The following is a 210,390-nucleotide window of genomic DNA, read 5'->3' as shown; positions in this document are numbered from 1 at the left end:
CCCTCTGTTTTTCTCCTTTTTGGCATTGTTGACTTTCTGGAGGTCAGACCTCGTGAAAAATTTGTCCAGAGTTGCTTTCCGAATCAGAGCCATTCTTACACGTTCAAGTAAAGTAGACAGCAAACCCACATGTTAAAGCATTAACTAAATAATATGCATTAGGAGTGCTGGGGGGTGTTGCTGCTGGTCACCATGTTCCACCTAAGTGATCCCATGGCTGCTGCTGCCAGGGTCCATGGTCACCTCACAACCTGGAGCGGCTGCCACATCCCTGCCAGGCTCCTTGCTGAGATGTGCTTTTGACAAGGAACAACCGGAAAAATGCTGCATGCTAAATGACTGCAAGCCATTGTCTGCTGAGTGTAAAAAAAGATGCTCCGTTCAGTCCCTCTTTTCATTGTGCACCTCTCTGTGCTAGAGCACTTTTTGTTGCTCTTTCAGTAGCTTTCCTTTGCCAACAAATAACAGGCATTAAAGATAGAAAAACAATAAAATTACATGAGGAGAGAACAACGACCAGTACACAGAGATAAACATCAGCAATAAACACTTCCAGCTGCCAGCCCTACAACATATATAAATGACAGAGTGGCCTGAGGGAGGGAAGGGAACAGAAGCAGTGAGTGCAGATCCAGGAAGACAGGGTGTGAAGGCTCCTAGCAGGAGCTTGGAAAAGCCCACGTGGTTCAAGGATGCTGGAGCCACAAACAGTTTAATCAGGAGAGCCCACTACGCCCAAATACCACATCACTGTGTGTCCCTTTGGCTTTCTATTTGAAAATCAAGCCATAGGGTTAATGTGGTGTGTCAAACATTCAGGAAGCTGGGGTGGCACACATACCATAAAACTGACCATCTGAGAACAAAAGAGGAAAAAACTTTTTTTTTTTTCCTTTCTATGATACTGAAGTCTAGTCTACAATAGAATAAAATGCTTTGTATTTATGGGGAAAGAGGAGCTTTGCTAGGTACTTGCTAAAGATATTCTTCACTGTCTAGTATTCATTTCTAGACAGCAGGTCTTAGCTTTGTCTTTCTCTTCCCAGTTTCAGTGCTCCCCACCCCAAATCTCAAGTCACTATTATTTTGAGAAGAATAAATTTTAATCTGTTTAAAAGAATGACACTTCTTGCAACAGACGGAAGAGGAAAGAAGAGCTTGCTGTTTGGTGCTGTCGTGAGGTCTGGGATGTTAGAGGTGGTCCAGCAAGAAGATGAACATGATGGTCTGAATGCAGGTGAAGTGGTGAGGAGCACATGCTGAATTCAGTTTGCTCAACCTGCTCTGTGACTCCTGCCCAGGCAACCCCTGCAGCCAGAAGTGGAGTCTCTGACACAGTTCTACATTTTCCTTTTATTTTATTTTTGTTTGTTTGTTTGTTTGTTTCTTTTACCTGCTGCCACAAACACACAATTCCACAACTGTGAACAATTTCAGCTTAACTTTTTACACATAGGAAGTCGTGGCTGGCAACAGATATTCTCTGGGGTATGAAATCCCTCCAACAACGGCTCTCTGAAGTAAGTTTTGAAACACTGATATTTCAACTGCTTCCCTGTTATTAAAGCGAATGGGCAGTCAGTTCCTAATACCATTCTGCCTTCCTTTGCTCCAAATTTACAGCTCAGGCACCACACTACATTTTGCAGCTGCCAAAGACCATTTTGTTATGATGAATTTATGAAAGGGATTAAGAAAGGTAGCTGCTACAATGAGAAACTATTTGACTTAGTGTCCAAGGCCCCATGTCAATGGAGTGGCCCTACTGCTGCACAGATAGTTGTGTTCAACCCTGAGGATCACTACAGATGGTGGGGGGCAGACATGGAGATCCTATTGCCCTCAAATTATCCTATTGCACTCCAAACAGGTAAATCCTATTTTCCTGGCACCTGTGAAACTTAGAAGAAATACTGATCCATCACCCATATGACAGGGAAGTTGCCATGTGCAGACTCTGACTTTAGGTACAACTTCTATGGAACAACAGGAGGGTTTAATATGATTCAAGGAATCATATGCTATGGAAATGCATTATAGGTTGCCCAAGTCAGAGCAGCCCTTCCCCAGCTCAGACTGTTGCTTTGATAAAGAGGAATGGATACAAACCATGAAACAAACAAAACCTACCATTTACTTTAAAGGAATACTAACAAGAAATGGAAAAAATAACTGATTAAATTCAAGGATTGTCATAATGAGAACACATTTGCACCTTTGATCAAATAAAAATGGTGCTTTTCAGTGCTTGAGACAGACACAACTAAGCTTACACAGTAGCAAACTGGATAGCAGTTTTAAAATACTTTAAAGAAATTATCATTGTTTTCTGTAGAGCTCCTTCAAACGTAGTAAATGTGCCTGCTATATGAGGAAAGGTTAAGAGAACTGTGTTTGTTGAGCCTTGAAAAAAGAAGGCGCAGTGATAACTTATCACCATGTTCCAGGATTTTTAGGGTGACTACGAAGAAGACAGAGACTCCCTTTTTACAAGGAGCCACATGGAAAAGACAAGGGGTTATGGGCATAAATTACTCCTGGGGAGATTCCAACTGGACACAAGAGGAAATTTTTGACAATGAGAACAATCAGCCATTGGAACCATCTCCCCAGAGAACTGGTGGATTCCCCAGCAATGGATGGTTTCAAGATTCAGCTCGACAGAATGCTGGGCCATCTAGTATAGGTCATGCTTTGCCTTGAAAGTCTGGACCAGGTGGTCCTCGAAGTCCCTTCCAACCTTTTTTGGATTTTTTCTAAATGGGTAAAGTGAGGCTTTTATAAATTCTTTTATTCAAGTAGATAGCTCAGAGAAGTGGCTTGTTTAGGGTCACGCAGTAGATTAGTGATGGAGATGTAGAAAAATCATGATGGTCTACTGATCTCCAGGCCTCAACTGCCTTTTCACTTTTTTGTGGTATTACAGTCTCCTAGCTAGTGCATTTTGCCCATTTATCTGCGGCATTATAACATTATACTAAGCACTGAAGTACAAAACCAGAAGTTCACATATTGATTTGTCTTTTTAAACTGGAAATTGTTTAAGTCAGCTCTTCAGAGTGTCTTATTGTTTTCTTCTTAGGCTATCAACAAGATTTTTCATCTAATCCAGTGTCCCAGTTTTAGCAAAAGCCAGTGGCAAAAGCAATACCAATGTGAAATGGATTGTTATAGACTGCAGGATGTGGTTCTATTCCTGCATGAAGAGCTGCCAGTCACTTAACCTCTCTGTGGATGTCTGGTGTAGCACAGCAACACCTGAGCTAGCTTTAAATTAGCTAAGTGTGACAGTATTAGCACTTGAACTGAAGCAGCATGGGGCTCAGCACGATCTGGAAAGCTTATGTTTGGTATTGAATGGAGCTCTCAATACTTGTGGTGAAAGAAATACAAAAGTAGTATCTCCATGTCAATAAAACACTGTCCTTAAAATCTCATCATACTTAGTACTGCTAAGCAAAATTGCTGGGTGCCTATGTCACATGCATTTCCTTTTTGAATCTGGAAATGGAGAAGTTAGTACAGTGAAAAACTGGCCATGAAACTGTTAGGCTGATGCTTCAGAAAGCCAGCACACACCACCTTACCCATACTTTCAGGTCATAATTAGTATGAGACTCTAGGACAAGCTGTTGCTGAGTAATGCACACGAGGATGCTGGAAATATTCACCTCTGCCTCATCCTTTGCTATGCACGCATGTGAAGCGTCACTTGGCTTAACCATATAGAGCCCAGCCCAGAGTACTTTATTGACAGGCATCAAGAATGACCCATGCACCAGGAATCTCATTAAACTTTTCAAACATCAGATTAACACTGACACTCCCTTGGCTGCATTTTGCAGTTTTTTCTCTTCTGTAGAGAGGGGCAAGATGTCCATAGGCAGGCCTAATCTACCTTCAAGAATTATGAGAAACCAACATGACCAATACCTCAAGAAGGAAGACCAACAGTAGCCCATGTTTGATAGTATCCTTGCAAATGCTAGTATGTCCTCTGTGGCATATTAGGATGCTTCATGAAATTTAAGCTTCGCTGGTTGTCAATAGACCATTTGTAAGCAAGTTACAGTAGTTTCAATTTTCCCAAGTGAACTTTTCAATAAATGACTCCTCCTCCCAGTGAAAAAAGTAAATAAACAAATTGAGCTGACAACAGATGTCTTTTTGAAACACAGAAAGAAAAAGAAAGGAGGACTACATTTTTGTCAGATACACTCTTTGCCACTGGGAGAAAAGGCAGAACCTCTCTCTTTCTCTCTCTGCCAAAACACCCTGTTTAAATGCTGCTGAGATGCATGATTTAACAAAGTTGTTTTATCCCCATCAGGGAAAACTCTTATCTGCACTGGAGGTCATAACAACTCCTTGAAAAGAAAATAGACATAATGTTTTCAAGCTGTGAGAAAACACATCTAATCATTTTTCTACTGGCTCATCAAGATAGTTTAATACTGAAGTGATAATGAAATGACCTCATAACTCTTTGCTCTTGGGTTATGACAGGCCCGTCTAGTAAATTAAATAGTTAGACTATCACATGGGAAATAATTCCTGCTTTATACTAATTGCAAAGATATAGTATTATTAGTGTTCAGAATAGCTGCAATTCTACAGCAAGCAGCATATCTCCAACCATAATGCTTTCCAGCATAAGACACAGCCTTGGTGAGTCCTTCCCTCTGGCCTTCTAGGTGGTCTTTCCTACAGATGTAATGATAGGCCTGCCAAAGTGATTTATGGTGTTTGTCCATGCCTCTGTGCTTTTTTGCTCCTCAGCTTTGGGCCAGCTCTGGGCTCCAGCACTCTCTGATTCTTCTTAACACATATTCAGTAATTGCACAGACCAAGACTTTGATTTTCTACATTTGTGTTCTCTGTCATTCTGTCTGTCTTAGAGGTTTCAATAACACTCATCGCCACAGGATTCTATGCCTATATTTCATCTATCAGTAAAGCTTGAGCTAATCTACTGCCACTAAAAAATTCTTTCTGCTGGCTTGTATTTACACGCATGCGCACAAACCAAAAATGTAAGATCAGATCGCTGCTAGTTCTGGATACTTGTGACTCTCATGCTTGATCCATGTCCCATTAAAATCAGCGGGAAGTTTACCATAAATGCTAACAGAAATTTTAATAAACTCACTTTATCTAATCTGGGGATGGAGTGATTTCTCCTATATGGTGCATAGAAGGAAATAACATAGCACAGAAAGCCCATCTCCATACCTCTCCTTGCATCCAATTGCACTAACATGAAGTGCTGGTTACTGACTTTTGAGAGAAAAACACTCTAAGCATGGCTGTGGCAGGAAGAAACTCTTAGCTCCACATTCCTGAGGCTCTTTGGTCACCTCACCATAGCGCAACCAAAATGCCTCCAGAACTTGAGGTTGCACACCTCTCCAGAATGTGGGAGCAGAAGCAAGTGAAATGTGTCATAGAGCCCATAGCCTGAGACTCCTTGGGATGATGATCTCCTCTTGTACTTGTCTCACTAATAATAAATCACACATCACTTGCTGCATGGATGCCAAATGGGGCACCACCCATTCTTTCTTTTTTATTCAGCAACTTTTCTATACAGTGCTGCTTTACCTGGTTATAGATCTAGCAGCCAGAGCATCTCTGAGATAGATACTTTTTATTGGATCAGTAAAATATTGGAGGTCTGCCTAGAATGGTCTAAAGTATTTCCATTGAAAAATATATAAAAATCTGAATTCCAGTGAAGGAATGAGCAGATAAAAGGAACTCAGACCATTGTGTTAGTTTTAATTAAACAGGAGGAAGCAAGGGCTGTTGTATGTGCTTTACACACAGAATAAAACCCTATAGCTTTTCTTTAGATTAAAATTCATCTGAGGCCAATGAGACTTTTGCCCTAACTGCAGAATCAAGAATTTACATTTCTTTGCATGCCTGAACATATATTTCATGATTAAATAAAATTCCACTGAATGTGAAGGACGAGAGCTCTGTCCAAGTGGAAAGCTTTCAGTCCTCAGTGTTTACCCAAATTGTAATTTCTCTCCATCATTTTTTGAAGAATAGTGATTTTGGAAAGCAGGAGCCATCAAAACAAGCAAAATTAAAAAAAAAAAAATAATTAAATAGGTGAGAATGCAACTTTCACAATGTTATATCCAAGATGTTTCACCACCACCTGAGGTTCATGGTTAAGAAAAAATGACAGTGAAGTAGCCAATGGAAAACAAAGTGCAGCTCAGAGCAAATCATGAGCTAAAATTTCCAGGAAGTGTCTGTGATTTGTTCCATATTTTAACTTGGGTTGCAGGAGAGACATGAGGACATTTAGTTAATTTGCAACAGAAGAAAAGATTTTTTATCAGTAGAAAACCTAGAACATACTGTGTTTTCTAAAATTTCTGAGATAAGAGACAAGAAATAAACCAAGTTAAGCCACCTAATGCAGCGATGCAGTGGAAGCATGATAGGGGTAAATGTAGCTGGCTGAGGTAGCCCAATGTGAAATGTTGATTTGGGACCACAAACCTTATGGGGTTTTTCTTTTAGTCTGAACTTGACTGACAATGGACACCAAACCTTTCCACTGAGTGGTCCCACCTGAGTTTGTGCCTTTTCCTTATTTAGTCCCACTCTTGACCTAGGGATGGAAATGTCAATCCTTCCCACCTGTGAGATCTAGCTGTCTCGGTAGCCTGGATAGTCTTCCTACAGATGTGAAACAGAGATTCTCCCTCATCCCAACAATTCCCAGATCTCATAATAACCATCTCCTGGTTGGACACAAGAAGGAAGATGACCAGAGAAGTATTGGGTTCCTCTGCACAGGACTAGCCAAATCTAAGCCTGAGAGACACAAACTACTGTACTAAGTAATACTTTACTGAGTACACAGGAGTACTGTACTGAGTAAGTACTATTGTGCAGAGTAGTACTGTATGCTACCTAGAAGTCCTTAGCTCTAAACAGTGATGGACTGCAGAGTAACATTACTTGACTTTAGACTTTATATTCCTGTCTTCTGGAAATCTACTTCACTTAAATAATATTACTTTGGTTGGAGTTGCTCATACAATTTAAAAAAACTACCTAAGTACAAGTGACATCAAGCTGTCACAGAAAGTAACAGAATACAGTGGCAGAGTATAGGATTGCCTCTAGAAAAACGTTAAAATGGCTGGAACATGTGAGTGACATCCATTCAGCTGCCAGTGAACTGGTGTGGGAAGTGTTTGGTCATCCCAGAGTCTTAGCAATTCATATAGCCAAAGGCGACAACTGGGAAGGAGCAAAAGTGGCATCAATGAAGAGAGGGCAACAAAGCTGTGCTGGTCCCTTCCATTGGTTGTCACAATGGAAAGAACTGTCTCCAAACAGGATTTGGGAAAGTTAAAATATCAGGTGAGAACAGGAATGAGGAGCAGCCTACAGGAGAGAGCAAGAGGCTTGGAGATCAGCCAGGAGATCAGAGGACACTTTGGGAAAGGATAGACTGAAAATATGTTTGGACAGTCCAGCTGTATTTGTCCACAGAGAGGGATTCAATCACATACCCCTAGTGACACTACTAAAGAAGTAGGTCCTTTTCTGCACACCTCAGACATTTCAGTCCAGACAGGCACTTGGTACTGTTTATTTCCTTCTAGCTGGCTATTGTTCGAGGAGCTGTGCCACATCAGTGAAACTCACACTGCCAGGCCTGGGGCTCTGTGCCTCGCTAGTGTTCACATGTGTGACATTACACTAGCACTGGAGGTATTCCATCCCTGCAGTCTGGACACAGGCAGAATGTTATTCAGGTGACATACCACTTCCAAACCCCAGTAATGTTGCTGGGCAGACTGGAAGCAGAACGCAGTTTGCAAAGATGGGATCTACTCACTTTCCTTGTACATCAACAGCAAAACTAACTTCTGTATTTGTAGTTTCTTAGTTTCTGAACCGTAACAACTTGATGAACTTAGATCATGGCAGTGGAAGTCTCGCTCAGCACATCTGGAAAACACTTCACTGGAACAGTTCAGTAGCACTCCATAATCTCATTGAGCACTATTCCCTGCGTTTGCTCCTGTGGTCAGTTGGAAAACATTGAATATGGGGGAAAATGGTACATTTTTTCTTATGTCTAATACAGCACTGCATTAAACTTATCACCTTATTTTAAGGAGAACTGTGCTCCAGATGAGTTTGACTCCTGGGGCTATACATCCCCACTTAGTGGCTGAGGAGCTCCTTATAACTACCAAGGAAGCTAAATTACCTGCTGTTCTCAGAGAAGCAGGTGCCTTGCAAACACCCATCTATGCTCCTAAGGGAGAGGTTACTGAAAGGACAACTAATAATACTGGAGCTACTTGTGGACTACATCTGGCATATGGAGTCATATGAGGTTTTTTGTTCTACACCCCTGTGATTTCCAAGCAGCACTGATGTTTTCTCCCCTCTGAGAAAATAATAGTAGTAAAAAAAAAAAAGGAAGTTTGCAGTACAACAGAGATGTTATTTTTCTGCTTTTACCAAAGACAGAGCTTTGAATGTGCAGAGTGTAGCAGGTTATGAGTAAATAAGCTGCATGAGTGTGCAGAAGTTCTGCCTGGGAGAAAGCTGCTAAGTGTTTATCATCCTTCAAGAGACACTTCTCTCCAAGAAAAGACTGAAAAACAATCAACACTTAGAATGGAATGAGTGAAGAAAATACATTTGCTATTTGAAGAAAGCGGGTTAGACTGGCTGTGAAAAGTGTCCAAATGAAAGGGAGCTTCCATAGCTTGTAATGAGTTATCAGATTTCCAGTGAACTCATATGCTCTGAAAAAAGTCTGAGGATGCATAGAGCTATGGCTATACAAGACATCTGCTTTGGAAGAATTTTAATCCTTCTGGAATACCAATATCTCATTGGGATCTAAAAGTCCCAGCATCCAAGTCCCTTGCTGCGGTGTCTGCTTTGGGCTGGGTAGTAGATTATAATTTACAGTCCATTCCAAAACTGCTGAGTCTAGACCATGACTTAAGGAGACTCTGTGTGGAAACACTAGTCAGCCCTGGCTGTGTTCCTATTCAGGATGGAAGAAGGAAAGCTGCATGAATCCAAGAGACTCAATAAAGGTTTCCCTCTAATGTGCCTTTTTGCAATGTGTCAGGGGTCTCAGTGATTCATACCATTCAGCATTTGCCATACCAGCAGATAAGCTGGGCTATTCTCACCAAGACCTTAAATATGAACTGCAGGGGTCCTGAACACTGTCTGTGTGACTGAATGAGCATTTCCATAGGTCAGAAAATATTGAACTTAGCCAGATCTCATTGAATACTGAACTGCTGCAACTGTAGACATGAGCAAGTCTATCCGTTCACTGAAGTTTCCTGGAATAAGTGCTGGTTGAGAAAGCAAGAATACTTTTAGAATTACTTTAGAAATAAATCTTCTTTGTTATTTGTTGCTTTTTATGACTTTTTTTAATGGTCAGATGAAAAATTAAATAAGACCAGAAACATAAGATTAAGTGAGCATGTGGAAGAAAGGAGGCTCCAACTGAGGGAGGTATTGATTTTTGTGGCTTGTCACAACATGAGGATGGGTCACCACGAGTCACCTTGTCTATGGTAATAGGAAAACAGCCCTGGGAGAATACCCTGAGAGACAGTAAGAAAGAAGACATTAAGATCAAAGGCAAGGATGCTACTGAAGTACTGAAGAGATGGAGGGAATGGATGTGGAAAACTTAGAAGTAAAGAAGAAAGGGGGAAAATGAAGTGGAAGCACTGCAGAAACAGTAAATTAAGGGCAGGATTTTCAAAAGTCCCTTACTGTCCTAGAAGTTGTAATTACTTTTCCATTGATACAGGCAACAAAAATAAGTAGGGGTGGCAGAGTCAGGCTAACAATGAGCACTTAAAAAAATATCTCACCTTAGAATTACATTGCTTTCTTACAACTTCTGCTGCAACAGTGACGTCAAGCAATACTCACGGCTACTAAATTACAGCCAGTGTCCACTTAGATGTTCTGGAAATCCTCAGATGTCTGTGGCATTGAGACACCCAGAAGCAATTACAACACAGAAACTTCTAGAGGCCCTCAGAGGCCGGTTAGAAAACGCACACTTGTTTTAAATAATGTAAAAATATACATTATTGTGGAGTTTAGAACAATCTGTTCCTCAGAATAATTAAAATGAAATCACTAAAAGTCAAATTGCACTTTCAAACAGCTTAGACGTCTATGTGCTGTTTCATTATGCTGGTTTCCTAAGTGCAGCACTCAGGAAAAGTGCCAAGTTTGTGTCTCCATGGACTGGGCTTCTCCCTGTTTATCAGAGGCTGATCAGAGACGAGGGAGCGGCATCAAGTGCTTCCATGTGCTGCCCTGCCAGCGAGCCCCAGCCCTGACCTGGAGGGACCATCCCTGGGCGTGAGAAGGCAGCTCAGGCTCCACACCTTTGAAACCTTTGGCATCTTTGCTGAACCTAATAAGAAAGAAGCCAGTACTGCCAGTGATGTTTGTGATGTGTACTTTCATCCGCAGGAATCTGTCACTGTTCATTTCCTTTATTTCATATAATTTCATTTCATATTTTGCAGAAATGATTGAATAACTTGCTAACAGCTACTGTTTTGGTCACTACCACCTCAAACTGGATTCATCCCAGTGGTTTAGTATCTCACTTTTAAACCCTGAAGCGTGTGGCAAGGGGTCTAGGGTCCTAAGACATAATTCATTTGCGTTTTCAGAGGGGTCAAATTTTAAGGTTAACAAATGAAATATTTACTACTTGGACATGTTGGAAAGCTCAGATCCTTGTTTATTAGTTCAGAGTGCAATAATTATTAGCAAGAGAGAAGCACAACTGCAATCAAAAAGAAAACTAAATAAAACCCACCTACACAGATTTCTCACACTGGGCTCGGGGCATGACTCACTGGTTATGTATTAGGCGTTGTGGGTGGGTACTCTAATTTGTATGTGTTCCATTGTTTAGATGTGTTTTGTATGTGCTAATTCTGACTTTCTATTTTGGCAAAATCACACAAAAAAAACCAACCCACCACCCTCTTGGGTCACAGTCATGAAGCAGCTGCATTACCTCACCTGCCTATCTTGGGATCGGGGTGGGCTCTGCAGGAGAAAGGGCTTGCTTGGGCTGCAGGGAGGAAGCAGGCTGCCGGCAGCCACAGATGCTACCTGGCCATGGATGATCTTTTGCAACATCTTACCCACTGCGCAGACAATCATTTTGCATGCTTTTCAGGCCACATTTTAAAGACCAGAAAAATATTTTCTTGTGATTTAAGGCATTCACAGGAGAAATAACTCAGTCTGTAGCTTGCAATGCGTTTCTGAGCTCAGCCTAGCATGCCAGTAGACAAGAGTATATTAAATGTTAAATGCAGAGGCCTTTTAACACTGCAGAAAGAGGGCACTTTTCCAAAATATTGTAATGCCAGTGCATGCCTAAGCACAAAAAGAAAATTATTACAAAAAGTCAGGAAGGAGTGATTAGAACTGAAAGTATTTTCTTGGCAGCAGAACATCAATTACCTCTTAATTTGTGCAGCTTAAGTTAGAAATAGGAATTCAAATGTCATATAAAACATGCAATATATGCATTATAAACATGTACATATATTTTTTCTATTAATAGTAAGATTGTTTACATGACACTTGTCAACATGAAGTGAGAGAGGCAACTAGGAGAGAATGAAGAATGGAGTGTGATGACGACTAGAAAAATATTGTGATATATCTGGGAAGCTGACTAGAACTGCTAACCATTTTGGCTGCTTGGGTAGAATGCAAGGCTCTCTCCTGCTTTCACCTTAATGTGTGTCTCCATGATAGCCTAACACATGTTTCCAAATGCGTTCTCAGGAAAGCTCTCCTGGCTATGCTGTGAAGCTTGGCAGGCACCGTCAGCTATGTAAACTACTGTGACAGTCACTGTTGAGGAGTAAGCCTACAGCGGGTTAAGCAGACACTGTGTCACTGTGGAGGCTTTCACACCATCACTGGATGACAGAGGGGGAAAAGGGCTGTTTTCGTCCCAGAGTTTATGTGCTTTCTGCAGATGAACGTCCTATCAGAACACAAGCAAAGACACCAAGGGAGTCTCCTGCAGAATAGAAAGAGCTGGCAAAAAAACACAGGCGTGAAGAGACGCCCTCACAGAACATCTGAAGGCCCAAATGACTGTGACCCACGCGCCCTTCGGCTGTGTCTCTGAGCTTCCCACGCCTCTGTAACCTGGCATCCCCCTCGATGCTTCAAACTTTGTGGAGACACCACAGCTGCAGCTGACCTCGCTGGCATCCCTGACAATACTGATGCCCAACTTTGCTGGAGACAGAGGTTAAATCAAAATCTTAAGCTTTAATATTCCACAGCTCATAAAAGGAGGCACTCAACACACCAACATTTCTTGCTTCCCTTGTTTACTTCACTCACAAAATATGTAACTTTCTTAACCTTAAGTACACTCCTTAGGAGTGTTCAGGCTGAAAGGGGCTTCACATCAGCCAAAAATAAGCATGGCTGACCTTAAGAACGACTTTCCTTCAATCACAAGGGAAACACCAATGCTACAGCATTTGTGTGCATCACTTTTCCTTAACGCCTACGTCTGCAGTGAAAAGAGCTGTGCAAGTTAACCCTTTTGCTGCTGTTACCAAAGCAGAAGCTTAGAGATTTGAGCAGGGTCCTTAATGGCCTTTCGGGTTTGTTTTCAAGGGGATACATGTGGAATAATGCAAGTCATTCAAATTTTCCACTCCATCACGAAATGACAGTCATGCCTCTTCCCACTGTTTGTATAAGCATAAAACAACGCTCAACTTCCCAGCAGCAGCTTCCTGTTTAACAAGTATTTAAATGAATGGCTTGGTAGGTTTTCCCAAGCACACCTGGCAGCACTAGAGGTGTGCAGCTTGGTATCTAACCAGCAAACAGCACTTGCAGGTGCTGATGAGGCAAACAGCAAGTAGATGGGGGAGGATGATGCTGCCATCCCATGCGTGCTGCAAATGGGGCTTGCTGGCAGGCTGTCTGCAAGAAAACAGGGAAGTGCAGGAGCTTAAATCCAGGGAGACTGTATGGCCCAAAATGAAACTAGGAGAGGAACAGAAGTTTTCCTCCTCACTCTTTTTGAAACACACAGATAAAGGAAGAAGCTGCTTCATTGCTGAGACACCCTGAAGTAGCTGAGTGGGAATAAAATGCTGCCCTTTATCTTGCTGCTCTATATTAACTGGGGGCATTGGCTTTCGAACCGGCCCATGAACTGCACTAAATAGTCAGGGGGAGGTGGACATTAGGCCAAAAGAGATGATAAATTTTGGCTTGTCAGAGTGAGAGTTTTCCATGTTTCTCACTTTTATATCCAGTGTGATTTCTGTGAAGTCTATGAAATTATGTCGGATTTAAAGAGGTGCAACTCACAGCCGGATTTCAACTTTACTACTTAATGTTGATTCTTCTTAACTAATTCATTATGCCAGCACCAAAAACATGCTAGGTGCCTATAACATTCTCATTTACTTCCCTATTTCTTATAATTTTATTTCATGCTGCAAAAACATTTCCTGTAATTGGACCTCTGGTTACCTATTGACTTTCCATAAAACTGACTGAAAACTACTGCTCTGTTCTTACATTTTCACTGATATTTATTCAACTGTAGGTCCCTTAATGTTTTAATTGGTTGCAGCAGTTCATATATATGAATGGTTCTCAGGCAGAAAACATTCTTCCAGTGAAATTTCATATCAAGGAGGTTACTGCAGTGGTATGAGTTCAGCAGCCTTGTTAGAAGTGTATGGAATTCAATTAAATGCAAAATATATAGCACCGTACTAATTGTCAGTGTTTCAGGGGGAGAACACAGAGTCCACCTGCTGTAAAATAACAAGAGTGGTAAAGTAGCAAAAAGAAGCCAGTCCAAATATGAGATACAGCACAATACTAACACGAAGCTGGTATGGTCAGTTATTACATTTGTCACTATAGTCTCTGCACAACTCACCACCCAGAGTGAGACTTTTATTCCATATCACTATAGCAAACTTCAGATGCAGTCCTGGCTCAGTGTTAGGCTATGAGCTACTACTACTGCCCTGCCGAAAAAGGGATGAAGGGGAGAGGAGAGTGAGGGTTAGGCTGCTGGGGAAAATTCTCTGAAAGGTTTGCTGTCTGTGGTTAAAGAACAACAGTAATGTTTATTCTGGAGTTCTGGCAATGAGTGGCAAGTTGTGCTCTCTTTTAGGTATTAAGTCTTAACCAGTAAATGATGAAAGATACCTAAAAAAGAGAGATGGAAACCACAGAAGACAATTTTGATAATGAACCCTTCTTGCCCTTGCTCTCAGATCAGCTCTTTTGGAAACTGTTTGGCTACCCATTGAAACCCACGATTTTTAACAAACCCATTTCCTTGCATGAGGCACCAGAAGCTCATACCGGAAGCCATTCAGCTAGTAACTAGAGGCTATGATTAAGAGAGCCTTGGTCATAGATCCTGGGCTAACTGCAGCTCTTATCCTTCCTGCCTTCCAGCCTCATCTGCTCAGAGCTTAACCTAAATCTCCTCCCTTGAGGTGGCATCAGGCAAGGATGCAGCTTGTACCCATCTTTCATTATGTGTGACTGCCTCAGTAGCCTGACTTGCCTTCATCATCTGTGGTTTTAGGTGCTGTGACAATGGCAGTCAGGAAACCAAACTGGCTTCCTTAACCAGAGTTATTAAAAATGAAAAACATGAGAGAGAAAAATGATATGTAACGACATAGAAATGCACCCTCAGCAAGTTTGATGGTGGCACCAAGCTGTGTGGTGCATTTGACATGATGAAGGGAAGGGATGGGATCCAGAGGGACCTTGACAGGCTGGAGAAGTGGGCCCCTGCAATCCTTGTGAAGTTCAGAAAGGCTAAGTGCAAGGGCCTGCACCTGGGTCAGGACAAATACAGGCTGGGGGAGACTGCTGGGAGAGCAGCCCTGTGGAGAAGGACTTGGGGGTGCTGGACCATGAGAAGTTCACCATGACCTGGCAGTGTGTGCTTGAGCCCAGAAACCAACTGATACAATTTTCCCTCTCTACTCTCTCGTGAGACAGCCCCTGCAGTCCTGCATACAGCTCTGAGGCTCCAGTACGTGAAGGACGTGAAGCGATTAGAGCAATTCCAGAGGAGGCAACAAAGATGCTCCAAAGGCTGGAGCACCTCTGCTATAGAGACAGGCTGAGAGAGCTGGGCTTGTTCAGCCTGGAGAAGAGAAGGTTACAGGGTAGCTTAGAGCAGCTTCCAGTGCCTAAAGGGGCCAATAAGAATAATGGAGAAGGACTTTTCACAAAGGAATGTAGTGTCAGGATGTTTTTTTCCAGCTCTGCTTAGTACCCTTTTAAACATAAACCAGTGTTTGCACTTTGTAGATGACATGCTGTGTTCCCAACTGTTCTTCTAGCAACCCCTGTTGCATTCAAAAGCATATAGGCATTAAACAAGCATGATGATAACCTTTCTGATATACTGAAGCCAGTTCATGGATAAATTAGATAAATTGTTATAATTCATAATGTTGAACGTTACAAATCAGCTTACTATCTGCAGAAGCACCCCTTTGGGCAATAGATACAGGAGACCTGTAAGATGCTAAGCTTGTTAACTAAGGCATTTAAGACCATGTGGCATTAAAGAGAGTAAAAGAAAATAAAATAGGCAAAAGTATGTGGATTTAGAGAAAAAGTGAACAAAGTGAAGACAGAGACCCAGTATAACTAGCAGAGTTATTTACACAGGGAATTTGAAGTTTGACTCCATCACTTGCAATGATGCTACCAATGAAAATGCATTTGTTTGCATATACAGAGACAGCAATTTTTCTGTTGGCCTGTCAGACCAAAAAATATTAGATTGTTACATTATTTTCTCAAGTAAATGAGAACCTTGTGATTCCCTACCAAGAAACTTAAGCTATTTATTTTTGCCTGGCATATGATAGAGATGGTGTGTCTTAATGAACTAAAAGCAATCTGTATAAAATCTTGAAAATAGCAACAACAATAGTAGCAATGTGTCCTTGCATGGTGTTAAATGAATGAAGAAATAATCTACTTGAGCAGATAGATATCAAGTAAGCATGTTTGATAGCTTTACGTAGAAGGCTTGGCAGTCTGTGCACACTGTTGCTCCTGGCAGACTCTGTGAGCTTCAGCGTGGGGCCCTGCTAGATGACCCTCAGCTATTTAGAAACCCTGCCTAACAGAAAGGGAACATGAGAAGAAGTTTCTGAAATGACACCTATGCCAAGTGCCTCTCGCTTTTCCCATTTCTCTGTGTAGTGTACAGATTCACAGTATTACATCTTTTAAAATGCTTTTCTCTCCTTTGCTGCGTCAGAAAAGAATCAGGGAGAACCAGGAGACCTGGCTGCACTTAAAGGGCTGAGACAGAGAGGAAGCCATAGGAGAATACACAAGCCTTTCCCTGTATCATTCCAGTTGGTAACACCAGCATCACGAGTAAAGCATACTCAGAAAGTGTTGACATTTTTTAGTTGACCACTTCCCTTTGAAGTTTTCACCTGCAGTATTTCTAGTCTCAGCAAGAAGGCTCCTGTGAAACGTTTCTGTTTTTACAAAGGCTATTGTGTTTGCTCGCTGGGCATGTACAGTACCTTCTGGCTTGCCTTGCTCCTGGTAAACCCGCGCGTTTCCTTTGAGCTTGACAAAGGTAGGAAGGAGCCTGCCCAGGGACCAGGCTGTCCTGCTGACCTGCTGGTGCCACCAGCAACACAAGCCCTGTTCCTCGTAAGCCAGCTTCCAGAGATCAGTTCTCTGCCAAGCCATTTGCCATGGCCACACGCTGCCACCAGAGTTTAATTACACCCTTCATCACACAAAAGCAGCTAATTCATGCTATAAATCATATCCCGACATGCAAACTTCTGGCGTCTCATTTTGTTCGCATGGATTTATTTAGTGCAACTGACTTTGAGGTGAGGAACCCTTTTATGTTGTTGGTGTTTAGAGAAAGATTAATAGATTATTTGTTACTGGTTTAATAAATGCATCCTACAAACTCCAGTCACCTGCCTCCTGTTCATTTCACAGCTCCTAACTGGCACAGAGAACAGGTTTTATTTCCAGTCTGAAGTGCCAAGCTTATGTTTATTAAAACATAATTACCTTAATGTAATTGTTTTGAATTATTACATGTCCATTAATTAGGACACAGTTAAAACAAATAAAAACATTCCTTGATCAGATCTGTTTTTCTAAGCAATTATGGAAATGACCACAGGAAAAGAAAGCCACAAACCCCACACTTCAAATTACGTTGCTTTCCTCATGTGAATTAGTCGCAGTCTTTGTACCCACTTTGGGGCTGTACTTAAAAGTAATTTTTTCACCTATAGCTTCTGCACCACTCCACAAACTTCTGCCCATTTTCCACAAGACTTTAATAGTTAAAACTGAATGAAGCGAAGGTCTAATATTTTTGTGACACCAAAATCCAGGCTCAGACTGACATCAGAAATCTTGAATTTGTGACGCATATTCAGCAAGGGGAGTTTAAGTATTTCAGTAAATCAAGGTTTCCAAAAGCCAAACTTGGTTCAAAATGTGCATTTTGCAGTTTTCTCCTACCTTTAATAATGTCATTCCAGGGGCCAAATCTTTGAAGAATTGGCATAAAGGGGAAGAAGAGAAGCCGATCAACTAGGCTAGAGTCTGCACTGTTTAAAAATAGGCTTCAATGGTGCAGTTTGAACTCCTTTCTAATTTCCAGGAAACTCGTCTGACCAAATTCAGTTGCTTTAAATAAATTCCACCTTACAATTAGGCTGTATTTGAAAGCCTGGATGAATTTTCACTTCCACAAAACCTCAAGAGTAAGATTCACAAGTCAACCAGTCTTTCTTTTGTGATGGATCTAGATCACTGAGTTCCAGTGCTCTCACTTTCTCTGGGTAGAGATGTCCATCCAAAGAGAGGGGAACCTTCACTTTAAAATACGATTTTTTTTTACTGTCAGTTTACTACAACCCTTGCTTTTCTCCACCTCCGAGAGCCACAAAATCAGATTAATTTTACTCTACTTTTATCCCACTTTGAACAAGCTCTCCGAGAATACCACCAGTGTTCATGGCATTTTAGATATTTGATGGGTTCTTCATATTACAAACAATAAATACTGGGCCAGAAAAGCAGACTTGCCAGAAAGAAATCTTCTCTGAGCAGCATTGCACGTTCAGGGGATCTGGGAGTAGTGAGGTTGCACTCTTCAATAGGGATACCAAACTGAGGTCCCAGTTCCAGCCTAGCTTTCAAGGTCCTCTGATCACATTGAAGATGGCGCTAGGTAGCACTGCTGTAAAGCTAGGGTGTGTGAAGCAATGTAAATGGTTGTGATTTCAAGGCTGTCAGTGCTTCTGATTTAATGACAAATCTCTCAGCATTCAACTTTTTAATTAAAACTCCAGGTCCTGGATTTACATCTGCTTGCAGCCCTTGTGTGTGGAGAAGAGCTTTGAACGTTGATCTGAGAGCCACCTAAAAGTATAAAAATGAAATCATTTTAAAAAGCAAATACAAAGAAACCTGTGTTTGTTTTTATTAAATCTCATGATCATTAAGTAAGTCCTATGATTTTTCAAGACCTGATTCATGTGTTTTGAACATAAGGGTGTAGCCAAGGAGCAACTATGAATTAGGTCTCCCAGGTTGTGCAGTCAACTGAGCTGTATAACAAACTCAGCTGCACAGCGCCTTTGCGCTCCTGGGAAGCCAAGGGCTGACTCAGTGTAACTGAAGACTGAGCCATGAGAGTTATCTAGAGACCAGAAAAGGAAAAGCAGCAAAGGAGGGGTCAGTGCTTGAACCAAGTTGCAAGAGCAGTTTCTTTGGCAAGAGTCACAGCAGCAGGGTGCTCCCTGGATGGAGAGGTGTGGCACAGACTTGGAAGGAAGTTCTTCGTGAAGTGAGTTTGCTAGGCCTAAAGGATGAAAGGTAGTGTTCTGTGCTCACCACTCCTGCAGCAGCATCAGGTGACGTCCAGGGTGCCTCCTTGCCATCCCCAGAAGCATCCCAGAGACAGCGCGATCAGGAACTGCAGCCGCCCCACCAGACCCCTAGATATTACAATGCAAGAACCTATTTTCACATCTGTGCATGTCTCTAAATTATTACCACCAAGAAATCAGAAAGATTAAATCCTGATCTGGTTTGAGAATTACAGTTTTGTTTTTGTAAACAGCTGGCTTTTCTTTTTCTGTTCTCTCATCTTTTCCTAGCTGTTTGTTTTGGTTTCCTGTTTTACCTTCTCAGCTGCTGATGGTTTAAGCTTTGTAGCTAAGGAACAGTCTTTCTCACTCAGCATGTGTATGAGCACAGCCCTGGAGTGAGGCTACTCAGCAGCACCATAGCACAGACAACTCTTAGTAATTTGTTCTGTAAACTGCGGTGCAATTTTACAGCTGCAAGAATCAAAGTCTTATTTAATATGCGAGATTTATCCCATTGCTGTCAATTCACAGGAAAAGTAGCTCTAGCCTTAGATACTTAAGGACAAACCATATACCAGTGGCATCCACATGTTCTCTTGTGGCAAGTGATATCGCACCTACAGCTATAGCCTGGAGCCCTTTTCTGCACTGAATAAACATAGGTCAGATGGAACACCTGTATAACTAGTCACATCACAGGAGAGCAGCAGGAGTACCCTGGCAAAGGTGACAGCTGGCAGACAGTGACTTCCAAAACACTTTGTTAAGTTTGTTCCCACTCTAATTTTGCGTGGCTCTGGGGAAAGAGATTGGCTGAGAGAAAAATGTGTGCTCAATAACCTGGCCTGGGTGATCTATGGTGGCTTGGTAGCCTGAGGTTTAACATCCCCACCATATGTTTTAGCACTTGTATTTTCAGGAAGCTCTTCAAAGCTTTTAAGGCACTGCCAGAAAGAAGTTTCTAATGCCATTACCTGTCTACTCATTCACACCCTTTTATTTTCCCTTTCTCCTCTGCTCACGGAGGTGAGGGAGGCTGGCAGACACAGGGAGCAGTGTGGGGCAGGCTGGAAGGAGCCTCGTGGCTAGCAGAATGATGGAGTTGCCAGTCGTGGGGAGAAGAGGACATCAAAGAGGGGTTGGCTGGTCAGGAAAGACCTGTTGGCTTCCTGCTGGCTGCAGCATGAGGGCTGTGGTAGGGCAGTGGAGGGAAGTAGAAGGCAACGCAGTGGTGGATGTGCTCTATAATTACCTGAAAGGAAAATGAAGCAAGGAGGTGGCTGGTCTCTTCTCCCAGGTAACAAGAGGAAACAGCCTCAAGCTGCATCAAGGAAGGTTTAGGCTGCATATTATGAAAAATTTCTTCACGGAAAGGATAGTCAGGCATTGGAACTGCCTTCCCAGAGAAGTGGTAGAATCACCATCCCTGGAAGTGTTAAAAAACTGGGCCTCAGTTACAGGGTTTAGTGGTGGTCTTGGCAGTCCTAGGATAATGGTTGGACTTGAGGATCTTAAAGGTCTTTTTCAACCTAGTTGATTCTATGATTCTGCGTGGCACTGGGACTGGGTGATTTGGAGGAGCTGCCTGCCTAATGCAGGTGGCTTTGATAATGTGAACACTAAGCAAAAATCTATGGAAAAGGCTCTTATCTCTTGGATAAAAAGCCTGAAGTACTATATTCATTCAGGTACCCATTCTGTCTGGATGGGCATAAAAATGCCAGTTTCAGGCTGTAAAGCCCTAAGCTCAGCTGGAGCTTTCTATGTGATCACCAGTGACACCTGGAGCAACAAAGAAATTGTAGGTGTGCTTTGTGAGATACATGAATAGCTGCACTTCTAAGGGTTTAAATGTTGTAACTGCAGGACCCTTAATATTTGCTGGGAAAGGGCTTAGCTCTCACTGATGCTATCTGACCAAACCACTGATTTGCTTTGGCTTCATCTGACCAATAAAGCTGCAGCTGCTAAACAACAAAACCAGCAAAATCTAGTGTAAATTCCACTTTGAATAAATAGGACAAAAAAAATGTGACCCCAGACAAGTTCTTTTGTTAGCTGCAAGGCTGGGTGACTCTCAGAGGGGGATATATGGAGACCCTGGAAGAAGAGAAGCTTGATATGGTGCTTCCTTCTCCTTGTAGTCAGGAGATCAGAAACAAAACCCAGGGATCTGAAACAGGCAATTTTTTATGTCAGTGTAAGTAAAACATAATACAAGGAAATGCAGAGAAACTTTGAGAGGATTCAGATAAAAAATAAAAGTTTTTGCCTTGTGGAGGTATCATAACAGATCAGCATTGTGCAGCAGTAAGAAGTCCCCTCTACATGAGGGCAAACCAGTAACATTTAGCTATCACTTTTCAGCACCTTCGGATAAAAAAAATAAATCAGAAAGTAGCCCTAAATCAAAAGATGAAAGTGTTCAAAAGAACACAAATGGTCTGTATGCTCACATGTGCTGCCCAGAAACTCCGTAGTGAGACAAGAAACACCATTTGGGCTATCCAAATAATCTCTGCATATGCTCATTTGCAGAAAACAGAAGAAAAGTATGGGGTATGCCAGATAATTATAATGATTTTTTAACTTGAAAAGCTTTAATTTGGTTTTCTGTAAATATAAGTGAAATTTAAGAGGGGTAACTGAGGTTGAAATTTGCTTATTTGGTTACATTACAGGCAACAATTTCAGTCACAGAGATGGGGTACTGGACATCAGTTTTATTTATTCGGTCACAGAGAGGGATCTTTGACAGTTTTGGTTGCACAGCTGCTGACTGACTGATTTCCAATTGTTTTGGACTGAGCATTCAGCTAATGCTCTTCTGTATGATCATGGCTCTAGACACCAGCTCCTGAATGACTGATGGTCAGCGGATGTGGTGAGGCACACAGAGATGAGAGGAAGTGCTGAAGGGCAGGCTGAGGCTTTGCAGTCCTACTGGTGGGGCAGTGCCTGACCCCTCTGACATGGAACCCCATCTTAATTAGGAGAAATCTATCCAGATTATGCTACTTTACCAGTTAAATGGCTTATCCCCTATGTGCACTTCATGGACAGTCTTCCAAATTGTTTCTCTATCTCTCCTAAATGCAGCAATGAATATTTTTTCCAAAGAAGCTGTAAAATCATACACTTCATAAAGACCCATATAACTCTTGAGCGGGGATGGTAAAATCTTCGCCAAGGTATATACAAATAGCCTAGCACCTTTTCTGACATCCATTATCCACTGTGACCGGTCAGAGAGGTAACCCCTCCAGAGGCAGTCCAACAATAACATAAGGAGGTTATTAAATATTATTCATTGCCTTTAGTGGAACAAGATAGAAGCCTAATTTGCAGTCTAGGTTCCAAGAAAACGTTTGATAGGATCCCAAGGGATTTTTTTGTTCTTTACTTTAGAAGTTTTTAATTTTGGCTCTGAGTTTAGATCATGGATAAAAATGTTTTTCCAGCAAACTATGCCTTGGTGATAATAACTTGAAATCCCTCCCACCTTACCTCTTGACTTAAGAGGGATGAGGCAAGAATGCCTCCTCTCCTCCCGCTATGTGTGCCATCCTCATTACGCTCACAAGTAATAAGTGTGTAACTGAGAGTCAGGAGTACCAGAACCTGTTCTTTCAGATTGTCTTGGAGAACTAACTCAGCTCTTCCCAATTACCCATGTCAAAGTTAGTACTCAAAACCAATCTGACATCAATCAGTGGTCATTTCTGCTGGCCCAGCTTATTAAGTATACATAACCAGTGAATTCTTAGGTGAAATGGGTTTGAAATATTTTCATGTAAAGTGTCTAGTAGAACCACATCCTATTTTTCAAGAAAATACATCAACTCCGTTAAAAAAATATCACTAAATGCAAACATCTGGCTAAAACTTTCTAACAATATTTGGTCTTGTATCCTTCTCAAACCCAAGCACTTTTTTTAACCCTTGCTCCTTCATTCATTCAAAACCACAGATAAATCCATGAAACAGCAGAGAATTTCTGTGGAAAGCCAACCATGAAGTGCACTCAAAGGAAAAACGTTTTCTACTTTCTCATTAAGTTAAAAAAAAAAAAAAAAGAAAAAGAAAGAAGAAGAAGAGATCAGCCAAGTTCTTTTTGGATAGTAAACCCCTGCCCTCCAAGTAATTTTCTGCAGTTTCCATTATGGCGGTTTTCTCTTCTAAAATGAAATGATCCTGCTCACTTGTGAAAGCCTGAACAAAATGACTGGAAGACTGATGAAGAGCTTGATCATGCAAATTAACAGCAGCAGCTCACGCAAATGAAGCTCCTTGGAGGTAGGAGGTGTGCTGGCGCAGTCCTCATTCACTGCACCTTATGCTCGGAAGCCATGGCTCCAGTTGCATGCTAAAATGATCTTTGGTTTATACATCCCTTTCAAACAACAGCAAAACAGAAAAATGTTAAGGCATAAGTGTGAATGGAGCTCATCAGCTATGATCAAAAGAAAACAGAGGCTTTTCTCAGCTGGCATTGTTCACCTCAGTAATAGTTTTAAGAACATTATGGGAATGAATGTCCTCCAGACACTTTGCCTGATGTCTTGCCTTCTTAGCTGTTAGTTTGTTAATAAATACGGTTGGATGTTAACGCTTCCAATACTACAACACGGTTTAGTCTCCTAAGCCTGTTGAACAAGAAAAGTTCAAACCTAGTGCAGAATTCAGCTAATTTTTTTAACTGGCTAAATATTAGGCATCATATTTTAATTTCTCAGTTTAGGCTGTGCCCTTATCCAATTGTAGAGACATTCTTAAAGAGGATAAACTGCCCAGCATGATTTACCTCAGCATTGTAAACTGGGGAGCCTGGAACAACTACCTCAGCGTCTGAGCCGGGGTGGAACCCTAGCCTCTGTGGTCTGCAAGGCCATCCCTGGAATCAGTGCCATGCCCAGCTGACTTTGATCTGCCTAGTCTGGAGTCCAGCAGTGGGGAATCAGGAGCAGCAGATAGCTCCCCATCATCTGACTACCAAAGCGTGCGTAGCTGACAGCCCACACCCTAACAGCTGTTGGGATATCCACTATTCCAAAGACAACTTGTCCGTGCTCTTTCTCCTTTCTCTGCACTGTAATTACCTGTGATTATTCATTACATAGCCTGTTTACTTCTACCTTCTGGATCCCAATCTGTGACTTTGGTTGTGTGATGACTACGAAAGATATACCAGGGTTTTGCTGAGCCTAGTTATGAATGGGATTAACTGTTAAGTAGAAACCTTAATTGGCAAGATTTTAGATATAAAAGCAAGAAAACTTCAGCTCTACTGAGAGCATTAGCTAACTTCTCATTTTTTTTTAATTACTGAAAGTAACATAAATATAAAAGATGATATCCTGTCCAATTCTAAGAGATGAATTACTTCGATTTGTAGCCGCTAAATCCAGAAAACCTGAAGTGATCTCTACAATTCCACTGAATGAACCACTTTATAGAAAGAAAATTATATAAAACTATGTTTCTATTTCACCAAGGTTATCTGCAGAAGCATTCTTTGAGCACACTGCAGATAGCTCATCTCTATGGAAGTGTACCAGCAGAAGCAGGAGTCCAGATGCCCTACATCTTAGCAGGACATTAATAGGAAGCAGATACTAAATCTGTATATGTGTCAGGGGACGGATGTATTATTGGCTTGAACAAAGTTTCAAAGACCAAAGTTTCACCTCACCAATCAGATGAAGGGAATGGGCAATTTCCCTTTGGAGACCTTCTGTGATCTGTTTAGTGACTCAGTGTAGACAGCAGGCAGACACATTCAAAAGGGTATTAGAGAGGAGAATGGAAAAAAGCAAAATCAAGAAAGGGAAGAAAAACGGTAAGCATTTTTATTAAAGAACAGAATGTAAAAAAAGCTGTGGCTGGGGTGGGTTGGAGGATTGCCCGTGCATCATAGTAACTTGGTTAGATATCTCATTCCAGTGCATGCATTAGAAGGAGATAATTAGGAGCTGAAGTCTCCTCCAGCCAATCAGCCTGCAATTTATGGCATATTTAGCTGCTCCTCAGCAATGAGGAGTCCTGGGCAGGCATTCTCAGAGAGTTATTGCCTTCTCTGCAGTGCTTACATCACCATCCAAACTCTGCAGTCATCATCTAGAAATTTATACCTCACAGCTAACTACTGTTTCAGTCGAGCAAACACTACAGTATTTCTTAATAAGAAGACAGCTTGTGATGATATGCAGCTTTTAAAAGTCTTGTGAGATCCTGAGTATATGATAATGCACTTTTGGCAGTTTGTCAGGGAGAGAACTGCAAAAGCAATCACGTTGTTTTGAAGAAGAGAATATGATTAAAGTTTGGTTTGTGTGGCTTGAAGAAGAACTGACAGAGAAAAATGATGAGGCCAATTACATAGCTGATATTAAATTACCAACACTTTGTTTACTTAACCTCCAAACAACCACTCAAGATCTCTTACTTACTGAAACAGTTAAAAATAAAACCTCTTAGAACATTTAAAGCTGGCCACAAGCATTTCACGGAAGCTGGTGTTTCCCAGCTCCCTGTACGCCATTAGGGCTTCCCTCCTACACCTTGACATGCTTCGTTTAGAAACAGCTGAAGGCACCAAGCTTTTAAACAAGAGTCTATTTATGTGAAGCTTTTTTTGGTCTACAACTTTTCCACTGGCAGTAGCAATGATGGGAGTCAGGGTAGGCAGGGCCCCAGGCAATTTAAGCATCTGTCCCCACTGAAAGTACATCTGCATGGGATGGTGTTTGAAAGGCCAGCAGCTTGGGAAGCACCATCTGCCTCCCCATCCTTCCTGTGGCAGCCGCTTCTGCAGGCAGAAGGACAAGCTGGGGGCTTAAGGCATTGAGCAGGTGAATTCTCTGGTCATATTGGTTCAGCCTGAAAAACAGGCACACTTTGAGGTGTTTATATCCCTTGAATGCTGTTTCCTGTGCTGGCGAAATTAATAGCTCGTACATCAGTCACAGGATAATGATGCCATGTGCACCCTTCTGTATGGACTGACAACTAGGTATGAAAGCAGGCAGTTGTACAGATTTTGTACTTAATACCTTTGAATCAGACTGTGCAATTAACAAGACATGCATCCTCTCTGTGATTAATATTTTTCATTAAATAATACTTTTGAGATGCTGACTGTGCAAGTGTCTTTAAATGCATGGAACACCATCACCAAATCTGTGTTTAAATAGAGGCAATTTTATATCAGTTTGTCTTCTTCACTGTATTAAATAACGCTGTTCTAGTTTAGCCACAGAAGTGACCTGGACTGAGGGTTGCAAGTTTAGCCACAGAAGTGACCTGGACTGAGGGTTGCAAATATTTGTTGGGTTACCCCTGCTCTAGCTCATCCCAAAACCTTTTTCACCTGGAGGTGAAATCCAGCTGTGACAAACAGGGTGAAAAGGCATAGGCACTCTAGTTTCTGGATAGCTCTGTCATCTCTTCATCCCTTACGACTACAGAGCGCATCTTTAGCAGATGTGGCAGCTTTTGCCTTCTTCCATATGCTCAGACTAAGCAGAAGGTAGATGAAAAGCAGTTGAGAAACTGCTGAATAGATGCTTCACTTGACCTAACCAACTCCTGCTTGTGCACTTGCTCTGAAACTCCCCAAACCTCCTGACAGGACTGATCTGTGTCTGGCTGAAGAGACTGGGACAAACCAGATAAAAAAGGAAGAACATGGGAGACATAGAAGAAGAAGGATCGAGGTCAAGAACAGAAACAGAGTGTGGGAGAGGGAAAAAGGCAGAGGAAAATAGGAAAAAAAAAGTATTAATACAGTACAATATTCAACAAGAAGGGAAATTATGTGGAGGGAAAACAGACATTGGAAAAGACCCAAGAAAGGAGAAGAGAAGGAGGTGAGGACTTGGCAAGGGGGATAAGCAACATCAACAGAAGGATAGATTTCTCATTTTATCTTTCAGAAAAGTGCTGCCAAAACAAGATAATACTTAACTATAGTTATCATTATTAATTAATTTGTATATGCAATGTGAAGGTGAAGAGTAGATTACCAAAGAACGTAGCTCTGGCAAGATGCCATGCACCGGGGAAACTCGCAGGAGGACAATCCATCAGTTTTCCTGGAGGGAATGGAAACACTCTAGGGCAACCTGGGTGGAAAGTTTGGAGCAGAGGCAAAATCTTTTTGCCTCTTCTCACCTGTGGAGGAGGAAAGGCTGAGCAGGTCTTCAAAAGAGCTTGTTGCCTCACAGTCTCACAGCAGGTTCGAATGTGGATGTCATGGTGAGACAGAACAGACCGTTCTCATGGCATACTTTTAGTGAGAGAAACCTAATTTCTTTTGTAGTTTGCAAGCCATCATTAATGGTAATTCAACAATGCTTTTGCATGTATTTCAGTTGAATCAGCATTTGTACAACCTAGTGAATGCAGCACTGCCACAACTAGATATTGTTGCTATTCCTATCTGGTATACTGGTCGGCCTTGAGCATGTGAAATTCTCTGTCTGTTCCTCAGTTTCCCCATCCATAAATAAGGCTGTGGTACTCACTCATTCTCTCAGGTACTTTGAGATCCACAAGAGAAAAGCACTTATTACAAGCCCGGTGTGACTAAAATTACCTTTTCCCCTGTGTACACAGAATTGATTTTCTTCTTAATTTTCAAGCCTTTTGTATGTTCTACATTTCTTTTTTGTTTTGTTTAGTACCTAAATCACATCAATAGATTTATCTTCTCCCTTGCTGTTCTACTTCATAAAAATGCTGATATTTCATAGCCTAGTTTTAAAGTAAAAGAAGTGTGAAGAATATGGAGTCCTATAGCAGAGTGATAGTAACATCATCCAAGTCCCCAGAAGAATAAAAACCCCTTTCCTCTTAATCTAGGCATGATTTGCTAATTCTGTTTATCGCACTTCAGAAATATACACTGTGTTGCACTTTGGATTAGGTAGTATGGAGATCAGAGGTCATCTATAATACACAGTGCATATTCAACTGTCTTTATAAATAGTGGAAGACACCATGAGCTGTGTGCAGCATGCTTAAAGTTTACAGTTAATGATATATTTTCCTACAGATTACAGTGTTCTAGCATTTTGAAGGCATTGCCTTGCTGGGAAGCCTTTTTTAAACAAACTACTTAAGAATATCCTCCCCACTTCGCACAAGCACCTATCAAAATCTCCTGATCTCTGAGAATTCTACATACTATCACAGATCTAAAATGTGTCACCTACTTGCACCTTATATTTGTAAAAATTAGCGAAATCTGTCCCCTCAGTTTATCCTTTACAAGTAACAGACAACCTTGTAGTTATAGTCACCTATAAAAATAGGAACATAATTCACCCCAATAGCTGCTAGATTTAGTAGGATTTTGCATAGCAGTGGCTAGGTATCCATAGGAGGACAGTCAGGTCCCTGTTACATTGTAGAGGAAGAAGTAATAAATGCCTATCAACCAGATGAAGATCAGTCCTAAAAGGGGCAGATGGGACCAAGAAAGTCAAATAATAAAATTTGGTAATATGTTTGTAATTAAAATATTATGAGTGACTTCCAGATATCAAAGAAGAAAAAAAAAGTAATTATTTATATTTGGCATGATATTCAAAGTTGTCATTGTAATCACAGGTTTTCATTGAAGTCACTGTAAACTGTGGGTATGCAGCACCTTTGAAAACCTAGCCAAAATTGCCTTTAGACTGTAAGCTCCTTAGGGCAGAGACCTGTTACTCATTTGGCAAATTGTATTGCAGCGCTCCTTTGCCTAAACAGGGCTGTTTGTGCAGGAATAATAATAGATAACAGATTTGTGCTGGAATTCAGAAATATCTGATGTGGTTCTATAGCCTTCTTATTAACTCAGTATTTCAAAACAGTAAATAAAAGCTCATTTTATAGGTGAATCACCAAGGAAGTATGACCAAGAGAAGCTGGCAGAAAACAATTTAGAAATGGAGAGGTGTTTGCTTGGTCAAACCTGGAACTTCCTTTCCACTGTGTTTCTGTTTCACATTATTTGACTCAGGCTGTCAGCTGGGAAACTTAGTGAACAGGTAGGCCATGAAATATGCATCTGCCTACATTATTTTAGAGCTCAGAATCCGATATATGCAAGTACATACATCAGCACTCACACCCTCAGCCCTGGGGGTGTTGCTACACTCCCCAGTTCATGTGCAATCCCTCTGCCTGTGCCAGAGACAACTAAGAATGCATGTTGACTCAGTTTGCCTGGGAAGTGCCAGAGCATTAGGTTTCAAATTCAAAGGGTATCAGCACAGCAGCTACTTTGGTCTGCTCTTACTTCAGAAATCCTCTTCAGTTCAGCAGCTCAGTCTACCCCAGCTGTAACTCAGTACAGTATTTTGCAGTTCAATTTACAAAGTAAACTAATTACACACCTTCTCAACACACATATGAAAAGCCAGCAGTTACAGAAACAGCACTATCATGCCAAGAGTGTCAGGGAAGCTGCAAAAACCCCACACCTTTTCCGAACTGTTCACTTATTTCTCTAAGCCCTGCTTTTCTCCAGCTGTTCCTCATCTGTAGAGTGGGGATAATGATACCCACTTTTCTGAACGGCTTGGAGGCAGTGAGGAAGAGCATTGCCCAAGGAAGGTGTATGATATTCTCAGAGGAACGTCTGCTGCACCGCTGAATTAGCACCACTCCAGGTGCTGGCTATGTCAGCAGACAGCAATGCAATACCCCTTTCACAGTATTATTTATCCAGAAGATAATTACAAGGAAAAGAAAACTGACCAGTCCTAATAAATACCAGCCCTTTCAGGAATGAATCTGAAAGCCATTTTTCTAGGTATCGGATGATAGGAACCATAAAGTTAAAGCACGTGCTTAATTTATTGAACCTGGTCAAAAGTGCTGTCCGGAGTGTTTATTTATTCATTAATTTTTACTTGAGTAGACAAAATAAATCTGCCCTTGGTTTTCATAAAATCTTTCTTGCTACATTCTATTTAGTTTAAAATGGCATCTATTTGATTCAACCTGTAAAACCCAGTCAAACCCAATTAGTGTCATTGAAAATTCTGGAGTTCACTTTTTCTTTTTCTTCCCCCCTCCTCCTCCAGAACCCCAGGGATCTAAATTTGAAATTATTCCGACTTTTCACTTGCATGAGGTATGGGAAGAACTAAATAACAATAATGCCAGAGAAGTAAAAAAGTGGCTGTGGAGCCTGTCTTTCCCTGGCTGGTTTTCCTCTCTTGCTTGTTTGCATTTGGTTTTGTTAAAAGTTCTGAGTACCCCAGCTCAAGTCATAGAACTCCCTGCCACAGGCAGGGACACCTTCCACTAGACCAGGTTGCTCCAAGCCCCGTTCAACCTGGCCTTGAACACTGCCATGGACGGGGCAGCCACAGCTTCTCTGGGCAATCTGTGCCAGCGCCTCAGCACCCTCACAGGGAAGAACTTCTGCCTAATATCTAATCTAAATCTTCCCTCCTGGGATGTTCCCGAAGGACTTGGTTGCAGGCGCCAAGCCATGGTGCTGCTGCTTTTATTCACAGACCTCAACGAGCTGCTTGCAACCAAACAACGTGAAGTAGGATCTGTTTCTTCTGATCATCATGGAGGTAGTGAAGGGTGATGGAGCATGGTCTGGCAGCTGGCGGGAAGCATGCAGTCCCTGTCTCAGCTTCTTCACCAATGGCAGGTCCACCACTGGCTGCCTTCATGAGGAAGCTGGCAGTGCAGCCACTCTGGCAGTCTGGCCAAGGTGGGTCCCCTTGGCTTCCTAAAAGGGTGTAGCTGGGCAGCTGCCGGGCTGCGGGTGGTAGAGAAACAAGTTAATTTTGCTCACAAAAGCTTCAGTAGCTCATTACAGAAAAGGAGCCTTCAAAAATATTGCTAAAATATGAATGTTTTGCAGGGGTTGCCACAGAAACATGTAGAGCATATAATCCAAAATAGGATGTCTAGACAAACTCCTACTGTCTGACCTTTTATGTATTTCCTAATCCAGCCAATCTTGCCAAGCAAATTGGTGACTAAGCAGCAATTCACTTTACACGGTGTCGTAAAGGCCTGACAAGGCCCAGGTCACGGTTATAAATTTCAGTCTGGCTACTTCAGCAACTCTCGGCTTCCTTTACCAGCACGGCTCCCGTGTGGTTTCTGGGCTGTGATGTGTGCTCTGGATCATCGTGAAGTAATTTTGGGGCCGTAAAATCCAAAAGCCACAGCTCCGCTGCGAAACAGAGAGCACTTTCATCCAGCAGGACCCCAGAGTTTACATAAAGCCGCTAAAAAGGGAGGCTGGAGAGAGCCTTGGGAGAAAGTGAAATGAAAGGCAGAGGTACTGGGGTCTGCAGCAGCTGCCTCCTTCTGGGGGCCGGGGGCTTGCGTCCCTCCTTCCCCCAGAGCTAGTGGCACCGACACGTGCTAGTCGTGGCAAGACACTGAAGGTCTTTCTGCTCATGGTTCCTCTTTCCTCTTCTCTGCAGGAGCCCCTTTGCTTTCCTTCATTTTCCGGAAGTAGGCCTGCATAAAAGAGTAGACAGCTCCAACCCTCCCATCATGGCAAAAAGTTCACCAGATGCCCTTCAGTGATGTGTCATTTATTGTTATGTGGTCAGATTCCTAAGGAATCTGAAAAGATGGCTTTAAGAGCAGCGTGGGAGGAAGGGAGCATTTACTCAGTGCTCAGTAACCTTTAAGAAGCTATATGCATCTAGGTGTATTCATATATGTATATATGACAGTGCAACATTAATGATTGGACTCGATCTTGAAGGTCTTTTCCAACTTTCATAGAATCATGGAATAGTTAGGGTTGGAAAGGACCTTAAGATCATCTAGTTCCAACCCCCCTGACATGGGCAGGGACACCTCCCACTAAACTATGTCAGCTTAATGATTCTATGATTCTATATATGCATATACACATGCGTTTATATACATACTAATGCAGAGATGCACAGGCTCATAAAGGTGAATAGATTTTACAGCAAAAAGAAACCAAAGCAGTAATTTTTTTTTTTATACTTTGTTCCATGTTGCCCATTCCTCTCTCCGCCACAGGGGGAGGTTTGGGCTGTGCTTAGGTTGAAGGTAGGAGGGCTGCTCTGGCCAGGGCTCTGATGTAGAAAAACAGTTTCAGTGCTTTCGAGTTAAGTTGGTCCCAGGTACATGTTCTGATAAGCTTAAGAAAATCTTGTACACGCTTCAGGGACAGAGCTGAGCAGCACATGTATTACTGCACAGAAAGCAAGTGAGAAAGAGAAAAGAGACCTATTGTCAGAAGGAAATGGGAGGGAGGACCCACAATGGGTAAGGAAAAGAAGTGAAACTAATTACAATTTGATCACACATTAAAAGAATCCTGTGCTGTGCAGTATTATATAGTGGTAATTATACACTTTGTATGAAACAGTGGTAAGAATTAACGACTTAATATCTGGCCACTCCATATAGCTTGTTATACAGAGGTGTTGGATTTTATATATATTTTCTGTGAAATTTAATTTTCCATGTGGTGTTTGGTCAGGAAAGGGAGAGCCCCTCAGGTAGAGTGCCAGGAGAAACCCTTCCGAGGAGGACGTGTGCTGCAACGTGCAAAAGGAAGATCCCAGGGGTGAACATTTCATCTTCTGAGCCACTGGCCTTGTTTTATGCACAAGATGTTGTTTCTACCACAGAGGTTTCATTCTTAAGAGAGATTAAAAAAAAAAAAAAGGTGAAGAAAAAGATTTCTGTGGTGCATGGACATTAATCCATACAAGCACGCAAGAAATAAATGGCTTGTGATTAATTAGAGATTAATAGGAGGATTGTGAGGAAAAGCACTACACTGAATCCATGTCCTGCATCACTGGTAAGCAGCTGTTCCTTTCATCTGGAGGTTCAGAAGTTTCTTCTTCAAAGGGCCATTACTGTTGCTTCTGCAGCACAGCCCATCATGTAGAGCCCTGGCATCAGAAGATCCAGCTCTTAATCTTCTCAGTGCCCTGGGACAGTGTGCCTGCGGGTGACTGCCTTACCCTTCTGTGTCTTTTCTTCATGCACCTGATCTGTCTCTGCCTGATTTCCTTGGCTTTTCAGGACGGGCAGCTCCTCTTACTCCACGTTTGTGTGATGCCTTGCACAGCAAGATCCTAATGCAGAGGCTGTTAGGTACTACCACAAACAAATGACTAGGCCACCATAGCACTTAAAATCTGACAAATTTCCAAGATTCTCAAAAATTGATAGGAAGAATTAGGCACCACATATTTCGTGTGTATAGCAGGCAGCTTTTCTTTGGATATAAATGTACAAGACAAGACAACACTCGTTCAGCCTTGGTTGTATGGCCCATATTGGAACCAGAGGGAAGATAATGAGGGGAACAAGGAGGTTACAGAGATCTAGAAAGGAAAGGTAAGCAGTGCTTAAAGAATTCCAAAAGTACAAAAATACATATGCTAATAAAAGAGAGGTGTAGAAATTTCAGTAGTCCTACATGAAAGGAAATCTAGAAGTCTCTAAACTTAATGACTATAAAACTAAGACGAAACCCTAGCCCTGTTGTGAACCTAATCCTAAAGTTAACTATAAGCCTAAACCAGAACCCTAGCACAAAGACTTAAAACTTATTACCCAAACCCTAAACCCTAACCCTAATCCTAAACTCTAAACACAAACTCTAACTCCAACGAACATGAAAGCAATTCTTGGAGTGTCTAATCTTAACCGTAAACCTAACCCTAACCTTAATGACCATAACCCTAACCCTAACTCTAAACCCTAACCCTAATGACCCTAACTCTAACCCCAAGCCTAACCCTAATCCTATGTGAAAGCATACCTGTAAGTGTCTAACCCTAACCTTAATCCCTAACACTAACTGGTTTAAGACTGGATCAAACTTCTCACATTTGAAGTCATACTTTTCAGGTTTTTTCACAGTAATTTCCTGAGGCCATTTTGCATGTCAGATTGTGTCATGGTTCCTCCTTTCTGCTTGAATGAAAAAGATGTGTGCGTGGTATAGTCCTGTGCTAAAGCATTAGTCTAGCTTTGGGAAAAAGAGCTGTGCTCTTTGAGCTGCATGTACCTGCTGGCAGTCCGAGATGTACTCAAGTGAGGTCATTTTAACTATTAGCTGCAAAGAGCTCACTGCCTGGGGCACAGTACTGTTGGCCTTCCTCAGGAAGTCATGCCTTATCCCTCCTTCCCTCTCCCTGCTCTCCTTACAACAGGGACCTACTATTTTTTTTGAAAGAATGAGTCCTATTTCCTGCAAATGTAAGCAAAATTATATTCTGATGAATTGTTAGATTTCACTGAGAAAATGGCAGTCTGTTTTCTTTGTTTTCTTTCTCTGTCATGCCCCCCCCCCAAACTATATTATATGTACTTGTGTATATGTTCTGTCATGTAACTGTCAGCTGCACCACTATCCCACCCTTGAAAAATGGGTTATTTAGTCTGATGTTTGCTTTAAAGTCTGAGCAGGGATGTTGTGTGTTTCTTTATTACTGGTTCAGGAAGGCTTTTGTCCAAACACAGCACTCATCACTGTTTTCTCCATTCCCTATTAATCGTCACAAGATGGTCCAGTCAAGAGATAGCACTCCTCTGGAAAATATTTATAAGGGAAAGGCGAAGCAACATGCTAGATGTTTGTTAACTACAGAATTAGCAGGCTCATAGTGCTTTGGGATCTATGACTTCTGCTCCATTTTCTCAGATTCATTTTCTTATGATTAAACAGAAAATATAATTGTGCAAAACACCATGGTATGCTTTGTTGCAGAAAACATAAAATGTACCCTGATGCATAAAAGGAATGCACTTTCATCTTTTCAACATAACAGTGAAGCAGGTGGCCAGCAGAAACTACTGACACCATCAATCTTTTCCCTCTTTTTATATCTTAGAGAAACAAGCCTAACACGTATTGCAAAGTTACAAACTTTACACACTGTCTATATAGCTCTGTTTCCTGTCACTGCTAGCCTCATCATTTCTGTTCCACTCCCTCTACTCATTTATCACACTGACTTGTTGCATCATGTAATAATTTTGATTTTCAGCTCCAGAGCAGATATATATATATTTGGCATGAAGGAGGTATATATTCAGAGGATGGTGCCTTGCTATGATGAGAATGCCAGATGACCAAGTATTACAGGACCGCAAAAGACAGCATGAACAGCAAGCAGACCCAAACAGAAACATCCTGGCTTCATATTCTTCTTTTTTTTTATAGGGTAAATAACATTTTTGTCTTGTTTGAAAAATTAGTTTTCCCGATACAGGCAGAGGCAGCTCATACCTCAGATTTTGTGAGCTACACAACAGTCCACAGAGCAGTAGGACTAAGTAATATTAATGTTGCTTTGGACTAACATTTAATTTGACAATGAAATTGTCTAACCAACCAGTGCTGACTCCATCTCTGAAATAAATGCAAACTCCAGGCTGACTGAAACCTGGAAATCTTATGAAGACAGTAATGTTAACTGCTCCCCTGGAATGCCTCAGCACTGTCTGCACACTCAGCTGGTCTCACTTTATGTGTTCCCCCTGTATGAGCAGCAGCTAACTGAAGGCAACCGAGTCAGCAAAAAGGAAGCAAACACTGAAGGGAATGCACACAGATATAGCCCATCACTTGCCGTTAGTTTGTTTAATGGTTATAGTCACTGGCATCTTCATAACACCATTAGATGTTGAGTTTCTTTTTCCTGAAAGTAGCTCTTATCCTGTGAGGCAGAGGAGAGCCTCATTTAGATTATATGTCACCCATCTGAATTGTTCTACTGCTTTCTGACAAAGGCCAGTAGCAAACATTCATTTCACACACCTTCCACCCCATTATCATGAGAAGGGGTAAACCTAGGAGACACAGTGACAAGGCATCAACTACCTTGTCTTTGAGAGATCCGACATTGTACATGTGTCTTTCAAAACCTCTCAATACAGTCCATGTCATCATCAGCTGCAGTCCATAACTCCTTGTTACCATACAAACACCAGGATCATTGTGTTTTACAGGACAATTCCCTGGCGAGGAAATCTATTTGACCTTTGACATTTTTCTGTGTACAAATCCAGGATGTTTATCATAACTTCACAAGGCACAGCATGACACTTATTTCTTCAGCAAAGGTTGCTGTCCATAAACATGGCTGAATGTGCTAAGGGTTTGATAGCTGAATCTTTTAAATGAAATGGAGAAAATGAAAATTAGAAACTGGCACACTGTGGGCTCAGAGATTTAAGAACAGCTTTGGTGTGAAAAAGAAAGTGGAAACACAAGTCTTCTATTCATTTATTAACAAATTAATCATTTTTAACTTTGATACCAATATGTAACTCAACAAAAGAGTGACTGGCATTGTTTTTCTTATGTTGCAACTACCTATTGCTAGCACTGTTTCTTGCAGAGGAGCATCCAGAGGTCTCAAGCTGGCACCTCACTATATGAAGTACTGTCCAGATGTAATCAAGTGTTGACCAAGCTAGCTTGGCAGTTGTGAATTGTTTTTTCAAAGCATCTTGTCATTAAAACACATTTGCTATTAAAGCCTATTTTTTAACAATTAACTTTTGGAAACCCAAGCAAATGAGAAAAGATTACTTCACATGCATTCAAGATTCTGCCATTCAGTTTTTATTATATTGCTTTCTAAGGAAAGAAAGTTTAATGAAGGGAATTTAGATATCCTTCATACCAAAGTAGGGACTTCTGAGAAAAGCTTATGAATAATAACTCGCTGCATTAGTCAAGGACAGCAAACTCTTTCACACGGCAAAAATAGGAAAATCAGTGATGCTAACAAACACATTAAAAAGAATACCCACTGGGACTCACAACCTTGCTTTTGGTCAAAATGTCCCAGTCCTTATAAAAGCTGGTTTCCTCTGGCACATGTTCAGTGCAGAAAATGGCCACAGGGCTGCTTGCCAAGCTCTGTCTGAAGGGAAAGAGCCCGGAGTAAGAGTAAATAAAGAAGTAGCACGTCGTAGGAAACACCTCAGCAGGTAGATACTGCAGGGAGTCCAGACGCCATCACTGACTGGAAGACTGCCACCATTTACAGAAAGTATCCAAGTCCTTGTCTATACGACAAAAAGAAGGTGTGATTGCAGTGTGAATAGATGTATCTGTGATAGTTTGGCAATTTAATATAACAGCAGCAGTTAAGACATGCTGGCAAAGACATCAGGACCTTCCTCAGGATCACAGAGCCCTACAGACCTTGATTTTTTGATTGTTGGGTTGTCTTCAGTGCTCCTACTGCCCAGGCTAACTAAATTCAGCCTCAGACAGACGTCAGGCCTTCTGCAGCCTGTGCGGCCAGGCCACAGATTTGTCCTGTCCCTAGGCAATCAGAAAGCATAAGACTAGAAGAAGCTCCCATCGCCATATACACCTTATTCCAGGTTTTCATTTTAATCTAGGAGATAGAATCTAGAAAGAGCTGCTTGCATTTAAAAGGTAAGAGCAAAAAATCAGTGCCTGCCTTTGTTGCTTGGCTAATACTAGGCACACTGCCAGTCCCATGCAAAAGGCTTTGTGAGATGTGAACATGTGTGAGAGCTATACATGTCTTATTCTGATTCTACTACTTTTACACTGTGATTATGCTGAATTTCTCAGGGTTACTAAGAGCAAACTCAGACACTGTACTCAAATCATGGTATTGTGCTGAGCAAGGCAAAGTCATTAATTTTTCCCTTTCCACTTCCTTATTTCTAATTTTGAATAAGGAAGCTGTTTTGGAGCATTTTCATCCCCTAGCTCTTAGAGTCATAATGTATGTTCCTCTTTGATGGATGAGTAGTTTTCCCAGACTGATGATTTTCTGGTATCTCCCCAAAATGTTATTTCAGAGCTGTCCAAAAAAGCCACATCCAAACAAACTAGAACAACGTGGAACTTGCTTAATTTCAGGATGCTACAAATGTAACATGAAGATCCCAACTGTTTAAAAAATTTATGAGTTCAAGTCTACTCAAATCTGGAACTCAAAAGTATGCAGAAAGAAAGGGGAGGCCAATCATACAGAGACCCCACACAGACATTTGCATAAATTGCCTTATACGAAAATAATAGAGTTCTGTGTAGACCCAGCTGTTTCTCCTATTAGGTTGTCTGAAAAAATGGTTTTATAACATGCAATTTTGTCTAGAATTGTGGCTCTATTCCACTATAAAAGTTCATTACCTTATTTACTAACCTGTAAAAACAGGCCTCTAAGATTATTCTTTTTCCTCTCTGATCTGTCTGAATCTAGCCTACAGGAGGGTTCCACCAGCTCATAGCATCCACTGGGGAGGAAAGCACAGAGCTAGAGGCATGTCAGGGACTTAGAAACAAGGACCTGCCACTACTTCTCCCCAGCCCGAGAAGGGATGCCAAACTGGTTTTGGATGTACTCTGCTAGTGCAGTTTTAATAGCCTGATCTGCTTGAAACAATCAGTATTTTTCTTTGGTTAGTTCCATCTGCTTTTTCACCTCCTCTCAACTTTGCTAAGGCTGGGATGCTTGCTTCTGTCCCCCTCTGTGTGAACATCACCTGAACACAAATTCACCAGCTCTAGCAGCCCTCCCCACCAGAACCCAAAGCAGAGTGTGGAGCACAGGGTATGACCTCTAAGAAGTATAGGCAAGAGGGGACTTAGACCTGAGGCAGCAAAGAAGTGCTCAAAACACTCCAGAAACATGGCATGAACTTTGCAAGCCAGGGGAGAGAAGGCATAAAGCAGCAGAGTGATTGCCCAAGATAAGCCAGAGTTCAAGAGGTGTCGGTTAGTCTTTGCTGGGGCAAGGTGCCCCACTGCTGGCTGTTTCCTTGTACTTTTACAGCACTTCCCCTGTACCTCTTTATTCTGTCCTTTCTGTTTGCAGCAAGACATCAGAAAAAAATCCCCTAAACAACCACTGTGTTATTTTATAGATTTAACCTTGTAACTCTTTCCTCTTATTTCCCTCCAAGTCACACATTATCTCTTTCACTGCTAAATATTTCCTGTCTGTTCATTCATTGGCTTATTTTAGCTTCTTCCTTCCTCTTTGTTGGCTGCCTGCCCCCTATATGTCTGCGCTACATGTTTATACTCTTACCCATTGTTGCCTGTTTTCTTGGCCAGTATATCGGTTCCCATTCTTTGCCATTGTGAAACTCTCAAAGAATAACCAACTTACTTCACGTTCTCTTTGTGTGAATCATGACTCTACCATAGCAGCTGTCTTGAGCAACCTGGTCTAGTGGAAGGTGTCCCTGGCCATGACATAAAGCTTGAAACTTGATGATCTTTAAGGTCACTTCAAACTCAAACCATTATATGACTCCGTGATTCTGTGAAACAGAAACTAATCTTCCCTCGTTTTATGAAATTCATACTGGGTCCCCAAGGGGTCAAAACTAACTTAAACTTGGGAAAGCTTTATTCTTCCTACTTCCTAGCAACCCATTGAAAGGAAGCAACAATTCCCAGATACTCTCAACCACTCTCTTTGTGTCCATTATAGACCCAAATAAACAGATTTTGTGTGAGATTTTTAATCCCCAAATCCCCATGAAGTTCTGTGCAATAGCATACAACATTATGATGCTAAGAGCCTCTTGTCTTGATTCCTGCTGATCTAAGATGCACAAGCATCACATCCCAAACAAGAAATCTTCAGAAAAAGGCATTTTCATTCTCTATGCTGTTCCACTGCCAGCACTGTTCTCTCCCAGCTCTTACCCTCTCCTGTTAATTAGGTGCTCCCTTGTTGTCGTTTATATTAGGGATGCTAGAAAGAAAAAGCAGCAAGAGAGTGAGTGGGAGCTCTTATGACTCAGAATTGTTTGATTTGCAAAAAGCATCCACTGAGCTTTTGAGCGCAGAACTCAGGAATGGGTGGGATAATCCAGGATTAGATTTCCCTATTACTTCCCCCCTCCCCTTTTTTTTTTAGAATGAATATTGTCTCTATAATCAAAAGTTCATTAAAATACTGAAACTGGAAAGCAAAATATGTCAAATATGGCTGAAACACAGATTACCAAGAGGGAGGTCCGCCTTGCAGCCTTGCAGCCCAAACTGCTAGGGACAAGGAATGTGCACCCCAGATGACCTGGTACTGTGCAACTGCAGGGGCCACAACATTTAACCGCATTAGACATTAACTGTGATTGTGATTGTGAATGAAGGCTTTGCTGGATTTCTCTGCGCAGTAACAATAAAAAGCAGCAATCGAAAGTGCCATGTATATTTATTTTTTTTTTTTCTTTAAGAGTCTGATTAGCTTTTGTTAGTATTTCATCTTATATTTCACCTTGTATCAGTTTGTATTAAAGCTGCAGACTGCATTTATCTGAGTACAAAATAGTTATGAAAAGGGAAGAAAAATATCCTTCCTTCTTACTGCACGGCATCCTGATGCAGACTGTTAAAATAAATAACTAGGGACAATGATCTTTAGAATCTTCTGCTAATTTTTAAAAGCTGCATTTCTCCCTTTTTTCCAGGTGTGTTCCCTAGGGAAAAAAAAAAAAAGAAGTGATATTTGATAGTTTACATGTCAGACCTTTCCTATACAATAAGATTTGTTGCCAGGTATATACACACATACACACACATATGTGTTCATACATATATGCCTTGTGAAACAAGTGTGTAAGTACTGCCAGTTTTTTGAGGTTTCTATTTCCTTCTCTTTCTGTCTCATCATGGCTTCAGCGTTTACTTGTGGCTTTTCTCCCAGTCACTGGCACATGTGACGCATGCTTTTCAGTTTCTTACACGCATGCTGTTTTTCATTCAGATCATCAGAGCCATGTACTGCACGATTAGTGAATCTACAATTTCAGGTTCACTAACTACTTCATGAGACATCATGAGAAGCAAACACAAGACTACATCTTTGGTAAGTACCTGCCCATCTCAGAAAACACATTCAGTGCGAATCTCAGCTGTGAAACAACTTGTCATATGGTGTACACACACTGGAAAGCTTTCCTCTTTAACATTTTCAAACTGAAAAGTTCCTCCTTAAAAAAGATGCTATCACAATTCAGCAGCAGTGTCTCACTTCCATGCTGGTCAGTTGTCATTACAGGAGTGCTTTATATCACCCTGTAAGTAAATAGTTATTAGTAGATAATATGCTAGGGGACACCAGCAATTAGTCTCTATCCTAGACAGCTCCTGGGTTTTGCAGGGTTAATAAAACACACTATTGTGCACTGCAGTTGGCTTTTCTCTGGCTACCCTTTGTATCAACTCTTGGGCTCTCATAATAGTCCATACCTGTTGAATTCCCATATTCTTGCAGGTAGGCTTTTATGGCACCTCTAGGCTAGACCTCAGCTCCAGCTCATGGCAGTTCTTCACTGCACCACTCACCCACTAGTGTGGTTTCTTGCCTTAGTCCCTGCATGCAGCTCAGCAATCTCCTAAGTGCACAGAGATGAAGGGTTAGGTCATGCATCGTGCTATTCAAGTTACTTTTAAACAAGTTGTGTTCCAAGTATTGTGGGTTTCCCTATGCATTACCTCTACTTTGATTATTGTGGCTTTCCCTGATTGCCTTGATAATGGCTTCCTGAAGTTAATGGGGAACATCGCAACTTACAAAAATGGGAACTTGTCTCATTGAGTCTGATACAGCTCTCGAAGGGAAGCTAATTCACTATACTGATCGCGTGGACTCTCCTTCTTGTAACTCATCAGCTTTCCCCACTAGCCCATGGTGATAGCCAGGTTTAATTACTGGAGGATGGCTGGTCCAAGAGGCCTGCCTTCACCTAAGAGGTACCACACCTTACTGGTACTGTTATCTATACAAGCCTCTGTATGAGTCCAGTAACAGCCTAGGCCTGTTCCATCCACAATACTCAAGCTTATAACATCACTGATTCCTATTTTATTGTGACTTCCTGGCACAACCAGGTTATCTTCCCTAGCTGTCCACCTCAGAGAGGGGAATGCCACATTCAGATGCCTACTGCCCTCTCTTCAACATTTTGTGCTAAGAAGTTAGATAACAACCTGGCTCAGCCTCTAACACGTTTCATGCAGTTGCCCTCTGATGGACAGAAACACTGCAAAGAGAGTAATCTAACTGACAGATTCTGCAGTGCAGGAAACCAACTTGAAGTCTTCTAGGTGTTGAGCTAGCACTCAAATGTAATGAGCATAGTCCTTCTAACTGTGTGAATACATGGGTGGGCTGTTACATGAAGGCAGCAATATTTGACACCTTTCACAGGAAAATGCTACAGAAAACCTCTCAGAGACTGAAAGCTTGATTCAGACCCTGCTTATTGATCCTCATGCTCTAAATTCTCGTATAGTATTCCTAACCATATCTGCTCTATACTCCAGCTACGATGAACAGATGTGTTCTGGGAAGACCATATATAGCAACCCTCCAATACCTAAAGGTGGCCTACACGAAAGCTGGAGGGGGGACGTTTTTCGAAGGCGTGTAGTGATAGGGTAAGGGAGAATGGCTTTAAACCCAAATAGGGTACATTTAAATTAGATATTAGGAAGAAATTCTTCCCTTTGAGGGTGGTGAGGCCCTGGCACAGGTTGCCCAGAGAAGCTGTGGCTGCCCCATCCCTGGCAGTGTTCAAGGCCAGGTTGCATGGGGCTTTGAGCAACCTGCTCTAGTGGAAGGTGTCCCTGCTCATGGCATGGGGTTGGAACCGGATGAGCTTTAAGGTCCCTTCCAACTCAAACCATTCTAGGATTCTATGACTCAGCAAAATGTTTATCACTTTCCTTAAAAACAAATATGTTCTGAGGAAGAAAACACTCCTCTTCAAAAATGCTACAATATTTAATGTCTATGAAATGTGGATAGGGTTTTAAAGAAATGGGAAAGATGAGCAGTTATTACCCATTATAGGCAAGATGCTGTGCTATATACAGTCATAAATAGAGTCACACATTCAGCCTACTATGCATACCATTTCCTCCAGACATCTTGTTTGAGAGCCACACAGAGCTACAGTTAGAAGCCCAGGTTTACTGTAGAGGGAAAAAGAAAGACATTTTCAGGTAGCAGCTCAGGGCATAGATGCATGCCTAAAAGTACACTCGTTCTATAATGTCCTGGGTTCCGCAGTAGCAGTCATGTTTTTCCTTTGTGTTAACTGGTACCACTCGGCACCACTCACTGGGAGTGAGTGAACAAGCTACCTGACTGGGTTTAAACCACGACATATAGTCAAACTGCAGTATTCATCTCAGCTTGGATCTCCCTTGATTTTCACAATCCATGTATGGGATCTGATAACTTACAACTCAGGTGGATCAGTTAAACCCTGTCCTTAAAGCAGGCACTTAGGCAGAGGGCTGCCTTGAATCCAAGCTGCTGCTTGTACAAAATTTGTAAGTCTCCCATGACTCAGAAAGTTAATTTATCCAGGTTTCTACATGTGCCAAGACTAACTTGGTATATGAGTTTTACAAATTCATAACACAATTCTTGTCTGTTTGCAAAACCGTGTAAACAGTAACAATCCAAAACACTTAGTGTTACCTTTGCAAAGGCTGAGCACAGGCACAGGAGCTAAGAGCACATCTTCCGATGGCACCTCCAGTGCCAAAAATATTGCTTTTTAGGGTAAAAAAAACCATCCTTTTGCCCTAGAGCTTTGTCCTCCCATGCTCACTGAGGAAGAAAAACGAGATTGATGCTGAACTGATTGCTCTTCCTAAAGGCCTAAACACACACCTTCTTTTCTCCAAAGGCAATGAACCAACCACACTACTTAGGTAGCCACAAGACTCTAGAGGCTCACACGACCCTCTTCAGGTACTTAGACAAATCTCTAATGTTAGTGACTTCTATATCAAATGGTCTGATTAGGCTGGCAATCACCTGGACAGTGAAAAACACGGTGTGTTTTTCAATCATCATGTCAGCCCTCTTACATCTGACCTTGGTTTCAAACCACTCACAGCTCTGACCACATGGGGCAACTCCTGTAACTATACAACTCCTGTAACTATACAACCCCAGAAACTTAAAAATACCCAGCTAGCTACAATTGCTTGAACTCAAGGAGAGAAAAATTAGAGTCAGCTGTTTAGCATAGCCTAAAACTTGCCATATTGTGGGAGCCTGAAACTACTGCACCTAAACTGAGAGGAAGCCAAGAAAAACTATATTTTGTCTCTGCAGGCCAAGAAGGAATACGATGTGCCATGGCTCTTCACAACAGCAGTGGCAAAAGTCACTTTGCATTCATGACTTACTGTTGCTTTAAAAGAACCTCGCTTAGTCTCTAGGTATTGTACAGGTGGAAATGGGTGTGATTTGGGAAAACAGATTGTCCATTCATTTTCTAAGTTATATTTTCCTACCCGAAAGCCCATTTCCATGGGCTGTTGCCACCTCTTACTAAAAGCACCGTTTCTGAAATACCTATGGCAGCAGCACTGAATAGCCACTTTTCTGCCAAGTGACCTAGAAAATGTGTTGCACAGGGCAAGTATAACTTAGGAGTGGACAATTGTGTCCTGCACAACTCTTACAACCCCCCCATGCCATTCTGGCAGGCAGGATAAACTAGGGGTGTGGAAAGAAGATGAGGTCCCAAAGCTCAAAAAACGAGATGAAAAATTCAAAGAAATTCGAAAATTGTACCAGCCCATTTACTGCAAATGAGAGAATAGAGGAATTTTAACTTGGAGAGAAGGTGGGGTGACTCTCCTACCACTGCTTCCACCTTTGCCCTTGGCTTCTGCAGCGCTGTTCCCAGTTGCCAGCGTGGAGGAGAGCAGTCCGCCCCTTTGTGCATACTTAGAATAGTAAGAGCCGTGCCCTGGGACCACTTAAATCCTCTGCATTCTTAAAAAAAGGTCTTTTCAATCTTTGACATTTTAAGTCAGGAATAAAAGTGTCCAAGCACATTATTAAATTCAGCCTCAGTTTCAAGAAAGGGATGGGTGTGGGTGTGTCTGACCATGACTACACTGAGGAGATAACTGTTTCTAGGACAAGAGTGTCAACTTTTATTTTTGGGACAGCAGAGCTGGCAGATGCTCCTGGCTTCCACCACACAGTTCATGTGAAATGAAAAAAATTAAGAAGAACAAGAAATTTAACTGCTGCTGCCCAAGAAAACCAGACAGACACACATGAAAAAGGAATGATGTACCATACAAAGCATTAAATACACACACATGCACACACAGGCAGGACACTGCTTTATAGGATTTGAACCATATGTGCATATACACATACACTAACTCACACTAACTCACACCCATAAATCATTTAGCCAGACTATCTGTCTGGTGTGTGGAACAGAAACACACTTATGAAATCTATTTTCTTATTTTAGCAGCAGGCTAATAATTGATAAACAGCCAGACTAGGGGTTCTGAGTTTTATATGACAGATACACAAGGCTGCCGTTCTCCTTGTGTGCGCTCTGCCTGTTCTCTCTCCAGCAACAACTCCAGCCTGAGAGTGAGCAAAGCCCCTCAGCAGTTGGCACAGCCCAGGCTCCCCTGCAGCTGCCAAGTAGCCCTGTGAGGGCAGGGCAGATTGCCTGATTTAGCTAAAGCAACAAAAAGAAGTAGGCAGTGGGGTGACTCAACAGGCACAGGAGCCAGCAAGTGTGTATGGCCCCACTCAGGCGGCTGAGGCTGCGCCTGCTGGACCAGCCCTTTGGGTAAGGTCTGGGAACAGGGATGTGCTCGCAGCATGGTCCTGAGCCTCCCTCAGCAGCACCACAGCAGTGGCATGGGGGTGTCCGTGCTGTCTTGCCATAATGAGAGAGGGGGCAGAGCAGCAGAAGGAAAAATGTCCTCATGGCCCTTCCAAAGGCACCCCCACCAGTTTAAGCGATGCCCAGAGGTGAGGAAGTTCAGGCAGTACCAGTGAAAATAATGGGCTACTCCAAGGGCCAAGGCTTTCCTCCCTCCTCTGTGTGTTGCCTGAATTATGGTGCCAGCCTCAGACACGGTATCAATGAGATATTGTCTGCAGTTTATTTTTCTAGGGTTTTTTTGCCTCTGTCTCTTTTCTGTGTGGCTGTTTCCCACCCTTCCCAAACAAACTCTAAGGCAAAGTTTAGTGTATCACAGTGATAACCCATTTCTGGGTGCAGCAGTGCTGGTGTGACTCCTGTGGTCTGTTGGCTTTGTGGCAGGTTGTGCAGAGGAGAGCCAAGCCAGACCCAGGCCAGGCAGAGGAGGGATGCCATGCTGTGGGACCAACCACTCCACCCTGTGCACTGCCTGAGAATAACTTCGATGGCTGTCCCAGTCTCTGATGCTCTGTGCAGGGATGTGCTCACAGGAAAATGACCTAACAATGTGAAGGCAGGATTACAAGCTGGTAGCTGCTGGATATGGGCCCTACATTTCCACTGGGACAGACCATCTCAAGCAAGTCACCTGGGTTTTAAGTGGCTCTGTTTACTCATGCATTAAAAGGGTGAGGAGGCAGCAGCAAATAGAAGGCAAATGTGTGTGGTGCTAACGTTTACCACCCGCTAGGTTTAGTGTAAAGAACCGGTTATCATAAGCCAGGCACACCAAGGATGTTTCTGGCTGCAGAAGCCCTCAGTGCTCTTCCTTCTGCTTGAAGGAAGAGCACTGATGGGAGCTTTCCCCACCAAATCAGCCTGGTCCTCTTCAGAGGGCATGACCATGAATGAGGTGAGAGGGAGCACAGATCGTTGCTGGCTGGTCTCCATGCAGGAGAACAAATCCCATTCCCTTGCACTACTTGAAAACTGGTAGGCTAAACAAAATCCTCTTAACATATGGCATGCCAGCCCATAGAAAACCCAGGAAGAAAAGGGTAAGTCCAATAGCACAGCAGTGGGTTTATCTTGTATGCCATGGGTTATTCTGCATGAAGCAGCTTCATGACAGGTAGCTTGCCTCTGCTTTGAGCTCAGGACATAAGCTCCATCTCAGGGTTGAGCCTGGTGGGAGCAGGATGTTGGGGTAGAGACCTCCAGAGTTCCTTTCCAGCATGAATCACACTGTGAGCCCTCCCGGTACCACTGAGCAGCCAGCTCAGACTGGCTGCTTCTCCCAGATATTTTTCATCCTGTCTTCTGCTCCCCACTCTCCCTCTTTGCATGGTACTGAATCCGTTCTTTTAACTTAAAGTGAGGTTGTGAAAAAAAATCAAATGTAAAGAAAAACCCAGACCTAAAATATAGTGAGATTATGAAAAAATAATAAAAAAAAAAGTGAAACACAACCCACTCTGAAATTATTTCCATATTGCTTGGCATAACTAAGGGCAACTCTTTTTCAGGCAGTTCCATTTTTTTGGCCACTTCATACCTTCATATTAAAGGGTCACAACTGGCTCCCCAGACTCTCTTGAGAAACACGACAGGGATAGCCCCCACTTTGGTGCATCTTACAAAACAGGGAACACGTTTGCTCAGCGCCTGGAGCCTGCCAAGTAAGCCTGCCAACAGGAGGTGTTGCTGGCACAGAAAGAACACTTACCAGGCTTCCCGCTAACAGAAATACCTGGTGCTTGTAGTGATCTTCCTTCTGTTAGACTGTAAGGAGTCCAAGGCCCAGGGGAGGCTCCTTTGTGCTGAGCCCTGCACGAACATATCCGGAAAGAGAAGCTGCACTGCAGTTTCTGATTTTCACTAATTGCATCTGCACTGATTTTCTCCCCCGCATCATTCCTGTGTAAAAGGACTGGAGCTGCCTCAAGGATATGCCTCCTTCTTTGACTCTATGACAGTATTCAACTTCAGGAACGCAGGCGTACCGTGCACACCCTGTTGAATAAAGGAAAACAAGGTCTATGAGTGTCATCAGAAAACTGGCTTCTCCCCTTCCCTCTCAGGCACAAAAAACCCACCAGTGAAACAAAAAGAAATAAAACTCTACTTTTGGGATCTACAAGCTATTTTAGGTATCCCGTTCTCAGAGCAACCATCAGGATTTAAACCACACTGAAGATAATGATCACTTCAAATTCTGCTTCCGCTACAATGGCAACGAAGTGCTTGCTCCAACCCTGGTAGCATTTGTATAGCAGTCATTTAGAGGAAGTCTGAATTCCACTGTCTCTGGGGGACTTTACTTCCAGGGACAGCACCACACAACCAAACTCCCTGATGAGTTACACATACAGAATTCTGCCAGGTCCACTCAGTTTTGTTTCAGGTTAGCTTAGCTTTTAAACCACATCACAAATGAAACTACATCATGACAGTGCAGCATGCTTGCACCAAACAGGGCTCTCCAGTACACCAGAAAACAGTTTAGCCTGTAATCGTAACATGCTGCCTATACCATGCTGGGGCTGTGGGAGGATGCCAGCTGTGTATAGCTACTGCACATGTGGACTGGGAAGAAACAGAATTCCTTGCAATTTGGTGATGACATTTTAATATTAAATCATTGCAAATTATGATGATTGCTATTCTACAGGGTACAGACCTTGGCATCTGCTTACAGCCAAAGAGGAAATGGTAGAAGAGTAAGGCTCTATCTTTCTACCTTTATCTGGTGTCTTCTGTGCTGGAGATTTTCTACTCAGTTCTTGACTGCCATCATCAGAAATGCTATGCTGAATTCCCATAGTTGGTGCAACGCATACCACTTTTGGGTGATTGCGAATCCAGTAACCCTGTTTACATCTTCAAACAGTTTGATCCAGGAATCTCATGGGAGCTCTACCTTCTAACTCCAAACTACATTTGGTTGTGTTTGGCCCTGCATGTGGGAAAAACCCTTTGGAGAAGCACAGTAGTTACTGTACAGGCACAGCTGCTGTTTTTTTCCAAATGAAATACAGTATTTCATCTGTTTCAATGCTGTTTTAACTCAAATCAATTTGGCCCCTGCCTCGCTCTGTATTGCTTTTGCCAGATTTGATTTTTGTATTTGGAGTTCGGGCTGGTAAGTAATAATAACAACATGTCTGAACCAAGAAGATATTGACTCTATTTGTACCAACAGAAGCAGAATTATGGAAGGCTCTCAGTGCCAAATTTCAAGCAGGGTTTGGTATGTATGGAATACGTTCAGGAGATGAGAGTCTGGAAATGGAGAAATACCATAGAGCTGGGAGGACAGTGGTTTGGAAAGGCGATGCAGGTTCTTGCTGTGGTGGGGAGATTTGATGAAACAAGCTACTTTATAAGGAGAGGACTAGATCCTGTCAAGGTGCCTGGACCAGTGATGAATGTGTGCTTAGTGTAAACCCTGCTGCGTGGTACACTTTCTGTAACACAGAGGCTAGACTACAGCTGCTCACTCCAAAAATGAAATGGTTAAGACAACTGCGGAGCTGCCATGCACAGATCAGTGAAGTATGCAACATCTTACCAGCTGAAATATTTGAGGCCAAACATTAAGTCGTTACTCATTGGGAGCTCTGCCATTAAGCTTGCTCTCCCCTGATATTTATGATTAACACTTTAAAACATCTGCATAGTCTTTTTGACTCAAAAGAATCCCAGTTAAAGGGAACAAATTTTCTGTAGGAAAGTTTCTGGCTGTTACAAAAGAGGAGACTTCTAGTTCAGCTGTCTCTGACCTTTACTATTCCCAAAGCAATAAATAGCCTTTGGGAAGGAGGTGTCTCCAGGTTCCCCAGCTCACAGCTCCCTCCCCAGAGAGCTCCCTCCAGGCATGCAAGCTGCAATGGCTATGAGCCCCTCTGCGTCTCACCAAGCACTAAAGAGCACTGGTCTCTGTGGGGCTTCGAGGCTACTGGACACACATGTGAGGGAGTATTGGACCTACATGTGTGACCCCCTCTGCCCTTTATAGCCCTAGAATTAGGATGCCTGGCCAGGCTGATCGGCTCTCCCTTAGACAAACTAGAATGAAGGCACTTCCTGAACTGCGGTTTTGGTCACAGCTCCTGAGAAAGGGAAAGCAAAGTTTTTATGAAGATGAAACAGATACACATGAGTGCAGAAGCACATTAAAAGTACAGAGGAATGTTTTTAGTTTCTACAAACTCTTTCCAATTAAAAGAGGGAGGAAGCAGAAAGTACTTGAAAATAGGTCCTATGGTTGCAGAACCGCATTTCTGAAATACAGATCTCTCAAGTATCAAACTACACTGCAGAATGACTAATTGTGGGGTGACTAATCCCTGTCTCCCCTCCAAAACTATTACTTCACAGAGGCCAAGAAAACATACCATAAAGATGTTGTTATTGCATCACTCACATTTACTTGCATTGAGAAACACTGAGCCTTTTACAGTACTTGTCTGATTACTAAGAGATACGTTTCTTTCATGTTAGAAAAGAAATGACCACTTAGTCTTCATAGTTCATCCCGGACAGTTGTGAAGGTGTTTGGTTAAATGCCTAAAGACTGGGGAGCTGGTTTTCAAGAAAGGAAAAAAAACTTATTTGGGGGGAAGGGAGCAGGGAGATGGCAGAAGCAGACGGATATTCAGGTTGACAGAAAATGAAAACCTGCCTTCGTCTAGCTTTCATTAGTCTTCATTATATGACCACGACAGCTTTAATTGCTGCCCTGCATACATAAGTAATAAAAATGTAAAATGTTTAAATGAACTGTGGCTCCCAAAGGCCATTATAAAAGATTAATGATGGGTACTCTTTGCTAACTTAAACTTCTTCAAGAAACACATCTGAGCAGCCCTTGTGGTTAAGATGATATTAGAACAATATTTGCTAGACCACTTGTCTCAAACCATTATGCACCAAGCTTTGATGGTTTTGATTATACTGTCCTTAGCTAGGCTGAATTGTGGATGTATTTGATTCCAATTTACTCATTCCTGACAAGTTATCCCACTCCTGCAATCCAAAGAAAGAGTCTTTAGGTACTCATAGTTATATTCTGTCTTCAAGAATTGCTGATGCTTGCTTCGACATTTTTTACTGCCAAAGTTTTTGAACATATAGTTTATTAGTAGCACTCCAGAAGTTATGCTACTTAGTACAATATCCAGCTGAAGGTGAAAATACACATTTTTTTCTGTTTAAATTAGAAGCAGTACGAAGACCCATCTTTGAACTGCCACTTTCCCTTGAGGGACTCTGAATGCAGATGTGATAGTGGTGTTTAATTTTTAAAAGGGCATCAAAGCAAAGCCAGGCTTGGCGTACTTTTGGCTGCACACTTCTCTGTTAAATTAGAAGCCCATCTTCAGGGTAAAGTAAATGCTTAAGCAGTGGTGAAAGTACCAGCTCTTGCCTTCTCACTGCTACCATTAAATCTTTTATGTTTTACCAACACATTTACCACTGCATCCACTTGGCACAATGAAGTACCATCCAAAGAACTATAAATTAGCACCAGCCCATTAGCTCATGCATCCATGCTCTGCACACACAGCAGCACAGGTTTCAAAAGCCCTGGTCCCCTATGCCCACTGGAATAAGTTATGCCTCTTGGCAAAGCCCCGCTCTGGGCCGAGCCTAGCTAGTGGCTTTTCGCTGTGCTCCATCTCTAGATGGAGCAAAGGGTCAGACCATGCCTGAACCATGGCCAGCAGAGCAGGGGCAGGATGACAGAGCTAAGGTAACCTTCTGTTCTTCTCTCCCTGTTGTCCACAGGCAACAATCAAGCTTCTTAAATGGGCACTAACAACTTTCATGTGGATAATCACCTTCCTTATGAAGTCAGCTCGATTCTCTTGACAGCTATACATCTATGGGAATGAAGAGATCTGCACAGGCAAGAAAATTTTTTTCTGTGTGGTGTACTCCGACATTTGGTTTTCAATCCAACTTTCAGTTAATATTAACAAATTTGGGAAGACTTATAAAACTCAATACTCTGTGGCATAAAACATGTTTTTTGCTGTTTAGGATTGAACTAGGATTTTTACAAATGGCAGGAATTTGCTGGCTTGTGAGTTTCTGTATGCCATCCTTTCCGATGTCACTTGTGGAGGCCAAAAACTAGACTGAGGGACTGCTAAATGATATATTTCTGTGTTCCTTTCGGCTTTAGTGCTCATCCGGTTTTATTCCACTCAATGTTGACTTTCATAATGCAGTCTCCTCTGCCAGGAGTGTATTATATTGGTTACTTCAGATCTTCCAGGCCTTCACCAGGTCTCCCACACAGTGGTGTCCAAATTTTCCCATTTCCCATTCCACTTCCATTAGCTCTCTGGGCTCATTTCTGTACACATGGTCCCATTTCTATTTCCGGACTGCTGTTTGGAAGCTGCCTTCCTACTAAGTCTGGCTCCTGGGTTCTCATCTCTTCCTGCACAGTCTTCTGGGCTGGTCCCAGTCCAACCTGTAGACCAGAAACTTTCCAAGACAGCTATCCCCTACTCAGTGCTGCAAACCCCACCCCCAGTGAACACCAAACCCATTCTGTTCAGCATTGCAGAATAGATCAATACAGTTAGAACAACAGGGTTAATTATATTAGCAGAGGATAAATTGATGTTCCTGTGGAGAAGAGCAAGGTACTGGAAAAAGGGGAGCGTGGCTTCGTTTTGCTATTTCGTAGCTGTCTGAGCGAGAACTTGGCTTTACTCTCCTCAGCCTAAGCAGGGGCAGAAGCCCTAGGGCACAGAGGCTGGCTTGCCAGGTCTTTTAAATCAATGACAGTAGGAGCAGGAGGAGCTCCTTCCCCTCTCTGCCTCCTTCTCCTGTTGGGGAAACTCCTCGGGGTACTGCTCAGTCTCCCGCAACTCTTCTCCTGCTGCTGCAGCTGCCCTACAAGCCCCCAGACATTCCCAGCAGAGTCTGGACGGCTGCTTTGGTGACAACCTGGGCTCAATTTAATGAGAATGTTCACGTTCACTTGCTATGCTGGCGGCCCGCCAGCATATTTTCTTGAGGCACATAAGAGAGAGAAGGGAAATGGTGATTTTTAACAGGTTTTTTCTTTTTTTTTCAATCCAGCCAAACCTGACTGGAATTTCATGGATGAAAGAAAAGGCACTTCTATAGCCCAGGGGCTTTGTCCCTGCCAAATTATAAGGGCCTGCTCCAAACAATGGAGGTGTTAGAGCTTCTAAAAAAATAAAAATGTTGAAAGAATCTTTTATAACGGAAAATATTAGGCAACCTAAATCTCGGGCCAGCTGGTAGCGGGCAGTATAATACAAGCTCTTTGGAGGAGAGCTGTGCAAATAATGGATTTTCAGAATTTCTTTTCTCCCACTCCCCCTCCAAGTTTGAACTATTTTAGCTATTTTCTCCAGCTGAAAGTATTTGCCAAATTCAGCCAGTTGCTAAATTTGCCTCAAATTTTTCTGTTCTCTGTCGACAGGTTTCTTGTAAAAACAAACCCCTTCTCCCACCTCCAACTTGGAATTACGGCGTTCACCAGTGACACAGTTAGGAAGAAATCTGCCTGTGGTCAGCTCGCTCTTTTTTTTTTTTTGCTATGTTCTCGTCGGAGCTCACACGTTACAGTAATCAAGCTGGCCTGATAGCTGCGCCTGGCAGCGTGCAGGGGAGGTTTTCCGTTAGCCTCCACCATCCCCGGATCAGCCTGTGCTGGGCTGAGAGCCTTTTCACAGTGTGGGGCTGGAGGTTCATTAGGTTGTGGTTTGCAGGCTGAGTCTTCACTGGACCAGTTCATAATGATGATGTTTCTGTTGTCAGCTGCAGAACTGATGTTGCACCTTGGTGATTTGCTTCTGGAGGGGAGAGCTTTGAGGTGACATAGGAGGTGGGAGGCTTTGTGCACTCAAAGTCATTGATCCCGCGGTGTTTCTTGTATCCATGCAGGTGTTAGCTGCAGTGTCCTGGCTAAATCCCATCTGGCACATCACCAGCTCTGGCAGTCTACCTACTTAAAATCACCTCTGTGCTCCTAATTGCAGGAGTTGTTCCTCACTTCCCTTCTATAGCAACAGATTTGTGCATTAACGGCTGGCTGATGCCTGCTGCATCCCTACCCTGCTGCTCCAGGGCACAGCCAAGCCATCCCTTGGGATAAGCAGCAGCCCCATAGACAGGGCTGGGAGGTAGCTGCCTTGCAGCATCAGACAAGAAATGACAGAGACCCAACGTGAGGTTGCAGCAGGCCTACCCATGGTGGTGAGGCATTATAAATATATTTAAACAAGCTGCCTGAGTCCTAAAATGTGGTTCCAAAGTAATGAAATGCGGTTGTTTGGCAGTGGCAGACACTGCCTTGCTTTCAGGGGCTGCTTTATGACTGTTAGTGTAGCATAGCCCTTCCAAAACCTCCCCCATTTCTTTCTTGTATTTTCTTATTTATTTATTCATTTCTTTTTTTTTGTTATTAAATCTATCCTCCTAGAGGCTGAGCCAAATTTTCAGACAGAATATTCAGGTCTTCCGTTTATGGCTTTAAGTGAACGGTGTAGTGGGAGTGGATATTATTATAGAGCCCATAAACTGCAGGACCAGACAGATAATGTGGGTACCCGCATTTAGAAAACAGAATACTGAAAATTTTGCCAAGAAAGAACTATTAAAAGAAAAGAAATGAATCTCTGGTGGCAATTTAAAGCGAAGCAAAACTCCTAGTGTGAATGTAATCTCTTTCTGTTGGTGGTAACATTGCAACTTGATTGGAGGCTGCAGCTCCACAGACAGCTGCAGTCAGCGAGGCCTTTGTTCATGTCCAGCACAGCATAAACTGAGCTGGGCAAACTGTGGCTTCGGTTACGGCCCCACAGCCGCAGGGATTTCCATCAGGACAGGCTTGGATCCACCACGCTTAATCGCATTGGCAGAACAAGTAGGACTCAAGACCACCGGGAATGAAGGCACTGCTTGGAGCTTCAGGAACTTCTGTAAAGTTCAGCCACATGGGAGCGAAGGAGGGTTAAACCAAAACCTCACATTCAGAGATTTGGCAGTAAACATTGTATGCAACCAAAGCTGAAATACTCGTTTTTTCATTGTCTTCACTACATAGACACTTCATATATTGCCCCCCTTTTAAATTTGGGAACCAAGGTGCATTCCCTGTCCTAAGCTCTGGACAGAACACTCCTGAAGCTTCCTTTTTGCCATTTGAAATCATGACGGAAACTACAGAGAGGAAGGATTGTGCTGTAGGTACAGGCCTTCTAAAATAATTCCTTCATGCATAGATATAGATAAACAGTGCTGGCCTCTATTTTTACACAGCATAACCAAAAAAAATACACATAAAACTTAGAAAGAAAACGTTCTCATAAAATAAGAAGCAAAACCATCCCCAAGTATGAACAACAACAAGAACAAAACAAAACAAAACAAGAATAATTTTGGGCATGTTCCTTTTCTTTCAGTCTTTTAACATTGTTCTGTCTGTGAGTAAAGCCTCAACAAGGATTACGTTGGGAATCTTTGAGTTTGTGTAAATATGTATTGTTGCTAGGTTGTGAAGCATCCTAGCTCCATTTGACACAAACCACACGCATTAGCAGAATACAGATAGTGAAGGCTACAGGATCAGACTTAGCAAAGGCTGGCTCTTCATCACAGTGATCTTGACAGCTGGAGAAGGCAGCAGCCTATAATGGCCTGATTCCTCCTGGTAGGAAACGAACTCCCCAATGAAGTGCACCCAATTGTGTTCAGGAGCAAGTAGCAGGGACTCCTGCTTTGTGTAGTATCTGGTCTAAGAACTTGTAATAATGTAAGACTGAAGATAGCAGCATTTATAATGAATACCTTTGCTCAAATCTTTATAAATGTGATCATTACCCCTGCACTGAGATTTCCTTTTCACCCTATTCAATCCTCTCCAGGTTGCAGCTTGGGATATTGCAATGATAGAAGGACAGGATTTGGCCTCACCAGTTAGGTCCATTTGGGCAGCAGAGAGACTTCTTGAGCCTGGTGAAGCTTCACTGGCTGAAGAAAGTCTCCAGTAACCTGGTGACAGCCTGTACAGTACCCCCTGACTCACTGTCTGCCAAGTGACTCACCAGTCACTCATCTGTTGCCTACCTGGCAGTGTGTGTTAAAGCCTTTCACTGAGTGCTTCTGTTTTCTCCATTTGCATACATCCCTTAGTGCTCCACACCATCTGAAATGAGACCCCTCTGTGAGCCAGTGTGCAGACAGCGTGTTTCTCTCTCCAGATTTGTCTCTCCATCATTCAAACAAGCAGAAGCCAGAGGCAAGAAATTGTGGGATTGCCACTGCTGTGCTCTCTGTAGAATGTGGATAAATTGCTGACCTGCTGAAGGAAAAAGGACAGATTGGGAGGACAGTGAGGGTGACCTCAGACCCAGAAGTTCAGCCAAACATCCCAGGTCAGGAAGGGTGGCTGATGAGCTTTGAAATGCTGAGAATCAGCATCCATGGGCCCAAGTATGTAGCCAGACGGAGCCTGAAAATCAGCTGGGACGAGGGTGATGCAACTTCATGCTCTCTAAAGAGCCAGGACGGGGCTGATGCACATGAGCTTTTTTCTTCTGTAAAGCAGCCAAAGTGCAGAGCGACTGCACTAACCCCTTTTGGTTTTGACTGCAGTAAGCTGGTTGTCCTCTATTCCCTTTACCCCCTCAGTGTTTCTTGCACAACATAGCTTTGATCATAAAGCATTGGAGAAGCAGGGTTTTTAGCCCAATTCTGTTCTCACTTATTCTGGCATAATTCAGGAGTAACTGCAGTTATACTAGTAGAAGATCAAAATCAGCCTGGTTCCTTTTAAATGGGCAAAATTTGTGGTCTGCAGAAAGAAGAAAATAATCAAAGATGTGAACAATAGAGCCAGCAGAAGGAGGAGATTTTTTTTTTCTCTCCTTCAAAGTTCATTATTTTCTTGAGTAACTCTTTAACTAATTGAAAAATAGTTTTGTTGGGGAAAAAAAGTCCCACAGTACCTAAACATTTGGCATTGTGATGCAAGGTTTTATAGAAGAAAACAAAAATTGGAAAATCCCATCAGCTGAAAACAGTACTGATGCTGTCTGCAGTGGCAACTTGTATTATGAGACAGAATACGGCAGTGCTGGGATGTGTGGTTTCACTTACAGAAGAGCACTGACTGAATTCCATTGAGTAATGTCAAATGAATATTCAGAAAACAAGAGCTGTAAAACATTGCTCTTTTCCCATCCCGATGTGGAAGGTTAGTGCTGAGGGGAACAGCATCCAGCAGACAGGATTTCTGTACAGAGGCCTGGTCCTCTAGTGTTACGATGCTCAGTCAACTACCAAGCAACCAGGAGGTCAAAAGCCCTCCAAGGGTCAACATCATTCTGTGACTGCCATCCCTTCAAGTCCAGTTTCAATGCCTTCAGCATCTAGGAACCCCTCAAGTATGAACCCTCCTAGCTCTTCGTGGTTGGTTGGGGGTATCTGGACCCTCGGCAACTCACCAGGATGCATGAAAGGCACGTGGTGTGCTGACAGCACAGCCTGTGAACTGCTGATGTGGTTCCTTGCCAAAGCCTGTCTGCATGCCAAGCTACAGGCAGCCGCAGTGTGGGAAGACAGGAGGAGAGAGGAACCCCAGGCACTGACTGGGTTTATCTTCCAGCTGAGTATCAGTCCAGATTAACTGCATGTGCGACCACAGAGGCTTAAACTCATTCCTTGTAATGGTTTTGAAGCATGGCTGTGAAGCACGAAAAATTCAAGAAACAAAGATACTTAGAGCCTTCACAGAGTACAGTCCAGTCTTGTGTCGTGCAACTGACTGGGTTTAATAAATGGGAAGCTTAATGTGCAGTCAGCACTCCCGCGCACATAAAAGAAAGTCCCAAAGAGACTAAAATCTTGATTTCTTGGATCAAAAAATCCCAAGGGGTTTTGACCAAGCACCGTGATGGCTGCAGCAGCTCAGCAAGTGCTCAGTAGTGTATCCATAGGAGCCAGTGGCAGGAAAGGTCCCCTGCCCTGAGAGGCAAACATACATACCTTTCTGCTCTCCTGAGAAGTGCCCTCAAAGAGGGGACACGCGACCAGGGTAGCCACGGGAGTCCAGATAAAGCACTAGAGTGTAAAACCACAAACCTCAGGGCCAGGCTGCCTCAGTGTCTTTCCTTTGGACCCCAGCAGTTTAAGACACATTAAGTTGATAAAGATCTGCCTAGAAAGAAAAGGCCTTTCTGTGTTTTCCATCACTCTGCAAGACTGTGCTGTAATCTGCATTGGGACTGAAGTGCGTCAGCAGACGGTGTATTGTGTGTTTGTTATCCTGCACTTCACAGCTCCTGCTGTGGGGAAAGGAAGTGTTGGGGTTTTAGGTCAACCACTGCACCAGTAGGTAGCAGTGATAAGTGATGTGCCTTGACCACTGCTTTAGATAGTGTACTCAAGTCACCAGAAACGCACAATTCAGCCACAGAAATGTTTTAGAGACACACTGTGTTATATCAGAAATTATTCAACATTATTAGTCAATGAAATGCTCTGTTTTGACTCTTTAATGCTTATAAAGCTTGTACAGGCCACGTACATGTGAACCACAAATGTAACAATCATTTTCCATTGTTATTTTTAGCAATAAGTTTTACTTCTCTAGTTATCTTTTCATACACCCACGTGTTTTAGAAGGAGCTGGGTAGACCAGAATTTATTTACTGTATCTAAGCTTTTATTATGCTTTTTCCTGTGTGGCAATCTGCTCCACCCATATATCCTGGTAACACAGTGATTCCTGCCTCTCTTGGTTGCTCACTGGTTAGCAATACCAAGGGGTTAATCCGCTAAAGAAAGCATTCCCTCCCTGCAAGCTGGGATGACTGCTAGAGATGCCCTGGAACCCTCTGCCTGTGAGTATTGCCAGAAGTCTCTGGTGCCTGCTACTGTACATCAGAGCAAGATGATCACTGCTATTGAATGATCACATGGATGTTCAAGTGAGGTAGAGCTGTTGGAGCAAGTCCAGAGGATGACCACAAAGATGCTCCAAGGGCTAGAGCACCTCTGCTATGGAGACCGGATGAGAGAGCTGGGCTTGTCCAGCCTGGAGAAGAGAAGGCTCTGGGGAGACCTTAGAGCAGCTTTCAGGGCCTAAAGGGTCCAACAAGAAAGCTGGAGAGGGGCTTTTGACAAGGGCAGGAAGGGACAGAACAAGGGGGAATGGCTTTAAACTGACAGAGAGGGGATTGAGATGAGATGGGAGGAAGAAGTTCTTCCCTGTGAGGGTGGTGAGGCCCTGGCACAGGTTGCCCAGAGAAGCTGTGGCTGCCCCATCCCTGGCAGTGTTCAAGGCCAGGTTGGACGGGGCTTGGAGCAACCTGGTCTGGTGGAAGGTGTCCCTGCCCATGGCAGGGGGTTGGAACCAGATGATGTTTAAGGTCCCTTCTGACTCAAGCCATCATAGGATTCTATGTGATTCTGTGATCATTGAAAGGAAGGTGGCCCTGGCTATGGACCAGGTACTTCACCCTTGTGCTTCAGCAGCCATGTAGATTGCAAGAAAGGTAGAACCCAACTCCCATCCCATCCCACCAGTGTGCACCTGCATGCTCATCTCTGCATGTTAAACCCTGAAACTACTGAGTTTCTAAATCGTGAGTGAGAGTTTTCTGATCTTTTTCACCACTCCTGAAATCGCCTTTCTAAAGTGCTGATGGCAACGTGCGCTGCAGGGAAAACCAAATCAGAAACTCCTACGCCAGCCTGCTTCTTCATGTAGATGATCAGGTTGTCATTTGCATGGCTGAGGTCAGTGGGAGCCGTGTGAGTGGCTGCACCAGAGCATCCAAGACCACTTGGTGCCTCCTGCTCCCAGGGGCACTTCCCTGCTGATGGGGTGGTTTTGCTCCTGAGGACAAGGAGGGACAGCAAAATGGTGCTGGGGTTCAACCCCACAGCATCTCTGCCCAGGCCACACTGCTGAGTTGGAAAGTTAAAGAGAAAAGAGGATGAGTTTTCATACACCCACTGCAGAGACTCATCCTGGGAGTCAGGCAGAGTTTGGTCCCTCCCACACACTGCTGCTGTGCAGCCTTGCCCCTGGAGCCCTCATCCCCTCCTGCTGCTGGACAGAGAAACCACTGTATCTCCACTTTAATCACGGGGTGACGGGCGGTCTCCCTCGGGCACGACCCAGGGGCACACTGGCACAGGATTTGTTCCCACAGGTGCACTGAAGTGTGGCTGCTCTCAGCTCCCACCCGGCCAGGCCCACACTCACCCCTTGCAGGGGCGGTGTGGCCATGGCCCCATGGGTCTGTGTTGCTGTGGGTCTCCTCTCCCTGCCCAGCCCATGACGTTGCCAGATGGAAAGCCCCATGCCTTGCAGTCATAAAATCATAGAACCATAGAAAGGTTTCGGTTGGAGAGGCCCTTAAGATCATCTAGTTCCATGGACAGGAACACCTCCCACTAGACCAGGTTGCTCAAGGCAACTAGGTTAGTGCCTTGTGGTGTTACTCCTCCTCCCTCTGCCTCTCCTGCTCTTCACACCCAACACACTTTTACCGCCACTTAATTAAGGGATTATCAACAATTTGTCACAAGGCACAGTGGGGGCTGGAGCCTTGCTGAGGAGGGCAGGGCAGGGTGGTTGCTATGGGTCAGAGACAGAGTCTCATCAGTCCTTCCCAGGCACTGTCCCTCCAGCAGTGGGAGTAGGAACTGCTTGGCTGGTGAGGTCCTTCATGAGGTCCCATGTGCTATAGCCCCTGTATCACCAGTGATGAACTCTGTCCCTCTGCGGGTAGAGCTAGTGTCTCTGCCTCTTGCTGTGGGGTACTTCACAAGGAGCTTGATGCTGGGTAGTAGACATCCTGGTGTGTTGGAAAGGCAGGCAGGGTTAAAAACCAGAGGGGTGGCTGCCTGTGCATGGGGTGGGTGGAAAGCACGGGAGTAATTCATTCAATCTTCTAAAAGGTGTGTGCTCAATTTATTGTCATCTTCCAGCTAGAGCCAATCTGGTTTATAGGATAAAATATACAAGAAGCTCACGGTAAAAAAAAAAAAAGTAAAAATAATAAAAGGAAGAGATTGCCAGGAGGATGAGAGCAGTGGGCTGGAGCAGCTCAGCTCAGGCAGGAGCCCTGGAAGGGGGCCAGGGAGGCAGGAAAGATCCATGAGGAGTTTCCTGTAAAGAAACCATTCAAGAAACTGGGCAGAGGCAGCATGCATGTGACTCCTGTGCAGCTCTGCTTGGGTGGAGGGAGAGCCATGGTCTGGGAAAGCAGCCCAGCCAGGAGATTTGGAGAGGGGAGAGGGGGGAAAGAAGGTGCAGTTTGGATCAACCTGATCCAAAACAATATGAGGTTTGTATTTTCTGAGCAGAAAATTAAAAAAAGAAGCAAAAAAGTAAGCAGAGCAAAAGATTTCGTGTTGGAGGAAATGTCATTTTTCCTGTTTAAAACCAAAACAAACTGAAAAATCCCAGTTAAAAAAATCCTGCCAAGCACTGAAATATTTTCTGGTGAGGCCCAAAGACCTCTGCTCTCCCCCAGTACCATGAAACTGGTGTTATTGGAATACCCTTCAACTGGATGGGAACAACACTGCACTGAATTTTGGGACAACCTCAACCATGGGAGTTCTTGGAGTTGGGTTTGTAAATGTCACCAGTGCAGGGCCTAGAAATGCATCTGAAAATGCAGAGTCTGTTCTCTTGGGACGTCCCGGAGAGACAGACAAATAACCTCTCAGCTAGCAAGTCCTCCTGCCCCCATCCCAACCAGCCTGATGGTCCAGGGATGGTCCAAGCGGTCAGAAACCAGCAGAAACCTCCATAGGAAAGCCAAGAGAGTGACACCAGCAGAAGTAAACCCTCACTCTATTCAGATGCCAAAGGCTTGCTTACAAACTCCTTCAGCATCATGGGCATGTGGTGGCCCCAGCAGCACATGTAGGGCACATTCACCCAGGCAGCTTAAACCAGCTGTGTGAAGTGCATGACTGCCCAGCTGGAAGGCTGCTCCTGCTGGAGAAGCTATGGACCAGTGCAGTCAAGTAAATGAACTGGCCATTGGGCTGAGAGTAAGCCCTGGGCTCTGCCACTGACACCCATTGTCAGCGTTTGCTCTATGTTAATTTCAACCCAAAAGCCCTCTGCCAGTGGCACTGGAAACGGCCTGGGTACAGAGGCTGCGGAAGAGGTGCTGGAAACTGATGCTGACAGCACTTTTGGAAACTCTTCCCCCGAGATGAAAAAAAAAAAAATAAAGGAAAAAAAAAGGGATTTCCTAAAACAACTGAAAATGAATTTGCCACATCTGCAGAGTGGCTTGTGGGTTGCCTGCCCCTGAAAGTGCTGCAGTCAGCAACTTTTCAGTTTAAACGATGAAAGCTAATGTACCCGTGGTGATGGCAATTGCCAGGTGTACTACCAGTGCCTTAAATCCTCAGAATGCAACCATTTGAATTGTTAAAAGTTCCATGAGTTTGCAACAGTACAAAAATGTAGCCTCTTTGGCCAAAGAAAAGCTGGTTCTGGAATCAGTAACAGCTTATAGTTAAAGCCAACAGTATGAGAGTCTGTAACTGATCTGCTCTGAGCAAATTATTTGGCTACCTGAAGAGAATCAAAACCTTTATGCTATTTTGGAAAGAGGGTCAAAGAAGGAAAACATTAACTCACTGAGAAAGAGGAAACAATACGGGCAAATTAAGATGGGCAAGTGCTCGATCTCCATACTGGGCACGTGCAAAGGTGGAGAAGATGGGACTCACTTTAGTTTGACAAACAATCCAATCACAGCTTCTGACATAAAATTAGACCATTTTTAAAAAAAAGAGCTACATAAACCAGTAAGATCTTATGCCATTGACCTTAACACTTCTCTGTAATATACTTGATGGGAGGGATTTTTACTTTTACTGATACAAATTCAATCTATTTACAGTGATGAATGCAATAAAATTGTACACATTGTGAAGGAAAGCTTAACTTCAAGGTGGTACAGCTCTGTCCAAGAAACTCAGCTCCTTGAAATTTGCCATTTTCAGCAGGAAAGGAAAAAATCTCAAAGCTATGACTCCAGCAAGGCTATTCATTCAAACAGCACCAGATGGATGTGTGGGATTCACCTTCTGCTTTGGTTATGAATGAAAGTAGCCAGATAGGGGTTTGCAAAAGGCTATTTTTGCTTAAAGAAGTCTGGTCAAGATGTGGTTAATGCTTGGGTCTGCTGTGCTTTGAGGAGGGGTTGTGTGGAAATGAGAGGGAAAGGAAGCTCAAAGGAAACCAGGTAGCACAATGAACAAAGTATGCTGCTTAGATGAATTCGGTATGTGGCCAGACATTTTGCTTTGATACAAAATGATGCCAGAGTCTCCAGGAAACATAGCGAATTTGTGAATGAGTTTTCAGTATTTTCCTTTTTCCAGGAACCTCACCAACAATACGGCTCATGCTGTCCACATGAGGTGTAAATGTCACTATTTCCACCATCCAGAGAGAGAAGCAGAGGAAGAGCATTTTGACTGACCTCTGAAGAGCTGGGCTATATTTGGGTTTTAACGGGTTTGGAGCATCTGCCTCTCCTTAAATTGTGAAGGGTTTGGGATAGCAACCCCAGGGAAGCCAGGTGTGAGTGAGCAGGATGTGTCACCCTTTACTCACAGGAAGAAAAACCTGAGGCAGAGATAGGCCATCACTCATCAAAGGCTTACATGCATATTTGTGCCTCCTTCTTCTTGAGGACTTTTTGAAACGTGTTTAAATGCTTACTGAAATCCGGACCGCTGCGGTAGGCTTGCAGTTGTGCTTATATACTTCATAATTTGCCTTTGGTCCAGGAAAATTGAAGCAGGTTGTGTTTTTCCAGCATTTCTGTATGTTTTGTCCTATCAGGTGTCACCCGTTGGTACATACAAATGTGTTACCTGATGAGGTGACCAGAAACCCAGACCCATGTTCAGCCCAGCTTTGACCAAGCTGACACCCTCTTCGTTGCCCCTTCTCCTTCAGGGCAGAGCAGCAGAGGGATTCAGGAGTAGGACCCATCATACAGATCCACCACACATATGCAGCTCATGGCAAGCCAACTCTTTCTGTCAATCTGTGGGCAGCCCTCCCCTCACAGAGCTATGAAAGCCTCCAGCCTAGCAAAACTGTCTCTTGTACCTACCGCACTGAAGACCACAGATCCAAAGACTACCCTTATAACCCACGCATTTCAGGAGCAGTTCCAGGGAGAGCAAAAGAAACTGTTGTCCAAGCAATATATCCAGATGCAAGTACTTTGTTGCATGATTAAAAACGTAAGTTTGTTTCACCACTTAAAATTCATCCAGAGGGATTTTTTTAATAGATAGAATCATCCCTGGCAAAAGTCTTTTTGAACATACCTACCAGGACTACACTCTAAGCTTGGCGCGTTGTGGCTTTTTGGCTTTGCTTTGTTTTCAAAAAGGGCTGATGAAAACCATTTTCATAAACTGACAGCAACAACCATAACACACGTACAAAAACAAGATAGCAGTCTCATACGGAAAATATTTCTGCTTTCGTTTTTATTTTATGAATACATATACAAGAGATGCATAATCTTCCATTATCCAGGCTTAAAAGTAACAGGTTGGTTTTGTTTGTTTTTTTTTTGTTTTGTTTTTTGTCTTTTTTTTCCAAAATAGCTTAAAGAAGAAAATAAAAAGAAGGATGAAGGAGGTGCAACATACCCAAACCATACAGTTGAAAACCTTGCTAAAATTACTGCTGAAATGTGAACACGTGGAAGGTGTGTCTCTGTGTGTGTGTATTGTTCTGTATTGTTAAAAGCCTCACCCAAGGCATTGATGTATATGAATAAAAAAAAATGCTTTGGCATAACCAGAGATTCCTCCATGCATGTTTTGTTGACATTTCTGAAATACTGGGAGAATAAAAACTGAGAATTATAACATATATCACTTTCTCTCCTTGGCAGGAATAACTTCAAATGCAGGGGGGAAATGAAGAAGAGTCTGTTGACAAGAGACTTTACTTCCATACTGACAGTTATATTAGCAGGATGCAGCAGGATGCAAACAGCTTCAAATAGAAGAGATGGAGATATATATTTTTATATATGTATATAATGTAAAAATGCTTATTTTATATGAGAAAGGAAGATTTGTCACGATAACATAAAATGAACCACTCTAAGACTAGCTTCCAGCAAAACGTTTTGCTTTATTGGATCTATTTTCTAGCTACAAGTCAAGCTGACATCTGTCAAGCTTTTTAACTTTTTATATGGCAGTCTATAAGAAATGTTTCATGCAACGTCTACAACGCTAAATACAGGGTAAATAACTGGGATTAAACAGGTGAGGAATAACAGACTATTATTAGGACCAATAACATCATAGTATGTACATATAGCCATATTATATTCTCATGTCTTCACAGTAATGTGCAAATGTGACAAATATGGCTTTAAATTTTTTTTACTAAAGAAAGTAAGACATAATTATACAGAATAATGTTTTAAAACGCTTAGGAGGATTTCACCTGTTTGTGAAACCTGTTCAATCTTCATTGCATTAGGGTTAAGAAGCCACCCGAGCACGGAGGTGTAGTTCAGGTGTACTTCCAGAAGGGGGCAGAGATTCCTAAGGCACAATATTAATGTTAAACATTTTTAATTTAAATCATGCTATTTTATTTTAGTTTTGTTTTTAATTTTTTTTTTTTGGTTATATGAAATAATAGGTTGGTTGTAGTTATATAATAAGCGGCTGATTGTAAAAAATACAATGTTAAAGGCTACACTACATGCCTACCTGTAGCTCCAGAAACGTCAGCTAATCTGAAAACACACTATACAGCGCTGCATATTAAACCTTTGTGGGTTTTTGGTAATATTCTTTTTCATACACGTAGCAGAGAGTTATAAGGCTTCTGTGGAATAATAACATTATAACTGAACAAATATTTTACACTCTTCCATAATGGTATTTACAGTTACTATAACTCGTATTTTGCCATTTGGTAAATAACATGTATCTTGTATGCATCCTTCTTGCCTATCTAAAGTGCTTGCTTAACTGCATGAGGAAAGAAAATGCATACCTGCTTTAGGTGCAACAAACCCTCAAAAGAAGTAGCTGAAATATTTGTTGTGGATCTGAAATGCATTCTCAGAAATTGAAATTATTGCTAAATTCAGTGCCCTCACTAGGCAATCATCTATATTATTTGTCATATATAAATATATGCATATATACTAGTATGTATGTACATGCATACACATTCATCTATCATGTAAAAGATAGATTTCAATTTTTTGTCCATCAACCTTTTTTAGTTTGTGCTATTCAACTCACTTGTGCTATGACTGAAGCCGGATTAAAATCAAAACCTTAACATGCTACTGCTAACAACCCTATGATTCATTAGCACATAATAAAGACAATATGTAAAAGAAAGCTGAGATGATGACAAATCAGGAGGCTTTTGAAATGCACTGAGAATAAGGCAATAGGCTGTACATTACAGCAGAGGAAAAGCTGAAGAAATTCTGGAATTCATAAACGCATCTTACTGGAGTAGGGATTGCTCTCCCTACTTTGCTGCAGAGTCCTACGCTTTTTTCCAATTATCACTCTCCAGAATGCAAGCTCTATAGTTTCTGCACCTACCAACACTTTTAATGGTAGCAAATTCAAAGCTTATTAAAAATGCCCTGATGCCACAACCTGGTAAAATAAGGCACTTCCAGGGCTGTATTCCAGCGGTGCCATGCCAAAAAGATCAGCACTGGGAAGAAGCACTCCGATTTTGCTGAGTTTCCTAGTTTTGTCCCATGAAATGCGCCCCTCCTCTTTCTTTCGAGATGATTTTCTTTACAGAAGCTGTTTCATCAGTTGAAGGTGAGGAGCTGCTTCTTTGTAAGCACGAGATAAATCTTCAGTTCCTGACATTCAGTAAGGTGGAAGATCAGAGTGGTACCAGGCAATGTCTTCAGTCTATTCAATATCCCTCTACTTGAGCTGACATGCCAGCTGAGTCAAAAGTGTGTGTGGATTTCATATTAGGCCCGTACTGAAAGCTATGAATGGACATTGGTACTGGAAAGGTCATTCCTTATAATTTCATTTACTGCAAAGAAAGAAAACAAGAGAAAAGGAATTGATTAGCATCCCACTGCTGCAGACAGTTCTCTTCATCACAGAGTCCCCCCAGATTTGCATCTGTTCCTTGACAGCTTCAGTACAGCTCCAAACAGGAAGCGTAACATTACGAGATAGCTTGTAACATTACGAGGCTGATCAAAGTGCAAACCAGCAGGATTAACCAAGGTTATCCACATGCTAAATACTTTGTAAAACCAGGCATCACAAGACAGCAGCATCCTGGATCCTTGATTGCATCCAACATATTTAACATTTCAAATCAGTTACAGAAAAAAACATTTCATTTGCTCTAGAACTGGCTTGGAAATGTAAAGCAAAGAGAACCATAGGAAATCTTAGAATAATCTACTGCTTCCATTAAAAAAAAACCCACATTTGGAAAGTATGTTAGCCATGGTAGGTACTGATGGCAGAAAGCTGCTAGCCACTGAACCTGGGTATGTGCAGCTGCAATGCCTAGATAGACTACAACTTCATGTGCTGATTTTTTCCACTGTCGGATGGTATTAGCTAAAAAAACAACCCCAAAACAAACAGAAGAGAAGAAACTGCTGCATGCTTGCCCAGACCCAGGAGCTGGCAACATATATAAATATATACTCTCCTTTCATGGCAACCAACACACGTGGACACACAGTCTTTGCTCCTATCCGCACAGACAGATGGGAGGGACGAGCAAGTTAAAACCCTTGGCAAGAGTCAGAGAAAAGAATAAACAAGGTTCCCCATCTCAGCATCAGCCAGTCAGACTGCATCTCCACTGATAAAGTGGTGTTTTCTTTATTCACGAGTCTTCTTTCATTCTTTTCCCCCTCCCCTGCAGATCATCAAGCAATACAGTTTCCCACACTCCAATTATGTTCATTTATCAGCTTGTGATTTTTGGCAGATGGACAGGAAATGACTGAACCTGGCAAAGGCCATCTACAGTGGACTACACAACATCCCTTTTATTTCCACCCCACCTCCCTGCAGTGACTACCACCACCTGATTTACATGAAGATAGATAAAATGCCATCAGTAGGGCTATCGCTGCTTCTGAGTTTCCCTGACATTGCTGGGAGTGGGAAACACATGCCCACGTCATGGAAGCACCACAGAAAAGCCCATGTTTTGCTTTCCTCGTGGGCTGCTGCTCACAGCCATCCAGATAACTTCTTGTATTTACTGGAAAAGACCAAGCCTGTCTAAAAACAACTTCCTGAAGCAATTAGTTGGTTTGGGGTTTTGTTTCTTTTTTTTTTTTTCTTCTTTTTTTTTTTTTTCCTGCAGACCCATTGCCCATTTAGTAATTGCAGCACATGAATCAGGCAGGATTTGTGTCACAGGTCCTGGCCACTGAAACCACTTCTACTCATGGATACGCACACCATACTTCAGAAAGGAAACATCAGTTGTATTTGCAACTACCTATTTATGGCAGCAAACTAAGAGTGGTATGGAAATGCGATGTGAAGACAAAGCATTTCTTTCTCTTGAGAGTGCCAGTTCATCTTTAATATTACCAAACAATGGAAACAAACTCAAGCAGCAATTCCTGCTCTGTGTCAAAGACTGCCTTGCATGCGTCCAAACACAGCAAGAAGTGCTACTCTGTTTACATGCTGCAAGACTCAGGACAGCTTTCAGGATCGAGCCTCTGCCTTGAATGCAAACAGCTCACTTCTGTAGGATGGTTCTTCCATGATGCTTTTGTAAAGATAGTTTCTTTGATAAACCTCTCAAAGTAACACTGGGTATGCAGCAAAACCACACAGTGATACCTTGGTGTTGAGCACGACAATGAAAACAAATCCTCATATAGGACAGCCAGTGTCACAGTTTTGCTAACTTTCTCTCAAAGTTTCTGTTACATCAAAGAAAACTAAGATACTACTCCAGGCTATCATCAGTCTTTGTACAGTCTTCAAACTGCTTCAGCAAAATGTGAGCTAAGCATCATTGGCATTTCACAGAAGGGGACATGGAGGTGGAAAAGCAAAGGGGCTCCCCATCTCAGTTAGGATTAGCACTCAAATCTCAAACTAAAGCTACAGCACACACTGAGGTACTCCTGCTTGATTCACTCAGTAATACTTTCAAAAGTAACATCCCCCAGCCCACAAGCCCCTGTTTTCCTATTGAAGCATCTGTAAAAGTATTTCAGAAGAAACTTGATGACATGACGGTCTAAGGGCCAAAGGTTCATCTCCAAATTGGATGACTTTTCCAGCCATGCTAGGCACCCTCACCTGAATCTTCTGTCACTTAAGCACTGTAGGACACATGGCTTACCCTAGAGACGACAAAACTTTTCATTTCAGCTGGAAGCCCATGTGCCTTGTCTGAGACCATAAGACCACCATGGTCCTTCGGTTGCATTCTCTCTAGATCTCAGGAGCCAAACCAATCTTTCCCCAGCTGAAATAACTCGTAATTTAATTATTGACTCAAATAGGATACAGACTAGACCTTCAGCTTTATTCCTCAGTTTTATATGTTACTTTCTTAACATAGGTGGGCTTCTGGTACCTTTATGAGTAGCGGTCAAGTCCGGAGGCCTCATGTAACATCTGAGAGCTGTTCAACAACAGTCACTAGACGATGTCAGCATGGACTTGGGAGAAAAATGAACCTCAACTAAAGGGCAACCCTTGCCACCAGATCTCACAATACAACAGGGCAAACAACACCAAGAGGATGTTTATCATCTCCCTCATCCATGGTGGACCACGGATGGCATAGTTCAGACACAGGTCTCTATTTTTCTGTTGCTTGTTTACCTTTACCCACCACAGTGTTGAAAATGCAAAAATTCCCAATTAACGCAGTGGAAAAAACCTACAGAGAGGGACAAGGGTGCACACAGAAGAAGGCCCAGGTGGGGCGACACATGATTTAGCAAAGCAGCTGATCTTGTAGAGGCAGACTGCTAGCAGAGAGCACTAAACATGAGAGCTGAAAGGGGAAGTGCGCTGAGAGCGGGCTTTCCCAAGCTGCCCGCCAAAGCACCTGAGGCTGGAAGGAAAACCCTCCGGCGGATGTGGACATGGGGAAACAGGTGGCAAGCACGTGAAGTGCCCTGAGAGACACTTGGTGGGTTTGGCCACAAGGATGATCTCCACCACCTCCAGCTGCAGGGTCTAGCACTCCTGTGGAGACACTTCTTTCTCCCTCCAGGGCTGAGAAACAAATGCTGAGCGAAAACTTGTTGGGGGCAAAATGCGTTTTGGGTCACTCAGAGTAGTTTCAAAACTCTTTAGCATCAACATTTTTTATTTTACATTTCTGGAAAATTTGCTTCTTTTAATAGTCCAAAACATATTAATTCTTCTGTTACATGTTAGGAAATGTTTTATTTTGGATCAAATGGAATCTTTTGGAATGTTCTGTTCAACCAAAATTGATTTTTTTTTTAAGAAAACCTCAAATGTTCTTGTTGTAGGTTGACCCAAGATTGTCCTTCCCAACAGGAAATCAAGATTCTGTTACTGAAGTATGGCTCTGCCATCTGAAGCATCCTGTATGTCTATCTGTACCAGTGTCACATCAACCAAAATGGCCAGCAGCCAATTTGTTGGGAAAGAGCATAGGAACCAGGTACACCCTCAGAGATGATTTCTCTAGTACACCTTTACTCTGCTGAAGGGCTTAGTGAGTAACAGGAATTCTGTATGCTCATTTCTAGCGAGCTTTGATGAACTTTCTTCTATTAAGTTTTCTAATAACCTTCTGAACCTGTTTTGGCCTTCACAGTTTCCTGCAGCAACAGGTTCCACACTTCAGGGATGTGCTGGTGGAAAAAGTACTTTCTTCTTGGTTTAAATTTGCTTCTTGATAATTTGATTCATGCATCATGTGAACGAGCTGATTGTTCCCTGTTCACCACCTCCTTTGCTGCCCATCACACTCCTTTCTCCTTGGTAACCTCAAGGCTCCACTTGGTCCTGGAGGACCACTGCAGAACTCCCCAGAGAGGTTAAGACATATTGCTCATGGAGAGAAAATAACTGGTGTTTTTCTCTTAGTTACCACCTTTCTAACAAAATGTTTAATTTATTTTTCAGGAGAGTCAGCTGGTTGCTGCTTTGAATGCTTGAGTTTTGGCTTACAAACCTGTTACTACAGGAGGATTGTGTGTGCTCCACAGAACAGCAGTATTCAGTGCAAGTGGTATTTTGGACTGGTTTTGAGCTTCATTCCTATAGCAAATGCTGGTCTTTGATTCTGCTGCTGCTTGGATACAGATCCATTCACATCTAAGTACCATTCCAGGAGCAGTTGTGTTTTGAACGAGTGCAACCTCTTTTGAAGAAAAGCTGCAAAGGCTTTATGCTCACTTTTAAAACAACATAACCTGAGTACTCAAAGACACCCATTCTACAGACAGAGGAGATCCAAAGAATTACCTGTCTTGCTGAAGGCCCTACATACAGCTTAGCGGCAGATCTGGAACAGCATGCAAGATGTTTAATTTTCAATGCCTACATTAGCCCAACACTTCCCTTAAAGCAACAGGTTAACCCTATCAGATCAAACAGCTGAGTACAATGATTTACAGCACCTTTGTCATCAGATTTTTTTTCACTGTTTTTCTGCTGGCTTTAGGGAGGGGGGCTGCTGTCGCTTTTATAGCTAACACCTACAGTTCCCCACAATGCCTTCCTTCAACTGATGGTTTTCCATTATCATGTTCAGCTTTTCCACTGACAGAAAGTAAAAAAAATTAATAGTGCTGAGAAATGCAGGTAACACGTGACCTCTCTACCTGTCAAGGCATCTGAAAGAGGAACCTTTCCTTTGCTAAACAGCAGATGCCACAGTAGCAGGATGTGGTGAGCTGTTACACCACATTTTAGTTTAATAAGGAGTTTTTTTCTTCTTGTATTTTAATTTTGCTTTAAAATGCCCTTGCAATGGAAATTTTTGCTTTACTAATTAGCAAAATCAGTATCTTACCGATGCAACAGTTTGGGTTCTTGCATGGAACAGGACAACCAGATATATCTGAACAAATGTGGGTTCCATATATAGATGTGAACTTCATAGGAAATGGAATATTTTTAACATTTGGTGGCTGTACATGGATTCCATCAACTGGCAAAACTTTAAATTTCTGCAGATTTCTGCTTTCCTTGTATCTGACTAGTAAGAAGGGTAACATTGTGGCCTTTTGTTTTAATAGAATACCTGCTCTTCTGGGGTTCTGCCTTTCTGCTCAGATACTGATCTCACTCAAAGAAGCTACAAGGTCAGTGGTGCGGGGACAAGGTACATGCAGTGGGTTTCCACAGTGTGGGAGCTCTCTGGGGCTACAGATACAAAAGCTTGGAAGACTTCATACTCCTAGGGGTGAACGTTCCCAAGAATCTGAAAAAAACGGAAGGTGAACTGAGAGCCACGGTCAAACACACAATTCAACAGTGCTGGCAAGGAACAAATCGAAAACGTATCCCATCTCTGTTCACTTTGTTAGTGGTAACATTAGGGGTCCAATTTCTGTCTGGGTTAAGCCACTATCTCTTCACACATCGCACACCAATGGCTGTGGAAGTTAACAACCATCCTTCCATTGATTTCAGTTCACTTCAGCAGCAGCCCAGAAAGGCTTGTACAAGTAGACTGAGTAGCAGAGTTGTGGGTTGTGTTTACTGTTGCCCCCATTTCCAACTGCACACTTCTCTTTTACATGGGAACTCTGTGGCTCTGTGCTCCACTCTTCTTTAAGGGATGTAGTAGACTTGAAGCCAAAGGGCACTGAGAGGTTTTTCACACAGCTGACACCTTGTGATTTACTGGATATGTACATGTCCCTGTTCCTTCATAAATAGCAACAGCATCAGCTCAGTTCCTTCAGGATGGTTTTTAGTTTCCTTATCAATAGAAAAGCCACATGGAATGTCCCAGGACATCTAGGCCTTCAGGCTCACATAAAGCTTTTTTTCCACAGCTGACTAACCAACCTTTGCTTGTTACTTCTTGTTCACCTGTGACCTCTGGGGACCATCATTACTACGATGGAGCAGAGCTGAGGTGAGGGAGATTCAGATACCATAATGCTTTCTCACCAAAGATGAACAAAAGCAACCTGCTGTGACTGGCGCATGTGTCATGGAAAAAACAAGTAATACCAGCTGCATCTTTCAGGACACATGTGTGAAAAGCCTGTGTGAAATCACGTCTGGATTCTGCCATGTCCGGACAACAATGCTTCATCTTTCAGATCGGTGTAATTGCCCAAGCAATGCAGTGCCACGTTTGGGCACCACGTTTGGACCATGTTTGGCGCTGGTCAAACTGCACAGCTAGGTGTCACATTTGAGCAATCTCCGGAAATGAGCAGCAGTCTTGGAAGCAAAACTGCCTTGATTTGGTTCATAGCTTTTGTCTTCCAGCAGAATTCACTAGTCAAGCCTTACATTAGTACAACTACAGCAACATCCAGGTCAGGGAACTCTCCAACACTTCATTACACAGTATGGACGTACCCCTAAGTGCTCTGAAATTCCACTGTTGGCAACAGCTCCCTGGTCACAAGCACTGTGGAGCAGGGATTGTGTTCTCCTCTCCACTGAGTACAGCTCTGACTATGTGGTCAGTGATATACTATATATATATATATATATATATATATATATATATATATACACCCCATATACTATTCAGTATATGAACAGGGAAACATAACTCTGGAGTGAGTCTACAAGTCTGATGCTGACACCACGCTACCTGTAGTAATGCTTCTTAGTATGACGTTCACTTTGCTGTCTATAATTACTGCCCTCACATTTTTCCACCAGCAATGCCACATCTTGCTCCATCAGGCTCTTGTGCTTTTGTATGCCCTTCATTTCAAATGAAATTCTACATGTTAGCACCACTGAATAGGAATTCAATGTTACAAATAAATGCAGAGGAAGCAGAAATGCAGAAGTAAAAGATATGTTTCCTCTTATCTTCATGTACAAATTTTATTTAAAGAAAAAAATGGTTAAATATAGTCACACAATACAGTGAGTAAAGAAATTAAGCTCCTGGTATAAACTCTATCCCACTAGAAAAATCCCACAGTTTTTATCAAGGTACCTATTTCCTGACTTCTGTCCTTTCTGACACATGAAAGCTGCAACAAACAAAATCACTGAAAAGAAATAGGGCTGTCTTAGAGAAATTCTTTTTCCAAAGCTAGTAAGTATTGTCCTGTGAATGAAAAAACAAATCAGAAAATTATACAAATTCCTGAGGTGCCAGCATGTAATGCGAAACTATAGATCACATTAAAGCTTAGTGAATTAAAAACCAAACAAAACAAGTCTTGTGAAGCAATGGAAAATATAACTTCAACACGTTCCATAAAGAAGTCAGATCTTCTATTACCTCAGGTGTCCTGGATGCGTTTAAACCTTAAACTTATTTTTATCTGTTTAATCATAATAAGCACCACCACAGGGCATGCTATTTTTGGAGACAGTGAATAGGACAGTGGAGCAAGTGAGTGACAACAAGTAGCAGGTTTTAATAAAACATGATCCCACCAATACGAACATTGGCTTGGCACGATGGATGGTATTGTTGTGCATGACAGCCATTAACATGGAATTGTTTTCCTACCTGCTCTACCCTCTGCCTTATTGAGATCAACAACTCCAAACAAATGTGACATCTCCCACAGTGGCTGCACTGCGGAGGGCTAATGGGAACGGTTCCTTGCTGTAGTGTGATGACAGCACCGTGTGGCAGTAATTTAACTGGGGCTCTTGACTAGGTGCCCAGACTAAATTAGTCCCATCCTATCGCACCACAACTCCTGGGTTTGGATTTTTTTTATCCCTCCCATATGCAACCCTAGAAAACGCCCCATGTCTCCTGCTCTGCAAATATTTAGAGATTAATTCCCCAACTGCTGGGAATCAGCACAAGGATCAGGAGAGCCACAGTGATTCCCAGAACACTGGGGTCTAAACTTTAGCTCGTTTTTACTCCTAATCTGAGGGTGACCGTGCTCAACCTGCTTTAGCTTTTATACCAAAGAATCACAGAGTCAACAGGAATTTTCAGTAGCCCTTACTGAGGCCAACCTTGCCTGGAGCAGCTGGGGTTCGGCTGTGCAATGGCTGCAGAACCTGCCCCAGTATGATGCAAGCCACTTTTGACACACACACATACACACACGCGTGAGGGTAGGGCTGGGCAACGGAGAAATAAACCGCATTTTAACCAAAATTATGTGTTTACGTTCCTGAGAGCATCTGTAAGGGAAACAAAACAGATGTATTTTACACTTTACACAAAATTTCCACATAACAGAAGAACTACGCAAATGCTACCTAAAACCAGAGGTCGATACTGCTGGAAGCTCTGTAGGTACCAGTCGGGAAGCAATAAGGAAGAGCACGCACCGCTTTGCTACAGACAACAGCAATTTGCTCCCACTATAGCAAATACAGCGATACAAACTGACCGTGGTGATCAGTTTTACTTTCTGGTTTAGCGCCCAACAGTCAAATAGCGTTTCAGACCCTGGCATTCAAAAATAATGCCCCGAAGCATGACAAGTATGGATTCAAAATTGAAACAAATTTAAAGCAATTCTGCATTTGCCTGTTTTTTAGCCTCCAGACATCTCTGGCAGCATTTATTAAAACGCGAATGCAACAGAAATGAAACCTCATTTTTTTCTTCCTACTCTCATAGTTCTGATCCCACCCCACAAGGTTTGCTGTATCTCACAACTAGCAGTCAACCATGGCATAGGCAACACTTGAGACATGAGGCTCTCAAAGCACCCATAGGTAGAAGAGTAAGGTTAAAGCCTCCCTGATGCCCCACGGGCTGGCAGCTCCTGAAATTTACAGGCAGTGAATGGAAGAGGGTAGTGGGTCTGGACCACGGTGGAAAGCTTTGGGCCCGATGCTGGAGGCTGCTACTTGGAGACCTCCTGCCCTGCCAAAGGACCATCCCATGTGCACACATCCAGTCCAGCACTGTCTGTTTCTGATGGCAGCTGGCACTAGCCTTTTGGGCCTCACATAGTAATTTGTATCAGGCCAGACCTGACCACATAACACAAGAAGGGGTTTCTCCATGTGCTAAAAAAGTGTCATTAGCTTTAGAAAAAATACCAAATTCTGAGGGTACAGAAGGAAAAAGCAAAAAGAGAATCCATAATCTCTATGACTTACTGACTTCAGAGTTTTTAAAAAGCCAAATAAGACTGAATTTCTCTATCGATTCTATAATTATTAATCTTTTTAGAAGCTTTTCCAACATTGCACATAATGAGCAATTCATCAAAGCATATTAGGTGCCACAGAAGTTGCATTCAGTATAAAGGGGTCATTAAGTTTCTTGTAATTGCACATTACTGAAGCTTTTGTTAGTTCTAAATCAAATCAATGGGATGTGCACGTATACTCTTTAATTGACTTTATGTAATAATAGTGTGTCCCCTAGTGATCATCTGGAATCCTCCAAAATTAGCCACCTTTTGCTGCTGTTCATAAAAAACAGCTCATGTGCAGTTGCGAATATCAAATAAAGCCAAGAAATAATGAATGGATGAAAGGAAAAAGCACCCTGGGTCACACAGGAGCATTTGCTGTGTGTCTTTTCTTCCTACAGCAGAGAACAGCCAAAAGACTCAGCTCTTCCTCCACTCAACCAGCTTCAAGGTCGGATAGACTTCAGTAGAAGTACATTGGGCCTCAACAATAAAAGTGTCCTGGAGATATGTTTTTTGAGCAAGAAGGGTTGTTTTTTTAAATGTACCCTACTTGCCCTATTACCATCATCAATACCTCTTTCCTTTATAGCTCTTTTCATCAGCAAACCTCAAAGTGCACGCTAAACAGAAAAGATCAATGCTATTATTCACATCATCTAGCAAAGAGGGCACCGAGGCAGGGACAACGCTAGGATGCTGCTGCATATACAAACACGATGTGCCTATGTGCTGCTTTGTGGGGTGACCACTGTTGGGCCACATTCCCACCAAGGCTGTGGAGAAGGCTGAGCTTTGTTTGCTGACCCATAATTCACAGGGGGGTTGCTCAGGAGTACAGAATGATGGCCATGAGATGACTCAGTGAGTGGCCACATGCTGCTCAATGGAAGAGAAAAGCTGGGTGCGGCTATTGTGTTTGGTAAGAGAAAAGAAATCCACCTATGAGCCTGCTGGAGGCTAGGCTGGGGAAGGTCACACTAGCTGGGGGAAAGCCTTAGGTGATGGAAGACGGCTGCTAAGCCGTGGGCACAGAAGCAGGGCTAGCTCTGGGAATCTGCACTGGTGGCTGCAAATAGCCTGTGAAAAAACATGATGCAGGCAAATTGTCATGCAATTAATTTGCTTGTGCCATGATGACCTGGCCACCACCACAATGCGAGCTGTACGTAATGCCACGGGATTTTATTTTAACCACGGTGGCATCTGTTGCTGAAGATCACTGCAGTTCAAAGAGGAATGCATGTCCTCTCCGCCGCGGTGCCTTGGAGAAGAGTATTGGCAGTGGTTAATGATATTCTTGTGTTGTTTTTTCACCACACTAACTACACTAAGTAAGGACCTTTCCATGACAAAACTCCTGTACAGTTTGGCTCAAGTTTGATCCAAAGGCTGATTTAGTGGAGCCACACTGGTGACATATCAATACAAGCTGAGCCACAGTGGGGAAACCAACAACTGGGTGTTATAAGGTGCTCTTCCCAGCACAGTAGGTGCAGCTGTGAAAACCACTACATCCAGACAGCTGCTGGACTCTAGTACTCCTCATATGCTAAAACCACATGAGGATGCAAGCCTCTCAAATTAGAGTAGCTGGAAGAACACTTTTATTTGTACATGGCCCCAGTGCAATAGAGCTGCAACATGGCAAAATGTCTTTTCCTCTTTTCCCCTCTCCCACATGCTGTGATAAGCTGCAGAATGACTCCTTAGGCTGGACTGGCAGAGCAATGTCAACAGAAAAAATACCAGGTATGGCTGCAAAAATTCAGTAAGAATCACAGCTGGGCTCTCAGGGAAGTAGAAAACCTTTCCCCTGGCAGCTCAGTGCTTGACATAAGAACTGTGCTGAAGCTCAGTGCTCTCCACTAACAGGGAAATTTATTGTGCCCCAAGAACGAAGCCCACAGGCAAACCTGCGGCCAGCACTAGAGAACTAGGAAAAAGGCACTTGAAAAACACAGGCATACAACACTCATCTCTCAAGCACACTTAAAGACCTGAAATTGTATTCAAAATGTTTGCATTACACTTTCCAAACAACCACTCGCTATGTGTGACAGACTTCTGCCTCATTTTGAGTACTTGGACTCAAAAAAACCCTCACTTCTTGATAGCTGAGAAATGACAGGGTGCTTCCACAGCCCAGGCTGTGATCTGGCAGCACATCCAAACTCCACTAGGAATTTGGCTTTCACTTTGAGAGGTGCTCCAGGCAACAAAATGAGTGGAAGAACTTTAACAGTAATTCAAGAGTAGCTTTAAAAAATTTATTAATGCTACAATGAAGAAAACTGGCTGCTTACATGAGATTTGGTCAGGTCAAGTCAGCCAGCTCAGATCGGGAGGTGAATGCATGGAGCCTAACACAGCAGCTTTGGAAAATCCACACTACTCATTGCTCAAGGGACAGGAGGCTCCCCACTCCCTCGGGCATACAGCCAGAACACGCAGACCCCAGGACCTAGCTGCAGCCATGCAGATGTGCAACATCTGGCTCGATCTTCAGAAGCATCCTTGTGACAGAAGCAACTCAGCAAGGATCAGCTCTTGCTGAAGACCCTGGGAATGTAACACTTTTCAGGCTGGGGCCTTAGGGACATAAAGGACATTTCATTGATGTGATGAAAGGGAAAAGTTAAGTGCAACGAAGGTTTTGATGAAAGGCTGCACAAGCTGATTGTTGTTTGCCCCATGCAACAGCCTTCCACCACACCTTTTGTAAAACACAGTTACATGAAACAAATTATTATCTCCAGTAGCTTCCGTCTACACACATTTCTGAAATACTTTCATTCCAAAATGTTTTGAGAGGAAACATTATAAAGAATGGAAACCTGGCAATTGATCAGATGGAAACCTCTGTTTCCATTTTACAGAATAGGAAAAAAAAAGAGAATCATAAAAAGAATACCCAACATTAACTGCTAAGTAGGGAGATGAAAGATAAGCAGAGGCCAGCCACTAGGAGCACTCATGTGCGGCATGCATTTACCTGCGTTTGGACATGGTTCTGAAGGGTGGGTCAGACCTGTATTTGCCGTTCGTTCAAAACCACATAAACACTTAGCTAGGAACTGGGTTTTGACAGATGAAGATTCGATTTTCTTAAAAACTTACAAAATAAATACCCTGATGATTTTTTATTTTTTTTCAAAGTATGGACGAAAGCCTTTTCTGGTCAAGACACTGAGCAAATATTTACAGGTGCTGGGGAGACACCGTTTCCTCCCTTTAGGCTTCAACCTGGTGTCTGCCACATAATTTTATCCATTCAATGAATTTTTTTTTCCAGACATCTGCCAAGAGGAAATAACTTTGCTGTATTGGGAGTCTGGGAATCCTAGAAAACAATCTTAAATCCATAAAATAATTGAAGTGCAGTTTTACTGAGCTGTTCAGTTCGATTCTGATTTTTACTACAATGTCAACAAGAGTTTAATTTGTTTTAAAGTTTAGGTTCTTAAATCTGAGTGATATACGGTAGTTTACAGCTTGCTGGCAAAGCTACTGTGGAAAAAAAAATGGAAAGTGCATATAAAGGCGGTTCTAAGTTTGACATTGTGAAAGCAGGGAGCAGTGCCAAGAGCAGCAAACAGCATGGCTTTCCCAATCCTGGCTGGCTTTAGGGACTGCTTGCTATTGACATCAGTCGCTATGGGATACATTTCCCTGCTCTAACAAATCTCATCTGGAGCCTGTAATTAAAAAAGAAATGTCTCAAAGTGTAATTTCTTTCCCTAAAACATTTACAGATGTTAACTAGATTGCTAATGGTGTGAGATGTCTGTGGGTGGACATCTTCCTCCTTATCTGCTGTGTCAAAGAGGAAGATTTGTTTATTCAAACCAGTTCTAAAGGTAGTATCTTTTCCGTGTATGCCTTTGTGTATGGGGGTGGTGTCTTTGTTTTCTAAACCACTTGCGAACTGAAAGGTGTGGAGGTGTTTATCATTTCTTCTTTTTTTCTTTTCTTTTAGAAGTCAACCCCAGAGTCGGCCTAATTGATTTAAAGGGTGTTCAAAGTGGCTGAAAATGTCTTCGCTTAGCAGATTAAGAAGTACCCTGAGTTGTAAAATAATAATAGCAATAATAATGACAATAATAATAATAGTAGTAGTGATGTAAGCTTCTTGCTCCAGTGACTTTCCATCAGTGCCTTTGGCTGCTAAGCTGTGCTAAAAGCATTTATGGGAGCCTGCCGTATGACCGGTTAAGCTGATCTGCTTCAGGCACACACTAGACACAAGAGGGGAGAGTGTAAAAAGCGATGAGCTTTTAGAAACGCATGTCCCTGGGGAAGCGAGAGGGGGTTTTCTAACTGGTGAGGAAGGGTGCCAGCCCCAGCTCTGCTGCACCGATGGCATGAACGCTTGGAGCATCTCTCCAGTACTCTGCAGGAGGTGATGGCTGAAACTCTCCTTCCTGACACACGCAGCCCAGACACAGTTGTCTGCTAGGGCCTTTCACCTTGCCAGCACCACTCCCCCCCCCCCCCTTCTTTTTTTCCCTTTTTGCAACCGACTTTGATTGGAGCCAGAGCCTGTGGTAAATCAGAGGAATTTCTAGATTTTTCTGAGCGCTGTGAGCTCTCGCTGTTTTCCGGTACCTACTTCCTGCCATATCTAAAATAACAGCAGCTGCAGGGGCCTGATAGAGAAGAGCTCCAGGGGACAAATTCTCACAAATGGGGTGGGAAAGACAAAAAAAAAAAAAAAAGGAAAAAAGAAAAGACAGTTATTAGGGAGCCGATAACACAGAGAGCCAGCATCAGATTCATTGTTGGAGTCGATAGCACCATAGGCTGTGGATGTTGTTGTCAGAAGAAAACAAGTACTATAAAATGGCCATGGGAATGATAAGTGTCCACGTTGGCTGGGATAACAGACATAGCTTTATAGCACTTGTCCTATTGTATGAAGTATCGTGGCTCGATTAGCTAATGTCTCCAAGGGCCAGATAAGCGAGGATGAATGTTCTGCCCTAGAAGCTTTCATGCTTTCTCTTTGTCATGGCTATCTATGGAGAATTGCAATAGAAAACTGCACACAGAGAGAAGGCCCCAGCTTCAGAGAAAAAACGGTGCAGAAAAAGGAAAATTGTTGAAATTATCCCATTTTCCATGAAGAATGCATGGTGCCATGTTACCATTGTCTTGTTACAGACCACAGGAAAAAGTACAGCAACTCAAGAAACCCCCAAAATGGCAGAAAGGGACCTTACACACCTGTACGACAACTACTTGGAGAAATTTCTCTTTCCAACTGGTATAAAGGGGGGCAGAAACAGGTACAGTGGTGCATTGACCCAAAATATACTTATCCACTATTCAATATGCAAGAAAGTAGGGCTTCTTGAGATCACTTTGGCCTAGGCCTTGTAACCAGCACAAACAATACTCCAAATATCAGCACATCCAAACAACATCTTAAAACCCTGCAAGTCAGTCACGCTGTGCATATTGCATATGTCAGTCACTGACATGCAATACAGACAGTATTTTAGATTATTGCATGTGCCATTAACCTTCACATATTAATGTCACATAATCTTTTGCAGTTACTTTGGGAACGATAACTTGTGTCTGCATCAACCTTTAGGCCCTTAAATTTTCATCCAGTATTATACATTTTCATGCATTTTTTTTAACATAGGACTTTTTAAAAGAAAATTAAGTGATAGGTTCTCATATGATAGTAAACTGGAGCCTAATCCAAGGAGCACAGAAGACAACAGAAGAATTCTTATTTGCTTCAATGGGCTTTGCATCAACTCCTTATTCAATATCAGGCAGATATTTAAAGGTGGTCTACACATGCAAAAGTTACAGGTATGATGGCTTGGCAGGAAAGAATCAGTCACTGTGTTGTAAACACCCTATTTTGCTCATTCCCTAAAGATTATTTGAAATGTTTTAATGCTGACATGCAAAAAAGACAAGTAGATCTGTTCCCTTATTTTGCCTGAATTTTGAAGCATGCACAGTCTCTCTGATGTCAGCAGACATACTTGATTCCTACCACTCAAAGAGGTCAATAACACTTACGTGTTTACTTCAATGTGTTTGCTTTAATGCATATGGTGTGTGGGTACAGTTTGATCCTAGAGCCCTATCCGCTTTCTAGGGAATAGTGGAAAACCATACACAGGGTTTTAGTAGCATATGGTTTTTCTTTTCTAGATCCTAAACCATTTCTCTAGGCCTAGAAGTCCTTCCTTTGCTTGAGTACACAGGCCAGCTGACAATTCTTAATTGTTTAAACAAGATGATGTTAAGCTATTTGGTTCTTCCCATCTCCAAAAGAGGCTCCTTAAAACTCAAATCATCTTCGGTTTGTGCTCAGGTAATAACAACTATAATTATGCAAAGTGGCCAAGTTTAGACAGACTAGATAATATTCTAGCCTAAACTCATAAAACCTGAACTAGTTAAAATATTTTGGTTTTATAAAAAGATGACCCTTGACAATAAAAAGTGAATTTGCATTTCTGCAAAAGTAGAAGTAGCTGGAAAATTGGAGGTATTGCCTAATGCTGTTTTAAGCACTGTTATGGCTGTGCTGTATTACATATGCTTATAGAGTAGTACATTTATGGTAAACTGGTTAAGGAATTTGGGAGTAGGATTAATAAACTTTCCTTTCACACCAGGCTAGATAAGATCACAAAAGGAGATCAATCTGTCACAATTCTTAGCTTTTGTTCAAGAAAGGCAAGCATAGCGAAGGTCAGAGACAGACTAAAGAGCAGCACTGCAATTATTTATTGACATGGGACTAGAAAGAATATCACGTAGCTACATGGAGCACAATTTGGACTTTAGACACATAGGAAAGAATGGTTCATTTTATGCCACTAATCATAGCCAAGGATTAAGATATTTTGGAAAAGCCCTATTATTTCTCATCCTGCAAACCAGGATTTCATTACTGGTAAATCATGAAATTTATGAAGTCCAGTCATACGAATTAATTTCCTTTTCTGATTTCCACTGGCATGTGAGATACAGATACATAATATAAATAAAAGTCTGTAAAGGGAAAAAGATACACAGAATGTCTGTTTGTACTTAAAAGTGGGGTTACCTCAAATAAGGATGTAGCTAGAAGAACTGTCCCTGCAGCTAGTACATTCATTCTTAAATAGTGGATTTAGGGTCTGAACAGGTAGAAATCAGTGCAGCTGCAATACCTCTACATGGATCTATGCTGACTTACTCTCGTCTCTATCAGAAATAACCAAAGGTAAATTCTCCCACTTTAAAATTTTCATTCTGCAGCAGCAATGTAAAATCTAAATGCCTTTTCCATGTTATGAGAAACATCTCCTCTTAGACATCTTAAAGAATTCTTGCAATCATCCTAGTGTGTCAAGGTATGGGGTTTTCCCCCTGCAGTGGTGCTTCCCCTCAATTAATGTTTTTCATATGAAATTTGAATCTGGCTTCAGACAACTTTCTGAACAGTGACATTTTTCAGGAAACAGGCACAGAAAGGCAGTGGCCCCCATTGCTCAGGGGACCGTGCACAACAGAAAGCATGATAGAGCCTCATTTGGCGTCACAAGCATCTGCCAGCTCCTTCCTCAAACAAGGTCTTAACTGACGGCAGAGAAATTATGTTGGTTGTTGCAGAAATCCAGATTTCATCATCAGAGAAACTATAAATATAGCCAATGAAACATCAGGTATATGGTTGGCTGATCTCTTAGATGCCTGACCAAATGCTCTTACGGTCATGACTCACACAATCAGACACAGGCAATCCTGTCTCTCATCACCTTCCTGACTAAAATAAAATAATAATAAAAAAAAAAGACAGTAAATTGGTTTCAAATTTCAAAAGCAGATTTTCTTTTCTTTTTTTTTCTTTTTTTTTTTTTTTTTTCCCTGAATATTCACCTAACAACCAAAGAAATGATCCATCCATTTGCAGATTTCTTGGAAGGAAATCTGGCATCTCTACCAGAAGTCTGCTTTCTTTTCATACTCTCCTCTGTGCTGAGTGCTTGAATCCAAAATATTCTTTATAATGATAAATTCTACCCCACTGTTAGCTAATTGTACTGTTAGACAAAGGCAGGCCCTGTTCCAGCACACTAGTTCACTGGGGCAGAAGGTACAGCTTGTGTGCAGCAGCCAGCACGGCAGAGACTCTGGTACTAGATCTTAACAGTCAACAAAAACCTGGATCATACAGAAATATTTGCCTTCTGTTGCTTCTCTGGTTGAAGATGGTAATATTCCCCATAATAAAATTCAGTGGTAGGGAAGGGTTTAGAGAGGAATTTGCTCTTTTATTTGAGCAGATGATTTTTTTTTTTAAAAAGTATCTGAGTGATGTTGGTCTGGAAACACTTACAAATTTTTGATGAGACACCATTCAGTCCAGGTGCTTTTCCCAAGTTAATATTAAATATAGCTTTGGAAACTTCAGCAGATGTGCTGATCTTTTCTAGTTCACTTTTTTTTTTTTTTGCTACTACTCTGCCTTTATTTAAATAGCTGACTCTAATTGATTCTTTAATACAGTGATTCATAACGTGTTGTGAATCGTCTGTTAATTTACTTGCGACTGTTATTATTTCCCCTGATTTAACACATCCTGTTTTAGAACATCCATCGAAGTTGAAGGAAAATTTTTCTCCTGGCATTTGGATCATATCCTAATGTATTTGAATGCCATCTTTTAAAAGTTGCAAAGTAAGGGGATTTCCTGTTTTACTCTTCAATCGTGTAGCCTTGACAATGAGCTTTTACAAATCCTCCTCTGCCATGTCAACGTCTTACCACTTCTACTCCTTCTAGCAGTGTTTTTTTCTAACTGGGGAAGAATCAATGGATAATATTTTCTGATTTTTATGATTTTTTATTAAATGCCCCGTTAACCTGCAAGAGAAGTCTCATTTGGAGACTGCACACCACGTTCAGCTGATGTGACTATATTTACTCAAAGAGAACTTCCCACCCCTTCTTTGCTACCATATTTCTGAAGGGGTTTTGGGCTCCCTGTTGGAGCTTTCTCCACCCAGTGGTAGCACTGAAGCCCCTTCCTTGCTCCTTAGAAAGCTTGGCAACAGAACATGGAAATAACTCCCTGGGTTGAGGATTCTGCCTAGTGGACCTGGACCACCGAAACCTCCTATCTCCACTCAATGCATCCGTCTCGCTGCCGATCAGATAGATGGGCTCCTCTGGCTTGAGCTTACTCCCCAGATATACTCTCTCCTCAGATATTTGTAAGTTTAATGAGTGCACTGCTCATTCCACCATTCCCTCTCATTTTTCTCTACATGTAAATGAGGTTGGGACAAAGTGAGATATTCTTTAGATACCCTTTGCCATGGCAGTCAAATCCTAGGCTATTACTACTCATGTCTACCATTTCAGTTTTAGACAAACTCCTCTCTCTCACACCCACACTCACCCTTTCCCCTCTTCTTCCAAAATTCACCTCTGCTCGTCCTTTTTTTTTTTTTTTTTTTTTTATGGGGCTGTTATATTTAACCCTCCTCTCATTTCTCTTTTTCTCAAGCCTTCTTTAAGTACACCACCAGGTAGTTTCACAGCCAGTCTGAAACTTCAAAATGCTTGCTAACCATGCTCAGCATCATGAGAAAGCTTCTGAGTTTTTTTTAGTTGTTTCCCAAAGAGAATAAATGTATATACACACATGTACTTGTTTGCACTTGTCACAGAGTGCCTTGATTCCTTGACTGTGCTGAATCCTTGTCAGGGAGCAGCCCCATGCAGAGCCCCTGCTTCAGCTGGGGGTCCTGGAGACCTGTCACACATATGCGACTCTGCCAGCAACTGTGCACCAGCTCAGCTGAGGGCTGCAGATAGCTCTGGACTTCTAAGATGGCTACTGAAATAGAGCAAGAAGGTGTTTTCACATTAGCATTCCTTTGAGCAAACCTTTCATTGACTTCAGCAGTGCTGGTTCCTCTTTAGGACTTTAGTTTATAATTGAAATAATGTGAAATATCTGGAATATTGGACTGCAAAAGGTAAGTGTAAATCTGCAAAGGAGATGGCCACATTTACCTTTACAATTCTAGCTATATACTGAATAGGGCAGAAACCATCAGTTTGCCTGACAACAATGGAGGTTTGCAGGGTCCTGCCAAGTGGTGATCTGACACAGAATATCCAGTTGTCTGTGGTTTAAATAGACTGTAGCGGTGATTGTCTGGCCTGTAAAGGTCCAGCCTGGGTTTCTGGAAACAGTGAGAGAATTCCTGTGAAGTCCTCCAAAGCAGATATTGCTGCCATGCCGTCTGCTGATGCAGAAAGTGTAGTCTGCCTGTGGCTGATGGCAATTTCTGCCCAGGAATCACTTTTGCTTCTTTTTCTTTTGCAGTGAGGTCACATACTCCTTATGTGGAAGAAAAAAGAAGCAAAAATCCCTGAGAACTCTTTCAAAGTTACCTAGGAACTCAGGGACTGAAGCAGAGCAGCCATCTCCATCGCTGGCAGCCTTTCCAGGGCCCCCTTTCAAAGAGACCTCGTGCTGTGCCTGGGTGAGGTACATTGAGCCAGAGCATGCACTCATTACAGCTTTCTGCAAACCCTGAATTTGCACTGCATCAATTCTAGCAACTTCAGGAAGTTCTAGCCTTTGACTGCTAGGGCCCAAGGGACAGCTCTCTGTATCGTCTTGCGCAGCAGTTAACAGTTAATGAGTCCGGGAAATTTTTCACAAGAAAGAAAACAAACAAGAACGTGCTTAATTGAAAATAAATCAGGGCCAGTTTCTCACCTAACCTCTTTCAATATGACAACTTCACACATAGTCGTCTTAGACTGAGAAGAACATTTGAACCTCCCAGTACTACTGACCTAGAGACATATTACTATAAGAAGATGCCTGGAGAAGTTGCTAATGGCTCATGCAGATGCTCTGAGGTGAAAGTCCTTGTGTCAATAACTGAGCTCAAGCGCAGCCCAGAGTATGGTGGAGCAGAGCCATCACAGGGGAAAAAAAAAGGCAACTAATAGCAAAAAGATCATCTTTACCAGTTGCTTCGATTTTCAAAATAAAATCTGGAGAGCAAAAGCTCAGATGCTAGAGAAAGATATAGCAGCAGTGACAACGGCACCGCAGAGGTATGCAGCAGCATGGAGCCAGGTTTCAGAGCTGCAACAGGCATTTTGGTTCAGAAACTGTGCACGACAGAAGGTCCTCAGGATGGGCTTCTCCTCCTGACCTCATGTTTCTAAAAGGTTTTACTCAACAGGCACCTGCAGCATTGAGTCATTCATGAGTAGAAGAGACTTAACATCACTTTTGCCCACCCCATATATATGCACATGGATACTTTATGTGTGTATGGAACTGCACATACGCAGGATAGAAATAGAAATTAAAATAAATATTCTTTAGTTTTGTATTTTTGGAGGCTTCTCTTCTGACCTAAAATAGCATTTATTTTCTTTTTTTCTCTTTCCTAAGTAATTTGTGGAAGATTTTGCTTATGAGGTGGCAATGAAACACGTATTTTCCTTGAAGCACTAGAAAAAGAATGGCCTGCTGCTCCCAGGGTATCAAAATTGATTTGTAATACCTACTGCAATACCTGTTCTGCAACCCCAAAGGCATCACAAGAGTTATGAATGGAACAAATCTTCAGCCCTAGCTCCCATAGAAATCTAACATCAAGAGCAATCTGGACAGCACAGACATAATGAGTCAAATCTTGTCTTTTGCGGTCTCATATGGCTGCAGAAGGGACAAAATTAAGTAGAAAAATCATCCTTTGGTTGTGCAAAGGCAAGTGAGAAATGTTCTTGTGCATACACCATACTTGGATAACATGAGCTGTAACTATGTAAGGACCAAAGAATTTGATCCACTAATTACCAACTTTGATAGCCTGTGGCATTGCTTTTCAAGACTGTTCAAGTGCACATATTGCAATTCATGTGCTCAGGGACAGTACAGTTTGGGAATTTCGATACACTTGCAGCACCATCTTACTCCACTTTCTGGTATTTGTGCTGCAGTAAGCTTCAAAGTATCCGAAATGCAGAAGACTAAAATCAGGCAGAGGGCTGATCCAGCCCTCTGGTTTGTAAACAAACCCAGCCAGGCTGGCCAGTGAGGGACAGGACCATGGTTTTCCTACTGTATTTCTCACTCACCAATTGTTTCCAGGTATTTTCAGTGACAGACGAGGAGGGGAACATTTTAAGGGTCTGCTTTTTTTCATAAGCTTCCTCCCAGCCTGGAGATAAGCCTGTTGTGGAAAGCCTGTGCCCCCTTTGGTTACAATCAGTGTTAGTTCCTCAGAGAGGAGGAAAGACCAGGAGCCAGGTTATCAAGCAGCCCATTCTCAACACGATGGTCAAGCTGCTATCAGGCCCATGACTGAGCCCCACAGTTGTCCGGCAGACACAGATGAAACAATCAACTGTGCTGCAGAGAAGTCTGCTAGAAAAAGCTCCCTCTCTGCCTATCAGCAACCAGATTTCAATGAATGCAGCTATTATGCACTTTAACTACCAGCCATATGCGTGGTCCTGTTCCCGACGAACCCAAAGGGAACGGTGTTATTGACTTAAGTGGGAGCAGAGGCAGGCCCTTCGTGTCTCTGAGATCAAGCAACACTAGAGCTTGCTAGCACTTAGCCAAGAGCGCTGTACGTGAAGTCAGAGAGTTTACTCATGAGAGTGCTTCCTCTGACACGTATGTGTTTGCTGGGCTGAGCCGGCAGCTTGCTTCAGCCCTGCTCTGCCGAGCGGCAGCAGGGGTCTGTGTGATGCTCTGCTTCCTGAAGAAGAGGGCTTTTCCACAACAACTTCCCCAGCAGTTGTTTCGCCAGGATGGGCTCAGGACATGAGAGCACAGGAGCCATACACAAGCCATGAGGCCACACCTGACTGGCTAACACTGCACAGCTCAGCAGAATTGTTTCAAACAACATGTTCCTAAAATGAATCGCATCAGAACAAAGCTTTCTCATGAAGCTTGTGCTTCTGCAAGCCACATATTTTCACTGGCCCTTCTCCAGGCTTAAAAGCAGATCTAAATGCCACCAAGGCTCACATACAGCAACTTCTTCCCTGATCGCCAAGGAAAGCTTACAGAAAATAACCCACAAAACCTTTATCATTTGAAACAGCAAAGCCAACAGCCATTACTATGGAAATAGGAGAGTGAATAGGGCATGGGAGTGAGAAGCAGCTTCTTCCCTTGCCAACTGCATGGCCACTAGCAAGGCTGCAATGTGAAGATGGCTCTTAGCTAAAAAGAGAGGGTGCAACATGGCTTCAGCTGATCACTTGATGACTCAAAATGTTTTAATGAGAAGGTGCTCATGCAGATGCACATCAAGCAAATACTGGGTTTACTGGGTTTTCAACAGTAAAAATATTCTTGAGTATCAAGACACCGCAAAGTTTTGCCTGCTGATTTCTGCAGCTTTCCCATCACTTGGCTAGCCTCCTGCTCCCTCTGCCAGTGCCTCCCATCACCACATGAGTATGGAGGCGTTCAGGACTTCTCTGAAGGGGCTAGAAACTTCTTTGAAAGCGAGAGACTCAAGGACCTCCCTGGGAATCTAAGGGCTGATGCTAGAAGAGAGCAAAGTTCACTACTAGATTTCATAGCGTACTCAAGCTAAGAAGCAGGCAAGTCTGCTCTGTGGGCAACTGCACACATGGGAATGGAGAAAACCAGGAGTGACACCTAGTTTGGTCAGCTGCTCTCCTGGGGGCCTTCTTCTGGTGGGCCTCCAAGGAAACCCAATTCAGCAAACCTGCTGGAAACAGCAAAACCCGATCCTGTGGGTGTGGGTTTTGTGTAAGAGGATACCCCTCAATCCAGACATGAGAGTCCACCAAAGGTCTGACTCGAACGCATTACTTCAGTCCTCCCTTACTCATCGTGTACAACCCAACCCCCAAATGTTAACGACTCAGCATGTTTTATCACAGTAGCATGTACACTTTCAATCATCATTAGAGACGAGGAGGGTCTAGGCTCAGGCACCAGGCCAGATTAAGTAAAACTTTCCATGAGGAAAGCTATTTGTTTTCTCCCAGAGCTGTGAGGCTTGGCCAAGAGAGAGGGAGGGAAAAGCTCTCCCAAGCCAGACTGAAGTGTAGACAGTGTTTCTGGACTTTGCAGACTACCTGCGTGTTGTTCTAATGACATGTGGACTACTGGAAATCACCGAGTGCACTCAGGAGTTTTCAAAGGCATAATTGTGGCAGCAGCAGACTAAACTTAATGCCTTGAGAGCCAATTGCTTTAATCGTGAAGCTGAGATGTATGAAAAAGGATACATTTCAGCAAAAGAATAATTCTGTCTGCTATGGTTCCTGTTCAAATAAACTATATCACCAAACCACGTGTATTTGAAGAATATAGAGGAGCGAAAAAAAGGAACATATGGTTTAGAGGCAGAAAACTTTCATATATACCGTATAGGAGATATATGGACTTGTCAGACATCTAACAGTTCAACACTGTAAGCAATTCATGGGAATGACATTAGCAATAGCTCATATTACATCCACGAGTTACAGCTTTTACTGCAAAAGTTATTTTTAAAAGAGCCATGTTTAAAATGAAATGGCTGGCAGGGCTGCAGCTTTCAGTAACACTTCACCTGTGGTTTTGCCACTTTTACATACTTATTGGGGGCTTAATGCTCCCAATTTACCTTTTCAGAGTAAAATAAAAGTCGCAATGAGTGCATTCATTGGCACAGTGCTATAAAACTCACAGCTGTGCAAAGACAATCACAAGAACAAAAGACTCCTTGTTTTAAAGAAGATGATGATGTGGTTCTGATACTTTCTGTTAGCCACGTATCTAAACATCAGATACCTTCATTTATGGCCTATGTATTTTCATCTTGCTACACAAAGATTTATAGATCTGATCAAGTCAAGATCAGGATAGAGACCTTTATGAAAGCACCCATGTGGAGAGGAGGAGGTTGAATTAATATACAAACCTTCAGACAAGAGATCTGTCTTTCAGATACTGTTATTCCAGTTCTGGCTCCAACACAGGACTCAAGGTGTTCTGGAAAACAGTTTTTTCAATGGCGGGTGGAACCCTGGCCCTGCTGCCAGCAACGGGAGTGTGCTCCTGATTTCAATACGGCTGGGACTGCATCTCAAAAGCCAAGCTTTGAACCCAGGCAAAGATTATAGAAGCCAAGATCTTCAACTTCAGTACTCAAATACACCTTGATTAAAGAATCGTCCAGGATGCTGCTTTGCTTTCCAATAAAGAACTACTTTTGTAAAGTTCTGTGCATCAATATAACAAATGGGGCCACAGCATACACAATACACCTGAGAGTGTGTTCTCATCTGCTGAGAACATAAGTAATACATTTTTTCCTGTTGGTACCAATGTGTTTCCCCCTTGCTTTTTTGAAACAGCTTCATTTTCATCTCTCATGAAAACTACTTTCTTTGATGTTTCTCGCGGCAGGAAGTAATTTCATAACTGAGCGTCATTTTGTGGCAGGTAGAAAATCTAATAGCTTATGGGAGTGCCAGTTACAACCTGAAAAATGTTTCTTGGCATTAGCATGCCTAATTGAACTCTCTCCATCCTGGTGAAATAAAAGATTTGGAGCTCAGTTCTGTGTTCCACCCAGGCTACACTAGGTCCAGGAAAGGGAAATGGGGATAAGGAAGGTGATTTCTAGCCACCTTCAGCATCTCCTGTTGTGAGCCTGGCCAGTTCCCAGCTGCCTGAACATCCTGAAAGCTGTGTGAACTTACACTCCACTGCTTCTGGCTTGGGGCTTCTTCTACCATTAAGAAAAGCATTTAATATTTGGAAAAATTAACTGAGCTGCCCTGGTCAACAAAAAAAAAGCCGGATTAGTTTAAGAGCAGACCGGCACAGCTTTTGACCCAAGTCCTAGTTAGAGGCCTGGAAAGAGGAGCACGTTCATAAGTGCGATACAAATCTGGAAAATTTTCACATCCCCTTGAGAGGCCAACTGGTTCAAGGGACCAGGGGGAGTCCTTATCAGCTCACAGCTTCCCCAAACTGGCCATCCTTTCCGGGCAATGCTAGTTCCACTTCACGCCTCAAAGGGCTGTACAGTACATTAGACTTATTGATCCCCAAATAAAATGTTTCCTCTTAAAAGCAATTACTGCGTGGACTAGTACTGAAGAGGTCCCTTTATGAGCTCCAATACTCTAGCACACCACACTACTCCAGGTTAGATCTGAACTACGAATGTCATGTAACCTTCACTGTCTAGGGCAGGGGTGGCATACACACATGCTTAGACCGTGTGTTGTCTGCCAAGGTGCTCCAGCAAGAGCTTCTGGCAGGGAGGACAGGAGACACCTCCGTTCCTGCTGCAAAGGACCATGGGCTTCTGCAGAGGACCAAGATCAGGCATCACTTTCACCTTTCAACCACTTTTAATCAACTCTTGCTGTGAAAGCAGCAAAGGGAATCAGCCATAATCTACGTTAGGAGGTTGATTTCAGAATTATTTGAAATGAGTGCTGGTATACAAGCGAGGTACCTTTCATATCAACAGCGCAGCCATAATATATCAGGTATCACTTTATGGGGTGACTTTAAATATGTTCTACAAGTTGACTCATATGTTCACATACTGAAATGGACAGCACATTTAATGAGTAGCCCAGGTGGCTACTGTAGATTTTGATTTAAAATAAGATTGCCAAGACCAAAACTTATGTGCCAAAATGTGCTCTTCATGTGCTCTTCATGTGCTTCCTTTATATCACTTCAGCTGCCCACCATTACAGAAGCAGAAAAATGTCATATATAGGACATATATTTATATAAATTCACTGACTCTTTTTTTCCATTTATATTCTGCAGTATAGATGGTCTATATTTGGAGATACTCCAGACCAAAAGGAATGAATGTTGCTTTGATCCCATAAGCTGAAACTAAAAAATTTCTGTTATACCTAGTCCAAGATTGCTATACATATATTAGATATATAAATCAAACCTCACCGAAGTGGTTACCAAACATAATCTGGCATAGCCAGTTAGATATTTTATTTGTCTGGTAATCCAGTAAACATGTTAAATGTCTATACCTCAAACTCTGTAATTACTTTCAGGCAAAAGTGGAGATATTAAATAGCTACATAGCACTGTGAAAATAGATACACTTTTTTAACGGAGTGATGCTTTGAGAATGTAATTTCTAATGTTATTAAAATATTTTATTACTTTTAAATTACTTTAGGGAGGGATGAGGGAAAGAGTTGATACACTTATAGTAGCAAGTAAAGTAGCAGGCAAGGAAAGCAGTCAAGTACATTTGACCTCTCCTGGCTTTCGTATTGTTCACAGGTGCAAACGTTATAAAAATACTGAAAAAAAAGTTTAAATCATGCTGTAGGAAGGGATCAGAACTGAACCAGTGAGATAACAAATTATAAAGAGGTAAAGCAGCAGTCAAAAAACTGACTGTCCTTACTCACGGGTATGATTTAATATTCTGCTTTTCAGAATATGGCCATAAAGCACAGATATCCCCACCCACTCCTCCTCCAAGGAAAACACTTAAAAATGGGTATGATACTAACAAGAAACAATGGTGATGGCTTAAAAGCTCCTATAAAATAAAATAAATAAATTTAAAATAAAATTAAATACAACAAAATTAAAAAAAAATAATAAAAATAAAGTCATGCAAAATGAGTTGCTCCTATTTGGTATGAGCCACTCTGCAAAACCCATTCTCCCTTATTCCACAGTTAGGGCCAGAAGTCTGAATAAAATGGCATCAGCACAGAGGCACGGTACATGTGAAGTGCTTTTAATTTTCATTGCAGATCTTGGTGAAGAGCACCTACCAGGAGATCCACGAGAAGCAATTATTTGTGGTTCCCAGGCAGTTACCATAGTGTCCAAGCTGCCCTCTGAGACTGTGAGAGGCAGCCCAGATGTCATCTTTCCATAACTAACAGGTGAGAAGGGTATTTTTTACTGAGAAAGGATGGGTTGATTAGATAGTTACTGGGGAGGATAAGATAATATCAGATGTAGCTTCAAGTCACATTTACTGAGGCCTAAGGGTGGGCTGCTGCCACCCAGAGGGGTCCCACTGCACTCCCTGACCTGCAGCAACAAGCCTCTTGGCCCTCTCGTGGGCTGGACTCTGCTATTGGACCCAGGGGATGAGGTTCCATGAGCTGGCCCAGTGGAAAACTGTGTGGGTTTTGCTATTTCGGGCAGGTTAATTTTCCATTAGCCTGATCTGCTACTCCATAATCAACTGATATGAGTCAAAGGAAGCAGAAAGAACACATGGCTAAGGGCAAGATGGATCAAGGACACCCTTTCCATGGGAGCCTGCAGTTACAACATCAGATTAAACGTGATGTGAAGCCAACGTATGCACCTTAACTGGTGGTGGTAAGTTTGCCTCTGTGAAATGCATACAGAATAGACCTAAATGGGCTTCCAGCTTGACTCATAGCTTCATATTGTGTGACTGAGGCATGCCAGGGCTCTGCATGGTTTGAAGAGAGGGTCTTGGCCAGCACAAGTCCCACAAGGTATGCTTCCCGCCTTTAGCACCTCTGACACATATTTTCTTTCATGACTGCCCAAACATTGAGACAAATAATACAGGATTAGTTCAGTCTTAATTTCTACAAGGGCTTCATTTTGTCGGCAAGACAAGATGACCCTTTCTTCAGGCAGTGAGATAAGGCACAGGTAGGAAGGGCAGATCACATAGGTTATGCTCCATCAGTGTGACCCCTGAGACAAAACTCAGTACCAGTTTAGACATAGTAAAGGGACTTCCTCTGGTTATATCTGATTGCCCTTAGGGAACAGCTGGTGTTTAATATTTTTGGAACTACATTAAGTTGTTTTTTTTTCTATTATATATTATTGCTATGCCTGTTATGTCTATGAATTCTTTCTTGGTCTACAGTTTTTTGTGGTCAGCCACAGAACCATTCTGATAGCCTGCAGGATGCTAAAGGGAAGTATATCTGAATTCAGCTAGCTGAAGGTATCTTCAGTATCAGTGCAGATGTACATGGTGACTTCTACAGCTACTTCTGATTTCCTGTCAGAGGACTGGTGTGCGTGTGCGTCCAGAAGAAGGGATGGAAGACAAATGAGGTAAAGACTAAATTTACGCTTCATCACAGAGAATGATCATTGCTGAAAAAAAACCCTAAAATCTCTCTTTCAGACCACATGGTAGCAAAAAAAGTTCCTCTGTTTCTCCAAGAGAAACCTGAAGTAAAAATGGCTGAGGAGCTTCACCCTTCATCCCCGAGCTGTAGTCCCATCTCTCCAGCAGAGACTAGCCAAAGGCAGCTTTCATAGTGCTGTCAGAGAAGTGGTTGCTGGATTTGGGAGAGGTAAGGCAGAAAGACTGCCCATTTCTTGTGCTTTTCTAGAAAGACAGCTACAGAGTAGGTTTAGATTTTATCTGTATTCTCTTTCTTCCATAGGTAATTTCTGGTTTCTCTCAAAACCAAAGTTTGGGCATGGCTTTTTGTTTTGTTTTGTGTATATTTCTTGTCTGGTTTGTTGAAATCTTGCTCTTATGACGTAGATATGTGGTAAAAATGCATGCTACATGAAAAAAACCTTGGCACAAAAGACATGTTGTGCAAAACTTTAGTGAACTGAACTTCTAATTAGAAAACATTCCTTAGACCTGTCTATCATGTAACCAATAATAACTTCTGTTAAGAAAAATCATTTTCCCAGAGCTGAAAAGCAAAGGCTGCTACTCAAGCTCCAAAACATTCATTTGTAATCCTGATTCAGTGAGTATCATGATGTTTAAAATAGAAAGACTAAATGTCCTTTTTTTCAAAAAAAAAAAGTGCTATGAATTGTCTTTAAATCCTCCCTGAAAGACAATCACATTCAGATGTTCCTTGGCACCAATTAGTTTCAATGCAGACATTTCAAAGGCATTTCTTCTTCAAACAGCATGGTATGGTTATATAAAGTTATGCGGTTATTGGAAGGGACCACACGTACTGCATTAAGGTGAAGGTCCAGAATACTAGTGGGATACTTAGTCGCAAGTGCTAAATCACAGTTCAGTGAGGTCACATAATCAAATTCCAGATTAGCCCTTTTATTATGTTCGCCTAATAAATCTTTGGAAACTAGAGTCTGACAAGTTCATCACAGCATTTTAACTTTTCAGTGGTGCGTGTAGAATACATACAGAATCATACAAAAGCAAAGAAAAGGCAGCAAGGCCACAATAAGAACGGAAGAAAAAGTCGTCTGGATGTCAAATCACAGCACACTGAAAAGCTACGCTGAAAGATGTGCTTCCATTTTTAATTTGAACCTTCTCAACTGAAGTAGAGCAGTTTATCATTTAGTTCCAATGAACAGATTCGCACATCACACATTTCACTGCTTTATGGATGAGGCAATGTTAAATATGTTTTTACTGCAGTTCCACAGGTCACTGGCATGGGCATAAGCCAAGACCATACGGTTAAGATTATTGCAACACAGCTATTGGTCATGCAGCTAGCTCTATGGTAACAGCATTTAATACCCAGATAATATGGTTTCATTATCACAAACGAAATTAAAGAGCCCTTTCCCATACAGAGACAATCCAAGCAAAAGTCCGCACCATTCCACCAGGCTGTTAATTGAATGTTTTTTCACCAGGATTCAAAAGAAGGAGGAGGTTAAGGGAACTCACTGATATAGCAACATGGCTGAACGCAAGCCTATGCTGTGGAAGACTTACCATCATCCAGGTACATCTGGTCCAATTCCTCAGGTTCTCGCTTGATCGTTACAGGAATAGGGGCCAAATTATGATTACTTTCCTCATGCAACTCTGGCAATGACAGTGGTTGGGTTGTTGGAGACTCATTTCTGTGAACCTTCGGCAGTTGCTGCTGCTGTTGACCCATTATGGATGAGTGAGTTGGACTGCAGGACTGCAAATAGGTTGGCTCTTGGGTAACAGATGGAACTGGAGAAGAGGGACTGTTGGGATAGAGTGTTTGTTGATAACCAAGGGGACAGCTACTGCTCAGATGTTGACTCACCTGCGGCTGCAGCATGATGTGAGATGATTGCTCGGGGGAGCTTGGGTGCACAACTATAGACCTTGGCACTTCCTGTATGGTGGGGACACCTCCAGCGGGCTGCTGAAGTCCGAGGTGACTGTGGCCTGAGTTGGGGATGCACTTGTAGGGAGAGGACGAAAGGTCGTGCAGCTTGGGGCTTGCGTTGGGAGAGGGTGACATCACGGCATTTCTCTGCTGACAGGAGGCAAAGCCAGCCACGAGGCACGAACCAGGATCAGGGGGCATCATGATCTGCTGGCTGTAGTATGGTTTAGAGAGAGGGCTTAAGCCTTGGTTCATTGGTCCACAGGTTTGAGCAGGCTCATAGTCATCTGTGGGTTCTGTTTTTATAATTGGAACTGTTAAAAGAAAAAAGTTTTAAATAAACATGAGTTGTGTATTGGTATGATCAAGTTGGCTTGTGGCTAGGATACCCTTTGCAAAACAAACAACGTCTTGAATAAGACTCTGTGTGTCTTTTGCCTAGTTCTCCCACCCTATAAAAAAAAATGAATGAGTCATCAGCACAAGAAAGTCACAGCTGGTTCTAATATTGAAAAGGACTATTTTCTTTGGACTCTCCTCCAGCACTAATGTGCTATAAAAATCTATTTGCAAATAGCTGTGCTTCAGTAGAAGCTTTGGACCCAAGGGCTCCATGGATTTGTTGTAATCAAAGCAAGAATTTTAACTTGGATATACTACTGCATTTCTACAGCTACTGATGGCCCATTTGATAAATGTCTGCACGTTCGGTAAACTGGAACATAATAAGGTGGAGATGGGGCCTGAAGAGTTCAGTGAAAGTAAAATTGCAAAGATACAAGACAAACTACTATATACAAGAAGTTTTCAATTGTGAGGGCATTTCTGAAAGAGCAGGATTTGATTTATTTAGGTTTTACATGATTGTGTTTAATCTTACTAACCAGCCAGTGGGTGTAAAATATTCAATAAGTTCCATCCAACCCTCAGTGATCCCAAGTTGGATCCAAAATGCTAACGCCGGCTCCTAACAAATGTTAACTCAATCTCTGGCTACCACGAAAAACTGACTCCTATTCTAGACCTCTGCTTGCTCTACTCATTGTCCCAAAAGAGGCTCTGACTGAGCTGTCATGCCATGTCATTAAATACCACCAGCACATGGACAGAATGACTCTCTATGAGCATCAACTCAGTCATAACAAACGTAACAGTGGTAATAAATGCTTTCTCAAATCAGAGAAGAGAGCCCTCCTCAAGTCAAAGTGACTTTTAGACATTGGCTTTCTCTCTCAAATCAGACAGGGTTGCCTTTGCTGCATCTCCTACATCATATTCAGTGCACAGGTAAAAGGCACCCATTTTCTCCTGCAGGAAAATTATAATCTGTAGATGTATTTTTGTTAGCCAGATGCAACTCTAATGTATACAACAATTGAGTATGGATGCACAGTGGCATTTATCTTCTTTCCCCAAAAGAGATCCACAGGAACAGCTGTGGCTTGAAGGGGCTGTTGGAAATCTATGACACCAAAGAGCATCTGTCAGAATATTAGAATAACTGACCCATTGTGGCACAAAGTTATTAATGAAACATCTCTGCAAAACTCAGCTCAGAGCATACCCGTGTTGTATGAGCATTTTTGACTGCATTTTTATTTTCGTGTGTTTTACAAAAACCTGTATACATTCTCCAGCCATTTACTATGTTCGTGTACAAGTTTTTTGAACCCCTAAAAATGCACGTGTGTGCATGTGTACATGTAAAACCTCTTTTAATACTCACAAATTTGGCTGCTGGTGAATGCACTTCACTACCCTTGTTTTACAGTCCCCTCAGCCTCTTGTTAACTTTGCTCCTTTTATGTTCTTTTACATATAGATGCTTGTAACACTTGTTTCAAGATTTCTAGCACCCCTAGTAAAAATATGGCTATATATGTAACAGATGCACAGGTGCTGCTCAAGACGAATGTTCTAAGGATAATGGATTGTCATTGGATTCCCCATAATCTTATTTTCACCTGCTCATGTGCTGCATACTGGCTAGCAGGGCTACTAATGCACTTGGTTGCAAAGAAGCAGATTCCAGGTTCAGTGACAGCTTTGTAAAACCAATATCACACCGTTTATGAAAATGCAAGACCAAAGAAACACACCTAGATAAACACAGCAGTTCAGGTATTGTAAGAAAATACCTTTAACAAGTTCCTGAACTAGCAAATATCCTCACATGTTTTATATTAGGTTCACTGTACTAGCACTAACCACAGCACAGCTGGAAATATGATGGTTGTTGAACACTGAATTTTCCCAATATATCACTGTTATAGAAACACCTGTGCTAAATAATTCCAAGCTCAACCACTGGCAATTCAACTCCAATAAACCTTGGAGTTGTCTGACTTGTTATAACCTAGGGAAGGGTTATAGCCCTGGTGGCATGCAGGCTGGCAGCTTTAAAGACAGCAGGTTCCTCATCTCAGGCTGTTTTTTCATTGTAGCTCTTCTACAGCACATCTTTGCCACTTGGTTTACCAGACACTTTTTGTCACTTTTTTTTTCTTTATAAAAGCAATGCCATGGGATCTATTTGGAGGTCTGATTAGTGGCCTTGAACACTGGGAATCTGTTTTCATATATTGCTACACTGAAATATACCTGCTGCAACCAACAGAAGATAACCAGTAAGTCTTGTTCTGGACTGGGCAAAGGACTGATGGGCGGAGGGGACACTATTCCAGCCCTGTTAGTCCAAAAACTCTCTTGGAGATGGTGAAAGCAACCCAGGACACTCCTGGCTGCCCATAACTTCAGAGTTCATAGGGAAAACAGAGAATGGCATTAATTACAGGACTAGTCAGGGTGAGTCACAGTATCTTGTCTGCTGACGGTAGGCTGGTTATCAGAGAAGGAAACAGGAAGAAGGGGTATGAGATTAAGTGGGACCTCCATTTTATTTGACAACCATTTACATTGTCTCCTTGTATTGCTCTGAACTGATAATCCTGAGCACTGGTTATTTCATATAATGGGAAACAAGCTGTCCTTAAATAGACAGACACTACCTGCACTTAGTCTTACAGGTGTCTGAACTTGTTCAACTGAATTGTCTCCATTACATTTTTTTACCGTTTTTTTTTTCAACACCGTAAAAAAAGTCTCCCCTTGTTAAGTTATTATAAATTTTGTTTTCATGCTAATCCCGTCACTAGAATGGGCACCACACTGAAAGACAGAAGAAGCGTTAATGGTGAAACGGTGAAAGGCTTTGCATCTGATTTCTCAGTGCTTTGCATTAGTACAGACATTTAACACTGTGCAGAGTGAATGTTTGGATCTTACCAAGCTGGGATGCAGCCACTCACGGCCCTCTAAAAAAGTGTAAATGTCTTCACAGGGCCCCGGTTTGGAGAAGGAAGCGCTGCAGGATTTATTTTTAATTTTTTTTTTTTTCTGGAGAAATGATCACTAATGACCCAGATGATGTGGAATCAGACCTGCAAAGCTGAGCATGTCAGAAGAAACCTAAGACATTAACACTTCCCTTGCTGGCTAGACCTCAACTTCTGTATTTCACGTGAGTAACTACATTACTTGACTTGTGGGGGACAGACATACCACAAATTGCCACCTTACACCAACAGTTTATTTATGACACTTTATACTGTATCTGCTTCTCCCCAGCCTACATAACTTCACCAAATGGAGCAACAGAAGGCCAGAACTCTGTTAATGTTTGAATTTCCAAACCCAGCTCAACTGAGCTGTGGGTCTGATACCCTGGTCATTCTGAAATCACTTTGAATGTGTCAAAAGTTGGTGTAAATATCCTTAAATTCTTTCTTTAAAAGGGCAACTGTTTACTTGCACCTTGCAAAGTACTGCAAAAGGCCCAAGGCAGGAGCTCTGGGTATTTCAAGGCACGCCTTCCAAAACCAATGCAGGAATCACCTGTACCTGTATACTCACTGGCCACCCGCTCACCATCACAGTGTCTATGGTGTTACTCGAATGAGTTTAAATACTTGCATGTAATAAGGCTACACACCCTACCCTGTGTCTCAGTGACTTTTGGGGGGCTGAGACCCTCCACTGGGGTGAAGAGCTGCAGCACAAATCTTAACGTGCCTAGCTTCACAATTTTCTCCTAGGCAGGAACCCAGTGAGTTCTTCCAGAGCAGCGAGGGCTGATCTCTGGCCAGTTGTGGACTAGTGTTACTGCTTACCTATTGACTCATGCTTGATTAATGGCAAATCTTTACACACCTGAGCTAGAAAAAGGCGTTTTGTTCTCAAATGAATCCCTGTGGAGGCACGGTGTAAACTAGATGACATAACACATATACATTCCTACCATTGCTCACTTGCACAAGTATTTCACACAGCGAAATGTGATGTGATACACAAGAGTACAGTTCATTTTCTCAGGATTAATATTTAACAGAGAACAGCATTAGCCTTACTAACTTCCACCTAAAATACTTCAAATCTTAAATGACCTAGTAGAAATCTGCCAGCTGAAAGAGACACTCCTAGTCACACAGCAGGCCTGGACTGAACTCACTGGCAAGCCCTACAGCAGTTCAGAATCTACAAGCACTTCTAGCAGAAACTGGTTGACGAGAAGCTCAACATGACCCAGCAGTGCGCACTCGCAGACTACAAAGCCAACCGTGTCCTGAGTTGTATCAAAAGAAGCGTGACCAGCAGGTCAAGGGAGGGGATTCTTCCCGCCACAGTACTGAGTTCAGCTCTGGTGTTCCCAACTCAAGAGGCACACGGACCGGCTTGAGCAAGTCCAGAGAAGGAACATGATGATGTTCTTAGGGCTGGAGCACCTCTGCTATGGGGACAGGCTGAGAGTGCTGGGCTTGTTCAGCCTGAAGAAGAGAAGGCTCTGGGGAGACCTTAGAGCAGCTTCCAGTACCTAAAGGGATCCTACAAAAAATCTGGAGAGGGCTTTTTACAAGGGCAGGTAGGGGCAGGACAAGGGGGAATGGCTTTAAGTTGACAGAGGGGAGATTTAGATCAGGTATTAGGAAGAAATTCTTCCCTGCGAAGCTGTTGAGGACCTGGCACAGGTTGCCCAGAGAAGTTGTGGCTGCCCCATCTTGGAAGTGTCCAAGGCCAGGCCAGACGGGGATTTGAGCAACTTGGTCTAGCGGAAGTTGTCATGGCAAGGGCTTGGAACTGCATGATCTTCAAGTACACTTCCAACCCAAACCATTCTAAGCAGATGCTATGACTCTGTCTCAAAGGTGTTCCATAGTGCTAACACGCAGTCTTGCAGACTCTCAGCTGGCTAAAATGAAAAATTGTGGCTGACTTTGCCATACACTGAGAGGATAATAAATGCTAATAATAAATGGCAATGAAGCCAGGATTTGTGAAATTGTAAACAGAAAATGTTGAGTTTTTTATATACATTCAGACTGAAAAGTATTGTTACTCACTTAAGAGACCCTACTGTGATGAACAGATCCCTGCTATAAAAAGCAAAAAAATGAGTGCAAGTTTGGTTTGTATGGTGAAATTTTAAACTTGTTACTTCACAATGCATTAGGTTGGCTGACATGATTTTAAATGGTCCTCAATTCTGAATATTGAAGTATGACAGAGCTCACCGTTCTAAATTAGTCTGATCAGCAACTTAATCTGTGCTGACTGGTTTTCAGTGGTTCGATGGTGCCTTCTTAGACTCTGGACTCATGTCATTATGTCATCTAATTTAATACAAAGTTCTGAGAACCACACACTGGCAACAGCCTTGGCTATAAATCAAAGCTTCTTACTCAGAGAGACCAGAGTTATGACATCATACCAAGGCACTGGTGGGAAGACAATGGTCCTTCTGTGTGGGTCTGAATCTGGGAGAAATATTCCAAGCAGTTCTGCAAGTCCACATTTAAATGAAAAGCCTTTCTAGCAGGTAAAAACTTAATATATCAAACCTTGAAGAAAAATAATAAATCATGCACATTCAGTAAAGGGAGTCAGAAAGTGCTTAAATATAAATTATACGTATTTCTGACAATTCTAACAAGTCTGTTTGCTTTTACACTTCAGCAATCCAGATGGGTTTTTAAACTTTTTTTCTATTAAAATATGTGAACTGAGAAAATATAATTGTATAAATTAAACAGATGTTTATCCCGATGAACATTAAACTAACAAATTCCCATTTCCATGTAGTATTATCAATGCAGACATTTATGGCACTATAATATATTTATTTTACCCTTAAGTTTGATTGAATCTATCAAACAAAATAGCCACCTTTCAAGTGGAGACTATGATGTAGTTCCCTGGCACTGGCACACAGATTTTGGTTAGCATATGAAAAGCAAAACACTACCTTTTCATCACGGGCACACACACATTTCTTCAACTTCCGGACTAAACGTCTCATAATTGGTAAGAATTTGCGATGAGACTTTCAAAGAGGGCTGAGTTAGGTGGCAAAATCTCCATTACTGAGCTGAGCTCTGAAATGCCGTTTGTGCCTTCAAAAATCCTGCTCTATCAGTTTAGAGCCAGGCAACACACCCTCTTCACCACAAACCAGATGTTCCTTCAGAAGATGCTGCACAGGTCATCCCAACTGCTGCCACACCTCTACTGCTGGAAGGCTGGAGACACAGTGAGGGACGTGGACACATCTCCATGTACAGCTCAGACACTCTGGATTTGTGAAAAGACAAAATTCTGGCCACTGTGGCTGCATCATGTGGATCCAGCAGGCTTGAGCAGAGTGAGAACGTCACTCCTTGTTCTTCTGACTCTGGAGCAGTCTGGTGCTGGGGAGAGGCAATGGGCTGGCTGCCTTTAGAAACTATAATCCCCTTTTTGCAACACAAGAGTGGCAGTGGCTGAGCAAGACTCTCTGAAATGCCCTGCCAACATATCTTCAGCAGTGGCAATCTCAGCAACAAGGGACTGGCACTCAACCCCAGGCATCTTGTGAGACAGTCACTACAGGGGCCTTTACAGTTGCTGTCTGTGGACTGGGTATTTTTCCTTAGGAACCAACTCAATCAAAATGTTTTCTAAAGGTCAAGCTACTATCAAGACTTTGCTTTTTAGTTAGTAAAACCAGAGCATGGTGACTGTAACAAAGGGAGCCTCACGCTATCAAGAAGCTGCAGGCAGTACAGATGTGCGATTGGAGTTTTTATCTACTGAAGTATCTGAACTCACTCACTGCTTACGGGTACTGTTCATCAGGAGGACTACCCCTAACACATGCCTGCCTGCCCTCTTTGGGTTTATGTGTATATATTTTTATAGGATCAGATGCATATGCACAGTTTTATACAAGAATAGCCTCCAGGTAGATGGAAGCCTTGCGCCTATAATCTTGGACAATGCCATTATCTGATTAGAAAGTGCTTTCCATCCAACTCATTTGCTAAATGCTTTTCAACAGCTGTTAAACTATTAGGTTAATCAATGCATATTTATCAGACAGCAGATTATACATGGTAGCTTGGTGCATACACTATTAAACCAATTGAGGGGGAGTGGAAGGTAGGTGGAGGGCATTTGGGTTCTGTTAGTACAGAACACAACAGAAAGCATTAGCTTTCTTCTAAAAGAGGAGAAATTTCTTAAAAGGCACGACTCATTTTTCATCTTAATACCTTACTAAATCCTGCAATGTGGAAAAGGATAAATCAAGTCCTGTGGTATGCCTGCTTGGGCTGCCCTACTGCTGCTCCCACAGCGGCTCCACTGCTGCCTTGATTCGGAGGTTTAAATGAGCACAACACCCAGGCTGCACTGACCAAAGCTTTCTATGTCAGACATGTTAAGATTCACTGGGGTGAGGTCTTGTTTGATGTTGCAGCACAACATTACACTGCCAATAATGCTGGCACTACTTCTGCTCTCCCAACAAGGGGAGGAGAGTAAGAAAGCGAGGGCTGCAGGCAGGGGTCCCACAAAGCACCAAGACAAGGGCGGCCTGACATCACTCATCCCTGGCAGTCATGTAGGAAGCTCTGCAAAGATGGACTGGCAGGAAGGCATCCTTACTGTGCCAGTCCTACCCACAGATCCAACCTCTCCAGAGAGGTGCCTGCACATGGCTGACCTCAGCCATCTTGGCTCTAACTTGGTCTTTGTCTTCAGTGATGGTTGCAGACCCTACCACGGCCAGAAAAACACACCCTCATCCATACATTTTGCCTCCAGCAGCCATCACCACCATGACCCCTTTAGGATCAACCACTGGGCTACATTAATTATGGTGATCAGCCACTCAAGGAGAACAAAAATAAGCATCTCCTGTAATCCAGCTCATGTAATCCTAAACCCTGTTCTCCCTCATAAAAGTTCTACCTTTGGCTTTTAACCTAATTAGAAGAGCCTAAAGCCCCATGCTTGCTAACATATGCATGTGAAATCACTGGCAAGCAAGGGAGGGAGTCTTCAAAATGCTCATGCAGAGGAGTTTGGTGACCTAAACTACAGGCTGGGTTTTGCCATCTGAAGGGGAATATTTGAAAAGGGAGGTACCGCTAAAAGACAACTTTATGCACTGGAAGTTAGCTATTACGGGTGATCATTGCTGTGTGACAGAGCCTGATGGTCAGACACAGCCAGGCCTTTCTATACAGTGCTTGTCCACCCCTGCCTGTTCCAAGGACATCTCACAGGTAATGCTCCTTCTTGATCTTCCAGTTGAAGACGGAGCACCAGACAGTGAGGCAGTTTTACCTCTAAAGATCAAGATGCTTGCATGTGCAGGTCAGATGCAGCTGGCTAGGCTCTGGCTGACAGCCAAAACGGGATGTCACCTAGATGAAGCATAGGCAGCTCTAGTGGGGACTGAGCAACTGGGAGCAGAAGAACATGAGGCTGTGATGCTATAAAGTGTAATGCGCATCTCTGCTTCACCACAGACCTCATGTAGAGGCTGGAAGGAGCAGAGGGGCTGATGCGCCTGGTGATGATGAATTTTGTGATCCTCTTATATGGAAACAGGACTCTGACAAAAATCTCACCTGCTTTTTGTTATTCTGCCAGATGCCAAAAGTAACAATCAGCCAACTAGCAGCCAAAATGAAATAAACTATAACAGCACATAGTGTAAAAATTAGCAACTGTGATTCGTATTTTCATGTAAAATAAAATCCCTTGGGGCCAACATTCACCCATCATCTCTCCTTTTTGCCTGCCCTGATCTGCATAGGCTTTGCAGCAACCTGGCAGGATGGAAGCACTTCCAGCAGGCCCAAGGCTTCAGGCCTGGCTCAGCTGCACTTGGTCCCCTCATACATGGCCCCAGGAATATGGCCCTAACCTAAGGAGGGCCAAGGTGTAACACACTCCTACTGACTCCCATGTCCCTTCCTCTGGCTCCCCGGGCCAGCTGCAAGGTACCATCGAGATGCTGCCCGCCATGGCACTGGTGTGGTCATGTTGCATATGCCACTGGTTAGGACCCTTTCACAACCCAGGCACTGAATTTGGCCTTGCTTCCCCAACCACCCCCAAATCACTACTATTTTGCAGACATAGCTAGGATAATACTTTTGCCAGCCTCAAGCATGAGAACTCAATGAATACTGAGGAGGTGAGAGGTGTCAGGAGATGATCAGCAAAAGCTATGCTGTGTGTGACATGAGAGCGGCAATGCTTTGCATCCTCCTTTTATTGTTTCCAGCTAAGGCGGCCGATTGTCACCTTTTAACTTAGAGAGTGAGTTGTGGGCGGAAGAGACGAGGTGAAACAGGCACGGCTGCTCAACGCAATCACTAGAAAACTGCTGATTGTAGGGCAGGCATGAGATAATTTTAGAGCGGAAGCAGGAAGGTAGGAGGATGCTGACAGCAATGCGCAGTGGGCACCGCTCACCCCTTTCAGAATCACTCCAAGAGCTTCACTTTTGCGCCACTGGGCTGCAACCAACAATACTGAGGCATATCTAGGCACTACAGGTAGGCTCTCAGCACAGGTCTGTACCCACAGATTCAAAGGACCTCCATCCCCACCAAGCCATTGTCTATGTGGCCAGGTTTTCAGAGGAGCTCAGCATCCTGGGCTTGTGCAGGTGCCTGCAAGGAGGCAGTGGAACTGCAGAAAAGCTAGCCCTGTGAGTGAAGGCAGTGCACTTGGAAATCTGGCCTATGTGTGGTGAAATGTGTCGGAAAATTAAAGTTGCCCAGCATATCAACACCATTTTAATAAATACTTGAAGTAGTGAAATGATTTTTTAATAATGCTTTGACAATGAAGAAGCCTGACAGAAACAGAAAACAGACATACTTTATCAACTCTTTGCAAAAGCATGTTTTTCATTCCAGTAAAACAACCATATCAACTTTCCTTTTTCCATCTTATTAAATATGTCCTAGACAAACTAATCTTTCTTAGTCAAATACCACTACTTGTCTAAATAAATTCAAATACTTTTCTATGTTCACCATTCTTGATACCAATATTCATTGAGATAAGAGAAAGCATAGAGAGCATTCACTCCTGTATGTGAAAAGTAAGTTCTTGAACACGTTTTCTCTATTTTGATGTAACTACTTAAAAAAAATCTGAATAAACAGAAATCTAACCCTTATCATTCACTGTTTTGTTTAAAGTCTTCCGAACTGGAGAACTCCTTCAGCTTTCTTAGCAGATGAAAGCACAGGATTTGGAACCACAGCATGCATGTCTGGTTGCTTCTGTTCTTCTTCGGCCTTTCCAGATTAGTTTGTATCTCAAATGCTACTGCTTACATCTAGTGATTGCAGAAGACTATAACTCCTTTTTGAAATGCATATATGGGCCAATGATATAACAAATGCGTAGAAGCAAAATGATACACTCTCATAACCAGAAATGAAACCCAAGCATTTTTCTAGAGGGTACGGTTCACAAGTGCAGAGCTCACCAATGATGTTCCAAAAGTGTTCTGCTGCACATAGTGGGGCTGCAGAGCACACCTGCACAGAGCTGCAGCAGTGGAGGGACTTTAAAAGCCAAATATCCAAGCATCTGCTCATTGTGCTTGTCTCAGACTCCTGACTGCAGTGTCCGATCATGTGCCTTCCTCCTCACATTCTGATGGGATGTGGCAATGCAAAACGTATCAGTACTTACCATATGAGCTGCAGGAATTCACCTGTGCCAGAATGGTATGGAAATTACCTGTATTTCTGTGCCAGGCATGTCTGGGGAGGAGTCTCAAGAGCCTACAGTCTGCAGGCTCCAGGACAAAATTGATACGCAATTGCACAGCGATGTGCAATAGTGAAGCAATGCTAAAAAAAAAGATGACTTTACAGTCATTTCTGTGTGAAACAGAACTATTAGCCTATATTAGCACAATATAGGCTAATATAGGATTCTGAGATTGCTTAAATTCAGCAGAACAGTAAATCAAAATTTCAATTAAAACTGGATTACAAGTACTTAGGTTTATGGTCTGTCCCAAGCCAAAGACTTAAGCAAGCCCATTTTCCAGACCTTGGCCCCATTTGTGAAGCCTCTACTTTCTGGTTTGTTTTGTTATTTAAAGTTTTCATTTACAGAGCAGTGAGATTTTAATTTTTACAGCATTTTTTTCCTCTTTCTGAGGCAGGAACTCATCTTCAACAAGTAAGCCCCTGCTTTGCAAAACACTTGAGTTAACACAGAGAAAAAGTACAATCCTGCCAAATCTCTGCAGCATGGGAGAGGCCTTATGGCAGTGAAACCATAACACTGCTGGAGAGCGCAGCTTGTGCTGGCTGTGTGTCACAGAGCTGTACTCCACAGAGATGCTATAGGACCATCCGCGGGAGATGGGATGAATGAGTCCATGTGTCCCTGGATCCACTGGCTGTTTTCCCCTAGGGAACGAGGAGAGATAGGAGCTACAGGGAAAAAAAACACCTATTGTTCTGTGGTCAGGGTGGGAGCCACACAGTGAGCCCATGGCTCTCCCACTGGTTGCACCATCTGCATGTGCCCACATCCACCCCAGGAGCATGGACATCAGGCTCACACAGTACTGAGGCTTTAATCCATATACAGTGGTTTGCTTTGGCACAATCCAGTTAAGGTGTAAAATAATGTCTGCTGTGCATGATGCAGCTTTTAAAGGATCCCTCATGCAGAAATACCTTCAATATTATGGTAGGCACTGAAATGTTAGCATTTTGACTAGTACTAAAGCACGGAAGGAGAAGAAGCTTACAGGATACCATCTGATTTGTGTAAAACCACATCTTACACTTGATGATCACTCTGACATTTGCTTGTCAAAACCCTACACCTTCTGTGTTCATTGGATTTGTTTAAACAAGCGACAGAGTGTTACCTGGACCAAAACAGAGCTTATCTCGTTTACAGTTTTTTACACTGATCACTCAGTGATTGTTGACGCAAGTATTTTTTTCTTTATGAGCTGAACTTAAGTTTTCTGTAATATCTCAAAACTTTAAAAGAATGTTGTGATTGAAATCAAATAACACGAACATCCTAAAATGACTCCTAGAAATACAGCAGCGTAAATGACTGATTCAGTCATTGTGCATAGTTTCTCAATATGTGGCCAAGGTGATCGTATCTACCTTTGAAAGGCACGATGGAAACAACCACCATCACTATAAGGGCAAAACAGCTGCAACACAGGCCTAATAAAAACATACTATACTATTAATTCTGATGACTGCAGAAGCACATTCACTATTACCACTGTTAATGAGAAAGTTCACAAAGAACATAAGATATTTTCAAATTACTTATATGCATATATACATATATATTAAGAGAACATGAGCGGAGAACCAAACAGGAAGGTGCGGGTTAGAGGCGTATTTACTACGAATACCTGCTTCCCTTTAACCCGCCCCTGTGTTACATTTTTTCTTTCAGGTTTCCCTACACTGAAACAAAAATATTTCACATGAATTTAGATCAGCAAAACAGACTAAACAAGATTCCCAATGTTTTCAAAAATTACCATAATTAAAGATGTCTTTGCAGAATAAAGCTTAGGCTGGTTCTCTGTTGCCTTTCACTGGGTAGATACTCCCGTCTCTTCACATCAAATGAAACATCAAATATTTCAAACTGAGAATGGTGGTATTATAAACCAATTCTGCAGCAGTGAAAACTATTTCCATAGTTTAGAATAAAATGTTAAAAAATGGGCTATCTAAGGCTGGAAAGGAAAGATGCCACTTAATAAGCAGCAGTTAACAACAGGCATATATCTGAAATACTTATGTGTAGGTGGCAAGGCAATACCTGTTGGCCTCTACAACAGATTTTTGTTGCTGAAAAGTGCTGTGCAAGAGAATAACAACTTTTTCCTTTCCAATTTGAGAGATGAACAGACTTTAAATATACAGAGACATATCCACTGGGGATGAAGTTTGCATAAGTAGGCTGATTCAGCGAAGCACAGTTGCACAGCACATGCAATAAACAGTTGGTTGCCCATGTAGGGTTTCCTGTACTTTTATGTTAATTGAAGTCCTGATAAAAGTCTGGAGCGCACTCAAGGTAACTGGGTGAAATTCCAAACATGTGTTTTATGGGATTTCACCTGCAAAAAGTTGGCAGGTCTCTTGTCATCATGTGACATGACTCAAGTATTGCTTTGTGGGGATTTCCCTCAGAAGGACTATTTTCGCTTGGAACATCTACAAAAAAAAGCATGACGCTAATAATTTTTCTAATTTCTCTTCCTTCCAAAACAACCACAACAAAACAACCATCCTTTTTTCCTACTTTCCCCCAGAAACTGTTCTCAGAAAAAGAGCCATTTCAAATTAAAGAAACCTAAATTTACTTCTATTAAAATCTTCATAAAAGCCTGCTTGAATTCAGCTAACAAGAGTGACTTTATTGTCACTTCAGAGCCACCAATATAAGTGTCAAAAAAATCTGGCACAGGTGTTTTTGAACATTTCCTATACATCAAGCATTTCATATGGAGCACTCTGATCTCCATTCATATTGCGCTCTTCATCGCTACCCGAGAGCAACATCAGCCTGGAGCGCTATTTTCACCCTGCGAGAGACAGCGAGGTGCATGATGACTAGAAGGAGAATCCCCCCACACCTCCAGCTTAGGGCCCATCATGCTAATAATGTTGTTGTGTGAATTCAGAAGTATTATTCAAATGCAGGGTACACTCTGGGGACACAAAGTGAGACTGAGGGTTAACAGCAACTTAGCAGAGAGCTCAGCACATTCACAGTTCGTGGCTACACAGTTGAATTTGTGCTGGGGCTCTTCAACTCCCCAAACCGGAAAAATTCCTTGTTCCAACAGTTCTCTGCCACCACTATGAAAGAAAATAATCTGCAGAGAAGGTCTCTTATGTGGGCAGCAGAGAAAGCAGCGCTTATGGTTTGATTCTCACTCTCATTTCATAGTACCAGGTATATCTTCAAATTACTCAATTACTAAAGAACTATCAGCACCTTGTATCTAAGTAGTCATTATTATCTCTTATTTTTACTAGCAGAGATATATTTTGTTACCATTAGCAGGAAGATAGGTGAAAAGCTGGTACTGGCTTCTCTTTCTCTTTCCGTTGCAGACATAGAAGTTGACCTGAACAGGGCTGGTAATTCTCTGATTGCGGAAAGGTGGTATCTCAACCACCAACGAATTCTGCAAAAGCAACAAAACAGAAAGTCAAGGCACAACTAAGGCAGTTGAGCTGTACAATAGGATTCACATGTTAACTGCAAGGAGGAGGTGCCTGGGCTCACAAGGAGGAACACACTCTTTGCAAGGGAAGTGGTGGGCTTTGTGGGCAGGGATGGCTTCCCACCACCCCAGCATCCATGCCAAAGTTTTCAGAAGTAGGAAAATAAGATTTTAGCATGTTTCAGGTCTTTTCAAAATCACTAGCTTTTATCTCTTCCTTTTCTGATAGGAAATATGACACTGCATACAGACAAGGCTCTGTACCTCCCTCCTCTGACAAGGATCTGGGCCCACAATCAACTTGTGGTCCTAACTCAGGAGGAGAAAGCACAATTGCTTGGCTGGCAGGTCATCCCCAGTATATGTAACCCGAACACAACTAACTTCCTTTGAAAGGAGAATTAGAACAGGCATTTGATTATTCAGATACTTCCATTTTCCACAATGAAATGTTTTTTTCATGTAACAACTCAGAAGTTTTAAACATGCTAGTTTCTGTGGATAGGAGATCTTGGAAGAACATCTGGTGCTACAGGAATCAGGGCTGGAGATGTGCAGATGATCTTCCACTGTCAAAACCAAAATGCTCCAGCATGGGGCTAAGGAACAAGTTAGCTGCTAGGGCATCAGCTTACACAAATGCACAGTGAAATCTGCTATGACCATCAAAATCTCCCTTGGCACTTTTTTGAAAGAATGAAAGGGAATGCTCATCTTAGCATTTGGCCCACATTCAGGTCTTTGAATTGTCTGCTTCCATGTCTCCAGCAGGTTTGCAGCTAACAAACTGTTGCATATTCCTGCAGAGGTGGAATAGTGGCCTTATTTCCCACTTACAGTCATGACTGAGGGAGCCACACTTTTCCAACCATGAGGCTGATCTCCTGTGAGGGGACTCACATTTCTTTTGCCGAAGACAGACAAAAGCCAAGGAAAATGCTCAGAAATTGCTTTGGGAGCAAAGGGAAGAACTGACCCAGCAAGACAGAAGATGAGCAGATGGGGCTGGCCCATCCCGGACAATGAAAAAATATTTTCCAAATGGCCTCTCCTACTTTTGGGATAGCTTCCAACAAAGGCTTTTTACCCCATGCTCCCATTAAAGAAAGATTTCCAGGAGGGGAGGCCTAAGTACTTGTTCTGTTTCAGTGCCAGAGCCTTGGAAATCCCTCTTTAGCAACAGTGCTGGAGAAGGCAATATATATTTTTTATCTTGATGTTAAAATATTTAAGGCAGACTTACTGGCTTGCACATTTCTTTGTCGGTTTTGGCTTCCATTTCCCACACATGGTGACCATCTAAAAGACAAAAGAAAAAGATATCTAGTTCCGTCCTTTTTTCCTCTCCCAAGCCAACAAAAGAATGACTTTTGCAAAAAAAATCTCTTTGAAGGGGCACTGCATATATGAAAAACAGCTCTCAAAATGCATCGTCCAAGTGTTGCCCAACCAGGATGCCATCTGGGTAACCAGCGATGGGAGTACACTTACTTAACTTTTTTGAAGGGGGGAACCACAGTCCAGAGTGCATAATACTGCAATGGGGGAAAGCCACCAGGAGTTTATTCTGCTACTAGTTTGAACAAAAAACTGTTCTACACCTTAGTTTCCCAAACTTTCAGAAAAAATACACTTCTACCTGTGAGGCCTTTTGATCACTAAAAAACAAAACAAAACAAGCAGTATTAAAGAAGCTCCTCCGTCATGAAGTATTTAATTTTAATATACTCCTAACTTGGCTTGTCATAATTCTGCTTCTTGGATCAAAAGACAAGGCCACAGGCTTGGAAATACAGCTTTTGATTTCATTTTAAAGTTGGTTTAGTTCAGCTACAGTGGTCCCACTTAAAGAGTTTTCTGAAGCTGCTTCTAGTGGTGTGTTTGGTCCTCCTAATTTACTAAATTCCTGTTTTCAAGCAAACATGGATTTAAGCCACAGCTATCACTTTTTCTGGGACCTTTCTTTTGGACTTTTCTTTGGTTTTATCTAGTCATTTTTCCTGTAACTCACTGATACAGGAGTCACTGGTCAATAACAGGTATTTTTATTTCCTTGCAGCTTCAAAACTCAACAGAAAACAGAAAAATAATACAAAACATACAGTTTCCATTCTGCAAGCCTAGAAAAACACAAACATGTATGGAAGGCCACAAGCAGACTGCTAAGTTGGGCAGTGGGGATACATGCAGCTTCCCGAGTCGCACCATTGTCAGATGTCACCAGAATGGAAAGGAAAATGAGACTTTATGTCATCACTTTTGTACCTTTATTGCAGCATCGGGACATGCAAATGCAAATATTAGTTATTTTGAACTTCATCACATAGACGTGGACCTGCCTTAGAAAAACAGCTCTTGGGAAGGTAAAAAGACTGAATACACTTTTTCTTCTCTCTTCACTTTCATGGCCAGGATGAAGGTGACGCATTTAGAACTGTCTGATTTATTACAAGTGTCTGTAAATAATATTTTTGTGTACAGCTGTCCTACTGTGAAAGGAATGATGCTGAGGGACTAGCCTTGGCGATTGTTTTAATGTCCAAAACCCCTTTCTTTTTAATGTATGGAAAGAAGTGCAACGTGAAAGCTGCAGCACAAACAGCACAGTGGATTTGGTAAGTCTTTCTGTAGGAAACAATTAGCAGATCCACCCTTAGCTTCTTCCTACGTTTTAAATTGTGACCCTGGAAAAGGAATCCCTTTAATTGGTACTGCCACGTTCAGCTGAGGCAAGAGAAGGAGCAGCCAGACTGTGCTCAAGTCTCCTTAACGATGCCTTTGGAGAGAGCCAGAATCGAAGCAGACTTCTCGGGAGGACTGGCGATCACTTCACAATTTATCCAACAGATGCTTCCCCTGAGCTGTCAGTAGAAAAAAAACTGATCGAAATTTGGCAAGCCAGGACACATCCCTTGTCTGGAAGCAGCCTCCTTCATCTCCAGCCCTCTCCCTATAGAGCCCCTGTAGCTCCACCTCACCCCCTTCCCCCTCTCCCCCCAGTTAATTCAATCAGTGCTAAAAGTAATATAACGCTACCATAACACTGGCGCTGACACATTTTGCTCTTCTTCTTTGTAAGGGGTTCGTTGGTGCTTTGGGTTTTTTGTTTTCAATCTACAGAAACCCAGACTAGTAGTTAACATGTGTTCAATTTGCCTTCACAAATGGATTACCAGAAATTCAGCTTTTTTGCTGCATTTAATTTCTGCTTTTCAAGAGGAATGATCTGATTCAGGTTTCTGGTTTTTATTTCCTGCCGATACTTCAGTAAAATTCAAAATGACTCCATCTCTAGCTAATCTTTCAATTACTTCACGCAGCACTGCCTTTATGCGCTTTTGAAATTTTTATGATGACAAAGAGAGTTTGCTCAGAAATATTTAAAACGCTGTAATCTAAACTATTAGGAAAATAGAAATCCAGAGCCATGGCTAGTCTTTGGAAGCTAGTAAGAACAATACAGGTTTTGCTCCAAGAAATTCCCTTGAGACTGTCCAGACCATTGCTGCTCAGCAACTGAGGGGAAGGGGAAGAGAAGCAAGAAGTAGGGAATAGACAACTCATTAACAGCTAGTGACATTTCATTTAACAAAAACACAGGGAGGAAAAGTTGTTATGAAGCAAGAGACAGAAAGAAGAAAAAAAAAGGGGGGAAAGACAATTCCTCATATTACGTCTGGTGAACCAAGAGGGAAATCTCAACGCCCACGGACTGGGACCAGCTCCAGGAGGGAAACCTTAGACCACTACGTCAACCTCTTACAGTAAACATGTTTTGCAGGTTTATACAGTTCAGCTGAAATATAAAAAAAATCCCCAAAATATAAAAAATAAGGAGAGAAAGGAGTAATGGCTTCGCAACCATCTGTAGAAGTCCGGAGCCTCAAGACAATCTGCCTATGTTGGAGAGAGCGCTTTTGCCCCAGTGCCCGTTCGCCGGGGACCCTGGCGAGCAGGCGGGATGCCGCCTCCTGTCAGCGTGTGCTGGAGGAGTGAGGGCTGCTCGACCACAAAAGTTTCCATTGTAAGCCTGCCACATCTGCAGCAGCCCGCCTGGTTCGGGGCCCGAGGCAACTCCCTCCTGGCCGCCGGCCAACCAAAGTACACCAGAGCAATTTATACCTTTCCAAAATGCAAATAATTCAAATTACAGACATAACACAAAGCTGAAGCAGACACATTTCAGGCATTCCCGTTAAAGTTTACTCTCTGGAATTACCGTACCCAAATGGGCAGTTGTTATACGGGGGGGGGGGGGGGGGGGGGGGGGGAGATGGAGGCAGGAGAGGAAGGAGAGGAGGAGGCAGGGAGGAAAAGGGAGAAAACAGCTTTTCCAAAGATCTTATTTCATTCCCTGTCATTTCACTATTTACTTTTTACCAAGTAATAAGAAGTGTCTTCTCCAAACCAAATGCCTGGCTTTGTTTTGGCATTTACAGTGTGATATTTTGAACAGCAAGACATCACTTTATATAGCTAGAAGGTTGTGTCAAGGTATTATACTGGATTTGCTTTGTTTTCTGCTGGTTTGTCATGTTTTTGTGTTCTGGTTTGTTTGTTTTTTTTTACAAAAGGGAAATAAAAACATAACAGTGCCTTGCACAGAACCACAGTGCAAAAGCCCTGCAGAGTCCATGGAGGAGTGCCCTGCTCCCCTGGTGCCAGCAGCAGTGGTTGACCCGACACAGCCAAGGCTTCACCTGGGACCCATGCCAAGGGCTGGAGGAAGTACCCTTGAATCCCTCCTTCAAAGAGGCAGCACAGGAGTGTGGCAAGTGCCTGGGGAGCCAGACCCCCCCTGTTTCACACAGGCTCTGATGTGCCCGGGCTCGGTGCTCCACTGACAGGTGGCCATCAGCTCTGCCACCAGCCAAAGATACTGGGTTTTGTCAGGAAGCCTGACATTTACAGACTGATCAATGTTATTTATAGCCATTCCTGCTTCGGGTGCGCTTCACCACCAACGGCTTCAGCCTTGTTTTTTTCAGCGCTGTGACACTTGGAGCACCAGGGATTGCTAATGACGAAAATACCATGAACCTACTGCGTTATGTGGGGTGGATTGTCAGCTCTGCAAAGCATAAACACCCTATTTCAACATGCAGCGGCTGAACGGTGAATGGGCCTTTGTAGTCTGCTCTTATCAGCCGCTCACTCCAGCGTTAAAGGAAACTGTGCACAAGTCCAGAAGTAAAAATACTCTAATTCATCAGGGAATTCCCTACAGTATGAGTCACTGAACGGCTTCCCCACCACACCCAGCTACAAGATTTCCACATAAAAAGACACTGTAGAGGCCTGTTTTTACACAGAAGCAGTGCTAAAAAGTAGTTGTGTAAATCTAGCAGCATCAGTTATTCACACATAAAGCCTAGTAGACTACAACATACAGAATTTCTGCACGGAAGAGCAACACGAAGACCTGTGAAGACTTTCCAAATAAAGTTTTCTACAGTCTTCCCCTCCTCAGTGCCCATCAGGACTCCTACAGGGTTTCCAGGGCTGGGTTTACCTTCTCACTGCAGGGAACTGCAACCATAGTGCCAGGGGTTTGCAAGCTCACAATAGCCAAACCACCAGGATAACTTGCATTACAGGCCCATGGATGGCAAGAAGGAAAGAATGCACAGTACCAAAAAATCCTAAGCCTGGAAACTCATGAGGGTATAACATCTGGCAACCACCTAAATCTTGCCTCTATGTAACAGGCATAATGGGAGTGTTCAGATATATTTAAGTGATTTCACTTTACTACAGGAGGTTAAAACAGTCTATATTCTTAGTAGTCCTGTGTTTGCTTGAGATATGAGAAGAATAGACATAATCTAGGATTTCACTGCCTGTACACAGTGTACATTTTATACTCTTCCCGCCTGCAGCTCAACAGTTTGACTGCACTGGCTAGACTGTAAATCTGTATTTACATTCATATATTGCAAGTAAGATGGTGAAACTAGCTCTACTCTCCCAAAGGAACCCACTACTTGATTAATGTGTTGTGAGATTACCTTAAACAATAATGCCTATACTACACCACAGATTACTTTAACATGTCCACAACAGGCAGAGACAGATGCAATGCAGAATGATTATACAGTGAAATTTTGAGGTGTTCTGCAAAGGTTGTCTACCTCCCTATTCAGTCCTGTTAATGCATATTCAAATCCCTTAGGAGTGATGGATTTGCAAGTTTTCAATTTGCACCCAGTCCTTTTCCCTGGGAAGTCCACTCACAGCACTGAGATAACTGATCTGTGACTACGTCTAGAAGGAAAGGATGCACTTCCAGCCAGAGAAAAGGATGAAGACTAAGGCAAAGTCTTGTCACTCAGACTTACGAGTCATCCAGTTGTGTGAAGAGGTGCTTCCAGCTTCCAGGTGAAGAACACATTGGGCTTGGGCTGGCAATGAAAGTGGCTAAGAGGACTTTCCTAGGCTGGTCTTGCAGGCATCAATGTGAACAACATTTCCCCAGCTGGACACCAACAAGCCCAATAATCTGTGGATGGGAGTCTATGCCATGTTTCACACCAGCATACATTTTAAAGACATTTACAATGGAAAGGCTGTAAGGATGAACCAACAGCCAAGCAGTCTGCCACAGGATGTACAGGGAAGACGGGGCAGAAAGACAGCAAGAAAACATTCAGAAACACAAAGAATAAATATCCACAGTGTAAACGGCCAGGACCTTTCTTTCAACCACCCCAGTGGCACTTCACTTCCCTGAGACCGGCTGAAGGAGCAGGATGCTTCTCAGTCATGTGCGGGCCCACAGCCACCTGCAGAGCAGCTCCACCTCTCAGCACTGCTCTCAGTGCTGCCATGGCCTGCCTGCTGCCCAGCACCTCATCCCCACCTGCCTCCAGCCATCTTGATCTGCTCTTTGCTCTTCCACTACTTTTGCTATGGGACCACATGGCTGGTCTGATTTTTGCCTCTTTTATTTCCCTCTTCCTAGCCAGGAAGACCCCCAGTTGTTCTGCCCTTCTCACAGCCTACTCTCCTGCTTCCCCGATATCAAGACTTCCCCAATAGCGCTGTTCCCTGCCCCTGGCATGTCTTCTGGCATGCATCAGTCCATGTGCAGCAGGGCTCATGCATAGCTGACGTATTTTATTTCCACATCAAAGCTGCTATATTTGTGTCTCCTCCTAAGCATCTTTTGCAGCATAGAGATATTGTCCATTCCTTCAGCTATACATTTTTTCAGTATGGAGCTGAGTATTATGTAAACATAGGTGTGTCTGTCATGCATATGATGCTCTCAAGTTACTTTTTCTTTTTTACATGAACTTAGCAATAAAAAAGTCATGCAGCAATCAGGTGATAAAAATCCAGTACAAACTGTATCTTGCAGTACTTTGGCATCTGTGCCAGACATGCACTTCTTCTCTGGTTGCTCAGCTGGGCAAGCCAAAAGCTGAGGGACTCACTTTACGTAAATGCTGAGCCTTTTTAGCTGCTTTTACCACAGTATGTCTAATAGGCTTAATTATTCTGAGATCAAGTGTTTGCAAATGAACTGTAATTTTAGTCCAGGTAATTAAAAGGAGGTACTGTGCTGACAACTGACTGATCGGGTTCATTTTGAGCCAAAATCATTGGAATGACCTGCCAGATCCTATTTTCAGCAGAATAGAAGCTGGTTATGCAATTTGTGCTTTCTGGCACCTCCCCCTATTGAAATTACTGTTGGTCTGAGGGTTTTATATTCAGTAAGTCTCAGTAATTCCAGATCTAATATACTCAACTTCCAAGTAAAACTGCAGCTTGACATCCCTGCAAAATCTCTCCAGAGCAGGCAAGTTGAACCAAGCACACCCAGCACAGCCATCCACTAGCAGTCATGACAATACTTTACTCTGTTTACATTCATGTCATCTTGTCTTCACGATTTTACTTTGCTCTGGGAACCTCTAGTAGGCTGAACCTCTGACTTTGCAGCTGAAACTGAGTAAAATATTCCTGGTCCACCTTCTTCAGTCTAATTTGCCTCATATTTTCTCAGAGACTGCTGGAGTAACAAACCTCACAGCCAGTTTAAACCAAGTTCCAAATTTTCCTTCCATTAACAATTCTTTTCCTCTACTTCTTCTGTGTGGGATGCCAACACCACCACCTGTACTATAGCTACTTCTTCTTCTTTCTCAAGATGTAAGTTTGATATAAATGCTTTCAATTCTTCCTTCTTAATTATTTTTTAAGACAAAAGTTCTTCATTTTATCTATATGGCCGCAATTTCTCATCTTCCAGAGACATCCCATTATGGCAACCCTGCATGACATTTTAGCAGAGTCTAAACAACAAGCGTTTGAGAGGCATTTTTATTTTTTTCATCTCATTGTCCTTCTCATGTCCCTTGTCTTGTTTCTCTTGTCCAGCAAGGTTGGGCTCAATCTTAGAGGTCCCTCCTCTTCTCCTCTGATTATCTGCCTTGGCATCAGTTTCCCTGCAACAAGGTATCTCTCTATTCTTCTCTTAAATGTCATTGTAGTTTCTTACACATTGCTTTTGAAGGTGCAGTCTTAGTCCCTCAACAGACCTAAAATGAACATGTTCCTCTTCCCCTAGTTCTCCCCGCTCTTCCTGTGATGCCCACCTGAGACACGAACCATCTCTTAATGACGTCAGGGAAGTAACAGAAGACAATGAATTGTGCTTTTCCAAGAGATTTAGACATTTCCCCAAAAACTAAGTACTTGGGAAGTATCCCCTTGTACTGGTTTATGTGGCAAGGTTTTGGTAGTGGTGGGGCTGCAGGGATGTCCTCTGGGAAGGTGCCAGAAGCTGCCTGCATGTTGGACAGATCCAGCTCCAGCTGGCTCCAAGATGAACCAATCGACGGCCAAACCTGAGCCCATCAGCAAACCTGGTGGCATTTCTCTGACAATGTATTTAAGAAGGGGTAAAAATGTTGTTTAACAGCTGTGAGAGGAGTGAGAATATGAAAGAGGGATCGCCCTGCAAACATTCTCCCTCCAAGGTCGGTGAAGAAGGAGGCGGAGGCCATGTTTCAGGCACTGGAGCTGAGATTCCCCTGCAGCCTGTGGAGAAGGTCACGGTGAAGCAGGCTCTCATCCTGCAGGCCATGGAGACAACCACACCAGACCAGTCATCTACTCTGCAGGCTGTGCAAAGCCCATGTTCCTGGAGCAGGCTCCTGGCAGGAGCTGTGGCCTGTGAAGAGCCCATGAAGATGCAGGCCTCCTGGCAGGAACTGCGGACATGGGGACCCACACCAGAGCAGTCTGCTCCTGAAGGACTGAACATCATGGAGATGACTCACACTGAAGCTCATGAAGGACTGTCACCCACAGGAGGAACCTAAGCTAGAGCAGGGGAAGAGTGTGGGTGCGAAGGAGCGGCAGAGAGAGGAGCTGTTATGGACTGACTGCAGCCGCATTTCGTGCTCCCCAGCACCACTCAGGGAGGAGGTAAAAGTTGGGAATGAAGGAGTGAAGTCTGACTTGGGATGGGAGGAGGGCGTAAAGGTGGGTGTTAGTTTTGTCTTTGTTTCTCACTACCCTATCCTATTTTTAATTGGTAATAAATAATCTTCCCCAAGCAGAGTCTATTTTGCCTGTGACAGTAATTGGTAAGCAATCACCCTGTCTTTATCTTGACCCATGAGCTTCTTCATCCTATTTTCTGCCCCCTGTCCTGCTGAGGAGGGGGAGTGAGAGAGCAGCTTGGTGGGTATCTGGCAGCCACAGAAGGTCAACCCACTCTTTTCCCCTCCCGTCTTTAGGCACTGATTGCTTCATTAGACTCTCAGTGCTCTGGTAAGGGCTGTAAATTCCTGTGTGTTTGGACAGAGCGTTCTACTGGAACAGTAACAGTAAAAACTATCTGAAAACTTGTGATAGTTATAAAAGTTCAGAGACAAAGGTCTGATTGCACAGATAGGGCTTCTTGAAGTCACTTAGTCTGGCAAAGACATGAAAAGACAAATTTCAAGCATTCAGTCACAGTTTCTGTAATAATTAAAAATTTACAGGATTACTCAGACAAGTGACTTTTAGCTAGAGACCATATGGTTATTCCTTATTTCTCTGTTGTCCACAGTAAGTATCTGTGATTGATTGATCTCATTCTTCACCGTGAGAGCAACACCCTGGATGAGGCTCGTTGCCACTGATACCACCTCATGCATATGGCTGCTGTCCCATTCTGTCTTCACCATTCCCTAGACTAAACAGCCAGGAAAAACTGAAATGTGCTGACATTTCCTACAAGCTACATCACTCCTCGTGCATGCGTGTGAAAGGGTTCCACCATCAAATGACTCCACCATTTGATGACATTACTTGCCCAAGGATATCTATTTCTGGGCAGTGGCCAGAAACCCCTTCAGCTATCAATACACCTCTAGGAAATAGGTTCAAGTGACCTTCACATGAACTCTGTGCTCCCAACTTGTATGCCTTTGCAATTTCCAGTTTATCTAGTTTCCAGGATTTTTAGCCTCACTGCGCATGAGTCAATGTGCAACCACTCACTGCCAACTGGAACGTGTGTCCTGGACTCAGATAAACAGACAGATAAAGACAAAATTACGTAGTATCTGTCCATCTGACTAGAGGGGGAAAGGGAGTTCTGCCACTTGCTTATTTATTATGTGAGCTACAGTATGATTACCAGTGTGAAACATGACACCTTTTTGGCCAGTTGCCCCCCAAACTGTGACTGCTACTGGCCATGGAAAGAGCAATGGAAAGATCTCTGAGAATGTAAGATCTTTTACCAAAGGGAGCTCTGCCAAGGCTCAGGTCACCCGTCTCCCCATCACATCACGTCAAAACAGACTCCAAACCCTGAGCTCCAAAGTGTAGCTGAGTCAAACCAAGAAGCCCACATGCTTCCCTAATGCATCTGTTCCATCCACACGCCAATCAAATGTTTCATGAACATATCCTTTTCCAGAACTTTTTATAAGTTTTCCTGAAGCTAAAATACTGCACTTGAGCTACCTGCTATACACAGCAAGGTATCTTTTGCTCACACAACATGGGGGAAACAAAACTGAGTTTCTCAAACTGACATTTGTACCTTAAAGCAGCAACTGATAGTAATCTTTGCCAGAGACAGTGATATTTGAGAGGAACAAAAAACCTGTGAAACACTTAAATTCGTCCAGCTTCCTTCTTTTCCATATCATATTTACTTTGCGCAAACATTTGGCTGACCACTGTTGACCACATGTCTAATGGGAGGCAAACGGTAAGTTTTCCCATCTGAAATACTTACAGAAAAGAGTGATTACCTTTGGCATAAACACAAAAAAAATTTAGTGATTTCACTCAGCTATCTTTCATCTACTCTCGTACAACCATTATCATGCCACATCAGCACCTTCATGTTCTAAATGCAAAACCTGCTCCAGCAGAGAAAACGAACAGTTTTGATACAAAAATCCATTTAACAAAATAAAAACAGCAGAATGAACACTTTGAAGCAGTAACTAACTCTTAAGAACCCCATTTGACAGTATTAAAAAAGAGAATATTCCCTGGAGGAAGCATTGCTTAGATGTTGTTTACTTCTCTGTCTGTTGGGAACTTGAGTTTCAAATGCTTTGAGCGTAATAACTGATGATATTATGCAGTTAGGTTACAAAGTGCGTAGGTGTTAGGATCACTGTCGATTTGAAGGTTGAGTAATTAACAATATGTTCAAAACCCCTGAAGCCTGTAAGCCTGGTGTTACTCAGAGATACAGCATTACACATCATGAGCTCCATTAATATCCATCAAAGAGAGCAATACACCTTGAGGGAGGGGCATGTGTCACAAGAAAGCTCAAAGGCACGTCTTTGACCAGGACAAAATGGCCTTCAACTTTAACAACTCAGAATCAGAATTTCAAAGTCAGTGTTATTCGAGAAGCTATTCCTGCAGTGAAGTTGGGTGTTACATCTCTACCTTTTTGCTCTTTAAAACTTTGCCTTGACCTCTGGTCACTAAGCACAAAACCAGAGAAATGGGTTTGGAGCTCTAACTTAACTAGAGGAAACTCAACTGAATGACAACTAGTAACAACACACTAAATAGCTATTTCTTCCCATAGCTTGCAACTTGCTAATAATGAAAACTTCAGTCAGTTTAACCTGATCTCTTAGGTATGTCTAGACTTGGCCAAATCCATGAAGTTCAGAAATACATGAGCTAGTTCCAGCGCCAAAACCATTCTAGCTATAGGAGCAAGGAGCAATTTTTGAGCAAGGAGCAATTTTTGAGCAAGGAGTGATTTTCAGGGTAGATTAACTCTTTAAGATCTTAGTGTGAGACTCTAAATCCCAAAACATCCTGGACAACTCTGCAAAATCCTATGGCTTGCCAACAAGACATACCCACAATGTTCCTGTGCTTTGGTGCTAGGGGTATTTGCTTTGTGTTTTATCAGTAAGCTTTCATTTGTCGGTTACAGGAAACACTTTGTGAACTGAGTGAAACTAGGATTTTTCCACCACACTTATTTTATAGATCACTAATCATAATCTGATACACCAGCAGCCAAAAGTCTGGTCATTTCTGTTAGGCTTTTGAGCTGCTTTGTGTTCAGTAACTCACATTAGCTTTGAGAAACTAGCTTTGAAAACAATACACAGTTTGCAGAAGCTGTTACCAAAAAAAGGCAGCTAACAGATATATAGTCCTTAAAACATACTCTACAAATACCTCTGCATTTTCTAAACTTCCCTCAAGATTTTTATGTCGTGGTACATTTATAATCTAGAAACAAAATAAGAAGTTTCAAAAATATAAGTAATTAAATCAATGTCTTTTATTAGAATTCCAGATCACGATCTGTGCTCTTGCAGATGCGTTAGAAAGGAAACATTTTGTCCCTCCTAGCCCAACACCTCCTCCCACAGCTAACAAACATCAGCTTCACTTCACCTACTGTTGTAACTAAAATGCACACCTTGCCTGTACAGCAAATACCTGCCTACAGACATCAAGGACCCTTGCTGGTAAGAAGTTGCAGACTTTTATATGTTTTAGAAAGTACTAATTCTTTTGATGACAAACAGATTAGTACTGGATGTCCTAAACCTACCACCCAACAACCATGACACGCAATCTCACAAGACCCTTTTGAAACTCAGGAACAGAAAAGCATGACTACAAAGACAGAAAGTGAAAGAAGGTAAGAAAAACAATTATTAGTGTCATCATGGAACTCCCCAGTATAAGGAAATCCTGAATTTAAGAAAGTGAACCTCTCAAAGCACATTCACCATTGACATTTTTACTACCACTAGGTTTCTCGGACACTCGTTTGATATCATCGTTCATCACTGGAAAATATGGTCTGATGGGCAAGCAATAAAACATTGACCAAAATCCTGTAAAATAAGGACTCGTTTCAACATGAGAACTTTTTTATGGTACTGTAAAAGGCTTGAGCAAATTTTAGTCCACTTCTGAACAGACTCATTTATCCAAAGGGTTGCCTTTTGCCCGAGTGCTAGACCACACTGTGAGGGGTTCTCTTTTCAGGGGAGGTCTTCACAGTGCTCCTCCCATGTCCTTTTAGTGTGTCCGGCCTCCATCTCTCAGCCGTCTTATTCCTCTGTGACATGCAGAGTCACAGGGCTGCAACCTTATGTCCTGTTCTGTTTCATATGCTTCTTGGCTAAAAAAGCAGGCAGTAAGGGGTTAAGCTGAAAGCACCAAGCTGCTGCCTCCCCGGCTGAAGGATTGATTTGATCATTCTTCAGGGATTCCCTCTTGTATGAGTCACTACACAGACTGACTCCCCACGCAAGGAGGCCAGGATAATGCCATTCCTCCAGAGACCAGAACAGCTGAGGGCTAGCCCTGAAGATGGAGAGCTTGGAACTTGTGCTTCAAAAAACATTCAGCAGGCCACAATGCACTCAGCAGACTTAAAGAAATTATTAAGACAGAAAGGAGGGGGAAAAGAGCAAACAAAAAGTGTTTGCAAACTCTGCATTAAGCAATTAAGTATGCAGATTAGCATGAATTAGATGAGCTTCCAGAGACTGCCTCCTGGTCTGGGGACTCTGCCTGAGTGGGGACTCATGAGCTCATGCAGTATAATATTTAAATTTTATATAAAAGGTATGTTCTCTTCATGAGTGCAGTGATTCCTATGATCTATTACTTTGTAACAGCTGTGTTTGGCTGCTACCCACTAGGAACGTGATTAACATTTCGAAATCAAAAACAAAAGCAGCAAAACTAATGAATGTCTCCAGCTAATCACAGAAGTTCATAACTAGCTTTCTAAGGGAAAGAGAAACTATGTTGGTGTTCCAGTTCTTGACCTACTTTAATAGATGTACAATAGCTGAAAGGAAAAAAACCACTGTGCTGATTTACAAAAGTGAAGGTTGCTAATACTTGTTCATTTTACATTAAATACCCTGCTCAAAAATGGAGCTGGAGCAGTCTGCCACTAAGATAGCGATGCATCGTGCTCAATTGCTTTTAATGCACTGAGCTGTGTTTGCCAGTGTAGCCCATAACTTGTCACAGAAGCCCTAGAAATTGCTCAGCCTGGATCAGCCAGCAACTTAGCTTTTTGTGTGCCATTCCTAGTGACACAACTGCAGCTCCTGCAGATGCTGAACACTCTCGACTTTGAAGGCACAGCTCCTGCACTGTACCTCCATGAGTCAGTATAGCCCTGCAACGGCAACAAATCTACCATTAGACTACTAAAAACAGGCAGGCCAGTTTCAAATCAGACCTCTCAGTACTGGCTTAATGATTTTGATTACTCTTCAATGATAGCAGCTCACTGACTGACTTCTGGTCCATCCTGTCAACCCATATACCCAAGAGTTTTTCAGGGTGACAGCAAGTCCTTTCAACCACTTTCTTCCTCATCAGTACACACAGTGTGTGCAGCAGTACACTCCATCTTTTTCACAGTGTTAAGAAAATGTCACTTATATAAATTATTTTCTATCTTTATGCTGTCTTTGGGCAGCTTCAAATTCCTTTTGCTCAAGGGAGGTATCTGTCTGGTTAAGAAGTACAAGACTGGCTCTATTTTGCATTTTTGTAATTTAAAACTATAGAGTGAACTTCTGCATTTGGTGTACTTAGTCCTAAGGGCGACAGTGTCCAAATCCACACTGTGCTACCTGCTGGTGAGTGATTCAACTTAATAAAGGAAGAGGAGAGAATGTACCTCTGAAGGAAAGCACACATTAACATGGTTTCCTTCCTGTAATGAGACAGATCGAGGACTTTGCTCCTGACATGTCACACTAACCCACTTCTGTGCAGCAAAGAAAGTTTAAATATAAAATAGACAGTCACATTCTTCCCTCCCCTCATGCCACGTAGAGTAGAGTTCAGATGATTTTAATCGCAATATCACCTTCTTTCCTTTTTTTGTTTAAATTTCATAAGAAACAAAAACAGTGTTCTGCTAATCTCACAGCCACAGCCCAGCTGTGTAGTACTTGGCGGTCACAGGAATGGTGCTGACTGGCTCTCAGTCACCTCTGCCCCATGTGCACTTATGGTGACTGAAATCTCACCAAACCAGGACTCTGCTGGTGAACTTCAGGGAATTCTTCTGCTCTTCCTCTGAGCTCACTGAGCCCAAAGACTTGGATGCCTTTGCCTCCATAACCTCCCCTGCTCACCCTGGCATCCCTTTCTGCTTCCTGCACTGCTGGTGGGGGCCACGGGGAGGAGAACTGTGTGGGAACCTCACGGAAATGAAGGGTTAAATGGGCTCAGTGTCAAAGCCAATGCTGGCTGCCTGAGGAGCTCCCAAGACTGTTTAAAGTTCAGAGGGGTTTCAGCTGGCAGCTGAGGAATCCATGGCTTGTGCCAGCGCCACGGAAACCCTTTCCAAAACAAGACTCAAAACTACCCGTAATGATCTTGTTTCAGAGCCTGACTTTGACTCACAGCTCTGCTCCTACCACCTTTTCCCACGGGGGGCATTCACATTATGCACTTTCACCCTGTGACCTACTGCTCCTGCACACATCCCACCACTCATGCAGACACCTCCTGCTCCAGCCCCAGCTCCCACCCCATGATGTTTGACCTGCTTCAGCCTGGCCTGGAACCCTTTCGCAGGAGGAACAGCCACAACACCAATGCACTGCAGAAGCAGCACTGGGTGAGGAGGTGTCAATTGTGTCCAGTCCTCCTCCAGTCCTCAAAGTAAGACAGAAACACCCTTTAAATGAATGCATGTGCACTGCAAGGCCTCCTCAGACATCAGCTTGTAAATGCCACCAGTCTTGAATGCCACAGAAGGAAACACAGGTATGTACACACACTCCACCAGCAGCAGCTCCACTCCTTCTTCCACAAATTACAGAGATTTAGCATGAGGTACCATCTTGCAGGTTTTATGGGGACATTCACTAGAGACTGTAGCGATAGGACAAGGAGTAACAGGTTAAAACTTAAACAGGGGAAGTTTAGACTGGACATAAGGAGGAAATTCTTTCCTGTTAGGGTGGTGAGGCACTGGAATAGGTTGCCCAGGGAGGCTGTGAGTGCTCCATCCCTGGCAGTGTTCAAGACCAGGTTGGACGAGGCTTTGGGTGACATGGTTTAGTGTGAGGTGTCCCTGCCCATGGCAGGGGGGTTGGAACTAGATGATCTTAAGGTCCTTTCCAACCCTAACTATTCTATGATTCTATGATTCTATGCCATTAGAGACTTCGAACTCCTTTCACAGATCTTATGGGGTACAGCCACAGTTTGCTACAAAAACAAATGCCAAACATTGACTTTCAATGTCGCTATTGTCTACCTGTAACTACACCTGCCATAGTGTGAACCTCAGCATAAGGCACAGCTCGCATCGCTTTCACAGCTTTGCCCTGTGACATGGAAAACATATTATGTGCAGAAGAAAATGTCATTACCATATTTATGCTTTCATCATTTGGCAGAGATTTTAAAACTGAGGAGAAAAGGCAGACTGGAGTCTAGATTGAAAAGACATACCTGGTGCTTTCTCCACAAAGATGACTTTGGAATCTTGCAGAAAGTTATGGCCAGTCAGTATCATTTTTTTCCCTCCAATAACAGGAAAGCTGTCTGTACTTTGCTTCTCCACCAGAGGCAGTTCTTGGGCAGATCTCTGAGCTGGAGAGTTATAAAGGAGATTTAAAAAAATAGTAAAAAAGCAAACACAATCACACAAAAATAAGTAAATACTGCATTATTAAGTAACCTAATGCCTACCCTTATAAGATAAGCTCACTTTGATATAGAAATAAAGAAAGGTCAGAAAGTTTGCAGGAAATACGGCTGGTTTTCAAATGCCTTGATCATAAACAATAAGGTTATCAAACATAGCAGTACAGATTCAAAAGGCTCACAAAGGTGTTTTAAAACTTAGCTTCATCTGTACTATATCAAAAAGTGCATTTTTAATGAAACTCATTTCTTTTAAATAGTTTTATTTTATGTAATCTATATGTGCCATGTGTTTGTAAGAAACACGTGACAAAATAGACCATCCATGTCCAAAATGCGTTGTCAGTTCTGCAAACTGTCTTGCAGCAGCAGCAGCAGCAGCCATGCGTATCACAGTCCAGCAGAAGCTCACAGTTTAGAGAGCATATTTCCATCAGAACTTGAGCGCCAAAGCACTCGTGGATCCATGCAAACAGGATCTGGTATTCTCGTGGCACATATTTTATCCCCCCCAACTGGGACACAAGAGTGAGCATGGCTGTGCTTCAAGGAATGACGTGACATTTTATCCAGATTACATGGTTCCTCCTGGTGTCACATGCACTAAGAGATGCATGAAGTTTTTGACCTCAGCTTGTTCCACATTCTGCACTGGAAATAACACTAGCCCTTATTTTTTCTCCTGCTTTCCACTCCTCCAGTAGGAATGTACCATGCATTTGCTCATTACACAACCCTCAGAACTGCAGTCCAATGATACAAACCCAAACTTCATATTTAGTGTCTTCCTGAGCTTGGCATCCTTGCACAGACCAGCTCAGGATGCATTCAATTTGTGCCTTATCCTGCTATATAGCAACTGAAAAGCTCTCATCAGCTTCAACAGGACCAGGATGAAACCATGATTCATCACATATTCTTGCTTTGCCTGTTAGCCTAGAACTTGCCCTTGAATAAGAAACAAAGGGGAAATTATTCATTTCATATATATCCTGGACATAAGACAGGGCTTTCTGCCAGTCTACCTGATAAGAAATTTAACTTCCTATTCCTATACCTATATATTCCTATAGATAAGGCAGCTCTGCTATTCTTCAGAAATAACTAGGCTTATATTAATACAAGTCCTTTCCCATTGCCAATGCTCATTTGTTTATCTAAACGAGTTTCAGTGAAGGAGAGAAGCTATCACTGTTCATCTAACAGCACTACCCTTTCCTATGATTTCTGCTTCTCTTGCAGACTCGGACTACTAGAGGGGCAGTGGTGCTACCCCAAGCAAAAGGAAGGAGTACTGTCACTGGTCTAAAAGTATGTCACCGATGCCACAGCTTTTGCAAGAGGAATTCAGGGCTGCTCTTTCCAGCAGCCTCACTATTAATGACCCATGTCTCCAAGAGATCAAATACTGCCAGACATGTTGTGTGGGACTCTAGACTGGCAATGATGCATGGACAAGTGCAGACACAACCTTCTAGCATGTGTGGAGATAGGGATGATCAAGGCTTCCTTCCTATGCTCTCTGCTCTCCCACCCAGGGCTCACCCCCCAACATACCTGCCAGATGCTAAGTCAATCCCTACCTGGTGGCATCAGAAATATCTACTTTATGTAATCCAAAAAAACCTTAAAAACCTGTTTCAGTCCATCCAGCTGAACAAATTACCATTAGGACTTGGACTGAAATTCAGTTTTCACCACTTCTGCTGGAATGTTAAAGCTGCATAAAGCAAATAGGTTTTGTTTTGTGTGTGGGAGGCTGACGAGGCTTACAAAGCAAGAATGATCTACGTGTCCTTGGAGGGTGCTCCAGCGCATCTGATGAAAAGCAGTCTGCTCAATCAAAGAGATCCCAGTGCAGAAACCTTGTTTCTGGAGGTTTTCTGAAGCTGCAAGCAGCTTGTGCCAGTGTGTCAGCTTTACTATACTGCTAGCTCCTCATCAAAGGGGTTGGGGTTTCATTTACTGGTTTTTGCTTTAGGATGGAGAGACAAGAGAATTAATAGGACATGATGGCTGTTTTCCAAAACTCCTACAGCAATTGCCTATGTGACAGGGAGTCACCAAAAAGGAAAAAAAAGAGCCTTGTCACTCCCAGGTCTACTATTAGTTAAAGTGCCCCCTAGGTTTAAGCACATTGTTTCCTATAAAAATCAACGCACAAAGCTCCGCTTTCTGTTCTAAGACACAGGTATTTACTCTTCAACAGAAACCATGTGCTTTTGAAGAGAAAATGCAGCTTCACTGACTAGACAGGTAAAGCAAAATCAACGCGTAGCATGCCAGTGGACAAAGACGGCATTTGGGGTGGCACAATGCCAAGAACAAGGATGTTTGTTGCTACTTACAGCACTCAATGGGGTTGGAAGCTACTTGCAAGGAGAGGGTCCTTCCATTGGCTTGTGGAATATGAACCCTGAAGACCAGCCGAACGCGCGTGTTCTTCCGACCAATATCTGTCTCTCCCTTGCGCAGCTCGATGTCCGAGTTTCGGAGCTTTAATATCCCAGCACAGTCAATGCTATCCAAGAAGAAACACAGAGCAATTAATTTCATTTCAAGCAGACTTCAGGAAGATACGAACCTGCAGTATCTTCCCTCTCTCATACATTCTTAAAATCTGAGTCAGGTGTGACCCAAGGACTGGGCTGAACACATCAGACTTTGTTAAGTCTAGTTGTTGCATCCACAGGTATCTAAATTGGGGTTATCTGTAGTAAAACGTAGTGGCTGCTGTTAGGCACATGAATTTTTGATATGACTTCAGCTCCCAGAGGAAGAAAATCTAAAAGATTCTTTCTCCCTAACACATCCTGTAAGAATGGAGCTTACAGATTAACCAAAGCCCAAAGAAACAGCAAGACTAGAAAGTCAACGGGATGAGATGGAGGCACACAAAGTATTACTAACCTAAAACACAGGCTTGCTTATAATTTCACTTGTTACAGCTAATCTGGAGAGAAATCTGACATGATTTTTATTCTAGGGCAAAGTCCTGAAAATGCTTATTAATGAGCACACCTCTTTCCAAGGTCAGTTCTACTGTCAATTTGTATTTGAATAAGCTGGAAATACTTCCAAGCTGAGTGATGAGCTAAAATTCTGCTTGAAAAAAAACCCTAAACTTACAGTCCTCCCTCCACATTAGGGGAAAAACATGCTTTTCATCAGCTAGAACTATTACTGTTTCTGACCTCTCTCTCCTTTCTTTTGTTTTTTTTTTTTCTGGATGAGTTTAGAAGTCAGGATTTTTGTCAACGCAAATTTCAATAGAGAAAGTTCCCAGAACAAAAGATACATAAACATACACACTGAAAAAACCACTGCAAAAATACCTCTGCTTTGGCTGTGACTACAAAGCCTACATGGCAATTTCTTTTGGGTACTGGTCTCTGGCATGCATTTTATTACACTGAATATGCATAGTTTAATTTTATTTTGCATTCAAAGAGTTTAATTCCCCCTCCAGACCTTTGAAGCTCTGTTCTGAAGCAAACTGCAAACAAGAACTATGGCAACATGGTTTTGATCTGCATTTTTTCTAAAATATGCATTTCAGACTAACAAAAAGGCCCTTGCTGATACAATCAAAGAAACTAATAAAAGTATTAAAGCTTCTCAAAACCAAACATATTAGGAGGTGAAGCCGTAAGAATTATGGAATACTTGTATGGATGTCAAAATTCTACACAAAGATGCATGACATACGGAATAAACAGTGTGCTTCTCAATATTCTCTCTCCCATATCAACATTTGTAAAATAAAGAAAAAATACTTAATCACAATTAGTTCAGAGCCAGTAAAGTTCAGAGGAGAAGCAGCATTTAAATTCAGGCTTGTAAAGTCATGGACATTAAAATCTAAAGTCAGTGGGAGTAACTAAATGCACAAAAGTTTAAACGTGCAGATGAGCTTCAGGGTTTCACTGAATCAAGGCCTGAATACATAAAGTATGTGTGAGAAAAGTCCTTGGCTCCAGATTTCAACTCATTGTTAGTGCTACATGAGGTTTTAGACTACTGACGTGTAAGGAGTACATATGCCAAAGCATTGTTTGTGGTTCTTGAGAAAGCACTACTACAATCTGGCATGCATATCATGAAAATATTCAGCTTGGCTCCCACACTGTGTAACTACCTTTATTCTAGGGAGAAAGATGATTGAACCAGCAATAATGTTCCTAGGAGGCCAAAAATGTGATTCAAACTGGATAAATAAAAGGCCAAATAAATATGGTGTGGATACAAATTAGCGAAATTTCAATAACCTCAATGGAGTTGTGCCAGCTTAGGACAACAGCAAATGAGGCCAATAATTCTGCAGGCTTGTCATGGCTTTTAACGCAGTGCACTGACAAGAAGTCCTCAGGTCTTGAGTGATCACCCTAAGCCCAGCTGGCAATGCAGCTAAACACATTCTAGCTCTTCTTATTTACATGAGGTGCTCCAGGGCATGTTGTACATGACACTGCAAACCAGCTTCTAATAACCACTATGTGTGGAAGGACTTCAGGTGTCTGACACCATTTTTCACTTTGTTAAGGTGTGGAAAACTGTATGAATAACAAGGAGTGAAATTGTGATTTTAGTAAGCTCCCTGGGATCTTCCTGTGGTATTCGGTTTGGTGGTGCCAGGATATCTTGCTTGCCCTTTATCTGCCTACTTACCTTTCTATCTCCCTATATATGCACACAAAGGTGCATGTATTTATATATAAGTATGAATACGTTCACATTTATACATGCACTGAGAGTTGTACATGCATTCAAGCGCACACAAATTTCTCCCAAGGTGGACACTTCAGATAAGCACTAGGATCATTTCAGTGAGGGGGAAGACAATTCAGATAAGGGCTGGGAGCATCTGAACAAAGCAGGCAGAAAGGATGGGATTAAACAATGTGGAGGCTTTCATGTAGGTCATACACACAGAGGGATATTTGAACTGTTATATACTGAATCCTATAATGAAATATACCTGAGTGTAATGGACTTACAAAACCCTTCCTACCATTCAGACTGCTACCAATTCAGAGATCCTAAGACACCCCTGCCTGGTTTTCTGCATAGGACTCAACTTACTCCAGTTTAATAACTTCAGTCTGCAAAATGAATCACCTTTACTCATCTTCTTAGTTCTAGAAACTTTGCTTCTAAACAGATGTAATGAAAAATACTGCTGATTTTTATTACGTAAGAAATAAGAGGGGATTTATTAGTCTAAAAAAGTACTCCAGGGTACTCGGTAATGCTAAGAGTTTCCTTTGACATCCAAAGATAAATTTTAATAGGCCCTGTTCCTTGTGCTAGTGCGTATAGGAGCAAGAGGTGTCATATTTAGAAACTAAATGCAGGAGCTGAGGTAGGAGATATTTACAGCTTGGTAACTGAGATACTTATTTTAAATGGCAAATAGGCACATTGGCTGAAACTTTAGAATGAAAGCAATCAGTTGTCATAAATATTTGTGAACTTCTTTTAGTTGTTAAGCTGATTAGGGGCAATTTGTCCTGGCAAAGTCGTGAAAACCTACTATTAGTGAAAGACCTTTAAAACATAAATAAAAAAATATAGGAAAAGGAAAACTGTGTACAAAACCCCCTCAAAACAACACCGAAGAAATCAAGGGAGGCAACCAAAAGGAAACTGCTAGGAGTCAGGTATGGTGCCTGGGTCTTACATTGCTCTCATGTTGTTCTCTGGAAGAAGAGGAATTTCCAGGACTTTGGTGTTGGAAAGTATTGTTTCATGGCTGGTGGTGGAAACGGTCTTCCCAGTGATTCGATGAACCTGGTAGAAAGCATGGGGTCGCAGCAGGCGGTCGTCTGCAGTCCCAATGAACAGCTGTAGCGTGAGCGGCTCGCTTTCTAAGTAACCATGTAGCTGGCAAGAGAACAGAAAACGCCCACTGAGCACCATGCACATAAACTGCTAGGAATCAATTAAATTTTTATAAGCAGGAGAGCCTAATTCAAGGAGAGAACTTGTGACAGGTGCTATGTGTTAAGTTCCCCCCTCCCATTTTTCCTGTAATGTAATATTGGTACAATAAAAAGGCGCACTCAGAAAATGTCTCATTATCCTAAAGGACCTGAGGCACTTTAGATGGGGTGAGCTTGTGAGCATTCCTGCCACATCCACAGAACACCCTGCATTAATTCTGCTGTGGTGTTCAGCAAAAAAACACAATGAACTCAATGTTCCCTCCCGCTACTGAGGGTGGCAAGACCAACAGTGTCTGCAAGTGGAAAGGACACACAGCTCATCCATCCCTGAGCTTCCCAGGTGATCCCTCATGTAGCAGCAGGTTGCTGTTCATGACACGTCCCCTCATTAACTGATTTTTATGCTGGTAAATACCTCCTGGGACAGTGTGGAGATAGATCACATATACACAAGTAGTAGCTCACCATGTGTGTCAAATTCTTGTTATAATCGCACAAAAATCTCATTGAAGCTACTGGGCCTGACTTGAACCTCATCCATGTTACAGTGACCACGCTGATGACAACAAGAGTTATTTCTGCCACAGGCTGGGGAGGGAGCAATAGCAAAGTCTGACCTCATCCCCACGATCTTCTGAAGAAGCTGCTCTGGGTTCACACTGCTGCAAAGGAGACCACGGGTGGAGCTCTCTGGGGACAGCTCCAACCTCTGCTTAACATTGCTGCCTGATGCGGGGAAATGAGTCTCACAAATACAGTTATCTTGCAGTAGTTAGCTACAAAGCCTCATCCCAGGGGAAGGGAGGATCCAGCAACTATAGGAGAGGGGAGCCCAGGAACGGCATCTGTCCCAGGAGATGCACCATCAGAGAGCGAACCTGCTCACTGCATTTCAGGTTTAGTTTCCCCTGTGAACAATTCACATGGATCTGGGCATGAGATATGCACTATTGCAGCACCATCACTAATCTGATAGCTCAAGATTAGACCACTGACCATAATTTGATGAGGAGCAACATTTTTGATGTATGGTGCATGCAAGTTCAAAGCTGAATAAAGCTGAAAGCAAGCGGTGAAACCCACATCATACGTTGTTGGTATTTGTGTTTTGCTTGCTTTCACTCTCCTTAAATCTTATAAAGTAATTTGTGGCTTCATAGTAACTTAAGAACTATCTCTCCAGGGTGTTTTACCATTTGACAGCAAAAAAAGTCACTTTTGCTCCTTGAGCACTGCAAGATTCTGATGAGTGCAAGCACAGGCACGAAGCCTTCCCACGGCTATCAGACATGCTGATGGCAACAGGAATGCCTAAAGGCAATGTTTCAGATACTACAGTGACCAATGCATGAGAAAGGAAGGACACAGACACATCTTCCATCACTAACTGGGTGTACTGCAGATTTTTCATCCCACACTTTGGTGAGAAGAGCAAGGAGAAAACCAGAAGTGATTTAATTTGTTTGATTTAGTGCAGCAAGTTTTACATCCTTACCTAAAGCACATGGATATTGGCAGGATGCAGGGACAGGAAGAGGAGACTCATTTCCAGCACCACAGTATTTTATCAGCTCTACACTGCTGGGACACCACACAAAGGCAGCTCAGTGCCTGGGGGTTGTGATATGATATGGGGGGGGGGGGTCCAAACCAGCATTGTCAAATTGAAAACACATTAGAGGCAATTTGAAAATCTGCGGTATTGGCAAAACAGTGGAGAGAGAAAAGCAGAGCCAAGCATGCACGCTGCCTTCAGCAGGGTGCCGTGGGCTACAAGCCTCAGCTCACCCCTACACGGAACATGCCTCCTACAACCCTTGACATCAACACCAGTGCCACACTGCAAAAAAAGGGTTTTCTGGCTTTAACCCCCATAGGGTGATCACAGCCAGCAGGTGATCACAGGCACGGTCCTGGCACAGCAGGCAGCACAAGGGAACCATTGTCCCACTCACCACCACCTGTCCCCCCACCTCGCAGAGTGACCTGGATTCAGCCTGGGCTGATCTCAGCCCACCAGACCCTCAATGGCAAAGATGAGGTGACGGAGGAGACACAAGGTATCGTGGGGTATTTTTGATCAAGAGAGGCATGCAGGTTTGCAGGGGAGGAAAGTAAGACAGTGTGACACACCAAATGATTAAATTTCTATGTATTAACAGCGGTCACTTCTCCAACTCGTCATGGATGGTGCTTTTTATGGAGAGTGTAAAATTAAAACAAACACATATTGAATTACAAGGCCGCTTAAAAAGTAAAAATAGACTAGCGAGTAACTCAAACCCCAATTCAGCAAAAGCAGAATCACACACCAAGGTACCCATATGTTTTACTGAATCCAGGCAAAGGGGTAAATAAATGTTGGTCTTGCATTGGGTTCTGCTATTTCAGGCTTTATCTTTAAATCTGAACTCAGCTGCTGCTGTATCTCATAACCTACTGCTGAGTCTCAGCTTGTGCTTTTCCCACAGGTTTCCTATCAGGAGGCAACTGAACACCCCAAGTCCTCTGCTTTGCACACCTGCCCTTCCATGATTAGCATTCGCATGCTGGAAAATAAATAATAAGATCTCAGATGCATTGTTTTTTTAAGGGCTGTGAATTTCAAACTAAATTTATGTTTGTTTGGTTTTTTTTTTAAAGGCCTTGGTATACATACAAGGCCAGGCTGGACAGGGCTTTGAACAATATGGTCTGGTGGAAGGTGTCTCGGTCCATGGCAGGGGGTTAAAACTGGATGAGCTTTAGGTCCCTTCCAACCCAAGCCAGTCTATGATTCTACGATACAGCTGTGCTGAGCTTTGCTTTGGATCCATTACGCACAGTTACTTACTCCCTGACAGCTACTTTTGCACCTGAAGACAAGTAGTGACTACAGCACTGAACAAACATGAGTTTTCAAGAGCTGGGAACTGTCAAAACATCCAGAAAGACTAATGTAATCATTATACAGTGGCTTTTACTGCCCTCAAAACAGGAAAAATCCACATTCATGTCACCTCAAGTTTTATGTTGTATTCTGCGGTAGGAGGTATCTGATTTCTGACATGTATTTCCCTTTCACTTTTACCCATTGCATCACATTATTTACTTTTATATTGTGTCACACAATCAGGTATGCCAACAGAAGCAATAAAAGAAAACGATGCAAGGATTACCATTTAAAGGGGCACCTACTGTGAATGACTAATTTTAGAGTATGCACCCAGCCCATGATTTCTGTGACAGACAGTGTTGAGCTTTGGGAGTTCTCAGCATGCTGTAGGTGTCTGGAAAACATGCAGCATTTTGCTTACACCCAGCTGGAACATCAAGAATATTTTGTGGCTCCCTCAAAATACAGGAAAGTGGCATTGCTCTCCCATTGTTCAGCAAGACAATGAGAGGAGCAGTGGAAGCAAAGCAGGGCAAGGGGGATATTCAACAAGACATGTAGAACGGGACAGGGTGAAAGGGGAACTGAGTAGTTTTCTTGGTGAGGAAAGATCTTGCACATTCACATCCATGCATATTTTCCACGAATGCTCTGGAATACTGTACTCGGTGGTATAATGATTCTGTTTCCTGGCGTATGACATGGGATGCATGCGTCAGGCACCCTATTTTTATCTTTTCTCTGTGTAACACAGTCCGAAGTTCTCTTAATAACTCAGTGGCTGAGTACGGGTGACAAAGGCTGCTCTTTGCTACAGCCTTCATAGTAAAGGATATGCATTTCCTATCAAGCACTGCTTTGCTTGGCAATATGTAGATCCAAGTGGAAAGAGCTGTACTTTCCCCTGCTGTGAAAGTTCAAAAGGATTTAGCTTCTAATAAGGATCAAGTGCATGATATTTTTGAATGAGTTTTCCTTCCCAAATAAAGGTGAGGATACCACAATCACCTGATTTAGTACAAAGGAAAGATGCAGACTAAACTTAAGTATGCAGTAAGGCCTCTGTGACCGGTGTTTTGGTTTTGAAATGAAAGTAGGTCATATTCTCTTGTTCTGACTGACCACTGACTACTGTGCTCTCCTTTTTGAGCAACACTGTTAAAAACACTTGAACTGGTCTCAAATGGTATTTGCATTTATATTGTCTGAAGCTGCTAAGATCAAAATCAGACTTAATTGTGGGCCTGTTTTACACTCCTCTAATTCTATCAAACGCAATGCAGTCACTGCTAATTAACACCAGAACAGGACCGATCACAGTTAAGTTCTGTGTCACCTTACGTCATCTTACGCAAGTGCGAGGGAAAAACTGCACCGGCTGGCTGACTTCTCACCGCACCAAGCTTTCCCTGGGATTCCTGCACCTCTCCGTCATCGCTTTCACAACGTCCTCTCCCACCAACATGTCCTGATTCTCACCAGTAGATTCCTGCTCATCTCAGCACAGGGTGCCAAAGCAAATCTCAGTCTTTCCCTGGGGAGATGCGCTGCGCACCATGCACTGGGGCTGACTGATTTTGGCCATCCAAATGCCACAGCACTGAACACCAGGCGTCTTCTGCTCTGGTGAGACCACACCTGCAGTACTGCATCCAGCTCCGGAGTCCTCACTAAAGTAAAAACATGGGCCTGTTGGAGAGGGTCCAGAGGAGGACCACAAAAATAATTAGAGGGATGGACCACCTCTCCAGTGAGGAAATGCTGAGAGAGTTGGGCTTGCTCATCCTGGAGAAGAGAAGGGTCTATGAAGACCTTATGGTGGCCTTTCAGTACTTAAAAGGGGCCTGTAAGAAATATGGGGAGACACTTTTTAGCAGGGCCTGCTGTGACAGGACATGGGTTTTAAAGTAACAGAGGGGAGATTCAGGCTGGATGTGAGGAAGACATTTTTTACAACGAGGGTGGTAAAACACTGGCACAGGTTGCCCAGAGAGGTGGTGACGCCATCCCTGGAGACATTCAAGACCAGGATGGATGTGGTTCTCGGCAACCTGATCTAGTTGACGATGTCCCTGCTCATTGCAGGGGGGTTGGATTAGATGCCCTAGAAGGTCCCTTCCAACCCAAATTATTCTATGATTCCTCTGGTGGTCAGCAAAGATTGAGGGAAACAGTGCTGTTTCACCCCTTACAGCCAATGTCCAACTGCCAGGTAGTATCTAATTCAGTCCCATGGCAACAATAGCCTGAGGTTTATCACAGATTTGAGTATACATAGTCTGCCCAGATTCCAACTGCGTGCCTGATGCATATCTATGAAATCTGGCTATCAGAATTAAACAGACTTAAGAAATGATGAGCAGAAGCAGGTGAGATGCTTTTAACAAGAGCATTGGGGGGGAAAAAAAGGCAAAACTTCCTCAAACCTCCACTATAGTTATCAAATTTTGAGGAATTTTTGCAAATGTCATATCCAGTAACTCAAACACTGTTTCAGCATGAGTGGTTATTCTAGAATCAGCAAGGAAAACTTCTATTATTTAAGCCACAGCATTTATTTTAAGAAACACAGCTGAAATATTCTGGGTGCTCCCTTCCAAGTGCTTTATGCTTTTGGCATGCCGAAGCATCTGTTGAAATGCTCAGAAAGCTACCTGTCATAACAAGGAGCCCTCTGTGCCTGGACAGGCTCCTGGAGGCCACTGAAAAAATGGTCCTATTCTGACAGAACACAGCAGCCAGGTACCACCCGTGCCATCAGGAAAAAAGGGAGCTATACCACCTAATAGCTTTTAAATGTACTTATAGGGAGTTCCAGGAAAAGACTGAGAAACCTCTACAGCTGTGCATTCCTCCAGACTCTGACTCTGTAAATATGTTAAATGACCACAGTGGCTGATTTAGGGCTGAGCCAGTCCCAGTGCATTCAGGACAGAGCTCCCACTAATAGCAAACTGAAGCACTACCAGAGACTTAGCATTCATCCTCTAAACTCATCAGCAGTTTGTGCCCGAGACTCTGCAGGCTACGAGGGGCTGCATCCTTACCAATAATGAAAAAATATCCATCGGTAACGTCCATGTCAGTGATGCATCTACAAGTGTGTGTGCCTGCTCCTTGTACGCTCAGTGCATAATAAAGAAAACAAGTAAACACACCCATTTATTACTCTAAAAATACTAAGAATAACACCTACATTTTCTCACCCAAACATGTAACTATCTGTCCCATTTGCATTTCTAGAACTGTTCGTGGAATAGCCTGAGTCAGTCTGGAAAGAATCATTAATGAGGCCAAACACCCAGTCTGGGGAAAGGGGGCTTCTTTCCCTTTTTTTTCCCGTCAGTGTTTTGGAATGTAATTCCAGTGCTTTCAAAAATGTCAAACAGGATAAACCCTATAAAATAGTGAACTTTTTAAAGTAATTGCTTTTTGTCTCTTTAAGCCAGAGACTGGGGAGCTACACACCAATTAGCTTTACTGCTCTCTTAAGCAGTTTTTTCTTGTTACAGTAACTACTCAATGATGAATGACAAACCAGCATGTTTTAAAAATGTAACCAATATACAGACTCAAAAAGTAACACGAGTGCTCAGCGTCCTGATTTATTACAAATAAATTGAAGATCAAACTATAAAGAAAGTGCACAAACATTCCGGGTATAGATTTTAGCTGTGAGCACCAAGCATGCATAAAAATAGGGTCATCAATCTGATTTTTAACAAGAAGAATTTACGTTTAGTTCCCAGGTAGAGACAGTGGGAGACGTAAGCCATTGCGTCATGGGTTTAAATGGGAAGGGGGAAAAGTTGGTCTTGTCGGCAATGACGGTCATGTGAAGTGAAGGCACTGGGAGAGAGGTCAGGAGACCCGGGCATCTATCCTTGAGCACACTGCAAAGATCAGAGGCTGACCTTTGCCTGGGCAGTCACTGAACTTCCCTGCCTCTGTGCCCCTGGGCTGAAAATGCCCAGGGACCTGCTGCTGAAGGTTCAGGGAGCCTGCAACCTATGGTGCTGGGAAAAAAAGACACAAAAAGAAACTGAGAAACCTGGAGAGGGACTTTTTACAAGGACACGTAGTGACAGGACAAGGGAGAATGGATTTAAACTGACAGGCTGGAGACTTAGATCAGATATAAGGAAGTTCTTCCCTGTGAGGGTGGTGAGGCCCTGGCACAGGTTGCCCAGAGAAGCTGTGGCTGCCCCATCCCTGGCAGTGTTCAAGGCCAGGTTGGACGGGGCTTGGAGCAATCTGGTCTGGTGGAAGGTGTCCCTGCCCGTGGCAGGGGGTTGGAACTGGATGAGCCTTAAGGTCCCTTCCAACCCAAACCAGTCTGGGATTTTGTGAAAAGTCTGTCCCACTCATCACAAAATTCCCTCAACCTATACCACTCCATTTGGCTCTGAATTCCTTTGCTAAGGGAGGCTTGAGGGAAAAATGCACCTCAGGTGGGCTGAGACAGGGCATTGTAAAAGCTGTCCACTCAGCCTCCTCTCCCAAACCAAGGGGCAATTGCACCATTGCTTATTGACTAAAGGTAGCTCAAACCACCCTAGACTTGTCTGCAGCACCCACCTCACTGTGGGGTCTTGCAGCATCCCTGTCTCTTTCCAGTTGTTTCTCTCATCCTTCAGCATCAAGCTCTGCAGATGTACATGTTTCAGCCACTGCCATACCACCCACATACCCTCTGTGCTTTTTAGGTCTCTAGCCCGTAAAGACAGAAGTGTCTGCAGCTCACAGTGTACGCAGGACTGAGAGATGCACATCATCCTGACCTGGTACCTCTTCCCTTTGCCAGCAACCAGGCATGCAATAGTGGGTGCCAGTTTCTGGATGAGGTGCAAAGCTCAGCTCTAGACCACTTGTCAGTGAGGATTCAACATGGAGGCGCTAAACTTGGGCCACTCAGATGCTCCTGTACAATCTTTCCTCTGGTGAAAGCACAAACCAAACAAAAAAAAGAGAAATGTCCTATTCAAAACAGCAGAGCGGACTTCGGAATTAATAAATAAATGACGGATAAATAAATTAATTCCGGAACAAGCAAAACTGAGCCAACCAACAGCAGCAACAACAACAAAACACACAAAAAAACCAACCAAACCCAACCAAACAAAACCCCAGAAAATAAAACACCTCTTTAGGAGCTGAGGTGCCCCTCTGGCTGTGATAGCTTTTGCTAAATTCTATCTGACACAGTTAACAAAGAAAGTGTGCAATTTATGCCCCGTGGAACATAACATACATACTACTATCCCTTAGTCCTTCACTTATTTCCAATAAAAATGTAACAGGAATTCCTGTGTTTTTCTGTGCTACTTTCAAGACTTCTTTTTCCTTTCTAGAACTAATTTTCCTTGGATTCATTCAAACTCTGTTTCAAGATCCAAATGCAGTCAGAGCTGGTCCACAAATAAAAATAAGATGGCTTGCTCCTGCAAAAGGCTAAATGTGGGCAGAGGGTGAGAGCTGGACAGGAGGAGTGAATGGAAAACAGCAGGAGTGTGTTTTATGTGGCACTTTCCAGTGCTGCCACTTGGACTTTAACTTAGCAGTGCAGCAAAAGAGCAGCTGTTCACATCATGATGAATAAAGATCTATATAAAACTTCCAGCTGCAAATATGCTGTGAGGAATTATTAATCTTAATGTAATAGAGATACTGGACACTCAGTCATTGGCTCACAAGTAATTTCAGTTTCTATCCAGGGAAAAACAGCCTTCGTGGCTGCTGGCTCTCAGCACAGCCATGAAATCTCCTTTTCTAAACAGCCGCAAGACGCTGCTCCCTATTTCTAGGAAGGATTTTCCTCCCCAAAAATACACGTACCTAGAAAACAACCCAAGTCACACTCTTCCTAAAACTGTTAGTTTCACATGAGGGATGGCCATCAGAAAAGGAGTTATTAACAGAATGAATTTGTAGGCCCTGGGCACCTTATTCGCTGGGACACAAAGAAATCATTATTGCTCTTGTGCCACCTTTTACCATGAGACCAAATGGATGTCCTTCTCCTAATCCTTGTTGCCTCATCACACTCCCTAGCCTCACTTTCAGGTGACCAGAGGCAGCCAGCTGCCTCCGCACCATGGCCCATCTCCACAAGTGCAGCCATGGGAGCTTCCAAGACCTCCTTGCAGGACAGGGATGGGGAGAGTTGCTTCCCTATAGAGGGATGAGGGTGGCACCCACACCAGGCAGTCCACTTAAATGAAGTTCTCTTTGTGAACAGCCCTATGCTTCCCACAGAGGGGTCACCACTGACCCTTGTGTGGTAGGACCACCTTTCCCCTGAACAGCTTGTCCTACAGCATAGCCACAATGGGTGACCTTCTGGGGCTCTCAACCCTAGCAGCCTGCATTTGGACGGGATCCTTAGCAGTATGAAACTGAAGCATGGGAGGCATTTAATTTGCTGTTGAGTAAATGGAGGATGACAACAGAGAGAGGGGCTCTAAAAACTGCAGATTAACAATCCAGGTCTGGATGTAAATCCAGTGCAATAGTGCACTCCCTGAAACTACCCAACCCCTCAACCTACTCGGTTTCTACTCAAACATTTGCCTTCAGCATCCATAACAGCTTTCAGTTTTTGCAGTCGTACCCACGGCCATGTAAGAGTTAAGAAAAAAGTCACAGCAGCACTGCAACAGGAATTTATTAAATATTCTGAGGCAGATACCCTGGGCAAGCTTATACTTGTGATCCTGCCTTTCGTCATGCCGCTGACGCACCGCTCACATCTACATAAGCTCCTATTTGTGGGTAAGCACAGGCTGGCCCGGGATCCTCGGGCGTGTGTCAGGTGCCATCAGCGGAAGGAAGAAGGATGGGCGTGATGCCCTCCCCATGCCCATCCCAGCAACAGCACAGCACCACTGCCAGTGTCCATCGGCAACTTTCCCAAACTGAGAAACCCCCAACCCCAAACGCTGCATTATCACTTGGTGGCTCACTACTGCATGCAGACTCACTACTGCAGTTAACTGCATGACTTTTAATTCCCACCCTCGCAAATTCAAGGGCAACAGGATGCCCAGCTACACCCAGAGGTTACCTGCTATGGGGCAATGCTTTTGAGATCCTTTTCCTGCACATGAATATGAACACTGCTTCACACAGGACTGGGGCAACACAGTTCCAGGCAAAATTCCTCTGGTGTTCATAGCCACCACTGATACAGTATTAGATCAGAAATGCTCGCTTCCCCCCTAAATTTTAACTCCTATCCAAATGACATTTATTTAAACTGCTACTGAAGACACAAAGCTGGGGCTATGTTTAAAGGCTTTATCTCTGTAAATATTTGGAGAGCTATAAATACTGAGCTGTATTCATAACATGAATATTGGACTTACTGTTCTGTTGCCATGAAAATTACTATAAATACACTTCCAATTCTTAATTTCTCTTATTTTTCTCTGCCGAGAGCTCCTTTAAAAAGACAAAAAATTCTTATGTAGGACATCTTGCTATTTAATTAGCCATTGGAGTCAAAGGCCACATCACAGAGCAGGAACTGAAAACAAAATGACAGAGGCAGACAAAGCACATAGTGCACTAGCATGCTATATAGCTGTGTATCCCAAGTGGGACTTACTATAATCAGACAGTCCATGAGTCAAGCTCTGACTGCTTTCTGTGTTTGGGAAAGGAGGGAGTGGGAGGGAAGCCTGTCTGATGGTCTGAAATAAACCTTGCTTCTTCTGCAAGGCACATGAGTACCGATGGCTTCCAAATTTCACAGGACCTCTGTCTTTTGGGGGGTTTTTAATGTAGAAATGAATTAAAAGAAGGAAAGCAACTGAAGGCATTTTATAAGAGTGCAGAGCAAGGATGGCTTTGCGGCTGAAGGAGCAGCAAGCTGGGCACAAGGTGATCAAGTTCCCATCTCTAGCTCTGCCAGATAGTTTTTGCTTCATCACAGATACATGACTCGATTAGAGCAGAGAAAACTTCATAACAAGTTTTTATGTATTTCCAGGCTGCTTTATGTTTAATCAGTTTGTGCTTCAGTCTTCTTATAAAATAGAAGCCAGTAACCATGCCATGTGGCTGGGTAACCCTTTCTTCACTATGGAAAATGCAGTGCTTCCCAGCCCTCTGGTTGCAATCCTCATGTGATTTACATCCACGTTCTTCGGGGAATCATAGAATTACAGAATAGTTAGGGTTGGAAAGGACTTTAAGATCATCTAGTTCCAACCCCCAGATTAATGCAAATCAGTGCAAGCCCCTTTGTCTTCAGAGTCAGAACATGCTGTCTACATGCGTATGTTCCTCAGGACAGGCTTTGCTTCCATTTTTCAACACCCAAAAAGTGTTGTCATCACATGCACAAGATTCATAAACATGCTATTTGTGCCTCCTGTGTCAGAGCATAAAAGGGCAGTGTTGTTTTGCCAAGTCACTACACACTTCTGGTCCTGCTCTCCCTCCACAGGCCACCTTTGATCCACCAGGTCCTACAGCTCTGATTACGCTGCAGTTTTATCTGAGAGCATGCCTGCCATGGAAAGCATCTTAATGCAGCAATAAAAATAGGTCAGGTATATCTGATAGCTCGACTTCAAGCTTCTGACCTCCAAGACAGTCTGATTAACCTGTGAAATATCCAGAAAGCTTGCATTCCACACTCTAAGTTGTTTGAGAACAATGGTGGTGCCACTGGTTGATGTCACTTGTTTTACCAAAATAAAACAGATGCAACAGAGCAGATTCTGACCAAGGAGCATAACAGGCCACAGTGGCTAAAATCAACGGGAAGACCCGTGATCTCCAACAGCAACTAAATAAAATAAGCATGAAAGACTCTTAGATAAATTTGCTCAACATGTATGCACTATTTTCAATTAATTATTCTAAATATTGTCATGTTGAGTAACATTATTTAGCAACAGCTGTTGCACTAGAATTTCATCCAAATACTGACGAGCTAATACCACACAACACCGTTTAAAGCCAAATAAAATGTTGCAGATATTAATGGCAGAACTTGCCAATAAAAACGTTATAGAGTATCTTATCTGCTGCTGCAAATGAATGATGCTGGTGTAGCAGGATGTCAGCGCACGATGTGAAGAGGACACTGAGGGCAACACTTTCTCCTACGGGAGGTACGATGAGTACCAGTGACCAAGACCTGTGTTTTTACACTAAACCAAGACAGCATCTATATCAACCTGCTGACTTCAAACACAAGGCTCTGGTATGGGTCAAGTCCCATGCCAGAGACAGGAATGCTGAAGTCTTAAAGGGCACTGCTCCTCCCCATCATACTCAAGCCTTACTTGGGTATCTAACCTAAGAAGTAAACCTTGGTCCTGGTGAACTGGTAAGATCTTAAAGCCTGATGGCCCCAGTTACACATAATTATACACAACACATCAAGTCAAAAAGAAACAGGGAAAAGCCAGGTGATTCACATGACCTAACTTTAACACATGCAGGCTGGGCAACAACAGTGTCTAGTCACCTTGGCTGTCTTCGCAGCCAGCAAAATGAGACATGCACTCTGAAGGTGTGACTTACCTGAGCTGCTTCAGATGTTCACATCAGAATAAAATTAATAGCTTCCCAAATGCTATACCGACAAGCTTTCCCCTGATTACAGAGAGAAACTAAGGCAATTAGCTCAGCTGCAGGCATCTACAGTTAGCCAAATAAACCTAAAAGGTAGACTTGCCCCTGTAACCAGCCCAGGCCACAGTAGTTCAAAGCGTGAGTGTTCCACAAACCCAGGGCAATGCTGCAAGAGGGGCACACTGCACTTCGCCCAAAGAGGCACAGAGCAGTGCTTCTGCGAGAAGCTCCCCAGTGTGGCAGAACACACTAGAGACACCATGTTTTGTACTTCACCATCACACATTTTGGGCAGTCACCCACAGCTTTTCACATCAACCTCAGTGGTGGTACTTTGCATTTCTTTTCTCTCCCAGAGGAAAAGGTCAAAGTCAATTCCACCAGCGCATGACCTCAGCGCTTCATCTTCTCTACCCTCATTTTGGAGGCCTGCTGTACCCTGGACCTAGAGTCAGCCCCAACCCAAGGTGGGCAGCCGGTGGTCACAGCTGGGAGATGGACACTTAACCAGCTCCACCCGCAGCCTCCGTCACCATGACTGAAACGGGACTAAAATCCCTTCCCTCCCTCAGAAGAGAGCTGCAGTAAGGAGCAACTCACTTCCAATGACTGCAGCAACCCACCCTGGTCCCAGCCACACTCCAGACCTCAGCTCTGGAACACACGGGACATTCTGAAGCAGTGTCGGGTACATGTTTGGTGGCATTGCTGTTGCTGTTGTTTCAAAATTGAGGTGCAAGTTAAAATTGTGAGAAAAATACAATCCAAGCACTATTCCTGCTAATGTTCATTTCTGTATTAAATTTAAATATGTACTACATTCTTTCCTAATACAAAAGGGGAAATGAGCATCCGCAAATAACTGGAGATATGAGAGGTTACAGGTCATCACATTTTTCTTTATAAATAAATTACACTATTTTACTCCACACTGGAGGAACCAAAGAATGCTTCTACTTCTCAGGTGATTTTCCTAAAAACATCTGCTATTATGGCTAGGCTTCTAGATTAACACTGCCCTGTGATTAGAGCAACTACCAGTGTAAAATCTATTTGGGCTGAGAGTTTCAGGGGCTTTATTTATGCCAGCAGAGCTGCAGAGCCATAACCCAGTGCCAGCATTGCCACGGTATTGTGCTGCTCTTTGCAAAACCTCTCCTACTTGCCTCCATTTCAACCAGGTCTCTTGCAGCCAGTGGTGGGGCTATGTCAGTTCACCCAGGAGGGATTAGAAAATGAGGCTTTGATGTGTTCAGGACATGTGCTTGAGATTACTTGTGTACCTAGATGTTAGCACACATGCCTGCAAGTTGTGGTCTAAATTTGTTTGTCTGTGGCAGCTCATGTTTGCAGCTATGGATGGAGTTTGTGTAAAATTCTGTAACTACACTTTTTAGTCAATAATACTCTATAGCCTATATTTAGTAACAATATTTGGGTCTCTATTGAGGAATACTATATTACTGCACAGTAAGAGCTATAAGGCCCACATAATGAAAACAGTATCACTGCAAGAGAAGTGAAAATTAATTTGAAAGCCATTTGGAAAATTATTGCAAGATTATTAAGGATTATCGATGAATAAATGCCATCTGTACTTAAAAAAAAAAACACCACCACAACAAAACACTGCACATTTCAAGCTATTTTATGAATTCCTGCATATATGAGGAGAGAGATTTACATATTTGATGTAGCTTTTTTTAATTCTTATTTGACAAGCACTATCTAGGTATTTTTATACATACAAACATGACTGCTCCATGCTGCATTGTGTTTCAACCAGACAAATACTCTCCATAGCACAAGAGGTGTTACAAGATCCTAATACAAAGTTCTGTGCAGAACAACAGGATTTTGGGGGGTTTTGCCTTTTTTTCAACACGTGTTATCTGTGGACTTCTCCAAGACTAAAATCCAAACTGACCCATATCAATTACACTTTGTCAGCACTTCACAACTTTCAGACAAGCTATTCCTCTTCAAGTCAATGAGTTTTATGGCTAAATCTAACCCTGCATGCTTTCCCAATTTTCTCTGGTGTTTTTCTCCTAGAAATACAGGCACTTGGTACATATATAGCAGTGAGACTGTATTAAAAGCCACAGCAGGTGGAAAATAATACAGCCCAGGGAAGTTTTTGTTTTTGACTCTCCTAACAATCAAAGCTATGTGCAAAGCACGATGAAGCACAGTAAATAAAGACATTTCACACAGACAAGCACGAAAATCTTCCAAAACAAAGAAAATTAAATTATCTTTCAACTAAAGAACACACTGCAGTGAAAGACTAAATGAGCGATTCTAATTAAAACCATGCTGTGAATCTCCTACTTTCCACCACAAAAAAATCAGCTAGTGTTTGTGCATGTACAGCCACCCTCTAAAACCAGTCAAGCAGCTTTCCAGCCAAACAATGCAAGACACAGCATCTCAAAACTACAAAACATATTGAAATTATTTCCATAGCAATCACAACAACAACATGCCAGGCCAGGATCTGCAGGGAGTGGGGGTGATGGTGGTAGCATAGCCATATCCAGCACCCCATGGCTGTATTCAGAGCACCATGGACTGGTGCTCACTTTGGCAAGAGCTGGTCTTATCCAAAACAGGTACTTGCATCCCTTCTCTGCCCTGTACTCACGACCAAAGCATTATATCCCAGTGCATACATGCAGGAGAGCCACGGTGCTGGTAGTCCTGGCCCCAGGCAAGCACAGACAGCCTTGTACAAGCCCTGCTCAAGCTTCTTAATCCTGACATGTTGCAGTCACCTCCAGCTCAGGTCTCTCTCCTTGCAGTGCTAAAGCAAGCAGTGGCCTCAGTGAAGATGCTAAGAGGGGGATGAAAACTTGGGACTAACTCTTTGTGTCCAAGCTATGCCCAGGTTTCATGCACAACTCAGCTCTTCAGAAACAAAACGTCATCTCTCTTCCAACCCACTCCCTTGTAGCTCTTTATATATCTGTATGGCCACGATGCGCTCTGGGCTTCCTAAACACTAGCAACTGTCCTTTCATGGACAGAGAGCCAAGGAGACAGGAACATGCAGCTCATTAAGTACAGCAAATATGGGTATCCATGTCCTACACAGAACACACATGATATGCTGATACTGCTACTTTGATGCAGGCACGGGAATCAGCTAAATATAGCAGACTTCAGTGACGGGTCTAAATTACAGACCTAAATGACACGAAAAAAGGTACAGTTTGCTCAAAGAAAGAGGAAAGTAATGAGAGGATTTTGGATGGTGATGGGAAGCTTGGTGCTAATATCATTTAATATAATTAACATTATGCCTGACTTGCTACCAAGACATCAGTAAAAGCTTCAGAGACACTGGGACTTCATGCCCATTAGACAGGGGCATGCATAATGGTGAATGGACAAAAAAAACATGCAATCATCCTAAGGGATCCCAAAATCAAAGGGACAGAAGGCAGACACAGAGGAAAGGAGGATCCAGTTAACAGCATTCATCTAAAAACCATCAGAAGGAGCAGCAACACACGGGCAACCTGCAACCACTGCCCAGAGTGCATTGGATTTTTAAGATGGAAAATGTAATAGTTCTCCTCAAAAGCTGCAATGAGGTCTGCAAGAGCAGAGCACAGATTCTGCTACTTGCTCCCTTTCTTCATGCTATTTTTGAGCAGTTGGCAGCCCCACATGCTCATGTGTGACACCCAATCTCTTACAACACTCGTGCAAGGCAGTGAAAGTGTCTTAATCCAGATTTTGCAGCTGAGTAACCTGAGAGACAGTAAGTGACATAATAAATTGCCATTTGATCAATGTAACCTTGCTTGGTAGAAAACTTAAGCACACGGTCAATATTTAGTCCCACTTTATGAAAATTTAAGGATGTATTTAAGTGCTCTGTTGCACTCTAATAGATCACTTTTCTCAATCTCTTTTATGTTTTTCCCCTTGCATTACACAGAACTGGACCAGCAGTATTTTTACACAAGTAGGATTGCAAATGGCAAGGAAAGAACTCCCTTTCTGGTGAGGATGACGGGGTTTTTTGCCAGGATTCACACTTGGTAGTAACACCGTGCTATCAGTGTCCCAAAGAGCAAAACTCATCGAGGGGTACTCTGGTGTCTGTAACTGAAGTGCCAAGGAACTCCCAAAAATATACTCACACTGTGCCTGCAAGTGTTGTTTACTGCTTTCAACAGGGCATTTGAAACCTAGGCAGCAGGCTTTTAAATCCCAATGTACATAATGTACCTAATGTCTGCATGCAAACCAAAAGCAGGAGCTCCTCCACTTTATTGGGTACTGAAACATTAAAAACAGGTGTTTAAAAACTATATTAAAAATCTGTCTGCAACCTGTATTATTTTTACCATGTGCGAGTAAATTGATCACTAGTGTGCTTCAACTGTTTCAGTGAAAATATGCAACTCCTGCTAACTTACTTCTTAAACATGCGGAGGGAGGAGAAAGTTTATTTGATTTCACTGCACTGACAGCATGCAACATATCTTACTTATGTGTATGTATATAGCAGATGCTGCTAAAGGATCATCTCCCTTTTGCGGCACGTATCAAAGATCTAGAGCTATTCTTCACAAGGAAAGAAATGATAAACCCCTGCTCATAATGAAAGCTGCAACATACTTCAAGAGAGCAACTGAGTAATTTGACACCATATTTTCCACTGATTCAGCCTGTTAGTTGGAACAATGACTGATTAAGATGAAAAATCTATACTATAACCACATATACCGGCATTCCAGATTACAAGGTATGTTACGGATGTAATTTTTTACTCTTCTTACATATAAAAATTATAAAGTACAAAACCAGAAATTATTCCAATGGAGTTAGTGATACGAAAGTGATCTAAAATACAAACTAACTGTAATACATCTTCATACAGAATGCACATGATTTTCATGCTATGTATGTTTTATGCAACTTGGACTACCAAGAAGGGGAAAAAAAACGATTTGCCCTGAGATCTTACTTTTAGGAATAGAGGACAGATGTCTATTTGCCAAAGCAGACTTGTAAAAAATTAATCACCTGCCTCATGCAGGTTAGCAGTATTTGGCAGGTAGGTTAGCTCAGCTCATAATGAAGCATCTGGCTTCTGCTAAAGCTGCATTCTAATTTTAACCGTGTTTCATTTCAGCTTTTGGGTGCATGTCAACGTGCAATAATCTGACAAGTCTAGGGTGGATTTGCTGATTGGTAACTTTGCAGTAGGTCTTCTCAACTGCAACCAAAACTAAGTCAAGCAACAACTGTGGTTCATGCCCAGACCACAGCTTCACATATCATCTGAACCTTCCTGTAAAGCCCTTCTGAACCCAGTCCTCAACATGTTACTCATCTTATTTTCTTGAAAACAGCTAAATTGACAGAGTCAACAAACACCTCAGAGTGTGCTTGAATTAAGCAGACTAAGCTCACTGACTTCAGGAGCACCTCAACACTGCTTGAATGTGACTTGGTTTGGGGTTGGGTTCTTTTTGTAACTGAGGTCTGGCAATTTGAGGCTAGCAAATGCTCTACCCATGTTGTATTTTTCCTCAGAAAAGTGGGTACCCATTTGGAGCACTACTGGTAGCCTCTTTTGCTAACCAGAAGCATCTGCAGCACTGGGAGGGCGGAAGAAAAGGTGCTGAAGCTCAGAGAGGCCTGCAGAACTGCGGCATTCTGATTCTGTGACTCTCATCACCCCTAAGCATTCCCCCTGAGGCGTGCATTTTCAGTGGAAGAGTGCTTCTACCACAAATTTACTGAGAAAAAAAACACCAACAACAATTGTCCTTGATAGAGAGCAATCAGTGCAGATGCACTTTTTAACATGAATAGATCAGGCATTCGAATAATTCCAAAAGACAAAGTTCTATCAGAGCATGAATTAAGCAATTGCCAGTTTTTACAAGATGACAAGATTTACAAGCTTTCAAATGTGCCAAAACCCTAAGGAATCTCACTGGCTGTTGTTACATCTCACATCACTTAAGCTGAACTGTTTCTTCCTAAGAATTATAAGAGAGAACAGATCACACTACGGGTTCCTGAGCTCTAGCAGATCTTGACAGAGAGTATAAAGGAAGGAACTGGGGACATTCAGCTCCATGAGCACATCTGCAGAAGCCTCACTAGCAGTACCGCAAATGCCTTTGATGGGCTGGTGCGGCTTGTGCAAATATTCTCCTAGCACACCACTGCAAAGGAATCTCCCATTTCAACTGCTGATTACATTAATTTTGTTGTTTCCATCTTCACTGAACATCATCCACTGACAGATACTCCCCAGGCCCACAGAGACACTTCACTTTATTTAGTTATGTAGGAAAAACAAAGAAAGGGGCATTTGTCTCACCTTGCTTGGAGAATAGGGGAATGGCAACTTCTAGAAAGGAAATTCAGAGACAGAGCAAGAGACATGGCATCTTCTAGCAGAGGTGATGCATTATTAAGCAGGGGGCAAAAGGGATGGAAAGGACAAAAAAAGTATGGCAATCAAAGAGCTGAGGATGAGTCCTGATTCCTCCCTGGAGAGCAGTGATACACACTTCTCAGGTATGCTTCCAAAATAATGATGAATCGCCCTTTCAGATAATGTGCAGAAAAAAATCTGTCCACACTGCAAACAATTCACCAAGTACAGGTTGCAGCATGAGACCTGAGGACAAAGTAAATGAGGAATAAGTGAAAAAAAAGGCTTCTACATGTATGTTTTGTCTTTCTGGGTCTCACAGAGCCTTCCATCATGTTGTTTTAAGACACTCAGGGTGCATGTGCTGCTGGTCACCAAAACCAGCCTAACAACAGCAGCAAAAAGATCTCTCTGTGAGCAGCGGAGGAAATAAAGATGATTCCTTTGCTTCCTTCCTAGGTCAAACCTAGAAGGTCTTTGCCTTATCCACCACCACCAGAGGACAGCTAGAAGATGCCCCACAGACCGAGAGCAATGCCACCAACTACCCTGCCACAAAGGATGCAGCAGAAAGGAAACTGGGAGAGGCCAAGGAAAGGAAATGCTGGGAGCTGATACCAGCATCTCCTTTGCCAAGGGAACAGAGACAGCAACAGTGGCAAAGTGGGAACACTTTCCATTCCCTTGTCCCTAAAGGCCACCACTAACTCCTGCTTTGCCAGCAGCCAGCAACTCCAAACTGAAGGGAAAATTAGGGTGTTGGGCTAAATCCTTCAGTCTGGAAAGCCAGATTGAGTATCTCGGCATCCTAACAGCCAGGCTATGTACTGTGGCATCCGTCAGGCTGAGCGTGGGAGAGGTATCCTTTTTAAAGGAGAGCAGAGTGCATCCCCCAAGCGCTGGCTGGTGGAATATTCATTTTTCATTTGGAGGGGGCTGTTGCACCAAACAGTAGAGGCCTGTCCCCAGGATTGCTCATAGATCAGAGCTGAAGTTGTGTTTTCAGGGTCATGAAACCTTCACTGTCTGACAGCAGCACACTTTCCAGAACGGCTCCCTTCTGGACCTGACCCTTCTCAGGAAGGCCATAAGCTACCTATATGGCTGTGCTTGTGGAGCTACCCTGTGGGATCAACTTCATGTGAAACACCAAAACAGAGAAACTCCACTTCCCAAAATACAATCTTCTAATGATGAAAAACTGTGATAAAAAGCTTTCAATGGGCTTTGTTCCATTTGTTGGATTTATAGAAGCAATAGCAGCCTTAAAACATCTGCCAAAACATTCTACTTTTCAGTTTTGATTATCTGTCTGCTAGTTTGAGGTTAGCTTTAACTATACAGATGCAAGAAGTGAGAAAGCCATTCAGCTTAGATTTATTCTTAAGAAGTACCGGCTGTCTAAAACAAGGCTATAAAATGTAGGCTCCCTGTCTGGTTTGTTGTATGGTTGCATGGCTTTGTGCTATTAATTGCAACCTGGCTAACAGGTGCTTGCCAATGTCTTAACGTTCTCACCATAAGAAAGCATTATATTTCCATCTGGATATGACACTGTCAAAGAACTTAAGACGAGCACAGAGCGGAAGCCCGCTACAGCATGACAAGTTGAATCACTGCTTACTAACAAGAATATGCCCTTTTCTCATCTCTGATAGACCCAGAGAGGGAAGGGGAAAGCAGCTAACATGATTTTTACCGTATTAACTCCTCTTGGTCAGCTGTCCATGAGCTGGACCCACCAGGGACAGTTTTCCTTCCAGTTCCCTTGACTCACCCAGCAATGGTGGCAGACGTTGTTTTAAACAAACTCACAGCACTGAGTGACCCCTACCAAGAAAAGTACTTATGCACACACTTGCACATATATGCGAAGTCCCAGACTATATACTTAAATTAACGACGGGCTCCGTCTTGCTGTGCACCATCAGACCATTGCTATGAAGGACTTGCCCCACTCTGTCTGGAAGAGTCGTCCTGTCGGCTTCTTTACCTTTTCATCTCCTCCCTGTCATCAATGGTGAACATCTCTCTCCAGTCTTTTCCTTTAAGCTCTCCGTTTCTCTTTTCTTCCCATTTTGCCTTCTGTGTAACTGCCCAATTCTATTACCTCACACTGTTAACTATTTGCGAAGCTGGGTGCATGTGAAGTGCTGTATGTGAAGTGCTCTATGAAGCTGTTATGCAAAACATAAAGCCCCAACCTGAATGCATTTGCAGCTTGCTGGACTGCCTGCTGCCCCCTGAAGTTACAATGATTTGATCACAAGGCTTTCTGTTCTCTGAGGTGTTTGCAAAAGTATTCATAGCTCTCGAGTCCAGAAGATGAAAAGAGAAAGGATTCTAACAGGTACCTGCAGTGCCCAGCACCTGGACTACTTGAGCTCATTATCCAAAAGCAACAAAACCAGCTGATTCATGGGAAGCAAATGATAACACGTTACTGGGGTGCACAAATAGCTCAGAGACATGTTGGTGCCTAATTGTGGTGATGTAGAGATGTACAAAAATACCGAGACAACAATTGCTTTAGAGAAGAGTTTGACCCTTGTTAGTCATAAGGGGTTTTAAAATCCCAACATATGCCTCAAGGCCTTTGACAATCAGACCCAAAGTGCATACTTGAGATCTTGTCAAAAAATGACACAGCCAACTCTTGTGAGCAAGTCTCCTGGCACAGACAACACTTTGCCTATGTAAATCAGTAGACAAATCATTGTGTTTTGCCTGCAAAATGAGAGAGTTCTGACTATTCACCTGTTTAGAGGTTCAGATCAAATTCTCTATTGGAGCACACATGCTACACAACCTCTTTACACCTCGCTGCAAAGTCATACTTGAAAGGCAAAGAAGCATTCACTGTATCTTCAATATTAACTTATTTTTCCAAGAGGAAAGCAAATTCTGGCTCATACCAGTTACCTAGATGAAAAAAAGAAAACCCCTACAACCTCTTTTCTTCCCTTTTCCTAACCAATTTATCTACCTCACATCAAGAGTGATCTTAAAGAACATTCCTGGCATATTTTGTGTAAAAAAAAAAAGAGAGTAATAATCGTGACTTTTTAAAGTGCTTACTAGACTGTTCTGTGTATTTGACTATTTTCTTTCACCACTTAGTCCAGCCTTCTATGGGAGTACATCATACCCTTTAATTAAACGTTCTTGAGTATTTGGATTTTATCTCACACATATACCGCACCCTGCTTGTAAAAATTCCATCTCAGCCAGCCAAAGTGCTTGACTTTTCCAAAGATGAGTTATTAATTAGGGTATCTACAGACCATACATTTATAACCTGGTGCCATCCGTCCCCGGGGAGCCTAAACTTTTATCTGCCAGATTACTTACTTGTAGCTGAAACAGAGCCATTGCTGGATGGAATGTAACCCCTATCTTGTGCAACTCCTCACCACCACTCTCAAAATGAAGAATGAGAGATAGGTACAAATGGAGGACCTTTTTAAGGATGTAAATCCTCTGAATTAAATTCACCTCACTTAAAATATGGCTGCAGCTATCCAACTCCATGAGTTTCCTAAAGTCCTGATTCACTTCATCCTGCTTCATTCAGAGAAATCCTCACCCTAGTCAGAGGATTTCCAAACAGAGAGGTGCCAGAAAGATGCTTAGAGACATGATTTTGCTCTCCAAAGGGGTCGCAGGTTTCACCCTCACCTGGCAGGGCATGCAGCTTCTTAACACCCTATGATATCTGGAGCACCAGCCCCATTCTGACTCAGAGGCGGGAGTATCCTGGTCTGAAATCACCAAAGGCAACAACAACTCACAAAATACTTCTCCAAGCCAAGGGGTAAAAGCTGGTGCCAGCTGTGAGCTCACCAGCACCGCTCCCTGGCACCACTTGCTTGCCAATCTTCTGCAGCATTTTTAGCTCGATAGGTGTGCCAGCTCATCCCACTCTCAATGGGAGTGAGCAATGGGTTTAGCAATCAAGACCAGCAATGGCTTGGGGCCGCCATGGCAGCCAAACACCCAAAGAGGCAATGGCAAAATGAGAGAGAGAGGAATATTATGTTATCAGGCTTCTCACCCCTCACAGGCAACTTGAAGTGCTCAAAACCGTATTGTTCCTAAGTGCATAAGGGAGAGCACAGCCATCCCACAGAAGAAAATCCATAGGAAATTCTGCTGGCATGAAATACTCCTGGGAGGCAGCCTGCAGGAGCCTCCAGTGATCAAGCCCCATGCAGATGATGGAAAGATTATAAGGAGCGAGTGGCACCTTCCAGCACCGAGGTGGAGCAAGACTCTGCTGCTGCAGGCAGCTGCCAGTACCTACAGGTTTGTCACTTCCACAGGTCAGCATAGCCCCTTCCAGTAGCCTGCTACACTCAGCACTGCCTGCCCTTTCCCAGGGTCAGGTTTGGAAGAGGAGAGGAATCTTACACACGAGTGGCATTCAGCATGTGCCTGCATCCCAGTGCAAAGCTCTTCAGCTTCCCATGTGTCCCTCTCCAGCTCCAGAGGACAGTCACCAGCCTGGAGGAGCTGCTAGAGCCAAGGAAAAAATTAGCCTCCAGCCCTGGACTTATGTCACACCCACAAGAAACTCCTGCCCTCCTACACCGCTGCTCTCCTCATCCAGCATGCTTTGATTCTCAGACCTTCCACCTCCTACCAGAGGAGATGAAGGAGCAGCAAAGAAGCTAATGTTGCCTGGAACAAGAAGATAAACAGACTCCAGCTGCAGAGAAGGCAACCTCCTGGCAATTTTGCTGGAGAACCGTGCCATGAGCGGAGTATGATTTTTGGATTACTTCTCCTCTGCCTTAGCATGCCCTACAGATATGTGGAGGTATTAGTGTAAGAAAACCTCCTGGCTTAGGAAGCAGGATGCTGTAAGACAGGGTTTGAAATGGAGAAGGGAGGAAGGGACCTGTTCTTCATTCTCCTCTTGTTGAGGGTAAAAGGTTTTAACAAGCTCTCCCAAAGCAATGACATAGGAAAGAACTGACTGTCCACATGGGGCAAAAAAATAACACAACACAAAAGGGTAGCAAAAGAGGTCAGAGCAGTTTTATGACAGGTTTCCCTGAGTCAACACAATTGAAAACACTGAGAAATATTAGGGAGAAAAGCTTGAGCCAGAATCTCTCACCTGAAAACACTCATAGCATCCGAGCTTACACCTGGGTGTGAACTTTGAAGCTTGGGCTTCTTTCTGTCACACAGTAGACTGAATCAAACGTTACTTAAACACCTGCAACATCTGGAAATATGTTGGTTCAGAGGTGCACTTTACAGCTTTTGTCAGCCACTGATTCATAAGAAGTTACTCCTTAGATTTCCTCCTCCTCCTTTCATTTATTCATAAGTACTCTCAGTTTTTAAGTTCTTTATTTGTAAGCACTTACTATTTATTTTATTAAAAGTATTTTTAAGTATGCACTTTCTTTTTGGAAGTACTTTTCGTCCATCTATCCATCCATCCCTCCATCCATCTCTGGTCAAAGTCAGAAGATTTTAACTATTTCCTCAAATAGGTAACTCTGCCTGGGATGGCAATCTCAGCATGGTAAAGCTTTTTCTGGCCCTTTATGTTTCTGTTCTTTAGTTCTTTTGCAAGAAAAGGATATTCAGGTTGTAATAAAAGGACTGAAAAATACATTAATCCTTATTAAACCGGTAGAGCCGATTGACAGGACTAGGACTGGCTGCTTCCTCTCCTTTCCCTTCATGCCCTTCCGCAGTTTCCTCTCCTCTTTTCTGACACTTGTTTGTGTTTGGAAGCAGCACACTCAATCCCAACAGGGGATGAGAAGGGAAATGTCTGGACACATTTAGTCCAATTAAATGTTGGCATCACATTCAGTCTTTCCAAAAAGCACGTAGGAAACTTTAAACACCAGGCTGGTCACTGTGAATTAATGCATCCCCATTTATATTTCCTTGCATTTGCCACAAACTGAGTAGGTATGGACTGTCTGACACAGATCCCTCTTAAATATCATTCACAAAAGTTCTGCTAAAACCTTCAGTCTTTCAGTGGATGACTTCCATAATCCTATGTCACTGATGAGCTTTGGCAGAGCTGAAGAGAAAACTGTGTTTGCTGCTGACAACTCCCCTCACTTTCCTTTTTCAGCTGCTGCAGGAGCACACAAACTCTGCAGCAGCATTCCCTGCCCAGTGTCATCTCAGACTTGCATCGCTCCTTCAAATGACATGTTTGCTAACAGGGTTTTACAGCAAATAAACAAACACATATGAGCCCTGCACATGTGACCTGTACATCATCTTGAGCCATCCAGATTTTCAGCAAGCCCCTGCTCTTATGGGAAGAGTTGTGGCATAAGCCCAAGCAGCGCAAGCGGGGCAGCAGCACCTGCCTCCTTCCCACATGCTGTGCCCTGACACCCATGGGTGCCATGGCATCCAGGCACTGATAAAACCTGCACTGTGCCGCACAGGGTGTCACCACCCTGACAAAAGGCACTGGAAGTTTAACTTCTAGGTTAGAAAGAAGTAGCCAAGGAGGGACAGGCACAGCTGGCTCTCTCCCGCTACATTTTTGTTTTAAACAACTAAATCTTGTTCTTCCCAGTCCTGAGAAAAGCCCTTTAAAAATGAATGAGACTAGTCATATAAATGAATTAAGGGTCAGTTTACAGCGTTATTAAATTAAAATGCTTTCTATACAGTAACTGAAGAGCTGAGTAGGATTCGTGAAACTAGATTCAGACCTCAGATGCTTTCCAGAGCGGCTGGAAGGGTTTACAGAACTAAACAGAAGAAAGTCAAAAAGCCTTGTTTCCCTCAGTATTCACTGCAACATCCAAACCAGCAACATACTTCCACATTACTGCTACAGCTCTGATTAGATCCAACTGCAAGTTAAGGACTAAATGTACTGAGGCACGTCCCCAGCTGATTTCAGTATAAACTGCATGTCTGGAATCTGACTGCACAGATAGGTCCACGGTCACTGCTTGCCAGCTGAACACTTGCTTAGTTGCACATGGACACAGCAGCAATCCGTGTGCACCATATTCCCATTGCTAAGAGCAACTGGCTGCTCTTGCCTTGTTTTTAATAAAGGCTTGGTCCGTTCGGTTTTAAATATGCACCAAGGCACAGTCACACACAGTAATCTCTGAGGACAGGAAAAATCTCCTTTCCAGTTTTGGAGAAGAAAGGGTGCTCACCACAGAGCGCTGAGATAAACAACCTGTCCTAGTTACACGTTTTGGTACCTGCACAATAGGGTGGCCCCCTGCAGATGCCTTCACAGCCCCTCGACTGCCTTCTGTCTCATAATGAGCTCGGTGGTGGGATTTCGGCTGCACTTCAATACGCAGTTCATAAGGTCCTGAGTGAGATGGCAGCTGCCAATCAAGGGCAGGCAGGGATGGGCTACAAAAGAAAGGAAAACATATTAAAAATTAACATCAAGTACACTATCACAAACCACAAGCATCCAGCGCTAGTGCTTTGAAGACCATGTTTCACAGTTCATCCTTCACCATCTTACATTTAAGATTTCATCAATGTGTATAATGCCATGACATAAGTAATTTAGAAGGTAATGGTTATTTTATGAAGATTTATGGGTTGAACACATCTGATGGCCCAGATACTATCCAATTTGTAACCAAAATGGAAAAATGTTAAGACACACCTTACAACTATCTTAATAAATTGATTTGTGAACCAAAAGGAAAAAGGTAGGCAGAAAAGATGCAGAGAATTTAAGGAACAGGACTTGTTGTGAAATTGAATGCCAAACCAGCTCTGGAGGAGTTCTGCTTTAATGAATCTAATGGATTTCAACAAATCTTCTCAGTTTACAGGGGGCGGGAAGAAGAAAAAAAGCTATTTCCCAGCTTCCTTTCCAACACAAAACACATCAGTCTCAAAGCGAAGCCGATCTCCTTCTGGTTCATGCACTACCAGGGAGGAAGCTCTGAAGTCAGAACTTGCTTACAAATCCTACTAACGATGATGCGCAAGCCTGAAGAAAATTCAGCTCATTCCTCCAGCCCGGTATTGACTCTGCAATTAACTGAAATATTAAGGACTCATTAACATCACACAAGCAAGCAGGCCTGACAGCATGCGATAGTGGGGAAGTGTCATTCTTAGAAACCCACTTTTAGTGTAAAACCACACTTGAAAACAGTCAGCAGAGCTCAGCTGTAAGAAACGCCAAGTTGATGCTTTGGGTTGAAAAAAGTGGAAAAAGGAACAAACAAGGACTGTAGAAACAGTAGGTCTGAGACAAATTGATTGATCTTAAAATCGAAGCAAAAAGCTTCACAATGAAAAGACTGATTTTATGTCCAGTGCATGTTCCTTACTTTGGTGGATTCTTCTCACCAGGTGTCCTTCAAAAGCCTTTACAAGTAGTTAAATGGCACAACTGCAACGTGCTACCCTGCCCTCTTACATCAAACTTTATTATCTCTCCCATCAACCTGGAGAACACAACCAGCAAGCTGAAAGTAAGGGTCTCTGACCCTTTCTTGTCACCACAACAGACCAGGGATACTGGCAGCATGCAGGTGAAGAAGCTAAAGAGCTAGTTAGTTCTCATCCAGGGTGTAAGGAGGCTGGCCACTGGGGATTTATTGGTTCTGCTCCTCACTGTATAGTGCTGGTGCAAGGACAGCCTGAGCAGTGTGAATCACGGCTGAAATGCACTGGCTGGGAGGGAAAGGATGCACAAGAGCTTCCACGCTGGATGAATATATTACAAGCACATATTCAGCTGGAGAATTAGTACTTTATTTTAATATCCCAGTGATCCATACACTAACCCAGCGCTCTTGTAGCTCCTCAGGTATTACAGCTCTCATATTCCCCAAAGCATCCTTGCTATCTCCCACTACAGGACAGAGGCTTTAACCACTTGAACCAGAGGGGATTTTTGGTTTTGTTAAGTGCTTATCCAGCCCTTTATCACTGGTATATTTAACTCATCTCTGCTAACTGCATGTGTGCATATACACTAATGCAACTTCAGGTGGTGCCCAGTTTCTCTGCATTATCTTTCTTCACTGCTTATAAAGGTGAGCCATGTGATTTGAACACCTATAGACACACACTACGTGGATTACAGGGGTCAGCTTGAGCCACTAAGCCCCAGCCCTGTGTGAGGACCAGGACCATCCTCACTCCCTGGGCACTCCTTGCTACCCCAGCACAGCTTGCTGGTGAGCCACAGGCTCCAAACTTCCAACTACTCTGCTCTATGGCCCTCAGGACATGAAGCGTCCTCAAAAATAACAGGGAAAGAGAAGAAAGCAGCCATACAGCTCCCAGCTCAGCCCAAATGTGAGCTCATCCAGAAGAAAGATGTTGTCTTTGTGAGGGCTCCCAGCTCCTGTGAACATCTGGATCCAGCAGGAGCCAGTGGGGCACTCTCTGCAGAGGCAAGACCCTGCCAGGGGCAAATCCTGAATTTGGATGCAGTGCCCGTCAAGCATAGGAGCCCCAGCCTTTCCTAGAGGCAGGAACCTACATGTTTTGAGCTCCTGTGAACGCCTTTCCCCAAAAATGGCCAGCACACACCCAAGGGCCAAGGAGAAGCTATTCCACACCTCGGCACAAGAAAGAGTGAAGGAATGGCCAAAAAAGCTACAGGCAACCAGTCTATAGCCACTATTCCTTGCATAGCATGTTAGGTACACACACTCTAATCTGAAAAAGTCAAAGCAAAAAAAAAATCTGGATAAACCAAATTTGAGTAATGATAAATGACAAAGAGCAGAGCAAAACAGCTGCGTCTCTCCTGGTGATGATCAGCACACATTTTTAAACAGATGTTTCTGGTTTTAAGTAAATTTTCACTTGATGGATCTCTTTTTTTTTTTTTCCTGCAGACACAACATCTACCAGATTAGAAATTTTAAGAACTTAATTAAACAGGACAACTCTGACCAGCAGCAGGTAGCCCTCAAGTGAAGAGGGATTTTTTTTTTGAAGACACATGGAAGCAAGAAGTAGTTTCATAACTAATTATATCTCCTAAAAAAAAAAAAAACAACAAACCAAGCCAAAACCAAAGCAGAATTCTTTCAAATCATCACCTGAAAATACCAGTATAACTGAGTTGTAAAATTCAGGTTCTTAAATAATGCCTGTAAATAAAAATACAGTTTGCTGTTAGCCTGCAATCTATCATCGAAATTCCAAAATACCACCTGCCCAATTATAAATTGACAATTAATGGCAGTTTTCCTGATAAAGGAAGCAGAGTGATGCATTTAACAGTGTCATGGGCTAGGGCTGTCAGAGCTATTTCCTATGTTAGGTTATCTTCATCGTGCACTTAATTTCCTGCAGCTAAACACGGTTAAAGGAAAAAATCACCAAGCAAATGGTGTAGTGGTCAAACCTGGTTGATGCAAATAAGCCTTATCAATTTGAAAATGCCCAATCTAGACAGCATCACACAGAGGGGGGGAGAGCTCCTCCACAGGGGTCAAGAAGAGCAATAAAAGGTCTTCACACAGTCTTCCTATCAAATATACATTGGTGTATTTCCCTCAGATCAAATTTTCCACCAACTGAAAACCTGCCCCATTCCTTTCAACACCATAATAAATCTAACTGCAGTCCTTCTAAATGCTGTAATGAGGGTTGGTTGTTTAAAGGTAGGTTCACAAAACCTGGTGTTAGGCTATAGGAAATTCGCTCAATGTAACTCCTCTGTCCTATGTAAATCAGATTACAAACCAGATGAATAGTGATTTATTTTGCATACACCAGATACACAATATGATTAAATCAAAAACAGATTATCCAGTCTGGCTGACTTCTGCTTTTAGCAGAAAGATTTATCAAGTTACCAAAAAAAAAAGAAAAAAAAAAGAAAGAAAAAGAAAGATACTAAGCAGCACACTGGAATATAGACAAGGAGGAACCAAAGCCAAACATTTCTACTACACTTTGTATAGGTGTTTGAGCCCCATTTTCAGGTGACTACTATGCATTTGGGAATTAAACTACCGTTACACTTTCTAAGCTACTAGATGCACAAGGCCACTTGAAAAAGAGATTTGCAAACACCTTTGTCCTTAACTAGGCTATTGCGCAAAAGGTGTCGGAACAACTGCCCATCTCAAGCAGGGACTAACTCTACTCACTGGCCAACTACCACAGCATGGGGTCATCTACCCCAGATAGCTGCCTGCTAGGAGCATAAGCCACTGCCTGGAAGAGCAGGATGGTTAAGTGTGCTTCAGCACCAAAAGTAAAGCAAGTGACTTAGGAGTGTGGCTGAGACTGGGTGCCCTGCACTAAACTTATTTTTTCTATGTGGGAGTGTTCCTTTAGAAACAAAAACACAAACTAGAGAAACCACAGGGCTGCTGAAACTTTTACCAGGCTGCTAGCTTGCCCCTGCTCCGACTGTGCACCAAACGCAAATACGGTTGTAATTTATTATTTATTACCCATGTCTCACATCAAAGCGGATAGCTGCTAAAGATCCTTGTGTGGTTTCTGGAAGAGTAAGAAAACAACGATGATGCCTATATGACCACCAACTTGACAGCGGTCAGAAAAAGACAGACCTGCTTTGTATTTCACCTATGAGTTAATGTGGAGAGATTTTGCTCTCTTTTTTTCCTTTTTTCAATTTCCTGTATGACAATTGAGCAATCTGGCTGCGAGCTGTTAAAATAGATGCTGTGTCCCACCCTGGACTTGGCTGCGTTTTGCTGGCATGCCGAGCAAGGAGCTCCTCTGTGGAGTGCACGCAGCACACTGGAGTTCCTCACGCTGAAGTCTTGAAAACGGGAGTCGTCATCAAACTCCCAGATAATACTTAGCACCACTGTCCTGAAATTGCACAGTCAGAGATCAATTTGCATGGGAAATATTGCATTTGTTAGCTTAGAGAGAGAACAAGGAACTACTGCTGCAGGAATGGAGATAACAAGCAGCTGGCATCGTGTCTCTGCGCATTCTGAATTTAGAATCACACGGTGCTAAAACGAGCTGGTGAAGGAAGACCATTAATAAGATGTTCACAAGGGTGTACGAATGAACTGGAAAACAGGCAGGAGAAAGCGTGGGGAGGATTAAATCAATCAATCAAACAAACAAACAAATCAGTTTACTGACACAGGCTCCCAAGCAGTCTTCAGCCTTATGGTACAGCAACCTAACACAATCAAAAGCCACTGCTATGCGGTGGCAAACCGAACCTGTTGATGCATCTAAATATTCCCATCCAGCATAAATATATAGCAGGAGAGAGAAGGAGGTTACAGGCACTGCAGGCTCTTCCTCCTCCACTCCCCGTGCCCCTCAATTAACACTAACAAGCCCCAGGAGATGGTCACTGACACACAGCCACAAGTCCCCATTTCACTGGGTCTTGCTCAGACAATCCTGCCTTTGCTTTGTCTGAGGAACTTCCTCTGGCTTGCCATAAACACGCAAGTTTGCCATGAATGCACAGGTCAGCAAATCCGGCACTGTTGAGCTGGTGACTCTCTCATCTTAAGATAGCTGGTGCCTTTTTCCACCTTCAGAAAACCCCGATTTCTTGAGAAACTAACTTCTCCCAAGTAAGGCTGTCCTCTGTCTCACAATCTGGAACAAAATATATATTTAATTAAAAAAAAAAAAAAAAAAGCATCAAGAGCATCAGAGCATCTGGAAAGTCCAGAAATCAAAAGAAAGAAGGAACAGATATGCCGCATTTTAAAATCACAATTTTTAAGGAAATCATATGTTTCAGGGCCTCAATGAACAATTTTTGCATGCTTGAGTTTAATACTGTCATAGTCACAAAAGTGGAATCCAAAAAATCCACGAAAAATAAACCAGCCCATTGATGCAGGTAAAAGCCAAATGTACTTTTGCAATGGGTAGACAGGTATCCACCCATACACTCTCTGGGTGCAAACTACAGCCTCTATATGTAAAACTACATGACCCCTCGCCTGTGAGGTCAAGAACATACATGTGTATTTTTGAGGTTGAAGAGACTGCAGCTGAAGAAAACGTGGCTTTTGACGGTTTAAAAAACTTAAAGTATATAAGAATAAACAGTAGGGAGCTTTCATAAGCACCTGGAACTGGGCGTCTATTCCTGGAAGCTCCTTTTGGTGTGGTAGACCTCACACATGCCATTTGCCTGACCAACAAACCCAATCATTTTCTTCCTCCTCCTCCCCAAAAAACTCTACATTTAATGTAAACTCAAGTGTTACAGGCAAACACACTTCTTGGATTAAACTGATGACACTTGAAATAACTACAATGTGTTACTTTTCAATGAGTAAGGAAATGTCTCCAGGAAATTTCAGGTTGTATTTAGTCAAATACAGTGGCTAAAGAGGAAGTCATAAAAAATGTGCAAGATACTCAGAAAGCCTTCATTTTTGTGGGTGCCTATACTTTTTGTTGTAATAGCAGATTATTTGGGACATGCTACTAAGTGGGTAAAAAAAAAAAAGGGATTTCAGTTTTGGAAATCATCACTAATCCTGCCCCCCATACCAAGGGCAGAAGTCCTGTACTTCCATTTTATCTTTGACTTTTTTGCCCATGGGAGATTCTGCATTACACAGCACTAAGGAGTGATGGAGAAATATCACAGAAAGGAACACAACTGAGACAGCAAGAGCTTGAGAAACACAGAGCATTACCTGCTCATACAATAACTGCCTGGTAGAGTGCTTCTTTTTGAGCTATTTGCTACATTAACTGGAAAAGAGGGACTAAGATGGAAACTTCTTGCATTTGCATCTTGAGCGCAATGCATAAATACTGTAATTAAAAAAAAAAGACCTCAGAACTAAAAGCAAAGTGGAATTTCACAAAGCCGTTGTTTGACTCTCTTCATAATGGTTTACCTCCAGTAGTTTTTAAGGTAAACTTGTATATTTAGGTAACCCATTTTGGTCTGGAAATGTACGACTGCCATCACTACACCAGGGGTTGTTCCAAACTTCCCCTGGAAATATCTGCCTGGTCTCTAAATATTTTCTACATCCAAAGATTTGGCGCAAGGCCCTGAGCAAAGCACCAAAGACAAATCCCCAGCAACCCTGTGTTACCCTGTGCAGCCTCAGCCTCAGCTGCAGTGTCAGGTTCTACCTTCCCACCTTGTCTTGCAATCCTCAGCACCCGTGTGACAAGTCCCATGCAGGAATAGAGTCACTTGTTCATAGCCCTTGAAGGGGATGTGTGAGCCCAAACCTGCTGCAAGGAGCCCACAGCCTGGGGACCAGGCTGAGCCTCTGAGCTCACAATCCTCATAAGCAACCAAGAGAAGCATGAGGCACAGAAATACTGTTTCTGTTAACGCAGGCATTATCATACTTTTGTTAGTACATATATAATATGTCATTATATATACTCTTTTCCTTCCTCTGGGACTTGAAAAGCCTAAAGCAGATTGTGCTTTAATTACAATAAATGAAAAACATCATCAATTTTAGAAACAACACAAAAAGGTAGTTTCCCCTTTAGGGTGATGCCTGCTATGAAACCCCAGGAAGGGAGACAGCACGCAGCCGACGGTCTGCCTGAGCCTCCTCCCTCCTGCCCCCAAAGAGATGGGAATGCAAGAGAGGGAGGGAAAGGTTTCAGTGATTTTCCAAGGCACGCTGGCCTTTGATGAAAATTGTACCGCGTATTCAGGAAGAGACAGAGGAGGTAATCAAATCTGGTTATCTCAAAATCATTATGAGCGGGTAGATTTTGGAGCCCGAGTTGTTTGCTGGAACCCACCCCCTAGCCCGCGTGTTTGAAATAGAACAGATGTGTAACATAACAGGAAAAAAAATCCAGCTCTGTTGTGACAAATTCTTAACCAATTTTTTTGGAAAGATTTAAAATAACAGTTTCTGTTGCGTAGGCTGTGATCCTGTTGACGTCCGTGCTCGTTTGCCCAGCACTTTCAATATACATAAAACGAGAGGTATTTTTGGTGGAAGGAAGCACGGTCAGTGTATCTGATTGGTAAAATAACTTAAAATCACGTTTCGACAGTTACTTCCAACTGCCCCAGAGCACGAGTTAATGAGATCACATGGAAACATATTGTGAACCAGGAAACATATTTTATACAAGACCAAAACAGTGGAAAAAAATGTTAAATACACAACGTAGTGGGGCTCCATTCTGTACGCTTCACCTTTCTTGTTTGTGTTAGCGCACAGGCATGCCGGGTGCCCCCTGACAGACTGCAGCAGAGTGCCTATGGGCCACTCGCTGCAATGGAAAGATAAAAGCCTGTTTGGTCAAACTCTCCTATTATTGCCCTTGAAGTCTTCAGCAAAAAGCAACCCCCGTGAGACTCAAAAGCCAACAGCTGGCCTCTCTGATGAATGCGGGCTACTCGGCACTTCTGTGGGAGAACATAAAAGGCTTTTTAAGGATTCAGGAAGGCTCTGATGGATTTGTCTGATGTTAAAAGTCTCTATCCCAGCTCCTAAAGGTATCAAGCGCTTACCTCTGGACGGCTTGGCCAGACCCAAAGGGGTTGCTACACTTCCCAGCACTGAACTGAATTGAGTCAGGGCCCCGCAGCCCTTTACTTGGGTTGACTTGGGCAATGCAGGAAGGAGGAGGAGGAGATGATGAGGAAGGGGACCACAGGACTACATGGTGTGACGTGAAGGGCCGCGCACCCCTCAATCTCAGTTTTGGGAGATGGCACATGGCAGAGAGGTGCTGGCTGGAGAAATGTCAGACTGGCAAGTTGAGAGCCAGGGAATGTTACCAATAATTAAAACATTTCAGCTATGTTCCCTCTTATTCCATTTTCAGAAAGACAGCTTTGCTGTCAAAAGTAAGAAGCCAAGTTTACTTTTGGGGTGGAAGAGGAGAAGGGGTGGCCATTGCAGCCAGGGACTGGGAACAGCCTGCAAACTTTTGGAAAGCCAAACTCCTTTCCTGCACCATATGCTTCTGTGTATACAGCCTTCAGGAGACTTCAAAATAAAGACTATAACTGAGACTCAAAGTAAAAGCAATGATGCAACTCAAATTCTGGCTATTCTGTGGTGCTTCCTATCAACAATCCTCTTGTGATAAATCTATGTGACCAGTATATTGAGTATTATCAGATGACAAATAAGGTTTTCTTTTTTAAACATAAAAAATGGTGGGGAAGAGGGGGGGAAAAAATCACTGTCCAACACAGACAGGAAAAGAAGGCTGATGAGCAGCTTTTAGAAGAAGTGAAGCAAAACCTGAAGTAATGCACAAAAGAACCATATTACTATTCGGTTTGTATTCACTATCTATAAAGCATAAGTGTCAATGACCCTCTAACAGCCACAACAATGAAACCATCTCCTTCTTCTGCAAGAAAAACATACTAAGATATGATGAACTGTTTAAGTAAACCCCCAGGTTTGATGGCACCGAACTGTCCTGCTGCTTGATGAGTTTCTGAATACCCCATCTCCAGACAGCCAGGACTGCAGCTTGTCTCCTGGGAAGCAGTTGCCAGTTATAACCCATGCACAGCCAGCTCCTAGAACAGCCTCTTTAATCCTTCAAGGCTTTACTCATGGTCACACCACATCAACAACAGAGGCAAAGTCACAAGATATGGCTAAGTGGAATGAATTGATGGGCAGATTTGCCAGGAAGCAGAGACAGGAAGGGGAAGGAGATAAAAAATGAAGCATGCAATAAAGATACCATCAGGATTGCCCTCTAAGTCGAGGTTCCTTACCTCATGTAGGATGTTGGAGACAGAGACTTTGGTTTGGCCCACTGGTAGGGATGCTGCGGCACAGACAGGTACTGCTCACAGAAGTTTCCTTTCCTGATGTGCTGAAAGCTGGAGAAGTCTTCTGGTGACAAATCGGCAGTTGGCGATATGGTCCCGTGATCCTCGCCAGCCGGTTCAGTTTTGAGAGTCATGGACGGCGTGTGGTCGATGGCGGTCTTCCTCGACTTGATGGGAATCCCATCATTCATGTCGATGGTGCTGTCGGTGGTGAGGGCGTTGATGGCGGCAACGATGGCAGAGCTGGTGTACTGGTTGGTGTTCCCCAGCCACGTCTCATCCGTGACGCTCACCCGTGGTGAGTTCTGCGGGGAAGGCGTTGGGGAGTGGTGCGGGGAGTAGGAGGTCTGCCGGCCATTGAGGCTGTACTTTCTCTTGTTGCAAGGGGATGGAGGCCTCGAGTTGCGAGCCCCCAGCCAGTTCTCCTCTGTGATGCTGGTTCTGGGAGATGTCGACGGAGAGTGCCTTGGAGAACTGAGCAAGGTGCAGGCCACCATGCTGCGCTGGTAGCCCTCCTCTGTGTCGGTGGTCTTCGGAGAGACACACGGGGACTGCCACGGAGAGGTCTGGGGTGAAGTGTATGGATACGAGTAGTTGGACTCATAGGAAGATGCTTCGGAGTTGCAGCTTCTGGAAGACAAGCTACTTGCTGGACTCAGGCAAGATGGGTCTCTGTACGCCTCAATGTTCGGTAAGTTCAAAGTGGCAGTGGAAGGTGACCGCTTGGCATTTGGGATGGCCTCCTCAACCTCATCGTGGAAAAACTGGTTGTTGTTATGGTGAAGTCCCATGTAAGAAGTGATCTCAATTCTAGGGCTCTCTAGCGCTGGAGCTCCATTAGGTCTGATGTTCGGTGGCAGGTAATAGTCAGAGGCCCCACTGTCCATGTGTCCTCCATATCCAGAAGGATGGTTTGTCGATGGGACAACGGAAATGACAGGATTTGATGTCTGAAGGCCATGACATGGAGTTGACAATGAGGAATGTGCCACATTTAGAGGCATGACAGCATTTACGTTTGAAGATGTGTAATTATAGTGTTCTGGAAAAAAACAAACAAACAAGAATGATACAAGGTGCTGCACAAATGCAGTCACTTAGTAACCAGCTGTATACTTAGTATATCCAGCTGGAAAGGAGCGACATGGTACAACACAAAAAACCACAGCTCTCCTTAACAATCCTGCCCACAGGCATGCCATGCTAGGCGAGAAGCTACAGACTAGCTTCTTTGAAAATAGCACTAATTGAACCATACAAGACAAGCATCTTGGGAGGATGCACATGGACTGAGTTTGTCTCAAGGACACTCTTCTTATGTGAAACTTCACAGCAAAAAACTGAGTCTTCTAACAACATTGCTTCAGCATTCAGAGACAGCAATGCTGCCCAGGAGATGTGCTTTTATGTAAGTGAGCCTAATTCTCTCCCTGAAAAGTTGGAATACGCAAAAATAACAGGACAAAAAACAAAAGTGGAGGCAGACTAAAGCAAAAATCATGATCAACTGCATTTTGTTACAAAAATTATACAAACCAAAATTTCCATTACAGTAAGTTTCCAACTGGTTCCAGTTAACTAGGATTTTGGAACAAGACGGATCTATTGACCTGCTCTGGTTTCTGGGACCACTTATCCTCTAGCCCAATTGGCAGAGGCCAGGTGAAGGATAAACAAGGATGTCTCACTCCTCCATGACGGCCGCAGTTCCACTGAAATTGCTGGTTATTGAGCACACCACATTGAATGCTGCCAGCAGTGCGCTCTTGGCCAGTGGTCTAACCATTTAACAGCTGCAGGTATACAAAAGCAATAGCAGAGCTGCACAGGCAGCGTGGAAAACCTGGAAGGTGACAGATCACGTCACAGACTTGTGCTGATGGGGCCCTTGACCCAGCACAGGGGAACAACCCCACCTTAGCATGCCTCCACCCGTTGCGCTGCGGGGACCAGCATCTCAAAGCTGACCTTTGCCGCCTTGCCTCACTGCTGGCCTGCTGAAGGGACTCCTTTAGCTCTGCTCACCCTCCAGAGGGCTGCATATGTGTCTCTCTGCTATCTGGACACATCAGTGGGCTGCACCCAGGGCAATGTGTCCCTGGTGCTGTGAGCAGTGATGAGATCAGGAGTCATCCTACCCATGCTTTCTGATAGATGGAGGCTCTGCATTACCAGCACACGAGCCTGAGGCCCTAATCATAAAATCATAGAACGGTTTGGGTTGGAAGGAACCTTAATGATGATCCAGTTCCAAACCACTGCCATGGGCAAGGACACCTTCCACTAGACCAGGTTGCTCCAAGCCCCATCCAACCTGGCCTTGAACACTGCCAGGGATGGGACAGCCACAGCTTCTCTGGGCAACCTGTGCCAGGGCCTCACCACCCTCATGACGAAGATTTCTTTTTTTTCAAATGCCAGTACCTCTTGCCCTACTGGGCAAAGAGAGCAAAACCTTTCTATCAGGGACAACAGCCGCTGAACTTCTGAGTACTGGTAATGCTGTTCTACAGGTTCCTCTCAGCAGGATAGAAATGCACCCAATTCCAGCTGCAAGCTGTGCTGCTTGCAGCACATCAGTCTTCCCTGAAGGTGTATCACAGCAGTGGCACTTTTCCTGGAGGACAGAGGTAAACTCTTTGTTCCCCCTAGCCACAGCCAGGCGAATTGTCCTCTTCCCTCCCAGGAGGCAAGTACCCTTGGCAGTCACCCTTGCCCACCTTCCCTAGGGAGATAAGGAAAAGCTGTGGTAATTACTGCATCTGTTATTCCCAATGGGTGCTACAAATGCAAACGAGCCTCTGAGCTGGCACCGCCAGCGCAGCCGGCTATTCTCTTTCTTTTGTTTATCAGCTCAGCCCTCTCTGGTGTCATCCTCCAGCGATGCCTTTCTCGCTGGCAAGGACTCCAAGGCAAACGGTACTTAGAAAAAATTAATGTGCTGTCGCAGCTCCACAGCAACTCTGCAATGTTCCAGCTGATGTATGTCATGTCAGGTAACAGTCAGGAACGATGAGCAACACCACCTTTTGAACTCACTCTATAGTCTGCCTTCAGAGACCAGCCGTTTACTGAAGAAGGGTCATTAAATTACACCAGTGTGCCAAAAATAAAACTGGATTATTCAAAACATGCTGCAGCTTCACACTCTATTCCAACACCATGGCAGGCAGGAACTATGGAGAAAGAGGTGATACTCTGACAAGGATAATCCGACTGCAGTGGTCACAGCAAAATGCAGATCTGCCTGGAGGATCAGAGTCTCCCTCCTTCCAAAATTAGCCCCCTTTCATTGCTGCCCTGCCACATGGCCACATCGCTCAGTGTCACTACAATCACCACCACTTCCCTTTCAATCTTCATGGAAACAAAACCCCAAAGTGGTACAACAGTTGTAAGACCTCCTCTGTTGTAGAAATTAGCTCAGAGAAAGGGTCTGAGCATCACCTTAAAGGCAGCTTCAACCCCTTCTCTGCTTCCTCCAGCTCTAGAGGAAGATGATGTCCTTGGCACCATACTGCTGCTTGGCCAGGCTCTTCTTCCACAGATGCACCATGGGCCCTTCCATAGCCTGCTGGCCTGGTGTGTAGGAGATGGCACTGGTGACATGGCACAGCTGGGTGCCGCCTCCAGCCTGTCCCCACTGTGGAGCCAGGCACCTCTGGCAGAGGACCACAGGCTCTGCAAGCTGCCCAGGCTCTGTGCCCATCAGGTAGGCTTTGCCAACAGGTGCAACAGCATCTGCTGACTGCAGCACCGGTGTCTTTAGATCTTTTATTAAAAATAAATAGGGATAATTATTACCTGTGTGAAAAGTTCTGTGAACCCAGCAGTTCTCTTAAAATCTAGTGCATGACTCGGGTGAAATTCAAACACTGAATTCTGCTGGAGATGTGCAGCCCAGGCTGCACAGGCAGTATAAAGGATTAAGACCAGCCTTTGGAATCCAATTTGAAAAAATCAAACTAAATTAAAAGACAGCCTCAAGTGCTCCAAGCAACGAGTCTGCCTGACGCACATGTTAGGAACAGCCTCTTTTAGAACTATTATGCACAAAAAGTCAACTTTTAAAGGGCCAAGAAAAATACCATGTGATACAGCTTCTCACACAAGAGTACTCAACGTTGAAGAAGTGAGATCCAAAGCCCTGAAAATGTATTTAGGCATCCTGAATTTTCAGGTAGCGTGCAAAAAGTATGCCCACCAAATACAAAAGCCCCAAAGCCAGAACTAGGAACAGGACCGAGTCCTTGGTGTGTGAGCTAAAAAACACCAGCTACAATTTCTGAGAAACACATTCCTCTTCAAAATTTCCAGATTTACAAAAGTAATCCAATGCACATTCATGGTCAGCACTGTTACACGCTGATCTTCTCCTCACCAGGGTGAATGAGACACGTAGAAATAAAATGCCTATCTTGAGGGATGAGAGATGGAGGTGGCTACAAAGGCATGAAACTGCCTTACAGAATGCAGCTGTGTTAAGGAATTTCAACAGTGCTGTTAGGGACAAAAGGATGTAACACTTTAACATGGAGTTGCTGTCATGACCATGATCCATAGAGGCCCCCAGAACCCGTGCACTTATTACTTGCTACCAAGACACTGTCAGCAATGTATTTTGTTATCTTGAGCCAAACCCCACTATCAGATAGACTGGTGCAGGTCTGCAACAGTTCTGTTCCAACAAACCCCCTTACTTACATCAAGTATAACTAGGACAAGAAATTGGACGCCTTGATTTGTGAGCACCTCTCCACGTATTACATTTCACTTTGGGACAACATGAAAAATTCACACTCCCTCCCTCCCCCCGCTGATTTCACAGAGCAAAGGTTTTACTCCTTTCTATCATTAAAGGCTGATCCTGCAAGGCACGGGGCACCATCAGCTTTTATTTACATTCTTTAAATAGGAATGCTGAACACCTGCAGCTCAGAAGGGCTTCAGAAAAAGGGAGGGCTACTTTACAGTTGTAAAGATGAAGCCCCATCCAGGTCTGTTTAAATTCATGCTTTCAAAGCTGCCTGATGGAGTTCGGTACTTTTCTCACTAGGATTTTGACACTTAATTTGCTCAGGCTCTTCCACTTTCCAGGCATCTATAATCACCAGGACACACCTGAGAAGATTGGTGTGAAACTCTTAAAACCGCATTTTTCTAAAACCCGTGAAGCTCCTAACATCTATTTGGACACTGACAACGTTATCAGAGATCTGGGCAATCGGGGAGCATTTCCAAGGGGGGCACTACACCTTCACCTGCACCCTAGCAGGCTGCGGTATGCAAGCAACGACTTGGGAATCTGCTTCAGTTTAGTCAAAGGATAAAGCACAGACACAGGGAGAGCCTTACTCTGAGGCTGTGTTAAATCACATACTTGCATGAGAGCTTTTTATGGTGATCTCTGATGCCATAGCACTCAACCTCGTGCCAGGAAACAACTTTCTCTGTGTGTCAATTTCAGACTTCTTGTGCCTCATTCCCCCACCTTAAGTACTCTTAAAGTCATAAAAAAAGAGAGAAAAAAAAAAAAAGGCGGCGGCAGCCGGGATGAGACACCAGAGCTGGAAACCGTCTGACTCGTGAAAAATCCAGGCCCGTTATTTTTATTTATGGATGACCTTCAAGCTAAACCCTGCGCCTAACTAGCTCCAGCTCCCGGGGGAAAAGGGAGGGGTGGGGAGATGTGGCGTTTGAACCGGCCCATCTCAGTAACGGGCTCGACCCAGAACCCCCTGTTCACCCTCCAGGGACTCGGGGGGCAGTGAGAGCGGGGCGAGGTGGTAGCCTCCTGCAAGTGTCGGGCAGCCGGCCGGGGGAGGGGAAGGGGGGGATCGCCGTGCGGGCGGGCAACGCGGCGGTTCGAGTGCTCAAACAATCCCCAAGTTCCACAAATCAGGCACCGGCTGCCTCTGGAGTTGTTCTCTCTTTGAAGGCTCGCCCGGGTGCTGCCAGGGCACGGCGGCGGACAGTGCCGGCCGCCGAAGCACTGTTTCACTCCCTGCCGCCGCGGTTCCGCTCGCCGCTTCCCAGCGCGGCGTAGACGAGAAGCGCCGACCGGGACTGGGCCGACCCTCCGGGTGGGACTGCCAGCTCTTCCGCCCCGGCCGGGGGGATAACATACCCCGTCCCGAACCGCAGGAAATTCCTCCGCCAGCCCTCCCGGAGGCCCCGGCTCCCCCGCCGCGACCCACCTCCGCTGCTACCCTCATCACTGTGCTTGAACTCGAAGAGGAAATCGAAGTCAAACTCTTGCTCGGCCTCCACGCCCGTCATGGCTCCCGCCGCTCGCCGCGATCCCCGGCACACTCTGGCACTCAGGCAGCGGCGCAGCCCCCGGCCCGCCCCGTCGGGTCCGCCCCGTCGTGCCCGGACACCTGCTGCCGGCGGGCCGGGCCGAGCTTCCCCTCGGCGGCAGCGGGCTGCCAACCCCCGGCAAGGCGCAGGACGGCGGCCGCTGCGGGCGGTAACGTGACCCCGGCCCCGACGGCCGGCCTATCTCGCTGCCGCCGCCGCCTCTGATCCGCCCTCCCCGCTGCTGTTGATGTTTCCGGGTCGATGCAAACAACCGCGGTGCCCGGCCCCCCCCGCCACCCGCACTTTCCCGTTCGGCTCTGCCCCTACAGCGCAGCCTGCGTGCTGCGGGGAGCACCTCTCAGACGGCGGGGAACCACCGGAGGCGACCCCGGACCACCGGCTCTCCGGGGTGGAGATGAGAAGGCTGGGAGTAGTGGGGCAGTTGGACTTCACCTGCTCCCCCCCGGTGGTAACCAACTGCCGCAGGTGCCGAGCTCCCGCTAAAAGGAGCGGGGCAGGAGCGGCTCTTTACACCTTCGCCCGGGGGTCTTCGAGAGTGAAAGGGAGGGGAGCGGCTCTGCCCGCCCGTCCGGGACACCGGCTTGTCCCCCCTCTTCGTTGAGGAAGCTGCTAAGGCTTCCTCCGGGGCTCCCCACCGCGCCGCGTCTGCGAGCCAGGAGGCTTCGCTTTCATTTATTTATTATTTATTTTATTTAGTTGCAGCACCCACTAGTGCCAGCTGCTATAAAAAGCGCATTAAAGTGGGACTCGTAACGTTACCGGCTGCCTCCGTGCGCCGGGGAGCGAAAGGTGCTTGCTCCGAGACCGCACACCGAGGACGGGGGGTTCCAAAGGACCCTACGGACAGTGACATGCGACGGGGCTGGCACCGTGCTCCCCTGGCCTCCTGCCTGCCCCACTTTTACGGGTTAAAAGTCAATTAGGGAAAACTAAATCGGTCTCTGGTTTTGTTCAGAAATGCACTTCTGACAGATTTGAAAGTCTTTGCCAGGTAAAGGGCCTCCCCTCCTAGACCTTGAGCTCCCTGAGCTTCAGGCCGTATTTCAAAAGGAATATTTTTTTTCTAAGCGTTTGGTTATGGAAACGGTATTCCCTTATAAACTCAGGGAATACCATTTTCCAGGCGCATGGCTGAAATCTCCGTTACAAAGTGCCAGGAAAACACATTTTTTTTCCATCAGAGCCCGTTATGCTTTCCTCCCCCCTCCCTCCACCCCGCCGGGACGAGCCGCGCTGCAGTCTCGCCTCCCGCAGGAGCCGGCAGGCACCGGCAGCGCCCGGGACTGACGGGGCACCCCCGGGTCACGCAGGACCTCTCGACTTCGAGGTGCTACCCCGCCGGGGCCCGGGTCTGCTTTGCGGCGGCGGTGAGGCAACCGTGGGGCTGCCCTCCGTCCCCCCGCTAGCAGCCGCTTCCCCGACGTGTCGGCGCGGAGTCACCATAGTGTGCGAAACGCCTTGGCAGCAGTGAAACCCCTCCGCATGCGACTGCCGGGGGCCTGCCCTCACAGAGAGGCCGAGCATCCCGCTTCACCCGCATCCCCTGCCCCGACGGCGGCGGCTGCTGCGCCTCCCGCTGCCTGTCCTGGCCTACTGGAGGGACAACCGCCTCGCCGCTGGCTTACCCCCCGGCCACCTCTCCGTGCCGGACTGCTCTCTGCTCCCCATCTCCTGCTGAGGCTCCCCAGAGGGGAGATGAGAAGCTTCCCGGTACTCGCTGCTCTTGCTCCTTTGCCTCTCCTGCGTCTGGTACCTGCTAGAGGGTTGAATTGTCCAAACTATTTACGGACAGCTTGATTTGCCAGGGCTATAAATGTTAGTGCTGTCAATGAAATATTTCGACTGGCATCCTTCCCTTGGAGACAGAGGAAAGATGTACTACGGAAAGGCAAAACCGAAGTGATGCCACATGTGAGGATGGAATAACAACGTCCCGCCAGTTAATAAGCCAGTTTAGAACTGGGAGAGTGCCATTAAACTAGGGAAAGCGAAATGAATGGGGTGGGGAGGAAGGGGATGTACCCCAACAGGGCCATCCCCCTGCCTCCAGGTGCCGTTGTGCCACCCACTGACAGACCCACCAGCCAGACCCGCGGTTAACCTGAGTTGCCTGGATCTCCTGGTCTCCACGCAGGTCCAACGAGAGACCCAGCGGCCGGGCTGTTCTAGCTGCAACCCTGCAGCCTGAAGGAGTATTTAACTTGAATGCGGTATTCTCAGAGGCAAAGGATTCCACCCCTCGCTATGACCCACAGATGAAACCGGGGTCCTCCCACCGGGACACTTTGCAGGAATGTCTTCCCAGGCTCAGCCAGCTATGGAGTATTTTCTTTGATTGTTGTAGTTTGGCAATCAAGGGGCACCTTAATCTGCAGGCAGCAATCCTGACTTGCAGGGCTCCCCTACGTGTTTCCTGGATTGGGTCACACTTTCTGGCTGGCCTAATTTTTTTAGTCCTTTACAAAATACATCAACAGGGAAGAGAACTATCGACGAGGGCTAGCGACATTTTAACACGGGCATCAGAAATGGCACAGAAATAAAGGGGGGGGGGGATCCCTCCGCTTTTGACAGGAGGCTCCAGCACTCTTTACGTGTCAGTTGCCTCTGGGTGTAATTTTTACAAGTTAGGGGATTCAGTGCCCTTGAAGACCAGAACTCTGGAAACGCCGTGCGTGCAGCCCTTGGAAGTCCGAGCGTGCAAAAGGCACGCAAGCCAATGCTATTAAATAAAACGTAATTAACTTCCATCCCGAAAGGCGCTCGCATGCTCCAAAAGCGGAGCCGCACTCACAGCCACGCTCGTAGCTTTTGCATTGGCAGGGTCCTGTCAACTGAAATGAACCCCTGGAATGAAAACATCTGTGTTAAAAGATGGGCCCTGAGCGCCTGTCCTGCTTCCCGGGGACAAACCCAGAGAAGGGAGCCCCTTTGTTCCACGCTGCGGAATAAACACTGCGGACATGAACGGGACCCTCTGGCCCACTTCTCCACACCTTCCTCTTTCCGCGCTGTGTGGGCTCGCTGTGCCCTGCCCGAGGCCGGCAGGCCATGGTAGCCCCAGTGTTGTCCCAAAACTCGCTCTACATCACCAGCAGCAGCAGCAGCAAAGCGGCGGTACCACCAGATCGGAAGGAAACTTGGGACCCTGGGAGCAGCCGGGGGAGTGGCGAGGGGGGGAAGAGGAAAGCAGGGGGTGCCCCCCCCGTCCTGCATCGGGGGCCGGGAGCTGCCCCTCAGCTGAAGCGGCGGCGCGGAGGTGATGCGAGGCAGCTGCCTGCGGGGTCCCGCTTCCGGAGCGCGGTGCTGCCTGAAGGCGCGGGCATGGAAAGAGAGGAGCTAAAGTTTCGCCGGTGGGCACAGCCGTGCTGGGAAACGATGCTCCAGGGACAGAAATATGTCCCGACTGGCACAGGAGAGACTGAAGCCGGTCCCGGCTCCAAAGGCCAAACGCTGCCCCTGGCAGGACCAAGCTTAGTCCGGAATCCACAAAACGCTTCCCAAGTCCCTCGCCCTCGACCTTCTTTCTCTCTCTAAACTTTGCCGCTGTGTTTTCAGAGCACTTTTCGCAGCAGGATTACTGTGGGTCATCGAAAAAAGTGGCGACAGGCAGCCAGGGTGGCGGAGCAAGCATTCCTCCGGTCCCTCAGGGGTGCGGGGGACCCGGGGCGGCGGAGCCCCGCAGCCGACCGTGGCGTGCCCGACTGTTTCGGTGCGCTGGAGAGGGCCGGCCGCTGCTACAGCGCCTAGGACTGCCCGGGACCCGTTTTTTTTTAGTAGGCTCCCTCATTTCCCAAGAGCCAGGGATGGCTGCAGTTACAGGGTGTATTCTGATCTCCCCCAAAATCAAACCGGGGCTGCGAAGGGAATCCCCGAGCCGGCTCCCAGCGATTTCCCCTGACCGGACCCCAGGCTCCCTCGTAGCCCCGCGCTGGCGGCGAGGAGCGATGCCACACCGCTGCCGCGCTGCCCCGCTGGGCCGGGACGGGCTGGTACCGGGATCTCTATCAGGAGCGGGCCCAGGCCCGGCGGGAGCCGTCCGGGAGCGGTGGCGCTGCCGAGGCGGCACCGTGCGAGAGGCGAAGGAGACACCTATTGGCAACCGGCCGCCAGCAAACCTCCGGCCGCCGCGGGGAAACACCGGGGGACACCGCCGCCCGCCCGCCCGCCACCCGCCCGCAGCGCCGCCCGTTACCTTCCTCCGCTGCCTTCATGGTGCTGCCGAGCTGGCGGGCTCCGCGCTGCGGGGCAGCCGCCTGCCTCTCTCTCTCGCTGCCTGGGTCCCGCGACGGCGGCGCGGAGGCAGCCGGCGGGGCAGCGCTTGGCATCCACCCGGCGGGGCAGCGGAACCCCGGCGCCGCGTCCCGGGCCGCTGCCGGCCCCTCGCTGCCTTGCCCCGCACCCGCGCCCCCCCGCCCTCCTTCACGCCCCGGGGACCGGTGCCGCGCCGCCCCCGGCGTGGTAGCCGCGCCCGCGGAGGCACAGGAGCTCGCCGCCGCCGCCGCCGCCCCCCCGGGCCCGGGGCATGGAGAGGAGGGCGGGTGTGCGTGGGGACTTCGGAGGCACTGCCCGCTCCGCTGCGGCGGGACGGGGCGGCGGGAGCTACCCGCCCGCCGGGTGCCGCAGGCGGGGGACGGGGGTGAGGGAGTGTGCGGAGCGGGGAAGTCTCGCTCTGACGCAGGGCTGCGCGCCCGGCGCCGCCTTTTTAAAGCTGGAAAACACCCCCCCACCTCCCTTCCCCTCCCGGCCCCTCTCCCCGCCCCTGCCCCGTGATGTCAGCTGGGCCCCGGCCCCGCCGCCGGCTGGCGGCCAGCGGTAGGCGGGCACCGGCGGGCACCGACGGGCCCCGGACGCCGCGCCACCCTGCTCTCCTTGGGGACACGGAGGCCGCCCGGCCCCCGGCCCGCCCAGCGCCGGCCCCACCGCTGCCTGCGGGGTCCTCGCAGCCCGCGGGAGCCGGGTGCCCTCCTGCGGGGGAGCGGGTGGCGCGCCGGGGTCGCAAAGTGAAGGAGGGGATGGAGGGGAGACGGGGGAGAGAGGGACGCAGGCAGGGAGGGAAGGAGGGGAAAAAAAAAGGAAAAGCGAGGCAGCCTCGCATGCTGAAATCATTATGTAAAAAATCGCAGGCTTCCCCCGCTGTGGAAATTTGGAAAAGAGCATCAACTGGCAGGCGAGAGAAAGGAAAATCCCATTCTGCTAAATTACTAACAGACCCGGTGGACTCGGTTGCAGTCGCTCCAGATTTATTATTATTGTTTTATTTATTATTATTCTGTAAATATCTCAGCAACCCACTTGTATCTCATCACTTCGTAGCGGGGAAAGGAGAGATTTCCAACCCACAGCGGCTCCTCCTCCCGCCTCCCACCTCCGGGATGCCCCGTCCCGGCCCCCGCCGCGGCAGTGACACCCCGGCACGGGCCGGAGCCGCCCGGGTGAGGGATGCTGGAGGGGCCCCGCCGCTTCCAGCCCCGTTGCCCGTTCCCTGCACTCGCTGTTCGCCGTCCCTCTGCCCCCACAGCTGGCAGGAGGGGACCGTGCTTTCCTGTTGGAATTGGACGGCGGCGTGCTGAGCGCTGGGGTGGTTTTATGCGTATCTGGTGTGTGTGAAGAAAAAAAATAATAAAATCATAAATCTAGTGCCTGACACCCATATGTGGTTGAAAATAAACCCAATATAAACGAAATACTGTCTGCTCCTGGGGAACAGGAGGCCGCGGCTGATCCTTCGGGGCGAGATCCTCCACTAAATCATGGTGGAAGGCAGTCCCCACCAAAGAGTGCACTTAGCCAGGAGCTCAGCCATCCTCCCGACACCACCGGACCCTGCTGTCCCCTCAGGTGGGGAAAAAAAAAACAAAAGGGGATGCTTTTACTTCAAGCAAAAACCGAGTGGGAAAGAAGAGGGAAAACCCCTCAACCCCCAAAGCTATCGTCCCCAGTCTTGAAGTCTCTCCTAAGGCACCAGGTGAAACGGAGCCTGGACGTGGCAAACGCGGAGCGACCGCGATCGCGGAGCGTGATGGGACCCGGGCCCCGCTACACAGGGGCGCCGCCAGGGGGCGCTGCTGGGAGGGGCAGGCACAGGGCGGCACGGCAGCGCCTCCCCCCGACGGCGCGGCCCCGGTGCGGCGCTCGGCGCTACCGGCGGGGAGGGGGTTGCGCGGGGCCGTTTCCCACTGCCCGGTAGGGGCTGAGGAGATCCCGGCGCCTTTCCGGGAGGCCGGAGCGGGGGTGAGGCGCGGTGCGGGCGGGAACCGCACTCCCCCCGGCGGGACTCTCCTTTCCTGCCCGCCCCCCCGCTCAAATGACGGAATCCCCCGTCTGTTTCCTCCTGTTTAATGCCGTTGCCCGGACCACCGTGGCGCCGCTCCAAGGCCCCGCCAGCCGGCGCAGGCAGACGGCGGCGGCGGCGGCGCAGCGCGGGGCCTGCGGCCGCCCCTCGCCCCTAGACCCCGGCCCGGTCCCAGCCGCGCCGCTTCCCCGGCCCCACAGTCCCGGTCTGCCGCCCCGCGGCCGCCCGCCGCCGCCCCGCCTCTGCCCGCTGTTACTCTTCCCATTCCCTTGCGCCTCCCTCCCGCCTCCCCAAGTTTGTTTACAGCTGCTACTAGGAGAGACTGTTACACGGAGCTTATTTTGGGAGCTGGTGATGACTAACGAAGTTAAAAGGAGCTTAGTACAGAAAACAACCTTATTTTTAGACGGCTGTTGTTTCGGTGGATCATTGTAGCGAGTGCACCCTGGCCGTTTTTAAAAGCCACTTCCCAGATGCCAAGTCCTTTCTTCTGTGCTGTCGAAAAGGTGAGCACGCCTGGCCGGCCCCTGCATTGTTTGCTTTGTTTCCCTGCCTCTACTGGCTAAACCCTACCCAGAATTGCTGGGGCTACAATTGGCTTTAATTAATTTGGCCTTAATTAATTAATAAAGTTCTGACACACAGACCTACAACTCCTTCCACAGAAAAGGAGAAAGAAATAAAAATGTTACGGAGTATTTGGAGCAGTTTACAGTGATCTCCAGCCGTGGGTCAGCAGGCACTTGAAATTGGATCCCCCTTGCCTTTTGGGACAGCTAACTCTTCTGCAGGACTTCTTCTCCCAGGTGGAAGGGAAAGGAGGAAGGGCTCTGGCTTCCTCTTCATCTCTGGCAGTCCCCTGGGCTACAGACCATGTGCAGGGATAGTCTGTCCATACACAATGGTGGGGAGATGTGGCTGCTGCCACTGCCTCTCCCCATCATCTCTCTTCTTCCCACGTGGGAATCACTGCATGGCAGCTCAGGCTCTAAGACCAGGCAGGCTCAGTGGTCCCTGTGTCTGAGGTCGGTGTCTCACTGACCAGCCGTGATCCCTTGTGGGTAAATCACAGCAGAGCTAGCGGGACTTCAGGAGGCTCTGCTCCCCTGGAAGCAGTGAGCAGATGTGTACCCCAGCAATAAACCCTTCCCTTGTCACCAGTGCTGTGCTGGGCCATGTCTCACCCCGTTCACTGCTGTGCAGCCAGACTTCTCCAGCTTTCCACACAAGTGCTTCTGCTGGCCCCTCTTTTATCACGGTCTATCTCCATTGCAGAGAGCCGTATGGGCTTCCTGGGCAGCTTTTCTCCGTCCACACATCCCACAGCATGGAGGAGGGGGTGAGCTGGCTAATAGAACTGGTGCTAATAGCAGAGGCAGTTGTGCTTGAAAGCAAAGCACTTGCTGCATTTAGCTACTAATTAGGTAAATTGTCAGGGAGAGTACAGCTGCCCCGCTCTACCTTTCCACCTTGGCTGGGACTGAGCACACAATGGCTTGCGTGGCCCAGGTCAGGCTGAGAAACTCGTCTGGTGGTGGCACAGCTCTCCCTTATGGGGAGTGTCCGGACTGGGGTGAGGGTTTGGGAAGAAGGGGATATAGCGCGGCCACAGAGCCTCTGTCTTGGGGCACAGCCCAAGGTTCCCACTGAGGTTCCGCTGCCCTGATAGCGATCAGTTTGTACTGTAGCAATCACAAGCAGAAAAAATCTGTGCATTGTAGAGGCACGTGGGCAGGAGTAGGAAAGGAGCCTTCCTTCCCCCTGTCTCTCTTCCCACCCATCAGCGGGGTGGGTGGGAAGTGCTGCCACAGCTCTGCGGTACATCCCACCTGCACCCCTCCAGCACTGGAGCTGCCTGCACTCCCCGGACTCTGTGTTGGCTTTCCCTGCGCAGCTTGGCGTCTGACATGTGCTTCCTCCAAACCCCACACACCACTCCTTTGCTGTGGGAAGGAGCTAAATGACACAGGCTCGAATGGGCACTTTTTACCTCTTGTGTTCATCTTTGCAAGCAAAGCTATAAATTTGCCCTCTGTACTCAGCTCTTGCATGTAAAGGTAGTGCTGTCCTTGGAAAAAAAGGAAAACACTCCCAAGACTGTGGAGTATTTATACAGGATGTTTCAATCACCGAAGAGTCTTGATTCATGCTCACTAGATTGATTTCTCATAGTAAGCCATGCGAGCGTGTGTATTCCCTCCTGCATTTTGCTTTTCTCTCATTTTTGTTGGGCCTCAGCAGACTGGGAGGGATGGTTTGCATGGAGCTTTGTACACAGTAGCTACAGTATTTCTCAGGGAACCTCTAATTCAACCAAATGCCCCTGTTGTCACCTCACGAGAAAATATAGGTTAGTAGCATGGCCCAGCAGACAGGCAGGGCTGCTGTTCCTGACTTCCACCCTGACTGGCTTGCAAGACTTGGGGTAAATTGTTTCTCTGTGCAGTGTCCTGTAAGATGAGGATCTCTCAGCTTCACCTGCACAGAAGTGTTTTGAAAGCAGGATGGGGGGGGGGGGTGTTGGACCTCTCTCCCCACTATTTACCAAAATTATGTATCTTCTCACAATAAATGCAGAGAATCCCATCCCATAACCCAAGGTACAGATGGATCAGAAAAAGCCACCCGTGCTCTGCAAAGAAATTTTGTTCGTTTTTTTTTGGGCTTCTTGCCTGTATATTTCCTTACAGCCTTTTATATCTAGTGTATATAATAATGGCCATCTCCTAAGGGTCTGCGTGCCCATCCTTTGGGTCTTGGCAGCTTCAAAAGCATCAGCATCTGTTCGGAATTTCATTCACTGTAACAAAAGATTTATAAGTCTCAAGCCTCCCTAACCAAGTCCCTAATTAAAGTCTTTCTAATCCCCTGCTTTGAAAACTGTAACAAGATTTGCTGGAAAGTGAGAGAACACATGGCCAGTGTTTGCAGCCGGTACAGCACCATTCTGAAAACACATCCATGAAACTTTCAATCAAGACACAGAGCACACCTGAGCGGTGGCCAGCTGCTGCCCAGAGCCTCCCAAAGTTATAAGCTGATGCAAAGGCAGGGGCTGTGCTCAGCCTCCCATCCCCCAGACACAGCCCCTTTCACAGGCTGCCAGAAATCATTTCACCACTTTTAAGGTGCATTGCACTTAGCAGGACAAATGCCAGAGGAGGAATTTTGTGTGCTTGAATAATGTTGTAATTTACCTTATAACCGGTCTCATTACAACGCTGAGTGCTCTGTTGATTTACCTGGCTTTTGATTTAGTGGACTCTCTTTAAACGACTATTTAGGAACGCAGCCAGGGACTGGAGGCAAAGGACCTTAAACCTTCTTGGAGCTACAGTCACCCGCTCAGACACCGACTTTTTGAAATCAAGACAGACAGCAGACAGCCACATCAGACCCATATACAGAACGCAGCGACTGAATTAAAGCGAGACGTTAGCTCAGAGCAATAATTTAATGATGATATACGCTGCATCGGTGCCGCTCTGTTTCCTTTTGGGTTTGCCCCTTCTACAAACCTGAGTCGCGAACAGGTTTGTGCTCTGTGCTCTGAGTAGACCCCTTGCTGCTGGCTGGGGCCAATGTGCAGCATCTCCTCTCAAAGGCTGGTCCAGGCTGAGGTAGGTGCCAGCAGTGGGCTGAATCCCGGCTCTGTTGTGTGATACTGGGGTCCCGCTATGGTGATTCTGGTGCTCTCTTCCCACGAGAAAACAACCATCAAAAGTCAAAGTACTGATACACTGCATTTCTTCCTGGGCACTACCAATGAAATGGCCAAAAACTAAAATGTGAGAAGTTTCACCTCAACATGAGGAGGAACTTCTGTACAAAGAGGGTGGCAGAGCACTCGAACAGGCTGCCCAGGGAGGCTGCAGCATCTCCCTGTCTGGAGACATTCAAAATCCACCTAGATGTGTTCCTGTGTAACCTGCTTTAGGTGGCCTTGGAGGGGGTTGGACTCCAGAGGTTCCTTCCAGCCCTAATATTCTGTGTGGTTCTGTGAAATGTGCAATACGGTGCATGGTTAAAAAGTATGAGCATGTATAATGCTCTGTTTGTGAAACAGTACTAAAGAACTGGCAAATTTTTATACTTGTGCAGTGTAGACAGACTTGCAAAGAAGCAGTGACAAAGTTTTATACCAGACAATGTATTTTAGCTCCAGAAATATTTTGCATGTCTCAGACTTCTCCAGTTGCTGTATAGAGGGTGGTAACAAGTCTTTCTGCCTCACTCAAAAGCACTTAATGAAGGAAAGGCTGGTTGGGTACACAGGGGATCAAGCTGGCAGCAGAGCAGACCCTTCTCCGGGGGAAGGGGAACACCAGATTTACAATGTCTGGAGGAGACTGGGACTCATGTAGGTATCGGTTCCTGCACACTGCAGGGATGACGGCTTTCACCTCATCCATCCTCCGAGGCGTGGGGTCGCACCTTCGTTTTTGGGCAGAGCGAAGCAGTTTTTTCCAGATGTCTATATTTCATCTGTAGGAGCAGGGTTCCTGCAGAAGGCTTTGTGGAAGTGGTGACCCACGAGTATGGTTGTAAGGCCTGGGCTGAGCCTGTGACGGTCAGGAGTTAGGAAAGGCTGTGTGTGGATCTTCCACTGCAAAATGGGTTCCTTTCCCTCTTGACATAACTCATAAACTCATAAGCCTATGAACTCTACATCCCCTGTAAAGTCTGCTTTTAGTGACAGGCCCCTGTAACTCGTCTGGTTCTCTCTTCTCTGCTGGTAGTTGGTCCCTGAGTACATCTCCCTCTGCAACCAGAGGAGACCTAGACCAATCTGACTTACACCAAAGGTGGCATGTGTGGTTGAGTTATGGTCACACGAAGTGCACTGGGGGACCAAATATGTCCTTAGTGTCTCTGCCAAGATGTGTGCTACAGTAGCATCTCCTCTTGAACATGGTGCCAAGAGCACTCTGGTTGCCGCATGAAACAAGCAACCCAATGTGAAGTCCTGGACTTTCTGGCTGCAGCTTGAGCCCTGTTTTCCAAAATCTCAGCAGCACTATTATTTACTTGGCTGCTGCTATCCCTACCGCTCCTCAGCACCAGCTCAAGTCTTCTCCTTCATTAGTTTCCTCTTGCTCTAAGTCATTAAACTTGCATTTAAATGTGCTATTGGTTCTCCCTAAACGAATAACCTTCCATTGTGTAATACAGAATTCCTGTGTATTAGCCTGTTCCCCCAGTGTCTCCAAATCCTCCTGCAGTCTGGTGCATTCCTGAGATTTATCAGCAGTCTCCCCTCCTATCATGATGTCATCCGCATCTGGACGCCCCGCATATCGCGCCAACATCGGGCTCATTCGTACAACACTCTTAAACAGAACAAGTCCCGGCACCAAGCCCCAGGAGATCTAGCCTGTTGGCTCTCTTCGTGTGTACGGTCCTATTTATTGCTCTTCTCTAACCCAAGTTTATCCTCCTAATATCGACAATCCAATACTTGTATACTTTTTACTGACCTCATTTTCTGATGCAGTCAGTAACCTTGTTAAACTCCAGCAAATGCAAAATCACTGCTTTAAACTTTCTGGGCTCGCCCTCACAAACTTTATGAATAGGATTTGGACTACTCTAGCAGCAGTTTTGATTATGACCCCGTGTGCCAGAAGCTTGCAAACACCGGTCCCTGCTCCCCCTTGTGCCAGATGCTTGCAAACACCAGTCCCTGCTCCCCCTTTCTCCAGTACTTCCAGGGTGATAGAAGAACTCAAAGGATGAGAGGTATTGAGGGAGAAAGGAAATATTTTCCAGGTGATGAAATAAGGTGCCAAGGTTTTATTCACTCACTTGTGGCTATGCACTATTGAGGGGCATCCTTTACATTTCATGTAAAGTAGGTAATGATAACTACAATCAATTGGTGTAAAGCAAGATTCTCTCCTCCCCTCTCATTTTCTCAAAACATTGAACTTCCCAGTGTGGCTGTGGACAGGGATGAAACTTGAAGCTTTTCATCTGAAAAGATGAAATGATAAGAGACTATCAGAACTGAATGGATATGCTGAACACAGATATGTCTAGCTGCCTGCAGCATACTACTTTGGTAGCAATGGCATGCTTCAGATACAGTATTCAGCAGTACCTAGGTCGTGGCTAAACTGCACCAGCTGTGGAGTTGGAGGCACCACAGTGGTGGGCTGGCTTTGATCCCAACTCCTGGGCCAAATTTGTGCAACCCTGCCTGCTCTGGCTGTCCAGGGGTGCCACGGATCTCAGCTAAATCGTGTCTTCCACAGCAATTCCCCATGGGTGAGGGGTTTCTGAGAAGCCCTTTGATCAGCTTGGCAGAGCCAGAAGCTTCCCTTTACCAGAAGGCTGGCAAGAGATTGGGCTTTTAACATACACCTTTCCCTCTTCACAGCTTGAATTGTATCTCCGTCATTCTTTTCACACTGTGTGTCATGCACAATGGGTGATTTCTTTATAGGGATGATTTGGCTGAGGTGACCAGCATCCTGAAATGGATTGCCAGATTCCTATAGTTAGGTCAAGGATGCAAGTGTTTAGCTCTTCATGTAACAAAATGACGTATGAGCCCAGTGCCTTTGTTCCATTACCTAATGGTAGCATTCCTGTTTTGTGACATCCCTGCATGCTGAAATGGCTATCTCGAAGAACAAATGCTGAAAATTAAAATCTTCTTGAGTCAAGCTTCCTCATTAGCAGCCTGCCTGGCTAGACTCTACCTTATTATTTTTTTGCTGGTGTGTAGCTGTAAAGAGAAAACCAAGGAGAAAAATAGGCAATTAAAATGCATTAAATTGATTTCCAAATGACTATGCAGAACCAGAAAGTCTCGGGAAGAACCCCATCTCTTTTCTTGCATCTGTTGCTGTATGTGAGAGTGCATATTCACTAGCAACTAGAACAAGACACATTTGCAAACATGAATAAGGTCAAACATCTATCTAGTCAAGTCTCTGAAAACCAAACTCATTAAGTCATTGCAGTTGCTTGGCACACATGGCAGAGCAGGATTTTTCAAAGGCCATGCAAAAAATTGTTGGGATGAAGGCCTCGGCCCCAGCAATTACAAGATACTGCTCTGCAAAGCCAGAGAAGCTTTCTCCTCCTTGTTCAAAAAAATGCCAGAAAGGACCTCACGATTCCTCTGCTACAAATTGTGTTCCAACACAACAGTGAAACTATTACCGCTATGAAACCACACAACTTCCTCACACCAGGCACTGGGTCTCCTCTATAGCTCAGGCCTCATCAACAGACTGTTCCATCTCAAGCTAATGCAGATATATCAAGTGCAAGCCTGGAACAGTTAAAGAAAACTATGAGGATGATAGAAATTAATCCTTTCCTCTTTCTTCCCTTTACTCCAGGACTTTCTTCTCCCTACTCCCTTCCTCCCAAGAGTGCAATTAAATCTATTTTCAAGTTGCTTTTTAAGCACATTAAGTAAATGACAAAATTAAAGGAGCCTCTCAGCTGTGGTGTGTGAGAAGGAGGCTCCCCACAGATGTGTGTGTGGTACAAGGGAAAACAAAATACATACACAGATACGTACAGACAGTAATGCCTTTGTTAAGCTAAGAGGTAAGGCCATAGCAGAACAACCTACCTGACCTACTGATGCAGGATGGATCTATCCACCAAGCTTATCCTGGTGAATGCAGGTGTGAAAAGACAGACCAAAGACAAGAGGTGAACATTGGTTCACAGGACACTTTGGGACTTCTGCTGAAGAATCCATTGCTAGAGGTGAGTCTTTGAGATTAAAGCCACTTGCATTTACTGCTGAAGGGCTGCTGCCTGCTTGCTGCCCAGCACTGATGCATTGAGCAGCCCACAAGAGCTGTGCCACAATTGAATACTTTCTTGGTATTTCTCAAGCTACGAGTCAAAGCTGTCAAGTCTGGAAGTCTGGGATTTGGCTCCAAGTTTTGCTGGCTGCACTCCAATAAGTAGACGTAGACCGATCTTACAGAAGTAGCCAGCAACGTCTGGCGGGACAAAGAAAGGCCATTCCCACCAACATATATAGGCTCTGCTTCCATCCCTGGAAAGCTCTCTGACTTGGTGGTGGGCTGCAGAGGTCCAGTGCTGCATGCGGCTCTGGAGCACCTCATCTGAGGGCTCCTGTCTCCCGTCACTGTTCTCTGGATGCCGACAGGTACAGAGTGACCCAAGGGATTAGGCAGAAAGATGCCCCAGCAATTATGTATGTGTGGGCACATACACATGTACTCATATCCCCTACATTTGGAGTGCATGGCTGGCTAGAGTTGGTGATCTCAGGGTAAAAATTCGTCAGGTGGTTCAGGGTGACTGCTGCCTGGGTACAAAGCCTAGTAAAAGGCACCTCTTATATCCTGGGATTGGCTTGGATGAACAGCCAATTTAGGGTTTAAGGCAGATTATCAGTGGTGAATCAGAGAAAGGTAAAGGCAGGGTAGTAAGAGATCAGTTTGGGTTAAGCATGGAGAGGCTGAAGCATGAGATCTTGGTTCAGGGATAAGGGTCTTTCCTTTGGTGCAAAGTGGGTAGGAGCAGGCCCGGGAAGGGTTGCCGGGATGTTGGTTTACAGACCAAGCACAATACTTGGTCTGGCACAGCAGTCCTGGGGACTTCAGTGATTCAGAAGCAGTGAGGAGGGAATGTCTTGCTGAGAAGAAACATCCTGCCCTGCCAGGAGCATGGGAACACATTGCTTATGATGATCAGCAAGACTGGCTGGTGAATATGTCAGAAGGTGGTGAATGAAGGCCTTGGCATGAAGTCTGACCTTACCCAGCTGTAAGTGCTACCTGGGGTAGTTTTCTCTGAAGGGCTTTTTCTCTTCAATTTTTTTCTCACACAATTAAAAGTTCAACAGAAACCACAAACTCGCTTCAGAGAGCAAAGGCTCCAAACGACTTTAGTTTGAAGGCAGCCTAGGTGGACTGCTGTCAGAAACCCCTCCACCTTTCAACACCTGCACTGACAAATGAGCCTGTCAGGTGGAGACTGTATTCCCAGTGGCAGATGTTGGGGCAATGGTGTTCAACAATTACTTCACTGGAAATAAATCCTTTCTATGACAGTGATTTCTGTCTCATCTGGAAGATTTAAGACAGCCATTAAAGAAACTTTTATTTCCCCGTACTACTGAAACACAGCCTTAGAGAAAGGGCACTGCATACCTTGAAAAGGTTTTGGTTTTTTTTTGGTGGTTATGATGACAGTACATGCAGGGTTTTACTCATTTGTTAGCTTCCACTGCCCCCTTCAGGCTTGTGTAAAAATACCAGCTTCCACAAGAAATTTCCTGCAGTTCCCTTAGAAATTAAATAGTAAGACAAACCTCCCATACATATTGATGCTGACTCTGATCTACATAAACGCATCAGTTACTCAAACAGAACCCAAGACTTTTGGAAAGCAGATGCTGAATTAGAAGGGAAAGGATGCAGGGGCTGCTTCTGGCTGGGTGGCATGTGAAACCATGCTGGCATGGAGAGCTGTACAGTTGTTTTCTCTCTCTGCCTTTGACTCCCCAGCACTAGTTTACAGCTATTTCATCCATAATGCTGTGCTAGGAAGCTCCAGTTCTATCGATTAAGTACCACGATAATCACCTCTGACAATGTGACTGTGCTTTCCATTGACAGGATTAACAGCAAGCATTCAAGCAGTTCACAGGCTGGAAGTCAGGCAAAGCAAAGAACAGATAGCCAGGCTCTCTCAAGTGAACTCATGGGGCAATGTAAGAGGGCAGAGCAGGACGTGGGATGCATTCAAACCAGTACCAAGGGAGAGTACCTTTGAGTAGGACAGAAGCCCCTGGAGATGTATTTCTTATACTCACAAGTGCACATACTTGCATAAGATTGCAGTAATCAGGAGGATGAGAAAACTGAGTGACAGGTATGTAATCACACTGAAGTTAACCAGCTAGCTCCTAGAGTCACCACTCTTGAACATAGCAAAAAAATCATGCTGTGTTTTAATGAAAAAGAATTAAAACACATGAAAATTCAAAAGAATTAATGGAAGCAATGCTTAGGGTGAAGTGCCACTCAAACAAAAATGGGATGGTCAAGGTTAAAAGTGAAGTCCTTCCTTCATGCCTTGTTCAAATGACACCATCAAGCCCCCATATAGCCAAGACTTTCAGGTAGCAGGTTTGGCACCTTAAGCAAGTTCTTCCTCCTTGTAAGAAAAAGGTACCGTACCACCATTTCTTTCCTCACAAGTCACTCAGGGGAGGTCTTACACCTTTCCTCCTTACACACTGGCTCTAGCCCCATCTCGCTATTCTTGCCATCTTTCCTCACTTCCATCCACTCTCAGCGATGGCAAAAACTTCCCCCTTGACAATCTCTTTCTTTATTAATGGGTAAAGGGGCTCCTTCCCTCTCTCCAATTAACCTGTATCATCTTCTCCAGCACCCTGCATAAGGCCCATAATGTGATAGCAATAATGATTATCTGTTCATTGCTTCTGTACTTTTCTTTTTATTCCCTTCTGACTGATCATTTTAGTCACCCAGGTTGAGATCTATCAAGAGCCTGAAGGCTTGTCCAGTGAGTACCTAGTATTTTTTGGAAACCAGCCTCTTACTTACAAAGCAAACATCTTAAAAATAGGAGCATTTACAATCACCAGTCACTTCTGGTGGAGAGCCCATCCAACTGGGAATAGACATTGTCTGACAGGCAAACCCATGGAAATTATTAGTCTTCACCCGCCTCATGTCTCTTAAGTTCTTAGATCCTGCCTTGAGTTTTGATACTTCTTGAAATTTGCATAACACGAAGCTGATTGACTTCGCTGCATTCCAGGCTTGCAAGCAATTCCCATTTTTTGTTTCTCTTAGGAAGAGATAAAGTTCCCACATTTTTTATGCCTTGGAAAAGTATCAAACCAGAAAAAGAGGGATGCAAAGTAGAAGAGCTGGGAGATGTCTGGAACTCAAACAGGACTGGCAGGTAACAAGAAAGACTATGGCAAGGCCTTTGTTTTTCATGTTTTTGTTGAGTTGCTGGAGGACTCTTTATCCAGTGTCGTCCCTCCAGAATTTCTCCCTTAGCTGAACTGGAGGCTTATGTGCTGAATTCAGCTTGCCCAAAGCAGCTCATCCACGAGTAGCTGCTTGGTCACGCTCTTCACATGATCACTAGATGAGTCTCTCTCATGGAATTTGTGTCCCATCTTTAAAAATAACTACAACACAAATAAATGAAGTCTTGACGATAGTCACCATCCCTGACCCACAGGCAGCCGTGACTGTGCCTGAGTCAACAGCCACAGGCTCAGCAGGCTGCAATTTCAGAGAGGCCCCAGACACCCATGTTACGCAGAAGGGGAGAACACGAGCAGGAATGGTAGGAAGTTGCTGAGGAATGGCTAGGGCAGTGAAATAACCTACAAGATGGCTTGCAGGATGACCAGCTCCCAAAGCAGACCTCCTGATGTTCCCAGGGTGGCCCAAAGGGCTGGCTGTAAGTGCAGGGTCTGGCTTCAACCTGTGCCAAACCAGCATGTTGTATTTAGGGGATGTACCTCCATGCCGAGCACTGGGTAGCACAGGACCAGGCATTCATATCCCACAGGCTTGGCTAAGGGCTCCTTCAAGATAACTGTAAGCAGCCTTCTGATTTATCCCTGATGAAGTGGGAGTCACTAGCTCCCTCTGCTAACCATGGCAGGCAGAAAAGGAGCTGGGTACAAGGTAAAAGAAGAAGAGCAGGAATTCAGTACCTTCTAACAGCACACCCTTTCCTGTCACACTGGTGAACCTCAGGTGGAACACACAGAGAGCTGCACTGACCCGGCAGCGTGGCACTGCTTGGATGTTCCATCACATTGAGCAATGCAGTGTGTGTGGAGGCAGGAAGCGAGGGCTGAGGATGTTTTTGCTGGGTCTCGGGCACAATTCAGTTTCCCCACGTGCTTTCATTTCTCCTCCAGCCTTCTGTCTCTGAAGGCATTTCCTGTGGTTGACCGGAACACGTGAAGTTCTGCAGCTTTGGACATCTCCACTCTTGCACCCTGGGGTAGCTGCCTGGAGGTCAAGCTTTGCTTTAAGCAGCCTTTCACTGATTCTCCAGCAGTGAACTCCATCACTCACCATGCTGGAATGTCTGAACTGGCAGAGTGAGTTACCTGCATGTCAAGAAGAGAAACTCTTGTGCTGCTGAGGACCAGATCAGTGGCTCCAGCTGGCTCTGCATTACAGCTGAGCTATAACCTCGTTCTCTTGCCTCACCTGCCATTTCCTAGTAATTGCTTTTGGACAAATGGTAAGCCAGTAGTGTGGTTATGTGACTAGCAGCCTGGCTTTCTTCCCACTCCCCCCAAAGAAATCTGCTTCAGGTTATACAGACAGCTTATTTTTTTCTCTGCCCTGCTTCCCTTCCAGCACTACAAACCAGTTTACACAGAGGCTGATTGCTTCAACAACTGGAGAAGTGCTTTGGCTATGGGCTACTTAATTACCACTTACTTGTGTCTTTCGACATTCAAGTGGGCAAAGCATGGAGGCACTTTCGTATGGTTGCCGTCTTCAGGATAACAGAACGCATGTGCAATGTGACAACAGACAAATGTGCAGAGATCCTCTTGATGTCAGCAGAGCCCATGATGGTCATTCCTGGTCAGGAAAAATCTCTTCTAATGTGAGCAGGGCCAGACTGGATAGCAGAGCTAGGCAGAAAGGCAAGGCATTTTGACTGCCTGAAATAGTTTTTTTTAGGCCTGTGTTCCTGAGATGGGTTGTTAAAAACGTGATTTCCCTCATTAGTTCCAGGCATACAGGTGTGGGTTGTCTTAAAAGGCTTATTTTCTTTTCTTTTTTTTTTTTTTTTTCCACTAATAGGATTGCCATGTGGTGTTTTTTTTTGCTCTGAAGTCTGCACAGGTTAAGGGCATTGCAAAGTTACTGTGAGCAGCAGATTTCTTCCTCCCCTTTCCTTTCTAAGCCTAGACAATATACATAAGTGTAAAAAACACTTCAAGATACTTATTTCGTAAATTTTGGCACCCTTTGCTATAACATCCAACTCCTAACAACTGCACAGATGCCTTCATATGTTGCTTTCAGCTCTCAACCCTCCATCTATTCTAGTAACAAGCATAATGTAAGAGGACCTACCAGAATTACAACTAGCCACACACAGGTAGGAAGGTAATGAGAAGGCCTCCAACTAGGATATTTTTTTTTTTAAATCAGGTTATTATTTTTTAATAACTTGAAATATTTTATGTTTTCTCACATGAAAAAGTTTATGCTGAAACCTGAAAGGATCTATAAGCAAGGCAAAATTACCACAGCCAGAGGGTAGAAGTCTCAGTGTCATTAAATCTTGTTTCCCTTCAGCTCCTTCTTAGAATTTGATGGAACTGTGTATGTTTGGTTAGTTTCAGATTTTGTTGGTTTGGGTGTTTTTTTTTTAACCCACTTTTGTTCTTTCTCCTTTTCAATCAGAGAATACCTACAATTGCTTTAGTTGCATTTGGATGGGGACAAACAAATATGTACTAGACTGAGTCTGTGTCATCCATCTTGCTCATGAGATGAGATGGAAAAATTACCTCCTACAGCTAGGATAAACTCCATTCAGCTGGGATCAAGATAAGCAACAAAGTTATATTCAAAGTACTGTCATGGAAGAGCCAGTATCCTGACAAAGGCAGGAGGTACTCTGGGAATGAGAAGCTGTGTTCATGCAGATGAGTTTGGAATTCAATGGCAAGAGAAGGCAGAAACACACAGGGGAGACAACAGCTCATCTTCCTCTACTGAACACACACAGCATAGACATTTTCCCCAAGGGAGCATCTTGACTGATAATTCCCAGATCTCTCCTTCAAATAGGCAATGGATGATTGCAATAAATACAGAACATATGTACATGTACTTACCCCTTGCAGGTCTGCTCATCCATTAACACTCCCCAGCCTTCCAGCCCAAATGGCCAGGAATTCATTTTCAACAGACTTTTGAAGTAGTTATCTATAATTTGCTTCCACACAACGTCTGTTTACTTTGCAAAATCAAAGTCATGCTTAGAACTCAGAGCAAAACACAGAGGGCCCATGGAAAAAACTAGATGTGTACATTATAGAGAAACAATGGAAAGCAGTTCTACAAATAAGAATTACAATGGTCTATTTTGTGTACTGCTTGCTTAAAGCTACATGAACATTGTAACTAAAGCTCTTTTCATTCTTACTACTTTTGTCAAGAAAAGAGGAATTACTTTACTGCTGTAAGAAAAAAGGCAGGGCCATAAATACTTATCATGCATCATAGTTACAGAAAACAGTATCTCCTTTTCTCAGAACAGATGACAAATTTTCTTACAGCTCAGCACTGCAAAAAGACTAAGTATTCCTCAAACCCGCTTTTTTTTTCTGAGCAATTTAGAGGTTTACCATTGCCAATTACAATCTCAAGCTGAAAGCATGCTGGAGGACAAGAGGAGACAACAATCAGGAGAAATCTTAGCTACAGTTTGGCTAAAACCTGGTCAGGAATAGAAAGAAGTGGAATTGTCAACTCAGCTGTGGAGAGCTCTCTCATTTTGTTCAAGGCATCCGGTTTTGACAACTTCTGCTGTGAAACATTTTGATCAAAACTATGTTTTTGGTCGATGAAGTAGCAAATAGGTCTTTCAGTGCAATTCCCTGTTTGAGAAAGATTTTGTTGGCAATTGGCTGAGCAAATTCCCACTCACAATACCAGCTGTGAACCCTGCTGAGGGCATCTGTTGGGTAGTTAATACTTGTTGGGAAGTAGCACACTTTAAGTGTGTTTTGTTTACAAAAGGAATTCCTACGCTTTTTAACACAGTGTTAAAGATACTGCACCTCCTGTTTATTTATATGTAATGTTCGATCTGTGTTGTCTTTGTTCACTTGTACTGATTTTCCTCCCTACAGGGGGCTAACATACTGAAGGGCTTTTTTGATTGCCTTCAAGTTTCAACTGAGTTATAATAATAACAGCCTAGAAAGAGAAAGGTTATTAAATTAAGCATTGTAAGAGACTGCTGGTCCAATTCTTTCCCCTCTAGCCAGTAAAAATAAGGAGAAACTCCATGGAAGCTGAAATCCAAATGGATATCAAGAGTAAGCAGGCTCCAGAAGAAGTTTTTGCAGCAGTAGTTTTTGCAGAACAGCCACCTCTCCTCCTGTGGCTATTGCTTTTTAAGGAGTACTGTTCATCCAGACTCCACATACTCTAGACTAAATTCCTTTGACCTCAGGGGCTGTTGGAGCCACATGAATACCTCTGGACATGGAATACAAGTGTGAAACAGATGGAAGCCTCTTTCATGTTATCTTGCCAACATAAAACCCATGAATACAAAGCTCTGCAAAAGTGGGAAAAGAGGTCACTTAGGAGTATCTTTGTTACCAGTGCATCTTAAAACCTCTAAGGGAGTCTACACAGTAAGCCCTTCCCCACCTGAGCCTCGTTCACCATCATTCACGTGGTAAATACGCAAAGGTGGATCAGGCATGAAGAGCCCCAACCTCCAGCGATGAAGAAGCCCTGCAGTGTACCCTATATAAACAAGGCAGAGGTGTGCACCACTGTAGGAACAGAGCATGACTCCAGGAACACACTGCATAGCAGAAGACCTGGGGCCGGTTCCTCCCTGAAGCTACCTGAATGCCTTGAGATGGCAAGAAGGTTGCAGAGGAGTATGGAGACTGTACTGCATAGGCCTACTCTCTAACATGCACAAATAGGCGTAAGTAAGGAAATCATTGTCTTTTCACGTACAGAAGTTGACCCTCATGACTACCAGCTGTTTAACTACATGTGTGAATATTAAAATTCTTGCTTAAATACCTGCAGAACTAGTGTCCAGTCTGAAAAAGTTCCTGATGGCCCTTCTTGCAGACATGTTTTAAAAAGGAGATTGAAAAATGTTTAGGCTCACAGACTCTTGTGGACACAGGGTAGGAGAACATTTATAATACAGGTTGGCTCAAGTGGATGCTACTCATTAATACACACTTCCTATGTATGTACAAAAGCAATGGCATGTTTTTGGACAACCACTCAGAAATTTTAGGAAGAAAGCAGGAGATACCACACAGCTTAATTCTGATGGCATGTGTTAGCAAGCTCAGTTTGAACATAAAACCACCATTGTAAACATTTGCATTTGTGGAAGAGTGCTACAGATTTAATGTTAAGTATGCAAGGATTTAATTTTGGCTTCCATTTGCAAACTAGTATCTTGTGTAGTAAAATGTCTTCCAGCAGTTACACGAACAAGGAAGTTTAGAGTAGCATCATAAGAAACCAATATAAGAATTACCAGTACTACTATTCTGCAGGATCTCTCCTTTTCCTTGTGTTCTTCCATCAAGCTACATAGGAAATGTAGCAGATGTTCAGTTCGTATGCTTATTAAACACGATCCAAATAGGTCAGTATTATTACGTATGTTACTTTGGTGAAGATGTATTTCCTATGCACATCTTGCTGCTCCAATTCTGAAATTAGTTTCCAAGTATGTTTTCAAGGCAACATGATTACCATTTCAGAAATACATCTGCTATCTGACACAGCAGCTCACAAAAGTAAATATTTATTTAATACCAAATACAGTTAAGGTCCTTGTGGGTGGAACTTGCAGGTCCAAGGCCTAAATCTGTGTTTATGTAAGCTGATCTGGTGCTCCAGACTTACTCCTGACATACACTGATGTGAAACAACAACAGAATTAGAACCTTAAAAAATAATTTATTCACCTGCACACCTGAAATATTACATTCTAATCTGTTTTAAGAGCCAGAGATTGTGATGGTATTTAGCTTACTTTGTACTGAAGCTCATAATACAGTAAAGTTTTCTACGGAAAAATGTCATATTACAATTCTTAAATTCTGTATTGATACTGTTAGTTGTAAGCCACTGTGATATGGTAGCACTATCCTGTACAGGGCTGTGGCTGGGTGACATGAATGAACAGAAAACGCAGACTTTCTGGGTATACATAGATTTAACAGTGACTGAACCTCAAAAGCAAGGCAAGCCACCTGAATCAGACTTCTTCAGTCTTCAAAATGAAGTGCTAGACGAAGCTAGACCTTTGCGGAATATTGAAAATATTCCAAGAAAGCAGGCACTCTAGAGAACTGACTCCACTTTGGAAAGGCATGTACCAGTGTGTAGACTCTATACATTTGCAATCACAGTAACCTCACAGTTTTAATGATGAGGATTAATATGCGTACACTCTAAATTCTGCACACATGGGTACACTACTTCTCATACAGCTGTATTACAGTAACACTATCACTTTTATACTGCTAGTTTAATTTCTGATTTTTTACTCATTTTCTGCCTAATGTCAAAGATGCGACGTATAGATGAAGGATGACCAGCTCTAAGCTTTTGCTTATCTATTGAACCTTACGCATATGGTTGTGAGGTCACAATGTTTAGGACAAAAAGGTCTGAAGAAAACATCATCTGTGTTTCAGAACAACTGCACACTGGTGACTTTTCTTAATTGATTAAAAGTAATTACCACTTATTGTGGAGAAATAGAAAATTAAAGCAAACCAGCAACAAAAAATACCACAGGACTAACTAAACTAAAAATACAATGCAGGAGTACTGTGCCAAAACCACATGAAATGAAGAAAGGCTTCCGCTAGTATGCAGAAACAGTGACATCTTGCGGGAGTTTTGCAGAAGTGAGACTACAGAGGGACAGAGCAAACTAGTCTGCAATGTTGTGTAATTAAAGAAACACTACTTCAGTAGTTTATTCAATACATATAGCCATTAATAATATTTGGTAGAAATTAGGCTTTATTGCTTTTATAATGAGGAATGAAAAATAAAAAAAAAAGAAAAAAGAAGGCAGATAAATAGCTGGTAAGAAAAGCTTTCAAAACAAAAATTAATGGAGCGGGGTGGAGTCCAAATAGCTCTGAGCAGTTTCCTCTGCTCTCCCAGGAAGTAGTTATATTTATCACTCAAATATTACTCATCCAATATAATAATGGCATATGGGCAAAGTTATAGGAGACTAAACAAAGAATTATGCTGTAAAGGCATACAGTCAAACATAAAAATGAAATCCATATTAAGTGTTTTTTAAAAACACACACATAAACATTTAATCAATAAAGCATGGATAATTATGCTGTTCCTTTCCACTGATTAATAGACTATGCCAACTTCATTATATGTACTTCTTGAGAAAGCAAAGTTTTATCATGATGGGAAATTAAAATAGTATATCCTACTTTCCAGTACAGAATGCAAGATTTGGACCCTTCAGATTGTATCAGAGTATATGAGTTTCTGGAACAAATCTTCAACTGCTGTAAAGTGTCATAACTCAGCCAAAATACTCAACTCTGACATTTTACAACAAGCAAGAATGTTTTGATTTTTTTTTTTTTCAACAAGTCTGCACCCAAAATAAGTTATAAAAACATAACATTTACAGCTTGGAAAATGATAGTTTTTACTACCATAATGTTCATGTATTTGTCTTATTTTCTTTTACCTGAGTAACCTAAGTAAACAGATTACAAGGCAATTTAAACATATTAGCTAATACAAGGTTTACTGGACTTCTCATATATATAAATGTACTTTGACACTATTTGCAGTTTTACAAATACAAAATGAATAAGAATTTTAAAACATATTTACTGAGCAGCCATGTCTTTGATATCTGTACAGATTAACAGGTGCAGTGGAATTATGTACAGAATTTATCTTTTGAACTTTTAAACAGCTTTTGTGCAACCTGGCTGTAATGTGCATTTAAAGAACTGCTGTCAGCATCACAGATCTGTAATTAACTGGTGCCAGAAATGCAGAACAGAATAGGACAACAGCTCCTAATATAATACTGTGCTATGCAGACATCTGTACATAATTCAAATAGTGCATATTACTCAATGTCTGATGAGGAATAATAGCTGCTAATACAGACATGGGCATTTACAGGTATTAGGTGTGTTCTAGTAAGTATGGACAAATGAACTTTTCCATATATAGACATTAAAGGAAACAACTTGAATTAGGTAGTTATGTAATAATTAAAAAAGGGAAGTTATGTAATAAATAATGAAACTTTCAATTCAATTTCCAGAAGATTAGTACAGTAGGAAAAAATCCTTCACAGTAGCAATGAAACCATTCAGAAGCACTGTCAAATCAAAGGTAATTCAGTTTTATTTTATAATCACAGCAACGGAAAATAGAAAAAAAAAAAAAATCAACATGAAGAATATTTAGTTTATCTCTGATAGTCCTGTTAGTGTATGTCTGTGTTATTGTACCTGTCAGATGTTTCCACCTCTTTTTGTGCTCTATTCACTTTATCACTTATTTTTTCAAATTTCTTTAGTCCAACAGAAACCCATAGACATTAAAGCACAGTGAATGTGCAATTTGCAGACTGGTGCAAGTGAAAAAACATAGGGATACAATTACTTTTACGAGGTAAGCTTTGAGTAACTTGGAGGAGAAAATTTGCGCTTCAAGTACTTGAGAATGTAAAGTGGAAGACAGCTTACAACAGTGATTGCTGACACTTTCCACAGGAAGGTCACAGTTGTGATAAAGGCAACATCTGCAGAAACAGAAAAGGGAAAATAAGTAATGGGAGCTGAAACTTCCATAGTGCAAAGTCAATAAAACTCTGTTAATTGTTTGCTTATGCTATTGTTCAAGACCATGCAAAATTAAAAAAAAAAAGACAAACAACAAAACAAGAGAAAGTTAACCTCAACATTTTGGTTTTGCCAACTATTTTCTTTAGAGAGGAACTTCAGAGTTCCTTTGTGGTTCCTATGCTGTTTTGTAGCACAAAATGATGTTAGAGGAAACAGAATCTCAGTTTAAAAGCATGATTTTCTCATAATAAAAAGTCAACTTACTTTTCTACTAGTAAGAATGATTTTACCTACTATAATACAAGCTTCCAACCAGAAATTCTGCTACCATTTTGGATCCTTTATTCCATATTCAGATTGTTTTTCTCTGAATCTGTCACAACTAGACCAAATGATTCTTAAAGCCTTAGAGATTAAACCAGAGCCCAAAAATTTAAGGGTAAAACAATGTAGTGATATTGCCAGAGGCCACACTGAAAAGCTATTTTTTTCTGTGACAGACATTAACAAGAATGGTGACACTCTTCTTTGACGGTATTTGGTCAGGTCAGGTCATACTTCTTACAGAAAGATCTCAGAACCCAGGTAACCTGAAGAATTGGTGTGGGTTTTGTTGGCTTTTGTTTTGTTTTTTCTTTTTCCATTATTTACAAATGTGTAGATCAAATAATTTACTACTCTTTTTAAAGACTTAAACTTCAAGTCAAACTTCACCTACCTAAGAAAGCTCCAAAAGACACTCTGCCTATACCTGTTTCACAAAGAAGGAGAATGAAAATTAAAGGATAGATTTACAGAAGATAAGAAAGTTATGTGAAGAAAAAAACAAACAACAAAACAACAAAACAAACAGGTTAGCTACACAAAATGGAAATTGAAAAGATGTTAGTAGCATTAAACAGAATATTATTACGTTTCACATGACAACCAGAGCATTTTAAACAGCAATTATGCCAATCATTTTGAAAACATAGAGGTTTTCAATTTGGTCATGTTTTAAGAGTCTAGGTAGGTAAGAAGTTTCCTTGCATTTGACTTCAAGGTGTAATTTACTGTGTAAACAACTTGATCAGAACTGGTTTAATGCAAATTAAAATTCACTTCAGAAAATGCAGTAATGTTTTACTGCTCCATCTTTACTCATTAAAAGTACTTTGTATATTAGATTTCAATGTATAAACTTGTTACACAGTTTTAGCCTAAGCCTGCTTAGACATACTAAAAGCCTATATAACATACTACAGAGACATGCCTAATAAGGTGATTGAGTGCAATTAACTCGGAAACCTGAAAAGTGATTTACTTCCATGAGTCAGAACTGTAGAGCAGTATCAAATATTTCTGTAATTCTAATTTGAGTGCCCTGTCACGGCATCATTTCGTTGGGAGGAGATGATGCTTGTAAGTAACATCACTGAAAGAAACAGTTTATTTGCTGACGAAGTCAAGCAGTATTGGACTGGATTGTCTTCCCTGATGCACAAAGTTGTGCTATACCTTGAACTGTAAACCATCACTTAAGTTTATACTACATTACATGCACAAAAAAAGGTTCTCTTCTCCAGCTGTAGTATGACAGATAAGAGTAAAGCATTAACAGTGCGACTAGCTGAAATGCATTTCCTCAGATTAACTGCTGAATATCACACAGTAAAATACATCTTTATAAAAGCCCATGAAATGGCACCCTTTTCAGAACCCTTTATGATGAGAAATACAGAATTTAAGTCCCCAGGCTGCAAAGAAGCCATGCAACCATTTATGTACTCAGCTGTTTAGACTTGTCCAGCAAATATATGAGGACAATAAAGCATTCCCCTTTACAGAAAAAGTCTGCAAGAAACAAAAGTCCCTGTAGTTTTTACACATTTATGAGCATCACCGGACAGTATTTCTGACTGAACAACACCTACTACGGATGGAAGGTTCGGCTGTCACCAATACTAAAGACTTGTAAAGATAAAGCAGCCAGTTCTGTCTTATAAAGTTCCTGAAGTTTGGACCAAAAGCCAGTACCTGCATCTGTTCGTGCTTGCTCCTTTCATTTGTAATCTAGCTGTGGACATTGAGGAATCAACCCAGTAATTTCTATTTAAAGAGTCTGTGCATTGGTGTCAGAGAAAAGAAAAATGTACTCTGGCAAACCTGAAATAATGTACAATACAAGTAAAAAGCCCAGCAGGGTTGTTTCTTCATTAAAATTTGACTCTTGAGAAATCTGGGAAGTAACAGAACACTGGGACAGGCAGTGAAGCATTTACTGATTAAGAATATATAAATACACTACCCTAGTGTTGAACACCTGGGACATGAGAGAGTAAAAGCAGAACTAAAAGACTCCTAGAAATTACTATACAAAGTTTAATTCTGCTATGAGAAGTGATAACTGAAGAAGAGTACCTCCTAAGCCATCTGCTCCTGAAAAACACAAAGAGAAGGAGCTGGTTTCTTGTGAGGTATAACCAAAATCATTATATGTATTTCTGTAAAAGTTAAAATTTGTAAAATCACATTGAGATAGTTGTTTTTGCTGAAGGATAATTTGATATAAAAAGACATATGTATTATTTTGATGCTCAGATTCTTCACTGTTAAAAGTTCTGCAGTTTAAAATTATTCTTTCATTTTGTGACCTATGAACAATCACAAAACCTTAAGACACAGTATGGCATACAGCAATTTAAAGCAAAGCCTGTTTAACATAAGCTTAATGTAATTATGAAACAATGATTCTTACATGAAGTGTCTACCCCAACAGGCTTCTGCCTCTCAATCCAGCAATACTTCAACTCTTTTAAGCTTGTGGATTAGATCTAATGAGGTCCACTTGGTCTGGCATATCAAACAATTCATCACCTCAGTGAAGATCTTGATTTTTGAAAATCATATCCATTTCAAGATCAGATCAAGGATGGGAAAAGCATGCATGGCTTGAGTAAGCTTTAGATAAATCATACTAACAGGAATAAAGATTGTCAAATTCTAGGAGGAAAGGATAAGTGAATATTACAACCCAACATTAGGCCTGATTTCATTCTTATTTCTTATGGAGAAAGCTGTTTTTTCACAAAGCATAACATCACCTATTCTTAATGACAAGAAAGAAAAAAAAAAAAGAAAAAAAAAAACCAAACCAGTTATTTGCTAAAATACTTTCACTATTACTCACCAAAGTATTCATTTAGAAATGCAAGAGAGGCCACATAGCAGCCAAGACTGAGAAATTCAGCCACCACCATTAACCAGTGCCATGTTCGTATGGTCAGTGCAACCATCAAGAGCTCAGTCAAGATTAGGGCAGTGAAGGAAATGGCAACGACATGTACAAATTCAGATTCAAAAAGCAGCAGGGCTCCATACATCAGAATACCACCTAGGAAAGGTACACAAAATTATCAATTCACTGTGCAATGAAATTTTTGTGCACCACTTTTTATAGCCACCCACTGAACAGTTGTTTGCTTGTTATGAAAAGTTGCCCAGTAATTTTTATAAGGTAACAAGACTGATCTTTCTAAAAGAAGTGATATTTACAGTACTTGGTGCATGTGAAACAAAGCAACCAAAGTAAAGCTGTAAAGAAATTAAACTATTAAACACCTTTTAGGTGCAATATATCTGATGAACTGTTAATTAACCTCATTTTGTCAAGTGCTACAAATAAATGAGATATTGTTGAAAGTGTAATTACTTTTAACTGATCACATAATTCAGATTTCTTCAACAGTGCTTCTGTCATTCCATGAAAGAAAACTACTGTGTAAATATATGCAATGTGATAAGCACTCATTAAAATTTTTCTGGATTAGCATTTAATTAAAAACATGTCATTTTTTTTTAGGAGATATGGATCAACAAAAATACCAGTCTGTGCCGTGTTTTGAACAGGCTTGGCACACTACAGGAATATTGATTTACAAGATAAACAGAAAGTAATATATATGTAACTGCTGATGAAATGTTAAGCTTCGCGAATTCAACCTGCAGCTGAAAAACAGTATTGGCGAAAGCAGACAAAAAATTCTCAGTTCAGTAAAATTAGGACTCTCTCCTACCTTGGTAAATACTGATTAAAACCCAGATGAGGAAGGTCTTAAATGACAAAGATCTTCCCTAAAGGAAACAAGTGAGAGGCCAATTAAGACAACTTAAAAAAATATTAATCTACTCAGTTCATATATGTTTAAAAGTTAATCATTAGAGAGACTTTACAAGTAAAATAAGGAGTCTTTGAAGTAACATAGGCTAAAAAGCTTCTACTTGTTTTTGTGATTCTTCATTGCAAACTTGTACAGAAATCACACAAAGTCTAAATTTGGGGTAGGACAGTTAATGCCTTAAACGGCAAAGATACTTTAGCTTGCAGTGCTCTGGCTGGTTTTCAGAGGGATAATTACAGTAAAATGAATTTATTTTTTATTTAAAAGAGTTTTATGTCTGTTTTGTAAAATGTGGTCTTCAAGAAAGATAGCACTGTGTACCTACTGACCTAAACCTCAAACAAGACTGTAGTTACTAGTCATTCTAAATGTTGGATAAACTGTCTATTTGCATTCATAAACACATAATTACTGTAACTTTTCAGAAAGTAACTATTTAGCACTAGTTACCTGCTGAGATAGTTACATTTTAAATCTTTTTGTGATTGTGAATGTTATAGATTGAAACATGCATAAATCAAAGAATAAATGCTGTACATGTGCATATGACTTGCAGTCTGTGAGGGTGCTAAAGAAATATTTTAGAACCACAGAGTTAAAGAATAAAATGGCAAATGAAGCAACCATTTTGCCACAAAAGAACTGATCAGCCCAGAACACACAGGAATCAGCACTTAACAAATAAATGTGGTTCACTGCTGTAGAAAGTGATGAGTTTATTACTTCAATTGAGGCTAAAATACATTCTTGGATGGAGACAGTTCACGGCAAGGTGCTAAAGACATTTTCATAATGCTGTATATAGTCTAGAACGTTGGTGGTAGACCGAACACATCTGAAAAAAATCTTGTACAAGCACGAAGAAACATTAGATTTATTTTCAGTTTTTATTTTTTTCCTCCCATGAATGTCTACTCATTTTCCTTTGAGTGCTGGATACTGGTTCCACCTTCATCCATAGCTCCCAATTACTGACATTTGTGAAATAAGTGTTTTGGTTCACCTTTATGGAACTGGAAGGGAAAATCACTCCTGAGCTTCTACAGAATGTTGCACAACAGGCTTTGAATAATTTTCAGATGAAAGCAGGGAGCCCTCTTAACTTTCAAATTTTCATCAGCTTTTCTAGCTATAGCTCTGTAGGAGCCATAGTAACAGTAATAGTGAATCAGTGTGTCCTGCAGGGTATTTGGCCACACCTGTCTCTCTGAACCCTGCTAATTTTCTCTTCATGCACTGGAGTGTCAATGACTTGTGCTGATGTATCTTATTCTTCTAAAGATCAGAAAGGCATTTTCATCACTAGCATATCCCAGAAAAGAAGCCAATTCCTAGGAATACAATTACAGTTCACGTCAGCATGTGTTTGAATAACACTAGCTGAATACCATGGGTAGAGATTTGCATTTAGAGTCCATAATTTGAAAAATGATGCACAAAAATATGTAAGCTTCAGTGTCACGCTGACTAAGGCAGCGTGATCATAAATGGTTGTAATAATCACTCATAATAAGATTACCTTGTAATAGTGAGTCAAATATAGCACATAAATAACTTTTTACACTACTCATCCATAATCATTTAGTGATCATCATCTTCCCCAGACAATGCACTCAACTTTACTCTCCAGTTACTCCACATTCTCTCTTTTTTTTTTGTCAGTAGTAATTTCTAGGGGTTATGGGAAAAAAAAATAATACATCGATTAATCTACCATTTAAAAAGGAAAAAAGGAGCTGTGAAAAAAGCAAGTATAAATAACTCCATATCAGAGATCCTGCAGCTAGACTGAAAGTAACTTTTACATCAACATGCCTTCATGCTTGATTTACTTCAGTCCAACCATTGGTGACTTAACAAATGTATTAAATTAAATGGAACAGTTGGCACCTGGCTAATTTTCATAGTACAAAAGTCTGCATTACATTAGTTGTGCATCTATCTTGCATGGAATACCTTAAGGAAACGATTGTAAGAATTCCCAGTTTTGCACAGTGGTGATTTCAGCATTTGTTTTTGTTCATAATCTGAGCACTAAGGACATTCATACCTTAGTGAGATCCTTATAGAGTTCCGGATATAGCAATGCCATTTCTGGCTTCACATCCTGATCCAATACTAGAGAGAAGACTGGAAACATAGTATATATGGTTGCATACCTAGGTGGAAGGAAAGAACATAAATTGACACTTCTGTATGATATGATTTTAAACTGATCTACTGAGCTCAATTATTACTTTTATGTAAGTGGAATTAGACTGGCTCTACCCAGTATTGAAGCAGCTTACTAAAACAGCTTTACACATGCAACCTGCTCTTGTGCTGCTGAGAGCTGCCAGTTATGAGACGTTACAGAGCTTTTATACATTCAGAACCAGGAAACAGATTTATTTCTTCTGTATCAAGCTTATCTGCTACCACTCTCCCTGTGCACTTACACTTTGGACAACTAGTTCAAAGAACTGATGATTAAATTAATCCACAGACAATGGCATGAAAACTGAAGGAAAAAACCCCAAGCACTCTATTCCAGACATCATGTTAAAAGTAGGTGGATGAACAATAGTCTTAACAGCTCTGTAAGTGGCTTTGTATTTTAGGATGCACAAGTCAGATGTATACTTTAGTACTACTTTCCTAGAACTCGTTGAAACTAATTACAAACATTTTCAAGAAGTCTGCTGCTTGCCTCTGCAGTCTGGTGTAATCACACCTTGATCTGACTATGATTTAAGCTACTATCGATTTAGATTGCTATTGTTTACAAGCAATATAAGCATCTTTTAGGGCAGAAGAGGCAGAGAGCAAGGACAAACATGAATATATGCATATCCCTCAGCTGTATGACTTTGGAAACTGTATTACTAAAGCAGCTTTTACAACAAGACCAGGATGCTCCTAATTTTGCATACATTAACCTGAATTGAAATCTATGTGTCAGATTTGTGTAGTGCACTCTCAGAGAAAATTTCATAGTAGCTTCAGCTCCATTATTAAAAGAAAAGTCTGATTCTCACTAAGACTTATATGGCAATCTGAGTAACAGCTGAAACTGGTTTGGGAAACTTCTGTTGTTTTCAGTCCGTGTGTGAGAAAAGTCATATGGTGCCTTCATCTATGGCTATACAGATCCCTCTCTACAGAGAAGTGAGAATGAGACTTTATTCTCCCTCAGCCCATATAGGGCATATTCAACTTAGTTTGACTTTTCTTTGTAGATTCAGCCCAGGTTTGGTAGCATAACAATGATAAATGTATGAAAAATATGGCAGACACCAACTACATGATGTTATTTAACAAGTTCGTTTGCTATATATGGTTACCAGATACCGTAATTGTTGGTTTTGACTTACCCTACCATTAGGAATCCTTGGTACAAGGGAACAGATGCAAAATAGAAGACTGATGAAAACACAGCCTGCAAAAAGCAGATAATTATACATATTTAATATAATTCTACATACAAAACACTATGCTAAAGGGAAGTAGTAATAGTACTGCTTGAAATTTTGTGACACTTCAAAGACAGACATAGTGTTTCTAACTG

General features: G+C 43.5%; 2 protein-coding genes and 2 long non-coding RNA genes across 15 annotated transcripts in view; all 4 read right to left on the bottom strand.

Annotated features, from left to right (window-relative positions):
* Window positions 1-64,876: 64,876 nt before the first annotated feature.
* Window positions 64,877-181,458, bottom strand: NFATC1 (nuclear factor of activated T cells 1). 7 transcript variants are annotated; one of them, XM_062618071.1, is made up of 11 exons: window positions 180,963-181,458; window positions 170,390-171,488; window positions 160,935-161,094; window positions 134,578-134,780; window positions 131,246-131,418; window positions 128,703-128,843; window positions 112,984-113,039; window positions 111,569-111,701; window positions 97,085-97,464; window positions 96,778-96,973; window positions 64,877-66,807 (listed from the first exon to the last, which is right to left on the bottom strand). In XM_062618071.1, exons 1-11 carry the CDS (start codon window positions 181,093-181,095, stop codon window positions 66,758-66,760), a joined length of 2,724 nt encoding a protein of 907 aa, XP_062474055.1. In that variant the 5' UTR covers window positions 181,096-181,458; the 3' UTR covers window positions 64,877-66,757. The 7 variants fall into 7 exon arrangements, with proteins under 7 accessions (XP_062474055.1, XP_062474053.1, XP_062474057.1 ...); XM_062618069.1 differs by having other exon boundaries at window positions 96,778-97,464; XM_062618073.1 differs by lacking the exon at window positions 96,778-96,973.
* A 531-nt stretch (window positions 181,459-181,989) lies between these two features.
* Window positions 181,990-183,852, bottom strand: LOC134163104 (uncharacterized). The gene is made up of 2 exons (XR_009964577.1): window positions 183,458-183,852; window positions 181,990-182,364 (listed from the first exon to the last, which is right to left on the bottom strand). It is a non-coding gene; the product is annotated as an uncharacterized LOC134163104 (long non-coding RNA).
* A 2,650-nt stretch (window positions 183,853-186,502) lies between these two features.
* LOC134163319 (uncharacterized) lies at window positions 186,503-192,067 on the bottom strand. The gene is made up of 2 exons (XR_009964700.1): window positions 188,864-192,067; window positions 186,503-186,758 (listed from the first exon to the last, which is right to left on the bottom strand). It is a non-coding gene; the product is annotated as an uncharacterized LOC134163319 (long non-coding RNA).
* An 8,767-nt stretch (window positions 192,068-200,834) lies between these two features.
* Window positions 200,835-210,390, bottom strand: part of ATP9B (ATPase phospholipid transporting 9B (putative)) — a 168,778-nt gene continuing 159,222 nt past the window's right edge. For 5 of the 6 annotated variants that reach the window (XM_062618066.1, XM_062618062.1, XM_062618064.1 and 2 more), the window contains 6 exons: window positions 210,197-210,261; window positions 208,894-209,002; window positions 206,739-206,796; window positions 205,853-206,056; window positions 203,402-203,434; window positions 200,835-202,640 (listed from right to left, as the gene is read on the bottom strand). In XM_062618066.1, the coding sequence (XP_062474050.1) occupies window positions 202,504-202,640; window positions 203,402-203,434; window positions 205,853-206,056; window positions 206,739-206,796; window positions 208,894-209,002; window positions 210,197-210,261 (606 nt within the window). In that variant the 3' untranslated portion in view covers window positions 200,835-202,503. The remainder of the gene's footprint in view (window positions 202,641-203,401; window positions 203,435-205,852; window positions 206,057-206,738; window positions 206,797-208,893; window positions 209,003-210,196; window positions 210,262-210,390) is intronic. The other variant, XM_062618063.1, reaches the window with a different exon arrangement.

The sequence above is a fragment of the Pezoporus occidentalis genome, unplaced genomic scaffold (genome assembly GCF_034315485.1).
Source record: "Pezoporus occidentalis ecotype Australia unplaced genomic scaffold, CSIRO_AGI_Poc_V1 ctg2, whole genome shotgun sequence".
Taxonomy (NCBI): domain Eukaryota; kingdom Metazoa; phylum Chordata; class Aves; order Psittaciformes; family Psittacidae; genus Pezoporus; species Pezoporus occidentalis.
The sequence above is the reverse complement of the archived record's forward strand: the minus strand, read 5'-3'. Positions and strand labels throughout refer to the sequence as shown.

Bases quoted from the DNA above. Each gene is read 5' to 3' on its own strand.
- NFATC1 (XM_062618069.1), bottom strand. From the start codon at position 181,095: ATGCCAAGCGCTGCCCCGCCGGCTGCCTCCGCGCCGCCGTCGCGGGAC. The intron at 161,095-170,389 runs GTAAGGAACCTC...TTTCTTTTGTAG, and splicing joins TCTCCAACATCCTACATGAG to CCCATCCCTGCCTGCCCTTG. The intron at 66,808-96,777 runs GTAAGTCTTCCA...CTTTCTTTGCAG, and splicing joins CCAGATGTACCTGGATGATG to TAAATGAAATTATAAGGAAT.